Source organism: Macrosteles quadrilineatus, unplaced genomic scaffold, assembly GCF_028750875.1.
Source record: "Macrosteles quadrilineatus isolate MER2022 unplaced genomic scaffold, UCM_ALF_1.0 Scaffold_9__3_contigs__length_116548681, whole genome shotgun sequence".
In the NCBI taxonomy this organism is placed as follows: Eukaryota; Metazoa; Arthropoda; class Insecta; order Hemiptera; family Cicadellidae; genus Macrosteles; species Macrosteles quadrilineatus.
Genome location: NW_026542602.1, coordinates 37,183,774 through 37,441,538, shown reverse-complemented (window position 1 = coordinate 37,441,538; position 257,765 = coordinate 37,183,774). Strand labels below are relative to the sequence as shown.

Here is a 257,765-nt window from a genome sequence, read left to right as displayed (position 1 = left end):
ATTGTTTTATGATAGGCAACCACGTAACATGGTAATAGAAAGCTAAAAATTACTCTAAAGTCAATTATATGGAAGGAAAGTATTGACACAAATTCCGAAAACAATTTCTCGCAGTTCGTTATAAAACTGAGTAAACAATTATAGCGATTGTTTACTCGCAGGGTGTTTGCATTAATCAACTGCATCATGTTGGCTGCACTGCCACTGCAGGGCTGATGCTGATATTCATGTGATGTAAAGACCGTTGACCCAGCGAAGGTTGATGACTGAAAGTCTACTTTGTTGACTTTGAAACTTCGGCTTTGCAACTATTGATTTCCCTTATTCAAAAAAGTGGTCAATAAGTTGTGTTGGTTAATCAAACGAGCTATTTATTTGAAGAATTTCACCAACCTTATACTGTGCATTATGATGTAAATGCGTTATAGGCTATGTATTAAAAGTTTTAACAAGGCAGAATAAAGCAACAAATGAGTTTTGCATTGTACTGTGTCACAAATTGGACATAAAGTACTTTGCTCTTAACAGTAACAATAATAAACAATGTTTTGCGTGTTTATGTTTTTGTTGTGATTTAAAACAAACAAAGTCGCCCGTTGTATTTTGTGAAATAATATAGCCCGGTTAATTGTTTTCCTTTAAAACAGACAAGCCAACTCGTATATCAAATCCAATTCACCATTTACTAGTGGAACCCCGTCGAAATCGACGGTTAATCTTGCGGTTTTATGTAAATTCAGCTAACTGCGATAGATAGAGTGAAGTCATTAAAATCTTAGTTAAATAAAGGGAGGATAAGCATAATAATAAGTATGACGATTGTGTTCCCTAAAATACGTGATTGTTGAATTCGTTTAACACAATATTTCCTACCTTTTTATCGGATTTAGGTTGCCCAAAAGGTTTTTTAGGAGTCTTTATAATTGTTTGTTCATGAGTTTGTTTCATGTCAAAGCCACTTTCACTATATGGGAGAATGAGCTCATATAATTAGTCTACCATGTTACGGAAAGAGTCAATATTTATTACTAACAACTAATTCCATCTGCTTTAGAAAAATCATTCAGATTGAATCCAGATTTATAAGTAAATCTTCATCTTTGGTCATAAAAATACAGAATTTTTTCAGCATTTAAATAAGTTTTTTTTTTGTATTTGATAAAGATATCTGATTCTCCAGATAGCAGTAACATTCTTACTTCGATCTAAGCAATTTTAATTCCTTCTCTTGCCACATCGACCCATGTATTTAATCATCCTGTTCTTACTTGATACTGTAATTCATTAACTTGTGGGGTAGTTTTGCCTGGCCATATCGACCACATAAAGCTGTGCATGTTTTTCGAGGATGGAATGAACCATAATTGTAGGAAATTTGATCACAAATCTTGAACATTTGCGGAACCAAATCCATAACCTAGTCCAGCCTTGGTAACAAATTATGCAAATGCGATGAGATGTGATGACACTGTTGTGTTTCCGAATGTTTTGTATGTAGTGAGGTTTAGATGCGTTGTTCGACCTAGCTACATGTGTACATCAAAGTAAAAACCCTGTAGGCCTACACATTTTTTTTAAATACCTGAATTGACATTAGTTCACCTACTTCACCAAAACCATAGATGAAACATACCCCGTAGTTAGTCTATTCCAAAACTTGAACACAACTCTCATCCTCAAGTTACTCATCTTTGACACAATTTTCAACCCGATTATCGAAAACTGTCATACCAATAAATGAATTTCTGGTGTTCTTTCTTGAATTAATTCAAAAATAAGTGGTGATTGAAAGTAGGAAAAAAGGCAAGTTCCAACCTTACAATATATATAAGCTAACCCGATAAGGAATAATTATATGTTCCTTTGAAAATGATATGTCACACTTATTTCATAATTTACAATTTTCTAAGAGCAATACAGCATAGATTTTTGAACAAAACATTTAAAACGTATCATAAAATCATCATTTTGTTGAAACTATAAAAAACTTGCCATGCAGTGGAGAATCAATTTAAAATCATAAATAATAATGTAAACATTTAATTTTGACAATTTCAGTAGACCTTTGAATACAATTTTAATATTAACAGCTGGTTCATTAAAAGTAGTGTAAAATTATCCATATGGTCATAATGTAAACAAAATTGCTGAGTGAACTTTAAAGGCCTCTGGGGCAGAGCCCCAAGAAAATTTACCTAGTTTCTCTTTTGAGGGCTCACCTACAGACCAATACCTTTCTTTAGACACCCCTACCAAGTTTCTACACCCAGCCGATCTCTCAAATTAGCTGCGACAAAAACCCCGTTTTCCTCCATAAGAATAACATGGGATGGGACTTTAAAGGCCACTGGGGCAGAGCCCCGAGGGAATTTACCACGTTTCTCTTTTGATGGCTCATCTACAGACCAAGACCTTTCTTTAGACACCCCTACCGAGTTTCTACGCCCAGCCGTTCTCTCAAAATAGCTATGACAAAGAAAAACAGTTTCAAATTAATAGACTAGTGTACCTGTTGCTCGAATTCGAGCAATTGCGAAGCATTACAGGCAACTCAAAGATTATGGAAATACTCACGATCTACACAACAGTTGGAAATAATCAAAATCTTTTGTAATCTTATCTTTTTTCAAAAAGATGATCTTGTTTTTTTAGTGTTTTCTACAAATTTCCCCCTCTCATAGCCGCATTAGGTTGTCTATGATAACGATTATAAATGAAAAAAAAATACCCCCGCCGCAGCAAACCTGCAGACTAAGCGAATTTCCATTTGCCTGATTGGATTTACACTAAAATGACTCCTTAAAAATATCACATTTATTCCCTATTTAAATAGAATGAGTTAAAACACATACTTAGGTTTGCTGCAACAGGGAGGGTAAAAGTGTTTTTTTATGTAAAATGTTAATAGTTAGTAAGAAATAAAAACATTTTCCAAATTTGGGCAAAATATGTTAATAAACAAGCAAACTACAACAGTTTACTTATTCTCCATAAGAATAACATAGGAATTTTAAATTTACAATTTTTTGGAATTTTCTCCGTAACCGATAGGCGCATTATAACGCTTCAATATACTAAATTATTTGTTTTTTTAAGCTCTACAAAATAGTTTAGAAAGAAATTGCAAAATTTTATGTTTTTTGGGTCAAAAATGGGAAAAACCTATTTTTACCCCATAAAAGCCCCCATAAACCCCCGTTCCCATGGTCCGATCATGCTGGTTCGCGAACTCGTTTGAATAAACGTAGGTTTACACGTTTGTACCAAATTTTATCAAAATCGGATCATTTTTGCTCGAGTTATCGCGCTAACGGACACATATATAAATATATATATATATATATATATATATATATGAATTTGAACGAATGGTGTTTTTGGCCTCTAGGGACCTCAAAACGAAAAAAAAAAATCGGTCCCGGGTCCAGGTCTTACCATGAGTACTACGGTAATAGCTTATTCCCTATATGGGAAATTCGCTAATAAAACATTATTTCTATTTCTTCTACTTGGTTGTGTTCTATGACTTTTTCTATGTTTCAGTTGTTTGCAAATCGGTTATTTCAATGATTGCTCAATAAATGTAGAACAGTGTTGATTCAGTTTTATTTTTAGCCCAAATCAAACTGTGCAGGATTTCTCGCTCTTTTCCATTGTAATGATTACACCAACCCAAGTTTCGTCTACAGATGCAATATGCCAACATCACCTACGTACAATCTCCAAGAAGTGGTAAAATAAACGGTATCAGCATTCTGACACATACTTTCTCCCATAAGTTTGTCAACTACCTTTATCATGTGTAAGCGGTGAGAGTAAATATACGGAAATGGAATTTGTACAATTTTGTTCAGAATTTAAAGGACTATAACATACTAAATTTTTATCAAACTCGTTTAAACTTTTAAATTTTTATCAAAATTGTTCGGGCCATTTTTGGAAAAATCAGATTTTTCCGTTATTGTATGGGGTTTTTATGGGAAAATAACATAATTTAAAATAACTTTTAAACCGTAATTTTTACAGAAATGGGGTTTGCACAATTTTTTCAGAATATAACGGACTATAACATACTAAATGTTTTATCAAAATCGTTCGGGCCGTTTTTGGGAAAATTCTATTTTTCCGTTATTTTATGGGAAAATCCCCATTAAAAATCCAAATTTCTAAAAAATTGAAAAAACTATCAAAATTGTAAGGACCATAACATACTATGTTGAATAAAAACAGGATTTTTTTTCTAAAATCCTATTTTTCGTTATTTTATGGGGTTTTTATGGGAAAATAACATAATTTACCATAACTTTTGAACCGTAATTTTTAGAGAAATGGGGTTTTCACCAGTTTGTTCAGAATTTAAAGGGCTACAACATACTAAATTTATATCAAAATCGTTCGGGCCATTTTTGAGAAAATTCGATTTTTCCGGTTTTTTATGGGTTTTTATGGGAAAATCCCCATTAAAAATCAAAATTTCAAAAAAATGAAAAAAACGCCTGGAGATACCATGGATTAGAACCTACATACCAAATTTCATCGAAATCGGACCACAGGTGTAGTCTCTAGGTCTGTACACATCCAGACACACAGACACACACGCACACACACACACACACACACACACACACACAGACATCACTTCGAAAACCACTTTTTTGGGTCCAGGGGGACCCAAAACGAATATATCCACTCAAAACTCAAACTCGAAAATTTTGACGAAAACAATACTTTCTCCATATACTATGGTATAGGGGGAGAAAGTAAAAGGCAGAAACCAACCCATACAATAGATATAAGTTAACTCCAAAATAAATAATTTTAAGAGTTACTGTGATATTTTCCACTGATTTGGTAATAGAACATTATATTGCAAAACATGACACGATGCAGAAGAAAATCCATTTTAAACCCCATTGCAAATACTGTACTTCATTTTGACAAATTAAATAAATCACAATTCAAATTAACAGCTGTTTCGTTAAAAAGTAGTGTAGAATTATGCATATGGTCGTAATGTAAACAAATCTGAAGAGGCAACTTTAAAGGCTTCTGGGGCAGAGCCCCAAGGAAATTTACTTCGTTCCTTTTTATGGCTCATCTACAGACCAAGAGCTTTCTTTAGAGACCCCTACCAAGTTTCTACGCCCAGCCGTTCTCTCAAATTAGCTGTGACAAAAACCCCGTTTTCCTCCATAAGAATAACATGGGATGGGAATTTAAGGGCCACTGGGGCAGAGCCCCAAGGGAATTCACCATGTTTCTCTTTTGATGGCTCATCTACAGACCAAGACCTTTCTTTAGACACCTCTACCGAGTTTCTACGCCCAGCCGTTCTCTGTCACAAAGAAAAACAGTTTCAAATTAATATATAGATTCGACGAGTTCGCAAACCAGCATGATCAAACTAAGTATGTTTTCTTTTATTTGAGGAGGGGGGGGGGGGTTTATGGGGTGAAAATTGAGCTTAATAATTTTTTGCCCTAAAAACATAAAACTATGAAATTTCTTTCCAAACTGTTTAGTTCAGATTAAAAACAAATAATTTATTACATTGAAGCGTTGTCTGCGCTTAATAGTTAAAGAGAAAATTCCAAAAATAGATACATTAAATTCTTATAGAGAATAAGTGAACTGTTGTAGTTTGCTTGTTTATGGATTTTTCACTACACTATACAGAATTGAGAATATAAATATATATATATAAATAAATATATATATATAAATATATATATATATATAAATATATATATATATTTGTTTATTGATTTATATTTATTTATTAATAAATTATTTTGCACACAAAAATCTCAAATGTGTTAGTTATAAACTAAAACTAGCTTTGGTATGTGCGGGTAAGGTTTTTGTTTTACCTAATTGTAGTTTGCAAACAATATTAATTTCCCACTGAATTGTGGATATTTATAGGCATGCACTGTGGATGCGATCCTCCCTGGTGAGGAATAACGTCAGCACTAGTACTACTATCCGCAGTCTTACTTAATTCCATTAACTCCCACTGGAGCATAAGGGCTTCAACTAGTATTCTCCACTGGTTCATGTCAGCAGCAACTCTCTTCAACTCTTCCCAACTTTTTCTCGCCTGTCTCGCCTCTCTTTCAACACTTCGCTTAAAAAATTTCTCTTGGCCTTCCTCTGATCTTTTTCTTTCACCTTTTGGGGTCAAATCAAGTGCTTCTTTTTCCAGGGCATAGTTTGGTTTTCTCAGTGTGTGACCAATCAATCTCATTTTCTTTATTTTCCCATTTATATGCAGTTTGTTTGTTCGCTCAAGCAATTCCTTGTTTGAAATCACCTCTGACCACCTAATGTTCAAAATCTGTTTGGCTCACTCATTTCACATCAATCACATCTACCCGGCATACCGTTAACGTTTAACCCGACTTCCAACCGGCACCGGCACGGGTGCACCTTTCACATAACGCCGACACCGGCACTCCGGCAGTTGTACTCCAACTTGTGAAACTTGTGTGTCGTAGGGATGGAAATGAAACGTAATAGAGCAATTGCAATGTTACTTTGAGATTAATTTTACTGAAACTTCATTTATATTGTATTACAGTAATTTTTATTTTACTCAATTTGAATTGAATAAAATTCAATAAGTAGTTATTGAATTAGGTTTTTGACATTAATTTTAAGTCCAGCTTTTCTTGCTACATATTCGGTTTAAAGCTGAGGTTTTCTCCTGCAAATCACTAAACATTTGTGACAATAGGCCGCTCAGTAGTAATTATAAAGCCCTAAAAAAATGTTTTTAGGGATAAAACACATTTTTTTTATACATTCCATGCGTATTGTACTTGAGGAGTATGTTTTATCTATGGTACAACTAAATACCCCCGCCGCAGCAAACCTGCCGACTAAGCGAATTTCCATTTGTCTGAATTGATTTTCAGTTAAATATATTTTAATAACATTAGGTTTAACGAGTACCTAGGTTTGCTGCTACAAGGAAACTAATAAAGTGTGTTTTTGAGTAAAATATTGATAGCTTAGTACAAAATAAATAAATTTGCCAAGTTTGATCAAAATATATCCATAAACAAGCAAACTACAACATTTGACAATATTCTCCATAAGAATAACATGGGAATTTTAAATTTACAATTTTTTTAATTTTCTCCGTTACTAACAATCGAACAAAAATACTTTTACATACTAAATTATTTGTTTTTTTAAGCTCTTTAAAAAGGTCTAAAGAGAAATCGGGAAATTTTGTGTTTTGAGGGTCAAAAGTGAGAAAAACCAATTTTTACCCCATAAAACCCCTTGTAAAGCCCCGTTCCCATGGTCCGATCGTGCTGGTTCGCGAACTCATTCAAGTTTATCCCGCTTTACACCTTTAAACTAAATTTCATCAAAATCGGACAAAAATTACTCAAGTTATCGCGTTCACGGACGTATATATATATATATATATATAAGTCTATATATATATATATATATATATACATATATAAAAATTTGAACGAATGGTGTTTTTGGCCTCTGGGGACATCAAAATGAAAAAGTAAATCGGTCCCGGGTCTAGGTCTTACCGTGCCACCTACGGTAATAGCTACTTCCCTATAGGGAAATTCGCTAAAATGTGCTGTTATTTTAGTAATCTAAGTATGTAATAAAAAAATTAAATGGCCACCATTTAAAAAATAATGAGTAACAATTGTTTTCTAACTATCTTTTCTCAGTTAGGTATTGCTCCCTTAAATCAAATATAATTTTTCATAAAGGGATTATTTATTTAGTTGTAAATAAATATAAAATACCCCCGCCGCAGCAAACCTGCAGACTAAGCGAATTTCCATTTGACTGATTGGATTTACACTGAAATGTCTACTTAAAAATATAACATTTATTCTTGATTTAAATAGAATTAGTTTAACAAGTACTTAGGTTTGCTGCATCAGGGAGGGTAAAACTGTTTTTTTTTGTTTGTAAAATGTGAATAGTTAGTAAGAAATAAAAACATTTTCCAAATTTGATCAAAATATGTTCACAAACAAGCAAACTACAATAGTTTTCTTATTCTCCATAAGAATAACATGGGAATTTTAAATTTACAATTTTTTGGAATTTTTTCCGTAACCATTAGGAGCATAATAACGCTTCAATATACTAAATTATTTGTTTTCTTAAGCTCTACAAAATGGTTTGGAAAGAAATTGCTAAATTTTATGTTTTTTTGGTCAAAAATGGGAAAACCTATTTTTACCCCATAAAAACCCCCGTAAACCCCTGTTCCCATGGTCCGATCATGCTGGATCGCGAACTCGTTCGAATAAACGTACGTTTACACGTTTGTGGTTTGTACGGAGCATTTTTGCTCGAGTTATCGTGCTGACGGGCACACACACACCGTGGGGTCCCAGTTTATCGACATCCCAAAAGATCGACACTGAAATAGTCCCATAATGTCGACAACTCAAAATGTCGACAGTGTCGGTAATATGGGATGTCTGTAAAGTGGGATGTCGGTTATGTGGGATGTCTGTTATGTGGGACGGTTGTGTAAATTTTCCCACTTTATCGACACGCAAAATGTCGACAAGCAAAACAGATCGACAAAGAGCGGGAGATTCAAATTGAAGGTGAACAGCTCTTGCTGAACAGATCGGTTGAGTATAATGAGAGTCGTTCTTTTTTTAACTCCGAACGACTTCTATTCACGGCGCTTGCAGTCTCCTTCAAATTTGTCAATGCTATTATCAACTATCTTGTGTATATAATATGTGTTCTGCCGTTTGAAGGCTTTACAATAATTTGACATTTTGTCACACTTGTATAATGATTCATTATACTGTTTTTTTTTCGTGTAAGAAGGTACCTAGTTAAAACTTGCTACCTAGGCCAAACTTAGCTTGAGGATGATTATGGTATCCATCCAAAGTGTTTTCAACCATAAATTTATTTGAAATATACAGGTGTTCATTTGAAAACTTTCCATATCTGTTGTGTGCAAAGGCAAGGCGTTTTACACTTGTTTGTTCTTATTTCCCCCTAATTTGGACATGCAAAATCCAATAAAATAATTTTTAATTTTGAAAAATGTCCCAAAAGGGCCCAATTTGGGGGGTAGGGGTGCTTTTTGAGAAATTTTCAAATTTAAACATGGGTTGTGTGATACATCAATTTAAAGGTCTAATCACCCCGATCATTTTTGTGCAAAACAATTTAATTATCTTTAACCGTATTTACAGGGTGGATCAAAACGTTTTACAAAAGGACTTTGAAGTTGACTACCGTAATACCCTAACTACTGAACGGAACAGCGCCAAATTTCTTTCCAAGCCTATTCATGAGCTACTCTTTAAGATAACTTGTAGTAAGGGCATTTTCCATGTTATTTTCTAATTATAAAAAAATCTCGAATTTGAAGAATAGAAGAAAGCTGAAAACTCAAAACTGTTAAATAGCAAGCTAGGCCTATAACAAATCTTCTATATATATAAAATCCAATGTATGTTTGTTTGTCCTTTATGGACTCCGAAACCGATCGACAGATTGTAATGAAACTTTCAGTTATTATTAAGCATTATTCAAGGATGGTTTGTGTGAAGTTTGGTGCAGATCCGTCAAAAGGGCTCCGCCCCAGTGGCTCTGGAGTTTCCCATGTTAACCTTATGAGTACTCATATTTAAATGGAATTAAAGATTCTTAACAGCTGGTTCAACTAAAGAATTTAATTCTATGATGTTCATTAGCATTAAGAAATTAATAGGTTTACCAACAGGGTGCAACACTATTATTTTTTTCAATTTATGACAACAGCTAATTTGCAACCAAAAGGTGAGTGAGCGTAGCGAACGAACTTCAACCAAGACGTGATTGAGCCATGCGAACATGCTCATCTTGAAAATGAACGAACATTTGACATAAAACCACATTAGGACAGGACGACGTCTGTCGGGCCAACTAGAAATATATAAAAGAAAGTTGTGTTAGTTACAGCGTTTATAACTAGAAAACTACTGAACCAATTGGCATGAAAATTTACAGGGATATTCCTTAGGTACTATAATAACATAATAGCCTGTTTCCGTTTCAAAAACCCTTAAGGGTAGCGTCCTAAGGCCCTTTGCAGTTTACATGTTAATCTTATGGAAGAATGTTTTATTTTGTTTACTATGCCATGTTTGTCATTTCTTGATTAAATTAAATTAAGGAAACAGCTGTTGTAATGATAACCTAATTTTTTAAAACAAATCTATGCATAAAAAAATGAGAGCTATCAAATAGGTTTCTATTCCATTTGTCTTTTACGAATATTTGTTGTCAAATGTAACATAAAATATTACATTATGTTGTTAAATATTACATGTTGTTCCTTGGAGGCAATTCTGGAAGCAACCACCCCCTTCATACATTGCAATGTAATTACTAACGTTGATTGTTATAACTCTTATAAGCCTTGACTGAGCTCCAATATTGGCTTAAAAAGTGGAGGATAAAAGTCAACGAAAACAAGTCCAAACATATTGTTTTTACTCTGAGAACAGAGTACAATCCTCCAGTAACCATTAATAATATGTAGCCTTAACGGAGGCAGACAGTGTAAAATATTTAGGTCTAACTCTTGACAAAAAATTAAATTGGAAATCTCATATCTGGTGCAAGAGACAGCAAATGGAATTAAACATTTGTAAACTCAATTGGCTACTAACTAGGTACGAATTCAAAATTATCATTGGCTAAGAAAATTGTACTGTATAAAATTATGATCAAACCAATTTGGACATAAGGAATTCAACTTTGGGGGACCTCGAGCAAATCCAACATCGAAATTCTTGAACGATTTCAGGCTAAGGCACTGAGAAGAATTGGCGCACCTTGGTTCGTATCCAACACTACAATTAGGAATGACTTCAAAATTAAATCAGTGAAAGAAGAAATTACAGACCTTAGCAAAAAGTATCAAGACAAATTAGAATATCATCCGAACAGTCTTGCTGCTAATCTGCTGGACAATAGTCAGTGCATTACCAGATTAAAAAGTGTTGTGCATGTGCTGGACCTAAGCTACAGATTTCTGTAAATATTTATGATTGATCCAATTTTTGGCAAGACTTGTTGATGAACAGGTGCTTGCTTCCTGACATTGTTTTGATAAATGTTTTACTTATTGTTCTCATATTTGTTTGACCAGATTGTAATAGTATATTTCATTACTAGGACCGAAAGTGGCATTTTCCGTCGCGCGCCCAAGTTTTTGTGTGAGGCGAAGCCGAACACAGGGAACCCCAATTACACGTACGAGGCGAAGCCGAGGACGGGAATAATGGAGCAAGTGCCGGATAATAACTTTCGGTACGAGTTATGAACGATACTTTTCATCACGACGCAAAAATACACAAACACAGAATAGCAGACCTCGGTATATTAAAACAATTTGATTTCTCAATTAATTTGATTGAACATCAAAATAAAATAAAATCTTCTAAAAAGAAATCTACGTATATTTCTCAATAAATTTTATTTAAACATCAAAATAAAAGAATAACACAACTTTTAAAAATACATACAGCTTATTAAAATCATTAAATTAAACCGTAACAAAACACTGGCGCGCGTAGTGAATAAATGGAGAACTAATTGAGAGCGAGGGAAAGTAAAATTAGAGCGAGGGGAAATCAGCTGATCGATTTTCCCTCGCCCTAAATTAGAGCTTGGGAAACGACTAATTTCATTGATATCAGCTGTTATCGAAAATAGTTACTTTCGTTAAGGAGTGATGAAAAATAAATTCAGAAAAAAAATGTAACTGAAGGCAAGTGAGCGCAGCGAACGAGCTCATATTGAAAATGAACGAGCATTTGACATAAAACCACATTAGGACAGGACGACGTCTGTCGGGCCAGGTAGTTAAATATAATGTGAAATGTCCTTTTTAAACAAACATTTTACGTATTTAAGTTTTCTTTCTATCTCTTACCGTTTCTATCTCTTACCGTAAAAATTGCAGTAGAAAAACATAATCTTCTATGGTAAAATTATAACTAGTTGTCTAATAAAACACATTGCATTTGCTCAACGATGTAGTAGGATTAATTACAAATTGATCAACTACTTTTAATTGTGTCAGTTCATCTTGGACCATTCATCCTGTCCCTTTGTCATTGGTAACTGAGAGTAACTGGAAAACTTCCTAATTTAATCATTTACAGCTATTATGACTTCAATAATCTCGTTTAAGTGACTAATTGAATGATATACGGTTTAACGAAAAATAAATAGTGTTTGTCAAATGACTTAGAATAGGCTATATGAGTTCCTGTTAGGAAATGTAAATTAATTAAAAGTGTTAATCTATTTCGATTATTTTATTTAAAAATCTAAAGATCAACTGTTGTATGAAACATTTGTAAATATTCATAAACAGGCTGTTATTGCCGTAATGTCTTATTTGAACCGTTTACCTATTAACTTGACCTATTGTTTTACACTTATTGTAATAATCATGTGATTGCGTTTACCAAAGTTTGTTTAGTGCCTAAGCTAAGTTAGACAATAAACAACAATGAATTTTTAAATTTTAGCTAATAATCTAGCTCATAGAATACTTTTTCGATTCTCATTTTTTACTATGTTTATAATTGATGATTATTGTCTCATGGCACACTCTCTTATATGTCGCTCTAAACACAGATTGTTTAAATTCCTCTTAACGCTGATGTTTTGACACTAAATACACAATTTAAGCTAGTCGGACGGCAATAACCCATTAAATTTAGTAAATAAATTAGCTTTGATGGACGAAGCAACCACCCCCTTCATACATTGCAATGTAGTTACTAACGTTGATTGTTTCAACTCTTATAATTTAAACCAAACAACTGTAATGCTATATATGATTTTAAAATATTACACCAAAACATAAGAAGTTATGGTAAAAACATTGACGAATTTCTAGTTTTATTACAAGGTATTAAATGTAGATTTAATTGTACTAGTGTACCTGTTGCTCGAATTCGAGCAATTTCGAAGCATTACAGGCGACTCAAAGATTATGGAAATACTCACGATCTACACAACAGTTAGATATAATCAAAATCCTTTGTAAATATCTTATCGTTTTTCAAAAAGCTCGTCTTGTTTTTTTTAGTGTTTTCTACAAATTTTCCCTCTCATAGCCGCATTAGGTTGTCTATGACAACGATTATAAATGGAAAAAAAATATATTTCTATTTCTTCTATTTGGTTGTGTTCTATGACTTTTTCTATTTTTTTTTTCTATGTTGGGTAAGAACAGTGCTGCTCTTTAATTAAAGTGCTTGTGCTGCAAATGCCAAAGATAACAGAAATTAGCATCTTTCCATTTTAAAAGGTAAGTTTGTTTCAGACGGGCAAATTTTTATCCTCGAAATCAAAATATGTCCCCACTCACTTGTTCCAGTTAGGACTTTTCATTCTATTAAGTTGTTGACCGTTCTGATCACATGAAGCCTTGTCCCATTAATGAGGCCCTTTTTGATGTATTAATATTCCTCATCAATAAAACCACTGCCCCCTTTTTATTACTTTCTCCCCCTATACCATAGTATATGGAGAAAGTATTGTTTTCGTCAAAATTTTCGAGTTTGAGTTTTGAGTGGATATATTCGTTTTGGGTCCCCCTGGACCCAAAAAAGTGGTTTTCGAAGTGATGTCTGTGTGTGTGTGTGTGTGTGTGTGTGTCTGTGTGTCTGGATGTGTACAGAGCTAGGGACTACACCTGTGGTCCGATTTTGATGAAATTTGGTATGTAGGTTCTAATCCATGGTATCTCCAGGCGTTTTTTTCATTTTTTTGAAATTTTGATTTTTAATGGGGATTTTCCCATAAAAACCCATAAAAAACCGGAAAAATCGGATTTTCTCAAAAATGGCCCGAACGATTTTGATAAAAATATAGTATGTTGTAGCCCTTTAAATTCTGAATAAAATGGTACAAATCCCATATCTGTAAAAATTACGGTTCAAAAGTTATGGTCAAATATGTTATTTTCCCATAAAAACCCCATAAAATAACGAAAAATAGGATTTTAGAAAAAAATCCGGTTTTGATTTAACATAGTATCTTGTAGTCCTTACAGTTTTGATAGTTTTTTTTTATTTTTTTAGAATTTTTTTTTAATGGGGATTTCCTATAAAACCGCATAAAATAACGGAAAAATAGGATTTTCCCAAAAATGGCCCGAACGATTTTGTTAAAAATTTAGTATGTTATAGTCCTTTATATTCTGAACAAAATGGTACAAATCCCATTTCTGTAAAAATTACGGTTCAAAAGTTATTATAAATTATGTCATTTTCCCATAAAACCTCCACAAAATAACAGAAAAATCGGATTTTCCCAAAAATGGCCCGAACGATTTTGTTATATTTTAGCATGTTATAGTCCTTTAAATTCTGAACAAAATTGTACAAATCCCATTTCCGTATATTTACTCTCACCGCTTACACATGATAAAGGTTGTTGACAAACTTATGGGAGAAAGTATGTGTCAGAATGCTGATACCGTTTATTAGTCTAATCTGTGTCTTGGCAATCCACTGACCTCTATTTTATATTTAAAAACTCAGTTGGATTATCTAGATGGGTGTCTCCGCCTTCGTCTGTTTTCGAGGACCCGCTCTTCTTTCCCTTGGTATACTGACAATAAATTGTCAAGTCCATGTAGTAATTCATTAATACTGTTAGTTTATAAAGAAAATTAGATAAAAGTTACTTGGCTTAGTGCTATCATAACTGCAAACTCAAAATACACCCACAAGTAAAAAAGAATCAAGTTATTGGTTAACAAAAATTATGTTTGTGTAACAATATCATTCACATGAAGTAGATGATTTGTTTGATTTGTTGATCAGCTGTTTAGTTTCAAATGAATTAATATTGTCAAAGATTTGTGATTTTAAGTACATAAATTATTATTTTAAAGTTTTCTAAATCATGAATGGTAACTTATTCTCGACTGAATTTTACCATTCCCAGCATTAAAATAAAGTAGTAAGATCCATTATGAGTAAACTTTAAGGTACACAATCCTTGATTGAAATGTAATATACATTAACAGTCATAATACTCAGCAATTATTATGTAGTAGACTTTGACTATTTTCAAGAAACAAACATATGTTTCTGTAAATAAAAATTATCTCCCATATTATCCTTATGGAGAAATACGAAACTTTAAAGAGCCCCAGGGCCTCACTCTCTAATTATTTCCCAAAAAAGAAAGTTTCCTGCACAACTTTATCTTTATAAACGGTATCAGCATTCTGACACATACTTTCTCCCATAAGTTTGTCAACAACCTTTATCATGTGTAAGCGGTGAGAGTAAATATACGGAAATGGGATTTGTACAATTTTGTTCAGAATTTAAAGGACTATAACATGCTAAAATATAACAAAATCGTTCGGGCCATTTTTGGGAAAATCCGATTTTTCTGTTATTTTGTGGAGGTTTTATGGGAAAATGACATAATTTATAATAACTTTTGAACCGTAATTTTTACAGAAATGGGATTTGTACCATTTTGTTCAGAATATAAAGGACTATAACATACTAAATTTTTAACAAAATCGTTCGGGCCATTTTTGGGAAAATCCTATTTTTCCGTTATTTTATGCGGTTTTATAGGAAATCCCCATTAAAAAAAAATTCTAAAAAAATAAAAAAAAACTATCAAAACTGTAAGGACTACAAGATACTATGTTAAATCAAAACCGGATTTTTTTCTAAAATCCTATTTTTCGTTATTTTATGGGGTTTTTATGGGAAAATAACATATTTGACCATAACTTTTGAACCGTAATTTTTACAGATATGGGATTTGTACCATTTTATTCAGAATTTAAAGGGCTACAACATACTATATTTTTATCAAAATCGTTCGGGCCATTTTTGAGAAAATCCGATTTTTCCGGTTTTTTATGGGTTTTTATGGGAAAATCCCCATTAAAAATCAAAATTTCAAAAAAATGAAAAAAACGCCTGGAGATACCATGGATTAGAACCTACATACCAAATTTCATCAAAATCGGACCACAGGTGTAGTCCCTAGCTCTGTACACATCCAGACACACAGACACACACACACACACACACACACACAGACATCACTTCGAAAACCACTTTTTTGGGTCCAGGGGGACCCAAAACGAATATATCCACTCAAAACTCAAACTCGAAAATTTTGACGAAAACAATACTTTCTCCATATACTATGGTATAGTCTAATCTGTGTCTTGGCAATCCACTGACCTCTATTTTATATTTAAAAACTCAGTTGGATTATCTAGATGGGTGTCTCCGCCTTCGTCTGTTTTCGAGGACCCGCTCTTCTTTCCCTTGGTATACTGACAATAAATTGTCAAGTCCATGTAGTAATTCATTAATACTGTTAGTTTATAAAGAAAATTAGATAAAAGTTACTTGGCTTAGTGCTATCATAACTGCAAACTCAAAATACACCCACAAGTAAAAAAGAATCAAGTTATTGGTTAACAAAAATTATGTTTGTGTAACAATATCATTCACATGAAGTAGATGATTTGTTTGATTTGTTGATCAGCTGTTTAGTTTCAAATGAATTAATATTGTCAAAGATTTGTGATTTTAAGTACATAAATTATTATTTTAAAGTTTTCTAAATCATGAATGGTAACTTATTCTCGACTGAATTTTACCATTCCCAGCATTAAAATAAAGTAGTAAGATCCATTATGAGTAAACTTTAAGGTACACAATCCTTGATTGAAATGTAATATACATTAACAGTCATAATACTCAGCAATTATTATGTAGTAGACTTTGACTATTTTCAAGAAACAAACATATGTTTCTGTAAATAAAAATTATCTCCCATATTATCCTTATGGAGAAATACGAAACTTTAAAGAGCCCCAGGGCCTCACTCTCTAATTATTTCCCAAAAAAGAAAGTTTCCTGCACAACTTCAAGTTACGCTCTTTCCAATGACACCAAAAACATGTCAATCGGTTCAGTAGTTTCGGAGGAGTAATTGTCACAAAAAACCTGCTTGCGTATTAAATAAGTATAGATTATTCTAACGGAAGCATGGTTGAATCATCAGGGTGATCTTATGCATGGTTATAATACTTTCAGAAGCTATAACAATCTGAATCAAAGTGACGGTATCGTTGTCTACATCGATGACTCGTTATCAGTGAGCTGCTAATCGGTGGCGTGGCTACGAGCTTGTCCTTGACCTTCGACTGGGCCGGAGCTACATGTAACCTGCTTTGTGTATACCGTAGTCCGAATACATATTTACAGATTTTTTAACGACAACTTGAAATCATTTTTAGAACTTAACACAATAATTGTTAGAACTTAACACAAGTTCTCAGATAAATGTCTACGCAGGGGATTTGAATTGCGATATTATTCAAACTAATTTTAACTCACAAGAAGAGCGGTACCTCGATATCCTGTCCGAGTCCGACTTAGGATTCATTGCTTGCATTGATAAAGTAACACGTCCTGCTAGTAAGACATGCATTGACCATTTTTTCATAACTTTGCCACCATCTTTCACAGCTTCCTCGGCTGTGTTGGAGACAGAAATAACAGATCATTTTACAACCTATCTGGAATTGCAAAGCACCAGGTCGAAAAATATAGAAATAAAAAATTTTACTTCAAAGACAATCAATTGGCAAAGCATTGGCGTGGAACTAAATTCATCCAATTGGAACAATGGGAATTAAATTCGGTAGACGTGGACGAAGTTTCAGAAATGTTTAATAAGATTATAGGGCAAATTTTAGATAAATATACTGAAAATAAATCAGCCAAAGCCTCTAAATTAAAACCATGGATAACTAAAAATGGGCTCCTAAAGTCAATACCGGTACGCTATCGAGATAAGTTAAGTAAGCAGCTCCGACATCATCCTTTCAACACGCATTGCGGACAAGGTTTACTAGATACCGGAACATATTAATATAATTGATAAAGAAAGCTAAATACAGGTTATATAACACTAAAATTGATTAAGCTAACGGTGACTCAAGAAAGTTCTGGAACATTGTGAATGAGGTCGCGGGCCGCCCAAGTAGAAAGGAAAATTTCCCAGTTGAGGGTTTCTGCGCGCACGGTGACTCAGCTACACCTGTTTTCTGTGACCTGACGTAATAAAAATTGTCAGCAATAATTTCAATAACTACTTTGCCTCAGTTGGCGCGCAACTTGCGAGTACAATTAAGACGGACGGGCCAGCCGAGGTCGATGACGCCATTTACGCCACAGATAAGGTTTTCTCCCTGAGACATGTCAGCGAGAACTCTGCGATGTTGTGAGAACTATAAAGCGGCAATTAAGCTGCCGGATGGGATGACATTCCATCGAAGCTTATTAAATATAATATTGAAACTTTGAATAAACCACTTTTACATATACTTTATACTTTTCTTTGAAATGGCGACCATACAACGAAGGTATTTTAAGCCAAGTATGAATGGAGATCGGAGATGAGTGTATGATGAATGGCGCGATCTTGTAGTCTTGTTAGTGACTAAGGTCGACATATTCCTTAGACACAGCTGTTAATTAATAGCCTAAACAGCTAATGGCGACTAAGGGACCTACAGATTTGTAGTGGAATCCGAACCACTTTTTTCCTTCGGTATATACGAATTGGTCTAATTATCAGGATAGTACTGCGGATAGTGCGTAGTCGCCACCCGTCCCAGTCTATAGGTATATAGTAATACAGTAATAGGTACACTATAATACAGTATAATAATGGTGTTTTTGGCCTCTGGGGTAATCAAAATGAAAAAGTAGATCGGTCCCGGGCCTAGGTCTTACCATGAGACCTAAGGTAATAGCTACTTCCCTATAGGGAAATTCGCTAATATATACAAAATTCCTTATCCTGCATGCCATAAGCTATTTACATTTGGTTAACATTTTACATTTTGTTTTGAAATTCACTCATTATGCTCATGTAAAAATCTTTACCTCTTATTCTTATTACAGTACCTCCATAAACTCCCGTTCACATTCACGTATTCCAAATGTGTTGGTTCGCGGACTCATTTGTTGTAGGTTTTCACGACACGTTTGTACAAATTTCATCAAGATCGGATTATTTTTGCCATGAGACCATGAGAGATTTTTTCGCATATGGTAATAGCGTATTACCTATATGGAACAGTCACCAAAATGTTTTTTACAATATCTTTTAAAGAAACCACATTGAGAACTCAGAGCAGCCATTTTTGGCAAAGGGTATGGTATGGTAAAATGGAAAACTCTATTAAATTCATTTACATAGCTAGCTAATGTGTTTATCAAAATATATCCATTGATATTTAGTGGTATTTCTCCTGGCTAAGTAGTTTATTTAATAATAATCAGTGAATCCGTTTGCTCAGAACAGTCTTCAATTTATCAACGCTTGCCTCCTTGTATTACAAATCAAAATAAAATCAAATCAAATATCATTTAATCCATGAAAATTAAATGGTTACAGAAATTACAATAATTCTTAAAAATAATGGAAGATCCCCACATAGGCAAAGCCTGTGCGTGAGGAACGAGTACATCAGTCCATCCATATTCTATAGTCGAAACATTGTTACATAGACAAGTTGCATTTACAAAAGGAGGAGAAAAATAATTTTACCAGGAAGCCACAGCGGATAACGTTAACACTATGAAAAATAACTAGCAAATTTAAATAAAAATTAAAATAAAATTGAAAAAGTGCAAGGAAGTATAGAGCTGGCAAAATCGGAAATAGGGAACATATGCTACAAGCTAAAATAGTACGATTTTATTAATGCTACAAGTTTCACAACTCCATTAACGCTCTATTATAAATACTCGAATAAATTATAGATTTGATTGGTTTAACCCATAATAAGCCTAACAAATATGCATGAAACATTTAGTTTCATTAAAAAATGTTTTAGAAATATAAGAGATTACGTTAGATTAGAACGTTAACCAGAAACGTTTACCAATTCTTGGACATGAAAGTACATACAGTAGTTGTACAAATCCATCCCTGATGTTAGGCCCCATTTGATATGGATCCATATATGTTCATTGCAGCAAGTGTTGCAAAAGTTGTAATACCGGTTAAGCGCATTTTGCTGCATAGTACAGTATTACATTTTGTGTAACAACAAATTTTTTTCTTTCTACCACCTAGACTACTGCATAGTTTTACCATGTTTGACAGAAAATTACCCGCCAGTCATTTATATACATGTCAACGATAAAATTATTTAAATTTATAAATACGTATGTTAAGCCTATATTGACTATAATATTGTGGTATAATTACCTTTTATATTGCCCAAATAAACAACAAAATAATAAAATACATGCATATTTTATTTCGTGCAACATGGGGTTACCACATTTGATATACAGTTGTTAAAACGACGGATAGTTACTGAAAAATGTGGATTCCACTATAAATGGTGGGTCCCATAGTTGCCATTGGCTGTATGGGCTATTAATCAACAGCTGTCTCTTTAGGAACTGTTGTGAGAACAGCTTATTCCATAACACCTGTTAAATTCTGTTAATTATAATCATATGTTTTTTCGTTATTCAATGTTTTGAAAAAAGGTAAATAAAGTGAGTTAGTTACATGATATGACTATTTATTTTTCCAAGATCTTTCACTGGGGAGATTCTTGGTCAAGTCATTTACTTATATTATGCTTTTTACTAATTGTTCACAGTTGTACTGAACAGATTGTAAAATAAAATAAAGTTAAAAAAAAGAGTTTAAGTTATGACATAAAACAGTGCATCCACTTAATTCTTAGTAAAATATGGAGGTACAGGAACAAGTCGGCATTTTAGTAATTGACAAGACTACGAGATCGCGCCACTTCCTACACTCATATTTGGGTTAAATTAAAATACGCACAGTGACTTCCTCGTCTTAAATAATTGATCATCGATAACTGATAATTAAAGTTAGAATGTGCTTCAGCTTCACTGACCACTAAATGTGTATAGTTTTTTTAAAAACTTCTATCTTTACAAGTATAGTTAGTTAATCTTCCCCATAATTTGAGCCGGACTTCCAATTATCATCAAAACAGTTAGCGTTTTGTCATCGCATTGGAAGCCGGGCTCGAACGGGAAATTTCGTTCCAACATACTGACTACATCACTGCATTTACCTAGCAGTGTAGCCATGCTGCGGGAGGAAAGTTGAAATCAGGGGCGTAGTCTCGCTGAATTGAATTTAAAATCATTATTTAGCCTTAGCCAATCCATTACCGTCATCGTCCTACCGTCATTATAATCATCGTACCAAAGCTTACAAAAAAGATTTCCACTCATTGACGGTGCTTCAAGGACAGTTGTGTAAAGTCAGATATTGTATTTGCGAAGGTTTAAAGGTATTCCTATACAGTAATAGTTTTGCCAGCATATCTGGAAAAATGAACACTAAATATGCAAACCAACTCCTGTTCTGAATATAAGGTTTCAAAGATTCCCGTACGTAGAACGGGCAAACAGCTAGTTTATAATATTTAGTAAGATTATTTATATCATTTGCTTATTGTTCAACTTGAACTGATTGTAAATTAAATAAAGTAAAAAACTGCATATGGGCCATAATATGGTTTGCCGTGCTGGTGACGAAATAACAACGAAATATAAACAGAAAATCAAAACAAATGGAAGAAATTCCAATCGCATGTTTTATTTACAGTGCGGATGGAAATATAGAACTCTGTACCTTATAGATTATTTTGGTCGAGTTTTTGGCCACTGAACGACCTCTCTCGTATATGGTATACATTATATGGTAGGATAGTTGTAAAGTTGAATTAACGTAACACCATCGACTATTTAACACTTAAGTTTTACTCAAATTATATTCATATATTACGCGTTTTTCACAAAGGCCATTCAACTTATAGTTCTTGGACCAGAAGAAAAATTAGAAAGAAGCTCTCTGTTTACGTACGCCTGTATGTGGATTCTGTGATTTACCCAAAATTCCCTGATGAAGGCCTTATTCAACCAAAAGGCCTTCAATTTTAATAAGGATAGGTACTAATTTTAATATTAGTTCATCTATGGCTATAGTTCGCTGACGCAGAATTTCCAGACATGTGTATAAGCTTGGTGTGTATTTGGCGAGAAGCAATTTAGGTTCTATGTATTTTTCATGCAATGTATAATCAACCTTGACAATGTTTGTTATTTAACAAATAAACAAAGTTTTACCGCGTTAGATAATTTAAATACCGTACTTAAAGATTAAAAGTATACAAACATTAGTATTAACGGGTACCCCAAAAAAGGCCTGTCGGTGCAATCGTAGGTACTAATCCCTGACCATAGGTGCAATCGGGCAACTACAGGAGGAATAGTACACTTACTATATATTGTTAAATGAAAGCAATACAGATTACGTTAACTGCGTGTTTTATTGATTTGGCGAATAAACCCATCCTGACCTTTTTACTGACACAATTCTTTATATGGAGCTTTAATTATATGTTGTAATTGATAATTGATAATAATAATTGTATTGCTGAATTTTAAATGTACAATTATTAAGGGGTTTCGAAATTATATCACTCTTCTTTTCAGTTGGACAAAATATTTCATATTGTAGGGTGTAATATTAAATTTGTTCTTTACTGAAGTAGAGTTATTATTTCGACGCCACCATATGTGAGTATTTTAAGGAAAAGATGAGGGAACAAATATATACAATACAATTGACTAGTCAATGACAATACATGCTCATATCCTGCGTACAGTCGGGAAACGGTCCTTACTAGACCTAGACAATTTGAATAGTACAGTACTGAATATACATAATATACTGAATAGTACAGAAAAGTACAGTACGCCGTTGGGAGGCTCACGCTCACATCGTTGGGTGAGCTTTTATGATATCAATGGTATTTCCGCTCGGGCATTGTATAGTGCTGGAGAGATAGACAGCAATTGAGATAAGGCTTGTTTGAGTTGTTTCGGCTTCTCTAATGTATAAAATGTACAAATAATCAAAAATATATAATTCTGAGCAATGTACAGACTAAACTCTAATTTTATTTATGAAGATTTATTGTTTGTTTAGGCCTACTCTATTACCTTTGACTCACGATATTTAATAGTGCTTTGAAATAATAAGCGCTTCTTGTAAAAATATTTTAGCATTTTTTGGACCCGGCCTTATTTTTTTGTGTTTTCCACTAATGTTTCCCGAATTAAAGCTGTTACCAGCAGTAAACATTTCTTGCGCGTATTTATTTGATCTGACTTTAGGTAGGTTTACTAAAGATTACCTTGGTGACAGATTGTTACCACTGTGACAACATGATGTGTATATTAATCTTCATGGTTTTTTTAAGTTGCTTAATATATCTGGCAAAAATTATTCATCTCCCGAAGTATGATTGTGTACCTGGATTTACTGTGAGACCAGGCATCTCCTCTACTCATCTAATACGTATAATATTTCCTATTAATTGTCTCCTCCTCCTGTTTTCAATATTTCTCCTTTAAACCCCAGAAATTTTCTGTTCTTCCAGCAAAACTGATTGACTGTTTAGATTCGTCTATAACCGCAATCAAGAATCAAGAACTTTTATTTCCACAAAATGGCATTTTGAAAATGCAGTTATATTACTGGAAAACGTCAGTACAACTACAGCTAAAATAAAAACTAAAATAAGATAATGGTACAAGGTTTCTTACCAATATCCTATCCTATACATACTCTAATATGAACAATGTTTGCTTGTATGTATGTATACATGTATGCTTGCACCAAGATCTCAAAAACGGCTCCGACGATTTTCTTCAAATGTTGTAAATAGTTTATTACTGGCCTAAAAACGAGTTTACTGCAGTTAGAACTGCCAACAAAAATCTAACTACGTAGAAAAATGAAACTGAAAAATCACATTTTTTTAACATTAGTCTTATGGGTTGCTTAGTAACCATCTTGGCTGAATTAAATAACAAGGAAAAAGTAAACAAAAGACTTGTAAGTAGTCTATCCACAGTACTAGCAATTACAAAATACAATAAAAAAGGAAAAACATCAGTTGTTACTATTAAGCAAAGATTATACTGAAGATTACTCGATACATTGTAGTCAAGGGTAGCAGTGTGGAGTGTGAGATCTGTTTATGACGATTAGATTGTGGTATCTGCAATCATTAAATGCTATGGAAAGGGAGGGAAACAGGTCAGCGACTAGGAAGTGGTGAAGGAAATAGTAAAGGCGAGCAGTCCGGAGTGTGGGAACTGTTTATGACGATTAGATTAAGGTATCTTCAATCCTCAAATGCTATGGTAAGGGAGGGAAACAGGTCCGCGACGTAGGAAGTGGTGAAGGAAGTAGTCTAGGTGAGCAGTCCGGAGTGTGGGAACCGTTTATGACGATTATATTAAGGTATCTGCAATCCTAAAATGCTATGTAGAAAAGGTGAGCAGTGTGGAGTGTGGGAACTGGAAACAGTTTGTAGCAGTTAGAATAATGTATTTGCAATACTGAAATGCTATGAGAAGGGATGGAAACATGTCCACGACACAGGAAATTGTGAAAGAATTAGTAAAGGCTAGCAGTGCAGAGTGTCTGGGAATGGATTCATATCTGCAATACTAAGACTGCTTTTATAGTAAACTAATGATTTTCCCCGAACGGTCTCCAACAAATATTCTTCACATTTAAAGTAATTCAATCAGCTGATTTATTTATAAGGATTCTTCTAAACAAACTGGAAGTGTGGAGAATCTTCTTTTGTAAAGTAGCTCAAGAGTAATATTTATAAAATTTATTTATTACTATTCCATATTATTCTATAGACTACTAGCTGTTGTACCCGTGCTTTGCAACGGGAAGAGGATACAGAACAGAAACATTTTAATCTTTACATCTGTTGCATATAATAGTTACACATCCCCCAACGCTTTTAGAAACAAAATTCAACGTTTAGAAACATTTAAGTTATGACTTTTAAATCTGGTAAGTAGTGGATACCACCATTTTGGTTTTGATTAATTTTAAATCTTGTGTTGGCTGATATGCGGAAAACTGACCAAATCCTCGAATAAAACTTTGACATACATTATTTACCTTCATCTCCTTTAGTTACATATATCTTTTAATTTATTATTGACATTTTCAACAAAAAAACTAATTATTGGATTTAAATGACAATTTTTTAAAATTTAACTCTTCTTTATATTAGTCTATATTAAGTTGGTATCAATATCGTTGCTTGAAATCGAGCAATTGCTAAGTATTACAGGCGTTATTTTAAAACGAATAACAGTCATATTTTTTTATGACTATAAAAGATTCGACTCAAAGATTATGGAATACTCAAGATGTACATAACAGATCGATATAATCAACATTTCTTGGAAATATCTTATCATTTGTCAAAAGCTGATTTTGTTTTTTAGTGTTTATAACACACATTATTTCTATTACTTCCCCTTGGTGGTGTTCTATGATTTTCCTATGTTTCCATAGTTTGCAAATCGTCTCTTTTAATGATTACTAAGAAATGCAGCACAGTGTTAATTCAGTTTTCTTTTTAGTATATCAATTTAATCAGACTCTCTCGTTTTTTCCCATTGTAATAATTACGCCAACCCAAATAGTAACTATTTCATTTCAACCGAGTAAGTAAATGTTTGTGGCAAACTAACTGTTAAATTAGCAAACTTATTGCCTGTTTACAATTAACATATGTTCTTCTTCTCACTTTTAATTTCTGGTTGTTTACATTTAAATGTCAAAGCAAATGTAAACATTGTGAATTTTCTCATGCTATTTCTACAACAGCTGGAGTTTCAAAACAATGTTTGTTTCCCATGTTAATCTTATGGAGAAATACAAAACTTTAAAGGGCCCCAGGGCCTCACTCTCTAATTATTTCCCTAAAAAGAAAGTTTCCTGCACAACTTCACGTTACGCTCTTTCCAATGACACCAAGAACATGTAAATCGGTTCAGTAGTTTCGGAGGAGTAATTGTCACAAAAAACCTGCTTGCGTATTAAATAAGTACTAGTGTCCCTGTTGCTCGAATTCGAGCAATTGCCAAGAATTACAGGCATTATTGTAAAACGAATAATAGTCATAATTTCTGATGACTTTAAAAAATTCGACTCAAAGATTATGGAAATACTCAAATGTTCATAACAGATGGATATAATCAAAATTTCTTGTAAATATCTTATCATTTTTCAAAAGCTGATCTTGTTTTTTAGTGTTTTCTACAATTAGGAAATTAAAAAATCAAAAAACATTATTTCTAATTCTTCTCCTTAGTGGTGTTTTATGACTTTCCTATGTTTCCATGATTTGCAAATTGGCTCTTTCAACGATTACTAAAAAATGCAGCACAGTGTTAATGCAGTTTTTTTTTTAATATCAATTTATCCAGGCTCTCTCACTTTTTTCCACTGTAATATTTACGCTAACCCAAACTCAAATAGTAAATATTTCATTTCAACGAAGTCAGTAAATATTTGTAGCAAACTGTTAAATTAGCAAAATTATCGACTTTTTACAATTAAAATATATGTTCTTCTTCTCACTTTTAATTTCGTACAACAGCTGGAGTTTCATAACAATTTTTGTTTCCCATGTTAATCTTATGGAGAAATATGAAACTTAAAAGGGCCCCAGTGCCTCACTCTCTAATTATTTCCCTAAAAAGAAAGTTTCCTGCACAACTTCACGTTACGCTCTTTCCAATGACACCAAAAACATGTCAATCGGTTCAGTAGTTTCGGAGGAGTAATTGTCACAAAAAACCTGCTTGCGTATTAAATAAGTATAGATAGATATAGATATAGATAGATAGATATAGATAGACTTTAAAAAATTAGGAACATCAATCTCCTTAAAACCAAATCACCACAAATCCTTCAACCACTCAAAAGTCACAATACAATAAATCATTAATAAAAACACAAACATCAGCTGTTATAAACTTTAGAATATTGTTATGCCTTATCAATAGTGTTTCATCAGAATATATAAAAAAAACAACATTTAATTTCATATAATTTTATTCATTTCAGTACATCAATACAGAAATAGCGATCTATACTATATAAAGTTGGAAATGATTAATTTACCAAATATCGAAATATAAGAAGGTTTCAATTCAACTGACTTATACGATCCCCGCCCATAGATAGAACAGGCACCCTGCTAGTTAAATATCAAGATATCTCTTTTCACCCAAGACAAGGTCCATTAGTGGAAGTAGGCTAATCATTTTAACAAACATAATAAACAGTTTTGTTTTTTACCAGGCAGAAGTACAAACAAATATTAAAAATTTAAGAAAACATCTTTATAAAAATAATAAAATTTTCTTAATTAAATAATCTAAATGAGAAAAAATTTAAATAAAAGTATACTGGTATTCAAAATAAATATTAAACTAATCATTATAATGAATCTAAACTGATTTGTCTTCACTTCTTCAGCCTTCTCTCCCCCAACCTCCATGCCTCCATTGCCATCCACCCTGTCATCAGGCCTGGAATATAACAGAACAAAAATTAATACAGTCTAACCTTGATATAACGAACCTCAATATAACGAATTCCTTAATAAAACAAATTTTTTTTAATCCCCTAGAACTCTCCATTAGACACAATGTATATTTTACCTCTACATAACGAACAAACCATAACAACAACGATTTTGATGAAATTTGGCACAAACGTGTAAACCTACGATTATTTGAACGAGTTCGCGATCCAGCATGATCGGACCATGGGAACGGGGGTTTACGGGGGGTTTTATGGGGTAAAAATAGGTTTTTCCCATTTTTGACCCAAAAAACATAAAAATTAGCAATTTCTTTCCAAACCATTTTGTAGAGCTTAAAAAAACAAATAACTTAGTATATTGAAGCGTTATTATGCGCCTTATGGTTACGGAGGAAATTCCAAAAAATTGTAAATTTAAAATTCCCATGTTATTCTTATGGAGAATAAGTAAACTGTTGTAGTTTGCTTGTTTATGAACATATTTTTATCAAATTTGGAAAATGTTTTTATTTTTTACTAACTATTAACGTTTTACAAAAAAACAGTTTTACCCTCCCTGATGCAGCAAACCTAAGTACTTGTTAAACTAATTCTATTTAAATCGGGAATAAATGTTATATTTGTAAGTAGACATTTCAGTGTAAATCAAATCAGTCAAATGGAAATTCGCTTAGTCTGCAGGTTTGCTGCAGTGGGGGTATTTTATTGTTGTTTTTAAATTGAAATATTTGTATATCAGCTTAGAATTAGGAAATTTAACGTCATCAAACAATGTTTATGTCGAGGGTAGGTTAAGTTAAGAGGAACTTGGTTGAAAATATACATATCATGACCATGAAACGCTCATAAAAAGTAATTCATTGAATAGAATGTGAAATTTACAGAAAGTGTCAAAAGTTATAATATAGATAGGTAGTAGCTACCTCTGGATTAGAAAACATCATAACTAATCTATGGGTAGTAATATGAAATTAGGATTTAAAAATTTGTGAAAAGGCAAATGGTGTAAACAATATTTCTCTCAAAATGGCAAAAATATACATGTTTGTCAATTATCTCCTTGAGAAAAAGTTTCAATTTTTAAGGTGTGTACCCTACTCTTAACACATGTTAATTGTTCAAAAATTTTAAAATGATTCAAGTAAATGTGAACTTTATAATTTCACTATTTTTTACACCAAAATCTTTCAATACAATTATTCACATTAGCGAAATTTTTAATAATTAATTAGGGTTAGATACAACAACAGATATACAATCTCACTTATTTCATAAAATCAATAATCAATGAACCATCAAATATAAGAATAAATAAACATGTCACATTTTATTTATATTCGTTACAGACAGTTAATGAATCTAATCAAAAGAATAGTCCCTGCTCGTATTGATTCATTGTACTTGTTTACTGCCGATGAAATAACCAATATTTATACAATCAATATTCAAAAGTAGGCCTAAAAAGCAGATATTCTGATAATGTCTTTGAATATTAGCTTTGTATTCTACAAGCAGAAAGACAACAATTAACGTGCGGGAGACTACCTGACTGAGGGTAGAACGAAACTTGTTCGCAAACGGGACTCCTTCCCAGGTACCTCACCCCACAGCCAAAAATTTGTTTGCAAACGGGACTGTTCGCAAACGGGACGACACCATTCCCACCACCCTCCAACACTCACTCACTTGACAGGGTGGCAAAGAAAACCGTCGAATAATTTTGTTTGTCAAACGCCCTGAATGACCTTTTTTATTTCTTAAGATAACAAATTGACCTGGTGGGCAACGTTTTATGTCAAATGATGAGGTCATCACTGAAAAAGAAGAGTATTTTGAAGGCTTTTCATGTTTGTAGGGTGCTATTTATTTGGACAGCATTTGAAGGAGGTTTTGCGGAACTTTAAGATAAGTGTATAGAGCTAAATAAAAGGAGATTATAACAAAATAAATCAAATTTATCACAAAAAATTGTGTTATTATATATTTTTCTAAGGTCTTATTGAACCACGCTCGTACTAAATACCTTATTGATGTATGAGAATTTTTCTACTTGTTTCAACTGCTTCTGTTGACAGGGCTTTTCCATTTGTCTTAAAATTATTGCTGTTTCAGTACTAACCAAATGTAAACACAATGACATATTCAAAATAATTATAATTACTGTATGGTGTAAAAAATATAGCCTACATTTCCTAAAAAACAAAAGCAAATTTTTGGGCACCTCTCCAGTTAAAATGCTGGTTAACACATTCGCTGCGGCACGTCAAAGGGCGGGCGTAACCCAGTGCGGCGCAGCCCTCAGCGTCGAACAAACCCGATTGCCGCGAGTGATTGGCTTTCCAATTTCGGTCTGAAGAATAGCAAAGAACGTGCGGCGATGTCCTGCTTTACAAGAGTCGACGTAGTTCGTTAAACACCCACAGATAGCAGCACTGCTTGGAACGTAATACATAAAAAAGTCCAAACACGACTAAACACAAGCGCAAACTTACATAAAAACAAACGCGAACTTAAAAATCCGCAAAAAATCGCAGCACGCCCGAACTAAGGAGTGGCGGCAAAAACAGATTTCTATTGTGTTTACAGACCACGCTCAGCAAGTAGTAACGTTCACCGTCAAACACTAGACTCATACTGGCTGCTTTTGTTCGGCCAATTAATTCAAAAATTCCGCCGCGAGTGCCACCAACCGGAGCGGCGGATCTGCAAGCGGCGGTAATGACGTAATACTCAATATGTCCCCCAAGGGCTGACAGAGTTTCAATTCCCTAGTTTGAAAACGGGGACAACTGTAACACCATTTGCTTAACCTTACACAAGGACGTCTTAGGACGTCCTCCGCTATTTCTTAATAGGGCTGAGGACGTCTTAAGACGTCTTAAGCGGGCAATGTGTTAAATACTAGTAATTCAGGAGGGTTATGCGACATAGGCTTCGGGGCAATGGACACGGCCCTGGATTTATAAGTATTAAATTTAAGTAAATGGCAAAACTTACCATAAGTTAGTTTTCTTCAATCTTAGTCTTACTGGCCCCATCCTCCATCTCCTCTTCCTCTGACACCTCTCCCCTGTATCCTCCAGTGTCGGAGGATATTAATTACAACACCCCCATTTTACTGGTAGGCTTCAGCTCTGTACAGAAATATTGCAAAAAAATAGTGTTATACAAATAATTTTAGTCTAACAAATAATACAAGTGTGTACACTCCTTTCTATATTTGCGATATTCAAATAGGTACACAGCTAATAGGAAAATGTTTGAGCAAATCTGGGTCAAGTTAGTACAAAATATTAGAATTTGTAACAATAATTTGGTTTAGACAAAATAAATTGCTTCAAATATTAATTCATTGTTATTTCCCAATTTGCAAAAATGCAAGCTATAGCCTAATTATAAGTCATTTCCAAACAACATGTTTCGAGATGTAATCCAAATAAATTTTAAGTAGGGGCCTGGATTTAAATTGTTATAAAAAACTATAAATTTGCATACAGATTATATATTATCCTCATGTTCCACCAAAAACTATAGTAACTAGTGGGCGAAGTGGCACTTTGCTACACATGAGAGAAATGTTTAAACGCACGAGCCGTAGGCGAGTGTGGAAAGTATCTCGAGTGCAGCAAAGGCAGTTTGCACTTGTGTTAGAAATTATATTTTTCTTACAGTTATTATAAAACATATAAATAATTAGTCTTTCAAACTCTGTTCAACACGTTTATAGGTTAGGTTAAATCCAAACATTGGTGAAATGGTAAGCTGTACCAGTTGATCGTAGTCGTAATATCTTGAATGGGTAGCCAACTTATTTTCAAGTGTACGTATGTATTATACGTGTCTAATAAAACCACGCTGTTTTGTGTCGTTTGGTTGGAATACAGGAGTGCGGCAAAAAAAGAACGCGGTAAAAGTAAGTAAATGCAGCAATTAGCAACTTTCTGTGCTATAATAAGTGCAAGGAAGGCCACTTTGTCAGGTGACAGTTGAAAAAATTATTCACATGCGCTTCATTTTGAAAACTTTGAATGACTGACTTAAACAACCTTTTTATTATTACTGTTATCATGTTAAAATGTGTAATTTTGCACACAGGCCGCCTAGTTATTAGTTTATAACGAATGTGATAACTGTATACACACATTTTTTGTCCTAGGACGCTACAGGCACTAGTCCGGAATTTTAATTCACATTTCACACTTCAGCCTAGGTCTAGGGCTGTGGTGTTCACAAAAAAATAATAATAAAAATAATAAATAAAATCCATTGGTCATCTGGCAGGATTTGAGCCCGGTACTGAAGTTCTGCTCGCTCCCCTAGGGTAAAGAATTTAGTCAATTGTAGGCATTAGGCAGGCCTATAAAATACGTAGAGGAGGCTATGACTTAGAGCATTGGAACGCCGATAAATATGATCAGCCATTAATATTAATCGGGGCCAATTGATGTGACGTCAATAGGCCTATGAGCAAAGACAGAATCATATTTATTAAATAAAGTTGTCACTTCCAATTGCTTGGTGTTGAAAACAATCAGCTGTAGGCTTAAATTACTTCACCCACAGTTCATTCCACTTGTTAATGTAATCCACTCTACCTTGACTATTCAAACATTTTGAGCGGTGATTTATTCCGTTTCAGTAGGCTAATATTCATCTGCAGTGAAAAATAGTGGTCTTTGGATTCAGTACGTAAAAATCTACGCAGAGGATACGGGTCCGGCAACCGGACTTTAACTGTCATAACCTAACCTAACCAACCAAACTTGCTGATAATGAAAAAAATCGAATGAAGGTTAAATTCTGTCCATAAAATAAATTTATAAACGCAAAAAATTCAAACAAAAGATATTGTACAGTTAAGAATAAACCCACCCAAATATGGACAGTAGGCCTAGGACATAAAAATGTTCTTTCCATGATAGATAACCCAACCTAACATAACTTAACCGCCGCAAAGCGCTGTACATCTGTACAGCGCTCCTCCAATAATACTCCTCCAAACACAAGCCTACACAACAAACACAAGTCCTTTGGTGAGCCTCCGGATAATACTTACCAAAATACCGATTTGGACTTTGAATTACTTAGTTAACAAACAGCCTAGAATCTATCCCAAAGGGGAAAGAATATTGACTCACCTCACTTAAGTTATGGTTAGACCAAGGAACATTATCACAGCAGTATGGTAATTGCCTCCAGGGTACACAACTCTGGTCTCTCTTTCTCTCTCATCTGCAGTGATATCGATGGCAATGTCGTCCAGAACAGTTAGTCCTCTTAACTTATTGGTTCAAGACAATATTTAAAACAGAGACCAATTTGGGTTCAGGTTAAATTACAGCCTTTGCTCCAGGATCATCTATAAAACTAACAATGAAGTCATCAGCAATGAATGAATATAATCCAAGTCTAGTCTTACACCAAATACAAACAGCTCTAGAATATTTGACAGCACTTAAGTTTACGTCCTACACTCATTCCAATGAATGTATTTCTTTAATAGGCCTACTTTCTTTCTTATTACTTGGCGACCATACAAAGTAGGTATTTTAAGCCAAGTATGAATGGAGATGAGTGTAGGATGAGTGGAGCGATCTTGTAGTCTTGTTAGTGACTAAGACTGACATTCCTTAGACACAGCTGTTAATTAATAGCCCAAACAGCTAATGGCAACTAAGGGACATACAGTTTATAGTGGAATCCGAACCACATTAAGTTATTGCCTTGGTATAGGCCTATAAGTACGAATTGGTCTAATTATCAGGATAGTACTGGGGAGAGTCGTAGTAAGTACTCACTCGTGCGGACGTTAATCCACACCAGGGAGTGTCGAATCCACAGTGCATGCCTATAAATATCCACAATTCGTGACCTCCTAGTAGCTGGATTACAGGACGACGCCACCCGTCCCAGTCATGTTGATTATTTCATTTGATAAACTTAGGCCTAGGCCTATATCAAGTTTGGTTAGTTAGGGTAAAACCTAACCTAACTAAAGGAATGAAATATTCAAAATACGGGTAGAGTTTGTTAGCTGGGCTATGCTAATAAGTAGGCCTATAGATTGAAACTATCGATTCGATTAGTAAACCTTCATGCGATATAAGTGCAGCCAAATATTTTTACATAACTTAAACAAATTCTTAAAGTTGACACTGGGTCAGTGGGAAAGAGACGGGTACAGTTTCTTAACTGGGCTATGCTAATATCGATTGAAACTATCGAATTGAAAATAGAGATTGATTAATAATCGATATTTGTTAATATATTTATTATCAAATTAAACTATCTTAACCTAACCAACCAAACTTGCTGATGGTGAAAAAATCGCATGAAGGTTTTACCCCTAGGGGGTACAGTTTCTTAACTGGGCTACGCTAATATTGATTGAAACTATCGATTCGATTAGTAAACCTTCATGCGATTTTTTCACCATCAGCAAGTTTGGTTGGTTAGGTTAAGATAGTTTAATTTGATAATAAATATATTAACAAATATCGATTATTAATCAATCTCTATTTTCAATTCGATAGTTTCAATCGATATTAGCATAGCCCAGTTAAGAAACTGTACCCAAAGAGGCTATCCTATAGCCTAGGGAGAGTACAGTTTCTTAACTGGGCTACGCTAATATTGATTGAAACTATCGAATTGAAAATATTGATTAATAATCGACATTTAAAAATATATCTATTATAAAATTAATCTATCATAACCTAACCTAACCAACCAAACTTGCTGATGGTGAAAAAATCGCATGAAGGTTTACTAATCGAATCGATAGTTTCAATCAATATTAGCGTAGCCCAGTTAAGAAACTGTACCCCCTAGGGGTAAATGCCTATTCAAACATTTGCTACAATATTGCTTGATGATCCAGAATTAGCCTACGAAAAAGCTGTATCTTAGGTTCTTGTTGGTGACTTACCTAAGTTAGTGTCTGGTAGGACTAATGTTATTAAGTTATCATGTTGATTAAGTTTTTTATCCTATAAAAATTAACTTATTTCACATTATTCCTTAAAAACTATAGTTTGTAACACTCGAGTCATCTATTTTCTTGTAAACAAGGAAAGAAATAAACAAGATAAATATTTACAACATAAAAGTTCTTAGTCAATAAAATGTAGAAATGTCCGTCGGAAATCGGAATTCGGAATCAAATATTGCGACTCGTGAGTTGAGGAACTGAACGATGAATTAGAACAACTCCTTACTCCTTTTCAAGAGTAGCTCCGAAGAACGGGTGCTTGTCGATATACTGGGACTATTTCAGTGTCGACAAAATGAAACTATTTCATTGTCGACAATATGGGATGTCGACAATTTGTGGTGTCGATCATTTGCGACGTCGGTTATTTGGGATGTCGGTTAAGTGGGAATATTCCAGTGTCGACAAACTGGGAATAATTCAGTTTCGATCAATTTCTACGGTTGTCGATATTATGGAACCCACCCACACACACACACACACACATGAATTTGAACGGATGGTGGTTTTGGCCTCTAGGGACCTCAAAACGAAAAAAAATCGGTCCCGCGTCCAGGTCTTACCATGAGTACTACGGTAATAGCTTATTCCCTATATGGGAAATTCACTAAAAGGTGAATATCTTGGTAGGTAATGCGTTTGTTTTGGGAAACGTGTTATTCTAGGTTATCTCTTTATCCATGCCTATCCCTACAGGTTGTTGTTGGCCTACTTGCCCTAACTCTGTGTAGAGAAGTAAAAACTAAAAACTGACAAATTAATGAGAAGAGCTTTAAAATAAGAAGCTAAAGATTCTTGCGCATACCATTTTTATGGTTAAAACGTGCCGATTGTAGTTTTGTTTACACTACTTTCATTGCTGTACACATGTTAAGTTACATTATGTTTACTTGACGAATGTGTTCAGTTGGTCACAGTGGTGAAGATTGTTTACTTTTTGACACGCTTCACGTCTGCTATGTTTTGGATCTGCCATCTGTATTCTGTCTGGTCTGTCTGTGTGGCTTTCACGATAATTTTGAGGTTATGCTTTTTAAACAAGTATTAATTGTTTTAAAATAATAATGGAAACATAATCTCCGAAGATTTTTTTAAAATTTTTTGATTATATCTAACGTAAAGAGTTATGATGATTGTATAAATAAACTTTGCTCATAGGCCTACGTTGTTGCTTTTTCAATGGATATTAGAATCGGAATTGATAATGACTCTAAACCAAATAAAAATACTCTCCGAAAGGATAATAACCAGGCAATACGTGTCCTGTACTACGATATTAGCAAATATAGTAATACAAATCAGTTTTTTATCTGCTGTGCTGGTGTGTTCGCATTTTACCTGATCTATGGTTACTTGCAGGTAAGTGAATAATCTTGCAGTTGGGTATTTTTAGGGTTTTAAGGTTGCTTCTCTTTGGTTAAGTTTATAACCTGACCTTGTTACCATGGTTGTAGTCTAGCCTTGGTAACAAATACCATAAAACTCTAAGCTAAGCTAAAACTGGAAATGTTGACAGTGGGCAAAGGAGAGGAAATAGTTTCGTGATGAGGTAAAGGGCTCGCTCACAATAGAAACGAGGGTTAGTAAAGCCACGTTTACACCAAAGTCTTCCACTTAGTTTTCCACTAGTTGCGGCAATTAGTTGCATTTTCTACAAAATACAGCCACTTTTTCTGTTGTCCACTAGTTGGGACAAGTTTTAAGACAAGTTTTCCACTAAATTTTGGTTTCTCGCGTAATGTCGGTAAAGATCAAAGAAAGTTGACAACAAAAAGTGGAAGACTAGTTGCTTACACTTATTGCGCAAACAACTGATTGGGTAGGGCCTATCTACTTATTTTACAAAGACGTCTATTTGTATTCGTATCCTCTTTTTTCATGAGTTTCATTAACAAAACTGCTCGAGCTAAACCAACGTAGATCATAGTGCTATGTGGGGCGGTAGGTCCTAACTTACTCTACTTGAAAAGCCCCATAGTTTGAAATTAATTTTGAAATTCATATCAATCGAAATATTTTAATTTGTATTAAGCCGCGTTTACACCAAAGTTGACAACCAGGTTTTCGACTAGTTTCGGAAACTTGTTGCTTTTTCTATAAAATGCAGCGACTTTTTCTGTCGTCAACTAGTGGAGCAACAAGTTTACCACTAAATTTTGGTTTCCCGTGGAGAGTCGGTAAAGATCAAAGAAAGTTGGCAACAAAAAGTTGAAGACTAGTTGCCACGCTACGCGCTTTGCGCAAGCAACTTGTTGAAAACTAGTGGAGAACTATTCCCCCTTCCATATTGTACACATATTGAAATGTGTATTATTGAATTATTTTAATTATTATAATAGGGTAAATTACAGCACTCAAGTCTGTTATAAATAAACATTTAAAAATAAACGTGAATGTTGAGTGTAAGTTGGCTAGGCTATCTTTCTATTTAAATATCTTAATTAGGCCTAATAACTCTGGATGTGTTCAAAGCTACAGACCACACCTGTGGTCCGATTTTCATTAAATTTTGTATGTAGGTAGGGTACTAATCCATAATATCTCCAGGTATTTTAGATTTTTTTTGAAATGTAGATTTTTAATGATGGGTTTCTCATAAAAAGCGGAAAATTTGATTTTTTCGGAAATGGCCGAAACGACTTTAATAAAGATTTATTATGTTGTAGCCACCCTTTAAATTCTCAACAAAATAGTATAAAATAGTAACTCCCATTCCTGTAAAATTACGGTTCAAAAGTGATTGTAGGCTAACTTATGTCATTTTCCCATAAGACCCCATAAAAAACCAAAAATGTACTATAGTTCGGCCGCTTAGAAAGCGACCTCCTCCAACATTGGTTTAGCATTAGCGCGCAGGTCGTTTTCTAAGCGGCCGAACTATAATAAAAAACAGTTTTTGATTGAATTACTACCTTTGAGGTCCTTATAGTTCTAAACAATATAGTGCAGCCCCTCCCCCCCCCCCCCCACTATTGCTGCAGCCTGAATGCTGTAAAAGTTACAATTCCAAAGTTAATGCGACTTTTGTATTTTTAATAAATATCATAGTTACATAGTTACTAAATAGGCTACCTATTAAATATCATTATTACTCTAATCACTTATCCATGATAATGGTTGTTGACAAGCTAATGGGAAATAGTACTGTAACTTATGTGTCAGATTGCTGATTCAATAATGTAACTAAAGTAAACATTATTTTCTGTTTAGGAATGATTGCGTCTTCTTCGTCCGACGACATCCTTGACAATAATGTGTAACTGTACTGATCATTTTGCGCCTATTCTTTGGCAACAAGTTTTCCACTAGTTGCTCTAAATTAGTGAGGAGCAACATTTAGTTGTAAACTTTTAGTTGTCAACTTTTGGTTGTCAACTTTGGTGTAAACGCAGCTTTACAGTAGGTACTGCAGCATCGAATTAATATTTCATCATAGGTTCTCTGAGGATCTGTCCCAAGTCCACTAGGCCTACCTCATTTTTGTATCCGAACATGAAGAAGCTATTTTCTTATAAATGTTTGTAGTTTTCAAGAAATAGTGTTAAAACTGTGGGGACATTGAAGGTAAGGTTAGTCTTATATTAACTTATCACAACAGTTCAGAAGGCAATCATAATAAAAAATACCCCCGCCGCAGCAAACCTGCCGACTAAGCGAATTTCCATTTGTCTGAATTGATTTTCAGTTAAATAAATTTTAATAACATTAGGTTTAACGAGTACCTAGGTTTGCTGCTACAAGGAAACTAATAAAGTGTGTTTTTGAGTAAAATATTGATAGCTTAGTACAAAATAAATAAATTTGCCAAGTTTGATCAAAATATATCCATAAACAAGCAAACTACAACATTTGACAATATTCTCCATAAGAATAACATGGGAATTTTAAATTTACAATTTTTTTAACTTTCTCCGTTACTAATAATTGAACAAAAATACTTTTACATACTAAATTATTTGTTTTTTTAAGCTCTTTAAAAAGGTCTAAAGAGAAATCGGGAAATTTTGTGTTTTGAGGGTCAAAAGTGAGAAAAACCAATTTTTACCCCATAAAACCCCCCGTAAAGCCCTGTTCCCATGGTCCGATCGTGCTGGTTCGCGAACTCATTCAAGTTTATCCCGCTTTACACCTTTAAACCAAATTTCATCAAAATCGGACAAAAATTACTCAAGTTATCGCGTTCACGGACGTATATATATATATATATATATATATATATATATGTCTATATATATATATATACATATATAAAAATTTGAACGAATGGTGTTTTTGGCCTCTGGGGACATCAAAATGAAAAAGTAAATCGGTCCCGGGTCTAGGTCTTACCGTGCCACCTACGGTAATAGCTACTTCCCTATAGGGAAATTCGCTAAAAACCAAATAACTTAGGTCTATAATTTTAATCGACATTTAAAATACTCGTTTTCTTGTCTACTAATAATAGTTTGAACTTTTTGTTTTACAGGAGCTCATTTTTACTCTAGAAGGCTTCAAACCATATGGGTGGTACCTAACCTTAGTCCAGTTTGCATTTTATACGATATTTGGATTCGCTGAGAGTAATCTCAATGGTGACACAACAAGGCAGTAAGTATAGAATATTTTTTCATAATTTAAAGAGTTATTAATTTGTCAATGTAATAGGCTTATCATAATTATTTTGAATTTAAAGCTATGCTAACTAGCTAAGTTTATCTTTAACTTAAACCTGTTATACAGTGTGGCGCAGATGGATCGGGTGGTTTTAAAATACTTGTCATACTTTCAATTTAAAAGGTATTGGATTGAAATAAAGTGTAAAATGTGTAGTTACAATGGAATTTTATCAACAAAAAATTAGTAAAGTTAGTTTTTAAAAATTACATCCATCAAATGCCCTCCTTCTCCAGAGACGCATTCTTGGAGTCGGTACTTAACGTTCCGCATTGCCCGCTCAAGCACATCACCAGGAATTGATGTGGTTTCGTTGTGAATTGATGCCTTCAACTCCTAAATGGTCCGGGGTTTGTTTATGTAGACCCTTGTTTTTAAATTTTAATAGCCCCATAAGAAAAAGTCACATACCGTGAGGTCCGGTGAGCAAGGGGGAAAATGGAAATCTCCATTACGGGAAATCAAACGGCCAGGGAACAGAGCGTGTATAGCTTGCATTGATATTCTAGCGGTATGTGTAGTTGCTCCGTCTTGTTGGAACCACATATTGTCCATGTCGTAATTGTTCTCTTCAAGCTGTGGAAGAAGAAATTCTTTTATAATGTTCACATAACACTGCAAATTAACAGTAACCGCCTGCTTCTTTTCATTTTCAAAAAAGTGAGGCCCAATTAGGCCCTATCCCTAATTTAGAAACCCCACAGTAAAAACCGTCACTTTGTCACTATGGAGAGACCGTTGGTGTAGTTCTCTTGGGTTAGTGTCGCCCAGCAACGTCAATTTTGCTTGTTGAAGTAGTTGTTAATGTGAAAGTGAGCCTCATAAGACATCATGATAATAAGGTTTTATCCAACATCCATTGGCTATACTGAAGCCTTAGAAGATGGTCTGTTGGGAGAATCTGCTGCACCACCATGAGTTTATAGGGGTGCAATTTCAGTTCTTTGTTAAGAATCCTTCCCAAGAGCTTGAGCACGATGTCTCGTTGATATCGACAGGGGGCTCGTAATGACATCGCGTCTCACACGCTCCACGTTCTCAGGCGTTCTTATTGTTCGAGGTGTAGGCGTCCATTTTGCAGCACTTATGAACTATTAGTGCGTAAATTATGCACCCAGCTCAATATCTTATCTCGCTTAGGAACACTACCCCGAGGTGGGATGTTGAAAGGCACGCGTCACAGCAACAATTGACTCGTTATAAACTCTTCCACTGCGAAAACACGATGCTCAACGGACCACGTAGCCATTGAGACTGAATGCCCACAACTGAAACTTCCCTTTATGGTATTTTAATTTATAACACATTTTTCACTTTTCCTCTAACAGTTACGATCCACTTTAGCCATTTTTTTAGCTATTGTTATATAAAAGCAACATAAGGTATGTTCTGTAATCTAAACTAGCCTATTCAATCGTTCGAACTACTCTTGATCTGAATTAGTTCGGATTAGAGCTAGTTTTTTTGGTAATGCAATTTTACAGCTTTAAAAAATAAACGTAAACCCATGAACAAACATTATTTACTCGAAGTAAAATAGTTAGGCCTACAGTAATATTTTCAATTTTAAAATAATTAGTTAACTTTATTTTACAGTAAGCCTAATTCAAAATAGTATGCCTATTACCTAATAAACTTTATTTTTGCACAATGTTTATGTTTACTAAATTTTGTAGAATCAGGCTACATTCCCCCGTTTTGGAGCATGATAATTCATATGATATTACAAACTTACAAGGTATATTCGTATGTTTCAGCATTCCAATGAAGAACTACATGCTGTTGGCGTTACTTACTTTGGGTACAATGGGATTTTCAAATTCATCCTTGGGTTATTTGAACTACCCTACTCAGGTAATTTGGATTTCTTAGTTTTCTTCCTGATTTTCAATTTCATTGTTAGTCATTAACAGTACGATACTTTTACCAAATATTAAGGGGTTTCTACCTAGCAGCCTGAATTTCAATTCAAGATGGCTGATTATATGGATTGAAATATAATTCGGGATTGAACATGCCTCTATTGTAAAAGCTCTCAACATTCTAAAAGTAATTTGTTTCCAATGATTGTGTGCTCTTAACATATCAGAGCTTGCATTGGATGGAGAAGAATTAATTTTTAATTATTGTTTAGAAAGAAGTTAAAATCACATGTGAAAAAGACTAATTTACAGATTATAAAATCACCCCAATGAAACAATTAATTATGAAGTTTCAGTCCATCCTGTGCATAGTTTATGTTTGTGAATATTTTACAGTTTATTTCAACTCGATCACTTTAATAATGGCACAAGGTTCTTTTTTGTGGCCGTGTTTACGCAGTTACCAGACGGCGAGTGGTTCCCTATTAACTCCTAAAATGTGTTCAGTCTTAAATCCATTGTAACAACAAGTGTTCCTGTTTTTCACCCACCTCGGAAAACATTCATATCAGAAAATTTTCAGTATTATGTAAAAACAGTACATTGAATAGTCCTACTAATGAATTATTCTTGTACGGGGTGGCCGATAAGTCCCTTTTTACACAATATTGCAGTACGTAGCACACTGTTGTTATGAAAACGACAGATCAGCAAATATTTGTACGAATCATACGTGAGAAGTAAGGAAACAGTGGGGGAAGAATGTGAAGAATTCTCCCTTTCCCTAACACACTAGAACATTTATTAAATTTATCTTTAGTGTAAAGGGACTTTTCGCCACCCTGTAGTTTATACAAATCTTATAAAAATGATTTAGGCCTAGTACAAACCATAATTTGTTCAGTCTTACAAAGTAATAATATTTCATTTCAATTTAAAATCAAATCTGTTTTAAACTGAGAATTTGTGACATGATACTGTTCAGTTTTTTTGTACACTTAGCTTGTATAGCAATGGTTGACCATTTCAGAATGATTTCACGATATTTAAGAGACCGCACCAATGCTTTGGATTGCTTCAACGGATATGAAATATCAGCCAATGCTTTATTTCCAAAAGATCGAGTCTATTTCGAGGGTTAAAGCCTACATTTTAGTTGAATACCTCATACCTTATATAATTGAAGTTCAGTATTTGCTATTTTGTATTTGTTGATATATTACTACTGGAAAATAGCTCAAGTTGATTATTGTTAATGGAAACTCAATCGCGGGTGACTGACATCCATCCGAGACCATTCAAACCATCTGGCGTCTAAACAAATGTAGGCCGAAGTAGAGCGAATCTGTTGTATGGAAAATACCTGATATTTGCTTTACAACTATTTTACTAATTTCCAGGTAATCTTCAAATGCTGCAAGTTGATCCCGTGTCTGATCGGGTCCATTATCATCCAGCAGAAGAAATATGGCATGCTGGACTATCTCGCTGCCGCCTCCCTCAGTTTTGGCCTTACGCTCTTCACTCTAGCTGACAGCAAGCTCTCGCCCAACTTTAATATCATTGGTTTGTTCCAAGTTCGTACATAGCTTCTTCATGTTTTTCTGCTTACTGCTTTTGAATCTAGACTAGTCCAGTATTTTGTCACAGAAAATGTGTGTTTTTTTTAGCTTAGTTCAAAATCTAGGTCTTGTTCTTAATATCAACCTATCATTGAAAAACAATACTAACTGATATGCCAGTTTTGAATTAATTCATAAATTTGGTAAATAATCATGCTTTTGTAAAAATATTCTTATTGTTTCATGGCGTTGGCTCTGTTGCTTGCATTGGTGCTTTTTAAAATTTAACTCTAACTTTGACAATTTGTTCTGGAACAGACGCCTGGTGTATTGATGTGTAACCAAAGAGTGAAATATGCTTTCTTTAAGTTTTGTCAATGGTGAACATCTTAAGTAGTCACAGCAAAGAGAGTTTGAAGTTTTATAATGATAGAACTTCTTCTGCGATCCCCACCAAATAATTAACATCGTCCACCTTTGCAGGATCATCATCCCCATCTTCTGTACCCGTGGTAAAATTCTAAACACCTCCTGCGGTCATTCAGTCTTCGCAGGTTCTTTCTGCGATTGTGATAACATTGGGAATTAAATTTATAGCCACATTGGGAAAAAACAGCCCTAGTGTTAACTTCCTCTTGCTTAGTATTCAATTGTAAACCGATTTCGATTAAATGAACCGAATTTGATGAATGAGTAGGCCTAAATATGTATGTAAATATTTATGTTACAGTAGAACCCCATTTAACCATAAAGGGGGGAGAGCCGTTTTGGATAACCAATATTTCGGTTAAGCCGTCATATGCAAAAAAATAGTCTAATTGAATTAATTTATATGTGTAACCACGGTGTGTAAGAATAATGAATTGCGTTTTATTTCAGTTCAAGTTACAATGGTTGAGAAAATAACTAGGCCTAAAACTAAACAACTGAAAATATAGCCTATTTCATCCCTGTATTATTTTACTAAACTTTTGGTTAACCTGAATTCAGTTAACCGGGTTTCTACTGTACCTACTTACAAAAAACACTATTCTCCTTCCATGTAGCAGTAAACCTAGGTAGGTACTTTTCAAACCTAAAGTTTTTTTTAAATATGGAATAAACTGACATGTTTGTTTAAATAAGAAAAAGTTTAGTCCAAATCCAATCAGACCAATTGAAATTCTCTTAGCTTGCTGGTTTGCTGCGGTGGGGGTATTTTATTCATGTTCTTGCCACAAGATAAATAATCATCCCTAATTTTGCTTGAATTATAAACTTTTTGTCGCTTACTAGCTAAAATACCACATTATTAAATTTCTTATCTAGAAATTACTGCCATCCCCATCAACAACTTCTGATCTAACCTCAAGACCTGTTGCAGGTGTGGGGATGATCTCCTGTGCCTTGGTGTGTGATGCAGTCATTGGGAACGTCCAGGAGAAGTCTATGAAGACCCACGGAGCTTCCAACACTGAGGTTGTTCTCTACTCGTACGCCATTGGCTTTGTCTACCTCCTGGCAGCCATGTTGGTATCTGGCACTCTCTGGGCTGGCTTCGCCTTCTGTGCCAGGGTAAAATAGATTTTACTTTATAGATTTACTTTATACAATTCATAATTGTTATATACTGGTTTAATGGTAATGATTGGATTTTTAGAAGGTCTTGACTTAGGGCTTTATGAGGGCATTAAAAAACTTAACTGAGAATATTTGTGACCTTTGCTTGAAAAAAATTGTTTTTAGACTAATTTAGTTTGATGGTTTATCAAACATCTGGCTCACTATTTACTGTAGATACACTACCGTTTAGATTGTCTTTATCTGGCAGACCCTTGAAGGTTTGGTGAACTTAAGATGGTCCAGTGGACTTTGAAATGTGCTATGGACTTTGGATTGTCCAGTAGACTGCTGAAAATCTGTAGAATACTAGTTGATTTCTACATATGATCGAGTAGACATCCGTCAGCCCAATGAACTTCCAATGGCCCAGGTTAGCCTTCAGATGATCCAGTAGACTTCAGTCAGTCCAGTGAACTTCCAATGGTCCAATAAACTTCAAATGATCTCATAGACTTCAGTCAGTCCAATGAACTTCCAATGGTCCAGTATAGCCTTCAAATGACCCCGTGGACTTAAGTCAGTCCAGTGAACTTATAATGGCCCACTGTAGCCCTCAGATGATCCCGTAGACTTCAGTCAGTCCGGTGAACTTCCAATGGTCCATTAAACTTCAAATGATCCCGTAGACTTAAGTCAGTCCAGTGAACTTATAATGGTCCAGTATAACCTTCAGATGATCCCGTGGACTTTAGTCAGTCCAGTGAACTTATAATGGTCCAGTACAACCTTCAGATGATCCCATAGACTATAGTCAGTCCAGTGAACTTCCAATGGTCCAGTGTAGCCTTCAGTCCAGTGGGCTCTGGAATGATCAATGTACTGTAAATGTTCCGACATACTTCAGATAGCCAGAGTGATTACCTACACATGTCTCACGCAACATGGTTTCATTTGTTACTCTTTTTGAAAAAAACTAGTTATGACCTATTTATTCCAATGAATTATTAAATTTTTGCAATGTTCCTTTACTGATCAGTGATTTAGTTAACTAATTTTGCACATCTGTTGACAGCACCCAGTGGTCTACCTCTATGCTATGCTGTTCTCAGTGACAGGATACCTAGGTATACAGATAGTGCTGACTCTCGTACAGACGTGTGGTGCTTTAGTAGCAGTCACTGTGACCACATGTCGCAAAGCTGTCACTATCATTCTATCATTCCTGTTCTTCGCCAAACCATTTACATTCCAGTAAGTAGATAATACATTCCTTTTTATGAATATTTTGAGTGTTTATTGTTGCAGAAAGGTGCTTCAGGTTAGTTTACCATTTGCAGTGATAAAAATGTGATTTTGATCAAATCTGCTTTTCCGGATTTCAATGATTCCGGACTCATTTCATTATCGTTAGAAAGTACTATGGAAAAGTAATCACAGAACTAGATTCATGCTTCATCATTTGACCTTTCTCCCGACCTGGATGAAGGGGGCTTTACCATGTGTCCTCTAAAAGAACACACTAGATTTTTCATAGTCAACAGGGACTTTTTAAAGAAAGTGTTTATATTGACAACCCTACTGGGTAAAAGTATTTAAACACCTTTGTTGTAAAATATCTTTCATTGCTGTCTGAATTTCTACAAAGATTTACGTTTCAGAATTATCTAATAATAACTGGATGTTTTCTAGGTATGTCTGGTCGGGCTTACTTATTCTACTTGGCATTTACCTCAATGTCCTCAGTAAAAACAAAAGTTTGACGCACAACCTGTCTAGAGAACTCTGGCGTTTAATTGGACGCTTCCGCCGAGACAGAAGAACATTACTTACATCCTCTGTCTAAGACTTCTGTGATAGACTGTTATTTAATTATAGATTTATTCCTATTAAGTTTAAGTCTTGAATAGAAAGTTTGAATTTACAGTTTTCAATCTATGACTAAAGAAATTTAGAAGCTGTAAATAACAAGAACAATTATTTTATCTACTTCTTTTATCTATTTGTTGTAAAATAATTTGTTTGCTATGAATTATTTTAGTTTCAATGGTGTAAATGCAGACCGAGAACATTACAAAACTTCTAAAGAATAACAAGATCAATTATGTTACCAACTGTACTTATTTGATTTGTTTTTGATTTTGACAATGAATGTTGGTTTTACTAGTTTCATACTAAATACCGGTGCTTTACAAACTGCTATAAGTAGTAGGATCAATTATTCCCTACTTAGTTTGTCTATTATTAAATGTTTGCAATAAATCTAGTTAGGCACTAGTTTACCCACACTAAATACTCTATAAGAATTCTGTAAATAGCCAGATCAATTCTTTATGTTATCTAGATTTATTTCCCGCATCAAATTTTACTTTTACTAGATTATACACAAAGTTGCCTTTTGCTATTTTATTGGTACACACTTTATAGTTTTCAACTACTCCATATAACTGTTTATGGGTATTAAGCTATAAAAAATAAGGCTAAAGTAGTCTAATCTTTGTATATAGTGAAACACTGTAGTTAGAAACCTGTACATACAGGTATAGTTACCTTCTAGAAAGTGTGTGTATTTAATATTGATAAGATTCTGAGTGAATTATTTCTGAATTATAATGGTGATTGTGGGGGAAAATGTATGGTAAAACCAATACTCTTTGAATTCTTGAAAGCGCGACTGATCAACAAGTTTTTTGTCATGTTACATGTAAATTATTATTAGTTCATAGTGACCAGCAAACAATTATGTATCTAATGGTCATGAGCAGGGCCGAACTTACCTAGGGGCGGACGGGGCGAGCGCCCGGGGCCCCCGGGCCTAGGGGGGCCCCGGAAGGGGCCCCTTGCACAGTAGTTGTTATTAATATCTTCGAAAATTAATCAGACACTTATCGAATGGCCTTCTTTTTTAACAGGTTTATTGTCATTATCCTATATTTAAGGTTACTGTTCCAAAATTCTTGACTCTAAGGGACTTTTCCTCAGGGTTGCACTGGGCCCCACGCTTTTAGACCAGGTCCGTGAAGTTGGCGTACCCATATTAGCGTATCCACTTTTGATCATACCAATCGTTAGTTCATCGTTAGTTCTCGATAGTTCCCAAATTTTTTCGTTAGTTCTCAAGAAATAAAAAAGTTATAGCCGATTACAAGTGGGTACGCTAACTTCACACTTCCGGGTTCTAGCACGCGCCGTTTTCTGATGAGAAATGTTTACATCTATATACCAATCGTTAGTTCTTCGTTAGTCCTCGATAGTTCCCAAATTTTTTCGTTAGTTCTCAAAAAATAAAAAAGTTATGAGGCATACAAAGTGGGTACGCTAACTTCACAATTGTACAATTTCCAGCGGGAACAGTTTTTTTTACTATAAATGCCTATATCTATATACCAATCGTTAGTTCTTCGTTAGTTCTCGATAGTTCTCCAAAATTAACGTTAGTTCTCAAAAAATGAAAAAGTTACGAAGCATAAAAAGTGGGTACGCCAACTTCACAGTTATAGAATTTCCAGCGGGCACAGTTTTTTGTTACTATAAATGACTATATCTATATACCAATCGTTAGTTCTTCGTTAGTTCTCGATAGTTCTCAACTATTAACGTTAGTTCTCAAAAAATAAAAAAGTTAAGAGGCATACAAAAGTGGGTACGCTAACTTCACAATTGTACAATTTCCAGCGGGAACAGTTTTTTTACTATAAATGCCTATATCTATATACCAATCGTTAGTTCTCGATAGTTCTCCAAAATTAACGTTAGTTCTCAAAAAATAAAAAAAGTTACGAAGCATAAAAAGTGGGTACGCCAACTTCACAGTTATTGAATTTCCAGCGGGCACAGTTTTTTTACTATAAATGACTATATCTATATACCAATCGTTAGTTCTGCGTTAGTTCTCGATAGTTCTCCAATATTAACGTTAGTTCTCAAAAAATAAAAAAGTTAAGAGGCATACAAAGTGGGTACGCTAACTTCACAATTGTACAATTTCCAGCGGGAACAGTTTTTTTACTATAAATGCCTATATCTATATACCAATCGTTAGTTCTTCGTTAGTTCTCGATAGTTCTCCAAAATTAACGTTAGTTCTCAAAAAATAAAAAAGTTACGAAGCATAAAAATTGGGTGATGGTGAGAACTAACGTAAATATTGGAGAACTATCGAGAACTAACGAAGAACTAACGATTGGTATATAGATATAGGCATTTATAGTAAAAAAACTGTGCCCGCTGGAAATTCTATAACTGTGAAGTTGGCGTACCCACTTTTTATGCTTCGTAACTTTTTTATTTTTTGAGAACTAACGTTAATTTTGGAGAACTATCGAGAACTAACGAAGAACTAACGATTGGTATATAGATATAGGCATTTATAGTAAAAAAACTGTTCCCGCTGGAAATTGTACAATTGTGAAGTTAGCGTACCCACTTTGTATGCCTCATAACTTTTTTATTTTTTGAGAACTAACGAAAAAATTTGGGAACTATCGAGGACTAACGAAGAACTAACGATTGGTATATAGATGTAAACATTTCTCCTCAGAAAACGGCGCGTGCTAGAACCCGGAAGTGTGAAGTTAGCGTACCCACTTATAATCGGCTATAACTTTTATATTTTTTGAGAACTAACGAAAAAATTTGGGAACTATCGAGAACTAACGATGAACTAACGATTGGTATGATCAAAAGTGGATACGCTAATATGGGTACGCCAACTTCACGGACCTTTTTAGACCTAGTTAACACGAGCATAGCTGCTAGGCTGTGACGGACCAGTTTGAGTTTCAATGAAGCCGTCCACACAAACGTACGGCCGCGGCGATCGAGTTGAAGGGGGCCCCTTCGCTTGGGGCAAAAAATACAATAAATAATATGAAGACTCTTGTCCTAACGTAGAATGTAACTTGTACAATTGTGTTGGGTTAAATGGAGATTCAATGGAGTTCTAATACTTTTGAAAAATAAAAACATTGCTCTGTTTATGTTTTATTAGATGTTATTCTTTTACCTCTAAGTATATGTCTATCACGATTTTAAGGGGCAGAAGTATTATATTAACCATTCAATTAAAAGGTTTAGTAAAATAGTAATTAAGTTATACGTCGAAATTTGGATCTTCAATTTAGTCTTTTGAGTCAAAATCATACAGCGCCAGTAGGATAAAAAAATCTATATAGACATTTTATGACAGCTAGGTTCGTCTGATGTTAACAAAAATTACATTATTTGGGAGCGGGCGAGCGTTGTCGACTGAAATCGTAAAAAAACAACAAGCAGCTGCAACAATAAATGATAATGAGCTGATAAGGGATCCTGTTTAGTCCTGTCTGTCTCACGCACGCACATACACATACATATACAATGCCTTATCGCCTATCCAAAACAATTTAAATCACTTTACTCCCAGTGTGTTTTTGGTTGACATTGTCATACTTTTGTGTTGTATTTTATTAATAATTCTGCAAACACTACAAAGAACAAATTAATGTTGTATTGAATGTTATGTTTGTGTTGTATTAATCTAAAATATTGAATACATTTAAACATCTTTCAGGTACAGTACTCATATAAAATGGTTAGCTTGTGATTGGTTATTAGACTTGTATTGCAACATTTTACTCGTCAAGAAAAAACTCAAACTCGTTAAAGTTCTTAATGGTACTTTTCATGCTAGGACTTTAACATGTTATACAAACGAGAATTCCATGCCAAAACCACTATGAAAATAAACATAAGTCATAGTTTATGGTTTTAGTGCAGTCAGGAAATGTAGGAAAAGGGGGTTTTAATTGCCATGCCAACGTGACCAACGTATCAGAGTGGGAAGTGACATTTATTTATAGGGAAAATAACTATGTTCTAAACCTTATAATGATTAATCTATAAAAAGTAAACTTTAAAATTGTTTTGACTTGTATCTTATAAACTTAGTAAAAGGTTTATAAGTAAAATTGTAGTAAATTCTAGCTGTTGTATCCGTGCTTTGCAACGGGAAGAGAACACGAAATAGAAACATTTTGATCTTACATCTGTTGATAAAATAGTTACAAATAAGCCTTTTAAAAACAAAATTTTACCTTTATGGCCTTAATAGGATAGCTGTTGTCATAAATGTAAAAAAATAATAGTACTGCACCCTGTTGGTAAACATTGTAGCTTTTTAATGCTATTCAATATCATATAACCAACTTGTGTAGTTGAAACAGCTGACAAAATTCTTTTATTCCTTTTAAATACGATTACTCATAAGGTTCACATGGGAAACTCCAGAGCCACTGGGGCGGATCCCGAAAGGACTTATAAGATAAGAATGCGTCTATATGTTAATCGGGAATGTGAGCTATCATCATACCAAATTTCAGCCCAATCCGACCAGTATTTTTCGCGTTTACTGGTCACAAACATACATCCATCCATCCATACATCCAAACTTTCTCATTTATAATATTAGTAGGATATTAAAGCTTTAAAAGTTTATGCATTATCTCTGACTTACATCACGTGTTTAAATATAACTTATTTCATTAATTAATGTTAGTTATTTTTTATTTGTGTTTTCATTCAAGCACCAATAGAATGTGTAGGCCTATTACAGTAAAAAAATTAAATTAAACCTTTTACAAGTACGTGTTATTTTATTTTTATTTTATCTATAGTTTTCATTATTTGTTGCAAAGTATATTAACATTTTAATGTATTGCAAAAAAATGTGTAAGGTACCTGCTAGGTATATTAAAATTTTATAAATACAATTACAACAAGAGCAAATCATAACATAACACCGTACATTGTAACTATTTTCAGACCTACAATATTACATAAAATTAGTTTATGCAAAATACAGCATACTATTCTAACAGGTTTACATATTAATTCACCTTGAAATTTCCTATTTAAAATTAGTGTGCATGTAATATGCGTTACATTGTGTACTGTATTTGTTCGTCTCGTATAATCATACTGGGGGCCCCATCGGCAAATTCGCCCGGGGCCTCTGAAGTCCTAAGTCCGGCCCTGGTCATGAGGTTAACTTGATATTAGTTTAAATTGATGACACAGAATGAGTTCTCTATTTTCAGTGAATTTCCGTAGGGAAGAAGTCATAAGTGGCATGTTTAGACCTAGGCTCTGTACCGATTTACTTTTTCATTTTTATGTCACTATTCGTACTATCCACTAATCAGCTGATTTTCACTATTCGCTCAAATCATAAATAAAGTTTTTTTTTACCGAATTTATATAAAGGTCCGCGATTTGCTTGTGTCACGCTATGGGCTTGAGAGATAATTGCGCCCTTCTTCCTTTTGGGGTATTTTTATTTTCCTTGCGCCCCTGTTGGTATTCCTTCATAGATTATTTCCTCGTCCAAATGAAGTTAAAAACACAAACAACATAGTGTGATAGATTGTCATCCCAATGTATAAATTATTTCTAACATACATGGTCCACTGTGTTAAATTAGTAACAGTAAAACAAAATTATTTACTACAGTAGATTAAATGGATGTCTATTTGTAAATGATCCAGCTGACCTTTATCATTAAGCTTTTACTAAATGGTCCTGGCTTAAAAACAGCTGTCTTAGTCCAAAAATATTAAAAAATACAAAAGGCATCTCACACTAATCTACAATCTTTCTTCAATTATGATATTTGGGTCAAAATATGCACAGTTCCATACCCATCTAAATTGGTAATATTAAAATTTTGATCATTTTGTTGTATATCGCAGGTAATTTAGCTAATCTGGTTTGTGTTTATTGTAGCAGCAAACCTTAATACTCATCGAACCAATGTCATTTATAATGGGCATGGAACCTGCAGTAAAGTTAATTTTTCTCTTTTGAATAAACTAAATAAGTCACTATAAATTCCCTTAGGCAGCAGGTTTTCTGCATCAAGGGTATTTATATATTATTATATAATCATATATTTTACACCATACTACACAGAAATAGGTACTTTTCCATCCGTATTGATAGGCTGGAAAGTTGCCCTTTGCTGTGCCTACACACGGAAAAGTAACGTAATGTACTATTACGCTACACTACACTGTTTTGACAAACTTCCCAGTTCCCACGCAAGGATTCAGTCCAGAAAACAGCTGTTTGTCGCAAGCTTAATCAAATGGGGTTTCATTACGTACTAATGGTACTACTGTACTGTAATGAGTTTTTACTGTACACCAACCAGCTGATTATATTTTGCAATTAGTGGTTATAAACAAAAACATAACTGTTGAGGTTATGAGCAGTGAGAGCAGTGATTGTTGGCCTTTTAGTCGGTGGGATAAGGATATGTACAGATTTTTATTGTTAAGTTAGAGTAGTATGACGTAAAATATGGTACGTCACTCATCCAAAATGTGTTTAACGGACTTGTATGGTAATCCCGCTTTCGACTTCGTCTTGCACGGGAACGACCACACTTGTCCGGTAAACACCTATTATCAGGACTAGTAATGTAATATAGGCTACTGTTACCGTGCACTTAGTCAGCTGATGCAATAAACAGCTAATTGCAACAGCCTATTTTATTTTCCGAAACATAAAAAAATACATATTATAATTTTTGTTATGTCCTAGAAATAAATTGTATTATGAGTTTAAAATTTATATGTACTAATCTTTCGGTGTAGTTTGATGTAAAGTATCATACGTTACTCGCCAAGGAAGCTTTACCATACTCGCACAAAAATCTGTCAAAAATATCACTTACCGGGCTAGTAACGTTATATACTATTACAGCAATTTATTGTGTATATTGTCAATGAGACTATTTGTGACAGTCATAAGTATTGAAACTTCTTCTTTGTTATGAAAATATAAATCATACAAAATGTTATATATTTCACAAGTAGTGTTTTACTCTATCCTGTCATTACATGTCCCTAACTACATCTAGCCAACCAAAAATAATGAACGAATGAACTTCTTACCCATTTGACTTCGCTACAAAAGGGAGTAGCCTAAATTACTGTAAGTTCAACAGTATGATTTTTTGTGCTTTTTCACAGTGACAATTTTTACCTCTTTACCTGAGTTATGAGCAGGATGATTTTTATAAAATGTAAAATGAGTTTTGTTGCAAAGCTGAATGTGTAATTATTATTTATTTTAATAAATATTTAAATAACCACATTATTCTTTTCTGCGTCCTCTACCTATTGCAAAGCACATGTAAAACAACTAGTCAATTATATAAAGATTACAAAGGATAGCTCGGTCCAGTTTAGAACAATGCATTGATTTTTCAGGGCAAAGGTGAATGTGTGCATTGTGAATGTATTTGGAGACGAGCTATTCCTGAAGAAGGGACCAAAATAGAATGCTGAATGTTCAACGATTACCCTCAACTTTGTCTAAATATATTAATAGTTAGGTTTCAATTAATTTAACAACAAATCTTCAAATAAAATTGCTATAGAGGAAAGTATACTACACTGTTAACATACTATCTCATAGTCTTTTCTAATTTAAATTCTTTCCCTTAATATATTTTGCTGTCTTCCTTAATTTCCTAAATTCAGCCCCACAAAGTTGGGAACTTAAATGTTGTTATGTTTTCCACTCGCTCTTGAACTCTTTTAGGTAAAACTCAAATAAATTTACCATTTGTAATGTTACTATAAATAAACGGTATCAGCAATATTACACATACTTTCTCCCATTAGCTTGTCAACAACCTTAATCATGGGGAAGCGGTGAGAGTAGTTGTGAGGTTTTAGACCATAACATTCTAAATTTTGATTAAAATCGTTCGGGCTGTTTTTGTAAAAAGATTTTCCGTTATTTAATGGGAAAATCAGGATTAAAAATCAAAATGTCAAAAAAATCCAGAAGAAACCTGGAGATATCACGGATTACTAAATCTAAATAACTACTAAAACAAAATTTCAACATTTTGTAATTAATATAGTTATTTTAAATGCTAACAGCATAACATTACTAACATTGTTTACATTGACCATCTATGGACCCATTCCTATATTTAACAAACTCCATACTGTATGTGAAAGGTGTGTAAAAAATACTTGCAAAAAGTTTGATATCGATATATCGGATGTTGGGTCTACTGACGCAAACCCCCCTAAATACCTCTTTTTGGGAGGGGCGAAAATTTAAATCTCGCCCCGGGCGTCATTACCCTCGGGGCGGCCCTGTGGATTAGTAGGCCTACCTTCTTACCGCAATGGATGTATTTAAAAACGGTTGTTTTTGCAGATGACAAAAATTATAATATTTTTACTCGTATGATGTTTGAATAGTAAGTTAAATTATTTAGTTGACATAAATTTGTGTTTTTTTACTAATCTCTATTCTCTTATAATGTCAATAATTTAGTAGACTAATTAATTAATTGTGTAGTAAAAGGAAGTAAAAATAACAACAATGTACAGTACTGACTTAAAAACTATCTCTACACATCATCAATGAGTCAGAAACTATCGTAATGTAAACAAACGCGATAGTGAGTATCACGTGGTCGCAACAATGGGCTGATTATGGACAGTAAACAGATGTTTGATTGTTATGTGATCAGCTGTTTGAGAGCTGGTTGGCGCGCAGCCGGCTCGCGCATGCGCCCTGTCGTCTGCTTGACGTCCTTGCTTTAACCTTGTGCTCTAGTACTAGTAGTGTTCGTAGTCTGTGTGTTGTGACTGTGCGCTTCTCTACGTTTCAGGTTTGTACAATTACTGACACGTTGTTTGAAAATTATCAATGAAAACCTTTGATAAATATTTTGTTATGCTGGATGGAGAAAAGTTATAGGGTATAAATTGGAAACTTTGAAAGGAATAGTTGTTTGTGACAATTTGTTTTAAATTTGAAAAGTAATAGTTAATTAATATATTATTCATCTATGGTTTTACTGCAACTGATTTTTTTTTTTGTAATTGGTAATATTATATAGTTCTTAAGTGGAAGTTTTGATCCAAAATGTGATGTTTTTATTGGTATTATGCACCAGATGGCTTTTGTCAACGGTCATAAATAAACTGTATTAGCATCAACTTTAGTTAGATAGTAAAGTAGACATCTCATATTTGATATAGCCAACTAGCTGTAGCCATTTTTTGTAGGTAATTCAAATAAAAGGTATGTAAATGAACCTATTAGGCCTACAAAGTAGACCTATGCTACTGTCAAAATTGTATTTTCTCCCTTGACTTTTGATAAGGTAAGTTACTATGATAACTTATATGACTCATTCGTTGCTATAATAATATTATTAAAATAAGTTTTCTTTTCGTTTTAGCTTGACTAAAAAGTTTGCGAAATTATAAACTCTTCGGTGCCTGAATCTGAATTCAACATAAATGTTTAATCAAAACGTGCTACAGCATTTTCATCATGGGAATAGAATGTCAGTTGTCTACCCTACCGATATCCTATCTATAGTCGAAAATGTAGTGCAGAGCATCAGCGAAATCTGTTCGGTAAAATAATTGTTTTTTACCACGTCGAAAAGTATATTATTGGTGTTTTTCAGACCTTAGACAATTAGAGATTTCAAGCAAAACACGGGATACACGTGACAAAAAGCTGCGTCGTTGACAATGGACACGAAAATATATAAATTGGCAGTCTGTCATCGGAGTAATTATTGAACCTCAAGTCCATATTGCTCCCAACTCCTAATGTTAAGTCCGGGTTTAAAATAACCTTCAATATTGCAGGAATATTCACCAAAAACATGAAATCATGCAAAAGAGAAGTGACCAGACTGAAGTCAAAGTTCAAAGAGTCTTGCCCTCAAGAGACAAGGAAGATGTCAAGGTACAAAACTGTCTGGCACTTAGTAGTCAAATGGCGTACAAAAGGATGATTAGGCTAATCAAAATGGGAGTATGTTTAATGACAGCAATTTATGTATCCTATTGTACAGATGTTTCCAATTGTCAGTGACATTTTCATTTCGTTGTTATATCACCATTTCCACCCCATTTATCAACTTCATATATCACCTATAGTATGTATGTTTTTGACTTTTGTATTTGTGTCAGTTGGTTTAAATGTATTTTTGTAAATTGAAATTCTGACGCCATCAATCCCTTTTGGGTAAAATATGAAGACACTCTAATAAGGCTGCACTTTGAATTAGTTCTATAAATAGACGAGTTCAATTTGTTTACTAGAGAGTTTGCAATTTATTTCTGGAGGGAAAAACGGAAGTGCGGCCAAACAGCAATGAAAGCAGGAATGCTTTGAATCTGGAGCCAAATCCGCGACTTGTTATATATAGCCAAGGAAGTAGGAGTTGTTGATATGTACCAAATATTTAACTGATAATTAATTAATCGTGGTACTAATACTAAACAGTTTTTCACAATTACTAACCAGCTGCTAATACTACTAAACATTTGTTTATAAACAATAAAGAGCTATACTCTACACTAAAACAAACAGTTCTCTTTTACTACCAAAGAGTTGCTAGTAACGCTAAGAGTTGCTAAAATACCTAACAGTTTTCCACTTAATTATTAACTACTTAATTATAAACTACTTAATATTAGAACAAATTATCATTGCTGAAAATTAACTTTCAATTTCTTGTAGACAAATCTTTATTTCTAAAAAGCTTATTCTTAAACTATTTTCACGTTTCAATCTTGTTTGAATCGGTCGTCAATCCTAAATACACATTTCTTCGCTGTAGCAGACTATTTTAGCAATGACACTACAAAACTCATTATTTATTAATTTAACTGTACAAATTCTCGTTTTCATTTTTTTCAGTTCCTAGTTACGGTCTTAGTGGAAAATAGTTTGAGTAAGTAGCAATGAATGGGTCGAGTATGTTGTGATAAAAATAGTACCCTAAGTAGGCGTTTAACCTTGCCTTGCTAATTATTTTGCGCTACCTTGAAGATATGTACTGCTCGAAGAGTGCTGTTTAAACAGTTTCCTCTCTTATGCGCTATTTTTTTAATCTATGCTATAACTTAATGGGTAACGGATTGTAGGACTGTATTTCCCCACCAACAAAACTCTGGTACAAACTTATGACAACGTCTTTCACAAGAAACATTTTAGTAAAAAAAAATTGTCTGTGAAAAAACGTATCTTTATGGAGTTTGAGGAGGATTGCCAATAAACCGTTTCAAATTTAAGGAAACCCAAAAAAGACCCATCAAAAATATTTATCGTTCAGTTGAAAACTACACTTTTTTATATAAAATAATTAATATTAGAGACAAAATAGTACACTAGTTGAAAATACAAAAATGCACCAATTGAATTAAGAAATAAATTAATTTTGCCAAGGGATAGGCCCTATATTATGTAGCCTATCACTTATATTTTTATCTGATACTCGTCAAGTACTGTAATACTTTTTGAACTGAATTTTGTTTTATTTGAGATCAGCCTTCATAACATTATTGTATTGGTAGTTCTCGTTTCAGTTATTAACCCGAGTGTTTATTGACAAAAAATAGACTCATCTGTTAACCTTTCACTACTTTCGAGTCTTTAAGGAAGGCGTAAACTGTCTTCAACCAACGGGCCAAAATTGGTTGGAAAGCTATACAAGGCATGACATAGCCATATATTAAACAGACTCCCTAGTAGATTTGTCATCCTTATGGATCAGCCAAAGACAATGTTATTGTTAGTTCCATCCGATGCATCTTAGGATCGTGTTTTTGTTTACAATTTTGTTGTTATTTCAGTTACATAAAACCTCGTTTAACCAAATAAAACGATGTTATGATTGACAATAACTCGTCCCCTGGTTATATAACCAAGCATTAAAGCAAAAATCATAAAATTAGCCCTAAAATAATGAAATTAACATTTCATCGATACTAGCACCCAGTGTCACTAACATGAACTAGACATTAAAAAAACAATCTTCAAATTTTACATCGGGATGAGAAGTCTTCTTGTGTTGGTTAGTCTATGACGCAATATTATTCACATACTCATTGGTCATCCATATCCATTTTAAAATATAACTTATATCATTTGACTTTAACTTGTACGAGATGGGGACACAATTAAAGAGTATTTTAACCCGAATATAAATGGCAGAAGAACGTTGGACAGTTAGATACCTTATTTCAGCCCGGATAATGTGTTTTTAGTCCACTAGAGTCAAGGTCATCTAGGTCAGACCTCGAACCAAAAAAAATTCTTTTCTCAGGATCGAACCAGAGGCATCCGGTAAGAAAGGCGAACACAGTAACCACTCAATGTATTATAACCCGCATCAAAAAGTGAAAACTCAAAGACAGTTGCTTAACATCCATGATTGTTAAAAGTCCATTCTTATCAGAAAAAGGAAAACTTATTGCAATTCGTTGGTTTATCTTCGCTCAAAAAACAGTTTATTGGGTACAAACTATTTGACTTTCGAATAGGTCAAATCATATTTTTGTCGATTATTTGAGTTTTTATTTGTATCAGGGTATATCAGACCTAAACACCAACACCACACGGGCGGGTTTTCAGTGATCTTCGCCTTTGCATCCAGGTAATAAAGTATTTCTTCATTATAATACACTTTTGTACTCACACTGTTTTAATTATTGACGAGCTAGTGTACCCGTGTTTAGGTCTTGAAATAGTTACACACGACATGTATTATTTACTTAAAAAAAGATTTATTTTATCACGCCATGTGGTATAATTATTTTCTTTAAATTCAAATACGGGGTTTAAATTCTCTGGGCAACCAAGCACAAAACACAATGCATTATTATTCATCTATTCCAACTATTCAACTGAACAGCTGTTTAGCCTAATTAAGCAATCAGAAAACTCACATCTTTGTTAGTATTGTATCATTTTTTATACCCTGTATTTTTACTTCTCTGCAACTGTAACTCTTCAAAGTTTACATTTGCTTTTCACATGCTATCTTAGACTATTGATAGAAAAAACTCTTTTAAGCTGTTCATAAACAAAATACAGCTGATTTGAAACAGTAAACCAGGGAGTTTAGTAAAACCATTGATTATCAATATTAAATTGTAAAACTAAAACATATTTACATTCTGGTTATACCACTGTTTAAAAACGACGTAACATTTTTTCTACATTAGTTTCAAAGGAATAATACTGAATAGTAAAGAAGAAAAAAACTTGATTTACAAGCTTAGGTAGATGTACGCAACTTTATGTCGCAACTGCGAAGAACTTGTATAGGTTATGTTTGTACTTGAAAACTCCTTTACGACTGCAATAAGCTTACCTAGAGATAACACCAGTAAATGCCTGATTATATAATTGTTTTGAGTCGGATTAAACGGCATTCCAATTCCAATTTCATTCCATCTTTTATTGCGACATATTGAGTAAAAGAGAATACATACGCAGTAGCATAGATTTAAGAATGGACCTACTGTTTGTTATCATCATATGTTACCATTGTTATTGTTTTCATAGGTTTATATTTAAGTTTTCTGATAACATGCATGCTGTTACCACATGGTCATTATGTATCCCCATTGTAAATTGGTGTTCTTGCCGTTGGGGTTGGAATAAATGATTAAAATAAAATACTGAGTGTCTACTCTTTAATATAATATGACAGCTGTTTGCACAACATATAATTATGGTTTATTTATTAATTGAGAGTATTAAAAAAAAAAAACAAGGAAATAATAAAAGGCATTAAAATCCTCACTAGACCTTAATATTTGCTAACGTGTGAATATTCAATATTAGAAATACAAATCGGTGATGGGAGTCAAAAGTGATTAGACCATTCTCCATGTTCTACTGTGATATTTTTTTTCCTTCGTGACGAAATACTTCCCGAGAACTGCCAAACGCGACCGAACTCCCCTGAAGACACCGAATGCGTACTTATGTGAGCTTATTCAGTGTAACCCCTTTTTAATGCCACATTATTGAATATACCGTGGTTTTTAAAGTCCTTCCTTTGTAAACATATTGTTAGTTTGTTGATGGACGTGATGTCACGAAGCCTTTCAATCGATCAAGAATGTTTGGGCCAGGAGGTGTTGCAAACATGACAGATCTGGCCTGAGTCCAGCGGACAGCAGACGGACAGACAAACATCACCACACCACCCACACACAAATACCCCTGTGTCTCTAACGTAAAATCCCACACCACTTTTTGCAGGACAAAATCCCTTTTCCACGAGTTTTTAATAGTGTCCCTTTTACCCGACACTTTTCTGAAAAGTGTCTCCCTCACACATTCTGGGAAACGTACCTTTCCCCTAACACTCCAGTGTTCTGTTTTACCCTCATCTTTATAAATTAACTTTCCCACTTCCCCTCTCATTTTTCTGGAAAATTTACCCTCCTCCTTACTATTCTAGAAACTACGAGTATATGCCTATCTCTTACCTCTTTGAATTCTGAAATAAAGTGATCCTTGTTCTCTACCATTTTGAACACCGACTCTTGATTCCCACAACTCTTTATAACAGGTATCCCTTTCTCCTCTCTATTCTGAAAAGTGCACATTTTGTACTCTACATTCTGGAAAGTTATTCCTGTTTTCCCCACAATATTCTGACAAATTATTACATTTTCTCTCACTATTCTAAAAAAAGTATTCCTTTCTCGCTTTTTTCCAAACTGTCGATAGACGGCATTTATTTTTTTCCATCAGCTAGACATGGATCTATTTTCATTCCACCACACAAAAAAATAAGGGGAGAGCATATTAAATGTGGAATAACTCTAAAACTCATGAATATAAAATCAAATTGAGACAGAAAGGGAAACAGTTTTTAATTGAATCAAAGAAAACACAAAGGCATTAATCAATATAGAAACATGAAAATATGACTTAGACAAAAATAATAGTCTCATGCTTGCTTATATCCAGATCACGATTGAAAATCCAAAAAAAAATATCCCGCAACCGGGATAAATACTCACACAATTGCCGCATCACCAATGTGCACGTAAGTCCCGAGCCTTTTACCGATTCCAACAATTCTGTCAACACTTGTGAAACATAAATTCATATTGGTCATATTGCTGTCCACCGGTTAACATTTTTTTTTTATTAATTGCCTAAACCCCGGAGCCCTCTAGGTAACCTGACACCAATGAATGACTTACATAAATAGTTTTAGGGAAAACAAGGTGGCAATGTACGCAAACCAGGCTGCCAAGTCCTCACCAGCGCACATAATTCTCTGTAGCTCAGCGAGTAAATTGTATAAATAGACTCCCAGCTGACTTGGAAACTTAGTTCCAGTGATGCCAACTGAGAAAATACTTTCATTTTTTTACAGTTTCACGTGATCGTTTCAAATATTGAAGTCATTTTCCCTAACATAACTACGGTACTTATGATTTTGTGATTGGGGGGTTGGAGGTATTGCAGGTAAATAAAAAAAACCTATTAATTGCACTGTTGAGCCGCTGGAACTAAAATTGCGAATCAAAATATAGGTTATTTAAAGTCATTCACATAATCATTTTATCTACTGACAGTCAGTATTTGTGTATCTTAAGCAATATTTTTTCACCCGTTCCACACAGTTCGCATTTTGTTTCTAGATTGGGCGATAGCTAATGATAGCCGTAAGAAAGCAAAACATCACAAAACATTTAAGTTGCATTTCCTGGAAATATTTGTTCCCAATATAGCCTGGGAATGTTCAGATACGTTTATCATAGCAAGACAAATACTGTTGTTTGCCCTTGTTATCTTTCAAAGAGCTCCAGTCTAATTGTGTTTATGAATCACTTACTTATGTATGTTGGAGTTAATTGTTATTCGACAATCTAGACAAACAATACACATGTATTCGTAATACGATTATCATCTTTAGTATGCAATTCAAATGGCATACTATTTTAAACGTTAATCTAATGAAGATTCGAAAATCGTTTATAGTAGATTGCGTCCTTCGTACATAAAAGTACTTATTGTGTCTTTCCGTTATAGCACTTCTTTTTCCTATGGTTATAGAGCCAACCTTCTTGAACTTTTGACAGAAGCAATGAATCAGCTGTAGACAATTTTTATTTCCGCTCACGCTTGAGAGAGGTGGCACATCCTCTGTATTTATATTGATTTTATAATTACTCCAAGTATGCGTCCCACCTTATGGTAAAATCTTTTATTGATATGCGCTTCAGAGCTTTGATGTTGATTAAATTTTTATCGGGTTCTAAAGGGTAAATGTTACGATGTATGACCTTCCATGCTCTTCAATTAATGAGGAGAAACAACATTTTATAGTTTATTTTATTTTATTGATGTATTATTTATTATTTTACTAAACTATATTTATTTTGTCAAATAAAACTTATATAGAGTCAATAATTGACATAATAACGTTCTACTCATATACCAGTAAAAACTTACATTTTATTGTCCTTTGCAAATCCGCAACAATCGCAAATTCTGGAAAGAAGTAAGTTTTCTATGATTATTGATTATTTAAATAGCTTTAAATTATTGAAATTAGTAATCATTGCACCAAAGGACACAAAATAGTTTTTTTTATAAATTGATTAGCATAAAATCATGTGGTAGAATACAAAAACGCAAGTCAACGTCAAAACTATCTGAACGCCTGCATTAATCCAGGACAGAAAATACATTAAAATAAAGTAATAATTGTCCTTAACTGATTAATACGGATGACAAGTCTAAAAGCCCTTAGTTATTTGGATAAAAATACGCCATAATGTTTTACTAGTGCAACTTTCAACGCGCCACAACACAACAATACAAATGCAATGACTTCAGGCAAGTTTGCAGTGTGGCGCCAGTTTGCCGGGTTGGAGCGTTGTCGCTCACAGCTGTTCGATTGTTGCAAGCCGAAGGTTGCCGAAGTCACCCGAACACGAGGACCCGCCGTGTTCCCTGTGTGCATATTGCGATATGGCTACTATTTATAAACCAGTGTCAAGCTATTTCTACGCCGCATCCAGTGAACTGTCCCGCACTTTGAGAATTTAGTTTTTATACTTAATTTGTATCACCAAAGAGAATTCGCTTTTAACTTTTAGAAGCATGTTTGCCAAAAGAATGATTATAGAAGTTTTATTTGATCAGGACGAATTGTTTATCATGTTGTAGGATGATATTAAAGTGTGGCGGAAAGTAGGACTTAAACTTATATATTCAATGATTTTTAGTCAGTCAGTAGAGTTGTGTTAAAACAAAAACCGATTCTGAGGGTGTTTTACCTTAATATAATTTTGAATTTGAATCTGGATGTACAAGTCGGGGGAGTTTCATAATATCAAAGTGTCATTATGTCTAAACCCATAAATTAGTTCCACAATATCTACAAAGCAATACTTTCCACACTACTAAGGAGTGTCATAATACCAGTTTTATTATGCTGAGTGGAAAAAGTCTCATAACCGGTAACCGTTCAATACTCAACTAGATACAACTGTGACAATTTATTGTTACGCTCATAACTCAAGAAAGAGCAATGTTTTAAGGTCATATTGGCTTAATTTAATATACCATTTCTTGGTATCCAACCTCGAAATATGCTTACATTAAAGTATTTGGTCCACTCCTGCATAGGACATTACGTAAGTGTTAAAATACATGAAAGCTTAATGATATCAGGCAAAACACTTACAAGAAAACTTACCTACTTGGTGTGATGTATTCTTGTCCAAAATTTAATAGTTTAGGGGTTGCGCAGGGGAAAGCCGACACTGTACATTCTATAAGAAAATAAAAGTAGGGTTTTATACAAACATACAACATGGATCTATGTAAATATATATATTTATATATATAACTGTATATATAATATATTTTTCCTAGGGTTTTTTTTATCATAAAATAGTCCAAATGGCATTAGTACTAAGTTAACATATTTTTTATTTATGGTAAATCGTAAATAAGTCAATTTAAAAACGAAAAATTACAAGAGAACAATATATAGATTAATTAAAGACGAATTTGAACATTTTATGGGTCTGCCTGTATACCTAATATTGGCGAGAGTAAAGTTCATTTGACAGAGTGGTACAAAGGTCAAGTGTACGATAACATTGTAATGAGTAATCATTTAGTACGTTAACACATTTAAATCCCATAATTTCTCGTTTAAAAGACAACTAAACCCAAGGTTATGTTTAGGATCGTGTGCGTGTGTGGGGTCGATGGCAGGTCAACGCCCAATACAGAGGACCCATGTTGTAATATATTTAGGATGGGGAGACGAAAATTTCTAGACGTGGACAGATGTTCTGTTACATATCATAGATGCCACAGTCAAACAAACTTGGAGTTGGACTCTTAAATGATTGTTGGTCTGAGCGTGAAAATATCAAAGTGAGGGGTAAGCCGGTATAATTAAAGGGTGTAAGTACTTATTCCCTCAATTGTCTATGGTACAATACAAGATTGAACCTGAATCTACTGATAACATTTTTACTAGTAGCACCAGGACGCAAAGCCTCAACATCGCTGCCTCCCCGCAGTGCTACCCACTCAGCCAGCGACTCAAAATTACTGTACTTTATTCACCTTTTTTTCGATCTTTTTCGGAATCCGCGTACATAAAATTTGATACGCAATATTTCATTATAATATTTAGCAACATTTATTATTGCTCATGTGCACCTTACATCTATTGCCTGGCCAGATTTTTCCTCGCTGGTCGCGGATCGTCGTCGTCCAAAACATGATATTGATTACTGATTAGAAGCTGTGGCATTCTTCCGTCTTCAGGAAGCCTAAACCGGTTGTTGATGCTATTTATAGCCTCTGTTAGTTAACCAGTTGAGCTTGACTTGAATTACACCTGTATACTGTTTAACTTAACCTTAAATCGAGGGTAAAGTCAGTTGACCTAGATTGGCAATTTTCTGAGGAAACTTATAGGCCTTTGTATGTGTATACATTTTAATCACGTTTAGCCGAAAATATTATCATAATAACACGATAGTGAATATTTTTGTTTTAAGAAGTACAAGTATGTCACATGTTTAAAATTATTAGGAGATTATCATTTCATATTTTTCACCACACTATGATTTTTTTAGCGGTTTTACATACGTTAATAGGTGGCTGAAAGTTACGTTTTGCTGGCCATGCCAGCTGTCATCGTTATTTGGGGACCGAGCAGGTTTTTACATCCCTAGGGCTGCAAAATCAGCTGCCCGCTTACTTACCTAAAACATGAATGCATATTAATCAGTATCCATAGCATTGCAATAGAATTATTTTAGTGTCACCGTTGCCTAGCAACTATTTATTTTTATTTTGCTGATTTATGCCCATAACCTTAAAGTTGTGTTGACTATCAGTGTGCATTATAGAGGCGAATAGTGGTAATAGGGTATAGTGTGGTAAACAGCGTTCGTACCACGGACCGAAATGGTTTTGCAGGTCTCGACTTCGTCTCGAACTTAAAAACGATCTCGAGCCGGCAAAACCTCATTTTCGGCCCTAGGTACGAAATATACTATTACACCGTAATTAAATAGTGAACCTATTTTGCACCCAGGGCCGAAATTGCGGTTTTGCTGGTTTAAGATTGTGTGAGATTACAAAACGTGTTTCTGACGAACGAGCGCTATTTTAAATCTGAAATATTTAAGCATTTTATCACATCTTAGAACAAAAGTGGTTTCACCTCATAAACGCAGAGTTAATCAATAAACAATCACGGTGGGTATCTAAATGAAAAATGATCGTTACGGAAGCATTGAAAATGAATCTAATCCAATATTTTAACAACCTCGAATCAAACCTTTCTATCGATATACAGAAATCCTGCTTAGACAAGTTCATAATGCCATTGGACTTGAATCAAATGGTTGATCTATTAAAATACTGCATTATCTAATATCGCACCGGTAGCCATTGGTTTGATCATATTGAATTGAACATAACTCATGGACAGCATCAACCGCGTCAGATTCAATTGACATCCCAGACTTGCTATGTGATGTGGCGTCCTGATTTCCAAGTTATTGACTAAGCTGAGTCATGCATGATGGGTTTGACAACTATAGATTCTGACACCAACAACAACAACAAAAAATCAATATCAAAATTAAAACTGACTATTATGTTATGTTATTAAAATCCAATACGAGAACTATAATATCAGTGCAATAATCCAAAACATGGTCAATATTGCCTTTACAAAAATATTAGTAAATTTCTTTTAATTGTGTCGTACCTAACTCATAAGACATAGTTAATATAAGAATATTTTGTAATTTAAATATAATTTCTGCCGCAGGTTGTTGGAGCGAGGAGATGACCTCTGAGCGAGGCGGGCTGCTCAAGAGCCGCGCTGAAGACTTTGCACGTCACCTGACGAGGCGTCTGCGCTCCCTAGGCGGGGCTGGAGATGGTGGCGGGGGCAGCTGGGTAGAGTCAAGCACTGAGGTCTACTACGACATTGACTCATCTCTGGCGAGTCCCCAAGAAGAACTTGCAGAGCCAATCTTCATCGCATCCCAAAACAAAGATGGTCTTCCTCTCCAGCGAAGTGAATCGTCAGGATCCGAGTACTTTGACACCTTCGAGGAGCTTCCTCAGCCATCTTCATCGGCACTCCTGAAGAAAATCCCTATCCTCCACCTTAAGACTGAAAAACCAGTTCCTCTCACAAACGGACACACAAATGTCATAGATGCAGACCTAGGATGCACCAGAGTCCATGTCATATCTTGCGAAGAAATTCAACCAAGTGAAACAATCGCCGAGAAAGAAACCTGTGATATTGTCGAGAACAACAACACCTGGATTGATGTGGAAGATGTGGACAAAATCGATAAAAAAGAAGCTGAACCGGTCTTAGAACTTTGTAATGGTGCTGTAAGCTTAGAAACGCATTTAGTTTGTGCTGGGAACACATCAGATAAAACAGATTCAGAAACATTAGGAAACTGTGTGTTTTGTGATATAGAACAGGCTAAGTCTACTTTTACCAGTAATACAGAGTCAATAGTTCCCCAGATAGAAGACCAAAGAATTAGCAGTAGTATAAACCATAGTGCAGATAAGGAACCCGATAAACACAAAGATTCACACATTGAATTTTCCCATCAGAAGCCTAACGGATATTTACCTGAGACAGAAGATAGTGTTTCTCTTTCTGATCTCCTTCAAGTTTTAAAAAGGGAGATTTCAAAAGATTCTGAATGTACTGAAGAAGCAAAGAATTTGGTAGCAGATTCAAAAACTAGCGATGACCCACAGACTACTTGTCCTAGTATCGAAGTAAGAGAATCAACGCCTACACAATCCCAAGAGGTTGCAGAAAAAGATGAAGAATTTGACATTGAAACAAAAAGGAAAAACTTCCGAAGATGTTCGAGTTTGAAAAGTGGAAAAACGCCACCTGGAACTCCAGGGAGGAAGAAGATTGTCAGGTTCGTGACAGTGTTTAGTTTTGTTCCCTCAAATCAGTTTAAGAAGAGGCAAATTTCATTACAATGGAGTTAGTAGACTTTGAGGGGTTTGAAGGCTTTGCTAGGACTTTCTTTTATACTTAGTCGGTTGTCAAACTATCCTCTCAATATCCGTAACAACAACATATTATTAACGATAGGTGTAGGAATAGTTGTAATATCCTTTAACTGGTCTAGACTAAGCCTGCAACTTTCAAAGTAGACAAAATTTTTTAAATCCAGTTGACTAAAAAATATTTTGCAGCATGCGTTTTGCAACTGACAATGATTGCTACTAAATTTGGTTTTCTTTCTTGCATTTCTTCCTTCCTATAGTATTTTTATATGTTGTCCATATGCCCACTTTTCTCTCAGAGAGTGTCATGAAATTTTGATAATTGTTTGAAAAATGAATTAGCTTAATGGCTAATATAGAGATAAGAAAATAGTTTTTAATTTAGGTATTTTGTATTGGTGAATTTTGAATACATAAAAGGAATCACTTACTGATCTTGTTTAAATCTTCTTGAAGTTGAATACAAATTTCATAACTTAATTATTTTCTTGGCTTGAATTACACTTTTACTTCATGTTTTGGCTTCTTTTCAATCATCACAGTCACATGTCTCAGATGTGGTTTTCAAATAAATTAATTGTCAAACTCTTATTTTTGAGCTAGTTAAACTGTTTGCATTAACAGTGTTGCCAATCTTTATAATGAAATATTCTTTGATATACAATGTGATATAATAGAATTTGATAATTTTTAATATATTGAATTTAATTCTAATTTAAACCTTAATAATAATAAACTGTAAACATAAACATTGGTTAATGAATTTTTATTGACTTGTTTGGAATAATTTAAGTATGATTGAAATAAAGAAAACTAATAAATACATAACAGAGAGTAAAGTGATTCAAAGCACTTAAGAGTGATAAAGAGTTTCAAAGAATTTATCTCTTGTTATGTGTAGTTTTTCATTGATTTTGACCAATTGGTCAGTAAAGTGTTGCATATCTGTCTTTAATGTAAAGCTTTGAAGATATACATCAGGGAGCAAGATTTTTGGGTGAAGAAACTTGTGGGTGAAGTGAGGAGTGCACTTTGCTGCACACGACGCAAAGAAATGAATTACGCTCGAGCCGTAGGCGACTGTGGAAAGTTTCTCGAGTGCAGCAAAGGCATTTTGCACTCGTGTTACACATTATATTTTTCCTACAGTTACTATAAATCATATAAATAATTTGTCTTTCAAACACCGTACAACACGTTTTTAGGCTAGGTTAAATCCAAACATTGAAGAAATGGGGAAACACTGGACCAGCTGATCGTAGTTGTAGTATCTTTAAGTGTTGCCTACCTATTTCTTAGCGTACACGGATTACGTGCATAATTAAAGCACGCTGTTTTGTGTTGTTTGGTTGGAATACTGGTGTGTGGTTACAAAAAAAAAAAAAAAATTTGCGGCAAAGTAAAAAGTGTGCGGCAAAAACAAAGTAAATGCAGCAGTTAGCAGCTTTCTGTACTATAATCAGTGCAAGAAAGCCCACTTTGTCGGGTAACTGTAGGAAAAATCATTTGTTTATTTCCAAAAAGTAACAATATGAATCCATTCAAGGTTCGCAGACGTGCTGGGATTGGACTTGACGGATACCAAAACCTTCCAAGACGAGGTACCTACGGTGCCCAGTTCAGCCTATTCAGACTTGCACCTACCTGACGATGTTCCATCTTCACAAGCCACTTCCAGTGTGATGACTCCTCAGACCCAGAAGGTTCTGGTGCCATTGTTCCCTCAACCGTTTCTCTCTCCCAATTTCATGGACCGAGTGATGGCCAATAACGTTTGCCTAGAGAGTGCAGCAGTAAGTGACATGAACCTGTTCGCCATCACAGGAGTTGTCAGGGTGCGGAACATCGATTTCCACAAGAGTGTTTACATCCGCTATTCCATCAACAGCTGGAAGAACTATGCTGACCTGCAGGCCAGGTGAGTGAATGAAAGAGAATATGATGATGTGTCGATGTGTGGATTTAGAGAAAGGAATTTGCTAGAATTATTGTTCGGTTGGGAAATACCTGAGGACCATTTGTAATAGTTTGTGTTGATAAATTTATCAGAAACTGTTTTACTTTAAACATTCAGATAAATCATAATGACATGTTTTTTGCTTAAAGGAGCTTGCTGCTTTATTCCCCTGGTAAAAAACGGTTTAGCAAAAAGAAGAGTGCACAAGATATACCTTTTCCGTTTTTTGAAATTATAAACTTTGTTATACAGGGTGACCATTAAGTCTTAGGACGACTTTATAACTTTTAAACGACAAACGATATCACAACCACATTTGGTATACCGTTACTGGAAATTGTAAGCTACTTTTCTGTGTACATGCTGGTCGGATATCACCTTTGGGGGACGGCCCGTCGGGGGTCAGAAGAAAATCTTTAATTATCAATTATCATTTATCAATCATTAAGATGGGGACGCCACTTAGGTGCGTAATGACAGCCTATGTTGAGTTGTACATCATTTTAAAGGTCTACTTCAACTGAAAACAATGCCGCAAACCGCACTTCAAAAGGTTGATCCTGCGCAAAATGGCAGATGTTCAAAGATTTTCAAAATTAGCCAATTTCTTTAAATTAAAACACTTTTTTAAATCTTTAAACAACTGTCATTTTTTAACGGATGGTCCTTTTGAAGTACGGTTTGCGGCATTGTATTCTAATAATAAATACTTTTAATTTGATGTGCATATTGACCTATGCTTCCATTCAAGATTTACTTCCGACTCCTTGTGGGCCGTCGCCCTGAAGAGTTATTTGGATCACTGAATGTGAAGTTATGGGGATCATTTTAAAGGGAATTTTAAGCAAAGAAGAATGCCGCAAACCGTACTTCAAAAGGACCATCCGTTAAAAAATGACAGTTGTTTAAAGATTTAAAAAAGTGTTTTAATTTAAAGAAATTGGCTAATTTTGAAAATCTTTGAACATCTGCCATTTTGCGCAGGATCAACCTTTTGAAGTGCGGTTTGCGGCATTGTTTTCAGTTGAAGTAGACCTTTAAAATGATGTACAACTCAACATAGGCTGTCATTTAAGATTTTCTTATGACCCCCGACGGGCCGTCCCCCAAAGGTGATATCCGACCACCATGTACACAGAAAAGTAGCTTACAATTTCCAGTAACGGTATACCAAATGTGATTGTGATATCGTTTGTCGTTTAAAAGTTATAAAGTCGTCCTAAGACTTAACGGTCACCCTGTATATTTTTGTTGTTGTTTCAACCACAAGATTTTTTATATCTTTTTTATCGTATGGTTAATTATACCATGAATAATTTTTGTTACCTACTGTTGTGAACTAAAACACCTCTTTGGTATTAATGTTTAGATCTCTGTATATTTTCTCAGGTACATTCCCAAATCCTGTGATGGTTTCTCCGACAAGTTTAGTTTTGTTCTTTACGCACACACGCTGAGTGTTGGACAGAAGATGGAGTTTGCTGTCCGCTACCACACAGCCGGCACTCAGTTTTGGGACAGCAACGGTGGACTCAACTACGTTTTTGAATGCTTACAGCAGCCTGTTCCCATCGCCCATCCAGAGATACCCCCAAGTCCTGTCGAAACTTGGGCCTCCTTCCTCTAAATTTGAAAATTTAAATACACAGAAAGGCTGGTGAGGTTTTCCTTAAAGTTACACAAAATAACAGTTATACACATGTTTTCTCAATAGTTAAATTATGTATGCATTCTTTAGAGAGAAGACTTCTTTATACAGTTCTCAATTCCACTTACACTATGCAGTACATGGCTAATAAGAGACAGTCATGCAATTAAAACTATTGGTATCGTTCTGTGGGCTGTGTCAAGTATCCCCCTAACCCTCAGAAAATGTCAGAGTGATGATAGGGTGTACAACTTTCTGTAAAACTTACTCTATCCCTTTATGTGATCTCACTCATTACAGCAAGGAGGAAAACCTCACTCATCTAAATTTCCATTTCATTAAAATTCTATAAACTCACTTTCACTCATAGATCACTCTAGGGTATCAGAAGTAGACATAACAATGTAAATGAACAAGTTCCATTGATGGGATCCTGCCTTTAAGACTAAGAGTAGAAACTAAGTCATAGCATGTAAGGCCTTCAAGATTTTTTAACAATATTGGTTTTATTTTTGAAATTGTTTCCATACAAATTTGGATCTTTTGTTTTCCCATACCATTACACAACAAATAACTAGCTATTAGAAAGAAGAACATGAGCTCAGTAGCTTTATGAAAGTCTCTACTATTTATAGCAATTTAATAATCAATGTACATTTTTTTTGTTGAATAACTTTGCATTATTTATTTACATGATTTATATCATTAGTTTTTTTTTAACAGATATCCTTCCATTTAGGTATAAAATACCATGGTGGAAGGAAAAACATAGGTGTGCTATTCCCACAAATTCTGACGTCACTCGGATTGCAAACAAAATATCACCTGATTGTAACTGTCAAATTAGTATGTATTTGTTTTTATTTGATTGTTATTGTTTTTATAATAATAAAAACAATAACAATCAAATCAAAACAAAAACATATACTAATTTGACAGTTACAATCAGGTGATATTTTGTTTGCAATCCGAGTGACGTCAGAATTTGTGGGAATAGCACACCTATGTTTTTCCTTCCACCATGGTATTTTATACCTAAATGGAAGGATATCTGTTAAAAAAAAAACTAATGATATAAATCATGATGATCTTCATCATGATGATCAGATGATCTTTTGTTTGCAATCCGAGTGACGTCAGAATTTGTGGGAATAGCACACCTATGTTTTTTCCTTCCACCATGATAAAATACATACATACACTTGCGATTCCATGTTTTTGTATGCTCCTTAGTAACAGTAAAATTTACCTTAATAGACTATTGTCTTGGTGAACATAAAGAAAGAGCAATGTTTTTTTACCCTAAATGGTTACAAAAAATATTTAGCTTAGAATTTCAACTTTCCCTTTTGACAATTCACTTGCAAAACATATACAGTTTTTTATACATTACAATGGGTCAAACCCGAGGAACAAGTCATTTTTCGCTTGACAACTAAAAATAACATGTTTATGAGTGCAAATCCTGTTGCAAAATATTTTGCGGGTTTGTAGGTCAGATGGTGGTTAATCCAGTTGAAACTGTCCTTAGATAAGTGGTAATTGAGAGTAACTATCTCTAGTCATTGAGTTTATCAGGGTCGCCAACCTTTGCCACTGTTTGTATTTAACTTTAAACCGATTATCATCCATGCCATTGCAAGACCGTGTCTGAATATTGAACATAAGAAGATACAGTAATTTAAATACAATATAGCAGACATTGACTTGATAGGACATAGTATTCTATTTCCTCAGTTGGGTTGATGAACAGTTATTGATATCGTAAAAATCGGTCAAGAGAGACAAAAATTAAATCGTTGGTAAATACAACAAAATCCATAATGCAAAAAATAAAGTTGTATTTTACAACTAATAACACTTCCAGATAACTCATTATTTTCATAAAAACTTCTAGTGAAATTTTGATTGCAAGTTACAGAAGATTAGGTGAAAATGGTCCAATGAGAATTTTTACTGTACAATGTTGCCAAATGTATTTAGATCTTTATTTGACTACTGATAGAATGTACTTCAGTTTCCAAAAGTCAATATTAGAACCAAAGTTTAAAGCGGATTTTACTATTTATCTTGAATCATTTTAATTTTATCTTCTTTATAATTCTTTGTGTTCAAATAACAATAGCGGGTGGCTGGTCATCAAATTTACAAACTTTTTTGTGTAAGTACAAAGTAAATGAAGTGTGATAAGAGGTTCCAAGTCTAAAAATTAGCTTCCCAATGAATTATTTTACTTTTTACTAAAAGAAACCATGATTTTCAACACAATACAGCATTTCTCAATAACCACCAAACGGATTTGAGTACATGATGTCATTTTCGTTTTCTACATTACATTTTGAATAAGAATGATTGAAAATGATGGAGGCTATTAGTAAAACCCCATTGTACTATGATAAAGGTTTAAAAAAACCATTTGTCTATTGCATTTCTCTACACTCTGTATCAAAATATATTCAAACTGCGCCATTTTATAAGCTTTCCAACCACATGCTACTCTATTTAGGTTTATATCCTGCTTTTGTTTGTTTCAGTGCTTTGAATACTAGAAAACACAGGGAAATTTTTTACTGTTTTTACGGTTTTTGCTGACTACATGCCTACTATTGTGTGTTTAAAATGTTAAAAACACCGTGATTTAGAGTCTTCAGGCCACTAAAGCGAACATAAGCAGACCTCAGCCTAGTTGGAAAGCTAATTAAATGGCACTGTTTTTAACATATTTTGCTACCTTCTTGTATACAGAGTGTTGAAAAATGCAATAGACAAATATTATTTTATATTTTTATAATATACCTTAATTTTAATCTTTGGAAATATTTACAATGGGGTTTTTATTATTGATCCTCCAACATTTCCAATTATTCTAATTCAAAATTTAATTTAGAACACGAAAATGACATCTACTCAAATCCGTTAGCAGGTATTTAAGAAATTGCTGTATTGTGTTGAAAAACATGGTTATTTTAGAAAAAAAGTTAAATAATTCATTGGGAGGCTAATTTTTAGACTTTGAACATCTTACTGTTCAAAGTAAATGAAGTGTGGTGATGCATGCTTTGTACTTACACCAAAAATATTTTTGTAACACTGATCACCAGCCACCCTGTATATCTTTATCAATGTTAGTAAGTTAAGTATTAGTAAGAATCACATATTTTATATACTATTTTTGTTGTGTTTATAATTTTATTCTTTTTAGATTAGTGTAAATTTTATGTATAATAATAGACTTTAATATTTGGTGCTTTATGTACAAATTTTACACAGGCATTGTAATTGTATATTTTACTGGTATATGTGATGTTTCTATGGTGCCATATGTAGCCTTAAATGCTGCATGTTTTTCTCTACCAGAAAAATGTCTGTAATAATAAATGTTAAACAAAACTTTAAATACGAGTGTATATAACTATATGTATATTTTTATAGACGAATAATACTACTTGATTTCATTTTAAGTTTTTATTTAGAGTTAAGTTAGAGAAAGCCAATTTGAGAGCCTTCAATAAACTTGAATAAATATATTTCAAAATAGTACATTATGGACTATACATGTAAATTTGTTGTAGTACTATAATAAATGTATTTGTTGTAGTTTTTTGCCATCACAATTATTTACAATTTACTCTCTTTGTTGCTAGATATTATTGCAAAACCAATTCACCTCAACCACTACAGTACTTAATCTAGATTATATTATGCAAATGTAAATCTTTGTTCCAAATTTTAGCAATCACATTTTATAACCATTTAGCCTTTCTCTTGAACCATAGATTAAACATATTGTGACACGACTATATTTAATATATCAAAATAAACTTGCAGTAGCAAATGTTTTAGAACTTATAGAGTACTTACATAATAATTATAGTTACATCATACTGAACTCTACAACTGGACACTGGCAGCTTTCATGATTTTAGGATATGTTTCATATTTACTGTAATCTTTTTATGTATTTAATTTGTTATGACGATTTTTCAAATCATGTTTAATTAGTTTACATTTCTTATTTGATTTGATTATAACGTTAGGTTTTAGGCTACATTAGAATCTCTTTCTTCTCTTAACATTGATGTTCAAAAGAATCATTGTATAAATCTGTTAAACTATATGTTTGTAGCATCTAGAGAGACTGTTTGATAAGGTGTAAGTAAATTAAACCATATATGATGTAAATTATAAAACTGAATATTTTGTTATCGAATACTATATTGATAGATTTCCTAAATGTACCTGATTATTAAGAACTGAAATGTTTTCAATAAAGGAATCTGCCTAATTAAAAGTTTTTCATATTTCTCACTTCCTTCCTTTTCAGAGAATATTGTTACAAATAGAAATATTTTTAACTTTAAATACTGTTCAATGTTAAGGAGTTTGTTGGACTTTGCTATTTTGCAACTTTTGATAACTTGTTAAAACCTTTAAATTATTTTTGAAATCTGCAAGGCTATAAATTGGTCTAGCAGGAAACAAACTCTTATTTTGTTTTAGTTATTTTTCTATTCAGAGTAAAAAAAACTGTATCAGCAATCTGACATATACTTTTTCCTAATTAGCTTGCCAACAACCCTTATCATGGGTAAGCTGTAGGGGTGTCAGTAACTATGCTATTTTATGGGGAAAAACTCAAAAGTTGCAAATTACTTTTGGACCATAATTTTTAGCAGCTGTTGCCTCTGGCGCTAGGGGAAACGATAAAAAACACAAGTTATTTTAAACAAAGTTAAATCAATCTATTGGGGGGACAAGATTAAAAAATAAAAATAAATTGTGTACAAAAAATATTTATTATATATTTACAAGGAATTCTACAAGTATTGTAGACAATTTATGACTTAAGATTATATTTTACAAGATAACTTATCAAAACCTTCAATTGTGTATGGGGTTGGAACAAATAAAAAAAGATGTCTTGATAAATAATAAATATCCATAAAATGTAAAGAGTGTTGTTCAACGGAGAATTGATCATTAATGACTTTAATATACAGAAGTTTATGTATTTTTTAAGGGCTTAAAATGAGATCATATATCCAGAAATATATTTTGTGATCATTACCAAACAGTTACATTATTCCAAATAAATTTAAACACATACTATGTAACCAGTTAAAAGGAATTGCTGTATTTGGTATTATATACCTTGAATATTCTTTGGTTCTCAAAGTTAAATAACATTTTTCACTAAATGGTAGGAATATTTTTTCATCCTTGATGTTTATGTCCTTTTCAGTTATCAAAAGAAAACACATCATTCGTAGGGTTGAAACAGTCTTGTTCACTTGATGTTTTTATTACCATTACCACAGAAATATTAGAAAAATGTGATGTATAGTTTATGTTCAGGTGATGACAGGAATAAACCATAGGGGGAATATGTACCCCTGTCACAGCAATCCTGGAGACTGAGCAAATTTGCCATTGGGTTATTGAGTTTTGTTATTCAAGAATACAATAGAAGCTAATAGTCTTTCCCAATTACAAAACCTAAATAACTTTAGTTATGCATCAAACTGTAGAAAATACAACTTTTTAGCAAAGAATAAAAAGTTCTATGTTGCCAAAGAAAACACACTTGTGACAGATAAGCTCACCATCCTTAAGCTGGAAAGGAAAGTATTCTTGATACTGTAACAGCAATGTGTTTCATTGAACCATACAAACTAGAAGAATGTACACAATCAGCATTTTTTAGTTATATAAACAATTTTAGTACAATTTGCATCATGGATGTCTCTTGGACCTAAAGAAATTGATTTCTCTGATTGTTTGACAATCTTAATATTTCCCCGTCTAATTTTGAAGACATCGGAATACCCAAAAAGGTCTCAAATTCCAACTTTTCAAAATTCTCTACCACATATCACAGAATTGCCTGGTGAGACAAATATACAAGCGTAGGCTGGTACGCATTGAGTTTGCAGGTGAGGCAGGCGCAGGTCGCCTCATGTTCCTGTGTTAGGTAGGCGCAAGGCCAAAAGTTGTCTGTGTAGACGTTGACGGCAAAACAGATAAAAATCTATCTCTCGTGTAAAGTTCCTTCTGACCATGTCCTTTACTTCTTCACTCACCGGAGGTTTGAAGGTGTTTCTGTTGATCTTCCTAAAGCTGTCGAGCTCTTCTGAAAATAAGGTTCAGAATTAATAAGGCACAAGAACTGGAAATGGAATATGATAGAAAAATCACGACACTGAACAATCATATACACATCTGTTAAGCTGGCAGTATTCTATACTTACTTAACACCATATGTTATTCCTTAAGAGATTAGTTTTATCATAGACATATAGAATGAATATAAAACTGTCAAAGGAAGGCCCCGCTATATGCCGCTAGAGCGTACTTTGGTGTTTAATTCGCTGCTGTCTTCGGCTCCTCAACATCTGCAACCAGCAGACAATGCAGTGGTGTGTGCCCTAACTACACGGCACTCCTAGCGGTGGACGCCAGAACATTGCTAACTGCATTGCTGGTCTATATTTAATTCTTTTTGTCTATGGTTTTATCGTTTGGCACAATAGAAGTTTTTTGTCCTGAGACATTTTTCATTTTTCCTGAGACAAACTTCATAATTATTTAGTACCTCAGTCCTGTAGGTGACAATGGGCTATTATTGATGTTGCATGATGACTGAATTCTCCATAAGTTTGAAACTTAGAATTCTTTTGCTTTATGTGTAAACTAAAGTTTGCACATCACAGTTGGTAAACTATTTCAAGCCATACATAGTTTTTCTAGCTACTTGAGCATAGCAGCCTTCAGATTCACTGCAGATTTCTGGAGAGGAAAAAATTAGTCTGTGTCTGAGGCTTAATCACTTGTTAATCGTACAGTTTGGGGATAACTCCCACTGAACATTGAGTGAAGAAAAGAACTTTTTGGTTACGATTCTCTAAACACTCCTTCTTTACATGTCATTTTACAAGGGATTTAAACTGCATTGGAATAATACAGCTCCAACACACCATCAGGTTGTCTATTTTAAGGGGAAAACGATAGTGAAGGAGGTCGCAATAAAAAAGGAGCCGCCATGATGGCAATTAAGGGACGATGCCCAGTGATGTAATAGAGAAAAAAATGTGCTTGTTTTTTTTTCAATGTACCTATACATATATACATATATGTATATTGGTAACCAACCCTTATTTTTCTGCGACGGATGGTAAGCGTTCCTGCACTGCACCAATTCAAATTTACGACTACACAACTGACAATGACGACGTCCCTGTGATCACAGGAAATTTTCACAATTTTGCCAAGATCCGGGGATAAGTCCCCCCTTCGGGGCTGCTCAGGTTAACTAGGCCTAGAGCCACAACCCAAGTACCTTAATCCAACACTGAGGGTGAGTGATGAGTGAATGAGATACTAGAGCAGTTTGTTACTGACTAAGATCAGCTGTTTTTTAGCCATGACGATTTATTAAAAGCCATGATCAAAGACACGGGTCTACGTTTCGACCTATCAAAAAGCTACTGAAATCTCTCAAGATCGTACCGGCAACTTACTGATAAGTATGTATAAACACTATAACCAACTACTAGGCTAAGGTATGTAAATGTTTTAGTAATGTTTACATTACCTGTATAGACTTGTTTAGCGCCTGCAAAAAACCTCGGAATGTAGTGTTCCAGGACAGTGAATGTTGAGTTGAGGTCTTCAAGCACTCCGACCACAGCGTAATGTCTCTCCACGGCTCGCTTGGCTCTCTGCAGGGCTCCGTCAGTGTTGAAGGGCCTGGAAAAATGGCAGGTATTAAATGAAGGCTAAAATCAATCAATTAAATCTATAAAGCAGTGACGGACACTTGGGTGCATATTTAAGGCTGAATATATGCAGAGAAAAATGTGAGAAGACCCGTTCAGCTTTACTGACTAAAATCAGCTGTTTCAATTATTCATTAATGGCCCAATAACCAAGAAAAATTGGTTCAGTTAAAAACAGAATCAAAAATCTTCAGACTTTTCTTAAGATCAAACTAGCAAGCTTTCTGACTACTAGGTTGGTTTTGAGGCATAAGAACGGGGGTTTTAGGACCTTTTTCTGGGAGAATTACTTTTTGTAGGTATTTAAAACTAGGTATTTAGTTCCCATAACTCAAGTGCTGGTTATACTCAACATTGAATGTTCATCCTACATGATAACACTGATGTATCCCTGACCACAGCAGACACACAATAATATTTCTACATACAGCCACAAGGGATGATCAGAATATTGCCACGATCACAAAAGATGATGATTATGTCCACACAACCATGGGAAACAGTCAGAATTTTGCCGCGATCGCAGAGGACGATGAGGATTTCCATACGACCGACGGACCGAGGGATATGATTACCATTTTGGCGTAATCATGGGAGACGACGAGTTGATTACAATGTCTTCACGACTGTGGGAGGCGATTACGAAGTTTTCACGACCGCAGGAGACAATTACAATATCCAAATTGCTGCGATGGATGATCAGAATCATTCCGCGATCGCGCAAGACGATTATGATGTCTTCACATCCGCGGGAGACAATTACGATGTCTACACAACCGCAGAAGATGATAACAATGTCTTTACTACCCCAGGAGATAATTACAATGTCTTCACGACCGCGGGATATGATAACAATGTCTTTACGACTCCAGGAGGCAAATCAGAATTTTTACCGTGACTTTCGTGTAAAACGAAGCTGGTCTCCACACGACTGTGGGAGATGATTACCATTTTGGCGTAATCATGGGAGACGACGAGTTGATTACAATGTCTTCACCACTGTGGGAGGCGATTACGAAGTTTGCACGACCGCAGGAGACAATTACAATATCTAAATTGCTGCGATGGATGATCAGAATCATTCCGCGATCGCGCAAGACGATTACGATGTCTTCACATCCGCGGGAGACAATTACGATGTCTACACGACCGCAGAAGATGATAACAATGTCTTTACTACCCCGGGAGATAATTACAATGTCTTCACGACCGCGGGATATGATAACAATGTCTTTACGACTCCAGGAGGCAAATCAGAATTTTTACCGTAACTTTCGTCTAAAACGAAGCTGGTCTCCACACGACTGTGGGAGATGATTACCATTTTGCCGCAATGTCGGGTGACGATTACAATGTCCACATGGCCAGGGGAGACAATATAATCATATAATGATGATGTGTTCACGGCCCCGAGGGATAGTCAGAATTTTACCCTAATCGCGCAAGACGATGATTATGTCCACACAGCCGCGGGACAAGATCAGAATTTAGCCTCATTGCGATAGACGATGATAATCTCCTCACGACCGCGGTATATGTTCATACTAGCTGTACCCGCGGGCTTCGCCCCGTTTAGCTTCATAAGTATTTGCATGGCTCATTCACGTCCTGGTTGAAGTTCGTTCGCTACGCTCACTCACCTTTAGGTTGGAGCTCGTTCGCTGCGCTCACATGCCTTCAGGTTAGCTCGTTCGCTACGCTAACTCGCCTCAAGGTTGAAGTTCGTTCGCTACGCTCACTCACCTTTTAGTTGGAAATAAGCTGTTGTCATAAATAAAAAAAAAAATTAATAGTGCTGCACCCTGTTGGTAATCCTTGTAACTTTTATGCTGTTGAACATCATAGAACAGAACCAACTTGTTTAATTGAGACAGCTGTTAAGATTCATTAATTCCTTTTAAATATGAAAAATCATAAGATTAACATGGGAAACTACAGAGCCACTGGGGCGGAGCCCGAAAGGGTCTTTGAGATAAGAATATGCTTTAATGTTAATCGGGAATGTGAGCTATCATCATGCCAAATTTCAGCCCAATCCGTCCAGTAGTTTATGCGTGATTGAGCAACAAACACACACACAAACACACACACAAACATACACACAAACATACACACAAACTCACAAACTTTCAGATTTATAATATTAGTAAGATATATTGCTGTGATCATGGCAGTCGATAATTATGTCTACACAACCGCAGGAAATAGTCAGAATTTTCCGCAATTGCGACAAAATTCTGCAAAATTCATGACAAAAACATCCACGCGAAATAATTAACATTTTGCCGCAATCGTGGGTCTGATCATGATGTCTACATGAGGGATTATCAGAAGTTTACAGCGATTGCAAGCAAATACCACCTCCAATTTTTTTATTATCAAAGCTTTTGGTGCCCCCCAAAAAAGCCATTTGTCTTACACCCTAGGCATGTGCCTATTTGGTGAATCGGCCCTGAGTCTACTGTGCATGTCACATGCAATATGAGAATCAGTTTACTCACGTGCAGGCCTCACTGTGACCACAGAAGAACATACTCTGTCTACGATGGTCACCGATGCCTTCCCTAGTCTCTCCCTCCAGGTACTGACATTCTCTGTCTCCTCTCAAAACACACGTCTCAAAGTCCTGTAGCAAAAAAACATTAAAGGTATTGGTCGACAGGTAAATCTAACCAATGTGGTAAATCTAATCTAACCGTGTCTTTAACTTTTTGAGTCCCAATGATTTTTTTTGCTTGTTTTTACCACATGTTTCTCTTATCTTATGACACAAAACCCATGGTGGACACACATACAGAGACAATTATTCAAAGTTCAAATCCTTGATTTGTCTAAAGCAACAAACAAATAATCCATCCATTCCATCGATCCCCACCCTAGGGAAAATTTTTTAGAATGAACGTCATTGGTCTGACCTGACTTTACGAAAATGACACTGACACTGGTCAACAAAAGTCTCCTAAATAGTAGCTATAACTTGTTTACCACCAGTTCACAGCAATATCAGGTATGTTCAGCCGTTTCTGCTATGTTGTATACTTGACTAAATAAATAGTTATTTTGTCACACTACTGCAAACATTTCCATTTTAAGAAATACATGCGATGTGGGTCTAAAGTCGTTCTTTTAGTTCCTACATTTTTAGTCCCCAGGGAGTAAAAGTCAGCTGTTGTAAACTCAGTTGTTAACTTTGATTGTAAGCAATCACATGTATCAAAATGATGTATTCATTGATTTGGTTGTAGCTTATTGTTATGTAACAATGAGCTACCGAACTATTGATAAGAATGTTCTTATCAATAGTTCGGTAGCACACGGCTCCTGTGCTCCTCGCCTGCAGCGGTGTGCGCCGTAACTACACGGCACTCCTAGCGGCACATCGCAGAACCTTCCTTTGACTTTCTTTTATTCTATTTGTCTATGATATTACTCTACTAAACCACTGCTTGTTTGCATTAGCAAAATTGTAAACAAGCTGGAAGTCGTTTGGTTATTTTTCCATAAAAACTACTTTTTGTTTCATACCTTAGCTTAAATAATAATTTATTATGACGTAAAATATAGTTCATCACACGGGCAAAAAGTGTCTTTTCAACCCTCGCTCATTTTCCTGCCTAGTCGTAAACTTTTGCTCGGGTTAAAAAGAGTCCCTACACGCCCTAGTGATGAAATTTATTATAATAAAAGTATTTGAAACTACTTGATGACTGAAGTTTATATCTGGGGCTAGAGGAATTATAGGTTAGATTATGCAGTAAAAGAGCCATGAGTTACCTTCTTCAGCCACTCCGGGTCAGGCAGAGGAATGTCTGGGAAGGCTTGTTTACGCTCCACGTAGTACCAGGGAGCTCTCACATAGTAGTACCAGGATATCACCCTCTCTACAGGATCTCTTACCAGGTTCACATAGATGGGCTGGGGCAGTCCAAAACTGTACACAACAATCACTGTTTAGCATGGTGCTTCAATAGAATTCAATTGCTAAGTACACAATAGTTTTTGATCTGAAGCAGTGGCAAATTTTACATCCCTGCAGACCATTCGTTGTGGGGCCCCAGGCATAAAGAGCTGTTAGGCATAGAGGGGCCTCAGGTAGGCGGGCCCGAGAAACAATGGTTTTAAGAATCAAGGAAGCCAGGAATCATCAAAGTCAATGCATCTATTGGTCCCCATGAAACTAAGCTCTTTAATTTGAACACATATTGTAAGGTATCTTATCTTTATTCATTTTTAGTATGTGAAGTGTTCCATATCCACCATCTTCAATATTTACTATACTCCGTTCATAAAATTTAGGCGGTTTTTTAGGGGAAGAAATCTATCCCCTCACTTGATACTAACTTTAAAATAATAGCTGAACAGCTGAGGTTTGCCAAAACGTCAATCAGCTGCAACATATACATTACGCTTCCGATTAAATTTTGTAAACCGACTATAACATAAGTGGCCCAGTTAGTAATTTATCTATATAATTAGGCATTTTCTCTTTGGCAAATGTGGAAGAAGGACTTGGAATCTACTTTTGATCCAATCAACATTCGTTACCAAAACACACGTTATAGCAAAACATTCGTCATAGCATTTGTGCAATTGGGAGGCAGGACTTATGAGGTTAGTTGAGTGTATCAATCAAAAAGATGGATTTTAATGTACAAAAAAAGTAGTCTACAAAATTTAGCTTTACTAGGTCATCATCACATTGGAGCTATTCTGTCAAACAAGCAGGTACAAAAATTACTCATGTAAGACTTTTACTATAACTCTAACACTTAATACAGTAATTTGTTTTGCTCCAAACTGATGAGACAAACTCATGTACCAAAGAGCACAACAAGTAAAGCCTTTCACCTTGGAGCTTCTTTGAAGGGATATAACGATTACACTAGGAATAAAGGCACAAATAAGGCACGTTTCAAGCCAAATACAGTTTATAAATAAGTGTACGATTAGTGAAATGCCGACTACATATCCTTGATACTGACTATGATCCGGTTGTAATATGGTTCGAGATACACTTCACTCAATTGATGTAAACCTTTTCAAAACTTACTGAGTAAAGTTCAGGAAGCAGATGTGTTTGACATAGACTGATGGAGTGGAATACTGGTCAATCATAGTTGCCAACCCCAACTGAAACAAAAATGTAATATTATTAGTACAGTATCATGTAATAAGGGAATATTTGTTACAGGGCTTTCGTTTTTGATATTAGTGTTCAAATTCCACCATTACCAAGGATTCTTGTGTTCTTATCCATGTGAATTTGCCATATGTCAACTCAGTTTAGATTCCACTAAAAGAAAGTATAGTGCGTATGTCTGTATAGGTACCAGGCACGGCTGGTCTAGGGGAAGAATCTTAGGACTTTTGCTATGAGGGTTTAGATTCAGATCCTGCCTTTTACTGATGGCTTGAAGCTATGAAATGATGCTGTAACTCTGTTGTTCAAATGACACCTCTTAAGTTTTGTATCTACTTATCTAGAAGAGTAAAAAAGGACAGATATCTGGATCTCTCAAAAAAGGAGGACTTTATTTCATTGGATTTCCTTCCACAGTAAGCTACACAATTGTTGAATTCTTTTTTGTCTTCAATACCAATGATCACCTTTAATTTCTTCCCTGCTACTCTTAAATTGAGAAAATAATACAACACGTGTCCGAGACCACCTGGCTGGCTTCTATAGCATCAATATGAAAACAATACACCAAAATAGCCACCTAATTGCAACTGGAATTTTGACTCCAAGGAATTCAGCAAAATTATTTTTACACCCAAAAACCCACCCCCACCCATCAAAATCTGACCTTTGGGGTGCTTTTTTGTGTTTAAAAATAATTTTGCTGAATTCCTTGGGGTCAAAATAGGGGGTTCCAGTTGCAGTTATTTGCTTTCATATTGGTGCTATAGAAGCCGGCCGGGTGGTCTTGGACACCCTGTATAGTAGCTGTAGCTGCAGTGGTGTATTAGTGAATTTTTTTGTAGGGTAACGCTCACCATCGTCTCGGGGAATAACACAGGTCACCTTATTAAAACATAGGATTTTGTAAAGAGTTCAGGGCCGCCTTAAGGGTCAGTGGAGCCTTTAACGTGAGAGTTTGATCTTGTCATATAATGTCAAACCATTAACTATGTTATCACTTCTTTATCACTTTCTAGTATATCAATTTATCAATTATCAATCATTAAGATGGGGATGCCACTTAGGTGCGTATTTTAACCCAAATATGAGTGAAGGATGAGTGTAGAATGGTGTGAGATGATCTGTGTAGCTTTGTTACTGACTATAAGATCAGCTGTTTCATTAGCAAGGATCATTTATTTAAAGCCCAATTATCAGGAACAGCTGGGTCCAGTTTCGAACCATTAAAAAGCTACAGACTTTTCTCAGGATCGAACTGGCGACCTTTTGATTAGTAGGCGAGCACTATAACCACTCAGCTACCCAGCCAGTTTATAATACATACATGAATACAATATAGGTACCCTACTAACTAGTATAGTTAGTAGGAGTATTAGAGCAAGTCAATAAGAATAGTGTCATAAAGTGTCACGACGCAACTCATTAAACCACTACTGTTAGACAATCTGGTCTATTTCTGAAGATGTTACTAGGTTTATTGCACAAAATAGCCCTGTTAAATGGAGAATGGTGATAAGTATGATAGTACAAAACACAATTGAAGAGATATTTTACAACTCTACTCAGCTGTAAATCATACTTTATGAACTATAAGCGCTAGCCTCTGGCAGCAATAAAAGGTTTTGCTAGCTTTTACTGCTCACTTTCCCATTACTGCTTAGCTCAAATGATCATTACAGTTCAGTGCTCAATTTGTAAAAAATGAGGTGGCGGAATTAACTGTAACCTAGAGTGAATTATGACCCCCCGCCCTTCTATGATCCTATCCTAATGCCAGCGTTTTTATCCTTCTGAAAGAGAGAGGTAACCAGAACGCTATTCCCTTTCCGCAACAAATCAAGCACTGGTAATGGTTGATTAATGCTGCTAGCCTTCAAAATAAACTCTTCAAATGAGCTCTTGGAAATTTGTATTGGTATTTGATAATTCATTGGTATTTGATAAAAAGACAACCCCCACTCCATGTCTGTAAAAATCACGCCAATTGCATCCATATTTATTAAGCTTTACAAATTTACATGAAGAAACCACCAATGTACAGCTGTACAAAATTTTATATCCAGGAGATATGCCCCTGAACAGGTGTCCACCAGAGTCCATAAACAATAATCGGTGAGTTTTCAACATCAACATTTTGCCGTAATTATCTGTTGTCGAGAAAGATTATTCCTTGAATTTCAGAAACCATGAGTTGATCATTAGCATCAACCTATACTTCCAGTAAATCAAAAGAGTAAGTGCACAGTACAATATGTATGGTAGCAATTCTGTTCCTCTAAGTAAAACCAAAGACTTTTCTTTGGCTTCTGTGACTACAGTGGCTGACAGTGATAAAAACCAATACAGAGTTTCTTAAAAACCATCTTATCTGAATTTAGGGCTTGAAAGGCAAAAGTATATAAACCATATCACTTTCACTACTACCTAGCCTACCATTTTCATCTAAACTTACCTGTTCAGTAGGTGCCAGTCTGATGGTCTCCACCCTCTGAATATGATCGCGATGGAAAGCAAAGTTATTCCTGATGGCAAGGTGGCGTAGCAGCTCCATGAACGTTTGGGAGCCGACCTTCGGCACTCGGTTGAAGAACACCAGCTGTTTACGAGCCTTTGCAGTGTTATTTAGTTCTGACACATCTAGACTGTCCATCTATAAAACAGAAAGTATAATTTTGTAGAATAAGTTTGGGAAAAGAAAAGTATCAGTGTTTAACAATCATCAACCTTAGTTATCTTAGTTACCTCATGAGTGGCAAGTCTCATAGCTTCAGAGCCCCAAATCCCAAGTTCTAATCCCACCAATCACCAATGGAGCCTGAAGAAAATTTGTAAAACTGTTCCGGGCCAGAGCCTTAGCATCCTAGGATGTGCAGGTACTAGACAATGTTCAACCCCTTTTGGGCTGAGGTGGGTAGATGCTATTGGAGGTTTAAGATTTGGAACAAAATATTGCAAATACAACTGCATTTAACTGAAGACTTTTCTATAATTTATATTAACTCTGAGCGCTTGCTGAACAAGTCAAACGAAACATATGTAGGTCTAGACATAGAGGGGTTCGACTTTAGCATGTACTAAGATGTTTATGGTCTTGGTCGTGGTAACAACGAGGCTGCTAGAATTTGTTTTGGAAATAGAACAGACAAAATTATAAAATTATTACTGATGAAAAACTTTCATACGATAACAAAAAATCTAATTCGAAAAGCATTGACAACCATTCTAGTGATGGTTTTTCTTTCAATTGCAAACTTTTCAATGGATCACATTCATTTGCATACCACCTGAGAGCGACCAGCCGTCTGGCAATCCACGACCTCTTTCCCACACATCCGGTATCTGCGGGCTGTTATCCACTTACGGGAAGTATAACCTGATCTACCATCATCTGGTACCATTACCATCAAAGTAAGGCAAGATGAAAGTGATGAAGATGAGCTACTTGCTGCGTGTTCACACTCCCTAACCAAACTAGTTCTGATGCAAATAAAATGCAATCTACTTTCATTTGTGGTTTGTGGTTTCGATCTTTTGCCATTTGATATTTTACTTTATTTCAGTATTTTCTTGTTTGTATCCTTGTGTATTAATTAGTAGATGTATGAAATATGTTTAGATTTACAATATAAACAATTCCTGTTATTAACCAATGGTAAATGCAGGGAAGAAGTGTGATGGGGATGGGTTATGCACCTTGTACCTTGGTTACTACAAGCACCAGCTTTTTCTGTTTAAAAACTTTCAAAATTAAATCTGAAAACTGCCTAAAAACAGAGAATCAGTGATGGTACATTTACCCATCCTACATTTGTAGTTTGGTCAGTTTATGTTATAGTTGAAAACCATTAGAAAGTAAGGAGTAATTCCTTACGTTGAATCCTGTCCCAACGAATAAATAAATTATTATCTATATTAACTTACCCTTGAGTATTTTTTTTTTTTTTGTAAAAAAATGTAAATAAAGGTTTTGTAAATATTTCTTTTTATTTAACTCATTTGTGGTTGCCATTATGGCTCAACCACAAAGTCAAATATGGACAATATTTTAACCTCAAAAATGGGCTATTAGGATAATGTAATTTGGATAGCCTTTACAATGATGATTGGTGTGAATAAAAATAATTAGACATTTTAACAGTAGGTGTTTTATTTTATTAGGTATTTTAATTAGGTAGTTTATGGCTGGTAAATCTTAGACACGGCTATTATCACAAAACATTATTTAGAAAACTCTAACTTTAAAAGCCACTTAAACAATACCAGGAAGGCATAAAAGATCATCATTCCAATGCAAAATAAAATATCTTATGTGGGACTGAAAATTTAAAGCATTTACCAGATTACATTAACAATAAAAAAATATTACTTGATTTTAAAATAAATTAACAAATTATCTGGTAGAAAAATACAACCTACAACTATAACCTTAACAAAATCTTTTCCAACCCCACCCTACATAGACTTAAACAATTTATTTTGTATTTGTATTTATATTATGAAAACAAGTTTGTTTTTGCCTAATCTAAATGAAGAATTTGTTGGATTTTGTGTGCAGCAAATTGACCCCTAAATATTTATTTTTGTAGGTATATTTATTGGGTATCAATTTAAAGCTCTTTTCCTCTAGTTGTGCCTTTTGCGGGTTTGTATGATATTCAGTGAAAGCCCTTCATCGTAATAGGCTTTTAAAATTTCATAGTTTGTTCTGAATTCTGTTGTCAATGGTCAATCATGTGAACTTTTTCAAGTTTACTATTGTTTTTATCAAAACAGATGGCCATTATACAATTTTGTTTACATCCATACGAAAATGGGGTTATCTGTAGTTGGTGATGTTTCAGTGAATTCAAGTAAAATGTTGTAATGTCATTTGTATAAGAAGAAAACTACTTGCGTTAGACTTTGTGTTTTCATAGTATCTTTCATTGGTATTTGATATTTCTCTAAGATACCTAGAAGAGATAGCAGACGCAATGAAAATAATAGGGCTCGCAATGCAAATAGGGATGTGATGAGAAAAAATTGTTTTCACGCTTATCAACTATATCACGGATTTGAAGTCAGAAGTGACGCAGGTTGCTAGTCTTCTTAAAAAGCAAGTTTGTCCCATTTAGGCACTAGTTTAGTTTGTAGTTGACAACAAGAGTATACGTGCCTTATGAATAAAAACTTGACTTTGATATTATTTTCCAACTAAAGTAGAATAATTTAAAGACATTTTGTATGGATGTAGAGGCAACATGCTTTCGATTTAGTGTAAATGTAATAATAGATTATCCTACTTTTATTCAGTAAATAGTTTAGTACAAGTACCATATTGCAATTGAAAAATACATAATTTAAATTGTAAGCTACATCAATGGCCGATCTGTAAATTGTTTGTGTATACATTTATATGTAACATAAATAAAGAATCTTGTATGCTACATGACATTCAAGCAGCAATAGCAAACTACGAAACTTCTATCATAAATCATAGAAAGCTACTTTCATAAGTTCTTTGCTTTCTTGGTTGACCACACCAAGTAATAAAACACCCAATTAGAAATCCTATTAAAAATGTAAAGTAAATACATTTAGGGTACTACACTTTACAGTTATGTTTAGAGAGTATAACCTCTGTATGAAAAATATTGAAGATTTTTAAAACATTAAAATATATTTGGTATCATTGAAATCTGTACTGAACTTTTGAAGTATCATTCCTGGACCAAAGACAATCTAAAATATTTTGTTAAAAAACTATCAAAACTCAATTGTTGGGTGTACCAACATATCATTATTCAAAACACATCTTCGCCTTAAAATCCACTCCAATCTAATCCAATCCAAAACAATCTAATCTAAATCTATTTCATTTTTTAAAACTACTTTTGTAAAAGCTTACCTCGCCACTGTCCTGAAGCTGCCTCATCATGGCGCTGACTGCGGACATCCCGCTTCCTCCTACAACAAAACATTCAATATTGTCATACAATTAGCATATAATCAACACATACAACTTAGTTCATTGGTCCTTTAACCTCACTCGTATTTTCAATTATTTATCTATAATCAAACCAGCTAGTAAATTTTATTTTGATTTAATTTATTCTTTACTTTTAGGCTCGGTCCTTCGTGAGCGACAGGAGCAAAACAGCAAAGCGAAAGTGCGCATTTGAAGGAGGATTTGAATGCAAGAAGAGTGTAGAATGAAGTTCTTAACGTCGTGCATCTTTGTCTCTGACGAAGATCAGCTGTTTCTATGACCAGGACCAACGATCAAGATCAACGAACCACCAAAACGCTAAAAACTTCACTCAGGATGGATCCGGCGATATTTAGATACTCAGGTAAACGCTAAGCTTCATTTTTGTTCCATTATCTGTGTCATAGTGTAAAATAAAAAGCATTTGAAATGTTTAACAAATAAAAATACAAGTGGTACTATATTTATGCAATGGGACACAGTGAATATTAATTTTAAACGCGCCACTTCAGAACTTCGAAAGCCGAGAGGAGGAGCCTAAAGGGATTTTAAAGTCGGAAAAATTAAAGAAACATTCCCAGGCATAAATAGATCATTTTCTCCTAAGTGCCATAGCAATCGGATGTACATCCGATAAGCCGATCATCGTGTCGGGTAATGCACGTAAAACAGAGAGGCAAACTTTTTATATACATCGCATAGCATCTAATCAACATAGCATATCATAACAAGGTATTTCAAGTATATACATAATCTTAAATCAAAGAATACTTAGCCTAGGTTTCCCAGTTCCCACAGTGTTTCAATACGTAACCAAGACAGAATAAACAAGTTAAGGCTTGTTCCGCATTTAGATGCAGATCTGGCAGACAAGATATACCCGTGTTATTAACGTCTTTAACTCTAAATTCAGACAAATCCCTCTTCAAGTTCGTGTAAAGAGGATGTCATGGGTCATAGCTTGGGGCAATTCAAGCAAATACATGATCGGAATGATAAGGAAAATACGAGGTTAACTCAGAGTATTATGCTGTACTGGTTTATTCTGGGTACTACGACAGTTTCACAAGATCGATTGAAATCTAATTTAAGAATGCTACTTTGAAGAAGTCATTTACGCACCATCTTTACACCCAACTATAAACTAGTGTACTTCAAAATGTTTTATGGATTAAACACGTTTAGGCAGTAATGTGTTAGATTTGTGACCAGATAGAACTTTCCAAACCCATCAGGAAGAATATAAACTGAGTACGATAGACCACCCTGAAACGATGCCGAATCGTAAAATCCAGCGACAATTGTAACAGTTTCTGACCCTAATGTGACATTCATGTGGCATTACACACAACACTACACGGCACATAACTGTGATTTGGACACAATGTCACACATAACTGTCGCTAAGACTGTCAAATTATGTTTAGATGTCTCAAGATTTAGGTTATCGTAGGTCATTTTTGTCTATGGTCATGTAGAGGAATCTTACCCATTTAACAATGCTGTTTTAATTTGCACTTGGCTCAAATCTGTGGAGCCATAGATTAAATTCTAGGATAAAGATTTATACTGGCTTATAGCATAGATAAAACACACTGTCTATGTTTGTAGGTTACTGGCCATCAAAATACATCAGACGAAGACCTCACATTGCAGAGGTGAGTTTTCTCTAAATTTCATAAAAATGTTATGATAAGAATAATTTCCTTGTAGCTCGTTCGTATTTTGTTTTATGCTACCCTGTATGTAGTTTTTTTAAGAAAACATATTTAACTCCACTTTTTGGGACCCTAATCTTGTGATAACCGTCAATATAAGGGTTTGTAGGCTATGTACATTTTATGTTTACATTATAAAACTCACTTAAATAAAGAAATTAGAAAGACACTGTAGGATCTAAGTGGTGAAATCTTGACGAAACAAACTTTTTAAACTAAATCCTGAACAAACCCGTTATATTCTATTATGATGGCGCCTGCTTGTATGTACATCAAGCATTATCTTAGGTTTTCGTTTTCTACCCGCACACCTGTCAAATAATATTTTGTAATCATAATCCTTACTTTGTATTTTCAATTATTCAAGCCAAGTTTGTAGAAAAGCTATCTTATTCGTTATTGATCTTTCATAATTGTTGTTCGTTTAATACATTTGTATTTTGAAAAGTAAAATCCCTTTGCGGTTTAACCGCGAGAAATAAATTTATAAGAAAATAGTGAGCTCGAGTAGTACTGGGCACTGTTTACCATTGACCATTGACGCGGATAAGGAGACAGAAGGAACTAGAGAATCAATAATCAACACGTTTTACTGTTTGAATATTTTGTCTCCATACAAAATTTGTGACGGTTTAGAATGGTTTTGGAAGAGGAAGTACTCCAATACAGGTCAATTAGTTATTATCTTAGTGACTTCCATTTTTTATTTTCTAAATGGTGGGTTCCGAACCACGAAGTCACATCAGTAGCACTTCACTAAAAGAAATTGGCCATTTGTAGGATTTGAACCCGCGACTATAGGGCAGAACTACCGCACTCTATCACGGGACTTCTCTAAACTAACTGTGACTCTTTTTGTAAACATAATTTATGTATACACTTTCCCTACAAAATTAACGATAACGCCATAAAATTACATCCACGAAACTGCATCCACAGAGATATTATGTGCTCATAAGTAACTCAAAAAGAAAAGCAAACCCAACCATCCGCCACACGCGTTCACGATATTAAGATATTATCTTTTATGATCAAAGACAAAACACTCTTAGCACAAAGTGTTCTCCGGTAATAGCGCAGCCCATTAAAGCTCTTTTTGCCCGGGGAAAACCGGACACTAACCATCCATATCCGTAATTATCTTCGATTTACGTTTAGTTTATTTGTATTAGGGAAGGGCTTCACCTTAAAACCTCTGATGTGCCGACAGATCTTATAGATATCGAAAATAATTACGTTTCACTTATCTTTTTGGCGAATCTTTTATAATAGAGTAGCATTTACATTTCAATGCAAATACGTGAGTGCCAAGCTATTACTAGTGATTACAGATATTAAGGTTAGTGTATCACATTACGTTAAATGCACACTTGGTTAGAACACAAGAAATTGTCTTGGAGACCTGAAATATCACTCAATGACTGTACTCTGTATAATTCACCGATTGTTAAAACTTTCTTAATATAAAAAACCTTTTAAATATTCAACAGATTTTATTACGGTAACTACAACGTCAAGCCAAAGCCAATACATAGTAACATTTCAGTGCGCAAACCCAACCATCTAATTTAACAATTTATTAAGGTATGAGAACATTGCACTACTTTAACAAGAAGTAGTAAATTATAAACTAACATGATATTCAAAATGCAGTTTTAAAAGTTCACAGAGTTTGTGTAGAGAGTCAATGTGGAGTCCGTTAAAATATTTTGTAAATATTTATATTCGTATACAAACATTATTAAAGGACTAAAGTTCTTATTTTGTATGCACATCATAGTATCCTTATCCTGGAAAGGTTGTAGCCATGAATGGGATGGTATCTGACGAAGAAAACCCCGTATATTAGTTTGAAAACCTCTGACCACATGATGACCCCTGATTGTCTAGATGAAGTTATCTTCTGGTTACTGGAGAGGCAAACCAAGGACTATATAGACATTGACTACCGAGGTTGACTCAAAAGTATCCATTTCGTTAAAATTTCTTCTTGACTGTTTTACATTATTTTCTATGTGATAATAATTTTCAAAAGTCTTGCTTGAAGATTTAATCCCGAATATCTAGAACAGAAGTCACGATCATCCCTAGCTGAATAGCACCTTAGTCAATAACAAATAATCACATATGATAATCTAACAGTGGAATGATAATTACCAAATAACTTCCCGAACTGAATTATCACCTAGCTAAATAACATTGTTTTGATGTCACTTTGCCCACACACCCGGATTCAAACGGAATTCCCCGATTCATCAAATAACACATTTATTACATGGATAGTTTTGACACGGTGGACAAATTATCCTTCAAAATAACAGTTTTTAAATGCTTCAGCATTTAAATGACATGATGATTTAAAACCCATCTACTCAATTCGAGATACAGTTCCCCAACATTATTTTCTTTACTGCTAACATACAGATTATATAATCTGCAATGATTTTCAATTACGTAACCCAACGTAATGTAATTTGGATTCGCACCACCTGTTGTGTACTATTCTTCCAATTATCCTGTGGCTGTTCATGAAAATTACTGAACCAGTGATAGCCAACTATAAAGAATCACTGGCTGTTAATTAGGAAATATTTCCTAAGCAAATTGAGTTATGAAGAATCGAAGTAACTTCCAATGAATCTTTACGCATAATTAATTTCATCTCATAACCACTTGTTTGCAATCACAATTGCAAATTTAGTTCACTGTTTTTCGAGTGCATATTTCATGATCTCACAGAACAAAAGTCTATCTTTTTGGATTGATTTAGTCCAAACACTACAATTTTTTCCTGAAAATGTCCCTTAAACTTATAGGTCGATCGTTGAACAAGTGTTACACAATGTTATTACGATTCGGCCAACGGAAACCCTTAAATATTGTAGTATATCGAAAATTATTACGCACCCTCGGATTCAGTTTTTATCCCACGTACTCCTAACTTATCCCAGATTTGGGATGAAATCCCCCAAAGAGAACACGTTGGCCGCGGAAGATTCTGCGACAGTTGGTAGTTCTAAGTGGGTCGCAGAATGTAAAGATCCGTGAACCGGTTGTCCAAAGGTCTCCAGGTTCCGTTTGTCGCTCGTTTATACAATGTCATGTTCTTAAAGTAGATTAAATTGAACATTCGTATGGAAGCAATAATGATATAAAATTCTAAGTGCATTCTCCTTGGGTTCAGCATGTTTGTAAAGAGGTCATTCCAATACAGATTGAAGTGTTTACTAATATAATATAAATACCTCGTCACAGCTCTGTAGTTACTGTAGATTACAGCTGTTTCGGCATTAAAATGCCATCATCAGATACACATACATCCACCTGAATTGGCGTCGTTAAACTGTACATATACACGAACACGATAAAAACACAAAAACACGTAAAACAAGAGACTGTGAGTCAGCTTCCGTACTCGTAGCAATCATGTACGCGACAGGCCTGTCTCTTGTTTTACGTGTTTTTGTGTTTTTATCGTGTTCGTGTATATGTACAGTTTAACGACGCCAATTCAGGTGGATGTATGTGTATCTGATGATGGCATTTTAATGCCGAAACAGCTGTAATCTACAGTAACTACAGAGCTGTGACGAGGTATTTATATTATATTAGTCATCAATCCAGCTCAGGGGCTAAACCATGTCTATTGATGAAGTGTTTAGCTATCAGGGACATCAATTTATGTGAAGGAATTACAAATAGAAAGTGCAATAATAATTTGAAACAGCCTAAAATTCGAATAAAGTAACAATTTTGTAGATACCCTTTGCTGTGAATTTCTTATAGTACTTACTATCTTACTGTAACAGTGTGCATTACAGGTCCTATTTCGCGACAGACACGAAACTGATTCCAAAGGAGCCAAATTATAGTCATTATTATGACCTCTCATGCTACGGTCTGTTAATAGGTTAGAAGATTTGGGATTGAGGAAAATTATTGAACCTGAATTGTTGAAATAGAAGAAGTTAATTATCACTTGTCTGAAATATGGTAAAGATTTATGTGAACGAATGTCAATGCAAATGTACTACACTGACCGAGTTTTACAACTAATAACTTTATTTGCATGAAACAGTTGTAAAACATTTACTTTTATGATCAGTTGCATCCATCATTGCCGTGTTTGACGTTTATATTTTGTTTACAAAATAAAATATAATGTTGTCGTCGATACTAATATTGCTTCCTGGTAAAAAGTGTTCCAATAGTTTCACTTCCGATCTAACTTGACAGGACCACTGATTATTTTGGCAATTCGATACGTAATGGTTAATTTAGTTTCCAAAATCGAAGGCGAGGGTGACTCGGAGACACGGGTTGCGCTCGGGCGGTCACGGCCCGACCACGGCCCTGATGGCGCTACTTTTAAACACTTTCAGACGCACACAGATTTATACCTAGTTGCCGTAATTGTGGGAATGTTTTTGGAGAAGGCCTATTCGGACGCAGCGACCTGTGACGAGCTTAAGGTGACAACACGAAAACTTTTTCAGGGAAGTGGAAATGAGACGAAGGAACTGCCTACTCTAATATGATGGGTAAAATATATAATTTTCGAAGATGGGACACATCTAGGTTTTCCTGAATTTGAATTTGGAATGGATAAGATGACTAAGGCCAGTTGTTTATCAGGAGTGTTTACCAATCGTGGAGGAAAAGGGTTCAATTTTGAACCGTCCAAAAGATGCTGGAGTACCTTTACGAGCTCATGATGACTATGAAATCATTGCAAAGACTAATATACCTAGCCATCCGGTTGACTTAAGCTACTATACAAGTGTAGTAAGAATTTTAATCATACAACGTTGACAATATCTAGATACGGAATGTAAATTTAATAACACGTACACCCAATGCTGATCAAGAAATTATTTAATATCTAGATGTTTCAATGTAACCTCCTCATACAGAACTACTGCTGTAAAATATATACTGTATAGTATCATAAACTAAACATACTACTAATGACTGAACAGATTAACAGTTATATATCCTATTAAAAATAAAAACCTTTTAGAAACTCCAATAACACAAAAAGACAGTAAGGCATATTAAATTACAATGGATTCAAAACGGCTAACTAATAAGGCTAACAAAGGAATTTAAATGGCTTTATTCAATAACGCATCCATTATGTGTTAATCAGCAATATAATATGTTAAATACAGCCAGCTGTTGCCGGATGTAGCTAGGGGTCAAAGGGCAAACTATTCTCTCAAAACTTTCGCGGACGATCCACATTTCTCGGCCGAGAGACTCGTGTGGTGGGTTGGACCGATGGCGCGATACCGTGCAATGTGGGTGTTATCTCTAGACTTGGACTTAGCATTGGAAATATAAAGATTGGTATTGAGGACTTAGGCTAAGACCTTCTCTACTGCCCCACTATCTTGTTTATGGACCACATGCGGCAATTTTCAACTACACCAAGATTTAAAAGGGGATTTACTCAAAACTTGAAGGTAGGCTTCCATATGGACAAAGTCAACTGACAAATATTTTGGAAATGACCGGGTCGATGATCTCACAAAACATTAGCCAACGTTCTAGATGCGATGCAGCAAATTATCTTAGGGCAAATAATTCAACTTCAGTTGAAGATATACCTTCTGTGACTTATTCGAGAAGTCGACCAGTAGGCCTATTGTCGTCAGTTCAGCGATGCAATCATCTTCTAAATACCCAGATCCGACACAGGACTTACGAAAGAAATTGCTGGGCACGAACTGGATAAAGATTCTGATTTTAAGGAACGCCAGAAAAGAGTAACAATTCCAGATCACCTCCTGAACTTTTTCCGTCATGTCGAGAGCTCGTCCTGCACTTCAACACTGCGACCATCATTGGCTTACCCTTGTGGGTAATTTCATTCTTCACTGCCACTGAATCACGCCCCTCACTGATCAGTAGTAGGCCTACACGTAGACGTAAAGTCGAGGTCTTTAAACAAAAATACATATTAATTCAGAAATGTTTGCAGAAGTGTTACGTAGATACTTCAGACACGAACACTAACACCCAGCCTGTGTAACATGTATACGTATACGTAATATTCACGACTCGGTGATTGTAGTGATAGAGCGGGAGGTATGTAGAAACCCTTGGTGGTATGGTTATACAATCCTCCTAGGGTTATACCCCCATAAACTTTTCGACATGGCATGTCGTGGTCTAAGACATAAGAGGTGTCAGGGTGTCATTAAAAATACACATGCAGCATAGAACCATAGAAAATATTTTCTTAACACATCACAGACTTCGTAAAAAAGAGTAAAAAAGAGAGATAATCGCAAGAAACTCTAGCTATGTGCATTGATTCAATAATGCCAATATTTCACAGAATTGAAAATAATAGAAAATTTTGATGATACCTCTGTTACAACTTTTATCAGAGAATATTCATGCGTACTATCCTACTTAATTTACTGACGGGAAAACAGATTACATAGATCTTCTTGCAAGGCATTAAAGCTGTACAAATACCACAACAGTCACTTAACACATATGTAAAGAATCGTAAAATAAACTGTAATAACAAGTAAGTCATATAATCCAATTTGATATGATGAATAAATAATAATGTGATAAATTCTATAGAGTTCAATAGGACACGAAAGAAGTTATACAGATTCTGTCTCATGAATAAAAATGTCTTGGGCAGTTAAACATGATAGTTACATTTCGTAAAGGGGTTTATGATGCACAGAGAAGCTACAAAACCCTGGGGTCCTCAGTATTTGGATCCTAATTGGTGAAAGCGCCCCTGAAATGATGCTGTGCGATGGTAATTATAGCTTTAAAGATCGCTGTCGCGTCGACCACACCTATACTCTGCTCCTCTTCATCTTCCAGTACTGAAACCTTGGTAATTGACTTTTCAGATTTGACTAGATTTTGGAAATAATTACAACAAAATAAACAGTGAATCGAGTGCTAAACAGATGATCCATTAACTAGTGACAAAAATTGTGATACCGTATACATAATGTTAAAAAATAACGTAATAAAAGGACAGTAATAATACTATGTCTATGTAATTCTACTAATATACTATCACAACGCATACAACCGAATTTCAAACGCCCTTTTTCAGGGTGATTTTTAATACATGATCCTACAGTTATAAATTTTGCAAATAAAGTACATACAGTAATCATGTTGTTCCACTAAAAAGACGAACGAAATAGCAATAATATTGAAAGTGAAACCTACCATATACATACTAAACTACACCTATTAAAACTATATGTGCCTAGCCTCTCCTTGAAGGCTGGACTAGCGTGTTTTTTTCTTTTTAAATTCTGAATAGTTATTTGTGAGCAGCTCAACATGCTAGAATAACCAGTTTCCCTTACATCAGCAGTAATTGGAAGTAGCGTTTACCTTGGAACTATTTTCTCAAACTGCGAGTCTTCAACGCAACAAGACCAAAGAGTAAAACAATAATTGGCAATTCTAATCTTTACAAAACCTATACTTCTATTAACTCTACTCTAATTTAGTAACAACATACATTTTACTTCATTCACACAACATAAACTTCTTTTAATTTTCACAGTGTGTTAACCCTGCTCTATTGATTAGAAAATATTAATCAAATGTCTGCAATAATAACTTATTACTCACGAGATACTTCATTAGGAACTGTAACAAGATTAATCGTTTTCGCATTTCGCTTTCTCTACACCGGACAATGTATGGACATCATTGCAGGTTCACATTCTTTTGCGGAATGTACACAGGAAACAGTATTGAGGAAGTAGAGACTGGATTGGAAATGTATCTGGAATTCACCTATCCAGCTCAAAATTATTCTAGGCCACTTTCAAAGTTTTTATAAACGAGGAAACACTTTCATCCGAGAAAGTTTCGACCAGTCTCGGTTTCAGATTTTCCTTATTCTTTACTAAGATTTTTAAGTAATTATCATTAAGTACTTTCCTGTATTCCTCATTCCTAGTTAAGACGTATACTATGAAGGAAATCGTAGTTTTATTAGCACACTAGAGGCTCACTAATCCGAATCCCGATAATCCGAACGTAGGCTAATCCTGATCAAAGAGTCATTGGTAGAGTAATAGATTAGTCATTATGCCTTGAATAGTTGTTTTTACCATCATGCAAGCATGATTCATCCTTGTATGAAATTATATTATTGCAATTTAATGTCATTTTTATAAAACAGATAGTGTCTATTTCTCTTTGGCGTATTATTTTATGACCTCTTACTTACAGCCTACAAATCCTATTGCGTGGCTACAAACTTAAAAAATCGCTAGTTATTTTTTGATTGAGCGATTGAATTGTTTATATTCTGCGACGCTGATACATCAAAATGTGTAAAGACTCAAAAATGGCAGGTGAAATGAGTGTTGCGAAATATTAACGAAAGTATAGCTTTTGGTTTGGGTTATATGCAGGTTTTCGTAATGATAGATTTGTTTAAGAAATTATACCTCTACTGACTAATACCAGCTGTTGCTTGGCCGTTCATTAAAATCTCCAGTTTTGAACCATCAAATATTCAGTAGCTTTACTCAGGATCAATCCGGCAACCTTCTAAAAAAAACAAGGTGAGCACTATAACTAATCAGCAACTTATATGACTGACTATATTGGGATACAAATGAATATTTTTGATGTGCAAAGCCTCGGAGAAGTAAGTGTTGCTTTCGCCATATTTCACTCTATTAGTCGTACTTTAGTTAAATAAATATTACCAAATGTTAGGCAATGTTTACGAAGATCTGCAAACTACTAATCCACTGTTTTTAAGTAAAAATGATGTACAAGCGGTACAAGCTTAAGCCACCTTTTGCTCTTTGCCCATAAAACTAACTACAGAGTGTTCAGCTGTAATGCCAACCTGAAAGTGTGATATAAATATAAGTATTTTCTCCATAAATGTCTTCACCTGCTCCATATACGAGTGATTCAGTGGCCACAGTCAATTTTTCAAACCAATCTAAAAACCTAACCCCATGACCACTAGGAGTTGGAGGTGTACCAACCCCAAAAACATCACTCTACGCAGTATACTCCCCACTTGCTGTCGCCAGCATTCTCAAGTGAACGAGAAAATGTCACCGATCTCCCCAAGTAATGGTAGCCGGTTTTGGTCTGCCATGTCGAATTTCACATACTTTCACTGCCGAAACTGATCCATCGTGTGGCAAGATGCTTCTCTTGGCGACCGGTCAGCAGTCAAGGTCAAAGGTCGTCACATCCGTGGTGGCATCTGCCATCCGGCGAGAGCTTTCCATCTGCGACTGCCGTAGGAGAAATGGAACAGAGTTGACTGAGTAAGCCATTCACGATTGTATTCTTGATTTATATCCAAGATTTTATCGCCAACTTTTGCTTCTGTTAGCTGTTACTGTCAATTTTAGCTAAGGATTGTTTTCCTGTACGCTTCAACATCAATGATCATGGATCAAACATCATAACTGAGTTTAATTCAATATTCACCAGATTGTTTGGTATGCATCAAATACATCATATAATCCTGGATAGCCAGTAGTTTTTCATGGTTTGAAACGGGACCCAACTCTTTCAAATAATTTGACTTTTTACGAACCGTTCAAGCTCTAAAACCAGGCGTACTTAGCCAAATTCTTTCACCACTCATCGTCCAAAACATTATCTCCAAAAGCGCATCCAGCTCTGTCGACATCATAGTTTATACTGTATTCTTACATATTACATTATCGCAGTCTGCAGTCTTCTCTAGGATAGGAGTGTTGTATGAGACAAGTGAACGCTTCGTGAAAAAAGTGCGTGAATGCGGGATTAGCAGTTCGTGAAGTAAGAGGCAAGATCGAGTGAGGCAAGAATGTGGACCAGTAGGTTAAGATGCGGGTGTGGGGTGGAGCCCTCGTGCGGTGAGGCTCAGAAGTAATGAAGCGAGGAACAGACAGGAGGCAGCGATTACTGGGATTAGGTCCGTACCTACGAATTTGGAGGCACCTGAAGTAGGAAGAATGGCTGGGACTAGATTCCTACTCTGTAGAGATCGTGGACTATGGAAAGCTTAAGGTCAAAATACCTACAAAGAAACAATCGTGTAGAGTGGAGGTATAATTTTAATATTCAAATTCTTGACGATCAATGTCCAATGGTAAGGAGAACATGGATAATTAATTGGTTTTATTACCTGTCACTGATTGGAATAGAAATATCTGGTCTAAAGTACAAAAATAAGTTTATGCCAGGAAGAATGAATATAATATTTGAATATTTAACAAATATCATGACATTTATAGCAGATAATCTTTTTGCAGAGTACAATGATGATCTGTAAAAAGCCAAAAGTAATGGTATAACACTTTTGAATAACCCATTTGATTCGAACTTTCTCAAATCAGGTAATTATATGATTAATTTTTGAAAGCAACATATAAAACAAAGTCTATCAAGTGGAACTCTCTGTTGAAAAGAAACTTGAAGAGATTATGATGGTAATGGTATAGGCAACCACGAGTTCTTTAACTCATTCAATCCGAAATTTTTAAAATCAGTCAACTAACATGTAAGATTGATTAATGAAACCTTAAGTAAGACGATAACTTTCAAGTCTGAAAGTTGTAAAGGTATTTTTTAGAAGACCAATCTTCAAAGATAGTTTCAAGATGACAAACATCTTCGAAGTAAAAAAATTGATTGCGAAGAGAAAGCACAAAATGTCTCTGTCAGAGGATTTATGTCCAAAGAGGACTCCAAAATCACGATGAGAATTGTATTATCATAATTGGGACTATCGCTAGGTGATCAAATTGATTTGAAATCATAAGCATGATGTTGATATGGTGATTTGCAGAGAAATTTTGGTCGTCGGAAATCAGTACTTAACAACAAGATGCGGTGGAAACGATGGGTGGAAACAGCTCATAATGAATGTCAGGAGGAATCTGTCTTCTCCAAAAGCATTTGCAAGTCGGTTGATTTGACTTTGTTTCGTGAGTCATTTTCAAATGGCATCTGAAGAGTTTCAAAATTGTTTGACAACAGAACCAGAAGTATTTCAAAGCTTATTGTTCATATTTTACTTTCTATTATCTCTTATGCACAATATTCAGAGAGCACAGAATAGATTCCTGCTATCCGCCCAAGTCATAACTTTGCCCATATCTGGAACTTCGCAAATATGAAACCACACATCAGGCTTGCCCTTAAGTATAAATTGTTGTTGGAGAAATATGGGTCTAAGCTCAGTATAGAACAACCTCTCTTATCTAAATAGTAATTTCAACGTTAAATTGCACCAACACAATGCTCAAATGTAGTCATTGGCATTGTTCACATAGAAATCGCTTGGGTCGTGCACGAAGCGAATAAGAGCGTTTTATGTTTGTGTTCGCGAGATCAAGACGTTGTGATATTTTATCCATATACTTTCTACCAAACTACTAGTTGCAAACGCTATAATTTTTCTAACAACAAAAGCTAAAAAATACAAATGCAGAAAGAGTTTTAAGACTTCTATCTAATATCCTTTCAAATAGGAACATCATCACCCGATCATCAGTAAATCAACACTAATAGATCGTAAATTTGATAAGAGATTTTAGTTTAAAACACTGCATTGCGTAAAAAAAACTCCAATTTTAAATTATACTGCATACCATAGATAAAACATACTCCTTGTGTTGGTTAGTCTATGTACATACGTAACAGTCTGAGGTATGGGGGTTCATAGAAACATAATCGAACCTTTCCTATTTAATCCAAATATAACAAAGATCATTTAATAAATTGATTTCATTTCCTAAAATGTGATTCAATTACTTCAGTGTGTTAATTATCACCAGATTACCGTAGATAAATTCAGCGTACCTTCTTCATTTTGGGATCACATTGGATAAACCTTTTGACAGTCTTTCTAAGGATATTCGATAAAGGCAGTGTAAAAGTTAAAATGACAATGTATACCATGGAATTTTTTTTGTTTTTTTTTAGCTTTATGATATAGGAATATTTCAGGTATAGTACGAGGGCGTGGGTTCTATCATAGATTGCTCCTCAAGTCTTGGGAGAGTATGTTTTATCTATGGTTCTATCGATGACTTTCAATACAAGTTTGCGACGAAATACTCTTTCAGTTTCCAATGATTAAAAAGCTTGCGTGCAAGAGAGGAAACTACATTGAAATCAGCTAATTTCTTCGGTGGCTCATTTCATGTAATTTTTCTTTCATACAATGCCCACATCTTTAACATTGGAATGGAATGTATTCTTCTCAGAATATGGAGATATAGCTATCGGATCTATCTACATACAGTACCTGTAGGGATGTTTGTTTCTCTTGTATGTTCGGTTCGCTGGCCGCCCGGACAAAGACCTTGAGGATGTGAGAAGCCAAACCATTGTTCGCTCAGGGTCACGGAAAGTCATGTGTGAGTTTAGCTGCTTGTTAAATAGACGTGTGAAATCATACAACAGGACTATGACACATGTTTTTCCATCTATTAATGGACTGTGAAAGATGTTATTCTATCACGGAACAATCTATATAGGTTGGTCACATTCACAAAATGCAAAGACCATTTTGCTCTCATGAATCTCCACTTGCTAATTTCGTCTAGCCCTTGTTTTGTTCTATGAAGAATATTACTAAAAAAAATTCGAAAATAATCATAACACGTTTTACAGTGGTCGTTGAGTCTTCAAGAAGGGTTTCCACATTTCAGAAAGCTAGCAATAGACCTACGAATTGGCAATAATTTATCAATTATCCGTGTCCCATCCATCTCAGCTTTCCAATATCTTCTTGTTTGTCTACCAGGTGAGTTTCACCAGTCCATGTTTCTTCCAGCAATGTTGTACAAAAACATAGAGAGCCGAAGACAGAGTAAATGGCCGATTAAGTTTAAAATAGAAAGACTGTCGAATGAACGAATCGTGTACATTGTAACAGTTAGCCTTGTGGTACGTCGATCACAGAGGTGTCTGCAATCACCTTGCGCACGTATACCCAATCGATTAACTAAGGGCAGAGGCCCTTATCCTTTAACTCCAAGTAGACATCAGTAATCACGACCATTACGACAATCTTTAACCTTGAAGGCACAAAGGGAGCAAGGGCGGACAAACTCCAACGAACTGTCGACCGATAACTCTTCTCCAACGTTTTCGCAAGGCTGACAAAACACTTCACCCCGTCACTGAACTAATTACCATGTTAATACGGGCTACGAAACGGTAACGAACTGCGCCAATTTGTGCAACGGTTTGCGCAATTCCTCGCACGCACAACCCACTAGAAAGGTGTGAAGTCATCCTTGTGATGTAAGGATCGTGAAGGATGTGTTACAGGACGATCCTTTGGAAAGGATGACAGTTAATTATGAGCGGATTCGGGTCCAAGGATGCGCACTATTTAAAACACCTTTCCAAAATACCTTTGTGAAGCTGTAGGTTTAAAGAGACCGAGGATACCTAAACTGCAATTAAGTGGTTGAAGAACCCTCTTGAACGATCGACAATTTGTTTCAAGGTCCGTTCCCTTTGACCATTCGTCATCAAAGAAAATTATATGGCATTCCTGCACATGCGGTAATGTGGAACATGTGGAGATGCGGTTTGACACTACAGACTTCTTTGGTTTACCACTAATTTAGGGATTTATAGCCGCGTTCTCTAGAAAAAATTTTGAAGACATTTCACCGAAACTAAATTATAGTACGTGCTGGTAAATCTGCAGTGTTGTTACGTGAATGATCTTGAAATAATTTCAACTAGAGGTCGTCCAGTGGTCGAAACTCGACCAAAAATATTTAATGTACAGACTTCTTTATTTTCATTCCACACTTTGAATAGAACATGTGATTGGAGTTTCTTCCATTTGTTTTGATTTTCTGTTTATATTTCGTTGTTATTTCGTCACCAGCATGGCAACTCATAATATCCATGTTAAATTTTTCAAAATTTTAAATTAATTTTTTGTGCTTATTTTTGAGCTTATTTTAATTTATAAAGGGATTCTGCACACCTACAGGAAAATAGCTTTCTAACAGTATGCGTAGATTTTCCCTACGATGCACACGAGCTGAGAAAAAAGGTTTTAAAGAAACATGCTTGCCTATTAATATATAGATAGATAATGGTAATGCGAGCTCTTCTAAAAATGTTATCTAATACTTCAGTTCAGTGATTAAAATCAAATGTGGCTAAGCAACGAATCAATATATTTTGAAATCCTTGTATTTTTTGTCGGATACAACCATTCAGCTCATCTCTACATTCGTGGTAAATCGATCTGTATTATTGAGCTCGGTATTTGTGAAGAACATCTTGTGTAGAGCACATGTATCCGATGGAATTAACCAAACACACATCACAGTTCTGTAGTTTGAGTTTAACTTTACTCCACATTTTTAAATATTACAAAACATATACTTATGTTTTTATTTTTTTATTTTGCATATTATTATATAGAAGAAGAAGAAGAAGAAGAAGAAGAAGAAGAAAAGTTTATTGGAATAAAATTGTATTCCATATTATTATATAATAAGATATCAAAGATGTCAAAGATATTACATAAATTTATTAATTTTCAAAAGCCTTTGAGATTTTTAAAAATAATAATATCCCAATAAGATATCTAACACCTCAATTGAAGGGCTCTCTTTTTCGGGAATGCGCAAAGGGAATGGATTGAAAGTGAAATAATGAGCAATTAATGGAAAGTAGTAATTCTTGAACAATCACTGCTATGAGCGATTCGCTACACCTCTACAAGAAGGAAAGGATAGAAATGACGGAAGTAAAAGTCAACTGTCACCCAAGCTGTATACTATATTTACATGCCAAATAATTAATAGCCTCCCCTTTGGTTATGAATTTTAATTACTACCACAGAATTACGAGACAGGCATCTCTAAGAGATATTTTCGGAGTACAGAGACAGATTACTTTCCTTATTCTAAGTGACTACATCCGTGCTTTTAAATTTGAACATTTTCCATTTTTGGACTTATCTATGATAAGTTTTTTTAATATGAGTACAATAACCAATATTTAAATTTAAAATGTCTATGTTGCAAGTAAAATATAATTTTGAAAGCTAGACGGTAGGGCATAAAAAAGGTTTTCATAAACAACATGTGATAAGGATGAAAATTATCCCTTCTAATACTGCTCAGCCTATTTACACTAATAGTTTTATTTAATTACAAGGTGAAAGATATTAACAAAAATATGTATCATGGACTTTTGGTCAGGTCCATCTTAAGACTTAGAACACTAAAATTGCGTTTATCCTTGGATAATTAGTAATAGTATTGAGCTAGGACATCATTCCGATCATCTAAATCTCTTATTGGTCTGATTATATCCGTCGTAAATGATCGAAATCGATACAATTGCAACATATTTTACATAATTAACCATCCTGTAAATAATTCAAGTATAAGTATACACATTGAATGATGTTGGAGACATTAATATCACCCGCGTAAAAGCACCGACGCGCGTAACGCTTATGAAGAAGGTACGAGGTAATGTAGTAATGTATAAGAAGCTAATGTAGTTGGCACTCATTAGCTAAGTACTGTCATTCCGTTAAGTACTTTCGACTAGCTGTAGTAGCTATTACGAACCGTAGTTAGTACTGAGCTGCAAATACTGTAATAGTTATATAATGATAAGGACGACGTTATTTAATCCTTGAGAGGTATGTAGTGTTCAAATTAATGTTGATCGCATTACGAGTGAGTTAATCAAATGTAAAACAGTTTTCCCTTATTGCTGGTTCTTGAAGAATCTTCCTTCACAAAGAATGTCTATATGTAAATGTTATATAATTGCCACATTTGTTGGATTTGTTATGTTCCCAAATCAAGTCAGAGTGTACTACCAAATGTTTCACTGTTGAATCAGGAATCTTTAACCTGATGGTAATACTCTTCGGAGGTTATCTGAAATCAGTAGATATTTCCTTAAAACTTAAAAGAAACTCGAGTATAGTACCTAAAGTCACTTAGTCCGCTTGTCCTAACATTTGTTCTTAACATTTTATCCACTAATCTCAATCACTATAACTTGACGGGTACACCACCGTCAATTTGTATCCTTTCTTGCTAACGTCCAACGTAAAGTTGTCTCGCGGTCCAAGAAAGTGGAATCGACGGAGACAACTACTTGACGTAGAGACAACGTCAAGACAACAAACGCGGTCCTCTTTGGATTTTTTTTTACTTTTCCTTCCTTAATTCCATCCACTTCGCACTGGTGTACGAGTTTCCAAAAATTGCAATTATTTTCAAAGTTTATAATGAAAAATCTAGACATGATATTATAAAAGATCTCTTTGTCGACGAACCTGAGACTTGGTTGGCAGTGAGGTCGTCAGTCTGCACCCTTGTCTCCATCTGCCGCAGTTTAGTGTGTAGTTCCCGCGTGTGCAGGAACAGGAACAGGGTGCTGGAGATGGCCATCAGGGCTACCAACTCACTGGTCCTGCAAACAAAAAACTCTGTGAAAACTCACTACATATGTAAAAGTGATAAATTATCGAAATGGAGTTAAGAAGGCAGGACGGAATATAACAAATGCGCAAAGTAAAGTTTACGATGTTTACTACAGGGTGTGGGGGAAATGGTATGGTAACAAATGCAGAATAAAAATATCAAAATAAGAGTATTTTAGAAGCATCTCAATCCAATTATATTAGCAACCACTACTGTATTCAATGAACTGAGTCACTGATCGACGAGTGCGATGCACGTGGAAGAGAATGGAGAATCAAGGATTTAGTCAATGGTAAAGGCAAAGGATGGCAAAGAGTTTGGTAAAAACTCTAAATAAAAAAAGTCTTAAAAATACGTCTTTTTATAAAGACCTTAGTGCCAAGAGGCCATTGGTAAAAATTCTAAATAAGAAAGTCTTAAAAATATATCTTTTTATAAAGACCTCAGTGCCAAGAGGCCATTCTTTAACAGCAACTATTCGAAGCCACACAGTATAAAATGACCACTTAAAATCATCTTATCACATTCAATATTCACTTAGCATTAAAACCGTTATTTTTTATAAAATATACAGCTTTAATGGTTTAAATTGCCTTTATATTACCTTGGTAGAATTAGGTTAACGTATTAAATCCCTGTTACATCATCAATCACACGCAATAAAATAGGTGTTGTAAATTTACATGTGAACAATGTATATTGCGAACAGTATGATATCATGCGTTTTGACCTTATCCTTGGAATATTTATATCATTTTGTAACGTGATGTAAAGTCTTGGACGATTGTGTCATTGAATTGGCCCACAATAGGATGAGATAAACTTTAATTTTACGGATTCAAATTATGCGCCAACTGACGTGTAAAATTAGAGGCGAGTACTTGACAAATATATGACGTGAGTAGTATTTTCAAAGTCTGACCTTTAGTTTGGCCTAGTTCTACTAACAATAATAGGTCGTATATTTGTAAATTCATAAACTGAATGGATAACGATGTTCTAGAAATCATTGGAAGATGTTACTAACTTACAATATTTGTCATTTAGCTTATCAATATGTAGACAAATTTGGAAACTTTGAAACTCTGAAACTCCGTGGGAACTCCGTTCTTCGAGTATTCTACCGGCGAGGAGTGGAATAGTTGTGTTAACTAAACAAATTGTGATATATTATAACACGAATTCAAATTTTCCAACGCAAATGACAAAGTATGTATTAAAGCAAGATCATTATTACCCTCTAAAAGCTCTTCTATAAATATTTTAAAATAAAATTTAAAATAAGCTTATTGGCATATTATGTTGATGATTACAGAAGTAGGCTATACATTGATTGTTTCCTAGGGCAACAAACTCACCGAGTTCACATTTGGCTTTATTTACTAATGACTTGTTTCTATTTTCATATAGGTTATGATTAAACCCTGCAGATAGATAATGCAAACCAGATAGAAAGATTATTTTTTCATCAAATTGTAAAATAAGTTAGTGTATTCAAACGTATAGTAGAACAGATAACTGTATGGATCATAAACAAAAACAAACGACGTCACTGGCTCGAATATAAACAGTGGTTTGTATTTATATACAAATGGATATACTGTTATAATTATTAGCTTACATTCGAATCAGTGACGTAATTTCCTCAAGCTTATGATACATACAGTTATTTTCTCCGTTAGGTTGAGGGTACTGTTTTTTACTTCTTCAGTTTCTGACCCAGTTACAAAGAGAGTTAAAACCTACAAAAAAGAACATTAAGCTTAAGAACCCCACGAAACTAAAACCGAAACCATACCACATGGTCCAACAAATTATCTTTGAATCCAGCCACGCCATGAGTGTGCAGCCACCGGATAAATTGTTTAGATTAATTGCCGCACTTAAAAGCTACCAATTACCGCAATGTCATTAGCTCAAATTATACCCAATTAGGAAGAGATGAGCATCCTACAGGGCGAAGGATACGTCGTGAGAATAACTGCTTCCTACCACTAGAAATGTCCTTTACTAAAGTTATTTTCTTTTGCGCGTTTGCATTTTTGTAAAGCTGGTTCCGTGAGTGGTTTTTTGACAGCAGAATAGAAGGAAATCAAGATTTAACGTCACCGGAGAGCAAAGTGAAGCGGTTTTTTTTACATAATATGTGTTACTGATATAATTTACGTAACAGTCTACTTAATATGACATATATGTCCATAAACGCATTATTGTTATTATATCCAGCAGTCTATTATGACTGGGGTGACGTCCTGTAATCCAGCTACAAGGAGGTCACGAATTGTGGATATTTACAGGCATGCACTGTGGATGCGATACTCCCTGGTGTGGATTAACGTCCGCACGGGTGAGTACCACTACTATCCGCAGTAATATCCTGATAATTAGACCAATTCGTATATACCAAGGAAAAAACATGGTTCGGATTCCACTATAAACTGTAGGTCCCTCAGTCGCAATTAGCTGTATGGGCTATTAATTAACAGCTGTGTCTAAGGAATATGTCGGCCTTAGTCACTAACAAGACTACAAGATCGCGCCACTCATCATACACTCATCTCCATTCATACTTGGCTTAAAATACCTACGTTGTATGGTCGCCATTTCAAAAGACAAGTATTAAAAAGTCTTCGATCACGAAGCTGGATGGGCGGGAAAGAATATCTCCCCATTCCATCATAAACATAGAAACATAGCAACTTAATTTGGATATTGCTAGAAGGCTTCCCATTTTATTATGAAAAACTGCAGTCAATTCTGATGTGTGTAATGTGTGTTAAGTGTGAGTTTTATAGGTTGTACTAATCAGTAGTTAAGCTAAATTTCAAAAATAAATCTTTCTATTTGGCCCTAATAGGTTTTGTAGTTGATGAAATAGTTGGAAAAACAGTAAACCTCAAAAGGTTCTAAATGTATACGATACAGAAACATCTACTGATCCATAATGGTGAATCTGTAATGGAGTACGGTATGTTAAATCTATGATAGATGTTTGACATCGTCGAACACAGGAGCCCATTTTGGAAGTCTCTTGAGCGCTGATAAGCCATACATTGCAGTTTACGACAAGTAGTCTCGTTTCCAAAAACGTAAATGTGGCAGAGAAAGTGAATTTATACTTTAGAATAAACAGATCCAGCGGGTCAAAGATCAGAGTGCCTAACAACCGTGAAGCATTAGACTAACAATGGCTGCGATTTCCATTGTTTCAGACAACTTTTAGACTATGAATGGAACCTGAAAAGAGCTTGATGCATGAAAACAAAGACTGTGAAATTGAAATCAACCATCTGAAAGAATGTGACAAAATTAAGTTGTTTGGAATAACGTGTAATTTAGTCGACCTTTTCAGACTCTATTGTGTTTCTAAATAGTAAAACAAACAAGTGAAATTCGTAGTATACAAACTACTATTGAAAGTTATGTATTTAATCAAAACAAGAGGAAATTGATCAGTGCATTATTCTCGCTTTCAATTTGTATAACAAAGTACTCATGGTTTTCCAGATTCAAGAAATCATCCCTATAACTATCCTCAAATCCTCCAAAACAACAGAAAAAACAATTTTTTTCAAATATCGGCCAGGGCGATTTTGATTAAAATTTAGAATGTTATATACACACCATCTCAAGGTTTTTTGTCAAATTTTTGTATTTTTAATTTTTTATAGTGATTTCCCATAAAACCTCACAAACAACAGAAAAAACAATTTTTTTCAAATATCGGCCAGGGCGATTTTGATTAAAATTTAGAATGTTATAGCCATTTTAACCCCTACACAAAACTGTACAACCCCCATTATTGTGAATAATTACTGTTTAAAAGTTATTGTAACTTATGTTATTCTCCTATAACAACCCACAAAGTAACAAAAAGTTAGGAAAAACCGGTTATGATTAAAATTAATGTGTTATGGTCCTTATAATTAAAAAAAATTGCAACCACCCCTTGCTGTAACAAATACAGTTTAAAAGTTATTGCCACTTATGTGATTTTACTTATAAAACATCATAGTACTCCCGCCACTTACCCATGAGGTCGTTGACAAGCTTATGGGAGGAAGTATGTGTCAGATTGCTGATACCGTTTATTAAGCTGAATTTGAATATATTGTGTACCTTTTTCACTGACTTCTATCAGCTCTTACTTCAATCATAATTATTCATCACAAAGCTACTGATCAAAAAATCTGGGCTAAGTTTCAAACCAAAAAAAATCAACTGACCTTTCGTAAAAACTGCAAAATCCCACACACTCTCACAAGAACAAGAGACAGCAAATCTTCATCTCCGGGCAGTTATTAGACGTTTTCGCCGCGGTATGTCGGTTTCGCGCCCGTCCCTCATGTCAACTTGACCCTCACGTCCGAGTTTCTCGGGTCAGAGCGGATAGTAATTCCCTGCCACAATCTGGACGTGAACAAATACGTCGGGAAAGTAGCGAACTGGACCTGGAGACTGGAGAAACTGTGTGGACAGTTATGGTCATTGCGGGACGTGGCCGGAGCTGGAAACGGACCGTAGCATTGTTGTGGGATTGGGATACAGGGAAGTCGTGGTTTTCGGTTATTTATGTACGGTTTATCTATACCAAGTTAGGTAATTGCGTATTCAAATATACTTATATTTCTAAGGAATATGTGCGGCCTTAGTCACTAACAAGACTACAAAGATAGCGCCACTCATCCTTCATTCATCTCCATTCATACTTGGCTTAAAATACCTACTTTGCATGGTCACCGTTTCATAAGAAAGTATTAAAGTATTATACATTTATAACCTACATAGCAAGCGATTTGTATTATATTTGCGCCAAAACTTTACATTGCCATTCCTATTGTAAATATCCAAGGTTTTCTACTGTCACGTATTAAAGTTTTCCAGGTCGTTTTGACTTAATATGCTTTAATTAACATATTTCAACGTTTATACTCATTTAGTAAACAGATTGCCTTCGTTTGAAACCAAAAAAAAAACTGCATAGTAAAAATTGGTGATTCTGCTCAGTAGAACTTTGACATTGAAAAGTTGAGTGGATAAACATTTATATCATGATGTTTTCGACCAGTATCACCAGCATCAATACATATCCACTACACGTCACTAAGTATCAATTCTTAAGTTGGTTTTGATTTCAAAAAAATTACATTTTTATTGTTTTTAGTGAAAGGAGGTCTTCAATTCCCAGAATGCCCTTTTTGTCTGAGAGAACTTTAACTTTTTTTATCTTTACAATGTTAGTTGACCTACAGTTTGAAGTGAATTCCAAACCCAGCTAGGGTCACTGCAGTATTATCAGATAGTAAAAAGCCATTGCCGATTGGCGGGATTTGAACTCGGAGAAGCCTCGCGCTACATCCAATAGGCCGATCACACCCCTATTAATGTGTATATTGATTGTTTTACTTCCCGTATTCTGCAATAATCCTTTTTGATTCGTGCCGATGAATATTATTACGACGTGATAACAGTAAACTTTTTATTGCGCTCTATTAATAGTTTTCTGTGGGGCCTAATTTTGTTCTATCCATAAATCCTCAAAAGTGTCTAAGAAAATATGTAAAGGCAGTAAATTATCTTTCTAACGTCTTCACGTTATCTATTCATTATTGTTTTTATATATTGTGCTATAATTTTTTAGTCAAGTAAAATTAGTTGTACTAAGTTATCATACCGTGCATAGGATTCAATGTGTTAAAAAGATACTGAAATAAAAACCCCCAACTCTTTGTGTGGTATTCAGGTCTCTTCAGCCATTCTATAAATTAGCTTCTCTAAACACCGCGTCACGAGCCAACGTTTGGTACCACAAGAATACAAATTCCAGACCTCGTAGCCTCAAACATTCAATTCATGCAACTTTGTTGTATAAACAAACAAAACTATTCAATGTTTGCATTTTTCATTAAAAATAACATAAAAGGTTTGTTGTTATTGTTTTTGGGTGTTTTATTATATTCGGATTCAGGGAGAAGAGTCGATTTCGTAAAGTCTGAAGCCCGGTTTGGCATTTGTCCACTGTCCGGCAACGCTTAAGATCGTTGTTGTCAATTATATTAAATTATCCTAGTTTTATATGCTAAATTTTACATTGCATTATTTATATTTTGGTAACTAAACTAGAGGACAATCTGTTGTTTACGAATAGTTTATAAATAGAAATAGATTGTTTTATTCAGTTCTAAACAGGTTAATAACCAGAAATAAGTACACACAATTTTCAACGTTTTAATACTTCACTTATAACTTATCGCCTCGTGACTCATATGTTCTGCACTGTATATTATGATAATGTTTCCTGGCGATGTTCGCCATTTCCCTCACATCTGCGTGTAGGAAGACATTCACATCTAGGAAGAATATCACGTCCTTATAGGTTTAGGAAGGATGTCCATATAAGTATGGTGATAAGGCGAACACCCATATATGTTTTCATTAATCCGTCAACCAGGGCAACCAAAGACCAAAGTAATTACTTTAGTTTTTAATGTTTCCTCATACGACGTCTTAAATGGAGAAACGTAGTTACGTATTTTATTCGGAGAGCCAATGTTTCCCAATGTTTAGGGTAATTGAGGTTGTATAATATCACTAGACTTTTTTTTTTTTTTTTTTTTGTAAAATCTGGTGCCTTTGTTGAAGAAGATTCTTTGCTGGATAACCCAAGAGTACCATGAATGACAGTGCGGGTTTTTATCGTTTAACCTTAATCTTAAACCTTTTGGGTAACGTTCCAGACTCCAGACAACAAAACCAGTTTACAGATAGATTAGGTTGTATTTGTTTGGAATATATAAGAAAATTAAGAAATAAAATGTAATCAATTTATACAACGGTCAGCAAATTGACCTTAAAGTTTTCTTTACCTGATTTGTATATCCCCATAAATTAGCATAGTATGGAAAACTAATAGAGAAAAAAATAAACACAACATTGTATTAGGTGCTCTTTAAACTGTGCCATCTTTGAATAATATGGCGAAAGCTGTCCCATTAAGATGAGAATTATGCTTCAGGAATTACTTAAGTCAATGATCTCGGTCTATTATAATCGATAAAACAGATACATGCTTGAAATGCATTCGATATTCCACTTTTTCACAACATTCCCAAATCCATAAATAATTTACTCCAATTGAATAACGAAACACCGAATTCCTAATGCGAAACTTCCCCAATTATTGTCAGTACGTCCAGCAATGTGCACGTCATCATTCGACCGCACGCATCACTTACAGTTATATCAGATGGCGATGACAGACTGCACGTGGGCGGGAGAACGCGGGGAAATGAAAGGCTGATGTAGTGGCAGCAATGTCGTGAGTGGCGTGCTGAAGCCGTTGCTATCAGCAATACAGCATCTCAGCTGACCATGACTGTCACTCTGCTGACATTGACCGATCTGATCTTGAGTGTCTCCGCGCTGACAGCTGATCTCAGGCTGAGCACTCGGGAGGTAACGATGGGTGGTACCTGGTGCTTTGAGTTTAGAGTATTGAAAAGCCGGAGTTTTATTAATTTTATAGAAAAACAATGGTGATAAGGCGATGGGGATGAAGAGGTGATATGCTTGCGAGGGTAACGGAAAGTGCCAGATTTTGAGTAAAGGAATCTTGAAAAGCTTACAGTGCCGTAAAAACCTGCAAAAAGTGCCATATTTTGACAGATTATTTAAAAGCTAACAGAATTATCCAATTATCTATTATCAAAGTATAGAAACACTGAGAAGATAAAGTAATAGAACTGTTGAGAGTTACAGTGTGTTCTCAATCCCAAACAATAAAGGATTGAGGTGAGATGATTGCGAAAGGAGGGAACCATGAAGATCCATACATTAAATAACCAAATCCTGAAAATTTTGTTGGTGGTTGGTGAATTTGAGGAAATACTGCAGCTGAAATAATGTGACTACGAAGGTAACTATGAGGTCCCATCCTTCCTCCGGGGTGTCTCTAGTCATAAACCAAACTATACGTCAGTAGATTAATCTTATTTAACAAAATATATAAACGTACAGTTTTAAATAGTCTCCAAACAACCCTAATACATCACAATCCATCTAGAAAAAAAAGACCGAAAGCCTCCAACTATTGACAGAGTTTTGACCTAGTTCTTCAGGACAGAAGTTTGAAAGATCACCCCCTAAACGGTGCGCTATCAAATGTCCTTTAATGGAAGTGTTACGAAAGTACACATCCAAGGTTTGTCCACATAAGTCCACATAAGGCCACATAAATTTAACATATTTTTCTATAACCACAGTTATGTATCATATGCTTCAAAGAAGATAATTCAAACTGGTATATTTCAACCTGTTACAGTTTCAAACTTCCGCACTCCAGTTTCTTCACCCCCGCAACTAAACTTTTTACCTTTAGCCGGAGATGATGGTTAGTTCGTGAAAGCACGGGAGGCAACGACCATCACGGATAGGCCAATTAGGGATGGACCGCTAGTCTACCCTGGAGCAAGGAACTCATAAAACAAAGCCTGCGATCTTCAGCGATGCTTGACATAGGCCATAGTAAGCTATGGTCAGTGGTTACCGTAGAGCAAACATCGTATATCACAAGCTATGTTAGAAGCAGAAGTGAATGCCTCTCAAAGACGCTTATAGATAGCTGAGTACCCTTCAAATTGTTCGTTTTGTCAAGTGGTCTCCAACACTTGACATAGAGTAAGATATGGTCAGTGGTTTCCACAGAGTAAACAACCTAGATCTAAAAGGAGCTAGATCTTGCAACAATCTCAACATGTCAACTTTATAGGCTATTCTACATTAGATCAAACAATAGTAAAAATTTCTTCAAGATAAGTGTACCCTTAAAATTGCTCTATCTGTAAAGTTATCCCCAACTCCTTCCATCTGCCATAGAGTAAATTATAGTCAGTGGTTATCCATAGAGATTTCAAACCATTCCGATTAAGCCTATTATAGTAGACTGTCCACGACGCGTCTAAATAACTCTATACCTCCAAATTGCTCGCTCTGTCAAGTGATCAACACTCGCCATAGAGTAAGCGATGCCTGCGCATCACATAGAGCACACAATGAATTCCTCTTGGGTGGTCAAGTACCTAGATGTTCCGCACGCGCTACTTCTCACCCTCGACAAGCCTGACCGACTATCTCGCTGGATCTTGCTGCTTTCATCCTCTTTTGGATGTCCCACTTTCTTTTCTTAATTTTGGTGTGATGAAAATTGCCCGGGCCAAAGAATCCTTCTGAGAGTGTAAACGGCCAATTGAAATTTCCTAAAATGTTAATCATGTATTTTCCTACATTTTCACGATGCTGATAAACATTATTTAAAAAACCCCATTGGAAAACATATCTCAATTAAATTATCTTTGTTTTGATCCATGAGGTGTGTAGTAGAATATAATACAACCATGACTAATTTTATTGTAAATTGTCTTGTCGACGTTGGATAGTAAAGTAACAAGACCAACAATCAATAGTGTACGAAAACACACACGCACGCACAAACATATATTATATTTGTTTACTTGCAAGTCCACGGGGCTTAGCCTAAGAGAACTTTAAGGACATAAACAGGAGTTTTGTTGGCCAGTTTCTGAATCTACATTTCGTTCACCTGGAGAAAATATAAACACGGAAGCACCACTTGTTCTACATAATTTACTAGGGAGATAGACATCTGCAGTGATTCAGAAAAACAACTTCATCATGAAATGGGCCTGAAGTTGCATTCATTAGAAGGAAAGAAACTGGTCTTGTTTCACAAACTTTGCGCAATCCACAAACTTGCTCATTCATCCGCGTGTTCCGAGTCTAACAGCCTATTATTTCTGTTGGCCCAACCCTGGTCTTCCAGACTGTAAACAAACAACGCTAAAAAGAAAGTTGTTCCTGCATAACAAGAGGACATTCGTAACTGGAATAAGAGCAAGTCCTTGACGTCGGGCGCATTCACAATGGACCCGCTAAACACACTTTTACTTTCACGAGTTCAAATTTCAATTTGCCACCGTAGGGGTTCCTCGTCAGGGAAAGCAGGCGATTTGCAGAATTGTCCGTTCTGGACCGTTTCCACCAACAGTTGTTGTTTTGCTGTTAGATTATTTCACTTTCGCATCTTGTGCGGAAAGTGTTTCTAATGGGAAAATGGGTTGATCGTGGTTTTGTCGGTGACCAAGGCTGGCTTCAGCTTGGGGTTCTGTCAGTGGACACGGACGTTTTAATAACACAATACGTTTAAAGAGACCAATTTCAAATATGTCTCCATAATCATTGATATTCTAAATTAAGGGTAGTTTATGAAACTGTCTAGAGTAAACGAAAAAAATACTGAACTCAATCATGAAAAAAGTTAGTAGTTATTTATGGTTCAAAACTAGACTCAGCTTTTTTTTATTATTGGACTTCAGTAACACAGCTACACAATTCATCTTACTCTTTACTACACTACCATGCATTGATACAATGATACTTGGCAAAATACGTTAAAAAGTACGTTGCTCTTACACAGAGCTCGTAAAGCCCAGTGTACTCGCCAAACTCGCTTCATTGCTGATATTTAAAAAGCTCTTAAAGACTTACAGAATAAGCTTTGTATAATCTGCTGGAACCTGGATTTTTAGTGAATTAGTGAGCTAAAACTAACCAAGTTTAGGCACAAGTGTGAACAAGCAACATTTAATAGCGGATGTTGTATGCCGTACTCGCCGACAAGATTTATCGTATTGTAAACTCGCTCGTGGAATTCAATTATTATCAATTATCAATTATCAATTATTTAAGATGGGGACGCCACTATGTGCGTATTTTAACCCAAATATGAGTGAAGGATGAGTGTAGGATGAGTGGCGCGATCTTGTAGTCTTGTTAGTGACTAAGGCCGACATGTTCCTAAGACACAGCTGTTAATTAATAGCCCAACAGCTAATGGCAACTAAGGGACCTACAGTTTATAGTGGAATCCGAACCACATTCTTTCCTTGTAATTTACGAATTGGTCTAATTATCAGGATAGTACTGCGGATAGTCGTAGTACCCACTAGTGCGGACGTTAATCCACACCAGGGAGCATCGCGTCCACAGTGCATCCCTATAAATATCCACAATTCGTGACCTCCTAGTAGCTGGATTACAGGACGACGCCACCCGTCCCAGTCGAGCCTTGGTAAAAATTATTAATTTAAATGTTGTTACCAGACATGTGATAGTTCGAAACTGTATTACGCTGGTTATAGGAAATGTCCTCCTTAATCCCTCCGCGAGTTACATCGAGTAAATCTAGTGAGTCTGATCTAATTCTAATCCCTTGAAACATTCTAAGACTTGGCGAGTCCACGGACCTTGCCTAGTCAGTGTCGACTGGTCTGATGTCTGAGGTCTGGCCAGTGATCATGACCAAGACACTCGTATCACCAGGAAGTCACGATGTATCGAGTGTCTGTAGACCGGTCCAGGACCTTGACACACAAATAGGTCTACACACTGGGTCAGGCGGACAACCAGCTGCAGGCAGGAGTACGCCATCAGCAACCTGCCGAAACGTCTATTGCACTTTCACCCACTATGTCCTCAGTAAATATGGTGGTATAATTGACCACAGTAATGGGAAGTCGATTATTGATTGGATATTGGTTGGTGAAAAGGTAATGACAGAGCTTTATACAATCACATGGTATAAGACATCCCTAATGTACAAACTCCATTATAACTACATTACGTAGACTTTAAAATAAATAATTTGGACCTTTTCCGTTAATTCACTACCACTAGTGGAATGTGGTTAGGTAGGGTTAGGTTAGCCTTTGCTAACTCTATACTAAACTCTACACTAACATAACCTAGCTTCATCGATCTCTATTACTACAGTACAACAGAGATCGATGCCTAGCTTAACCTAACCAAAGTTGAATTCACTACCACTTCTATTGCTAATAATCTAATGCTCTAAAAACTAGTGGTAGTGAATTAACGAAAATGTCCAATAATTTAATTTAAAATAGTACATAAACCGTCCATTTTGTGTTCTATTAATGTAGAACTCAATTTGATACAAATTCACTATGATTTGATTAAATCGATAATAGTTTCTGGTATACATTCGTTTACTTCAGTTAAGCTAATTCCTGGCCATAGCAAAGTTACATTAAGTATCCTTGCTCCATTCTACACTCTACTGTATTCATATTTAGCGACTGTCGCAATAAAGTAATTAGTAATTAAAGCTACTAAAGCTAAAGCGATCAATTAATTACAACTATGTTTTTTTTCAATAAATGGCGTCTTAATACTTAATTACGTTAGAAAATCGGTCTTTCACTTAGCAAAGCAGATTTCATCACTAAGATTCAGTAATATGACAAAATAAGGATTAGCTACTATATATTATGTGATTACGTATCTCACAATCTTTAATGGCAGTTACAAACTCAAATAAAAAATTACTTTGCATCGGGTATAAAATGTAATAATTTATTAAAATCAATGTGATCAAAACCATACTCGATACAGCAAACAAAATCGAAAACATGCCAACATTAATGTTCAGTCTTTATTTATTTATAATTTGAAAATGATAAAAATTGTGAATTCCAACCACAATAAAAAATACCATAAACCTCTGAATGCTCGTCAACATCGCCTCTCTCAGGTTACATATAATCAGCAAAATACCTTGGTGTTACCTAGCACGAGGAAATGAAATTGTACACCGAAAAAAATACTAAATACAGGTAATATTGAAGGTAAGTCCAAGTTCATTGTACCAACTAACACATCTGAGCGAAGGACGAAATACGACACTCATATCAGCTGTGCTGGCGTACGTCAAAATCAGCTGTTTACAACAATGTGATTGTTGACATACACCTCCAGTGTTGCCAATATCACATTACACTTCCGCAAAATATTTCGCGAAACGGTCAAAATCTGTGGGGCTCTTCATTAAGTAGATTTTGAGAGGTTAGCTTACGATAATTACCAAAGGGGTTGGACCTACTGAAATAATAAAAATCAGTTAACGCATAGTGACTTTTTACACACACTACAATCTTAATAGACTTTAACGACATCAGAAATTTACCACAAGCTTCACCTTACGAAATTCATTGCTAGACTTCAATTCAATCGTGACTTTTAATTGCTTTCTGTTATCTCAGGTAAAAAAATAACATTACGTTTTAACGTCAAAAAGGGTTTTGGCACATCGTGTAAAATATTAATAAGTCAAGCGCATAGAACGTTTCAGTACATTATGGCTGAAACTGTATTTTTTAATTAATTTTAGAAGTATCTTTGCCAGACGTATAAAATTTATCTCCAACAAAATATGGGGTATTTCAGAATTGATCGATCACATATTTTTATAGTCTAATATGTAAGCATGGGTTTTCGCAAGATATTTTTATTATATAACAATTTTAACATGTTGAATCATGATTGAAATACTTTATGTATTCAACCAAAAGTAAATATTACCAGGATAATAAATAAATAATTTAAAAAAATTAATCATGAATGTCTATAGCTTTCGTTTAAAGACAGCGTATACAAATATATTTCACAATAAAATTTTCTTAAATTGTTTCAAAAAAGTAAAAAAATATTATAGACAAGTTTTAACAAAACTGTTATGAGTTAAACTATGTGTTCAGCTGACTATGAGAATAGCTCAATTAGGCTTCCGAAACAGTAACAAAGATGCGGAATATTTTGAAGAGAAAACAGTGTAAGGTACCGTTATCCAGATAATTACTCTAAACTTGACTAGACTTTAAAAGGGGACCCAATAAAGTATAGAAGTTTTAAAAGGCTTGTAAATTTTACGTTAACATAACTATATATGATTCTTGTGCAATCATTGCAATATTTCCTTAATGTCATTATGGGCGTGATGTGTTTTGAATCAGCCGTAAGAATACCTTCTTAATATTTACAACGATAAGTTTGTAGTAACCAGAACTTATTGTTTGTACAGTAGTTATTTTATTAGGTCGATTGTAATCAGTAAGAAATATTTTTATGCACAAATATCTATCATGCTTATTAAAATCTTTTTTCGATAGAAAATATTTTCTCGTAAACCATTGTGATGAATAGTCCTTGAAAAAATATCTTGTGATACATTTTCAATTCTTATTTAACCCACAAAATGATGGATAAAATCATCTCGATATATTAACAATTAATTATTTGGTAACTCCCCGATGTTTTTTTGGTTGCCGTGTAGTTGCTTAGAAATAACGAGTTGTCTGTTACTACTTTAATAAAGAAATATTAGTTTGAATAGTTAGGAGTGTAGTCAGAGCATTTACAGAGAGCGAAAATATTAACGATCTGAAAATTTCACAGATCATAATTGTTACTTTCCCCATTAAGCTGAACAATAACTGAATTAAACGTCGAACTTTCTTCACTAAATGACCTGGATGTTTTCATTCTTTAGTGTAGTCAATTGATTGATGGGACACAGAACGAAGTGGAGTTGAACTAGTTCAAATACAACAGGGTTTTATGCATGCGTTACAAAGAAATGTCTTCGCCAAGTTTCCTACTTATCAGTATCTAAATATATAAAAGGCAAAGCCCTCACTGACTCACTCGCTCACTCATTCACTCATCACTAATTCTCCCACTTCCCATTTACCTAGGAAGCTGAAATTCGGTACACCGATCATTTGGGCATTAAATAGGAAAACTAAGTAGTTTTTATTCTGTTCGGGCTTTCGGGCTCCGCCCCAGTGGCTCTCTAGAGTTTCCCATGTTAACCTTATGATTTTTCATACAGTATTTAAAAGGAATTAATGAATCTTAACAGCTGTTTCAATTAAACAAGTTGGTTCTGATCTATGATGTTCAATAGTATAGCATTAAAGTTACAAGGATTACCTAAGCAAGATTATTTAAGCAATGTGTCCAGTGTCCGTCAAGTCTGTCTAGCAAAAATATTATGACGAGTTTTCTCTCTCTTGGAGTCATTTTAACACATGATTTCCTTTTCAAAGTCAACCTAACGGTTCCAAGCATGGTAAACAGTTACAAGGCTTGATATGTTGTATCCTAACACAATTTTTCTATGTATACAGTATACCCACAGGCCTCTGCATGATTAGACTTTTCCTTGAGTTTTCACTTTTGTATTTTTGTATTACAACGATGTTATTTCCCTTTTTTTAATACGATACAGTTTTTTTTATATACAGGGCAGTACCGAGCTGATTGAAAAAAACATGAAGAGTCGTTTGAACATAACCTCTCACTCACTGTGAAACGCCCATTTCTCACAAAGCAGAGAAAAATAAAAATAATAATAATGCGTCAAAAACTTGTTTTTCTTCCCTAGACAATATTTTATTGTGTTGTATCCTTGACATTGTTGTTGAACCCTATATGCTTTTAATTTAAGTTCATATTTTGTGTGAGAATTGTCTAACGCTAACATTTAACATTATATATTAACAAAACCAATGTTTTCCCTCTACCATGACCGATACAATTGCCCCATCACAAAAATCCACCCAAACGACCAATAATTCAACAAACCGCTGACCTACCTATACTACACGTGAAATCACATGACGAATCTGGCAAATTGTTATTTTCCAATTCTACTATTTGGGAAACAAAAACGTAACGGTACCGGAGCCCATATTTAACCTCTGGCATTTTTGACTCCGATGATTCCCCATGTTCCTAGTTATCCCAAGTAGGCCGTTGCCCAATTCCCATGGTGGGACTGGCCATTGTGGTCTGAGAAGTTCCCAAGTCCGTGTCCTCTATAGGTCTGCGTCTGCGTACATACAGACGTCTGGGTGTAATTGTTGGTTGAGAAACTGAGGTTGATGAAACGTTGAATCGTTAGAGAATGGTAACAAGTTTGGAATAAATTGCATGGCTTTTAGCAGTGGAAGTTCTTTAATAGAGAAAAGTTCAAGTAAATGAACCTCGAAAGTAATATGTGTGCAAATGGCCATCAGATTCCACATGTTAACCCGAGTCTTATGCGTATAACAAGGACTTTTCACTACGCACAAAATTTTGATCAATGACCTCCATTGCGATTGCATGAGTAAAATCGACTGTGCGAAATATTTTACATATTGGGTTTGTTTGTTGAGGTTTTTGCCAATGTAGCCACTATATGATACATTTGGAACGAGAAACAAATTCTCAAATTTCTACCAGTACAATGTTCTTGAAGAGAGAACAATCATCCCTACCTCCTGCGACTGCGCGTGCGATCTTCGACCTTATCACTTTGTCATTACGGTCTACAATCGTCTACAATCCCTTCCGCTAATCTCTCACGTCACGAAAGAGAGCGCTGTGTTTTGTGTTCGATAAAGTTCAATTATTTGCTTTCTTTACTTCTGCCATCTCCATCATCATTATGTCCAAACTGCAGGTGGTTTGGCGAGCGTTCTATTCCTATACTTCACATTCCTTTAACGAACTATTTGTTATAGGGAATTACAATTTATCATCGACCTGTAGTCGTATGTATAGTGTTTCTCTTAAGCCTATAATGGTTATAACATTTTATTTAGTCTTTCGCTAGTGAAAACGAATTACATAATTCTCTAGGGAGTGTGAGTTAAATCGTATTTTAAAATCCAGCATGTTTAGCAACATTTTAATTTTATAGAAGAGCTAGATACCTTCATTTTTGATGGTGATTAAAAAAATAATAGAGTAATATTTAACATTGTGTGTGTTGTTAGTGTATAGGCTCCAGAGTGACAGGTTTTACGGTACACTCACAAGAGTTTACAGGGTTTAGACCACTTTCTGTTAAAAGCATTTGTAAATCTTAGATGTAAAATTACACTAGCGTAAACACTAACAAAGGTAGGTAGGTAACACTAACAAACTGACACCAAAAATTACAGTTATTTTTTTTCTAAATCAACAATAACTAGGCCTACCTGTAATTTTTAAGTCACATGATTTGGTGATTGAAACTTTTTACAACAATGTATAAATCTATTATGAGTGGAATGGATTTAAGTTTGTCTCACATTTTTGTCATTTCCATATGTTTACAGAATTGTCACGTTTTCCTTTTAATCTAATTGCATATAACAGAGTCTACAAGATCCGCAATATTTGAAAACCATTTTACAGACGTACAGTAACAGGCATGCGCCAACATCAAGATATCAGTTTTTCTAAGTGCTTTTCAACGCTAGAGTCATTTTACAGGTATTTATAGCTGTTCCTTATTTTGTTCCAATACATCATTGACCTATTGAAGGCATAACTTATTATTAGTCTAATCATCAATGGGTACAAAATAGCCCAAACTCATTCCTGACAAGGAACTAGTAATATTCGAATTTGAAAGCAAAACTGCACTTTTCCATCCATTAATCAAAATTGCACTTAATCCTTTTGTGAAAGGCTTTGGCTCTCGATATCGTCACTTTGTCACCAACACCATTACACCATTACACCCCCGCAGAACGAAAGGCATGTCTCTCACTAGGAAGTGAATGTAGTGATTGCAGTGATCGCTCGGATGATGATGAGTCTATTAGCCAACATGACTCGTGAGCTTGCAGATCTTTCTCTATATCACTATATCAGTCACCCACATTCACCGATATTTTGTAATGAATCTCGTGATTAGCGGTGATTGGATGTTAATCAACATTTAATTGCTGTCTTTTGATTATTTCAACTATCTAATGGTGAAAGAATCAGCTGTTTTTCGGAATCTCTGAGTCAATGCTAATAACAATGATTGTTGGTGATTGCTGCAAACTTTCTAAATTATTTGGAATACTGATTTGGGGTTGGTTACGAATATTTTTTTTTTAGAAGAAGAGATTCAGAATGGACCAACTCATACGGTGGATGTTGTATTATCATCATTGGACTATAAAATACAACGAATTCTTGCATAGCATCATTGACTATTGAGTCAAAGATAGCATGCTGTAAAAGCGTGGAAATGTAGGATCTTTTTAAGATTATTAAGAAGTTTGTGGTTAGCTTACCAAATTCCTAAGGTAAAGCCAGAAAGAATTTAGCTCTATAATAAATTGGAATAAAACTCAATTGTTTGCCGATACACATAAACAAATCATTTCCCAATGTTTATTTTTAGAAAGATGTACTATCATCAGGTTGTGTATCCGTCAGCTATGTCCAATACAAATTTTTTTTAAACTATAGAAGAATGTATGAACCAACACTTCAAATGCCTTCGTTTTAAAATCTTCGACGTGGACTCTACTCATTGATAGATTAATCTTTCTATTTCAACTCGACAATGAACCTAAGAAACTACTACATTATATAAAATGCAATTACATTTCAAGAGTAGCCATCATCATTTCAAGGTTCAGAGTTCTTTTCGCCCAAAACCGTTATTAAATCAACTCCTTCGGCAAGAAGAGTGGTTACGAGTCATCTGTATTAACAGCCTACGCGAACTCTGCCCTCGGAAACACCTGGAAAGAAAGTCAACGATTCGGTTTCAGCAAGATCCAAGCGATAACCGATAATGTCGGAAACAACTAGAGAAATCCTGAAGAGGAACCGGAAGTATTTAATCGAGAAAGTGTGAGATGGTTGGATGAGATTGATCAGACCATCAGCTGGTGGACCGCCACGGCTGACTGGACATTTACCAGAGCGTTCTAGAAGGCAGTGTCAACAATGAAACAGGTGTTGACGTATCTAAAACCTTAACAGCTGTTGATTACGATGAAGTGTAAACCTTTTGTTCTATTTGATGTTTATGAATTAGTATTGACCATACCAGAGTAGATACTCCATTTATATGGACAAGCAGCTATTTTTTTGTTCTTAAATAAGCGAGATGAATGAGAAAATCACAAAGTGAGCTACTGGTACAATTTTATTTGATCTCTTAGTTTTCTATATGACCTTTTGAATAAAACCCAAGCAATAGTTTAAAATGTAATAACCATTTAGTTTGGCTTAGTTAAAAACTTGGTGTATACAAGAGAATTAAATAAATACAATGGCAAAAATAATATATTCTGTTTAACTTTCTGTAAAGTTAAATTAAAAATTGAATGCATTGTTTTATACACGGATTGTTGCATTAGTAGTAATCTGTCAATTCATTTGCCTTGAAACTTTCAACATATTCCTGAGGATGTGTTATTTTTTATTCCCAATATTCAGATTTTTTAGAGCTCTGCCCTGTATTATCACGTTTGTAGCTACTTAAAATGGCTTATTTAAAAAAATTGTCGCATACTCCGTTATTAAGAGTTACATAACTGCATGAATTTAGTTCAAAATAAATATCCTTGCAAAAAACTTCGTTACGCACTTGTTTACCCACCAAAACATTGATCTCTATATTAAATCGTATTTCTAAATATCGACTACAAAATATTAAGTGACATTATTCTGAAGCAAAATTAATTTTATTTTTAGGTTTTTTATATAGTTATAACAAAGTGGCCTTGGAATTTGTGACGAAATGTTTTTTGAAAACTTAGTAGAATGTCCAAGTATAGATTTGCATTGATGTAGTAATATTGTTTACATATGAAATCGATGTGTATTGCTTCAAGATTGGCCAATAGCATCCTTGATTGAAAGTGATAACGATTTTCTTAAAAATACACTAGCTACGTAGTATTGTTTACCTATTCATGATGGACGTCAAAAGTTATTATTCAATATTTCAACAGCATTATATTTAACTTTCCACAATTATTGTAGACTTCAAATATATGTTTAACAGTTTTAAATGCTTAAAATTTAAATGTAGACATTTCTAAAATACCTTAACTCAGTAAGATATTGTTGTTTATTTAAATGTATATTTTTAGTTGATATTGTTGTAAAACACACATTTTTGATAATATGTATACTATATAGAGCGGAATATTAACCGTATACAAATTTACAATGTATGCCCATACTAAATTTCTCATCAAACCCGATCTAAATATTTGCTAGACAATAAAGGAACTTTCTCTAAGAAGGCCTCAACTGAACATTTGGTTTTAGCCTAATATATATGCCAATAAGAGGGGAGCTAAATTGTTAGTTGATAATTTATCTTTCACAACTAACTTAAACCTACCCAAACAAACTGAGAAGAGAAATTCGAGGATAATCCATACAAATCCGTAAATAAGTTTACTCTGTTATATTAACCACAGCGTTATGTCCTTATGTATTTATCACGTATTTGTTTTTATCCATTTTCAAAGTGGCCTTCCAGTACAAATATCTCAAAAAGTTAATTTAGTCAAAAGGTTAACCGTAAAAAAAAACTCATGTAATAATTGCCTGACACGGAAATATATAAAAAATCTTAAATTTGAAAAGCCATGAAAGTTAATTATTTAACCATTACAAGTAATTTCTTTCTCAATGCAGTTAATTAATTGTTGACGTGGAGAAACGGTCCCAACTCAAGCACGTGTCACGTGACCAATCCCTTCACTCGTAGGAAAAGCCTGAAGCCACGTCCGAGACATTGGAACGTCAACGACAGATAGGAACGCCGGACTCTGGTACATGGACGTTGGAACGATGGGAAAGGGACATCGCAACTATTACTGGGAACAACGTGAAAGCATTACAAGACCGCTATGTCATTATAAATCAATCGTTGATGCGTTAGATGCTAACTACCACTTTAGGCCGCAATTATATTAGTGCATAATAGTGTATCCTTAGTCAACGATTTGTAGCACTTTTGACATAAAGCACCTGTTTGGCGATGTCTTTTATTGGAATGTATAGTTGGTTTAATGACTACAGCAGTTGAGCCGAAACTCGAGGTATATAAAAGTAAAAACAAAAAGCAACGCACAAATAAGGACCGAAACATATCTTTAAACTTTCTTCAGCCAAACCATAAGGAAGGCGAATCGATAATGGATTATTATTAAACTATGACTATCATTATCAAAATCTTTGCACCGACTAAATGTTCTTAGCAATTACTTATATGAATAATAATACCCGAAAATAAAAATGAAGAAGATTTAAATATTTTATATTAAAAAGTAGTGTACAGTAGGCCTGCTGCAACCAAACTATACACACAGCGTTCACGATCCGGCACGGTAAGGACAAAATTTCCTCTTATATTCCATGGTGTGTGCCAAGATGTGTGCTTCTTACTCTTTGTTTAACTGGCCGCGGCATTACTCTATGTACATCAGATTACCGCCGACGCAGCTGTGGTGATTGTATCATACAGGCAGCGCTCCGTGATGTGAAGTCGACGACCGGTTACTGTATCAAGATTTTGATCCATATGAATTCTGTATGAGAAACATCATGTTCACACGTGCATAAATATTTAAACATGATGCAATTCTAGTTTTACGTTTTATCATGGCCACTGTAAGGTAATACCATTGACTATAAACCATAATGGTTGATGCTTTGTATACGTCAAATTTGGAAAAATATTGTAACTATGGATTCAAAATCAGTCAACAAGTTTGATATCGTGTCAAAGGGTAGACTATATAGACACTCTCTGCCAAAGAAAGATCTCAACCATAAACCTATATTGGGTGACCATTTAAGGTTTCATAAAAGGGAGCAAACAGCAAAAACTGTATACATGTGTCTTGATCTAGTAATGAATCACAATTGAATTGGTTTTATATTTTAAATATATTTAATCACCCCAAATAAGAAAATTTTGGAGCAATTAACAAAATTAGTAATTATCTAATTAGGTTCACTTTCATCACTCAAAAATGTGTTTAATTTGCCTGATATTGTCCTATTAACAGTTAAAATATTCTGTATCTTAGGCTAACAGAGGTACCAGATGCTTACTGGTTTAAGACTTAAAACCATCATTCTACTGCAGTCTTTCACGCCACTTAGAATTTTCGCACAAATCATTCCCTTCAAAACAATCCAAATAACATGAATGCCAAAACCATTTCCCTTTTACCGTGTTTTCTTAACCACATCGCTGATTTGGCGCTACCACCGAAGGCTAGTTGAAGGGGACACCGACCACAAATTTGGGTAACCTCTCAGAAATAACCAGGAAAGAAATCTCAAAAAGAAGCGCTCTACGGACAAGGTTATGTTTTTTTTTATTTCCAGGATCGTTTTGTAATTGTATATTACGAGAAATGAATTTTCAACATTGTCAGCATCGTGTTAATTTGTCAAACCTCAAGATTTTAATTTCTCTTTTCAATTATGTAAAGTGAGATGGTGGATGACTTAGGAAGTGTTTTTGTCAGCTTCAATTATTGACAACTTAGAGATGTAATTCTTCAAACATGTTACATAGATGTTATAGATGAACATAACGGAAATAAATATTGGATGAATGTATGCTTCCAATGCTAAAGCATTGATTTTGGATAGCGAGGAAGACATGTAACATAAAGCTTTTGTTTCGCAATCAGCTGTTCTTTCATTGTTGAAAGTTTCAATAAAAGGCTGGCGTATTCGAAAGAAATCAGTATTTGATAACTGCAAATTTGGCAACATTGCTAAAATCACATCGGACCATCAGTCCAAACAATTTTTAAAACATGATATTCCAAAAGTTAACCAAACAACGCAGGATACAATGATTGTACGGGTAATACAATAAACAGTTGGAACAAATAGATGGTGGGTGAATTGCTCCATATGTTTAAACAACCTTGGCATTACCTGGGACTGGCCGGCCTCCGATGGTGCCCTTATCAGTCAACCCCAAGGCCACAACCCTTATCAATCACCTCAAGGTCATCGTAGCAGTGACTGGACTGTATCGCCCACTGTTGTTATCACATTAGATGTAATTACTAGTGAAATAAATTTTGGAGTTATCCTAGTTTCGAATTCACAATTAATTGTTCGTCCCATTCAACTTCTGAGATCCACCTACATGTAAATTAAAAAAAATTTTTGTTTGAGCCAAGCTATTTCAAAGTTATACATTTTTCGAAGAAAGAGTTCTGCAGTTGAGCCATGCTAGTTTAGATTTGTATATATCTAAGCAATGTTATTTAAAAACTAAACTTTTTAGCCATATCAGACATATATTGAGTTCAGCCATTCTTACGGCTACATATTTGCACCTACACTATTTTAGAACTAAGGTTTTCACAGCTGTAAAATCTTGGGTTCCTCAAACATTTACGGCGATCGAAGTAAACTTGTCCATGGTAATAGAGTATTCTATTCCATACATATTGTCATTAAAATAAAGTAACTTTGAAATTCTTAACAAATGTGTTTTAAAAACTAAGTAAAAGGTCCACGTATAAATTCCTATTGATGTAGTAAAATTATTTACATAGGAAATCAATGTGTAGTGCTTCAAGATTAATCAATAGCATTCTTGATTGAATCCCTGATAATTAAAACCCCCGTGAATTGAACTAATCCTATTTGAATTTCTTAAAGCAATATCATTTTGTCGTTTCTAATTAAATTTTCGTTCAAAGCTATTACTGTTGAAATTATATACTTTCTGGAGCTATGCTACATTAATTTGGAACTCAACTTTTTAGAGCCTTGTCGAACCCATAAGCTAAAATTCCTCGCTTATTGGGTGCAGGTGTAACAACTGTGTCTTGAACTTCGATTCGAGAGGTAAGGGTTCGATTCCCGGCTTATCCAGAAAAATGTACGGAAGTTCCTTAAGAGTTCGAAATTTTTTATACAATGCCACTGGTGAAGGCACAAAAAAATCAATTTCTAAGTACAAATCTCAATTTCCTGCTTTCTCAGAGTACATTGCACTAGATCTAGATCTGCCATGCAAGTCTACAGCCGATACTCGTGGTACTGGAGGAGATACAACACTGTGACCGTGGCAACGGATACGACCATTTCTCAGATTGGCCATGGTCGATATTCCAGAGCAAACCAGCAAATCCTACCGTTACATAACGGCAACTGTACTCCCCCGCCGCCGAGGCGACTATGGGATACATGTTGGTACCACTATCACATGTGGAGAGTGGCAGAAGGAAAGGTTTTCTTACTTTGGGGTTTCACGTAGAGAAATCTGAATAACGTGTGAATAAATGAAGGAGTTGTAAAATATATTGCACTGATTTCAAAATTGGTTCTCAAACATCAAAGTGTCTGTGTTGTGTTACAGGGTCAAAAGTGAAAGAAAATATAAATGGTTTTAAAAATATAGCCCAATGTAACTGCCATTCGTTATTCCACTCAATAAAGCACAGAAAATAGTAGTTGTGAGTATTTTTTATTTTGCACTTCTACCACACTTGGGTCCAATATCCAAAGATCGTTAGGTGTACAGGTTAAACCTTTTTTTACCGTAATTCAATATACAAAATAATAACGAAAGGTGGTCAAAAGCTATGAGAAATATAATTAGGATCAAAAGAGTTGCTGTAATGCTCAGTACAAACACAGTATAAACAAATCAAACTTCATGGTCAAGGCGCTGCGGTCGGTGTTCTATAATGGGGTGTAATGGAGGTACTAAGATAAAATCTAATCATGATAATGACCGGTTTCCTTACAACCACTCTCTCGGTGCTGTACAGTGTATAGTGTATAGCGTCATCGTGAATCGTCTGCACAAAACAGCTGACTGCAATAAACCTCGGATCAGCTGACAATAAACAGCTGTTGACTCTCGCTTTGGACCACTGAAATGACACTCCCATTGTTGTCTGTAAATGTTTGAATCTTCTACGGAATCTTGCAAAAAGAAGTTGAGAGAAGGATTTAGATTTAAAAAAAAAATACTGTTTATGTTATCCTTTACTAGAGAGCCTAGTGCATAGATATTGGGAAAAAATATGTTATATACATTATAGATATCAATTAGTGTACAATATTTCGAGTAGTTAATAGTATAATATTCTAAATTGGTAATGTATGAATAAAATTATACAAAAATATATTTTCGAGGAAAAAAGGTCCTTTAAAAAATATTTTAGAGGCCTAAATTGAGTTAAGAAAGCAAATTACAAGAAAGTGAACCGAATTTTTTTGTTATTTTATAAGGTTAAAATATTTTACCAACCTATTTTTAGCTATCGAACGTAACAACTTTAGCCGATAACATAAAGAGCTAACCAACAATATAATTTTGCTGTTTCAGAAACATTACTACAGTACAAATAATTAGGTAGGTACCTCTATGCTACCTATTGTGTACAAAAAAATAAAATAAAAATTACCGTACTTAAAACACAACATTTCAAACTACTAATCAGATGAACAGTTTAGCTATTCTACAATCCATCAAGGATTTTTTAAAGTTTTTTTTCTGTAGTGAAAGCAAATAAGCCGACATTCTCCGAGCACAGTAATAAACTGGTAATAAACCATCGTTTCTTGAGAAAAACCCCTCAGAGCCACTTAAACCTGAAATTTATCGACTTCGAAGATCGTTAAAACCATCTTGCTCACTCTTTGCACCGCTTCCTTGAGACGGTAAAATTACAGCCTGCGATCGGATCGTTAGGTACCTCAAATTCCAAAAGGTTAGTATTTTTTTTAATTGCACACTTTATGGCATTTCTTGTTACTGGGAAACAAGTTATTTTATACGTTCAATGAACTCAATCCAGAAAATACTACGTTTAAAAAGGTTTGGGGTAATTTTTTTAAATTGGCCTGACTAAAATACATAAAATATTTATATACAAAACTCAATTTATTAACATTACTTCATATAATCTCAAATATTTTGAAACAATATTACAAATAATCTACGAATGTCAGTGTAATGAATGCACTACTTACATTTCGAGCGACTGTAATACAGTAGTAAGTTTAAACAATAATTATTCGTCATTACATGTTCGTAAAACGACTAAATTTTTTAAAACCAATGGGCATAGTGCACTTATTAAGTGCGGCAATATATCGTAACCATGTGTTTGGTTTTGAGTTTAAATACCATTGATGCAGTGTGGTTTTTTTATTTGTATGTTTCGGCTCTGAACAAGGCTCATAATCAGGACATAATGGCATAAATAAATATATTGTTAACAGTGCACAGCGCAATGGTTCTGTTTAATATATTTACCTTATAAGTTGTCTTTTACATTATACATAATTAAACGGGTTCAATTCTTGGCATATCCTCAAAGGTTTTATGAGTTTTGGCACTAAAATCTTTTGGGTAGCTGAGTGGTTATAGTGCTTGCCTTAATCTAAAGGTTGACCAGTTCGACTCCAAGCGAGGTCAATTATAGAACACAGCTTTCGTTATCCACAGAACTATCAATTAATTCGAGACGCTTGGAAATAAAGGCATTTTTATTTATTTATTTAGGTGATTATTGGTGTTATCTAACAAAAAGTCGTCGTTAGGTAGTAACAAGACAAGGGTTTAAGCAGTTTCCTTCCTTACTATTTTTTTATAACGCCAAAGGCGTAGATGCATACAAAAAGTGTATTCACCAACGTGACCCTACAGTTATCCCCGAGGATTTTTCCACCAAGATTCGTGGACCTTGAACTTGTCCCGCTGTTATAATTGGCGGGAGGTGTGTGCTAGTTGGCGCGAAAGTCTCGGTTCGTTGCACGTTCTGCTGCGTGATACTCGACTCCTTCTGCATCTTCGTGTTTTTATTTAGCCCCTGGTAGGCCAAGTTTTGCTGGGAGATAAATGTATTTTAATTTTATTGTTTGTACAACATAATAATCTTCGTATCCGCAAGCAAACAAGCCTTCGAATACAAAGTCTTTATAGCATGCACTTACTCTTACTCTGTGATTTAAATGCCTGCGACCAGTGAATAACCATGGTTAAAATAGTTTTAAAGGTATTAAATTAAGAAAAGCATAGTAAGAATCACAATCAATTGCACATAACCAGATGAAAATTAAATTAACCTTAACAGTCATTGACACATTTCTTTCAGATAATTCACAATCTACGATAGAGTATGTTTATTGACGCCTAAAAATACCATATTCGATGTGAAAATTAAATATATGTAACTCCACAACACAAAGTTAATAGGCCCTACTTATAGCTAGAATTATAAAATTATAATTTATTCATCGCGGATTATAAGGATTACGAATCTATGACATATTATACAATTTATACTTCATATTTTTGTAGTTTTATTCATACTCTTACCAGTAAATAAAATACAACGTATCGGTATTTTAAAACTATTGCCAGTCATTAACAGCGTCCATGATTTTTTTTTCGAGATGAAATCGTTTAAAAACTTTGTAACGCATTCTTAACCGTTGCAAAATACTTCAATTAATTTATCTGAATTTGTTATTAATAAATAACAGTTAACGCACAGTAACAGTTTGCTGAAGCCACCGAGACGTTTCTATCAACATTTCCAAACAATTTAAAGTCATCTATATGGGTTTGTCAATAAAAAATAACAGTTTACGCACAGTAACAGTTTGTTCAAGGCACTGTGACGTTTCCGTCACCGTTGCAAACGATCGTCAAGTCATTATCCGGGTTTGTCGCCAACAAGTAGCCGTAAAGTAGAGCAAGTATTAACATAAATGTTTCTGTGAATAGGTGAGGTAACTGGTCATTTGCTAGGAGTGGTTATCATGCTTAACACATTTTACAAATTAAAATAATTGTTTAATTGATAATAATAATAATGAGCCTAATGACTAATGAGACTATTGAGCTTAAATTTGATGTTTTGTGTCATGTTTATAGGCTCTACTTACTTGATCATGTTGTTATACTGTAGGTGTACTTTATGGCATCTTAGACTTCGGCTCGGGAGTAGCAATTTTAATCTTCGACGTGTCCACAGAACTTTGCGGGAATCTTATAGCGTTGTCCCCTTCCATTAAAAGCATTAAATTCAATTCAATTGTCGATTAAGACAAACATAGTAATTTTAGCAATAACGAACGTTCCCATATTAAAATTGGTTCTACAAATGTCAAACTGAATCAACCTATTTTCCAGTTATCCTCTCCATAATATTGACAGCTAATGCGTTATGCCACTATAATAAGGTGATGGTCAACAACAATGACTCTAGCTCAACAATGAATCATGAAAGCAATCGACTTTTTGTGGTTTGCACTTTCATTGACCACTTTCCCTGGTTATGGCCGTTGCTGGTCATTGTTTATTTTGACGCTTCATTCATTATCTTTTCTACCTCCTTGCATATTGATCGCTCTTACACCTTTCTTCAGATTACTTTCGTTCACAAACACTAAAAATAAAGAAAGAACTATATTGTTCTTGTTGTACAGGTTTAATTTGGTTGGTTATCGTAAATTTTATTCTTGTTTACATAGTATTGAGGTTTGGTCGTTCACGTAAAATTTTCAATGTGGATTTAGCTCTGTTACTTTACTATAAACTTTAGCGAATTTCCCATATAGGAAATAAGCTATTACCGTAGGTCTCATGTTTATTAATATTTGATTTTACTCGGTATTCGTAATGCTGTTTTACACTAAAGGCGATTTACGTGAGAAAGATAGTGAGCCAATTAATTTATATATTTTTACAATAATGTTTTGCAGAAAAACTTTACTTTTTATGATTTATTATAGTAATTTTAAATACATGTGCAATATATCAGTAGGCTACCTAAATTTGTAATACCCAGCTGGTGAGTTTTAACATTGACTGTGAAGCATTTACTTTCTGTATTCCAGATTTTGATAATCTACATTCCCTTTAAAAACACACTAAACTTTGTTTTTCACTGCTTCAATAATTGCGGATTTCTCGTTAAATATACATTCAATGGAAAATTAAGTACATTAAGCTATATTTACTCTGGGTGCAAATAACATATCAACTATAATTTGATACAGTCAAAAGAAAAGAAAATCATTCAACAGCCTTGCTCAAAACCTTGAGGTTTGACCTTGGAAATACTCTGCAATCCGGAATCCTTTTCCTTATAACTTCGATCCAACAACTTAGATTTTTATACATTACATTACATTATGCAATGTTTTTTGCAATGCATTTTAATCCAGTAGTAAATGTGAATATAATTTATCATTAAATTTTGCGATGTATTAAATTTGTTAATAAGATTGCTAGATATTTTTATTTCTAGATTAATTTGAGCAACGAAAGTTTTAAGTGGTTTTATAATTTGTATAATGATAAATTAAATTTGAATCCAAGCATGTATACTATATGTTACGTATATAATTTTTGTAAATTTTGGTAAATAATTCGTACAGTAAGCTAAAATGTCTCGAGAGAGTTTTAATTTTTACTTTTGATAAATCAAATATCAATTATTGAGATTGATTAATCGAATTAGAGAATCATTGATACGTCAATTTTGTTATTAGCTTGTTATAATAATAAATACTCTAAAACAAATAGATGTAAAGATTTTTTAAAATATTTTGTTAATAACAATAAATATTACAGAGCCTAATCAATACTTTGCAGTTATGTTTAAATTCCTACGTCTTTCAATCCTCCATTATATTAGTATTAAAATTGCATACCGTAATTTGAAACATTTTACATTTGAACATATTATTAGATTAAGCAATAATTTAGGCCTATTCAAGACTTAAAAACCTATGATGCATAGTTAACCTAATATTTAAAATATTATTGGTGATATATCGTTTTAGCAAGTAAAATTATTTTATTGTAACTGGTAGAGTAGTTATTTATCCAAGGTTTTAAAGCATTATATTGTAAGAGAATAATAATAAAAAAGTATCTAGTGTATAATAGGGTTTTTATATAAATATATAATTCACCGTACCTTTTTGGGACCAGCATTCTTCTTTGGCGGAAGATGTTATCCATTTGCGGATGTCCTTTTAGTTTCTCAGAGAACACTTTTTCGAAAATCCACCTCATCTGTCACACGTTGGGTGGTTTGAACATGTGATCGAAAGTTCGAAATCACGAGATTTCACAGAGCAAAATTCACACCACTCAACTACTTCACCTGTTGCCGAAGCAACAATGGGTTTGAGGTTAGAGAGAGGTGATATAAACAGCTGATCCCCCCTCCACTTCACCGGTGTCTAGAGCGTCTGTGCACAACTTGATCGTACTGCCTCGTCGGAAGAGAATGTAACAACACTTAAATACTTTAATCTGAAATGCCATACAAATGTAGGCATTTTAAACCAAGTATGAATGAAGATGAGTGTAGGATGAGTGGCGCGATCTTGTAGTCTTGTTAGTGACTAGCAATGTAGTTCGCTTCAGATGTAAATTAAATTAGTGTAACCCTAGAGTTTTTCTTAATTTTGTAGAAGTTACTTAAGTAATTGGCAAGTCGGCAAGTGTTTTGCTTAGCTACTGTATGTTTTTTGTGTTAAGTTATACCAAGAAAAACGGCTGATACGGATGGAATATGAAATAAACGTAGTACAATATTTAACAATGGGATTTGAAAACTTTAAGATAAACTTTACATTAAAACTCCACAATTTTGGATATAATCAACTTTTTGAGCTCCGGTTTGCGGCTTTGTTTTTTTTTTTACTAACTAAGAGCTATATAATTTGATGTCCATATCAACCAATGCTTACATTTAACATTACCCACTTACTCCTCGGTGGTTGTCCCCTTTATGAGATAAAAGAACGACAATTCCTTAAAAAAAGATTTTATGAGTTTCATAAGTATACCAATTTAAGCTGTTATAAATATAATAAATATTTTCCAACCGTTCCGGGACTATTGCGACAATTATAATTTATAGTAAATGCCCAAGTTGAACCATTGACTTTGGGTACTTCAAGTAAACTTCTTGTCTTAGGCCTATTGTATAATCTGAACTGAAGCATGTGACCGGTAAATTGTAATAGTGTTCGCATTCCTCTTTGGTCGCATAACTAGATATGTGGACAGGCAACAATTTACAAATTTTATCGTAATAGTTATGAAGTTCATAAAAAACAAAATATTTAAACAGAACAGAAAAATACCCTTATGCTACAACATGTTAACTTGTCATTTAAAAACGGGTCGTACCATCACTTTGTGACTGGAGGCGTTAACCACCGATGGTTTAATTGTTGCACCGAGTTGCATTCAATGGGAGTAGCCTCTTCATTGATTATAATTGTTTTCACTGATTAATGAATGATACAGCTTTGTGCCATTGTTCGAATGATGAAAGAGTTACACTTTCAAAATCTTTCTACGATCACGAAGTTGGTACACGATTTGTGAACGTTCGCTTTGTATTTATGAAAGTCGGAGCGTGAAGTCAAGTTATTGTCGATTTGTGTTCTTGGTTCTTGAATACAATCATAGATTAAACTGGTGAGTTTGAATAGTGAAAATAGTCTCCTCGTCCTATTGCAACCATATTGTAACATCTGAATCCTGTTTTCAAAGCCGTATGAATCGGCCGATGACAAGTTTTAGGTATATAAAACATATTTCAGTTGATTAACTAAATTGACTGCTTTTACTTTTAATTCATAGGCAATTTTACAACTACATATTTGTAAACGAATTGCGTTCTAATATCGCAACCAAAGTGTAAAACACACGTTGAAAAACTACCTTACGAAATTACGATACAATAAACGACGCACAATAGATGAAAAAAAAACACAACATTTATTTCAACGCAATACATCACAAAATGTTGCTATCATACAATTTTATATACTTTTAATTTAAGGCTACTTCGTATCTAAGTTCAATGATAGTAGAATTCAAAGTAGTTCAATGATAAAACTGAACTATTTTTGGAAACAGAATTATTACTTTCAAAGAAAATATGGTGATGGATTTAATTTTGCGATAAATACAGCAATCTACCAGTAATTCAGTGTAACACATATACAGGAAGAAGTGGATACCCAACCTAACGAAACATATAGGTCTATTGTTTTTTTTCTAAGAACTCTAATTTAGTTTAGACCCAGTACGACAAATAAAACGAGAAAAAACTTCAGCCTCTAGCGCAACCGAAAATGAACATACCAAGACTTCAGATTTTACAACAGGATGGTATACCTCAACGTCTAAAGTACTTGGAAATCTAAGTTTCTACTTTTAAAGATGGTTTCCATCGGATTTGAAGGGAGTTTAGAGGTACAATAGCCTAGAGTGTCACCGCAGTAAAAAATCTAAATACGAATATCTGCAAAATAAATATAGGCTTCCAATTCCACTGTACAACAGAATCCCTCCTGCTGTACCGGCAACATACTCCGTACTGCACCACAGTGCAAGAACCTGCCTTGACCGTGACACCTTCATGGCGACCGTGACAGTCAATCTCGCGCCAATATCGCCTTGTTTCCCGCCATAATGTCCCCCGTCTGCACGCTTTCACCCTTCACCATCCTCCGCCTCTGCAATCTAGTTTACTCTACGGGTTATCTTAAACATACCGCAATGTCCTACTTAAGTACTGCGATCTACGATTTTCTGCCTGTTTACTTGTCAGGGAAAATCGCAATTTTGCACGTATACTTTCTTCACAAAACATAACGAAATTGCATACTGTTTATGTTATTATACTTAAAACTACTTTATACTGTAGTCAGTAGTCTTATACTTTATATGATTGTATTACATTTTACTTAAAATTACACACCAACTCACACGAATGAGTTATCGAATTATGTTATCGAATGAAGCTTAGGATAGAATGGTAAATTGTTTACGACCACCACTGTATATAATTTGATAGTAACATTCATTAAAGCCTATAGGAACAAATAACAACGGTACCAGTTTCAATTTGGATATATTATTTTTAATATTGGATCTAGGATCTTGATCTTGCTTCTTGAGTTTTTAGTCTTGAGTACATCGGTATATCGGTACATCCTATAACTCTCAATGTTGAATCTTAGATTTTAGATCTCGGGTCTTGCATTGTACGCATTGCATCTTGTTTCTTCAATCTTGAGTCTTAAATTTTATAATGTAACCCTCAAAATTTAATTTTGTGTGGTAAATCTTCAAAGTTGCGTTTTAGATCTTGGGTCTTGCAGATTAAATCCTGAACACAACGCCAGGTGACAGTATCAGGAAAGTGCTACACGAAGTCATACATCTCCACACTACTAATTAACTAGATGACCACCTATAGTCTAGCTCACCAGCCCACTCGCAGAAATCCCTCATTTCACCGAGTCTGGCCGCCTTTCCCCACAAGACTGATGAGGCAGGAAGCGGTGCTGATAGGACTGGAACTGACCGGAAGTACAACAATGGCAATCATCTGATTGTGAGGGGTCAGCTGATAATTAGTCCATCGGTTCGCCCAGACCACTCTCACATATTTAATTAACCTTGCAATCGAAGTGCTTTCTTTCCTGGGGTCCATTTAACAAGGTCAATGAAGTCTCATGTACCTAGTAATTACGATATTTTAATACATTGTTGTGCATTTATTTGGGATATTGTGGGAGAGGTTTGTTCAACACAATTTTAATTTGCTGGCTTTTTTAATTGGTTATACTTTGTACCATACTTATTGTTTATTCTGAAGTGTACGTTTGTTTGATGTTGAATGAATTTGGCACTGTGTAATACCACAAACAATATAATACTGACGTTTTGGCAATCATACCACACAATCGTTGATTAAACGTTCTACTTCAAATAATTTGTCATCCTAAACGGATCAGCTGAAGGAGATTTGTTTATTTCCTACCGTTAATCGTATGTGGGTTGATGTGTTCTATCTAACCTCCTCAGAGATGGCTACGATTCTATATTTATATGTTGTTATTTTAGAAACTTTTAAATCGTTATGATCCATTTGAAAGATATATTTGTAAACTATTTGTCATCTAGTATGATAAGCAAAGATCAACCACTCTTTTAGTGTAAAATGTACACTAAAAGAGAAAAAAGTTTCTTCGACAGCAACGCGCTCAACCATTACTGCACTGTAATAAAACGCCAAAATAAGCTTCGAATACACTAGGATGGAAGCTGTGTTTGCAATATCCAACATCAGTGGTTTAATATAAAAATGCTTATTTCGCCCTTTTAATCAATTTCATATACCGCAAAATAATTGCAGCAATTTTTTAGATAAACATGGGGTTTATACGTTGGTTTCGTTTCACCGAGTATAGTCAATAGTTTCGCTTTTGATTTTTGAATTGAATTGAGATTTTCGCCAGTGAATAGGCCTAGGTAACGTTATTCTACAGAACACGTCCAACGAAAGATTTACTGTAGCTGGGCTTAGCCAGGTCATGAACTCTTGCGGTAACATATCGTTTGTCAGAAGACCAGATCCAGTTTCGCGACGATAAGAAGGCCCGGTTCACACGAGCAACTTATCTAGCTGCCTACTTGACTAGGTAAGCCCGACTGGGTGAGTTGTTAATATCGTTGGTAGCGGACCAAATTCCAAATTTTGCATTTTCCAAATTGGTAGCATTTTGATCCAAATTGGTTGGATCAAATGGAGCCGTTCGGCGTTCACACGAGCGTAGGGCGACGACTCGCGAGCCGCGTTCGGAGCTTTGTGTCCCGAACCTATAGGACTGGGTATTATAGTCGGGCCCCGCTTCCTAGTCACTCATGGCAGCTACCCAGTCACCCGCTCTAGCGGCGTAGCAGCTGCAGTACACGACGTAGCCTGGCCTATGGGAGCGTTCACACGAGCGATCGGGTAGTCGCGCTGCAGCTCGCATTCTTCCCTTTGTCCTCATTGTGCGCCAGTCCCAGTGATGGATCCGAGTGACATTGATGTCGATATTTTTATCGAATCAGTGAAGCAACGACCGTGTCTTTGGAACACTTCTCTTTCGGAATATCACGATAAAGTTAAGAAGACAAATGCGTGGGAGGAAGTTTGTTGTGTTTTTTACTCAGACTTCAAAGAAAAATCTGAGAAAGAGCAACGTGCTTTAGGTAAGTGGTAAACCACATTTAATTATGAATAATTGAACAATAATTATTGATAATGATTAATCGTAGATTAATTAGTCATAAATAATTAAAATGTGTTGTGCCTACGTAGTTATATGATAAATGCACTGCAGGCTTAAAAAGTGGAGCTGAGCAGGTCGCATACTCACTCGAGAGGGGGGGGGGAGAGAGATGTTTGTGACTATTTGCTCTACGACTTCATGAAGTGTCGACCCCTCCTGGGGTCATGACTTCAGGGCTGCTGGGGGCCTTTAGCCCTGACAACTGGTTAGTTGCCTGTCAATGGTGTTTTTGATGAGTTAAGTCTGCGATTCTGCGTCGCAGTTGTGGGACTTGTTGCTGGAGGAGGTCTCTATCGTGTTCCCACTGCGTCTTCTCTGATGTCAGTTCAATGGTGTCCGTCAGCCCGTCTACGTACTCCCTGATGGTGGGGATCTTAGCAGTGGCCCTGATGACGGTATTCCTCACGTATCACGGGGACTTGGTGGCAGTTCGGAGACATCTGCTTTGGACCGCTAGCAACTTCTTGTGGCTCGTTCTGCATACAAGGTGGTACCAGGCTGGTGCAGCGTAGGACAACACAGGTCACAGGGCTGCAGTGAAGAGTCGAAGTTTCAACGAGACGGGTAGAGGCTTCGAGTTGAAGAAAGGACGCAGGCTCGCCATTCCAACAGAAGTCTTGGTGCAGACTCTGACTACTTGTGGTGTCATGGTGAGTCCACTATCTAGTAGCACCCCCAGGTAGTTGACGGTCTTCTTCCAGGGAACTGGCTGGTCATCGATTGTGAGTGAGTGTCCGTCTGCTTGTCTTCTGGAGCGTGCGAAGCAGATGGTGTCACATTTGTCCGCATTGACTTTTAATCTCCACTTCGTCAGCCAAGGTTGTAATATGTCCAGCTGCCGTTGGACGTAGACTCTCGACATCCTGAGGTTAGCAGAGGTCACTGTGAACAGTGGGACGTCAGCATAGAGGGATAGCTGAACTCTTGGGGCTACCCGCATGTCGTTCGTGTACCACAAGTACAGGATCGGGGCCAGCACCGAACCCTCAGAACCCTGTGGTACACCAGACGAGATGGGACGACTAGTGGAGATCTTCTGCTCAACGCGGACACTGAAGCTGCGATGATGAAGGTAGCTTGGCATCAGCTTCCACAGGCTACCAGGGAGAGGAGACGAGGCTAGCTTGTAGAGCAGTCCTTCATGCACACCCTGTCAAACGCTTTGCTGACATCAATCAGGATGGAGGTAGCGTGAAACTTCTTCTCAAGGGCTCCAGAGATCATGTAGTTTTCTCCAAACAGAATCGGTAACTCTTCTTACGATGTGCGTCACTGTAGAATGTCCAATTCTGTAGTGGTAATGCAACTCTTTCATGCTACAGCCACTTCCAAGATACCTAAAATAAAAAATAATATTATAGTATTTATTTGTAACGCTTATAGGAGGTAATTATCTGTTTCAGGATCAAAGTTAATAAAGAAATGGAAAAATTTACGAGATGCCTATTCCAGGCATGTAAAGAAAAAGGCAGTCTCTGGTCAAGCAGCTCTAGGCCGGAGATATATGTACGCAAGACAGTTAGAATTTCTATCTGATCCCGGAACCTCTTCTCCAACCGTAACCAGTGTTGATGATGAGTCAGAATCAGCAGTGTTAGAAGAGGATCTTGATGATGATGTCGATATTGATGATCCCGACCGTCCATCTTTAATGTCGTCTCCCGTTAATGCCGCCGTCACCGAGCCCTCAACACATCCTGATGAACTTCGACCACCTAAACCCCCCTCTACAGGAGCAACAGCAAAAAGAACAGCGAGCAGCTTCAGCAAACTACCTCCTAGTAAAAGGAAACTAACCATCGAAGAAAATTTACTAAATTTTATGAGATACCCAGAAGTCACCATTCCAGCCATCCAGCCAACACCTCAAGATCCAGATGATGACAAAAGTTTTTTTGATTCACTGTTACCACTAGTTAAAACATTGCCACTCGATGCGAAGCTCGATTTCCGAATGAGGGTACTGGGATTGCTACAAGAGAAGAGGGCTGCGTTCTGCCCCTGCAGGCTTTCAAGGCCACCAACAACAGATGTCCCACCAGCCTTTTGGCAGCAACCAATTCAATCCACAACAACACTTCCAACAGTCAGTCTACCGATACAGTGCATCTTCGCCACGTCTGTAGCTACCGCAAACAACACCAACGCCACCCAGTAACCTGCCATATCAGTGGGATCACTCTGGGTCTGGCTCAACTATTTCATCGCTCACGCACGTCACTTGACGGTAACGTGAAGTGAAGTGGCTAAGAGTGAAAAAGTTTTACTTAAAAGTGTACTTAGTTTAAACGTTTATACGTAATAGTTTATACGTAATAGTTTAAACGTTTCTTCTGTAGCTTCACTCCTACTTATGGCTACTAATAATTTTCCATTCATATGAATTCGTATGTAGAACATATTATTTGTTATTCTTTTAATATTGACAATTAGGTGTAAAATTAGTTTTCGTCTACTATTTCATTTTTTATATTTTTTGCATTTACATTTAATAGTAGTATTTATTAATAAGTTTCTACGAACCTTTCTGTTACTTTTATTACTTTTTCTGTTACTTTTCTGTTACAGTGTGTATATTTAATCATTTATCATTTTAATTATTGAATTTCATTAATTTTACTTGTATACTAAATTTTGCTTCTTATTATTTTGTATTCAATATTTTTCATTCATATTTTAATTAGCATTTTATAGTTCAAACGTTCTTTCTAGAGCTTCACTCTTACTCTGTGGCTAATAATAATTTTCAATTCACATGAAATCGTATGTAAAACATGATATTTGATATTCTTTAATTATTGAAAGTTAGGTGTATAATTATTGCCTTATTTACCGCAGTGTGTGTATTTAATCATTTAGGAGTAGGATTAATTGTATTTTATTATTTTTAGTTTTATACCTACTTCTTTTAGCTAATGTATTGTATTATACTTTTTACATTCATATTTTAAATTGCACATACAAGGTATAAGGTTGTTTTAGTACTTGACAAAAATACACGTTTTGTACAAAAATACAGGGTTGTTTTTATTTTATACTAATAATTTTATATTTACATTCAAATGATGTAAAATGTATAATTTAATACAGTTTAATTAATGACAGGGTGTCTATTTTTCGTCTACTCTTTTGTATTTGATACACTAGCTGGAACCCGCGGGCTTTGCCCCGTTTAACTTCTTGATTTTCAAGATTATCTCGTTCGCATGGCTCAATCACGTCCTGGTTGAAGTTTGTTCGCTACGTTTACTCACCTTTAGGTTGGAGCTCGTTCGCTACGCTCACTCACCTTTAGGTTGGAGCTCGTTCGCTGCGCTCACTTGCCTTCGGGTTAGCTCGTTCGCTACGCTAACTCGCCTCCAGGTTGAAGTTAGTTCGCTACGCTCACTCACCTTTTGGTTGACATTAGCTGTTGTCATATGTAAAAGAAATAATAGTGCTGCACCCTGTTGGTAATCCTTGTAACTTTAATGCTATTGAACATCATAGAACAGAACCAACTTGTTTAATTGAAACAGCTGTTAAGATTCAATAATTCTATTTCTCATAAGGTTAACATGGGAAACTCCAGAGCCACCGGGGCGGAGCCCGAAAGGATTTTAGAGATAAGAATATACCTATATGTTAATCGGGAATGTGAGCTATCATCATGCCAAATTTCAGCCCAATCCGACCAGTATTTTTTGCGTTCACTTGTCACAAACATACATCCATACATCCATACATCCAAACTTTCTCATTTATAATATTAGTAGGATTTTGCAGTAACATTTTATAGTATTAGTTCTTATGTTAAAACTGCGTATGAACCCTTTTGGGACTTATGTTATTAACGGGTGTACATAAAATTTCATTAATTTTATTTATTCTTCTTTTTCCGACGCTTCGTAAATAATAAATAATATTCATCACTGAAAAAGCCATAATATATGTTTTCAGCGATTGGTATCGCCGTTGATTTTTTAACTGAATCGGGATTTTCGCCGTTGAATAGGGTGGACATTCGAATTACAGTATGTAAAAAGGTTGGAGCCGATTTCTCTTTAAATGATCAATGTTGAATAAACATTTTGTCAAAAAGTTTAAAATTTGAATGAGATGATGGCCTTATTTAAAAAATCATCCCCTCTTAGCTTTTGCTGCCAAAAGATGCTATAGCATATAGCAAGTTGTCCTATCTGTTTGGAGTTTTTTAAAGTTATGTGTTTGTGACAAAACTAGTCATTTAGCAGCGAAGACTGTAGGTGGCTAAATTCAACGATTTGCATTTTCACTCCAAAACTGGTTTTAACATTAACATTGGATTAGTATGTCTGCTACACTCCATTGTCAATGGTTTCACACAACCACTTCACTAAGACAGCTCGGTAGATTAAGATTCGTGTGGTTCAATCATTCACCATCTGAGAGTATGTTTAACGTTATTCTACAGAACACGTCCAACGAAAGATTTACTGTTGCTGGGCTTAGCTAGGTAATGAGCCGTGGTAACATATCGTCTGTCTGAAGACCAGATCCAGTTTCGCGACGATGAGAAGGTTAAGGTGGAAAGTTGCGATGGTCCAGAGAGAGTGGAGGATGGACCGGTTCATGTCCGGCGGTCCTCGGTCCAGTGGAGACGGCGGAATGGCGGACTGGACTATGCAGCAACGGGGGACGGGGAAACTGGATTTGTGGTAGTTTGGGACTTTAATTATCCAGCTTCCCCCAGTCGATCAGTCGATGTCATTTACCATAGAGACACTGCGGTTAAATAATATAGGAAAAAATATATATATTTTTAATGCTACGATAAAAATATGAAAGAGTATTTTGGGTGGTGTAGTAGCAAAAACCTTAAATCATTAAATCATCTGATGATATGAGTTTATTACCCACCAAGTATAAAGAACTTTTCTGGGGATAAAACGATTCTCTCTATTTCAGGATCGATTTATAACGTGTGCTACATTGCTGTACATTATCAGAACGGACGTTAAGTTTTAAGATCATATAGATCTCGAAACTGTTTTATGAAACAGCGTGATGGAATCGTAAACACTACGCTTTCATATGGGACTTGTTTTTAGCTCTTTAGCTGATCCATAGCAATAACAAATTTTAAGATTTGGGGTTTGACTTTGGGTGTTTAATTTAAAGGTGTTTTAGTAAACGTTATTGCGCTGTTCAAACCCTCCTGATGGGTTTCAACTGTGTCGGAAACCGCGATGTAGAAGATACACCGTTTCTAACCACTACAATGCGATGAATCTCTGATTCACCGGAACTACATCGAGGAAGTGGTCAGGTCACTTAGCTTAACAGTCCGTTTGAACATTTGGTGAAATCGGTAATGAGCTAAACTACTCACTTGGTACTGCAATTCACACAATTTCTAGTTCCTGAAAGTACTGCTAATTTTTAACGAAACATGGGTAAAGGCAAGAAACCAGCCATTTAACATCCAGAATGTACAGCATTTCTTCCTTATGGTCATTATAAACCTCAGATGCCAATGACAATTAACTGTGTATGGTTTTTAATGTGGTGATGCAATACTTTTCGAAAAGAGATTTTTTTATGTTGACTGGAATGGATTTATTAAAGAATTCTGAATAATTCAGTTATTGGCCTCGAACCTAGTACTCAGTTAAACTCAACAAACTTATGGAAAAGTCTTTACTTATTGCAATATCAAGACTCCAAACACAACCACAACCTCTTCATCTCTTAAACTGCCTCCTAGCCTATATCTGACAGATGTAGTAGCCTACCTTACCGCAAATACCAACTCAGACAATATCACACGTTCGTTTCAGACATTGAAGTTCTTTTTATAAAGTGTCCACAAAAATGTTTGATTTAAATTATTTTTGCGAGGTATTTTTTCTTTGCGAATTCGATTATTGCCCACGATCATCAAAGATTGACTGACGATCGTAATGAGCCAATTTTAGCACATCTTGGAAGAAAGAAAAATACTGAATACGACTTGCATACAGAGTTGCATACACAACTACAAATCTGTGCAACTGCCTATATCCGACAGTAGTCCTATATACCGTCCTGTCCTACGTCTGGCAGTGATGTCGCGTGCTCGTTCTCAATGTTCGTGCGAGCATCTTCCGTCCGCCGGAAACAGTCATCTCAACTGTCACGACTTCCGGCAAAGTGGACTGGACAAGTCTAGTGGCACTTGATTGTACATTATGTATACGACAGTGATGTATGAAATTGTACTTGAACCGACAGCGAAAATGACATGATTGCGTCACTTTTCCAAAGTACTCAAGGACCAGCATTTCATAAGTGAGCAGCAAACGATGCGGTTTGTTGATTTCTTATTTAAAAATCATTAACAATTGGCCAATGTTAAGTCGATATTAAAAATGTTAACAAAATATTTAGGTAAAACAGTAGTTTTTTCGATACAAACAATTTAATATCAGGAGGTCCCTCGTGTGTTGTGTTTATACTGCGCTCTCTGGTTGTTTGATTAGCTGGTCCGTTCTGCGCTCGGGAAGTTTGAAGACGAAAACATGATCAAACTCATTTGCAAAATTTAATATTTTTAAACAGTTTAATCACAAAATGTTTGTATTGGGTATTTGGCTAAATAACCCACTACGGTATATGGTTTCCTAGTCTTCACTGAATTATTGAGCATTATAATATAACTGGTCAGTTACCTCTAAAACTGATGTCTTAGAGCCTATGAAGTAAGGTACTTCTCTGTGGAGCCTAGATTCTTTTGTAATGTAAAAGTCAGAGTTCATTATTTAATTTAGAGGTTTAAGATTCATTTATAGCGGTGACTTGATGAAGTTGACATGGTCTGAGGGCTATTTATGAAATTTTGCATTCGCAACTTACACAATTTGGTTATCTCACTGTCCTGTCTAGTAGTTAGAGGTATTATGTCCTCAAGGTTCTAATCCCAACAATCACCAAAGATTTTTAGCTCATGAATATGAGCCAGTGCGATGCGTAGATAAAACCTTAAACCTTACACGTCCACCTATTAATTATAGTCCTTTTAAGGCTGGCAAACTTACCCATCTTTAGAGAACCTCCAACCAAAATCCATACAATACAATACCATTGTTCAATAAACCCATAGAAAGTTCCGTAGGCAGTGACCCAGATGGTGTTTGGTTTGTAGAGGAAGATCTAACCATTACCTTCCTGACAGACCGACGGAGGGCGCTGAACCTTCCAGCTCCATCTACAGCTCCAGCGATAGTTAGGACAACAACTGGAGCGCGTTCTCCAGCGATGTAGGCTGGAGTGCTACTTCCCCAGTAGAACCAATCCCCAGCTGGACCAGGACAATGGGGTTGAATTGAAATCGGTGTTTGTTTAGTTGTTCAGTGAGTTGATTGAGGTAGAACCATTCATTGTTCGAGCGATGTTCTTTATTGTGATCAATGTTCTAGTTTCTTCCTTTCAATTAATCGATATTGAATACAAATATTGAAGATTGATTGATTGATTGATTAACTACGATACCAATACAACAGGGTAAGCACGGTATGGATCATAAACATAAACACATGACGTCATTGGCCCGAATGCCTAGACTATAGCTGTAACAGCTGGTTTGACAGTTCCATCTTCTTCTTCTATCTATATAAATAAAATTAGAGTTTTGTCTGTACATTGCTCAGAATCATACATTTTTAGGTTATTTTTACGTTTTATACATTAAAGAAGCCGAAACAAGTCTCATCTAAATTTCTGTCTGTCTGTCTGTCTGTCTGACACACTCAAGATGGTATTTTACGCAATCTTATCCAGGAAAACGAGAGTACCTATCAAGACCCAAGTCATTTTAATGTATTCACTGGATTGGCGAGAGTGTCTTTAGCCATTAAAATATGGTCTCACTACTTTGTAATTAAAATTACGGCCGTTCAAAAATGTAGTTTTGTGCGATTTTTGTCAAGTTTTCTTCCAATTTGTATCACATAATCATCTATGAAACAACGAACAGCTGTTCGGATCAAGATTATTTTTTCTAGCTGTCACTGAAATGTTTACAAATGTTGTTTACAAACACCACAACCATTTCCGATCACGTTTTGAAGGAAAATCCCATCCAAGTGAGATTAAAAACGTTTTTATTACATAAAGGATTTAATTAATCGCAAGTGGAATAATATAGTGTAACCGTAAATTAAATAACTAGGCATCATCCAGGTCAGGAACCAGAAATATGTGTATAAAATTGTTTTGGAGTTTTGATAACCAGAATAAAGACATTGAATCAAGATTGAATCAGTGTTGTATACGGCTGGGAAACTTAAATTTACTAACGACCGTCGCCAATAGCTTAGAAACAATGTTCCACTCATTGACGGCTCTTCAATGGCGGTTGTGTAAAGTGTAAAGCAAAAAATCACAACTGCAGTGGGTGATTGTAACAGAGGTTTACGGATGATGCTGAACTCGATTTTCCAATGTGTCACTTTCTGTTCCTACCATTGACTATATAAAGTCAATAGTTCCTACTCACCGTGTGATGCAATCGCTGGACCATACAGCCAATAGGCCCATAGCCCTTCTCTTGGGTACGTGTGGTACGTATGCTTACCCAATTATTTATAACAACCCTTTCGACAACGATCCTTGATACCGGTACTTTTCCATAGAATACACGGCCTACCTAGGTACTTAAGAAATAAAATTATAAACGTCCAAAAACCCAACGTTGTGTGATTTTTGTCACATTTCCTTATAATGTTAATATATATACCAGCAACCATTGTTTAGAGAATACGTAATCTATTAAATAACAGAAAGTTATGTTGTATAAGGTTTTTTTTTCAAACTGACACCGATAAGTTTACATTAAGAGTTGTGTACAAATAAAGCAATTAATGGGAAATAACTTTGATTGCCGATAACTTTAATTACGAGAAAATCCAAAACCAAGAGATCAATAACCTTGATTAACGCATATAATTGGTCGGCTGTACTACAGTTCTTAACTGTAAACGTTGGTTTTTGGTACGGTACTGGTTCTTTTCCTTTTAACCTTTAGTAGCAGCAAGAATCATTTTTACGTACCAACACATCACATTAATTTACAAATTAGTTATCGTTGGCGTTGCGCCTTATTTATTACAGGCGTAGGCCTATTCAATTTAATTGATGTCTTAACTGTATAATTTTTGCTTTTTCTGTCTGGATTCCAAAATGTTATGCTAAGAAAACTATAACGCATTTTAGTAAAACATTTATTCAGCAAACCATCATGAATTGTTCAAACACTTTGAACGTTGTTTATGTATCAATAGTTCGTGGCCTATTTTGGTAATTTTTATTACAAATTACCAATCTAAATCGTCTACAGTAGGCCTACTGTACTTCATTTCATATAGCAAACCGATTCAGATAGCATTTCGACAGAATTTCGAGTCATCTCCGGTCCAAGCAAATATAAATTGTTATGATCAAATGTTATGGCATTAACAAAGATTTCAAGTACTAATTTTATATGTACCTTTTTATGCTTAAAGCGTAGCAGATTCCCTAATTAAGTTCGGTATTTTTGTGTGTATGTATGATGGTAACGCATTAATGTCCTTGTTTCTCAATGTTTCACGGAAAGGACAAGAGCGCCTTGATAATGAAAATGTCAACCCGAATAAAGTGCTAAATTAAGAGGTTGAGGTAGTACCTTAAATACTTTTAACCATTATGTTATAGTCCTTTAAATTCTGAACAAAATTGTACAAATCCCATTTCCGTATATTTACTCTCACCGCTTACACATGATAAAGGTTGTTGACAAACTTATGGGAGAAAGTATGTGTCAGAATGCTGATACCGTTTATTTAGTTTAATCATTGGATATAACATATGGACCAACAAGATCCGGGTGACATTTAATTGCGAAGCATTAGTTTTGGCTTGAAACTGTCAGATACTGTATTTGCGAAGGAATAGTTTTGTCAGCATATCTGAAAGTATGCAAACCAACTGCTGTGCTTTATATAAGAAGGGTTTAACTGACTATGATAAGATCCCCGTGCGTAGAACGGGCACACAGCTAGTTTAAATAATAAAATATTTTTTTCACCACACTAATGATGTTTTTAGCTGTTTTACATACGTTAATTGGTGGCTGAAAGTTACGTTTTGCTGGCCATGCCAGCTGTCATCTTGGAGACCGAGCGGGTTTTTACATCACTAGGGCCGCAAAATCAGCTGTTCGCGTACTTACCTAAAACATGAATGCATAAATACACAATCAGTATCCACAGCTTTGCAGTAGACTTGTTATATTGTCACCGCTGCATAGCAACTATTTATTATTATTTTTGCTGATTCCTCAAGTTATTTCTTCACATAACCATCAAAGTGTTGACTGTTAGTGTGCATTATTATTGTGGTGAAAAGTGGTAATAGGGTATAATGTACCACGGACCAAAATGGCTTTGCAGCTCTCAATCGTTTTAAACCTCATTTTTGGCCCTAGGTACAAAATATACTATTACTTTCGGACCAGTGACATTATTTGTTTATTTGTATGATCCATACCGTTTCTGTCTAATATTTGTGAGTGAGGGTATTTAGTTTAAGGGATGAAAAATGAGATTATCGCTTTGTTACTAACTAAGATCAACTGGTTACTTACAGTTTAAAATAAATAAATACTTCGCAAACATTTTTTTTTTATATTTGCCAGTCCACATGCATTTAAAAGACCTGTGCATACAACGTATCAAGGAAAGCAAGAGGTGAACCAATATAGTACTGTACAATAATAAAACTGTACCTACTAATAACCACACACGACATCGCTTTCTTGGGTTTGCAGTGTCACGTTAACTGCCCTCATAAAGACCATGTTATATATTTTATTCATGTTGAAGCCTTCCGGAATTGGCAATCAATTATAGGTACCTTAACGTCCGCAATTCCTTTGTCTGGACGTCAAGGTACGTAACAGTTTTTGTATATAGTTTAGCAGCAAACAAAAATATTATTCATTGGGCTTAAACGAGATTATAATCGTGTTCGTTTTTTGCACAGATTGAAAAATTTGCGAGGCTCTACTTTAAATTTGATGTGGTATATTTTTGTATCCATAGAAAGTGCTTCGCTATTAACTTATTTAGCGATACTACAAAACGGCAGATTTATAAGGTATTATGGAGTAATGAATTAAATTTATGGTAAAGTCAAACTATAAAGTCCGTAACAACGTATTGTACACTAATGATGTAACTAGAATGGGATAAGTTATTCGCAGGACAACTTTCACTAGATTTTGTAAAATTGTTTACGCTTCGTACATAATCGGTGACTTGAGTAGAACTTACTTACTTTCCACTACTTTCATGACTCTAGCCTACTAAATCCTCAAGTACCACCATAAATATCAAATTATAAATCTGACACAGTATAAAACATAAAATACTTTATATCACATGTCAGGCTTTGTTACTCTCCTTTACTATGAAAAATTGAAAAGTAATAGTCAATTTAACTTATTACTGTCGGTTCTCTCATAAAGTGTTATATATACAATGTATTCTATACTCAGCCTAACCTAACCTATGTCCAGTATATACAGTACGGTAGGCTAAGTTTATTGGTTGGTGTCAGGTGTATGCGACTCTTTTTCTCGATATGTGTTCGTGGAGGACAGATGGATATCTTGCTAGCTATATCCCTTTATTGTTAGAAGTATCCAAAATGGTGTTCAGCACAAAATAATAAACAAGCAAAAATAGCAGCTCAATGTTAAGCTTTTTTAATGGCAACTAAGGTGGAATTTGTGCGGGAATCAAATCGCGTTTGAGACGAATGAGTTCAAAACCCTCAGATGTTTCTGATAGTCATTCCCATTTACTGGCAATAATTCTCACCGGTTGCGAAAATACATAGTTTATTCGTGATCAATACATCTCGTAAATCAAAAGTTCAATTCCGAATCGGATTACTATGTAACGGATAGCACATACAATATCCATTGTCTGGGCCGATAGCCTATTGGACTGAACTAACTGAAACTGATGGAATTGTGAACCCAATAGAATAGACTAATGGGTGGATGGTGGATTACATGGAATGATGAACAGTTAAATGCGTGCATTAGTTTGTTGATTGTTCTATTTAATTGCATACTAAACCTATAAAATTATCTATGACCAAACGTCTTCTAATGGATTAGTTGTTTATAGATTGATGATTGAGATGGATTAGATAAAATATAACTCGGGACGAGGACCAAAGTATTTGTGCACTAATGAATGGATAAACTGAGTGACTGATGGATTTATGGATCCATGGACCACCAGACTGATGGATTGGACTATTAACTAACGGACAGATGACTTACTTTCCAGTCCATTGCAGTACATAACAGCTTTCAAACTGCTTCGGTCGATTCGGCTAGGAAGAGTTACAATTGAGCTGAAACGCCTACTGTTGAGAAAATGGCATCAAATAACCGGAAAAGTGTTGGAAATATCGACCGATTATCCCACGTTTTAGGATGAAACATCCAAATTGTATCCACCTTTATATTTACAAAGGTCCTTTATACTTACATAGGTAGTTACATATAACTATTTGAATTGGACATAGCCTACTTTATGCAAGGGGATTTCTATATAATCATAACCCTTTTGGCTGAATACGTATGTGTGGTTGTTCTTGAGCGCACTGGTGTCTACTTAATGTTTTACCTTATTTAACGTTAATTTTAGTTTGTTCTTCAATCTTTTGTTACAATAACCGTGGTCAAACAGTTTACAAACGTACTGTTGTGTAATAGAAATTTTTAGTCTTAACAGGAAGCACATAATAAAAACAATACTCCCTTCATATGAAAGAGATAGAGCTATAATATTTCTGTCTACATAGCTAATCGATTTGGATAATCTATTTGCTTTATACAATACAGATTGAATGTTGGGTTTCTCTGCAACATATATTTTTCGCCCATCCCAATAAATCAAATTTTATTTTCTCCTCCTATACATAGTACCCCCCCCCTTGTAGAAAATCGGGGTAAAATTGGAAAACCGGGAGTTTCCCGTAAACAACAAAACTTTGCTTTTAAAATGCTTACGATTCGTATTAAGAACTTAAAGTGAAAAATGCCCAAACAAAAGTGAAAATTATGACTGAAGAGATACTTACTTATAAAAATAAAATACTTTTGAGAATTGTTTTACATAACTTGTTTGATTTTTACTTTCAAATCAGAATAAAGTTAATATAAATGCATTACTTTAAAGTTCCTCATTTTCCAAATGTAGGGAATAAGTAGGAAGGAAAACTATCTATTACAAATTTTTAACATGACAGTTAGTATATACTTGAAAACATTTATTTTAGAAGTATTAAGAAGCATTGCAATTAATATTTCAATACGAAATATTACGTAAGTATCCTGGTTATATTGCAGAAATACATAAAAAAACGGGTTTAGTAACTATGGTTAAACCTTGATAGCACTTGTAATATTTTTGCACTCCTTCATTTTAAGAAATGTGACTACCATACATAGACGTTGCAGTGATGGTGTCTTTTAACTGCAGGCGTTTTCTTGGGGAATCTCAAATGTCAACACTTTTTTCATCAAGAAACTAAATTTTTAACCACAATTTTGCAGAAATCTTTGATTTTTGTTAGACCTAGACAATTCATTCCCATGTTTGTTTATTTATTTGTATTATACTTTGTTTAAACAAATATGATCTTTTATATGTAAATAATGATGTTATTTGTGTAGCGTACATCTTTCTGAAACAGTGTTTTTATTTTTTTTATATCCGCAACATAATATATTATCTGTGCCTATTTACCATCACAGACTATAGAACCAATTAATGGTCTATAGTCCGTGATACCATTTAAAACTACATCACATCTCTTCTTTTTTAATAAAATTATCACCCACCTATGTTTAATGATTTTATTGATCATGTTATATCATGTCATATACATGTATGTAGGTTTATTGATTATAAATTGATACCGGTAATTACTTTCATTAAAAAAATAAGTGATCAAATTTCTCTTTTGGTGAATTAACGTTATTAGAAGGCCTTTATGCCTTTTACGATGTAGTCATATTGAAGTATTAACTCAACGTACAAAAAAAAAAAAACAAATCATTACATCATCACCCAAGAGGGTGTTGAGCCCGGTGCAGTTGGTAGGCATGGCGCATGCTGTGCCCCAGTATCCGTTTTGGACTCCTGGGAGCTGGGACGATATGGATATGAATATGACAAGAGGGAGATGTAGAACTCCACAACTATATATAAGACATTGATATCGAGAGCTAGTCTTCGTCTGGGAGCATCAAGGAAAGAAGACGTGTACGGACACAGTGATTGAGCCGCCCAGAGCTCCAAAGACAGAAGTAGTAGAGGACTGAGAGACCGAGTGGATAGGAAGAATCCAGCGTGGAGAACCTGAACCTACATTGAAAAACGATACAGGAAAAAAGGATCTGGAGACAAGCCTCTGCAGTCGAAAGACGAAGGACCACCTAACAAATCTTTTGCTAGTCGTATTTAGAATTGAAAATAACAGTGTATGTTGTGTAGATCTGAGATCAAAAACATGTGTGTCAGCCAATGAGAGAGTCCTGAAAACCTTGATAAGATTGTGCTATGGCTATGGTCAGTCTAGAATCAGGACCACCTTATCAGCTTTAAAACATCCCATCCCAATTTCGAAGTGTTACCAAAAAATTAAATAGAGTTGAATTTGAGCTACAGACAGAATGTGCTGATATCAAAATTAGTGATTTCAGTGTACTCATTGTAAACCATTGTAAACCAACTCATTGTAAACCATCACAGTAAGGAAAACATAATTTTGACATTAGATTACTATTTTAAGAGGCTCATTCAACTACAGTATTATAATAGATTTGAATAACAAATTTGCTACAATTAGTCCATATAAATGGGATTTCTATTATCTACTATCTATGGGATTCTATGTATCTAAAAGCCAATGGCTCATGCACATCATATTCTTGATATCAATCCGGAATTATTAAACAATCAGCAAAAGCCTATGGTGTAAAAATAAATACAATTTACAATAATACACAAACAATCGATTTAATCATTTAGCCACAAGTTCTTCAGGTACTACTTCGTCTGCTGGAGTCGAGGAGTCCTCCTCTACAGGTAGAACTGTTGTGAGATCTGATAAATCGTCTAGCTCAGAAACTCCTTCACTGCCACTCTCCACCTCCACCGCGGGTACAACCTCGTCCTGAGGGGCCGCTAGTGTCTCGATGACCAATAGCGCAACTAGAGACAGGATCACCTGGAACATACAATTCTCATTAGTTTTGCTAAACTACTTCTTTACCAACATCGTACCTGTTATTAAATTACCTGAAAGCACAAAAAATATCTAAAATGACACTTGTAATAATATATTTACACTTATACTGTTTAGCCTACTCACAAGACGGTAAATACATATAAAAGATAGTAATCGATTTTGATTGGACCCTAATCATCATCAGACCCAATAGGTGAATAACTGTCTTGAGAGTAAACAGTATAAAGTGTAAATATATTATTAGAAGTGTTATTCGACGCATTTTTTGTGCTTTCAAGATTAGTTTTGCTTAAGAGATTAACGTGTTGCGGCATGTTGTAGGAAGGATAAGAGAGGTGGAAATAAAATCTAAGATATATTTAAACTGAAATTGGAGAAATTATTATTGCCAATCAATTAAATTAGAACTGGATTTAACTGACATTTTTTACATTTTTTCAAAATGAAGGATGTTTGTAAATAAAATAGAGTCAGATGCCCTGTGTAGCTTTGTTGCTTTAATACTGTGCATGATAAGCTGTTCCTTAAAATGGGACAATAGGACCATTTATTTGAACACGGGATAAAACATTATAAATTACAGAATACAGATAGGCAGAAGGTCTCAGCCTAATGATCGCAAAGGTCCAGTTCAATTCAATTCTTTGACATCACACACACATTAATTGGTGTAGTTTTTTACCTGTATGGAATGAGGGGTGAATAGTGTGAGTTGATGATCTATGTAAATTTTTACCTACTACTTCAGACTGTGTATTTAGCCAGTACCATTTATTAAACAGCCATTAGGAATGGGTCCAGTTTCTGACCTTGGAAAATAAATTTAAACATACATTTTGTCTTAAAAAACATTACGGTGATTTTTGGACACAGTTATAGTATACCAATTAGTATAAATTACCGTTCAAAAGTAATTGTAACTTATGTGATTTTCCTTTAGCCATAAAATTTAAAAAATTGGATTATAGAAAGTTTCACCAATTTTTGTTGAAGTTTAAATTTTTGGTTTTTATAATTCCAAACAGAATACAACCCAAATTGCTGTAAAAAATACGGTTCTAGAGTTATCAAAATTTTTTTTGAGAAAAACAAATTTTTACCCCATAAACCCCCCATCAACCCAACCCGTTCACATGGTTCAATCATGCTGGTTCAGGAACTCATTCTGTTTATCCAGTCTTCAAGCCAAGTTTCACCAAAATCGGACCAAAATTACCTGAGTTACCACTTCCTCAGACGTATATAATATATGCACACACACAGTAGCCTATACATATACAGGGTGCTCAAAAAAGGTGGGGACATAATTTACTTAATGATTCCTTGGGTCAAAATAAAGAGAAAATCCAGAATACATTTTTTTCCAAAATCACTTCGTTAACCAGATATCTGCCATTTTGTATTTTTTACATAATCATTTTTATCTTTGAATTTTTTCAACCGATCTTTATGAAACTTCTTGGTATGTATAATAAGGTTGAAGGTTAAAGTATAATAAAGTTAAGGTAGAAGAGGCCCATGTTAGAAAAAAATCATCTTGATTCAACGTAAAATTTCAAAATTGCGGCCATTTAATTTTTTTAAACTTAAATTACACAAAAAAAGCTGATTTTATGGAAAAATGTCATGTACGCGACTTTTATTAGTCATTTTTTTATTCCCTATCAAACGGTACCAAGTTCAAAAAGATCGAATAAGAAATAGCTGAAAGATTACGATTTTTATTTGTAAAATTGGGTATAGAATAAGGCTAAGATAGTCTGGTTTGCCCCACTTAGTACCGTTTGATAGGGAATTAAAAATGCTAAATAAAAGTGTAAAATGACATTTTTTCATACAATCAGTCGTTTTTGAGCCATTTTAGTTTAAAAAATTAAAAGGGCCGCCATTTTGAAATTTTAAGTTAAATCAAGATGGGTTGAATTTTTGTCTAACATGGGTGGCCTCTACATACAAAGTTTCATAAAGATTGGTTGAAAAATTTAAAGATAAAAATGTTTATGTAAAAAAGGCAGATATCTGGTTAACAAAGCAAATTTTGGAAAAAAATGTTATTCTTGATTTTCTCTTTATTTTGATCCAAGGAATCACTACATAAATTGTTTCCCCACCTTTTTGAGCGCCCTGTATAAAGATTTGAACGAATGATGATTTGAAACGAAGTGTAAAAAGATTTGACTGAAAACACTAAAAACTATCAAAAATATTTTTATCACAAAACTATAAAGTTTTTTAGATTGTTTAAAACTTTTGATTACTAAAAATTTTGTATACCCTATTTTGGTGTAGAATCGGATTTAGTAGTCTTGATTCAGACTTTAATAATTGATGAAACTACTGTTGAATAAAATACAAACTTAAAAAGTCAATTTTTTTAAAATAAAAAATAGTTTCTGTACCTGTAAATGATTATTTATATTTTCATAAATTTTAACATATAGAAAACTTAGTAAAAAAATAAAAAAAGAATATACACTTATAGTCATTACACGTATTTCTTATTACAAGATAAGGAAATGAAATAATCTTAGCACTATAAATCTTGTGTACTCACCAGCTTCATGGTTCGCAGGGTTGTGTCGGACTGTGAATGAAGGAAAACAGAAGAACTGCCTCTATAATCATCCAAGACCTGTTTGGTTTTATTTATACAAACAAATTACACTTATATAAGCCTGCATGAAGTATGATTATGAAAAACACCTCAGTCCAATTACAGCTAGGAAATAATGGCAGGATGAGGTCTGTTGGTGTGGGAATACCACGAACCATTAATTTCATTACAATCATGTCCAAGCTCATGTACGCACTTGCTACTCCTTGGAATATGAGCTCATATACAGGTACACAATTATGTACTACTTTTGATGCAAGGACAATTTTTTTTTAAGAATACAAATTGTTTAATTGAATGATTAAATTATATTTTATTTTGCCGAATTAAAAATATATATTATTAACATGGAATTTATGAAGAGACACACAACACCTAAACAACTAAAGTGCTAGAAGCAAAGTAACTGACAAATAACATGCTCAGACAATGGGTTTATTTTGAAGGGAACACAAAATGTTGTCCTTATTGATCATTTGTTTTATCACTACTACCTGGTATTACTTATTATCTGTAGTGATGTATCTGTATGTATGTGTATCTGTACTGTGTCATGGTGGAAGGAAAATACATAGGTGTACTATTCCCGTCATATTCTGACGTCACTTGGATTGCAAACAAAAGATCATCTGATTGTAACTGTCAAATTAGTATGTATTTGTTTTGATTTAATTGTCATTGTTTTTTTTATAAACACACATTATACAAACAATTACAGCCAAATCAAAACAAATACATATACTGATTTGACAGTTTCAATCAGGTGATCTTTTGTTTGCAATCCGAGTGAAACATGATGGGAATAGCACACCTATGTATTTTCCTTCCACCATGGTACTGTTGTATTGTGAGACCATATTTTCTTTCAAAATTTGTATTTGAATGTCAATATTTTTTCGCTGTTGCTATAATAAATCATATGATATGATAATCATGTTAGTAATTTTTTATAAACACAAGAAAATATACTTCTAGAGGAAGAACTTCAGACGTTAAAATGTGGATTTGAAGTGCATTATCTGATCCCAGGTACTAAAACACATATTATGGCAGAGCAATGACACAAACAGATTAAATTTTTAAGGATTGAGATATTCACAAATTAAATTTGATAGTTATTGGTTTGCATAGCAAAATTAAGGTTGAAAAAAACGGGAGACAACAATCTGTAATACTACTAATTGGATGGTTTGTTGAGTAAATGAGGCATATCAGGCAAGTAATGAGTACCGGTACAACAGAACTGAAGGTTTCTGCAACCTTGCTTCAAGGCATGCATCAGAGGTAGAATAATCCAAGTCCAATCAACACCAAATGACATGATCTGACAATTCAATCCTTAAAATTACACAGACCATCTTGTGGAATTGTAACTTCATGTTCTTATGCAACACAAAATTGGTTAACTTAACAACCATAGCACTAATTTTGTGTTTTTTTTTTTCAGCACATCTATATCAAAAGGTTGGTTGCAAATACTGTATACAGTATTAAGTTTTTTGTCCCTGAACTGGGCCCAAAAAATCAGTTTTTTTAAAGTGATGTATGGATGTGAACAGAGCTTGATATGTGGGTAGTGGGTCGATAGAATATTTTTTTGTTTTGTTTGGAAATTTTGATTTGTAATGGTGATTTTCCCATAAAATAACAAAAAAAGGATTTTGATTGAAATGTTATGGTCATTAACTGTAGACAATATAATGGTAAATCCCTAATGCTGTACAAATTGTGACTTTTGTGATTTTCCCCATAAATTTCAAAGTCACTCCCACCTCTAACCAATATTAAGGGTTATTGAGCGGAGCGAGCGAAGCTCTTATACTACACTCCTGCTTTTTATACTGTATACTATAATCTGAAATGACGACCAGACAAGCTAATGGGAGAGAGTATGTGTCAAATTACTGAGATTGTTTATTATACAGTGGCGGTTGCTTGTCAGGGGTTGTCCCACACCGGAAGGGGGGTTTGGGGATCCTCCCCCAGAAATTTTGCTATTATAAAGTTGTTTGGTTACTCTTTAAAGCCATTTTCAAAATACTGTATTCTATATAACTGTGTCTAAAAACTACTCTTTACGACTCATTTTGTTTTGCAAGTTATTATTTTTTTACAGACTATACCACTAACTATACTTGGTGTTTAAGCCTAATAAAGTGGTATCAGATAAAAGTCTCAGAGAGGAAAAGAGAAAAATAATTCCCTTCTTAGCAGTCCCATGGGTTACCTGGTCTGGTTTGTGTGGCTATTACATCATTTCTAAATATCACCTAATTCTTTCCGGACCCTATACAATCCATAGTGCCCCTAAAGACGAGTGTAACGATTATATAATTGCATATATTACGACAATTACGAAATAAGAGTTTTTTTGGTGGACCTTGATCACCCAAAAACCAATTTTCGACTATCGCCAAATTCTTTCCGGAACCTATATAAACGATAGTGCTTGTCAAGACGAGTGTAAGGAGTATATAATTGAATATGTTAAAGAAATTACGAAATAGAGTTTTTTCGGTTGACCTTGATCTTCCAAAAACCAATTTTCGACTATCACCAATTCTGATACCAGTATAGGATAGTAGACCCTTGTATAAGCCCTCTTTAATGAGTGAGGACATTCCATTATTTATAAGGCGGAAACTTACAGAGCAAACACCAGTGGTGTAGTAGCACTAGTTGGTGGTGTCTCACTGACAAAATGAAGGTCCAGCGCTTCTCCAAACCCCACTCGCCATCACATACTACAACGCACCCTAGAGGCATTCCTCTGTGCAATAGGAGCAAGGTTGTGTATTAATATATTTTAAAAGCAAATTTTTCATATAGGGAATAACTAGTTATTTTTACCATAGGTCTCATGGTAAGACTTAGACCAAGCCCCGCTTAGCTGGCTAATTTTAATGTCCCAATTAAGAGACAAAAAAACACCATCCAATCAGATTCATTTTATGTATATGTGTCCGCTAGCACAACTCAAGCAAACAAGCAGATTTAGATGACATTTTGTACTTTATAGTTATCTAAACAAGTTTGCTAACCTGCATGATCAGGCCGCAGGGCAGGGGCAAAATTAAGATAAACCACTTTCACACCATGTAACACTACCCGCGCACTAGCACAGCACAGCACAGACGGACGGGATGAGACAACCCCACATCGGCAATTTAGGGGGACTTTGTGATCTTTAGCAACTTACTGTTATGTCCCAACAACAAAAAAAGGTAGAAAAAAAATTTTATAGTCACTAGTACGTTCTGCGACTGGCTCACAAAACTATGTTCTTTTTTTAAGAAATAAAATTGGCTACAGCTGGTCCATATAGATGGGACATCTACTTCAGTATTCAATAGTCAATGGTAATAATAGTTTGACTTAAATTTTGCCATTAATACAGCACAAGTTAGTTCATAATTTTCAGCTACATGAGGAACCAACATCAGTAAACATAGAGCTTAAGATTCAGGATGGTATTTGACCGTTCTCTTGTGACTAGTAGCTATTGTTCCCGTTTGGGTAGAGGAGGCATGCATGATATACCTGGCGGGGCAGGCAGACTGTCAACCCTAATTAGTACCGCTAATTGATTTTTGTAGATGTGACGAACTCAGTGTTTTTCTGAAACCCTTTATACCAATGAAAAAAAAAAAATTAATAAAGCTTTTTACAAGATTTGTTATTTTCAGTAGCAACTTCTCTCAAGCGTGCAATGTATATTAATATGCAATTACAAGTGCTTAAATCGCATTCTTTAAGTTGAAATAGCCATAGACTTCTATGTCATGGTGGAAGGAAAACATAGGTGTGCTATTACCGTCATAAGCTGACGTCACCCAGATTGCAAACTCCATTTCACCATTTTAAAAAATTTATGAAAACAATAACAATCAAATGAAATATTCTTTATATGGCAATACAATCAGGTGGTTTTTTGTTTGTAATCTGAGTAACGTCAGCTTTTGACGGGAATAGCACACCTGTTTTTCATCCCACCATGCTTCTATGTACTGTAAATATTGCAGACAACCTAGTGCAATCCGATCAGATGGTCTGATTTATCATCCTTATGGAACAGCTGAAGCCAATTTTGTTGGTTCTAAATGGTTCTATTCTATGTTTTCAATAATTTAAAACTTCCTTTAACACGTTCGCGGCGGCACGTCAAATGGCGGGCGTATCCCAGGTGCGGCGCAGCCCTCAGCATCGAACAAACCCGATTGCCGCGTGTGATTGGCTTTCCAATTTCGGTCTGACAAATAGCAAATAACGTGCGAGGATGTCCTGCTTTACAACGAGAGTCCACGTAGTTCGCTTAAGGGTCCGGTCTACCTGAGCAGCAAAATCGCATTACAGTTCGACCGACTGCCGCTTGGCGCGCTCCTCGGCCAGGCGCGTGAGGGGAAGGGACACCGCCTCCATGGAGGGGATTAGTTAGTGTCTGGGTTGGACTGGTACTGGTTCGAGTCGAGCCAGCCACGGTACACAACAACAAATGCTCGCTTATCGCTGCGCTCAACTCTGCCACTGCAACCGCTGGCTACTCACACTGACCACTGACAATTAATTGTGCTTACAGCACCTATGAAAACTCAAATATTATAGCTTAATATCTTCCATTTAAGTTTTAAGCTTGCTGATTTTACCACAAATTTTATTTACCCTCCCTTGAAAGTTAATGGATAAATAAATATCTATGTACAAGTAAGATTTAATGTACAGGGTTAGTAAAAAGTGTGGAGACCCCCTGTTATTTGTTTAACGGCCCATACTAGAAAAACTAAACTCGGCACACCTTTATGGCATGTTATGAAGTACTTTTTGGGCATAACCGCCACTTGGTGTACATCCCCAAAATGGGGGATTTTGTAGAAGCTCAAAAATTTAAAATGGAAAGACCCATCGAGTGACCCCTCATTTTGAAGTTCCTGGTAAAAGAAAATCAACAATGCAAACTAGAGGTCTCTATCTCAATCCAGTAAAAAATGGTAGCCAATTGAAATTCTCAGTAGTTAAATTTAACTTACAGCTTTCCAAGTCTGGAGACCCCCTGTAAATTTTGTAACGGCTCACACTTGGAAAACTAAACTCTACACACCTTTTAGCATGTCATGAAGTACTTTTTAAGCCTAATAGCTACTTGGTTCCCTAACCCAAAATGGAGGATTTTGGGGGAAACTCAAACATTTTAAAGATAAGCCCCCGTCAAGTGACCCCTCATTTTGAAGGTCATAATAAAAGAAAACTAACAACGCAAACTAGAGGTCTCTATCTTAACACGGTAAAATATGGCAGCCAATTTAATATAAAATTGCAAGTTATTTCTGATTTCTAAAGATTTCAATCAGCTTCCATTTTTTACTGGATTGAGATGGAAACCTCTAGGTTGCGTTGTTAGTTTTCTTTTACCAGGACCTTCAAAATAAGGGGTCACTCGATGGTGCTTATCATTTAAAATGTTTGAGTTTCCCTCAAAATCCCCCATTTTGGGGATGTACACTATGTGGCGGTTATGCCCAAAAAATTCTTCATATCATGCCATAAAGGTGTGCCGAGTTTCGTTTTTCTAGTATGGCCCGTAAAAAAAATAACAGGGGGTCTCCACACTTTTTACTAACCCTGTATATGTATAACTACGGTATCGATTTATTATACAGTGTGTAAATTAAGTATTGAAACAAATCTGTATTTTTAAAACAGAAATAGATAGACATATTTTGTTTGTGGTAATAATTGTTAACAAAGGTTTCGCAATTTTTTACATCAAAAATATTTTGTAACCCCTCTAACAGGGTAGGGGGTGACTCATTTTTCTCAAATAGCAAACCCTAGACGCAGTCATAGATCTCCATATACTGTAATATATATTATAGAACATACATCTCCCAACACGGTATTGGGAACCAAGTGCCCTGCCGGTATATATCTGTACGGCAGTGAGGTGCAAGGTCTGGACCAACCTAAGGCGGCTTAGTGCTGTCTAGTTTCTATTTTTTATCAACTAATTATGTCCTTAAAACATGCCACGTGTCAGTGTGTTCTGCATTTAATTTGTACGAAAAGACGATGCAATTTATTCAGGCTACGAAGATCAAGTGTGTGGGCAATAACGTGCCGAGCCGAGCACGGCGTGCCAAAAAAAAAAAATCGCACGGCGTGCAACGCACATGTAGTGTGTAGGCCGCTTTATGTGAGGCACACAATTTTTAGTCCCACTTGGTTTTGGATTTTCTTACAAAACCGCGTTCGAAAATGGTTGCAGTTTTTGTAAACAACATTTAATGTAAACTTATCCGGTGACAGCTAGAAAAAATCACACATTACATTACCTTCACTAGTGGCTTGTAGGGTCAATAGCCCCTATATGTACCCTATATGTACAATAACCCCTAAATGCACGTGTATTTTCTAGATAATAGAACCTACAATACAAACGAGTGAAACATCAATCTAGGATATTATAACAGAATGAGACTGAGACTGAGTACGACAGCACGTGTGCCGGTGATGGATGTTATATGTTATATGTTATGGATGTTATCGGCACTCGCGTTTTGCTACAGTACCACTATAGTACAGCAGAAAGCTCTGCTATCGTGCGGCCTTCGCGGGCGCGTCCAATGGTGCGAGGGGTGTTTCACCCCAGTCTCGCAACAGCTGATCATTCAGCTCCACCGCTCCATAGTGGACTACCGTCGCTGTCGCTAGCCATCGTCCTGGAGCTGATGGTGGTGTGCATAGGTAGCAAACCCTCGGCCTAGTTAGTCATACTTTGAAGACTAGTCAGTCATCAAAGAAATTTTGATTTGATTTGAATTTGGTTTCAGTTTTGAGCGAATCGTTACCGAATTAGAACCATTATACGTGTAGTGGTACGCTCATAGTTGATCTTTTTCTACTTTCTTAACTCGATTATTATCTTACAAATATTATAAATGTGAAAGTTTGTGTGTTTATTGTTCGTTTCCGTCATTCTTCTTCCGTTTTGAAGAGAGGTAGAGTCCTTTATTTTTGCATGTTGGTGGAATCGTAACAACTTACAAAATAAAATCTATTCTTTAAATAATTCAGTTTTAAAAATCTTTGTACAACTAAATTTCCAGAGTTCTGCTGGACCGATTTTATTAATTAATGGGTCGTTGGAAAGCTTAATGCGTGTAGATTTGCAAATAATTATGAAAGTTTGTTTTTGTTATGATTTATGGTGAAAAATTTTAAAAAAAACTTGTTTTACATAAGAAATACATTGAAAACGGCGTTTTTCACACTTTTTATTTGAGTGAGACTTTTGTCTGCCTTTCTTGAGTGTTTCCAAGAAGTATATAGTATCAATTTGAAGGAAATTTTATTCTCTTTCAGAATATTACCTTCCACTTTAGTCGATTTCCTCACCATTTCAAAGTTATTTGAAAAAATGTTAAGCAACCTCCAAATTTATAATGGTGAGAAAATACTGAACTAAAGATTTTGTTGTTCAACTTTGTACAATTAAATATACAGTTCTACTAAACCGATTTTATTAATTAATAGGTCATTGGAAAGCCTAATTCGTGTAGATTTGCAAATAATTATGAAAGTTAGATTTTATAAAGATTTAGGGTACTAGGTAAAACCCGTCTAATGACAGTTACTGTTGAGGTTGCAAGCAAGACCGTTTGACTATAAATCGATGATAAATAATTCCATTTTTAAAACAATTTGGGTTGTTCGTGATTTAGCAGTGTGCTTTAGGTACATCCGATCTTAATAATCGATAATGCAAATGGAAGCTGGTATTTCACTGAAGGTTCTTAGGTCAAAACAAATAGAATAACGTAATTAGAATTGAGTAAATATATCTAAAACTAAATTCCATATCCAAGATATAATTCAATTTATGTTTTCTGATTGAGCGATACAGTATATCTTTAACTTAACTGATTAAAACTATTAATATCTCAAGTGAAAGCCTTTAAAGTATTTTATGTCCAAGACACATAAAATAACTTAAATAACATTTGAGTTAAGTATCATTGATTGCAGATAAGTACTAAAACGATTATAAATATTGTTGATTCATGATTCAGCAGTTTGCTTTAGGTAGGACTAAATCTGTGGTGCGTCCATAACTTTAGTTTAAAGCCAAAATCATGAAAATCGGTCGGGTATAAGACCTTTAACCCGACTCGGAAAAAAACATGTGTTAATAATTTAACAGCTTATTGTTATATTATTATTCAATTGATTTTTCTTTGATTAAATGGTGTTAACAATTTGCATTTGTGTTTAAAGTGAGTTCCTTTTGTTAAGTATGCGATTCTAATGTTATGTGCTTAATCTGTACCATTAATATTAGTGAGTAAAGTGGTGTATGGATTTCACAACCATTATTTTACTAGAGACCGTTGTAACCACAACGGGCTCTGTTGCTAGTTATAACATAAACATGATTTCCAACAATTCGCAAACACAGCTGTATCGAAATGTCAAAGCTTAAAATTCAACCACGTGTGTCCTCACCAGTGGAGGGGAAACGGAAAGGCAGGGGTGGGGCGCGCCGCAAGAGTTACGCTGTCTGGCCGCTACGAGCACCACCAAACGGCAGCAAAATTTTGGGTTGCAGACGGTTGGTTTTACACTCGTAATGCTTTTTTTTATTGGGTTATTAAAATTAACTAAACTTATTATTGCAGGGCACACTTGAATCTACCTTTCTCTAGTTTTAAAAATTAAACAAAAATTTTTTTTGCACCTCTAATTCTACTTTGAAAAGTACCAATTTCCATGCAATTTGATACGTCTTTTATACTTCCCTTAGTAATTTTAAGAAATTCTAAAAACAAGGAAAGGTAGATAAACTGTTAAGCTTTCAAACGAGACCTTAAGTTTGTTCTTAACTTATATACAGCGTATGCAATCAGTGTAAAACGAAAGCTCTGCATTTCCACGGAGTGGCAGGGGTGTACCACAGCCTTAACACCAACAGATAGCAGCACTGCTTGTAATGTAGCCGGTCCCATTGGAATTGTATTGCCAAATGGAGGGAAAAAGACGGGACAATAGTAGAATTTTGAGATTGCCAGACGGGGATTTTACGGGGAAATTTACTACCAACCTACACAACAAAATACAGTATACTATTGAGCAGTGCTGTGCGAGATTTCAAGTTTCTAGCTCTAATCCTGGCTTAAATAAATAATATTTAACTCAATACACTAGTACCCTCTGGTGAGGTTTTACTGCAATTAAATCTTTTTTCTCAGCTTCAAATGTTTGCATTACATTGGAAGTATATTCTGTGTCAAGTCAATGATATTAGGCTATATAATACTGCCACTCATATTTTCAGAATAATTGATCCTCCTAAAGGATCAAGGGAATAGTACTCCCTACTTAGATACCTTTGGACAGGAGGGAGCATTTCATCAGCTACTACTTCATAAATCCGACTATTTCCATCCAAACAATACCAAATATATCAGTCATAAAAATTTTGTTTAAATAATCTTACTCATTAATTAAAATTGTGCTAAAAGTCAGCCATCACTGTATATTAATAAGAAAGGGTATCCTAACAACTCTAAGAACAACAAAGATTCATGACAGTTTTTTTATTATTTTTAAGCATGTATATAACAATGATGGTTAACACTTGGAAAGTATCTAGATCCCAACAGATCTCTTGTGACTTCTTAGCTCTTGCCTGAAACAGAAAAAACCAAATTAAGTATCATTATACTAAGTTTTGGAAAGCCATTAACATTTAAAGTGACTTGTTTCTTAGCTCAGTGTAGGTAAGGATTGAAATCATTGCCAATCATAGCGTATATTAATTGCATCATCGCTAAGAAACAATCACTAAAAAACCCGTCAAAACAGAGAAAGAAGATTAGAGTATCCCCTGTCAAAAGCAAAATATTCGAAATATTGGATTGATGAACCCAAGTTTCCAGCTCAGCTGTTTCTGTCATCAAAATACATCAGGGATAGAATAATGTAAGGTATATACATCATCGCTGAGAAACTGGCATAGAGGCGACACAAGTTTTAGTACAAGAGAACGGGCCAAGATATTACCAAGATATAAGTTACATTTAAAATGTGTCCGATATAAACTAGGGCTGTACAACACATTTTTCCAAGGCAGAAGCCCATCTTTCAAACTATCCATCACAAATTCTCAATTTGCTCTGGTAAATCATAATACTCAGTTCTACTGATTTTAAATTACAAATTAATATAAATTTATAGGGAAGGTAAATTCAAGTGTCATCAGAATAATGGGTAGTGGTGTGCAATAGTCCACATTGTGGCATCAGAAAATCTGGTTAACATCATATGACACTTTCAGTAGACAGTCAAACCAAAGTCAATTTAAATTCTTAAAGGATACTATTATATATTTATTTACATAAGGGTGGATACTAAACAAAAACCCCCAATAAATTTAAATAAAATACTGAATGCATGGCCACCTTTTTTAAATTACTTAGTTTTGGAAGTGTCGTCAGAATAATGGGTAGTGGTGTGCAATAGTCCACATTGTGGCATCGGAAATCTCATTAACATCATTCAACACTTACAGTTTAAAACTCGACATTTAAAATCCTTGGGAAACTAGTTTTTTTTTGCTATTTCTTGTGGCCGGAAGCAAGATAAAAATGAAGGTGTACATTCATTCAATGATCCCTAGTCGATGGATAATGACAGAAAGAAATGTGTGTGAGGTGAAATAGGAATACAGAAACATCTGAAACCTTTGGATTTCACACAATTATATTGCGTAAAACTTTGACACAAAGACCAAAAACGATCTTTATGTGGTTTAGAATACGCTTTCATTGGAACAACCAATAGAGGTTTAAATTTTAAGCTCACCAAAACATGAAAGTAAATTTCCAACAAATTTCCAACTAACACTGTTTAGAAATAACTGATTAGGTATATATAAATAGTTATCTTATTAAATGTACTTCTTTACAGAATGGAGGTAACAGGGTAAAAAACACAATTGATTTAAATTTCTCGAGTTACATAATGTTTCTCAATACCACATCAGGAGTTACAGATATCAACAACTGGATTCTGACAGGGATAACTTTCATCATCATTTGTGGTTTAACCTTGAGTTTCGGGCTCAGCTCTAACTAAACACAAAGTTAAAATTCAGCTTTTATGGAGGAATACGGATTTTCAAAAAGACGTAATATATGTCTTTACCCAAATACTGTTAGGAGTTGTTTGATCAATGAACAGGAACAACCAAGTAATTTATGTAGACGTACTGCAGTTATGGATCTATGGACTAATGTTATAAAGTGATTTGTAAATTTTAAGTTTCAGATAATTTTCAAGTTTGTTCAGAGAGGGCAAGCTATCACCAGTTAAGTCTGCATAGCGTATATATTAAATCATCACCACAAACTTGAGATTTGGAGTTTTAATAAGCCATTAGTTTAAATTTTCAATCTAAAACCAAAAGACCAATATTGATACATACCTCTATTTGTTTCCGGTTCGAACTGGTCACTGGTTTGTTCTGCAACACAGATATTTATTGTCATCATATTGTTTAGACCTAGTACTATACCAAAATTTAATGTGGAGGTTCATCAGTTACAAGTTATAATCACAATGATCAGAGATCTTGGTAGTATGTAGCAAACATCATCTTAAATGTAAATAAGCACTCAAAAGAGTCAACTATCGGTGTATGACAACCTTATGACTAGGTAATAAAAAGAATAGTTCATAAAACTCAAATCAGTTTTAAATATAAATAGCCTATGCTAGCATTTCAAAATGTGCTATCAGTTGGAGAAGGGTTATAATTTTTTTAATCATCATGGTTTTTCTGAATAAAAAATCATCATATAGCACATTTAGACAAATATCTTGGCTTGTTTTTTACCTTAATGTATTACATTCTATGGAAATAGTTAAGCAATTTCTTGAATCTTCTTTTTACTTCTTAAATGTTTGTTTTGTAACAATAACACACCCTTTTGACTTGTGAATTTAAAAAAAGACACAATTTCTTAACATGAGATTGTTTAACAAATGGAAAACAATGCCCCACACCTAAGGGTTTTAATGTTATTTTATTTAGCTCTACAGATTTAGAAGCAACAAGTTTATGAATCAGCTGGTTGATAATAGTTATCGTATGTAGCACTGAAGGGAGGCCACGAGGTTAGATCACGACACATGGTACTATGAAACAGTGCTGCAATGTTGGCCAAACTTGTATACCAGTGAGATGACTCCCTGGCTAGCTACAACTGTCCACCATTGGATAAAACATCCTCCAATGGACATGATTCAGCCTACACCCTAAACCTGCCTCCCGCACGACTGGCAGACACTGAGATTACAAGAGAGAATTCAGCCATTGGGGTTTGAAAACCAAGTGGAATGGTCCAGCATTTTAACATTGGTTCTACATCCATCTTAATATCAGCCTCTAAATTTCGGCGCTCTCAGGAATGGGCCCACGCCTATCACCCGACACACTACAAGCCCAATAACCTTCTGCGATAACAATTTATTGTCTTATTCCCGATCTAGCTAGGCTGAAAGTAAGCATCTATTATTTAATAAAATCACAAAATGTAAATTCAATTACCAACCTTACGAAAGCATAGGCCTTGACACACTGGTCCCCCATGATGATCATGTAGCCATTTCCTTCCAGCTTCTGGACTGATGTGCATTACATCTTGAATCTCGATTAGTAGCTAAAGGAACAAAATAAATGATCTTAATAAACAAAAAATTTAGAAAGTTTGAAAAATTCAAGAATTAGGCCTACTAGGAATGATTACCCTACACAGGGGGGAAAATTAAAAAATTCACAAAGTTACTATAGGATCTTCCACCAGTTCAGACAACCGGGTAGGCAAGTTTCAGCACACAAATCCTGCCCATTTCGGTGGGTTCCACCATTTCTGGCTCCAAAATGTTAGTGGCAGTCTTTGCTTTGACACACCCTTCAATTCATCATGACTGGGCAATTGATAAAGATCAAATTTAATCTCTGTATGAATCGCTAGCAAATCAGCCTATCTCCAAAATCAAAGATAAATCAACTGACTGAAAATATATATATATATATAAACCACTTACTTTTGATTTTGAGAATCCATTCTTAGTCTGAACATCTTCATACCTGCAAGAAAACCCCCTTTAAAGCACAATTCTCAGATAGGTATAGGCTATAATATTAATCTGTCTAGCAAATCTAATGTTTCATGTAAGATATTACTTTTTAGGCCAATACCACACACAGTCTTAAAGATCACACAAAGAATAGGTTATCTGGCATTAATGATTTAGAAGTTATAGTTAATAACACAAGTTCCATCAGATAGGGGCGAAAGATAGATTATAATCATGTATTGAATATCATTTGAACTATGTTATCATCACATGGAACCAGATATAACTGGTTAAGCTTCACCACTTATAGTATAGTTATCTTAATCAAATAAGTTATTATCAGCCCAACCAAATGATTAGGAAATAACTATGTCTTCAATACATAATTAAGTTATTGCTAAAATCTGAAAAGGCTGTAGACGAACAAAGATATATTTAATTTGGTTAAGCTATTTATAGGTTGCAGCTAGTATTATTAAAATAGTTGTTTGAGAAAATTAAGTTCCATCAGATAGGGGCGAAAGATAAATCTTAATCACTAGTTTCATTTGAACTATGTTATCTTCATTTGGAACAAATATTCATCAATAAATGTGGTAAAACAGGAGCATTCCTCTTTAACTCAACATCGCTAGTAAAGCAAAATTAGATAAGTTAACAATCTGCTTAATATCAACACCATTTTCAATAAAAAATGAAAAACAACAAAATAATCCATCAGACAAATTCAACATCACAGCCACAATGACTATCACTAGACATTGCAGTTTGATTCAGACATATGCTTGTCAATTTAAAATCATCATTGGATTTATTTATTAGTTATTTGAAAGATGGGCTGCTATATCAGTAATACCAGATCCTAAAAAAATTCAATGAGATCAAATGTAACAAACTAAAAATGTATGTACGCAATCTTGGTGAAAACTATGTGTACTAATTGAACATTTTAGTTGTAAACTAATTGAATAGTTTTCATATTAGAATATGAAAGAAGAGAAAACAGTAGGACTTAAAACAATAAATCTACTTTTAAACAGTGATATTTTTCAGATATAAGCAGCCATAGGATTTTTTCATTTGGATCAAACGGTAATTCCAAAGTTATCATCACTAAATATCATCAAATAGGATATGTCAGAAGTACGACCTCCACATTTTGATTCAAAGAGGAAATTTAGTCATTTCACCAATTATAAATACAGCCAACCAATTGATGATCTTTGTCAGATTAAAAGCAGCCATAGGATATTTTTCACTTGGATCAAACGGTAATTCCAAAGTTATCATCATACAAAATCATCAAATAGGTTACCTGTTACATAATGGTTTGTATAGCCAAAAAGCTTAAAAAAGAACAAGGTGATTGATTTGTATGGAACTGGATTACAAGTCTCAGTAATTTAAGTCATAATCATGAAATCTCATCCCCGAAAGATGGTTAAAAAATGACTCATCATCGACTCCATGTGCAATCAGAAATACAATTTTAGAGAATATAAATATTGACTAACAAGTGAAAAATTAGGATAAAACCTACCCAAAAAGGTTGGAGCATGATATTCTTTATCATGATGTAGCTCCACCACTTCGGCCTGAAAAATTAATTTAAACTAAAATTCTGACATGATATTAACTAGCACCAAAGAACAAAAATCAAAGTAGGCCACAATTAGTAACCCAAAAACTTTTTGGGAGAAAAGGTTTATCAAATCTAGACACAATCAGAATATACCTTCATCAAGATTCAGTCTGGGGCGGTATATATTCATCATATTATTGTTCATACTTGAATGTTAGCTTATTAAATAATCTTACATGGAATAAATATAATAAGCGACAGAAAGTTCTGAAATGTTGTTTAACTAGCACCACAAATAAAAAATAGGCTGCAATTAGTAACCCAAAAACCTTTTGGGAGAAAAAGTTTATCAAATCTAGACACAATCAGAATATACCTCATCAAGATTCAGTCTGGGGCGGTATAAAATCATCATATCGTCGATATTTAAATTAAAGTTTTCACGAGGTTCATGTACAGTGCAGCCGGTACCCAAGTTAAGTTTTTTAACTGGCACAATAAAACTATAAAAGGCTACAATTTGTTTTTAAGAGAAAAGGTTTTTAAATATAGACCACAATCAGAACATACCTCATCAAGATTCAGTCTGGGGCGGTGTATAGTCATCATATTATTGGTCATATTTGAATGTTTGCTTTTAAATAATTAAACATGGAATAAATATAATAAGTGACAGAAATCTGAAATAATAGAAACCCTACCCATAAGAAACAAATATTTAGAAAGACAATTATTTTTGCAGCTAATCAAACTATTAATACAACATTTTTACCCCTTTTCTCACTCACAGCTAATTAACAATACCCCCGCCGCAGCAAACCTGCAGACTAAGCGAATTTCCATTTGCCTGATTGGATTTACACTAAAATGTCTCCTTAAAAATATCACATTTATTCCCTATTTAAATAGAATCAGTTTAACACATACTTAGGTTTGCTGCAACAGGGAGGGTAAGTGTTTTTTTATGTAAAATGGTAATAGTTAGTAAGAAATCAAAACATTTTCCAAATTTGGGCAAAATATGTTAATAAACAAGCAAACTACAACAGTTTACTTATTCTCCATAAGAATAACATGGGAATTTTAAATTAACAATTTTTTGGAATTTTCTCCGTAACCATTAGGCGCATTATAACGCTTCAATATACAAAATTTTTTTTTTCTTTAAGCTCTACAAAATAGTTTGGAAAGAAATTGCAAAATTTTATGTTTTTCGGGTCAAAAATTGGAAAAACCCATTTTTACCCCATAAACCCCCGTTCCCATGGTCCGATCATGCTGGTTCGCGAACTCGTTCGAATAAACGTAGGTTTACACGTTTGTACCAAATTTCATCAAAATCGGATCATTTTTGCTCGAGTTATCGCGCTAACGGACACATATATATATGAATTTGAACGGATGGTGTTTTTGGCCTCTAGGGACCTCAAAACGAAAAAAAAAAAAAAATCGGTCCTGGGTCCAGGTCTTACCATGAGTACTACGGTAATAGCTTATTCCCTATATGGGAAATTCGCTAAAACACAATAACAGAATAAAACTTACCATAATTGATACCACGTCCAGTCAGGCAGCTTCAAAATTATGTACGAAACCTCAAAACTGAAAAAAAAACAACAAATTTTTGACACAACTTAAAGCAATTTACATTAATTTACTGTATGAATACATTATTGTCAATGTTGCACTCTTTCCTTAGGTTATAGGAACATTCCATGTATCCTTACACAAGAGTGCAATCATGTACCCAAACTCTGCACACTGCAAGAGCCGATGACTCCAGTGGGGACAATGGTTTGGGATTTAACACGTTCGCTACTGCAATAGTACGAAATTTTCCATTCACATGGACTAGCGACGCACATATGCGACGGCCGGTTTCCACCCATAGACTGCTGTCGCATATATGCGACGGCTAGTCACATTAAAATAGACTGCCGACGCATATTTGCGTCGGGGTTCTAATGTTATTAAAATGCTTATATCTTTGTAGTGGTCTATTTGAAGGCACTGAATTCCCTGCAGTGGTCTATAGAGATGTCTGACGCACAACTCCGTCGCTTGGTCTGTGGATATGATGATTGGTGACGTCATATAATAGTTGGAAAAACTGGTCTTTACTTTTCTGCATCACTGTATGTATGTATGCAGTATGTATGCTCCATTATCCTATGTAGTTTTTATATTTGTTCAGTTATAAACTGTTCTTGAATAATCTGTTTATTTTTTACTTACTTTTACCTTAAAACACAAAAAATGAACTGTCGCATATATGCGACGTTTAGTCTATTTTAAGAAAACTGTGATAATTTTCACTATTGTCTTCGCTGTAGACCGGGCGTCGCAAATATGCGACATTACAAAAGGTTATAAAAAATACAAAGAAACAAGAATAATTTATTTACAAACACGATTGTAGCGTATTACAATGTAAATGATCACTGTTTTACAGGTTTTCGCCCGTGGTTTGTGTGTACTATTATCCAAGTGACAGCCGGTCTATGTGTAAGATTCAAATGTATACCTCGGTCTGTGGCAATGACCACGGCGTCGCATATATGCGACGCTCAGTAGCGAACGTGTTAAGCTACTAACTCTCAAGGTAATGAAGAATTCCTACTGTTAGTAGTTTATTATTATTTAATGGTGGATCAGAAAGTTGCATTCTTAAAAAACCTATAAATCTGTGGTTTTGGTGCTGAACATATTAAGTATAGGCTTCCATTAATAACCCAAACTATACCACCTTCTACAAATACACTACTCTTGAGTTATGCAAACTTCAGATAGTTGAAATAATCACTAGGATCAGAAACTCCAGTCTGGCATGACTTAGTAGTATCATCACGTGTTTGCCCGTTGTACCAAAAAGGCAAGTAGGCCTATGTCAACTACTAACTAAGATTAAACCTTATGACAAAGACTCTAGACACTGATGCTTTATCGCATTAGGGTTGAAAACACACAATTTTAGTAGGGGAAGTGAAATTGGTTAAAATGTTTAGATTACCGTACTGAACTAATTATGAAAAATAAATCAACCCAAAAGATGGTGTACCAGTACTTTGAATGTTCATGAACTCCTAAACTTTTGACACAGTATGGCAAACTTCAGATAGTTTAAATAATCACTAGAATCAGAAACTCCAGTCTGGCATGACTTATATATTATCATCATGTGTTTGCCTTACAATTTTACCAACAAAAGACAAGTTACGCTGACCATTTTGGTTTATTGGTAACAATTAAATAAATTAAAACAGAAGGACTAAACAAGTAACACTGCACTGTTTTGAACCAAATGTAGCTCTCTTCCCTTAAGTTACCAAGATACCTCGGCCACTTTACACTTTGAGAGCGTTACTGTTCCCAGTCTTAACCACTGACAAAGGTACCATCCTTCACAGCCGGCTTAATAGAGTGGGGTGTAGTGAGACTTAATTAAACATGAACTTTGATCCTTCTAATTCACTGTAGCCTAACAATTATTTCAGTGTTCCAAGTTACACAGAGACAAATTAAGAAAGTAAAAATTCTTTAACATATTTTACTAAGCTATTAGTCAAAGACAGGGTCTATATTTGTAGAACTATGGTCTTAAATTAGTTGTCTAGAAAATACTATTTTAATAAAAGAATTATCATTCAGAGATCAGAATCCTTTTGGCTTATATATGATTGCTTAATCATTGAATTTTCATAATAAATAGTATCATCATATCTCTGAACTAATTTATGAGACTGTAGAAGTATAAGACTGAAAGAATATTCTTGGTTAAAATGAATTTAGCCTTAAAGGTTTTAATTAAATGAAAGCTTAAGTTAGTGTTTGGATAAGACAACTAAATCAAGATCTTATTGCATAGTATTTAAAAATTGTTCTGATGCAGTCTATTGCTGTTACTTGTTTGGCTAAATTTGACTAAGCCTATTATAAGCCTACATTCTTGCTCATAACCATTTAAAGCAGTTTTTTTAACGTACAATAGGTAACTTACATCATCTCATATGTCACTGTTTTGTACAGGATTTGAACACAATAATTTCAAGCAGATCCTCCATGATCTTGCTTTATTGTTTTCGGATCTCAATTGACTTCTTCTATGTCCTAAAACAAAATATTTGACATTAAATACTTGCTTGTAATAAGGTCTCGCCAAGGCTGTGCAACAGGAATTTTTAAAGAAGGGCTTTTAGTTAGATAGAATTATTTTATAGCTAATATTGATACAAATACAGTAGACCCCAACCTACCTTGCACTAACCGATAATCGGATTATCTACAAAATATTACTGTTTGAATTAACCGACCATGCGTTGAGAGCAGTTCGGATTAACCACCACTTTCTAGGAATCCCAGCATTTCCACCTCCAGGCTCGGCGATGCTTATCTCCACAGGATGTGACTAAGAATAAGTTAGTTTGTATGCCTTCCTAAAATATCGCAGGTTGCCAGTTTCATTGTTCGCAGCACATGCACATCTCCGAATTTGCTGTAAGTTAGCGCAACACATGCTAAGAAGAGCGCAATTATTTGTTTTCTGTGTGGCTAATTTATAAAATTGTTAAGTGGGTTGAAGAATCTAAAGTTAACTAACAACGCACTTGTAGGGATGGCAGGGGAGGAGGGTTAACGAGTCCAAGGGCTTTACCCCCTGACCAGATACCTATAGAAATAAGTAGGAATAATTTATTTTCTTAAAAACAAATATTTTTCCACAGTTGAAAATGTTCGTTTAAGAAATGTTCACCAATTATCATTCAAATAATGGGCTACTCAGTTAGTTTACTTAGGTAGGCCTACATGACTATCAATTGGCCCCAACAGTCAAATCACAGAACTATAATAAAAAAATTAAACAGCGAAACATGTTTACTTAGTTGAGATTACAAATGATAGGCTACTAAAAAAAGGATATTATAATGTTTTTACTATTCAATCAAAAACTGAAATCAGAAAATCAATTATCACACTAATTTCTTAATCTGTACAGGGGGTAAAAATCCGGGCCGTACATCCACAGTTAACCAATTGCTAGTTAAGTGGATATAGAGGGTAAAATTCCAGGTTTTATTGCTAATCTAATAGATCACGCTAGCTGTCTATGACATCAATTTTGCCCAGGGGATAAAACTCCGGTGACCCATTCTGTAGGGTAAGCTACACTTAAGGGGAGTCGCTACTGAAAAACTACCAATTTTGTAAAAAACTTGATTTTTTTTTATTATTTTTTTATCTTGTTCTATGGATTGTAAGGTTTCAGAAAAACATAACATTTGGTATAATATATATTTTTTTCACTGTGAAAAAAATATTTGAAATGAAGCGCGCACACCTCTTTTAGGGCATCAACTAGGCCTAGTATAAACCAACGTATAAACTTCAACCGCTGTTTTCCGCGACTTTAAAATTTTGTTTTTTTTTATATATAAGTTCTTATAACTTTTTAACTATTGCAGCTATATGAATGAAATTTTTACCACACATTGTTTATACTATAAATCAACTTTCTGTGCATGGATATTGTAATTGGGTAAATAAAAGTACATGAAAAAAAATTTATAAAAATTTATAACCTATAAATTTTTCAAAAACTTATTTTTGAAGCCATAACTTATAAACTAATTGAGAAAATAACATGAGTATGCACAGAAAGTATGTGCTTTCCTTGCTCTTTAAAATAAGATATCGAACAATAAAATTGGTTCAGTAGTTAAATAGTTATAAGAGATTTAAAAAACCCCATTTTTTCCCGCCAAAAAACTTAAAAAACTCCAAAATATGTAAAAAAATTTTTTTTTTACTTTAACGGCAGTAAATCTTTTTCTAAGACTAAATGAACTTAAAAAAGTATATATGATAATTTTTAAAAGGATTTTATTAAAAATCACTAGTTTCAGTAGCGACTCCCCTTAAGGACGCAACTTACACAAACTATGCACTAAAGATTTTGTCTTAATCATGGAAGAACCTTCAGACCTGTTGAGCTTGATTTCCCCTCATAGGTTTTCAGGAAAATAGGTTTTGTCATCATATGGTTCATTCCTTTGTCATTTAAGAGCAAAGACTAAGATACAAAATCAAGTTTATGCTCAGTTAGTTTGAAAATGATTAAAGTCTGAAAAATGTAAACTCAAGTAAAAAAAACAAAAAACTTATTTTACCAATTAAGAGAATTTAGTCTAAGTTTTGAAACTCAAAACTGATCCCACACCATCCTTTTATTGCAATGTGCCACGCAAAAAATGTCCATCCGTCAAATTGGTCCTAAACCAATGGTTGAACTTGTCTGGCGACTCAACGAGCATCTTATTTTAGGCCTACCTCCCTACATCACAAAATTACTAACACACATGTCTCCGAATTGGCTGTAAGTCAGCGCAACACATGCGAAGAAGAACGTAATGTCAATAATGTGTGTTCAAACCATCAAAACGCTTACAGTACTAACCTACGCTCACGATCAAACTGCACACACACTGTCCAATCTTAGAAAAAACAATAATCAGATATCAATCAATGCTTATTGTCCATATTTTTGAAAAATCATATTAGGCCTTACACTCAAGAAGGTTTTAAAGTTTTATAAACATATCCAAGCAAAGTCGCATCTCCTCAGGTTGTCAAAGGTAATCACAGAGGAATCATCGTCCAGTGCTCTGAAAGTTTTTTCATCATTGGAGATATGGACTAGGGCTAGCTCTAAAATATTTAGGCCTACCCAAGTTAATTCAGAAGGATTAATCTATAATAAAAAGATCAACTGGCAGAACATCTTAAATCGTTAAGTTGAGTCTGGGACTTTGCTGCTAGTCTTGGTTTAACATCAAAAGGGGTCGTGTCACAACTAAGTTAGGCTACAATGAAGATGGCAATAAAAAGGTAAAAAATTCAAAAGTTCTTCTGAAGTTTTTGTAGGTTTGTAAAAAAAAGGAAGTTTTCAGAATAGCTACAAAATCATTTGTTTCATACGAACGAGACTAGAGCAATCATCATAAACTTCCCATATCAAGTTATCTAACATAACTTTATCTTGTTTAAGTTAGACTAGTTAATTTCTTGAATTTAAAATTTTCAGGATAATTTTGAGAACTGGCATTTGGTACATTTTTAAGACTACATGGAAACATAGTACATTTTTCAATTAATTTCAACACGAATAAGTTAACTTTATATGGTAGGCCTACTAAAAAAAACATCTACAAAATGAATAATTTTAGCTTCTAGAGCAACTACAATAAATTAGGAGAAATTATATTTTATCCTATCGAGTTACAGTAAAACCTCACTAAGTAACTCAACACTTGGTGGACCCAGAGGTTGAGTCACAACATTGAAATTTTAATGGGCTAAAAATTAAAAACACAACAAATACATTTAACTGTAAGTTACGATTTACAAACACATTTATTAACTTACTAGGCTACATGAGTATTTATAAACAACAATAAAAACATAATTTTCTGAAAAAAGCTTGAAGAGTCACAACAACTCATTATCTTAAGTTAGCAAGCCAAAGCCACCTAGATGTGCCCCCTATTTGAGTTACACAGACTTCCAGTAGCCGGTGTTGAGTTACTTAACTTAGTGCCTACCTCACGTTCTAGGCATTTTCTCTTTGGCATAGGCTCACCTACAAAATCGGCACAAATCTGATTGATCCTAACCAAACTGATAAGAGCAAAATCCTTTGTGTCAGGAAAGGCATGAATGGTAAATTAGTTTGTTCCTAATAGAAATTCAGGATCCATCACAAGCATGTGCAGGTCGGTTTGATTTGGTAGGGTAAAGTTTTTTGTTTAGGCTTAGTTGGTGAATAGCCGACTTATGATCAAACTTAATACCAAACAGTAGGCTAAGTTAGAGTTTAAAAAGTTAACCTGCGCCAAGGAAAGATGTAGTAAGCCATGAGTTAAGTTTATCCGGACTCCTCAGGACCGAGGCCAGTCCGGATAATGGGTTTTTCCGGTCAAACCGACGTCTCCAAAAACTCGTTAAAACAGACCCTTTAAATGCATACTGTATACAGTAAACCAAATACTTGACTTAAATTTAGGAGTGCATATTATGTTAATATGGTTAACTTATGTGCTGATAAAAAATTGTCCGGTTAAAGAGATGCCATTTCCGCCGAGTGCAAGTTAGTCCAGTTAAAGATATCCGGATAAGAGAGTCTACTGTGTAATTAATGACTCCGAACGCTGAAAATTAACCTAATAGAAATGTGTAGGTTTAGATAAAATCCATCTCAAGCTGATAAGTGATTGCCTTCTTCCTTTAACAAGTGTGGTTGCGTGATGATAAGCTGGTGGCTAATGGCGCTGCGTGGTTGAATGTGCAAAAACTTTAAAATTAGCCTAACTTAACGTAGTACAGGGTGTATACTATTTTATTAAAGTGAAATTCCAGGTTTTTTCCTGGTGGTTTTTCAAGTTTTTCCAGGTTCCCGCGTATTTGTTTGGTTCCACTTAAACTATAATCAATTTAAGACTTGCAGCTTAAGTATACAATATTAAAACTTACATCAAATTTGTTTCAAAGTCCAGTGAGCTAGTGTTGAAAAGTAATAATCCTTATTATATTAATAATTTTCATTATCATCATTACTTAAGGCCACGGAAACATTGTCTCTCTCGATAGCAGAAAAATCATAAATATTATCTTCATTATTTATGAACACATTAAATATTATCAACGGCGGCAAAATCCTGAAAATTTCCTGCGGTCTTGTGGTCGCTTCCGACAGTGACGTAAACGTCATCACAGTCTTACGTTATTATAGAAAAGTCCTGGACATCTCCCGCGGTGTGTATACATTATCGCCGTCTCCCGCGATCACAGAAACGTAATCATCGTCATCCACGATCGCGGCAAAATCATGAAAATCCTCCGCGGACGTGTGGACATCATCATTGACTCCCACGGTCTCGGGAACGTCATCTTTGTAGTGCGCGATCTCGGCAAAATCATGAATATTTCCCTCGGCAGTGTATACATTATCGTTGATCCCGCGGTTACGTAAACGTCATCGTCGTCTCCTGCGGTCACAGAAACGTCGTCGTAGGTCGCAATCGCGGCAAAATCATGAGCATTTCACGACTACAATCTTCTACCGGGGCTAAAATAAAAATCATGGAATCGGTCCAAAAATCCCGGCTTTTTCCAGGTCTCTTCAGATTCAAGGTTATTTCCTGGTTCTCCCGGTTGGTATACACCGTGTAGTAAGGTATGGGTTCTAAATAAGTAACTTACCCAAAAAAAGCTTAAGTTAAGTTAGTGTTAAGTTGTGCTGGGCTTTAACCCTCCAAGTGTCCATGGTTTTGGTCTTAATGTTCGCCCATTTATTGCGCAATCGCAGGGTTTTATTAAAATGTATCTTAGAAACTTACTGGTTAATATATCATTTTGTTTGGAAAATTATGGGCTTTAACCCTCCCAGTGTTACTTGACGAAAATTCGACAAGCAGCACACTTTGTGTAGTGTTACTTGTCGATTTTTCGACACGCAGACATCGTTTACGGCGAAGGCTCTATGACTGACTGAATCGGATTGAACTGGATCGAGTTAGGTATCGTTCTTTCTGTAATATTCTAAGCTTTCTCCAGAGGTCTGTCTCAGCGCTGTACGTTCTCTGAGGCGATCGTAATTGTAGCAGACAGCTGACGTGCGTGTATTTGTAAACAGCTAGGTTACTCGGACCGATGACTGATGTGTTTTATTACGTTTATCATTGTTTTAGGTTAAAAATCAAAAGTAGTGATATACGTGTTGCATTATAAGAAGATTTAAGTGGTTTTGAAGTGCTGGTTGATGATCCTGAAGAAGTAGGTAGTGATATTGATGTAAATTATCAGCCAGATTCATAGCTATGGTTAGGCTGTGCATTCTTAGCTAAACGCTATGTACCGAAATCTGTTTTTTGCCCATAACTTATTTATTTGCAAATCTACTTCCTTATATTATTATATATTTGTAATCCTCATAAAATTTAGAACAAAGTGGCTATTTTCAAATATTTATAGGCCTATAATTTATACAATTTCATTGAGCGCGAACTTATTTTTTTTTTGAAAATTTTCAAAATTATATTTTTTTTTACCTAAAAAATTTTTTTTTGAAAAAATGTTCCTTATGTTTTATATATAATAAGGTAAACATACCAAATACCGAACACCTGCCAAATACCGAACGCGCTGGGTTTTGTCTCAAATAATAAGCATATGCTTCATCTGATCAACACCTACTTAAGATTAAAGCATTCGTTGGCTTTTAATCTGTCTGCAGACAAATGGGTTTGTAGATCGTCATTGGCCACTAGATCCAGTAAGCCGTGATTGGTAATGCTGTACACAGTTTTTGCAAATTTCTAAAATCTCTTGTCTGTTTCCTTAGGAAAGTGGTTGAGATTCTTAGGCTTTAAATAGCTATACCGGCCAATTTGTAATAAAGTACAGTTGTTAATATGCAAATTTAAATATTTTTCTGTCATTTTAAGCCATAATAAAGACCCAGAAACTATTTTAAAATTAATTTTCTAGCCGTTCGGAATTAGGATGGCGAAATGTACACTAAGCCTAAGTTCCGAACGCATGTTCGGAATTAGGCAGCGGTACTTCCTAATTTCGGATCGTTACGTTTTTCATGATATATTTACTGATTTTGAATTATTATTAATTGCAAATACCTATATAAACCATATTAGTTATAAATAAAATCATATATTTGCCAAATTTTATAAAAGTAGAGTACTTTAAAAGAATATTTTTAGCAGAAAATGGTCTTTTTAGGCCCACTGAAGTAGGCTAGTTTTAAACTACCGAGCGTTGTTACATTTTTTGTAGGATAATTTTAGTTATAAATTAATTGTAAGTTAAATGGCTATAAAATTTATAACAAGTTAAAATTATAAATTTTCCAAAAATTACAAAAATGTATACTTTGAAACAATTTTATTAGGAGATAAATGGTTTTCATAGGCCTACTGAAGCAGTTCCGAACCGCCGAACCTTACGTTTTTAGTGTTATATATACACATTATGAACTGTAAACAGCTAACAATCGGTAATTATTACCCTTTATAATTATATCTATTTTCAAAATTCGCAAATATTTAATACTTTGGAATGTTATTCTTATCAGAAAGTAGTGTATTAGGCCTACTGAAGCAGTTCCAAACTTCCGAGAATGTTACGTTTTTTTCTGTTATATTTACAAATTATTAACTTAGGGTAACTGTAAACAGCTAAGTAAAATCGGAAATTATTACAATCATAATAGTTAGCCTATATATTTTCAAAATTCACAAAAACGTAGTAGCTTTCTTACTTATTAAATGTTATTTAGCAAAATAACAAACCAGAGCCAACACACCCTCATCACCCCTTATGACTCAGATTCTTGGGAATGCCAATCCCAAAATACCATCTGAACTGCCATATGATTAGCCCCTCTACATTCCTACATTATATAACCATGACATCATTCTGTCCTTGTTTATATTGAAATATGCAAAAAACATACCAGAGGTCAACTCACCCCATCTCCACTTACATGACTCACATTCCAGAGAATGTCTAACCAATACCAGCTGACGTAATGAGATCATCCCCTTCACAACCATGTTTTAACTCAACTCTTGTTATTTATATTTGTTAAATCTTGTATGAGATATAATTTAAGAATTAAATGAGAATAAAAATTGCTTTCAATACAATTTTGGGCTTCCTGGGCGCCGGCGGAATTGCCGTTCGGTATTAGGCGGCACAAATTCGGTATTAGGAAATTCGAATTCGGTATTAGGCAGTTTCAAAATTTTTGGTATTGGTTGAAAAAAACACAATTTCTGGTAATGAATATTATTATTATTGACTTCAAACGCTGAAAATTAAATCTGGAAATATAAGCAATCATTTTAATAGCAACAAATAAAGCTTACTTTATACCTATAAATATATTTTACAGATTAATTCATAACCTAACCTTAACCGTTCGGTATTTGGTATGTTTACCTTATTGAAGCCCATGATTTTCCAAACAAAATGGTATTTAGAACATTAGAATTAACATTGTTTTAAGCTTCTCGGATCCGTTTTAATAAAACCTTGCAAATGCGCCAAAAATAGGTGGACATTAAGGCCTAAACTATGGACACTTGGAGGGTTAATGTAACATAAAAAACATAAAAAAAAAATGTTCAAAAATTTTTTTGTGGTTAACATTTCTCAAAAATTATAAAATAGGCTAAGTTTAAATGAAAAAAAATTTAAGTTAGCGCTTAACACGTTGTTATAATTTATAGGCAAGTTATACAAATATTTTAAGTTAAAATAAGTTAGCCACTTTGTTAAGAATTTTATGAGGATTCCAAAAATATAACCCTTTGAGTGCCAACGTCCGGGGAACCGGACGTTTTTAAAACGAGCTAAAAGTGCCGACGTCCGGCCGACCGGACTTTTTAGAACGAGCCAAAAGTGCCAACGTCTGGCTGACCGGACGTTTCGTAATGATCGAACAGTTGTCATAACAACCTAATGGATACTCGGATTCTTTTTACCCATATATTAACATTGAGTCGAAAGTTACTAGATGCGATACATCGATTTTTGTCGGTCGAAATATCGAAAATTCGATTTTTACAAAATTTTAACCTAAGAATCGCCAGATCGCGCTCGGCATTTTTAGCGCGACCTTCGGGAAAAATCATCGGCATTTTATGAGTGTTACTTTGATTTCTCGCCTGGCACTCTAAGGGATAATAATACAGGCTAAAGAAGTAGGTTTGCAAATACACAAGTTATGGGCAAAAACCGATTTCGGTACATAACGTTTAGATAAGAATGCATAGCCTAACCATAGCTAGGAATCTGGCTGATAATTTACATCAATATCACTACCTACTTCTTCAGGATCATCAACCAGCCCTTCAAAATCACTTATGTTTAGAAATAGGCGCGTCAGCTGTCTGCTACAATATTTTCGGAACTGAAATGAATAGCGTCTAGAAACAGACATCAGGAGAAAGCTCAGAATATGCCGAAAACAACAATTAGTACCAATCTCGATCCAGTCAGTCCCAGAGCCTTCGCCGTAATCGATGTTTGTGGGTCGCAAAAGCGACGCATAACACCACAGTGGGTGTGTTGTGCGTCAATTACGAGACGATTAACACTCGGAGGGTTAACATTGTCCAATGCGCGCGCCAGATCCACACTTCATTTCAAATAAGTTACAGCAGGCCGCACTCAAATGTTTTAAAAAATTTATTGAAGAGTTTACCTTAACCTGCTGGCATTTAGGCCTAGGCGGTAACTTATAGGCCTAACTTATTTTAAACCTCCTTTGCATAAGTTCAATTCCAACTAAGAGCCTAACTATATTATAAATATGTTGAAATCAAGGCACAGTGAGCAAGTAGGCTAAGGCTAGGTTAGGCCTGTTAAGTATGATTAGTTAAAAAGCACATGGTCATCTGGAAAAGGCTGAGACCTTCAGAGTTAACTTAGCTAGACAAGTGTGCTTCAAAACATAAATCACAAAAGCTCAGATTTGTACAAGAAATGAAAAATTATTATTTAAAAACTAGAACTTGGTCCGTTGTATTAATTCAACTTGATCAAAAGTAAGATGAGGTTGTTCGCATTAGTAATGAAGACAAACTTTAGCCTAAGCGGCGTCGCAAGCACAAAATGCGATCAAAAATGTGGTGCGATAGAGCTCAAAGTGTTCATTTAAATAGCAGAAAACAATAGTAGTTAACGTAGAAACTTTAGTAATAATAAAGCTGGAATAGATTAAAAGATGCAAGCGGATAAAAATAGATAAAGCAAACAGTAAAAGCGTGCTTACCACCATTCCTGATGATGAACGTGAGGTGGAAGATGTTGCTCTGCTGACGCCGGATGAAGAAATGGGCAGAGAGAAATGTGAACAGAACTGACCTGGACTCAAGACCGGAAACAGGGTGGGTTTCTCCTCAATATGAATGGGACCTGGGATAGTAACCTATCACGGTACTATATAAGCAACATAAAATATATTCAGTATCTATTTCTTACACAATATTATCTATTTCAACACTCGATATGAACAAATTACTTCTTGAAATACTTCTAATTTTAAGTTGTAACAACATAAAATAATTATTAATTAATATACCCCCGCCACAGCAAACCTACTGCCTAAGAGAATTTCCATTTGTCTGAATTGATTTTCATTTGAAGTATGTTTTATCTATGGTATAAGTCTATTTAAATAACATTAACTTTAACGAGTACCTAGGTTTGCTGCTACAAGGAGACAATTGAAGTGTGTTTTATTTGTAAAATATTAATAATAGCTAGTATAAAATAAATAAATTTGCAAAGTTTGATCAAAATATATCCATAAACAAGCTGAAATAGTATATTACGTTACTAGTCCTGAAAATAAGTGTTTTCCGGACGAGTGTGGTCCTTCCCGTGCGAGACGAAGTCGAGTACGGGATTACCATACGAGTGTATCTTTACGCAACACTACACTATTTTGACGAACTTCCCACGTAAGGATTTAGTCCAGAAAACAGCCGTTTGCCACCAGCTTAATCAATTGGGGTTTCATTGCAAACTACTGTAACTGTACTGTAATGAGTTTTACCGGACACCAATCAGCTGATTATACTGTATTTGGGTTGCAATGACTAGTTATAAACAAAAACATAACCTCTAAGAGAGGTTATGACTAGTGATTTTTAGTCCTTTAGTTGGTGGTAATGTATAAGGATTTGTACAGATTTAGTAGTATGGCGTAAACTATCGTACGTCACACGTCCAAAATGTGTTTACCGGACTCGTATGGTAATCCCGTACTCGACTTCGTCTCTCACGGGAACAACCACACTCGTCCGGCAAACACTTATTTTCAGGACTAGTAACGTAATTTACTATTTCCTGTAGATGTGCAGAATGCCTTTATAAATTCAATATGCTAAAAAATAAGTACAGTAAATGAATTTAAAATTTTGAAAAAATTAACATGGATCTTATGGGTTTCCATGCTGGTGACGAAATAACAACGAAATATGAACATAAAATAAAAACAAATGGAAGAAACTCCAATCAGATGTTTATTTACAGTGTGGTGTGAAAATGAAGAAGCAAGTCTACATTGCATATTTTTGGTCGAGTTTCGACCATTGGACGACCTCTAGTTTGAATTAAGCAGCAACAAAAAACTGTGATACGCAATGAGAACTAACTGTCAAAGTAGGATTGTTTACAGTTATGTTTATGTTTTTAATTTCATGAATAATTCGTGATTTTTTCCGAATTTATGATAATTTATAGAATACTGTAAATTTAAAGAAACAGATTTAATCAAAACTGTGTCCTCCCTCATTGCAAACGCAAACATTGAGTATAACTGCAATAAGCATTTGATACTTATATGCCAACCCCGTACGAAGCGAAGGACTGGTACTCTGCTAGTATATATATATAATACAAAATAAACCATATAGTACCAAGTGCCCTTATTTAAATATCTTTGATGACTAATGCATTTCGACTCTTAGGTCATGGTCACAGTCACAATATTAGTTATATATATATGTCCACGAGTAACTTGAGTATTTTTTCCGATTTTGATGAAATTTTGTTCAAAGGTGTTATGTAAACTTGAATGAGTTAACGAACTAGCATGATCGGACCATGGGAAAGAGGTTTTACGCGGGGTCTTATAGGGGAAATAGTTATTTGTGTAACTATTGCTCTCGTGTGCAGCAAAGGCCTTTTACACTCGTGTTACACATTATATTTTTCCTACATTCACTATAAAGCATATAAATAATTAGTCTTTCAAACACTATACAACAAGTTTTTAGATTCAGCTGGCAACACAAATAGGTGCCCTAGAGAAAGTAGTACCCGGTCTGTATCACTCCGCTATTTTTCCTCGGCAAGAAATGTGCCGCGTTTAAAAAATATACCTAGTTCCGTATGTTTTTGTAATTTGAAGTGGTTTCCGCACCTAAAAAAAATGCTTTAACGGTATTTTCATGTTTATTAAGATCGTAGGAATGTTTTAAAAACGTTTAAAAGAAAAGTCCAGAAAGTTCAGAAATACCGAAACGATAAACACGAAATGACAGGTTAAATCGTAGTTATAATAGTCAATCAGCTGCTCATAGTATTTTATCATCTTTAAGTGTTGCCAACCTATTTCCAAGCGTACACGGATTACGTGCATAATAGAACCGAGCTGTTTTGTGTTGTTTCGTTGGAATCCTGATGTGCGCCAAAGTAAACCGTACGACAAAGTATAAATATGCAGGAATTATTAGCTTTCTGTACTATAAACAGTACAACGAAGCCAACTTTGTCGGGTGACTGTAGGAAATAGTATATTACGTTACTAGTCCTGATGAAGTGTTTACCGGACGAGTGTGGTCGTCCCCGTGCGAGACGACGAGTAGGTACGGGATTATGGGGATGCGGAATACTATCCCCCGGAAAACTACCCCCCCAGGTGAAACGTGACGTCACAAAATCTGCTAACTAACCAATATGGAAACCGTGTTCGCGACTGGAATACTACCCCCCCTAGACAAATCATGCTATGTAATTTTAATTTTAATTCGAGTAATTCCGTTGGATAATAGAAAAGGCATGTGGTGAATATAAAACAGATTTTCGAAATGTAACAGCAAGTTTGGTTGGTTAGGTTAGGTTAGATTAGAACTGTTTGACAACTAAATTTGAGTGTCCGTGACTGGAAAACTGCCCCCCCGGTCCCTGACGTCAATATGACGTAGGAACCTGCTTGGGGGGGTAGTTTTCCGGGGGGCAGTCATCCGGCGACCCGGGATTACCATACGAGTCCGGTACACACATTTTGGACGAGTTACGTACGATAGTTTACGCCATACTACTAATAAGTCTGTACCAATCCATATATATTTTCACCAACTAAAGGTCTAAAAATCATTAGTCATAACCTCTCTTAGAGGTTATGTTTTTGTTTATAACCATTCATTGCCATCTAAATACAGTATAATCAGCTGATTGGTGTCCGGTAAAACTCATTGCAGTACAGTAGTACGCAATGAAACCCCATTTGAATAAGCTGGTGGCAAACAGATGTTTTCTGGACTAAATCCTTGCGTGGGAATTTCGTCAAAATCATGTAGTGGCGTAAAATATATTTTCTCATTTTTGACCCTCCAAACATAAAATTTTCCAATATCTCTGTAGACCCTCTTAGAGAGCTTAAAAAAAGTATATCAAAGTGTTTTGGTGCAATCATTCGTAATAGAGAAATTAAAAAATATGTAATTTAAAAATTCCAATGCTATTCTTACGGAGAATATTGTAATGACAAATGACAAATGACAAATGACAAATGACAAACTTACTTATCCTTAACTTGAATAGGATAAATAAAATGTTGTAGTTTGCTTGTTTATGGATATATTTTGAGCAAACTTGGCAAATTTATTTATTTTTAAAACTAAGCCATTAATAATATTTTACCAAAAACACACACTTCAATAGTTTCCTTGTAGCAGCAAACCTAGGTACTCGTTAAAGCTAATGTTATTCAAATAGACTTAAATGAAAATCAATTCAGACAAATGGAAATTCCCTTAGTCGGCAGGTTTGCTGCGGCGGGGATAGTGGGATATCCAAAGGTTTTGTTGTTAGTTTCAAATCTTCACTGTCTCTACTCTACTCTCTTTGATGTATTTTTTTACCTTTCTTCCTCTTCTCTTCACCACCACCACCTCTCTTCTCTTACATTTCTTTCTGCTATTTGCATCTTTAGGGTAATTTCAGAGGTCAAGTTTTAATATCTTGGAAATGGCATCAAACGTTACGAAAACCCCAATTTTGCGAGCGATATCGGTAAGTTAATCTAATTATATACCAGTATATTAAAAGCGTTTGTTACAAATGTAAAATTTAATTAATACAATTTACATTATAGTGTCGTCTGCTTTGAATGTCATTCGTCTTGGTCTGCATTTTTCCATAAAGACGTAAGTTTTCCAACTAATAAAACAATTTTATGTTGTTTTTTACATAATCTATTCTTATGCATTTTACAGTTATATGCAATTCATGGATTAGAACCAGTTAACTTAAACGATTTTTGACTATCAGCACTTAGGCTATAGGCCTACTAACTTAACTGTTCTTAAATTAATAAGCCAAGGGTTGTTAATGATCTTAGGACTACCATTGGCTGGTCCACAATTAACCTTACAGTTCCAAAACACACACATTTACCGGTAACTTATCTTAACTAAGTTATCTTATTGTTGATCAAATAGGCCTTGGCCAATTCCCCAACCAACGATAGGCTAATTCACATCCAACAGCAATTCAAAGAAAGTTTTGTAGAACTTAAGACATAGGCCTACAATTCCACTGGTTGCAAACGATTGTTCTACCTATTGATTGTTATGCCTATATATTAACCCTCTAGGGTGCGTGTGCTTGAGGAGCTAAGCTCCGCACATTAAAATCTTGTCCAAAACAAAACTAAGTTATGCTATGTAAATTTGTTTCCCCAGTTGTGTCTGGCTCCCTAAATTACATGTGATTGAATACGGATCAGATAGAAAATTAAAAACAGACCAGAAGATCAATTAAAATTTAGCTGAGTTGAATCACTTTAACTTTTAACTTATATGAAGCGCTCTTGGATGAATTTATTATGTGATTGGGCTCTAATAGGACTTCAACCTATTGACAGATACAAACAGCTGTCCCTGCTTTTGGAAGACAAAAATGTGATTGGGACAAATCAAATAAATAGTTCACAACTAACTTGAATAGCTTTAATTGGCTCTGCTGTTGGAAAGCACTGAGCCTACAGTATTTTTTATTATTTATTTTGCTTCCAACGGTCCAAACAAACAAATTTACATTTATTTTTAATATAATGCTTACTCAATGTTCCTATAACTAAGGGTCAAGCCAAACATGACAAGGGGCTTAAGAATCTACTTAATGAGAGAACTTGACAAGACAACAAGAACAAGAACTAAAATCTGAGCAATGTTGACTAACAATGATAAATCTTTGATATAATTAACATTGAATAAAAATGTGTAGCCAACAAAGATAACAAAAATAATAACAACAACAAACAACAACAGCATCAAATACAATAGCAACAATAATAAATAACAACAGGAACGAATAATGACAATAGCATATAACAATAATAATACTACAATAGAAAATATAACAATAGTAATAAATAAATAAACTGATATTTTACTTAAACAACAAATCAAGGCAGCGCCTCACAGATCAACAAGTAACATCCTTCTTTTCAACGACTCGCCACTGGTGGAGAAGAGGTCGATATCTTCCGGTAAGCTGTTGGCCAAGAGTTGGATGCGGGGAAATGTACTGTGGAACATGTACTGGGTTGAGTACTGACGTCTAGCGAACGGATGAGTTTGGCGCAGGTGACGGGATGTGCGGAAGTTCAACTTATATAGTAGATCAGGTGCATCAATGTCTGAGTTAATTAGCTTCCTCAGGAACAGAAGGTCATTGATTTCACGTCGTGCAAGTAGTGGCCTCAAGTTTAACTGAAGTTGTAAATTCTGGATAGGAACGGTGCGGTAGTCATAACCCATCAGCACACCAACCAGACGAATGAAATGACTCTGCACGTTCTCAAGACTCTCAATCTGCCCAATTAGGTAAGGGCTCCAAACTGGTGATGAAAACTCAAGTAAAGGCCTGACTAGATGTATGTAGAGGATTCTCAATGCATTTTTAGAGAACATGTTGCGACTGTTCCTTATAATGAAATATAAGGCAGAATTTGCTCTCTTGCAGATAAAATTTATATGGTCTTGAGGGTTTAAATTTGGTGAAAGTATGACGCCAAGGTCCTTGATCCTGAAAGAACGTGGGAGAGTAAGTAGGGGAAGATAATGGGTGTGCTAGATCTGGAAAAGGATATCACAGAGCATTTTGAAATATTCAGAGTCATTTCTAATGTATACATATCGAATGGCTATATTTTTCAGAAACGGAACTATGCATCAGCTGCAACACTGGCCCAGGCTTGTGCTGATGTGCACGTCAAGGTTCTACCCAACAAAATTGTCATTGCCTCTGCAGACAGTGCAATCCCAATTAGCCGAGTCTCTGTTCTTTTTAAGTAAGTCCATTACTAACACAGCCATACAATAGGGTAGTTTTATCCATAAATATTTGTCTACAGATTGGTTTGCCCTTCTGTTCTAAGGTCCTCCAGCTGTACAAAAACAAAAAGTAGACCTAAGGCATAGCCTACATCTAAGATATTAGGCCTACTTATTTCCCCAAATCCATTTGTGTGTGTGTGTGTGTGTGTGTGTGTGTGTGTGTTGGCTAACTGGAGACCCAATTTACAATTTATTCAATAAGCCTACAAGTTTAATTCACATTAGATAGACAACATTTCAGATAGCTCTTTGCTCTGGCTACCGTATTCTTAGGGTTAATTCCGGTATGATGGTGACATTTAAACAGTTCCTTTATTAACACTTAATAAAGTAACTTTACATGTTATTTTTTATGGAGTCTGGCATTTTAAGTGAAAGAGACGCTGGAAGTTTTTAGGAGTATGCTAGGAATTCGTTCGTTCATTAATGATCTTATAAGATATATCGATTCTAAAGCTCTAAAGAGAAACATGTTTTGCAGGGCAGGCTCCCGGTACGAGTCTGCAGACCATCTTGGTGTGAGCAACGTGCTAAGGTCCTCTGCAGGGCTGTCCACCTCAGGCGCCTCCGCCTTCGGTATTGTCCGCAACCTGCAGCAGATCGGAGCTAGCCTCAGTGTTACGTCTGATCGAGAAGGCATTGCTTACACATTGGAAGCTACTCCTGATAAGATGTGAGTTATAGTTTCCAGAAAACAGATGATGGTGTTTTTTTTTTGCTTAGGTGCTGGGTCAATGATGGTTAATTTTTATACATTGCATGTAGGTTGTATCTTTGACTATTTATAATCAGTTTGTTCAATTGTTTCTAATCCTAAATGATTGTTTAAAATAAAGATATACAATTTTAATCCAGCATTCAAAACTAAGCATAGGGGGAGGGGCTTTGTAGGCTTTATGATAAAAAGGATAGCCTATATGATAATATTTTGATAAAAAGTGTAAGTTATGTTAGGCCTAATACAATTATGAGTCAAACATGTGACAGAGAATGACCGCATTGTGTTGGGGTACCACACAAGAACCCAAAGTACCACTTGGGGTACTAGTGGCCAAAGCAATAAGTTTAAAATAAAAAAAAGGTGCAACAAATTATGAATTTACAAATCAAATTTAGGTAAACAATAATATCCCCTATAAAAAAGTTTAATGGACGCCCATGTCAGACACTACAAATTTGAGCTTTGAAAAAATGTGAGAAAGGCTTTTGAACTACGTTAGTGGTTAAGCTTTTTGTATCTAACTCTTTATTTACTTTTTAAAGACAGTAACAAATTTGATTTCTCATTAGAAACAAATTTATAGTATTAACAGTCCGGATTTTTGACGTTCTACTGTATTTGGTTGGTAAAGAGATATTTTATGTATCGTCACAAATTTTCAAACTTCTTGCACTTGTGATTTGCAGCGAGGAAGGGCTACAGTACCTGGTGGACATTGCCTCCAAGCAGGTGTTCAAGCCTTGGGAACTCAGTGATCAGATTCCCCGCATCAAGTACGAACTGGCAACTACCCCTCCTCAGGTAACATATTAATCCCTTTGAATGTTATTATATGGATATTCCTTCCTGGTCAAAACCTATTAGCCTACATAGGATAAGTTTGGAGATCTTGCAGACTATGGGATATCATAGTTGTTCCATTAAAACTACTGGAAACATGATGTTTATTGTCATTGAGTTTGTTTAAACTGTCCTCGCACCCTCCTGAAGGTGCTGTAAATTTCCTTATTTCTGTAACTTTAAGCTTCTTTTAGATTGTTTGACTTAATGGTCAAGGACACGGGATAGGCTTACCTAGTTAGTGGCAAGTGGAGCATGTTCAATAAGCTTCGGGACCTCAAATCCGACCCTCATGCAATACAACTATTGCCTGATAAACTAATAAAATATTGTTCTTTATGTTTTAGGCTAGAATTTTAGATCTAGTGAACAAAGCGGCTTACAGAACTGGTCTTGGGAACTCCATCTTTGTGAAGGAACACGCCATTGGAAAAATAAACTCTGAAACTGTAAGTTTCAAATGTACATAGCCTACTGTACTTCATTCTACAATAGATTGTAAATACCAGTTTGATAAAGTGTATATGTATATTACCCTATTGGGTTATTAGAAGTAAAGGTGTGCGAGACTGAGATCTTTGCTCGAATCAAGCTTTTGGAAGAAAGCTTGGCTCCTTTTATTGAGTCGAGTTGTTTCATTTGATTAATTTGATGTAATTCCATATGATGAATTTAATTTGTCACAAATATTCTTAACGAAATGTATTTTAATTTTATAATGTATCCAGACCAGCTGTATTATAATTAGTAATCATAAATTTGGTATAGTGTGTATTTATCACAATTTTACTGCGGTAATATCATGATCATTTCCCGTGGTATTGTGGACTTTATCACCCTCTCCTGCAATCAATAAAAATCCTGCCCCCTGCGGTCTAGGAAACATCATCATAGTTTTCTGCACTTGCTGCAAAATCGCAAAACTCTGAAACTGTAAGATTCAAATATGTATAATTTGAAAATTTCAAATATATAGGCTACTTCACTCCATGATAGTCTGTAACTTATTAAAGGTAAGTTTGTTCAGAAGAACTAACTTTGTAACCGTGGTCATTACAGACATATTTACTGTCTTCCGCAACAGCAACAAAATGAACATCTTCTGTAGTCGCGGGGACGTCATCTTTGTCCTCCGCAACTACGGCAAAAGGTGAATTTTTTGATTGCCCAATGTTTTCAACAGGTTTTGCTACACGACAATATTGTGATATTAAAAACTCAACTCAATCTCGATTTTCTAATTTCTAATCACTCAACTGAAGCTTTTAGGCTAGGCTGGCTCACCATATTTTGGCTTCATTGATATATTTTGTTAAAAAAACGAATCTTTAAGAAATTGTCGTGATACCCAACTATGACTTGTTAGGTTTGTAGGGGCACCGAAATTTGAGAAGATGTTACATAATTGTAGTAACTGAATGTTGTGTGTACAGCTGCAGTACTTTGTACGCCAGACGTTCACTGCCCCTCGCGCCGCTGTGGTGGGTGTGGGTGTCTCATCAGACCACCTAGCGCAGCTGGCTTCATCGCTGGAACTGTCTAGTGGCGCCGGCCCCGAAGCCCCTGCTAAGTACTACGGAGGCGAGGAGAGGCTTGAGGTGCCGTCTCCTCACGTGCACATCGCCCTGGCTGCCGAATCTGCTGGGTAAGTGGGGCTTAACCGGAAAAACTTAAAAAATTAGGTGTAAAGTATGTGTTGCTCATTATCTCTCTAACACACTTCAGTTGCTGCAAAGAGATTGTAAAAATCTGACTTACAAGACCTTATTACTAACACAATTTCCGTCAGACAGCTCAAAAAGAAAAGAATTGTATATGACATGTTTCGCTTTTAGAACACTATAGTCACTATAGTCAGCTTCAGGTACTTGTGAGGATGCTCTGTTGGAAACCTCCTCATGTAGGATAAGCACAAACACAATACAAACACACAGTATCAACAATGATTAAGATGAACGATAGACGTATTGAAACAATTAACATTTAATGATTTAATTTAAAAACCTGTTTTGAAAAATAAATCTGACCACACTGATACCATGGGACAGATTGAAAATTGGTCTATTGCTTATCAAAATTTATTGTCATTCATATTAGTGTGCATTGTGTTTATCATTTTTGCGACCTGACAAATTTTGCAGCTGAGCAACTCCGCAAGTACCTGAAGCTGATAATGGTGTCTCAACACCGAAACATTTCCTGAAAAACTTGTTTTTGAGATTTCACACATAAATTGTTTTACATTATGACCAACTGTAACTCAAAGGTGTAGCCTTAGAATATAGATTTTAAATGTTTACTTCATCCTCAATTTTGTACATATACATTTCTGCAATGACATCTGTGTTTTGGTGATGGATTTTACTAGGGCGTAACCCCCTTCCCACAGAGATCTTATCACAGATCTCAATTAATACTTGGCGAGAGTGTCATTTTCTCATACATCACTATCAACCACTTTGAGGAGAGTAATCGTCACATAAATGTGAAAACCGCAAAAACAGTTAGATCATGAGGTAAAGAACATGACCCTGGATTCAGATTATAACTAGTCCACTTTAACGCAATGCTTGCATCAACATGTCTGTAGGTTGCAGTCCAAGGAAGCTCTGGCTTTCGCAGTGTTGCGCCATGCTCTGGGGGCCGGTTCAGCTATCAAGTACGGCATCGGCGCTGGACCCCTGGGCAAGGTGACGGCTGACTCCAAGGAGCTGCTGGGCGCCTCCGCTTTCAGCTCAGCCTACTCCGATTCCGGACTGTTTGGAGTTGTCCTCACCACCACTCCCAGCAACGCCAAGGCAGTAAGTTGATCATAGTGTTCAGGGGCCCTATTTTTGAAATGGTTGACTGTTGAGTCTCTCACATTCCAATCGTTTCGTATTTTTCAAACGATTGACAGTTGGAGTTGACTTGTCCAACCAAAACTACTCACCACCTATTGAGCTGTTGAGTGGACGGTTGACTGCACTTTCTTCTTCCTCTCTCAGAAAAAAATTGCTCTATTTGAGTCGCCATATTGTTATTGCTTTGTTTACTAACTGAGATTAGAGGTTAGGTATTTGTTGTCATAGCGCCATAGAAATTACTTTATTAGTTTATTCTATTGTTTATTTCTGTTGAATAAATTGCAAAATGATGTCATCTGTATTTCGTGTGGTGTTGCCGCTTTCATTTCCAAACAAACGAGTCACTCAGACTCAACTAGTGACTACCAACTCACTTCTCAACTGTTGGATTTCAAAAATACCAAATCTTGTTGTTGGTTGAGTTGAGTGTTGACAATTGACTCAACACAAGTGCAGTTGATTATGAGTACGGTATGCAATATTTCAAATTATTATTTGTCTCATCATGTGGATTGTACCACAAATCTAAGCACTGCTGGAAACTCTGGAGAAGTAAACATTCTGTTCCCATGTAGAAGTTGCAGCCACTTTTAGAGTAAAGATTTACTTTCATTGACTAAGTGGGCTGATAACGGATTTCTGTCAAACACGCCAACTTTTTAACCAAGCCAACCCAAAAGGACAAATCGTTAACTAAGGGAGAAAACGAGGATTTCGGTGTGTAGAACATGTGTTTGTTACAGGCTGCTGAGAAAGTAGCCAAGGTGCTGCATGGACCAGTGAGTGATGCTGATGTGGCCCGAGGCAAGGCTGTAGTCAAGGGACTGCTACTGCAGGGTTATGAGAATGGAGAGGCTGTAGTACAGGACATTGGCAGCCAGGCTCTACTGCTGGGCAGCGTACTGGCCGCACCACAGATAGCAGCTGCTGTAGACGCCCTCTCCACAGCTGACGTTCAGAATGTAAGTACTGCCAAATATATAAAGGGTTAACATATTACCTTGTCTGTTGTGATGTGGGCCGGGTGAATACCTGAATAAAATGTATAAATAATAACACTGTTTTCATACTTCATTGGATTTGTCATCTCAAAATAAGTAAAAAATAAAAATCAGATGTTTGTTAGAGGGTATAGTTTGTGATATAGGGTGAACTACAAACTCAAGAAACTCGCCAAAAACACCCACACACTGAAAAGGATGGTTATTTATAAAAAAAATAATTAAAAAATTGTAAATATTATAAAATAAAGAAATTATAAAATTATAAATAAATAAATAAATTTATAAAATATTATAAATGGCCATTTATGATTTCTAATATTAACCGCCAATTTATACAAATCTTTAAAAGGATCAATAATTATTAAAAAATATGATATCTAGGCCTATTTGTTCTATACTCTCCCAAATACAAAATGCAAACTTTTTTGTATAAAATGAATTTACTTGAATTGTATAATAAAGGTGTATAATAAAAAAGCCATACAAGCAAAAAATCTTGGCAACACTTAGTAAGCCTGGTTCAGAAATATTGTCTTTAATGCCGTAGATTAAATATCAGTATCTGGATAATATAACTGACTCAAATTTATACATGGACCGTGGCATTTAGTTTAAATTGAAATGTGGATATACCAATACCAATAGACCTATATGTTTTGTTAAAAATGAATGTAAATGTAAGCCTTAATAACCAAAACTTATAAATATTAATAGTTGCACATATAATTTGCATTGTAAGTTCTAATTAACTAATAATTTAATAAACTAAAATCAAATATATATGATACACCCCTTTCCAATTTTATTCATAGAGGGAAAATACAAAATTAAAACTCAATTTTATAAATAAATGGGTACAAATTAAAAATGGGTATATTTACCCACAGTGATAAATAAATAAAATACCCGGGTATTTTCATCCCTTCTGCGTTTGAAGTTCTGCAACTTGTCTGGGCAAACGCATTTCGACCTTTCGGATAAACAACGTTCTTCTGCATGTTTTACAGGCAGTCTGACAACGGAAATAGCCAAATTGGTAGTGTGTTGTTTGAAAGACTCAAGTGTTGTTTTGTATATTACGTTCATTGGTTTCATTGTCAGATGTAAACAGTTTGGAGGGCCAGTGCTGTTGGCCTTACAAATGTTCCAATTGTTTTTACGTTTGACAGTACCACATGCCATCTGAGCCCCTGTGCTATCTATGGGCTCCCAAATTATTAAATAAGTTGTTTCCCTTGTCAAGTAAAAACGTATAGGGTCTAGAATGGTGAGGATAGCACTATTTATTAGTAATAAAAAAAATTAAATAAAAGTATTTACCTAACCCGCCATGTTAAACTTCCCTATCCCAAGCGTGATGTATACAAATTCTTTACTTCTCGAGTGATGTAAAGTTGAGAAAAACTCACTCGGTGAGGTAATGAAACCCATTTAAATAACATGAGTGCTTAACTTAAAAAATATACCTCTATGGAGCCAACGACGTTCAACGCTAGAAATCAGCTGTGCGCTTGAATTTTATTGTTATGTTTTGAAGAATTTTCCTAACCTAGCTTTTGTTTGTAAATGAACGTTACTGTTAGAAGATGAGTGAAATGGATAATGAAAAATATTGTTCGTAACCTCCTGTATATTGTCGGGTCAGGTAAAATCATGTACGTTACACGTTACGCAAGAGCGTGTTTACATCACTTAGGTAAATTATGCAACTCGCTTCCGCTTGTTGCACAACATTCACCTGCATGATGTAAAAACACTCTTCCTACACTTGTAAGGTAAATAGCTATTACAAGTTATCAATTCAGTAAGACCAAAATATATTTTTACAGTTTACTTTTTGTTAAGATAATGTTCATGATTGTTTTAATTTAATTATTAATATTTATTTCACACAGGCTGCTAAGAAGATCGCATCAGGAAAGAAGTCGCTAGCAGTTTATGGAAACATTTCCTCAGCTCCTTACTTCGATGAAATCGCCAAGTAAAAATTTACTTAATGGTCAGAATTGTAGTAGAGTACTCCAACCCAACTTTACCAAATCAACCATCTTTGTTTTAAGGCTTATTTCCACCATTCATAAAATCTGCATTATTTTATGTGCATTATTTGATGTAACTGTTTCATTTATTGTATTTGTATAAAAATATGTGCTGTATAGAATATATAACAATAAGGGTTTTAAAAATCTGTTAAAATAAATTATTAAAACTTGACCTTTATATTTATCACCCTTCCTGACTATAGCTTAAATTAGATCACATAGGACTTAAGTACCCCCGCTGCAGTAAACCTGCTGACTAAGCGGATTTCCATTTGCCTGATTTGATTTATAGTTAAATCTATTTAAATAACATTATGTTAGGTTTCATGAGTACCTAGGTTTGCTGCTACGGGAGAGTAATGAAGTGTGGTTTTAGCAAAGTTTAATAGCTTAGTATAAATAAATAAATTTGCTAACAAAAACAATCTAGTGTAAAGCTGGGGTCTGGTTAAGGGTTTTGCCAAACCCCTAGGAAGTTAAATACAAGTAGAACTTAATTTATTGTGTGTTATATTATTTATCAAATATAATTTTTAGTGTAAAATATTTTTTCTTTTAGTTTTATTTTTTACTATAAGACTGGTAATATTAATGTTACTAATTTAAATAAATCCGTTGTGTTTCACATCATTTTGATAAAATAACACATAGAATTAAAATCTTTAAGAAAAAATTACAAACTACGATCACTTTGATGAGTTAGAGTGTAGTTCAATTTACGCTTAATTAGCGCGGGTGGTCGGCCGGTCCCTAGCTATTGTTGGGAGACCATAGTCTGGACGAACCATAGGTCTTTACCTTGAAATAATATACCTAAATGGAATTTCAGGAAAAAGCATTTAGCTTGGATTAAATAAATATATAGGATGGAGAGGGCACAGCTAACTCACCTGGTGAAAGGTTGCAGACGAGTCATAGAACACATAATTATCACAGAAATATCAAGTATTATTATTATGTGTGTGTTTTATGTGTTCCTTGACTCGTCTGCAACCTTTCACCAGGTGAGTTAGCTGTGTCCTCTCCATCCTATATATTTATTTAATCTAAATTGAATATCATAATATTCAGTTCCAATTTTCAAAATTCAAAAACATTGGTTGAAGTATGTTAGAAGGAGGATAACATAGCTTTTGGATCTTTAAGGATTTAAAATAAGAACCAATTTTAAAGTACATTACTTTATGGGGTAGCAATCAATAAACAATAATGGGACGACACATTAGGGGACATTTCATGACCGAGGAGCGAGACTGCTGTTGCCCGGGGCGACGGACATCTCACCTCCTTGACTGTTTTCTCTCAGTGGGCTCTGTGAACAAGGATTATTTTAATGCAACTAACTTTATTTAGGATGGCATTGTTATCAAGTGTGCACAGCTTAGGTATCACATATCCTTTTGATGGTTCAGTTATGTAATTACATATTTGGTAAGTAATTAAGATTCTTCTGAAGAGTGTTATCTGAATGACCTAACATGGAGCAAAAGCCTTTAGTTTAAAGGTTATTTTTATAGGCTAATCTAAATGGGAAATAGCACAAGTAGCACAAATTTTACACTATACACAAAACTTGTAATATTTCACCAAACAATGAAAGAAAACGCACAAAAACAGTTTGAACATCAAGTTCACAAAATACACTCAAACATACCGAACTAGATTTATTGGGACTATTGGCTCCTCCCTGTTGTCTCGTACTACATATTCTATTATATTTATTTTCCATGTGTTTAATATGTTCTTTCTTTTTAATCAGTAAGGTGAGCCTACACATCCTGAAGGTTCATCCTATCTACCACAAAATACGTAAACCTGCCCAAAATATATTTTTTATAAAATAATGTAACATAAAAAAATTTTATAACTAGTTTTTATACTAGTTAACTGAGAAGCCAATTGCATAAAATGTTGAGGGTCCAGGGGGAAGATTTATAGCATTAAAAAGAATTGTAGGAAGGTAGGCCTAGTTGATGATACCAAATAGGCTTGTGAGTACAAAAGATAAAGACCATGGGAGTGAGTAAGCAAGATTGTGATTTCAATTATTTCAATGATTTCAAGAGAAGTAACGTGTATAAGTGTTACCTTAACATGGATCTGATGCCTAAGCATTGCCGCTCGCAGGATTAGCATCCTCGTTTGTCTCTGATATTCCCGGCCGACTGCCAGTGACTTTTCAAAGGTTGTGCTGCGCTGGTCCATGTCTTTGGCATAAAGAATCTGTGCAAACAGTGTGTAATTACTATTAGGGCAAAAATTACTTTAATTACAGTTAGCCTACTGATAAAAATAATGTTTTTTTTACCAACATGATCTGGTGATGAAGGTTTGAATCCTGGGTTGAGAGATTCCAGTTGTTTTTGGGTACCTGAAAACTGCATCAAAACAGGTGTGTGTAGGGTATCCAATTTAACAGGAATTAGGTCATTTTTAGGATCTAATGAATGAAGTTAAACATTTAGCGACATGAGATATCTCTAAATTCCCGAGTTCATAGTACTTTTGATGTTTTCCAAATAAAGAACCATCAAATCTTGATACAGTAAAACCTCACTAACTCAACACCAGGCAACTCGTCAGTCCTTGTAACTCGACAGTCAACAGCTGACGGCGCACATCTAGCTGGCTTTGTCTTAGACTATTGTCTCAGACTTTTCAACTTTTAATTATTGAACATTTGACAATTCTTTGAAGATACTCATGCGAGAAATAAATTTACATGTACAAAATTAGTCTGTAATTTTATTAATTTATTAAAATGCATTACAAATTTCAATGTTCTTGATAACTTGACAACCCCCAAACTCGACAACATCTCGGTTCAAAAATTATCAAATTAATGAGGTTTTACTGTACTTAAACATATGTAGCCAGAAGTTTCTTGGGAAAACCTCTATTTCAACATCATCTTTGAAAGGAAAATGCACACAGCATCATAAGAGTAATTGTGTTCAAAATTAAATCTTAATACTTAAGGTTAAGGTATAAGCAGGAAAACATGGATTGCAAATACTTCTAAGAAACAACAGTCCAAACTTCTCTAATTTTTAGGGTTATGTCGGGGATAAAATATGACGCTCTCGGACAGAAACTCGAGGTTCTAGCCACTATACAACACACTTACATATTACTAAAAGTTATTATCTAATTTAAAGTACGCTCATGTACAGTACAGTTTACTAAACATCGAACAGTATTGGTACCTTGTTGTGTGAGTCTATCCGAGCCTGGATTTGCCCGTCCAATATCAGCTGCATTAGTTCATCCTCTAGAGCTCCCACAGAGGTGTTCAAAGCTTCAGCCATTTTCCTCATGTCCGCAGACAAGTACGGGCTGCAACACACCATCAGTGAACACCTCTTTGTGCAAAGCTGAATTGTGAAATTAATAATACTTCTCGGCTATACTACCAATTGAACAATGAGGTTTGAAAGAGTAAAAAGTTACATAGAGTTTGCACCCACTTCCATTAAAATGTATGACTTTTAAGTGACCCTTTGCTTTAGTCACAATAAAGTATATTCTATAACAGTGTACAAATGATCAAGGACTTACCTAAAGTATTGTATGAGAGCTCTGTTGCGTATCTGAGTATATAAAGTGTTAACGTGTGGCGCTAGGTACATATCTAGATACAGGTTGTCCTGAAAACAGAACAAATTTAAGTCGTAGAGTATTGTGAGGGTAAAATCCTAACATTTTAAATCAAAAACAAATCCTAAAATGCAGTCTTAAATCTAGAACAAAAAGGGTTTAATTTTACAATATAGAATTAAGTAAGGAAAGAAATTCTTAAAATTACTTTGTCTTGTACATGGATTTAAAAACTACCTTTTCACTCTAGGAGTACAATGTTATTATAATCTCCAAAGAATAATCTGTTTTTAAAGAAACAAAACTATTACTACCTTCTAGGCAGTGAAAAGTTACTTAAACCACATTAGTTTATGTATTGATTGAAGGGTATTTTTCCTCATTAAGTAGACACATTTTATGGTAAAAACTTAATAAGTTCTCAACTTACCTTGATTTCATCTAGAAGCTTTAAACAGGATGCATATTTGGACTCGTAAAACTTGAAAATAATATCACGAAGTTGAGGCTCTAATTCTAAAAATAACTTAAACGAGCTGAAACAAAAATAAAACACAATTTAATTAGTAAACCATGTACATCAAACCAAATCAAATAATTGTTTTTCAAATGGAGCGCCAATTTCAACATTATTTAGTCCATAGTCCATGAGCTGTTGAAAATGAGCAAATATTTTCAACTGAAGATGTTTTAAAATAGGATTTTAATATATAAGATTAAAAAACAATGCTTATCATTTTTTAGTTTCACTTGTGCAGAATAACATTTAAAATAGAAACTGCTCCAATATTTTATAACATTTTATTTTTATGAGGCCTTTAATGATGGGTTTAATGATGCCAGCAAAGCTGGCAAAAGGCCTCATAAATATAAAAAAATGTATAAAATATTGGTGCAGTTTCTATTTTAAATTTTACATTTTAGTGGTACTATACGACAAGCCCAACACATTAACAAGAAGTGTAATGACTCATGAGCAGACTGACTTGAATGAACCTACTTCTAGGGCTTTACTGAAAGATTTTTTAGTGGAAATGAAATCCACTCGACACATCAAAAGGCTTTGTTTGATCACATCATGTCCAAGATTCATCGGACAATTAATTTTTTCTCCTTTTTTTCAGCGAATTTCTCTATGGGGTAAAAATTGGTTTTTCTCATTTTTGACCTTCAAAACTAAATTTCCCAATTTCTCTTTAGACCTTTTTAAAGAGCTTAAAAAAAACCAATAATGTATTGAAGTGTTTTTGTACGGTGTTTTGTTACGAAGAAAATTCAATAACTTGTGAATTTAAAATTCCCATGTTATGGAGAATTAGTTAAGTGTCATAGCTTGCTTGTTAATGGATATATGATCAGGGCCGGAACAAGGGGGGGGCAGAGGGGGCGGTTGCCCCGGGCGGCAGGGTTGAGGGGCGGCAAATTTCTGGTTGCAGAAAATTTGTTTAATACAGTTTGTAAAAGTTTTTAATGAGCCAAACGTCATAAGGAACGTCAATTAAGTAATTTCAAAACTGCATAACGTAATAAACAAACAATAATTTTACAATAGAAATCAATATAGCCTAAATTGCAACGGAGTAGAAAACACTGAGAGCCCTAATAGCATAGTTAGCAGCACAGCAAAGTTTGTTTACAATTTCAGCTGATCGCCATCCCTGTCAAGGCGCCATGCCGCCCTGCCTCACTGCCGTGGTTCGTTATATAGAAGTTAGGTTTGCAGGAATTTCGCTAAGTCGTGGTTCAGAACCAGCGTCGATCAATATAGGTCGGGACTTGACCTCATTAAAATACAGTACAATTAAAGTAGCATGGGCTACAATACTTTACAGTACCACAGTGTTTACATTGTACAGTAGAACCTAAATTATCCGGCATAATAAATTGGAGGGTACTTGAATATTGCGCAATCATGACAATAACATTGACCTTGGTACAGGTTAAAAACTATAAGTTTAAAATCACAGCTTGTTCTAACCCTCCTAAAACCTAGCCAAACACTGTATTGCATAGTCATAAATTATGTAAAGAACAAAACAAAACAGTAGAAAGTTTTGTAAGCTACTGCTCGCGATAGGCCAGTAGGCTACTTACAGTACAGTACTGATTTATCACAACAGAGGAATGTCAATAATAATCATTAACTACAGCATTAGTGTTGCTAATGCTAGTTGAAACAAATCGTATTGAAAACAATAAATTATTAGATAAGTCATTATAAAAGTGTATAATCATAGCCAACTTAAGGATAGTAAAAATACTCGTAAAAGGAATGTTAAAATAGCGATGTTGTTATTTTTTATCTTTGGTTTTGTTTTTATATTCTTTCTTAGGTTTTTCTTTATCAAAAAAATTGTACAATTCACCATAGTTATCCCATATCGCCCAATCACAGCTTACTAAACATTACGTCGTCATCAGTCCTCAGTGAATGAAATCAGTTCTCAGTTGCAACATGGCGCGCGCAGAGACAGCAGACTAGCAGACAAAGATGTAAAACGGAGCAGACAAATGTTAGCGCAAGCTATGACGTGACCTTTCCATTTCATTTGATAAAGAAACAGATTTTCCCAAAACAATAATTGGGTGGGGGATTTGTTATATCGAGGGAAAGACGTAGACAATTCGTTATGCAGAGGTTAAATTCGCAATGTAGAGGTTCTGACAATGATAAATTTGTTATATTGAGGTGTCTTATTTTAGCCGAAATCACGAAAAATTCGTTAAATCAAGGTTGTTGTTATAGTTTGTTCGTTATGTAGAGGTAAAATATACACTGTGTCTTGTGGAGAGTTCTAGGGGATTAAAAAAAATTCGTTATATCAAGGAATTCGTTATATCTACCTATTCCACTTTACCTATTCCATTTTTGTTTAATTTGTGAGGGATTTTTTGTTGTGGGTAAAGGGGGGGGGAGGGGCGGCAAAATTTAGTTTGCCCCCACTCAAAAATTGTCTAGATCCGGCCCTGTATATGATCAAACTTGGCAAATTTATTTATTTTAGACTTAGCTATTCATATTTTACTAAAAAACACTTATTACCCTCCCTGTAGTAGCAAACCTAGGTAGGTACTGGTTTACCAATGTTATTAAAATAAATTTAATCAAAAATCCAATCGGGTAAATGGAAATTTGCTTAGTCTGCAGGTATGCTGCAGAGAGGGGTATTTTTTTCTTAAGACATTAGGCAAGAGCCTGGGATTGTTTTTCACATTACTTCAGGCTACCTAAGGGTTGGGGCAATATCACTTAGATAAAATCCATTTGGTGATTTGGCGGAATTTGAACCCAGGACCTTAGGGACTGAAGTCTCAAGCTCTAACCACTAGACCAGCTCGCTCCCCCGAACAATTAACCTTGCCAACACACAAAATGAAACAGTGGTGTAGCCTACTCTGGTACAACAACGGTAACCTAATAGGCCTACCAGTGACCGTTGGATACTGAAGTAGACATCCCATCATATTGATCAGCTGTCAAATTTAACACAGTAGAATGAATGAACAGTTCACAGAATCCGCTACAGTCAATATAATATTTTCTCTTTTAGTTTTTGATACTGTGTTAGCAAATGTTAGCTACTTAATAAAATGATATGGTTTACAATAAATTTTTCTATCATTCTTTGGCTTGGTTTAAAAGTTGGTCTGCTCAACAGAAATCAGTTATTAACGCCAGTACATTTGTCAGGGTTCAATTAAGACCAAACTCTATTCAGATACCGGTACAGCAATAACAAATTTGGTTAGTTGGATTTTTACCGACATTTGGGTTATTTTAGTGTTAATAGACAGAATCATGCCTAGCTTTTACTATTGCAATCGCAGGACATGTCTGCAAATATTTTGCAATTGAAAAATTTACGATTTTTCTGCAATTGCGGAGGACAATTAAGATTTCTTGTGACTGTGGGAGACGTAAATTATGTCTATAAAACTGAGGAAGATTTTCAATATTTTGCCAGTATCGGGGAAAAAATGACGTTTACGAGAGGGTGATGAAGACCGTGGGATATATTTAACATTTTGACACAATCATAGAAGATGATGATAATTGATAATGTTTCCGAGACTGCTGGAGTTGGGTATTCATGTCTACACGGCGGCGGAAGATTTGCAAGATTTTACCACTATCGCAAAAAACGATGGAGATGTTTATGTGACCACAAGAGAAGATGATGATGTACTTGACCGGGAGAGAGATTCAAGATTTGGTCACGGAAAATGTTGACAATATTTCAGTGACCACGAAAAAACAATGATGACTTCTACAAGACCGAGAAAGATGTGCAAGATTTTGCCGCGAAGACAGTGTTTCCGTGACAGCGGGAGTTGATGATGTCTACACAACTGCGAGTGAGATAGTGGATTTTGCTGTGATCACGGCTTCTGCTTTCTTTAATAAACATTTTTAACACTAAGGTTAAAAGATTTTTTAAATTATTTCTGTAAGTGATTCGGATAGTTGGAGTGCAGTTAATTGTAGTTCTATTGTATGTCTATTTTTATTCAAAAGCTGGTGACAACGTTAACATAGGGTCTGGTTCTACAATAACCTAATAGGCCTACATTACAATAACCTACCTGCTAAAGATGACATTCTTCTGCAGTTCTTGTCGGTCGAAGGTGGCGAGTGCACAGAGGCCCCCGTAAACAGCCACATTGCTAGGACTGAGCAACTCAGGGAAGTCACAATGGTCCAGACTGGCTTGTAGGAAGTGTTTGGCTGCTGTCTTGTACTTGCTGGTGGCTAGCTCAGCCAGCCCAGCCGCACACTTTAGCCTTGTAAGGATAGCCTGGTTACTCTCCTTGGCCTGGAAAATAATCACAGTCATTTTTTCAGAACATGAGAACCTTAATTTTAAAATCTCAGAAGATGATTCAAGTGTCAAAAACACACATCTTCATCAGATACAGCAGACCTCCTACCATTCAAATCAATTGGGACCCGACCCATCTGCCTAATTTGATTTTTTAAGAATAAAGGAAATTTAAATGACAGTAGACAGTGGCACTAGACAGATGACTGTTAAAGACTCGATGTTTTTACACAATAGACTCACCACATGACAGAAACAATATTGGCACTCATACAAAATTTTAATGCATTACCACATATAATGAAAAATTAAAAATTGCAACAAAAAAAAATTGCTCAAGATGATCTGGGTGATTAGAGTTTGGATATTTGGGAGTTTTATGGTAAATAAAAAAAAAATGGTACCGTAACATAATCAGGTTCAGAGGCATTACTTACATGACTAAAATGATAAAAATCAGAAGTCAATTTCTCTACGTCATCTGATACAAACTTAATTCTAAGTGCATTGAGCCCATTTGATCATCACCTAATATTTTCTTAAACCATCACTTCTAAAAAAATACAAGAACTACTCCATGAATCCTTGTAGGCCCTAGTAAATATCTAGTGATTTACATGATTGAAAAAGAATATGCTCTCTGAGCACTACTATCGAGTATTATAGTTAAAAAACTTAAATTGTCAACTTTTACTTTGATAAAAAGAAACTTAGACTTTTGGTAAAAACTTACCCCACCCTCAATGAAATCTGGTGTGGATTCGGCTTTGTTGACGTAGCTCAGGACGTGAGACCAGTTTTGAAGGTAAACACTAACCTAGAACATAGTAAGCTTACATGGTTTGTTTGAAGAAGCATTGTTGACCAAAACAAAACGTTGAGCTTAATCGAAAAAGATATGCATGATATTTTTAGTCATATTCTTTGTGACTTTGACGAAGGTAAAGGATCTTAGGCCAGGTACCAGCAGAATCAAGCAGCAGCTCTCTTCACAAAATAGAGCTATGTAGGGACACCACATCCATGCTGTGTGTAGTCTACACCTGCCATCATGATAGGATGTGATTCAGAATCCTGACCAAATAAATACACCATTAATCAACAGTATAAAAGTAACTAGAATGCAAGAGATTCTAGAACTGAACTAGTATTGATTTCATATTAATGAAATATGGATAAAATGCTGATTTTCTATTTCTCAAAACTGTTGAAACTGATGATATTGATGAATTGTTTATTTCCGGTATCACCAGGTTCAAAAGTTTTTAGGAATAGAGAATCTGAGTTTGCTCAATCCAATTTTTAAGACTAATTAGAAAATATCCGGATCAATCAGTGTTTTTCACAATTAACAAAATTCATTGCTTAATACTATTGCTAAAATTTAATTTCTTTATAAATTCTATATTCAATCAGTCTCATGTCAGCGGCTCACCTTTATCACGTTGAGACACATGTTCACCACATGTCTGCCGCTCGTACAGTAGTCTCTTGCGCGAGAGTAGCACTTGAGGGCGTTACTGAGGTCTCCACAGTCGAGGTGGTGATCTCCCAAATCGTCATTTCCTCTCCGGATGCTCTCCTTGATAGAGTTGCTTCTGTAGTTTTTCAAATCTGTGTCTAATTTCTCCAGTTTCATCGCGCCTTTCTTGTTTTTCGACTCAATCCACCCCAGATCTGGGGTTGGGATGTCTTGGAGCCCTCCTCCGGCTACGTCAGGCAAAGACATCCCCCTGAATAAAGAAAAGGTTTTAAAGTGACTAAAAATGTATGACTAAAATGTACAAATCAACAGTGAGTAGTACTATTTTATATTAGTATACCGTAGTTTTATTTTAGAAATTTACCAACTTTTAACTAACCTTAATATATTGTAAATATGCCTATTGGTTGGCGGAACATGACTCATTAGAGGCCAACCGATATTTTATTTGAGGTCTTGTTGATAACAACATTTAAAATACAACAAACGAACAAACCCAAAAGTTTTGTGTGTTTAATATTAAAATCTAACATCTAGGCCCTACTGGGCTGCATAAGTAGAGATTTTTGTCAGTAATAATTGTTTAGTAAGGAGCCAATAATTACCAAATCCAAACTACGCAAAGGGCCTATTCGTTATGTTTTCAAAGTTTTAACAGGATAACCTTCAAGTCCCAAAGGTCTACAGTCAGTGGTCAGTGAGGCTTTTTCTTCTCTATCTTAGATAAATAGCCGTGAAACGCTAAATCTAATAATTACCTATGTTAGTAAAAAATACTTTTTTACTAGGTATTGTACATAACCAATTTAGAAATGTTAATTTGAGGTAGGCCCTACCGGTAAGTCTCTTTTTTAACAGGGACAATGTGGTCTATTAAGTCTACTAAACACAGACAAAACCATCTTTAGAGCAGTTTATTAGCTCATCAATAGTGGTTTACTCCAAAATTTAGGTATGCAGCCGACATTTAATCATACCTCAGCTATTGACCTGTTGTTTTAAAGGCGAGGTTTCAAAAGGAGGGGGATGACTTCAGCAGTTAAAACTACCTTAATTTTGTGAACAGAATACATACAAGACTTAAAATGCAACATAGACTTACTAAAATTTTAAAATATATAGACAAATATTTCAATTTAAAAACTCGTGAGGGAAGTTGTGCTGAAATAACCAAGCTTGATATTCTAATCAGGGATTTTTTAAATAATAAAAATATGCCTATGTAAGTTATAAAGCAATATAAATTTTGTTACTGTATAGCTTCCTGCAGTTTCTTGTGCAGTTGTTGGTAAAGGTTTACGTTGTACGTCTGCATTACGTAGTTGATGGCCATTTTCAGAGCTTCTACCCTCAATGGTGGACAATGATCAGCAATGTACATCAGACGGTACAATCTTGCCAACCCTGTATAGCTGTTAGTGTACGCCTCCAGATCCTGCAAGTTCAGACAATAATTAACTTAAACAGTGGATTTGTTACGGTTAGGCCTGGGAAAAAATAAAAAAAATAACTATTTAAAGTTAAAAGTATGAAATGATATGTCACGGTTTTATATTTGCTTGGTTTAGACTGATACAAGCCATTCTTAAACTACCGGTACTTTTAATGCTAAACCAAAATGGATTTTTCTAAGCTTATATTTATAGCCTATAGATTAACGTCCCTATACATAGTTGGTCGCCTAATATGATTTGAGATTCAGCCTGGGTAGAACATAGTTATTACAATAGACCTCAGCATAGAAAAACGTTTTTGGTTATTCTTTTTTAGTCATTTAGGCCTAATTATGGTGGTTGGGGTGGAAGTTAACAAGATTAGCCAACACTTCTGACCAGACATTTTGCGCTTTCTATTCTATAGGCCCTAGGCCCTACTAACTGCATGTGTGTCCACCAAAAACTTATTATAGGCTATAGTATACTTGAAATTGGTGCTCACAAGTTGGAGAAAAAAAAAAAAAAATTGCTAGGGTACCGGTAGTTCAATTAACGTAAATTCCATGGGGTTCAGAGAGTTAAGTATTATTCAAATTTCTCTTGATTCAAAATTATCAGCAAATAAGTTACCTAGACTAAGTTAAATAGTTAAATGCTTGTGTTTAAAAATATTAAAAACAGAAAACAACAATCATAAATAATATATTTATTTGAAAATAGATTAGAGCCTAATATGGTGGGTGGGGAATGGGGACTTGAGAAAAATTCAGGATTTAAAGGCCAAGTGAGCAAATAAAGGTTGGGAATCTTGCTTTGACTAGACTATATTTACCTAACACTAGATGCCTCTCCAAGCGAAGAGTTAATTTTGACACCTTTCTACCCAGTATTTTTGTTAATCTACAAAACTTTTAGGCAGGACTTTATCTAGGGCTACCAATGTGAAAATTATCTGTTAAAATACTTTTAAACCTTTGTTGTGATGTAACAGAACACTGAAAATAAGTCAGTTAGATTCAGATTAGGCGTAATGTTTAGGCTGATAACTTATTTCATTTTTTCATTAGCTTACCAAAGTTGGGTTTTCCACCAAGTATGGGTCCTCCTCTGTATTGTCATTATCTTCCATAGGAGCATCAACTTGCATCGGTTCAACAGCATTTCCCTGAATCAATAAGACATTTGAAACCGTTGAGCCAATATAAATCTGGGAGATCAGAAATCAAAGACGCTACAGTATGTTACAACACCAGTAGGTCTAGGCCCTACTGTTTAAGAAGAATAAAGGAAGAAAAAGGTTGTAAGCTTATAGAACAGTTCAAGAAAAACCCAAGAATAATTGGCCAACCACACAACCTTATAAGTTGTTACATCTCTAGGTTCATTTTAACCTGCAAGTTATTAAAATAAATATTGATTTCAGCACAAAACCAAGATTGTTACTAGGTTGATTCACTCAGTTGCATCATTGCACCGCTACTTACGACTAGATATTTAAGTTCTAGGTAAGTTATGGGGTTAATTTTTGTAACTGTTAAATGAAATTACTTTCCCACTAATGTACATGACTTGAGATTGCAATGCATACAATGGATACAATACAGTACACTATAAGATGTACGTAATCGCAATAAGTTACTTGAATTTAAGATTTTTTGGATCAGGTGCGCTTGTGGGATCGACTGCAAGTGGTAGGTACTCTACCGTACTTGTTTTGTGATTAATGTTTCTAAATGGTGGTCTTTGTTGAAACTGGTTGGTTTTTGCCTGTATGTGTCTTTTATTGAGTAGGCCTACCGTAGCCTAATTTAAGTTTTGCCTAGTCGTAACTTATTTGAACTTTATGTTGTTTTTATTCCAAAGGGTACAGTTTCTTAGCTGGGATACGCTAGGCCTAATATTGATTGAAACAATCAATTTGATCAGTAAACATTCATTCTATTTTTCATTATCAGCAAGTTTGGCTAGTTAGGTTAGGTTATGACAGTTTCATTTTATAATTGATAGCCTATAGTTAATTTTAAACATATCGATTATTAATCGATATTAGCGTAGCCCGGTTAAGAAACTGTACCCATTTCAAATTTAGGCCTAGGTCTAAGCACGAATACTTAAAACAGACATGGTTCTAGGATAATATTCGTGGGTCTTAAAGTAAGTTATTATGCCTTAGCAGTTGTTTTGATAAATTATGGGCAATTATGAAACATTTTGGGACATAAAACAACTGCAAATACATGCAAAGGTACAATTCAACCCAGCTTATGAGCGATTTCTTTAAATATTGAGCTAGGTTTTCTTACTTGGTACATCCTTAGTGGTAGCTGCAGTGGAGGCAATGGCATGCCTTTTTCAATGGAAACTTAGATAATTTGACGCACAGCTTGCAAGTTAAATACCGGGAGGTTTTAAAGGGTACAACTTAACGTTAGCAAACTATTAAGCACTTATTTCAATCTTTCGGGTTAACTTCTAAATAAAATCGGTTGTTCGGTTCGGCACTGACATTGAGTTTCACAATTCACACTGACAACTGACAACAAAGAAAACAACACTGACACTGACACTGGAAGTTGAAGTTGGACTTCTTCTTCTTATTCAGCAGATGGCTTGCACCGTGCAGGGCTGCAGGCAGACGATAGACAGCCTGTCAGCACTAGTCTATTGGTTAGCCACCGCAACCATAGAATAATGTTAAAGTATATAAAAACAATTTAAGTAAAATCATAGATAAAACATACTCTCTTAGTAGATTTCTCATCCTAATGCAACAGCTGAAGACAATTTTATTGTTAGTTCTGTACGGTTTATGTTAGAGGTCGTGTTTTGTTTACAATTTGTTTCCCGTTAATACAGTCATTTAAAACCTCGTTTAACCAAATAATACGATCCAATCATAAACAATAAATTGTCCCCTAGTTATTTAACCAAACAGTAAAGCACAAATCTAGAAATTAACCCTAAAATAATAGAAACAAAATTTCGTCGACACTAGCGCCCAGTGTGGCATACATGAACTAGACATGAAAAACGAGCTTCAAAATTTACAATGGGATGAGAAGTCTACTTGTGTTGGTTAGTCTATGGTAAAATATAAACTATAAATAACAATATAGTAAAACACTAATCCTACTAATATTATAAATGAGAAAGTTTGGATGTATGGATGTATGGATGTATGGATGTATGTTTGTGACAAGTGAACGCGAAAAATACTGGTCGGATTGGGCTGAAATTTGGCATGATGATAGCTCACATTCCCGATTAACATATAGGCATATTCTTATTTCAAAAATCCTTTCGGGCTCCGCCCCAGTGGCTCTGGAGTTTCCCATGTTAACCTTATGAGAAATGGAATTATTGAATCTTAACAGCTGTTTCAATTAAACAAGTTGGTTCTGTTCTATGATGTTCAATAGCATTAAAGTTACAAGGATTACCAACAGGGTGCAGCACTATTATTTCTTTTACATTTATGACAACAGCTAATTTTCAACCAAAAGGTGAGTGAGCGTAGCGAACGAACTTCAACCTGGAGGCGAGTTAGCGTAGCGAACGAGCTAACCTGAAGGCAAGTGAGCGCAGCGAACGAGCTCCAACCGAAAGGTGAGTGAGCGTAGCGAACGAGCTCCAACCTAAAGGTGAGTGAGCGTAGCGAACAAACTTCAACCAGGACGTGATTGAGCCATGCGAACGAGATAATCTTGAAAATTAAGAAGTTAAACGGGGCAAAGCCCGCGGGTTACAGCTAGTTAGTAATAAGTGGTGACTATCAGTAGTTAAGCAAGCAGTCCTTACTTACAAACAAAATGTAGGAAGTTAGTAAGTTTTCTCATTTTTTACCCTCAAAACACAAAATTTCCCAATTTATCTAGACCTTTTTAAACAGCTTAAAAACCAAATAATTTAGTACATCAAAGAGTTTTTGTACGATTGGTAAACGCAGAAAGTTAAAAAAAAATTTAAATTAAAAATTCCCATGTTATTCTTATAGAGAATCTTGTAAAATGTTGTAGTTTGCTTGTTTATACATACATTTTCATTAAACGTGGAAAATTTATTTATTTTATACTAAGCTATTAATATTTGAGTAAAAAATACACTTTATTAGTGTCTTTGTAGCAGCAAACCTAAATACTCATTAAACCTAATGTTTTTTTTTTTAAATAGATTTAATTAAAAATCAATTCAGACAAATGTAAATTCGCTTAGTCGGCAGGTTTGCTGCGGAGGGGGTATAATGCTTAAAAATACCGAGAAAGAAAATTGACGCTCCCGTCAAGCTCGGGATCTGTGATAAGGTTTCTTTCTGTGGTCTCATAGACTCAGTCACAGATAAAAAATATTTTATCTATGTCTCAGTCGTCAACTGGTAGTTCATCACCAGTAGAAAGACGTGAATGGTGTTAATTGGAATAGGAATAGGAATCAGCAAGAACAGTCGATACCGTACGTAGCTATAATTGTGTATTTTGAGTGCGGCCATACATAAACATTTCGATAGCGGCAATGACGGTTTGTACTCGTTAAACTCAAGATTTCCCCTACCACTATAATTAACTTGTCAAAACACAGATTAACCTTTTAACTGTATTTAAAATGTCATCTCGGTTATGTTTGGCATTTTTAAGGCGTTATGTCATTTGCTTACATGTTAGGTTGTATTTGAGTAGGTACCTGATCCACGGCTGTAGTTGGTGTAAAAATAACAACAGTGAAATCAGCTGAGCGTAAATGAGCTATTTTGCGTACTGTCTACAGGTGTGGCAATGTGATCATGAAGTGGTAGTCTCAGATTAGAACTATAGCTTGCTTGGTTTGACGTGAGCTCGACGAAGACTTTAAACTACGGACACCCTCGACGAAGATTATACAATTATGTTGGCACTACTTTTTGTTTCGTACCATACTTGGTTATAGTTTTGATTTTTAATTGTTGTTGGGTGTGGGAAAAGCTGAAATGTATAAAAATGTGTTATGGTATTACGCGTAATATGCGGATACAAAATTATTTTACAAAATAATTATGTCATATTTCAGTTTATGTTTCATTGAACCAACTCATTAGGCTTGATTAATCAAGATCATCAACATACCACGCTGTATTACCTTGATAATTACTGGCCATTGATTGCAGATTGATTGGAACGGTTGATTCACGCTGTGATATACGACCTGAACTTGCGATCATACCTGACTTATGTGTTCGATCTGATTGAAATATCGTGACATATTAAACATCACTTGGCGTATTAGTATTAAATGTTTATTACAGTCATACTCTTGCTTCGCGATTGCAATGGGAGAGGAGACGTACGTTATAAGAAAATTTGGTTTACTATAATATATTGTATACTATAGTGTAGCACATCTACCATAGCCATAATGTTCTACCACTGCACCTAAACAATAGAAAAAAGTAAAGTGTTTTTGCTTGGTTTAAATTAGCTGTTGTCATAAATGCTAAGAGACTTGGCTTAAAATACCTACTTTGTAGGCTATGGTTGCCATTTCATTGAAAAGTATTAAAGTAAAGTATTAATTAATAGTGCTGCACCCTGTTGGTAGGCTACACCTTATAACTTTTTAATGCAATTGAATTCATAGAACCAACTTCTTTAATTCTTTAAATGAAAAAAAAATTCTTTAATATGAATACTCATAAGGTTAACATAGGAAATTCTAGAGCCACTAGGGCAGAGCCCGAAAGGATTTTTGAGATAAGAATATATCTATATATGTTATTTGGGAATGCGAGCTATCATAATACCAAATTTTAACCCAATCCGACCAGTAGTTAATGTGTGATTGAACTTCAAACAAACAAACAAACAAACTAACACACACACTTTTACATTTATAATATTAGTATGATTACCTGGAGGTTAGGTTTTTCTAGGCTGGGGAAATAAAACGTCAAAAGTCCTAAAATATGCACGTTTTTGAAAATATTTAATTTATTACTTCGACATTTTTATTGGTAATTGATATATAGTATATACGTTAAGCAGCCCTTTTAGTGATCATGAGTGTAAAATAGTTAACTGAATGTAACTAAGGGAGTATGATTAATCTATGTTAGAACTATGTATAGAAATCAAAATTGGGACTTTTGGAAGGTTAGTAGTGGTTCACTAAAATACACATTATATACATGTATATATATGTGAATATGATGAATTTGAACGTATGGTGTTTTTGGCCTCTAGGGACCTCAAAACGAAAAGTAAATCGGTTCTGGGTCCAGGTCATACTATGCGTACTACGGTAATAGCTTATTCCCTAATTCGCTAAAAAGGAATAAATAGAGATTTTTAAGGAGATATTTTAGTGTGAATCCAATCAAGCAAATGGAAATTCGCGTAGTCTGCAGGTTAGCTGCGGCGAGGGTATTTTTTTAATTTTTTATCTCTTTTAAGTCACGAGAGAGCCGAGAATTGTGTTTGGGACGTATGGAACCTGTGTGTCTAGAATGGTGTGTATTTTACTGTTAAATACTTCCAATGTTTAAGTCACCACATTGAAACATTTCAGACCATTCGCAGTGAATTCTTAAAATTACTTTTTTATTTACACCTTAAGTTTCACATCACACAATGTAAAGTATATTTTTAGTCTACCATTTATTTATGGTAAAGTTTATTATAGGCTATAAAAGATAAAAGAGTACAGCATAAACGATAATAAATAATAAGTATAAATAATTTTACCGTTCATTTTTATAAAATGACAAATGAAGTTGAAAAGTAACGAAAGAAAAGACAAGGATTTAAGTGAAGTTTAGTGAAAATCAAGATTGTTTGCAAAGAAGATTTTAAAGAAACTTATAACTAAAGGCGTAATTTAATCTAATTATAAAACCCCCATTTATTTTAAGTGATTTATAATTTATTGAATTTGTTTAAAGATTTGATAGGCATTTTTTACTTCTCTTAAAAAATAGCTTTTACCATAGTTACAGTTAGTTGGTGAATGGTCAAACGTTGACCAACCCATTAGTATAATGAATTAATAACGGAACTACTAGTAATTACTAGTTTGATTAAAAAATGGTAAGTATGTTGGATAATAATTAATTGATGTATTGAACTGAGTGAACACGACGTGGCTTATTTGAACTTATGCCGAAGCTCAAAGTTTTTTAGATTGACTAAATTGACACAGACAAAACAAACATACAGTAACTTCAAATAGATATTTCGAGGGGGTAGGACTTATACTTATTTTTTACTAGCTGTTTGCCCGTTCTACGTACGGGAATCTTGTAGTAAGTTAAAACCTTTTTTGTTCAGAACAGGAGTTGGTTTGCATATTTAGTGTGCATTTTTCCAGATATGATGGCAAAACTATAACTGTTTAGGAATACATATAAACCTTCTCAAATACAATATCTGACAGTCTCAAAGCCAAAACGAATGCTTCGCAATTAAATGTCACCCGATCGTGTTAGTCCATATTTTATATCTAGCGATGAAAGGAATTGCTTTACACAGTATAGATCTATGAGGCATAGCCCTAAGGTAGGCCTGTAATTGAAAGTTACTTTTCACACTGGTTAAAAGTAGTTAAAACACTACCTCAACCTCACTACTGCACACTTTATTCGGGTTGAAATTTTTATTAACAATGGTGCTCTTGTCTTTTCCACGAAAAATAAGGACATTAATGCATTACCAATAGACATACACACACAAATACAGAATTGAGTCCACACAACATTTTTGAGTCCAGACAGAAAACGCTAAAAATTATACAGTAAGACATCAATTAAATTTAATAAGCAGTAAGGTGCAGTGTTTATAAATAAATAGTGAAAATAGTGATGTGTTTGTATGTACAAATTATGCTTACTGCTACCACCGGTTCTAAGGAAAAGTAGCAGTACCGGTACCAAAAACCAACGTTTACATTTGAGAAAAGAACTGTAGTATACTTACGACTAATTCAAACTGCCCTTCTAATCAAACTGTATTATAGGTGTTAATCAGTTGGCAATTATATAAATAAATAAATACACACAGGCCACAAAACATGTAATATGTAACGTAAACAACGTAAAGCTTTGAAAACTCACTATGGTTTGCTAAAAAAAAAAACTTTCACTTGATGTGGTGCAGTACCAGTACCAAAGTTATTAATCTCCTTTGGTTTTAATTTTTTTTTGTTTTCGAAAATCAAAGTTATTTCCTATTAATAGCATTATTTGTAAGCAGCTTTTAATGTTAACATATTAATGACAGTTTGAAGAAACTACCTTTATCCAAACAAAGGTTTCTTAAGATTACGTAATCTCTAAACGATAATCGGTACATATATCTAGCAAACATTCGGAGGAAATGTGACAAAAAACGCACAAATCTGGGGTTTTGTACGTTTGTAGTTTTATTTCCTAAGTAGGAAAAATACCGATATCGTTGTCGAAATGTAAGTAAGTAGAAACCAAAAGTGACACATTGGAAAAGCGAGTTTAACTACATCTGTTAAGTTAAACCTCTGTTACTGTACGAGAAATCAGAAAGATCTTCCAAGATCGCAGCAACATCCACGATCACCCACTGTAGTCGTGATTTTTTAATTTGCACTTTACACAACTGTCCTTGAAGCGCCGTCAATGTTTGTAAGCTACGGTATTGGTGACGATGATTAAAAAAATGTAAGTTTCCTTGCACGAATACAACACTGATTCATGGTATTTTCCCCGGTTATCAAAACTCAAGAACAATCGTTGCACTTGCGATTAATTAAACCGGTTAAGTAAGGCACAACGTTTTTAATCTCACTTGGTTTGGATGTGCTGACAAAACTTGATCGGAAATGATTGCGGTATTGGTAAACAGCTTTTAATGTAAACATATCGGTGACAGCTAGAAGTGAGAACTAATCCAAACAGCTGATCGTTATTTCATAAAATGTAATGTAATGTAAACATTGGGAGAAAATTTGACAAAAATCGAACAAAATTGGGTTTTTGGTGGTTCGTTATATTGTTTTCAAAGATGCGAGGCCATGTTTTTACAGCCAAAGACACTCTCACCAATCCAGTAAATACAGAAAAATGATTAAAACCTTGATCGGTACTCTAGTTTTCTAGGAGTAGGCCGCGTAAAATGACATTTTGGCGTTCCAGACGGAGTCACAGAATGGACAGACAAACAGACATACAGACAGAAATTGAGATACTACTCGTTTCGGCTTTTTTAGGCTATGAAACGTAAAAATAACCAAAAACCGCGTGATTCTAAGCAATGTACAGACAAAACTGTAATTTTATTTATATAGATAGAGTTCTAGGAAAAATACCTAGAGCTCTAGTCAATGGCTCCACTTTGTTGTTTGTCTTTGTTTCTATGCACGCCAAGTTTGACCCCTTTCGTAAAGGTTTATGTCCAACTACTTAAAATAGTTCCTTAATAGTCATTTTAACTCCTTTATTCTCTAGCCTATTGTTTAAATATGACGTTATCCATATATAAATCTCAAAGTACCCATGAACTTTTGAGAAATCTACAAATCACACGCCCATAAACCATATACTTAAAATGTTCGCCATGACGAGAAACCTTGCGCAAAGCTCTGCATTATTTCATAAATTGCCCTTTAAGGTCGTAATTCCTTTCTAAAGGGAACTTTCCATATACCTAATGTAAAAATATCACATCTGTACTTATTTGTTTGTTATGATTTAAATTTGTACCTTATTAAAACTAGCTGTTACCCACGGGCTTCACCCCGTTTGATTTCAAAAGTATTAATAAAACTCAAGGCCACACTAAAAAACTAGTTTTTTTAGTGTGGCCTTGATTAAACTATTGATTGGTTAAGTCTAAGGGAGTATGTTTTATCGATGGTTAAGTTAAGCTGAAATAAACAACACAGAATGCATTAATACAAACATTTAATCACACCTGATCTTAATAAGGTAATAAATTTAAAGAATAACAAACAAATAAGTACTAACAGCTGAGGTATTTTTAACATTAGTTACATGGAAAGTTCCCTTTAGAAAAGAACCTTAAAGGGCAATTTATGAAATAATGGATAGTTTTGCGCAAGGTTTTTTCAAAAGATCATAGGTACTAAATTTATATTTGTAAAAAGAAAAAGAAAACAAAATGTAAATTTTGTTTGTTACATTTTTGTGAATCAATTGGACCTCGCCGACAAGTTTTGCAAACTTGGCGAGGCCAGATTTTGTATTATCACAAATAAATAAATTTGAATTTGAATTTGAATTTGAAAATATTATGATAGTTTTCGACATCAAGAAGAGCTTTCTTTCTCATTGAATGTATAATACATCTAAGAACAATATTCGTAATCAATTTATGTTCGTAAACAAAATGCAAATACTTGCACAGAAATACTTTGACTTGAATTTTAATATATCTGTTTTGATAAATTCTCTTTAGATTAAATACGTGACCCACTCAAGGTAAGGTAGATGAGAAATGAATGAAAATTAATCAAACTAAAACATTGTTTTGATTTCCTTTGTGACTTTACGTCTTAATGTCTCCATTGATTTGCAAAAATTATTAATATGTCAATTTGATTCATTTAAATTAACTTGTGAAAGTAGTAAGATATTTTATAAAAACCAATATGTTGAATGGTGTTTTGACACGCAAAACATTACCTACCAGCACGGAAAAGGGACGCTTATGAGACAACCGTGTGCTTTCAGCTATACCAATGAATACATTACGGTATGTATTCATTGGCTATACATATGTAGTGCTGGAAATATATTTGTCACGAGCAAAGGGAAGAGCCCAAGCTGAGAAAACTGTGCGGGAATTCCTATTTATTTCATACGAAAACACCATTATAACAATAATATACATTAGCAGATTGTACTGTTTTGCATAAAAATATAATAACAATAATGAAATGATTGGAAAAAATAGCACTATACAATAATAACAAGAATCAACAAGAACAATGAGGTGGAAGTTTAACCAGGTACTTATGCAAATACAAGAATTGATTTGGAAACAGAATAATTTAGCAAGGTAATATGTAACAACAATAGATGGAATATCAAATATAAATAACAGCATATAAATAAAATAACAACAAGGAAGCTATACAAAGACACATAACAATTATAAATAGGAACATAAAACATGCAAAGACATGATGGTGAAATTTGAAAGAACAGCTACGATCACTGATAGAGATTTAGGTATAATTGCCCTTACGAAGGATAAACTGCGTATTGCACTCAAGAAACACTTTGTGTGGCCCTTTAAAGGCACCACCTAACTCTCCACTGACACTACACCAGTTAGACGCCTTTTAAATGAAGATGGGGAGCCGTGGAAGAAGTCGACCCTGGAAGCCACCTCGCTGCTACTCCTGAGAAGCCTGGAAATACCACTGTTGAGGGCATAGCTTGTAGGTCTATAGCATCTTTGGAAGATTGAACATGAGCGTGTCCCACAGGGTATAGTGATGTCTATATCCGCAAGTATATAGCAGTCAATATAACCATTTACAAGCTTGAAGAGAAATTGGAGGTCATTGACCTTCCTCCTCCAAAGTAGTGGTTGAAGTCCAAATGCTTTTTCCACCTCAGATGTCGGCGTTTTAAGGTAAGGGTAGTTCAGTCTTACTCGAAGCATCCTCACAAAGCGCAATTGAATTCTTTCAAGCCGTTGAATGTCTCCAACTTGGCACGGTGCCCAGATTACAGTGCCATACTCGACGACTGGTCGTACAAGTGACTTGTAGAGTGTGACAAGAGTTAGTGGTGACTTAAGCTCTTTGGCTGTTCTAAATACAACAGCCAATACACAATACCTGTAGCACATGCATGAGCACACGTCACCAGGGTCTTCCTCCACAGTGACCGATGTAGTACATCATTGCGAGGGGGCGGTGTTGCACTTTGCCCTAGACATTAGCAACTATGCTAGACACCATTTAAGTGTACTACCAGTTATGTCTAATTATTATTTTTACTTAAAGGTCAGCAATAATCCTACTTTTTGAAAAATGGTTAAAATTTGATTTGTTTGCTGAACAAGGTTGAACTGACCATATAAATAACAAGTATATTTTGGTTGTTTACAGTAGTGGCTCACATTACAACGGGCTGCGAAAAACAGAATTTTTAATTTTTTTTATGAAACAGGCCAAACCCTGACCTTGTAACGGTCTAAAATCAACCTTTCGTTAGATAGCATCTCTTGATATACAAATGTAGATGACTTCTTGGTCTAAAATTTTTCTCACAGTATGGAATTGAACCAGGAACCTTCAGATTTAAAGGCGAGCATTATAATAATTGTGTTAATCACACAAATTAGCTGAAGGGATAAGTTTGGTCTAATAGGAAGGAATGCTTCGCTGACTCTGAATAGGTGCAAAACTACAACTATCATTTATCTTAACTATGGGGAGTGTTTGATAATACAACACTGTCAGAGTTTCATGATTAATTAGATTATTTTCACATACTGTCAACATTTTCAACACAATAATTTGAATTCAAGGTAGATTTTTGTGCCTACTTTTATTTATCAAATGTATATAGTACACTTATCAAATTTAAAATATCATTAACCAACGGGCCATTAAAAAAATGTATTTGAAAGAAATATCACGATTTACAGAATTCGCTTTGTTAAACAACCAAAGCTGAGTTTGACATCCGAGTTAACCCTTCATCAGTTTGTGTGAGGAATCGAACCTCTGTTAGTAGCAAGGTCTTTATATCAGAACATTTTATTTGGGCAACTCAATTTTCAAACTGTATAGATCCACAAGCCACAAAAGCTTTTGTAACGTGATTCATTAAGTGAATCTCCAAAAGCTCCAACAATATGATTAAATAAGTTCAGATCAGGTGAATATTCTATTGAGATAGATAATAATATAACGAAACTATTGTATCCCCTAAAAAGCCCTGAAATTAAAAATCATTTATTTATACAGGCAAAGTTATATAAGTTGTGAATTTTAATAACTTACAGATTAGTTATCTTTAGATTGAATCATTTTGGAGAACATTGCTTGGTAATCAGTGGAAGCCAAATCAATAAATATCAAGTGAAGAATATTCGAGGTAAGATAATAGTTTAAGAATAACAATTAATCGAGGATTTAATACGGAATCAAGGATAAGTTATATTTATGAACTTCAAACAAAGTACAAACACCGTAATTTTACTCATCTCAATATTGATTAAGATCCTTGCTCAAGAGTTTTACCGATTATTATTTAATTGCGTAGTTTTTAACGAATAAATTGACTCTATAGTTGTAAATATCAATATTGACAGAAACCCTGTTACGAAACGTCTACCAATCAAAGTTTATCGTAAACACTAAAAGAATTGTTAAAATTTTAATAAGGGTTGATCTTTTTTCTTAGAATAGCTTTTTAATTATATAGGCTTACTATGTTAAACATATACGGCTTAATACATCGGCAACTACAAAAGCAATTTACCTATAGGTACTGGTCAACGGCACCAAAGCCTTTTTTGAATTTGATAAAAAATAAAGTGGGAGTCCAATTTCAAATAAATCCTACGAAGTTCAGTCGCCGTTATGAAAATGAATTTGATTCTATAATCCGAGATATAACCGTTTTATCTGGATTGAAGATAAGCTTACTCCCACTGATTTATTTTCATTTATTTATTCATTCCGACGGCAATCGCCATTTTACAAAATAATACATTGGACAAGATTTACATACAACAAGATAATACAATAGAAAACATCAATAAATGAGTAAGAAGTTTGGTGGTGGTGGTGGACAGTTTGAGTGAATTGCAACAGTTACAACATTGTGAAAAAAGTAACAATAACAAGAAACCGTGTAAATAATTAACATCAATAACAATAACAAGAAAAATTGTGAATAATAAACATCAATAACAATAACAAGAAACAGTGTAAATAATTAACTACAATAACAATAAGTGTGAATATTTAACATCAATAACAATCAGTAACCATCAAAATGACAACATTGTGGATAATTAACATTAATAAATTTACTATACATAACAATAATAGACTATGGCAATGATAACAAGACTGGCATTGTGGATAATTAACATTAATAAATTTACTATACATAACAATAATAGACTATGGCAATGATAACAATATAATAAACTGTGAAAGAGCTTTATAAAAACAAAACTATATAACAAAAGGATGGATCTGGAGGGAGAAAAACTTGTTGATAGAATGCTGACAAGACATTTCATCATGATGATTTTAAAGAAAGTATATAACTTTGAGTTTCAGCATAAAGTCCAATGAAAACATTGCGTGTTCATTATGTATAGATGCATTCACAAAGTTATTAGAACCGAAACAGTATGGATCTTAAACATAAACAAACCATGTCACAGGTCCGAAAGTAACAATGTCCAGTTAATATTTAAATGGAACTGTCAACAAATTCTAATCACCTGTTACGGCTATTATGTAGGCCTACACTATGGCCAGTTACGTTAGAAGTTTGTGTTTATGATTTATACTGTTTCTGGTCTAGTATCTGTGGATGCGTTTTTAGGCGTTGACACGAATACTAGAACAGACACTGTATGAATCATAATTCACCCAAAAGTAAACATTATTTTCGCTACTATACTGTGAAATTACCTGTTTTCGTTGCATGTTTATCACCTGCGAAAATCCATCATTACATATTGTTTACTACGGCAAAAGAATGTTTACTATGCGAACGTAATGTTTACTATCTTTTTTGGGATTTTGCTGACGTAAGCAAACACATATTTGTTATTTGTTTTATAAACTGTTTCAATTTTCAACAACAAAAGTAAATATTTAATTTAAACTAGATTACCGGTGTGTAACTCAGACCATGTTTATCTTCGTTATTGATAAACCTAAAGCATTCCGGCCGGTTTATTTCTCCTTCTCAAAATGACTCGCTGTACAGGCAACACAAGTCATTGATAGAGGGCCAATTGAGAACGAAAAGTCGTTTTGTTATCGGTTGTTGTCGGTAGTGTTAGGGGGCATGTGAAACCTAACATTTGAGATTGTCCAGGGTCAGGTGCTGACTGTGATGAGTTAAGCCTATTACGCGCCACTCTTCTGTAGCTGCGGTCGTTATCACGATTACACCTCCTGTCTAAATGTGTCGTTGTCGTCGCGTCGGAGACATTTAAAAGAATAAAACAACAAATACACAAATTATAGCTACACGAAAAAACGATAAATGCACAGATTTAAGTTGCAATCATGCTAACACGATTTGTCATAGCGACACAAAACAACGATAAATACACAGATTTAAGATACAACCATACTAAAACGACCCGTCTTGGGGGTTATGTTTACACAAACTCAAATAGTAAATAATGTGTTTCATTATTGAAAAATAAATAACAGCAATTAAACTATACACCTGATCAAAATGTAAAAAATTATGTTCTTCATAAGGATAACATGGGAACTTTCAAAGCCACTGGGGGCAGAGCCCAAGGGACTTTTTCAAAAATGTAAGGCCAGTTTGCAAATCTACGCGACACGCTCTTTCCAATGAGACGTCAATAGATAAAATCGGTTAAGAAATGGAGGAGGAGTTCAACCGACAAAGTTTCATGTAGCGTATTAATTATATAGATTGAAGTCTTAACCTAAAAAACCATGAGTTTTGTAAATAATAAAATAATTATTCTTTGTAGTGTAGTGAAAAGTAACGTTCAAAGCACGATTGAAAGTGGGTCTATACAAATTCTCGACCATTGAAAGTTTTCAAACATGGTCTCGAATATGAAATGACTCACTTTCTACTCTTGTTATGAAATATACTATTAAAAACAGTTATGGTTGATTAAAATTGAAACAGTTGACAAAACAATAACAAATCTTTGTTTGTTTACGTTGGCAAAATCAAAAAAGACATTAATTGTGCGTGGTTAACATTCTTTGGCGTGGTTCCGTAGTAAACAATGTAATGATGAATTTTCACAGGTGATAAACATGTAGCGATAACAGGTATTTCACAGTGTAGCGTAGTGAAATAGTTAATTAATCGGCCCAGTTACGCCATTACCGCTTGGTGTACAAAAATATCACGTTCGTTGATGTTAAAAAGATTACATCAGTTGTTTTACTGAGCTAGCATAACTTTTTCGATAAAAGTTTCTTACACACTCCATAAAATAAATAGTGAGTTTCATACAAAGTAGCATACATAATTAATTCACTTTAGAACTCAAGGCAAATTCACGCACGTGTGATTAGAAATGGCGCAAATGTTTGAAGCATTTCTGTTTCAATAACACAAAGTTTCAAAGTAAAAATTTAAATTGTTTAATCTCGTGCTAACGTTTAGTTGAACTGTTCTGCCTGGACGGGTTAAAACCACTAATGTACAACTTTGGGTGGAATACACGGAAATCGTATTCAGTAAAGTTCCAGGAAGGAGTAAAACAAATAGTTCATAATTGCATCACAGTTTTAAATCAAGTGAATAAAAAATTGGTGACTTTTAAATACCAAGTGTACCCTTTTGGGGCTGTTTTCCAAAGTAAGTTATATTTCCCAAAAACATACACAATTTCGTAAACTGTAATTTGTGGCATAAAGAATTTATTCTTACTTTAAAAAGGACCCAGTAAGCTATAACATCTTACTAATATTATAAATCTGAAAGTTTGTGTGTATGTTTGTGTGTTGCTCAATCACGCATAAACTACTGGACGGATTGGGCTGAAATTTGGCATGATGATAGCTCACATTCCCTAATTTAGGCATATTCTTATCTCAAAAATCGTTTCGGGCTCCGCCCCAGTGGGTCTGTAGTTCCCCATGTTAACCTTATGAGAATTCACAAGGGAATTAAAGAGTTTAGTCAGCTGTTTCAACTTTACAAGTTGGTTCTATAATATGCAATAGCATTAAAAAGTTATAAGGTTTCCCAACAGGGTGCAGCACTAATATTATTTTGTTTGTGCATATATGAAAACAGCTAATTTGAACTAAGCAGCAACAAAAAACTGTGATACACAATGAGAACTGTCAAAGTAGGATTGTTTACAGTTAGGTTTGAGTTTTTAATTTAATGAATAATTTGTGATATTGTGCTAATGTTTGATAATTTATTTTTTTCTATTGTTTAGGTGCAATGGTAGAACATTATGGCAATGGTAGATGTGTTATACTATATCATACCGTAAATTTATGAACCAAATTTTATCAAACTGTGTCCTCCCTTATTGCAAACGCATAGCTTTAGTATAACTGCAATCAGCATTTTTTACTTATATGCCAGCCCCATACGAAGGACGGGTGCTCTGCTTGTACGTACGATGTCGATAAGCGATTGTATGCTTGAATATTTTACTAATGTAATGGCAGAACATAATTGCTTATAGAATACTTGAGTAACTTTTTAAAGATAGTTTTTCATTAGAATGAAAATCATAGCGAAATGAAACAGCCGTTCAACAGAATAATTTCCGCAGTTCAAGCTTTCTTCAGTCGCAATTAGAATGTTTCATTTGAATTGAAACATCTTACATTCCAAATGCTACCAACGAGTATCTTTTCTCATATTTTACATTATAACAAAAGTAAAACAATGAATTACAAAACACTATAAAAATTAATATTTTTATATGTTTAGCATTATGTTTGGTTCCTTAGGCACTTTCTACATTACATAATTTTTATAACATTGTCAAATAAATAAACAAAATAGAATGATAGCACTTTAAAAGTTAAACAATCTAAAACCACCATACTTTTGATAGTGAACTGCGATTTTAATTGTTTCCAATTCACTACCCAATGGTTCCGTCATAAGAACTATTTTAGGAAATAATAAAGCATTTTGTGCTAGGCTAGAAGTACCATCCAGCAACCCCAAACGCATTAAATTTATCCTGAAGTCCTAGGTTCAAATCCCGCAAATCACCCTCACTTTTGGCAATTTTATAATATCATGACTCAGACCAGGTCTAGAATGTGGATAACCTATTCTCATTGGTAAATACTCCTCTAAAAGTCCTACGATAATCCATAAAACCTGAGTGACTAAGTTACATGTACTACTCACTCAATTCTTAACTCCTAAAACTTTCACGCAGAATGGCGGCTTTTTCAATTATTGTATCAAATTATAAAATCTAATCAGAAATGCTTAAGTATATTGAAAAACAAACCAAGACACCGAAGGTTAGTCTTATCATATCATTAACGATATTCTATTTCAATATCAATAATGGTGGAAGATTTATGAAAATATGTACGAGTATTTTGAGACATGAAACAGAATAACTTACCACAAACTCTACCTTTATTTCATTATTCCCAATTGTAATAATATTGAATGTTTTCTCAGCCCACTATAATTTGAGCAATATGATTCTAAGAATTTTTCGCCGAAGTTCTTTCGATACAAAGTGAGTATGATATTTCTGTCTTTCAACTGATGTTAACTCTTTAAATAAAACATGTTGCCTAACCCCATCAAGTATTATTTTTTACTGGCTGTATAGTTTGTTACTATAGTACTCATAGTTACAATTATACAATTAGATGACCGTGCAATAACTAGTAAATTGAGTAAATGGTAAGTCATACTATTTTTTTTTCATAATATGTAAGATGCAAATAAATAATTCACTAGACTACTCTAAAATGAGCTATAAAACGTGCTTTAAAAGCTCTTGTGGACATACATTTCCAGTAGAGATATATCAATTTGGTTGAGACATGAAGATTGAGTTTTAAAATTTAATAAATCATCGTCATATTCTAACGCAAAGGACTACGATAATGGTTGTGCATTAATTGCGCCAAAGAGTATCTTAATTGAACCCTCAAAGGGTCCCAAAAAATGTTTCTTAGTTGAGCCAAGTCCAAAGGTAGGGGTGATTTTCCGGCAGAAGGAATGTCCTTGTTTACTTGTCATCCTAACCTAACCTAATTTAACCTAACCTACTCAATTATACAGCGAAAGAGGGCCATCACTTGGCGCAGTTAAGGAACAATCGGGTGGCTCCCTGGAATAGTTGGCGCAATTCAGGAATACCCGACTACCTGACTCGGTCAGTTTGCACGATTAATCCCCACCCACGAGAATGTATCGATAATTAATAACCAGCTTTAACTAGACAAATTGAATGCTATCCGAATTCAGCTTTTATTAATATCGATTACTCCATTATTAATTCCACTTTTATAAACACATTGTGGCGACAGTATCGAATAGCTGAGATAGCGAAACGAATCCTATTGAATTCCTCAGACATATTTTGGAACTGCAGCATTGCTTAGTGGTCTTCCTCCTAACAGTATTTGGGGTTTAGTCATTCTTGATAGCGAAATATTGGACTGTATATTTGATTTTTCAAATTCCAATAGATTAATTGAATTGTTTTGTACTAACTATTTTTACTGGTTGCACAATCGAGCATTGTTTAGTTTAATTATCAAACTTTTATCAATAATATGCGAAACAAAATTCCTTGATAAAATAACCATATTCTGTAATTATATTATTGTAAAAAATACATTGTGTTCGAAACGACAATGCACGCAATGCTCGTAGTGAAAAATCATATTATTAGTACATATTTTATTTTGTTGAAATATTAATACAATTCTAATTTAGTCAATTCTCCTCTGATAAAAAATGAAGCTGACTCTAGTTTTACTAAAACATTTACGTTTGAAAGCGATTTAATTTAGGTTGAATACATTATTTGTTTTCTTCGCCACGAGTTAAAACGATCACATATATAATAGCAAATAGTTTGACAACCAGGTTATACACACTCATATATATTTACGTTACAGCTTATTGACACATTTGCATTTAATATACACGGCATTTTTTACTTTTTATACAACTAGACATTACATAACATAGGTTTTTAATCAAAATCATCGTAGTGAATGTGAACTACTGACAGATTGTGCTGGTCTCGTAAACTACCAATTTCTGTCGAATACACACACTTTTTTACCAAGTCAAACTAATATTATCTTATTGTGAGCTATAACAACTTTTGTTACCAATCAAATTATCAAAAGTAAGGTAGAAAATAGTATTTTAGACACTAGTGAATTCTACGACTAGCTCACACTTTTTAAATAAAAAATGGCGACAGCTGATTTATATAGATAGGATGTCCCATCAGTAATAGTGAATGACACAATTAATAGAGAGTAACTTACTTCAATATGAGACCTACAGTATTTTCCTATTCAGTTAGACACTTATGGTGTTATGAAATTAAGTGATAAGTAAAATGTTGATTATAACGATTTAACATTTAATTTACCTTTTAATCTCTCAAAAACATACAATGACGTTGGCTCCTAAATATTATGTGTAAAAAATACATGAACACACCCTAACGTTGGGTTACTATTTCAAATAGCGAACTGAAAATTTATATGATTTCCAATCACCTTTGGTTATGATTGTGAGATATAGCAAGACAAATATTTTGTTTGGAAACGTATTGTCTAAAAGTCTGTTTATAACCTCAAGGGAAACGGTAGACTGAAAAAGACCGATAAATGGAAGATCAAACAAGAAACTCTATCAACTTAATTGTACTCCTTTGTTCAAGGTGTTAACACTTACCCAACGTTCTAAGATTACCTAACCCAATGCAATTAAAGATTTATTGATTTATCAATCTGCAATACTCGAACACTGATTATTCCCTTCTTTTTTAGTAGATTCACTTTTGTTTATTGTAAATTATCACAGTATTTCCAATATTTGGCTGTAAGCAAAATACATAATTTATGTTGTTGTATTACATACTTTTCTAACAAAACGTGGACTGTTTTTTTGTAATGGTTAAAATATTAAATAATTTGTCTCACTATAGCAAAAATAGCTTTTTAAATACAATGCATGTATTTTGTTGTATTATTTTGTTTGTTATATTATTTTGTTAATGTTTATCATTATTGTTAGGTTTTTAGAGGTTAACTGTAAGAAAGGACCGTGAGGTCCTAAGTTCGCCTTAATAAAGAAGGATTTTCATTTTATTTAATTTCATTTCAATGTATTACGGGTCTAAAGTAGTTCTTTACCAGTCCAGGATGTAAAAATATATTACTAAGTGACTGCTTGTTCACAAACACAAAATTGAAATCAAGATGGAAGTCAATTTGTAAGCTTATTTTTACATAAAAGTATTTCAATATTGTAACTTAGTGATAACTAAGTCACTAAGTTATCTGATAGCAGATAGCTTAGTACAAAATGATGCAGTATGGAGAAAAATATATCTCATCATATGGGCAAAAGTGTATTTTAACCCTCACTTATCCTCCAAGCTCATTTCGTGTCAAAAAGATATACTCTAAGCTGAAGTGAAGATTCGCACTATATTACGTCTATAAAGCATGTGAATTTTCAAACTGCCTCACACAGGAATGGCAAGCACAGAAAAATGGCACGTTCGGTGCTTTTACTACAATATACTATTCCCAGGTTTTAGTTAAGAGAAAGGGCGAATGGTCGGCTGATTTCTCTTGCTCATCATTTACTTTACATTGCTCTTTGTTTGCACTATTAGTTAGTTTTCCATTTGTCTGATTCCGTTCGTTTGATCGCACTTTCAAAATTTAAATAACAATTTAAATTAAAAATTTAAAATGTAAAACAGATATAGATATTAATTATTTTTTTTACAAATTGACGAACATCTATCGTTCATAATCTGAACCAAAAGGGCTTTCCTGGAATATGCTCAGTTTTCCCAGCAAAATAAACCGGGATTTCTCGGTTTCGTATCACGCTTAACACTGCGTTACTGTGTTCGGCATGTCCCTATACATCATTATTGACAGCTGTTTGGATTTCACGCACGATTCTACTTCATCACAGATTTAATGTGACTAGGGGAAACCCGTCGAAATCGACGGTTACTTTCAAGGCTTACGTTAATTCATCTAACTGCGATAAATTGGGTGAAATATACATATTTTGAGCATTTAGCATTGTTTAAAGGGTAGTAAGTGTGAAAACAATAATGATTTTAATTGCGTTAGTTGCCAAATTTGGTTGATCATTCAATGATTAAAATATTTCCCATACCGTACGTCATACCGTTTGACTCATCGGAGTTATTATTAGTATGTTATATGATATCTCTTCCTTTGGAAGAACCTTTAAATAGTATTAAAATCGTATTGGTGGGTCTTTTGTAGTTAAACACTTCTATGATTTCATCAGTGTAATATGATTTTATTTGAAAAGAAAATATTTTTTGGGAAGAAATGTTCTAACTTCAAAGGGAGGTATGTCCGTTACAGTGTAAGTTTGATTTTTCCTTCGTCACGTCGCGTCAGTTCATATCGTACTTCTGTGCCAATGAATGAACCCTCTAGCATAGTTATGAGAAATTTATTGTGGGGTTACTGTTAAAGCTGGAATTCCTTGACATGGGGGATGTCAGTTAGTTGTCTCAGCCTTATCAATAACATAAAGTTGTCAATATAATCTCTCTACGGAATGATAGGTGTAGTGGAATACTTGAAGTGAAGTTGGCTTTTATTCTTAAACTGTTAGGGACCTCCTAGTTTATATGACCTTGCGGCTTCATTGGCAACAAATAATGCAAATGACATAGCAATGGGACATTTCCAAAAAGAAAAAAATACTGTAAATTGGCTGTTGCGTATATATTGACGTTTACATATTGTAAATCAACGTATCTTATAAAGGATTATGAGGTCTAGTTTAAAAGGAATATGACCTTTCTGTCATGACAGTAGCTGCTAAAATAGTATTTTCTCTTTGTACCATATTTTACAGCCAAAATGTCATGTGATTTTCAATAATGTTACCAACCCAGTGCGCCAAAGTCCGTAATATAGGCAGGTGCAAATAATTTGTTAAGATGGGTACCATTTTAGGCAATGTTTCTATGTTTGGATTTTATTAGACACGATAAGAGCAGATATTTCTACATGAATATTTGATATATGTAGAATAATATGATAAAATTTAGGCAAAAGTGGTGAAAAAGGCAGACACCAACCCGTACAATAGATATAAGATAGTTCAATAAGAAATAATTTAAGAATTTCTGTGATCAAAGGATTTTCCACTGATTTCGTAATAGAACGTTATATTGCAAAACATGACATGATAAAGAGGAAAATTAATTTTAAAATCAGAAAATAACATTGCAAATACTTATTTGGTACAATTCAGTAACCCAATAAATATGTGTGGTTTGAAATACAATTTAAAAATGAACAGCTGTTTTATTAAAAAGTATTATTCACATGGCCAAAATGTAAACAGCTCTGTGGAGGGGTCTTTAAAGGCTTCTGGGGCAGAGCCCTAAGGGATTTTGCTTAGTTTTTCTTTTGATATCTCATCTACAGACCAAGACCTTTCTTTGGACACCTCTACCAAGTTTCTACGCCCAGCCGTTCTCTCAAATTAGTGGGGACAAAGTTTCCAATTAAATATTTAAATTCCCCCATGTTAATCTTATGGGAGAAAATCCAACTTTGATGGCCTGTGGGGCAAAGCCCGAGGATTTTTATTACATGAATTGGTGAAAGGGGGCGTCTACACAAAAAATACTTTATTTTGACCCGTCGTTTGTAAAAATCCGTCCATTATTAACGGAGGAGTAGTGTTTTCAAGAAATCGCCTTCACGTATTATATATAAGGATTGTTCAGGCACTTTCTCAAGTTTCACAATTAATCTACGACCACAATAAGAACTTTGAGTACACGTTGTTAACTTACATATAACACGTTTGTTAATAAGTTACGTGGATAAAAACACATAATGGCATTATGATGGACATAAAATGAAAATTATATAAATGAAAACCACTTTATTTCTCAAGCAAATCTGTTTTGTACACTCCTTATCTAAATTACAAAAATACACTGTAAAGAAATAGAAAAATTAGTGCTCATCGTGGGGAACCGGTAAACTAGGCTTTTTGTGGACGAGGTAAATTAAGTTCAGAGTAAGGGAAAAAGAGAAAGTTGTTTCTTTGATCTCAAAAAAAGAACTTGGAGATATTTTTTGTTGACATCGCTGTAATCAGAAAACATTACTTTGTACACAGGGCTATAAAAACCAATATTACACATATGTTTGTGTTATGTTTGGCTGATTTATATTCAAATGAACTATCGTGTGGCATAGGAGGAAGTTATTCATAACAGAAAAAGTTCTCCTTCACTGAAAGACCTATAATTTCCAAACGGATTACATATCCTTTGAGCCTTTGGTGATCGGCGGTATTTGAACCTGTGACATAAGGCAGTACGCTCCGTGCACTAACTGCTAAACTAGCCACCCCTACAGTTTGAAAATTCACATCCAACAACGTACTTTGGCATCCGTAGTAGACGTCGGGTATTATACTTCATACTATAGTAATAATCTATGCAAGGCAGATTTGTCTATCAAATTGGTTTCAAACTAAGTGTCAAAGCATGAAATGCAATTATTCAACGTATATCGATGGAAGGTGGTTTTATTGGGTTTACTTTGACGTATAAGGCGGATAATTATACGCTGTATCGCATATTTGGTTTATCAAAACATTACACTCTTCTACTTGCGGGTATAACAACGCAAGGTCACGATAATATATTGCATACTTAGCATAAACTTTAGCAGTTATAAGTTTTTACAGATTTTGTGGCCCCTAAACAATGTGAGAATATTTGAAGCCATTCTTCAACCATGGATTCGGCAGTTGATGGATAATACATTTTAGAGTTTCATGCTGAAAATTTACAGTTATTATCTTTAGAATAACTAACTGTAAAGATTATTACAGTTATATTGTATATATATAATAGCATTCTCCCATGAAATATTTTAACTTGATTACTATAGGGATATTATATTCTGACAAATAAGTTAGATAATATATTTCTGAGTTTGTTTGAATATCAAAATAATTTGTTTTATACTATCGAGCTTTTTAGGGACTTATGTCCCAACAAGCCACTAGTATAATAGTATTCTCCCATGAAATATCTTAACTTGATTGTTACTTCATATGACTTAAAATATAATAAACACAGTTGATTGAGGTGTAAACAATTATGAAGAAAAAATACCTTGTTTAGCTATTTTGAAAGAGATTTAAAATTGCTTAACAAGATATTTTCTCTTCATAACTGATTACCCCTCAATCAACTGTGTTAATTATATTTTAAGTCATATATAAAATAACAACCAAGTTAAAATATATCATTAGAAAATTATTTTTGTTGATTTAGCAAAGGTATTCAAATCATTTAGCAGATGCTAAGGCAATAACTGTGATTGGTTGCAAGTGGGACTTGCTTACAAGATAAATATAAAGACATATAATACCTATATCAATAGTTATCCAAAGCTTTAGACTGCAAAAACAAACCTCACTTACATTACGGATTAAATTACATCCAATATGTGATGTATTTGAGTAAAAATATGAGTATTCTGTTATAATATTTTCGTCATACTGCAGTGGTGACGGATATTTAAATAGTGTACGATAATTGTGGTTAATAAGCCACGGAAGTATTTCAATACAAAGCTAAGGTGCACAAAAAGGCAAGACTAGGTGCACTCCGTCAGGAAAAACATAATTGGCTGGAGTCGAGGACATAAGCTGTTCTTTTAACATAATATAAACTGATGTTGAAAAAGAAAACTCTTTCGATGAAAAATTCATAAAAGAATTATAATTAATTTGTTCTTGATGCAATACAATACAGTACTTCCTTTTTTCGATAGACACTTCAAACAGAAAAATATTTCAGTAATTTAAGTTTTAGTTTATTATTTTAACCGAGTTGGAATACAAAATGCTGCTAAATAACATCAAGAACCACCTGTATTTAATGGAAAACCTGGATAGAAACCTATTTAGGAGGTATTTTATTAGGATAAACGATGCTAAGTATTTTTCTCTTTGTAAGTTAACGAATCGTGTTACGGAACATAAGATCAATAATTGGGCTGGAATATCTGTTCAACCCTAGAAAGATTTTTACATAAGAAAATACTTTTTACGAAACTTAAAGGTACTTTATGCCATAACGAGTAAATAATATTGTTTGATAACGTAATATTTTACACCTAATATATAACATAAATGTCTGAAAATTAATTTTTCTGATACTTTTACTTCAAACCAATTTTAACTGATTTTTTATAAAATTGGTTGAGATTTTATGTAAGTCGCTCAAAAGGAGTATTAAATCTACATTAGTAACTCTTCTAAAAACTTCTGAAGTGAACCGAACTCTTCTGAAGCGTTTAAATATTCATGAACCAGAAAGCCAGGTTATTATCAAACACTGCTCACACGTTAACATTATTTTATTGTTCACTATCGTCAAAACTTTATCCATGCGTTTCAGAACATTTAATATTTTAATTGTCAATTCCATGAAACTAACTTTTGTTTCCATAATTAGCAACAGCATGTTATTAGACTAATCTATATAAATAAAATTAGAGTTTTGTCTGTACATTGCTTAGAATAATGAACTTTTTGGTTATTTTTACATTTCATAGGTCAGAGAAACCGAATCAAACCTTATCTCAATTTCTGTCTGTCTGTCTGTCTGTCTGTCTATCTGTCATTCTCTTGGTAACGCTAAAATACGCACTTTATTACAACTACTCCTCAATAACTATAGCACTGTCCCGCCTGAAACTTATTTTCCAAATACTATACATATATGAGATGGTTTTAGACGTATTTCATCGAATATGAGACAGTTAGATATTTAACAGTAAACCCTTGAAAATCAAGTTTTTGTCGATTTTTGACGTGGAATTTCTGGAAGCCCATGTTAACCTTATGAGAAATGAAATTATTGAATCTTAACAGCTGTTTCAATTAAACAAGTTGGTTCTGTTCTGTGATGTTCAATAGCATTAAAGTTACAAGGATTACCAACAGGGTGCAGCACTAGCACTATTATTTCTTTTACATTTATGACAACAGCTAATTTGCAACCTGGAGGCGAGTGAGCGTAGCGAACGAGCTAACCTGAAGGCAAGTGAGCGTAGCGAACGAGCTAACCTGAAGGAAAGTGAGCGCAGCGAACGAGCTCCAACATACAGGTGAGTGAGCGTAGCGAACGAACTTCAACCAGGACGTGATTGAGCCATGCAAACGAGATCAGATAGTAAAAATAAAAGTAAGCCTACCGTTATAGGATCGACCGGCAGACACAGAGGTAATTTAACCTTTTATTGATTGTCATATCGATCCGGAACAACAAAAAACAACATAAAATGAAGCTATGTATAATAGTTTGGCCAGCATATCTTAAAATATGCAAACCAACTGCTGTTCTTTATATAAGAAGGTTTCAACTGAATATTATAAGATCCCCGTGCGTAGAACGGGTACACAGCTAGTCATCTATAAATATTTAAAATAACAGGATGTGTTTTTTTGTTGATGGAATCAAATTAATAGGGATGCAAAAAACACAACTATTGTGCGTTGTATAACTTCTGTACATAAAATAATATGTACAATTGTCAAAAAGGAAAAATCAAAGTCGCCTCGACATACAGCTTTGGGCAAGTACTTGTTGGTTTGATTGATAAAAATAAACATCGTCTAGTATTTGGCTACTATACTCAAATCCAATTCAAACAAATCCTCATGGATTACCCTCATTCTAGTTTGTGTCAAAGTTAGTTGGGATCTTGTAGCTTTAGTTGAGCAATCCAAAACACGTTTTGTTTGAAATGTCAAACATTGATTGCTGTTGACACCCATTCAAAACCTCTTAAATTCCAAGAATTGTTGCAGCAATTCCAATTTGAAAACATCATGTTGTTGGACATTTCCTATTGGAAACACCATGCTTTCAATTAATTATATCATATTGTGACGGTGCAATTTCGTCCTGGGACAAAATTGTACTGTCGGTTTCGAATAGCTAATCTAATTGAGTAAGTCCGGGGTTAGTAGTAATAATAATAGTATTTAGTTTAAATATTTGGGCTCGGATGTGGTCGTTATAGCATCAGCTTTCATTAATGACACATTCATCATCGTCCGATTTAAACTTTAATTTAAACAAATTAGTAAATTTAGAATAATTGGAGTTAACTCTTTTAGTGAAACACTGATCGTTATGTTGTTGTCAATTAATATGAAAAGGGTGGATCAAATTTAGTTATCTGCAAGCAGCTAATTGATGTAGTAAAGAGCTCCTTTGTAAGAAGATGTTTCCCGTAGTCCTAACCTCTTAATTATAAAAAAATGAACATTTGTCCTTAATTAGAACTAATTATGTGTGTAAGTGAAGGATAGTTTCAAGAAATATTAAATTTTTAGTGCTATTACTCTATTAGTCTTGACATTGTTTACCATTATACCATTGACTTTCACAAATAAATCAATGCTTGCACATACTTCTTTGGTTGTTACGGAGACAATCAAAAGGTACAATGTTAATGAAAATAATGAAATAAAATTTTACTTCCCATTTAAAACTGAGTTCATAACATGGTACTTAGTAATTTTACATAATATTCCAAATACTTGACATTTATACATAATTAAAGTAAAATTATATGACTCAAAGCAATAAAAAATACCTTATAGAATTATAAGGAAAGGTCTACATAGGCAGGGTCTTTGTTTAGACACGAGTTGCAGGTATATTTTACAAAAAAATATATTATGAAAAAAGAATTCTGATACACAGATATCTAAACAACAATACACAGACACACAAATATATATACACTTTTGTTTGATAGGTTATTGATTATGATGTATTCAGTGGCATGGTACTTCTAAAAATCAAAGCTCATTCAATAAAACCTTATGCGATGGAATCGTTACCTGAATTTAAAACTACTGTTATTTAATCTGCAGCAGAACGTCAACAGCATACTGTGATTTGATTGTCCGATTAGTTCTTGTGTCATGACCAGAAATGCCCTTTGTGGTTTTACCAAATATCGCACATGGGCTGTTACCGACACAAAACTCTAAAGGTCGAATTGAAAATAGCTGAAATAACACGATTTTATGTAACAAAATGAAGTAGAACAAGGGAAAGCTAGTCAGGTTGCCCCAAATTTTGCAATTTTTTACAACTTACAATAGTGGTATATCAGTTATTCCTTATTCGATATTATTGAACTTAGTGTCGTTTTATGAGAAACTTCAAATTAAAAAAAATTTCTCAACGCCTTTTTTCTCAAAATCTGCCATTTTCTAGTAATATAAATAAAAAAAATAAAAAAAAACAACGGCCGCCTTTTCTGAAGTTTTAAATTGGATCAAGATGTATATATGTTTTTACATGATCTATTTTACCTTGGTATACAAAATACCAAGTTTCATAAAGATCAAGTCGACGAATAAAAAGATAACAATTTTTATGTAACAAATAAATGTAATTGGTAGATATCACGTTAATGAAGCGATTTTGGAAAAAGTTTTATTCTTTATTTTCTCCTTATTTTGACCCCAGGAATCACTTAGTACATAATTTACCTAGTAAGTGTCCTGACCTTTTTTATATGTTTACTGTATTTATAAAAAAAAAATAGTAAAGGTTACATAACAGTTTAGATATTTGACTTATTTGTTAATTTTTTATGTAACGATTGTATAAACTTTTTCTGTAACATGGAAACCTTACAAAGCTGAATGCACGCTGATGCTTAAGCAATGAGTCGGCATTCATGAATAAATCAACCAGTAAGCCATACATGAGGATACGAGGCTAATGATAATTTGGAAACTTAAAAAAAGAAGAAAAGCAACATTATGAAGTACAGTGAAAAACATCAGTGCTTCAGCCTTGTTATCTTTCTCGAATAATGCCTTAAGGATTTCAAAACCATCCTGTATTGGGTTATGCATATTGGTAAATTCCTTACGGGGTAATGTATTATTGAACTCTGCGTTATGCCCGATGCAACACATTTCAGCCACCTTTAAGGCTAGCCACACCAAACAAATACAGTAGGCCATCATTGTATTAATGCGTAGTTTAATGAGTCTAATAATAACTCCCTCTACAAATCAGTTTGTACATTTTCGCTTGATCAACTACAGTTGTGTATCAAAACATACAAAGTCAATATTTGCCAGCACGAAACTGACTAAACAATACAAACAATCGGAATGCAACATGTGGGTTATACTGTTTGTTTATAATGATGTGTTTACATTCTACAAACTTTAACACCTACATGCTTTCGCTTTGAATAAGGATAGAAACAACCGTATCATTCCTGTTTCAAAGTTGTTGCGAGTTTTATAATGAAATTGAACGTAGTTGAGTTAAGCAATTAGTCTGGACCATATAATGTGCTTGATAAATCTCGCATTAACGTAGGGTCTCAGATATGTAATGACTGGCTCTTGCTATGAAACATACTATAATTTTCGTCAACAGTTATTTCATGATTTTAATATAAAAAAATCTTAATAATTATAATATGATTTTGACACAAATTCAATTTTATTTGTATAATATATTATTATTGTCTTGATTTAGATCTATGGATTATTATCTTTATTATCTTTAAGTGTCTTGTAACTAAGAGAATAATAAGAGAATATATCATTCTATTGAATTAAATAAATTTGAATACTATTTTATATACATGCACAATATCAAGGTACAAATAGTATAACTAGAAATTTGTTATTATAGTAAACATATGGTTCTTATCCAAGTTAAATCCATTCATAGCAATACAAATTCGTATAAGAAATCAGCGTTCATACATGTAACTTTCGCTGAAATGAAAAGTCTTTGTTTAAGAAACACCTACTTATTTTGTTTATTTGATTAATAAAGCTAGGAATAAAATTTTCAATCCAAACTTCTATCTTCAATTGATATTTTTTAGTAAAATATCTTAAATATAAAAAGGCAGTGTGAAATAGTGTTGTAGACTTTGGCAAGACACAAGCTTAAGTGCTCATTTGAAACGTTGTGCGACAACTTTTCACTAAAAGCTAGACAGACTGAAAGATGCTCAAAGTGGTTTGTTCCCGAGTATTTGCTCACATGAAACACAATAATGTAGAAGTTAAACAATTCAATCTCCATTGAGAGACGACTTTACGGAGTAAATCATATTCATTATTTTGATTAGAAATAGATTAGAAAACGAGTTGCCAGTTTCATTTTAACGAATTCCAATCCATTGGTAAATATTAATAATTAAAGATTAGTTCTAAAATAAAGTTTTAAAGGGCTAGTAGGTCAAATAAACAATGAAAAAATCATATCAGAGAGTGTTAACGAGGATGAACCAAAATTCTATTAGAATATTTGTGCATTTATTGAGATATCATTATCATTATCGTTATGGTATTATATATTTTTATACACGCCATTAAGTATATTGATACGAACAAATAAGTGGAAATTACATTAACATCCCAAGCTGTTATAGGATATTTATAGAAGAGAAATCTACAGCAGTTGCATAATCTCCATAGAGAATAAAGAAGAGAAATGAAATGCTTTTAATACCTCGGTATCCAATATTATTTGTGTAACTAGTGGGCGAAGTAGCACTTTACTGCACGAGATAAATGTTTACGCATGAGCCGTAGGCGAGTGTGCACTCACGTTACACATTATATTTTTCCTAAAGTTACTCATAAAGCATGTATAAGTCTCTAAATTGGTCTCTAAAACACTGTACAACACGTCTTTAGGTTAGGTTAAATCCAAACATTGAACGAAATGGGAAACACTGCACCAGCTGATCGTAGTCTTAATATCTTTAAGTGTTGCCAACTTATTTTCAAGCGTACACGTATTACATGCCTAATAAAAGCACGCTGTTTTGTATCGTTTGGTCGGAATACGGGCGGCAAAAGTAAAAAAGTGCGCGGAAAAAGTAAGTAGATGCAGCAATTAGCAACTTTCTGAACTATAATCAGTGCAAGGAAGGTCACTTTGTTTGATGACTGTAGGAAAAATAATATGTATCTCATTAAATTTATAGTTGGTAATAAGCTTTTTAAATAATGAATCACATTTTTAATATAGCCTATAAACCAGTTTAAGAAGTGCAAATTATATTTTACGATATAACTACGAGAAATAGCTTAGTAGGCTATGTAATCTTAAAACCCCATTGATAAGACCAGGACAGACATGAAAGTTTACATATTTTGAAACCATTAGAACAGAAAAGCTTTTAAAAGTAATGAGCCATTACATTCGTGTTTCCAGAACACACCTGGAAACGGCAATAATTTCACGTTTTACATTTCATTCCGAGATTTATTACGTCATTTAGGCCTAATTGACTACACGTTTCAATATCATATCTGCATTTTACAAATATTATACGTAATAAGTTGCTCATAGCAAGTAATACAGATTCCATTGCATTGACCACTCAGCTTTTATTCATCTTGACCATTAAGTACTCGCCATGTGGGTTACGTATAGAATTATAATACTGCGTTGAGAAAATTGTATACATTTTACTAAGTATTTTTAGGAAGTGAAATGTTTTCTAAATATCGTGGTTCGAATAAATGAGTTTTTTCGTCAAACTCCAGCAAAAAAGGCATTTTTAATAGGCCTACATTAAAAGGTGCGTTATGGCCTTGACGCAATTCCTTTTCTCCCTAGGGTGCAAAAGCAAGCCAGCTGCTGTTAACTTAGTTGTAAATATCGATTGCAAGTAGTCGCATGTTTCGTAATTATGTATAGAGTGTTTTGATTTAATTGGTTGTAACTTATTGTTTTCTCCTTGTCAATATTTTGTCATATTAATAACATAAATGTACACTAAAACAATTAATTGTAATAGACAAAATAATTGAATTACTTTATAAACACTACTTGTTTGAATTAGAAAAATTGAAACCCGTTGGAAGTCGTTTTATGAGGTTATCTTTTCATGGAATTTATTTTCTTGTTGTATCTTTGTTTGCTTAAATAATGGTGAAATTAGTTAAAAAAAATATTCATATAAAAATAAATCATACGCAAACGTGTCTTTTCAACCCTCGCTCATTTTCCAAATCCTTCCCTTACATTATTGACGTAAAACAAAAGCAACGTTTTAAAAAGAAAACCCAATTTAAATTTATTTAAATTTTACTCCATTCAGAACGGGACATGATGTGATTGTCATGCAAAAGAGAAAAAATATTAACTTTTTCTACTCACACGTGTTTTCTTGTCTAGACTGATTACTGTTTACTTAATAACAACACACGTACCAATATTTTATTACTGTTATATTGTTATGCTGCTATATTTATAAGTTATATATTTACGTTATATTTATAATGTTTTATTATTGTTATAAAAGCAACTTGATTTAAAAGTAAATATTTTTTATTTTCGCTTGAATTTGAGAAAATAATACGATAAAAAAATAATACTATATGATGAAAAAATAATACTATATTTAATAAAAAAAAAATCAATTAAATACTAAACATCGCTGAGCGATACCATATTATGCGATCCACATAAAGAAAATTAACAACACCAATAATGAATCATGTGTTGAAACTAGCTATGTCTTGACATAAAATTGTCATAATTTATCTTTATGTTTTCAAATATTATTTGTGAAAATATAATCCTACACCATCATTTTAGAACATTTTCATATTTTTAAGTCATTGTCCTTTTGAATGACTTCGGTACAAGGTGAAACACTCATGTAATTAAGTCTGTTTCCAGTTCAATGACGATCTAATATTCAGAATAACTTTACTAACAACTTATGTCAAAGGAACGATGCATATTAAATGAATGCACTTTTATAAAATCTGAATACATTATTAATACATAAAGTGCAATGACCTATGTGAGATAGAATCATATTTATTTTTCAATTTGCAATTCAAAGTTTCTTCGATCGAAGCCTGCAGATATGTCCGAGTTTATCTGCATGAGAAGAGCTTTGTGATTTTGCTGTGGCCATAGCTTTAAAATAACAACAGAATGTTGTTATGTATATTATATATGTGCATGTGACCCAGTACTTTCGTGCTAATATGACCTGAAAATTTACACATGGAATAAAACGGTTAGTAATATCTTCTCTATTAGAAATTTCGCCTCTTGAAAATCCTGTTGGCAAGTGGGAAGTTTAAATTATTCGAATTATAAAATGCCAATGCTACAAAAATTATTACTTTTGTGTATAATATGTCACAGTTTACCTTATCCACCCCAGTAGGTAACATTGTGGCTTTCATTTTCGTGGAAATGAATGCTACATGAATGACGTAGGCTAGTTCAAATCTAGCCTACGTCACTCATGTAGCCTATATTTCCAGGAAAATGAAAGCTCGGGGTTTCTTAGTGTTCATCACGCATGTTCTCCTCAATTTCAATAGAGAATAGGTAGGATTCAGGTTTTATTATATTATACAAATAGTAATCCCGTACCGGTACTGAATAAGTTGTCCAAATATATTTTTAAAGTGTTTTATATGAGTGCAGAAAGTTCAATAACAAGGAGTATATGAGTGATGAAAATGACGTAAAATAGTTCAAAGATAAATTTATTAAGATTTAAACCTAAACCGTCAAAAGTTTTATTTATGTTTTACTACATAAAGGTGTCATTTTGTAAACGGAACTAGTAATAATCTGGGTGATTGGTTGAAATCGGTCGTCATCTTATTATTACCATCTTAATATTATTATTATTATCATACATTGTCACCAATAATGTTAACATTATACGTGTAGAAATATCGATAGCGTGTTAAAAATCAATTTAATTACATCTGTTGTTTTGCTAAGTCAACGTTACAGATTAAGAAACACTATTACATATACACTATCCTAGTAGGTTGTAGGTATAAGGTTGGAAAAACTACCATTAGAGATGACTCATTTACATGCATATGTTTAAAATAGTTTTAGTAAAAGCAGCAGACATGTTACACAAGTCAATTTATAATTGAGTTATCTAAACTATTTATCTGTAAACATTTGTGATGACAATATTAAAAAGTAATTGCAGCTGAAGGTAATCCTAAGAAAGGATGCGATGTTACGATTTGCACTGTAAACATTTAACTTGTTATGACAAAGAGTGTCTCAACTTTTCTAATAAATTCGTCTAAGCCGATATAAGGGCAACTCAATATCTTCAACAAATTAAATATCTTTCCTTCGGGTTTGTTCAATACGATTGTCTGTTCTTATGTTACTTTATAACAAATATAAAGTGCGTAAGCTAAGATTACTCTAGGTTCAGTATTGGAACGCAATGACGACTAAAATATAGTATATTTATATTATTTTTAAATTTAATTTTTGAATTCAGTAATCAAATACACGTATAAAGGTAAAGAAACTAATAATGTTATACAAAAGTTAAGAATTTTTTAGTTAAATAATGATGTTTAAATGTTGTTTTATGTTATTGAGACAGTTTGCAGATTTTTCAACAGAGAAATATGGACCTCAGCAATACAAAATACCCCCGCCACAGCAAATCTGCAGACTTAAGTGAATTTCCATTACTTGGCTTGATTTCCACTAAATTATTCCCTTAAAATTGTCAGATTTTTTTCCTATCTAAACAACATTATTTTTAATGAGTAGTTAGGTTTGCTGCTTCAGGGAAGTTATTGAGGTGTGTTCTTTTTATTCAAATTTTGATAGCTTAGTATAAAATAAACAAAATTGCCAAATTTGATTAAAATAGAAGCAAACTACAACAGTTTATTTATTCTCTGCAAGAATAACATGGGAATTATAAATTTTAAACTTTTTTCAATTATCACCATAACTGTTAGGCATACAAAAACGCTCCAATATACAAAATTATTTCTCTTTTTATCTCTACAAAATGGTTTGGAAATAAATTGTAAAATCTTATGTTTTTTGAATCAAAAATTGAAAAAACCATTTTTTACTCCATAAATCCCCCCATAATAACCCCGTTTCCATAATTCGATTTCATAATGTTTCTAGACTATATTGGTAGATAGAAAAGATTGGATATAATTAATTTATGTAGTGACTTCTTCGGTTAAATAGAGAGAAAATCTAGAGCATCACTTTTTCCAAAATTGCTTCTTAAACCAGATATCCACCATTTTAAAGAATTATTTACATAAATATTTGTATTTTTAAATTGTTTCAACTGATCTTTATGAAACTTATGTATATTATGGTAGACGAGACCTATGACCTATGTTATGAAAAAAGTATCTTGGTGATCTTATGAAAGAATGCCAATTACACTTTTATTTGGCATTTGAAATATAAAATCGACAACAAGTAAAAAATAATAAAATTAAGACATTACATGAAGCATGACGTGAAATGACGCAAATGTATGTGGAATAAAGCACGAGGATTGATAAAGATCCGAGAGGTGTTCATCGTTGCCACTATTTCACAAAAGACTGGACATTTTCGAAGGGTGTTCATTTTATTAACGCCACTCTGATACAATAGCGAAAAAAGTGAACAAAATGACAGGAGCGGGAACTTTTTCGGAAATGGAGATTTAATCTTTAAACAGCCCAGATTCATTTCACCTCTTGCTGATATGTTCTCTACATTTACTTGCCCTTTGTGTGAAAAAATCTAAAACTTTGGCAAAATTAAATTATTTATTTTAGTTACTATTCTCTCCTATTGTATATCAGGAGATATATAATTTGGTTTTTTGTTTTGCATGCATTTCTTTACTAGTTGTTATCTTTTTATTTGTGCAAATTAGGGTTCTTTTATGACCCCGAAAGGTTTTGGGGTTCTAAATGCTATTTTTGATAGAAGCTGTTACATCTCAAAGCTTCATTTGAGTATTTATTTCAAAGGGAGTTCACTATCCAGTATGGTGAATCCATAGAGTTTCTTAAAACTGGTGAAACAAAGAGATAAAAATAATGTTCTTCTATATTTATGCTACCAATATAATCATTCTCGTACTCTTCCCAACGATGAATGTTCTTGAGTTATCACACTTAGTTATCACTGTATTGTTTTATTAACAAATTTATATTAGATGAAACTTTAATGTGCAAAGTTTCTAGAAATGCATATAAACATGTAACACAATAAAAATCAAACGAATAAAAACAAATTGTTATGTAAAATATAAAAGTGAGTAGTTGATATGATTTTAGTCTTAAGAGAAAAATAGTTTTAATGAAAACTTTTCAATGGCAAATAACGTATCGACTTTCAATCTCTAACCACTTCTGTTTATGACATCTCTCATTGGATGCATCATAGATCCATTACTTTGACTGATTCAACATTTAGACAGATGCTGCTGACGGTTTTGAATGCTAACAGTACCGTGATTTTAACAAACAGTTATCAAATCGAAGTAATTGCCCCTACGTTCAAATGGACCATGAAAGTTCTTAGAATGGATCTAACATGTTGGTTTTCACCGGAAGAGCTTAAGTGAAGCTGTGGTTTCACTGGGATCAATATCTGGAACAGAGAGATAAGCATGAAGAGTTAAGGATCCCTTGGTGGAAAGCCTATTTACTAAGCTTAAGAACATTCTTGTTTTTAGATTAAAATTTAATATATTGAAAATACAAGAAATATTTTACTCTGAGTCATATCTAGACATAATTATTAATAAATAACTGAATTCGTTGCTGTAAAGAACCCTCTATGTTTAGTTTTTAAGCTCTAAAACCTCTCTTAAAATACTGTCTTACGTGACGAATATAAATTAAACAAGTATAAATGCATACAAATTGTATTCTTATGGATAACATTGGAAACAGAACACTACGTTTAGCGCATTGAATATATTAGTTACTATTGTGTGTAGAATAATAATGCAATACACTAAATTGTTGGTATTTTAAAGTTGAATTGGATGGGTTTAAAATTTGTTCAAATGCCATATATTTTAAATGAAAACCCATAACGTCTTGTAAAGTATCTTTGCTTCGGTTTGCGACCTCAGAACAGAAATCTGTGCCTATCTGTTGTGCCATGAAGATAAATAAAGAATCCCTACGAGAGTCATAGACTAAAACTTTAGTTTTTGAGACCATTATCTTATCATGAACTCTACTGCAATGGCTAATTTTCTATGATAGAAAATAACTGATATTCAGCTATGGGAAGGGAAAGATTTCTGAATAATACAATAAAAAAAGCATCAGTATGTGATGAAAATACTTGGAAAATCTGTAGACACTGCTCTTTATTAAACTAAGATACTGGATTATAAAAAAATACATTTTATTTATTCAAAAGAACAGTTCTGAGAAAAATTAGATGTACAATTGAACATGCTTTGATATTGTTTGTAAATAAAATGGCACCAATTTAATATTTTACACAAAACGCTCTAGATAAAAAAACGGATAAGATGAATAATAGTTTAAGAAAGCATAGTTTAATGACGTTAAATAATTCGCTTTCTACTATTTTTTTTAACCTTTTACAGAAAAATAACATGGAAATAAACTAGCTGATTAGATGGATCAAGTCTTAAAAGACCTCGCAAACATGGCAAACATTTTGTTTACATTTAGCGTTTGAGTAACAAGTTAAGCACGAACAAAACTTCTAATAAGAGAACCCCGGTTAAGCTAAATTTAGCCAAAGAAAACACTTTAAAATTCACGACGGTATGACAGTGTCAAAAAACCATCCACAGAGATCAAAGCCGTGTGATAAGGTTATGCTTTTAACATTGCTTTTATATATATCCACCCACGTGTCACGCTTCTATTTTCACCTTCACGAGATTAGTTAGTCTAGTGGGAATTCTCAGTTTATTAGTGCAATTAGGAACAAGACAATGCTACCAGTAATTAATTAATCTTATCATCACAATTAATTCAATACGGTAAATCATTTGTCCTTGCTTAATTTTTTAGCTATTATTCGTTTTTTAGAACTACTCCTTCTCACTCATTGATATGGCAATTTTAAGGTTGCCTTCGAATAGTAGTTAACATCTCATACTATTTTAACATCTGAAACTTGTTTTATATATCAAAGTTTCGTAACGTGTACGCTGTTGTCAACTAATATTTGTCTTTTTAGAGTAGTTTATAGAATTTGCGCTTTTGTGTGTGTAGGAAATTGGCCATACCACCATAATAAAGCTATTTTTGTACCGTACCTAAATCGTGTTATTTGGTTAAAATATTTTTAAAGTGATTTAAATACCTTTACATAAATCGAGCAAAATCGATCCTTAAATTATTTCGAGTTGTTCTAAAATGATGATTAATTGATAAGGGAGACGGTTAACAAATCATACAGTTATTTTTCAATTCCTCTCCTCTTCTTAAAGCATTACACGTTGTAAATCTTTTGCTAAAATAAAAGTATTATAGCAAAAAGATATTGATTGGCTGTATGTTTAAAGCGCTTGTGGGAGTAAATACAGCAATGTCTTGTAAATGAACTGGTTTGTCATTCATAAACAGTTGTATAACTAAACCTAAATATAACAACTAAGACAGAGAAGTAACAATGTTTACTTCAGGTGAAACAAACGCTCTGTTGGTTTAGGCTATTACTCCCGGCCAGTTGCAAGTACAATGGTGGAGAGAATGTTTCTAAGAAGGCTTTACCATATTAATGTTTGAAATGTATACGTTGTATTAAGGTACGGTAAATAGATTATGACTTAAAAATTTGTGAGATTTCAACAAAATTACAGATGAAGCTGGTCATTGCCAGTGTTTACTTTGTATAACACAATATTGATCTTATCTATCACCATTGAACATTTTACACCATCACTGATTTAATGTAAAATCTTTGCTAATAAGCAATATATATTACATTAGTATGATATTAGTTGTCGGTTTTACCCTTTAACATCCTTGATGTTTCTGCATACGATTGTTATGAAAATATCATCATCGTACTGTGTATTCGTCCATGTAAGCTAGTTGGAGTAACTAGCTACAAGTTGCATAACAAGGCCACTTCGTAGGAGTTGAAGTAGGTGGCATCTGTCTTCATATAACTAAGAGATAAAGTTCTCTCTAGAGTATAAACTCTACAATATGGATCATTTAAATCAGGCACACCAAATAATTCAAGGTAGGAAGAGTAAACACCACTTATAATAATTACCAGGTTTGTACTGAAGTTTTATTTACAAATGTGAACTGATGAGTTGCTTAAAAATGCCTACACAACAAAACCCTCAGCAAACCTGCAGAATATGCAAATTTTTACTTACCTGATTGGATTTTCATTAAATTATCTCCTTAAAATATATTTATTTTATATTAATGTAAAATTAGTCTGACATTTGGTTAGGATCTGATCAATGGAATTATAGGTATGTCTATGTGAGGGGATCTAATTAATCAATCGATTTACTAATGTGCAGCAGCTTAATTAGCTAAGGTGTTATCTCTAGTTTAGCATTTCAAACACCAATGTTCAATTCACTCTAGCATTTGCACAGCCCGCAGTCAGTGTCCTAAGTACACCAAACTGGACTCCTTAAGTACACGATGTTCCAGCTCTATGATCCATTTGAATAGTACTCCTGGGATTATTCATGTTAGCACATATAAAGCAGTTTAATTACATGTAAAACGTGTTTATGTAGTTTAGTGAATTTTATTTACGTATCAGTTACTTTATTTTTGACAGCCTTTTTTGAAAATGGAAATTATAAACAAAATGGATGTGAAGTCTGAGTCGTGTAAAATAAAAGTTGGAGAAATGTTCATTACAAAATGTTAATGTACTTACAGCATCGAATTAAAATGCAACAAATGTTATATTTCAGTGTTCAATAATCTACGAAATCTCTGAAGTTGAATTGTAATAATACAATACTAACGTTTGCATATAGACAGGTTGAATACATTTTATATGTGCATTGGCAATACATCTAGGATAATGTTAAAGGATATACTTTATACGAATTATAGAGTATTCAAAGATACAGAACCTGCAAAATGTAAACATTATTTTGAATACTTACTTGTTAACAAATAAGGTAGCGAGAGTATAATTAATATTTACTGAGGTCAAGGTACACAACAGGTCTTATGATTAAATTTGTTAGACTGTAAAACAATGCAAGCTCATTTTACAGCTTTGTTGGGGCTAAGAAGTTAAGTTGATATTCAATCAAGCTGCTATTTGTATTCATCATGATAGTAAGACACAAAACCCATACCTGTGGTTTTTAAATTGATAGTATTTAACTTTATTGATTCATACCGTATAATAGGAATTAAGATATTGCAGTTCATAATATAATGTACTAAACAATGTTCATGAATAATGTATGAACTAAAAAACTAGATTGCAGTATTATTTAATGTAATATAATGTTTGACCTAGGTGGCTTAAACATTTTTTTAAATACCAAGGTTTTTTGAGTAATCATGATCAAGGTTTTTGATTACGTGCCGAATATTTATAGTACGTTACTAACCATAGACAACTGTTACATGTCATGCAATTATCATTGTGAGGTTTTTCCATTTCACAAAAACATTTTTAAGCCACCTAGATCAAAAATTATATTACATTATTGATTGATTACATTATACTACAATATACAATTTTGTCATTGAAGTATTTAATAATAATATTCATCTGTGATATCACAGCTCACGCATTTTGACGACAGCAAAGCAGCAATAGCCGATGGGTTGGAGGCTCGCCTTCAAATCTGAAGGTCACTGGTTCGATTCCAATCTGGGTCAAATTAAGCAGGTGCAATTCTTCATTGGGCTGTCAAATTATTGCGCTACGTAACAAAATATTGTGAGTATGAAAAATAAATAAACCAGGGTAAATGGTTGAATTTTTTTTGTGATTTTAGCGAATATCCCATGCCAGAGAACAGGCTATTACTGTTATAGACCCAAACATATGTTTATTAATGTTCACGAATCAGCACAATCGGAATATTGAAACGAGGTTTTTAGGGGATCTTGGTGGTGTAAGTTGGTTTTACCTATTTTCGAAGCTCAAAACAGAAGAGCTTGAAAAAAGTAATAATTTAGCACATTGGAGGTCTTTGTTCGCGTAATAGTCAGATTTACAATTGACACGTTATTAGTGAATAACGTGATATTCACTAATATTCACCTAATAAGTTAAATGTTGTAGTTTCCATGTTTATGGATGGATATGGACCAGTTTAAGTTATCATACTAAGCTGATATTTTACCCTCCCTGTACCTAAGTAAAAACATAATAAAATATTTTTTTGGCAATCCATTTAGGCAAATGACAACTTTGGCCTAGTCTGCAGGTTCCCTTTGGCTTGGGTATGTTTTGACCTTACTTGAATATAAATAGAAATGGGTTCATATTATAAACAAATATTTTGGTAGGAATAAATTTGTAATTTTGGAAAATAATAAAAGCAATGCAATTTCATATGGTACGTTAAAAATCCAAGGATATATTGACATATCCAGCGAGAGAACGAAAACTATTAGATAAAGATAGTGTAACAACAATATTTTCATTGATACAAAAACAAACTTATTGTACGTTTATTTACTTCGCATTCGTTTATACTCATTCGTTTTACTAAAATAACAGTATTTAAAAATAATATTTTGTTTGATATAGTTATGTGTTTTCTTTAAATACAACACTCACTATTTCAAGGTGATGTTTTTTTACTCATCAGTTATTTACATAATCAAATTGGATTTTGATGATATGGTTCCGTTTGATGGTCTGTTAGTAGTAAATAAATAAAGATATCATTTTATGTAATAAGTATGTTTATAAATAATACATGAAATTATACACATATTTGTATATTTTGAAAGTAAAATTAAGTGTTCGTCATTGGGAAAGGGTTAAACACAGAAAAGGTAGTTCCGAAGTCTGATTTGAGCTATATCCGATTTAGCATGTAAACACCTAAAACAAAACTACTTGAAATAAGAAGGTTTTATTTAAACAATTTACTCTTTTGAATAAATGCCCAGAAGTAACTCATGAATAACGTCACACTTTACGTGTTATAAAAAAACTAAAAATACTTTCCACAACGGAACCATGCGGTGTATTCTCTAGGGGTAATATGAAAAAAGCTCCTTCACTAGCCAACAATATTGGAAGAGACGTATACGTGAAAAAAGGAAGGGTAT

General features: G+C 34.4%; 6 protein-coding genes, 2 long non-coding RNA genes and 4 other non-coding genes across 13 annotated transcripts; 3 read left to right on the top strand and 9 right to left on the bottom strand.

Moving 5' to 3' along the window:
* Positions 1-27,039: 27,039 nt before the first annotated feature.
* On the bottom strand, positions 27,040-34,698 carry LOC129004455 (uncharacterized). The gene is made up of 4 exons (XR_008491713.1): positions 34,481-34,698; positions 32,691-32,919; positions 30,550-30,686; positions 27,040-27,536 (listed from the first exon to the last, which is right to left on the bottom strand). It is a non-coding gene; the product is annotated as an uncharacterized LOC129004455 (long non-coding RNA).
* Positions 34,699-35,633: 935 nt separating this feature from the next.
* LOC129002714 (adenosine 3'-phospho 5'-phosphosulfate transporter 2-like) lies at positions 35,634-47,247 on the top strand. Its single transcript, XM_054430723.1, has 7 exons — positions 35,634-35,902; positions 39,012-39,133; positions 40,957-41,053; positions 42,462-42,627; positions 43,987-44,177; positions 45,238-45,416; positions 45,855-47,247. The coding sequence occupies exons 1-7, from the start codon at positions 35,723-35,725 to the stop codon at positions 46,006-46,008; spliced, it is 1,089 nt and encodes a 362-aa protein (XP_054286698.1). The 5' UTR covers positions 35,634-35,722; the 3' UTR covers positions 46,009-47,247.
* Positions 47,248-54,795: 7,548 nt separating this feature from the next.
* Positions 54,796-71,920, top strand: LOC129002713 (glycogen-binding subunit 76A-like). The gene is made up of 4 exons (XM_054430722.1): positions 54,796-54,840; positions 66,334-67,471; positions 69,112-69,483; positions 70,912-71,920. The coding sequence occupies exons 2-4, from the start codon at positions 66,351-66,353 to the stop codon at positions 71,147-71,149; spliced, it is 1,731 nt and encodes a 576-aa protein (XP_054286697.1). The 5' UTR covers positions 54,796-54,840; positions 66,334-66,350; the 3' UTR covers positions 71,150-71,920.
* Positions 71,921-75,975: 4,055 nt separating this feature from the next.
* Positions 75,976-138,081, bottom strand: LOC129002526 (heparan sulfate 2-O-sulfotransferase pipe-like). Of its 2 annotated transcripts, none has more exons than XM_054430395.1 (9): positions 137,892-138,081; positions 108,096-108,232; positions 89,976-90,034; positions 86,541-86,738; positions 83,996-84,075; positions 82,720-82,876; positions 81,447-81,571; positions 78,762-78,916; positions 75,976-77,300 (listed from the first exon to the last, which is right to left on the bottom strand). In XM_054430395.1, exons 1-9 carry the CDS (start codon positions 137,987-137,989, stop codon positions 77,125-77,127), a joined length of 1,185 nt encoding a protein of 394 aa, XP_054286370.1. In that variant the 5' UTR covers positions 137,990-138,081; the 3' UTR covers positions 75,976-77,124. The 2 variants fall into 2 exon arrangements, with proteins under 2 accessions (XP_054286370.1, XP_054286371.1); XM_054430396.1 differs by having other exon boundaries at positions 75,977-77,297.
* Positions 138,082-158,121: 20,040 nt separating this feature from the next.
* LOC129004426 (uncharacterized) lies at positions 158,122-161,087 on the bottom strand. The gene is made up of 2 exons (XR_008491707.1): positions 160,934-161,087; positions 158,122-158,358 (listed from the first exon to the last, which is right to left on the bottom strand). It is a non-coding gene; the product is annotated as an uncharacterized LOC129004426 (long non-coding RNA).
* A 9,462-nt stretch (positions 161,088-170,549) lies between these two features.
* LOC129003331 (uncharacterized) lies at positions 170,550-189,611 on the bottom strand. Its single transcript, XM_054431624.1, has 7 exons — positions 189,556-189,611; positions 179,707-179,816; positions 177,255-177,311; positions 174,095-174,137; positions 173,599-173,706; positions 172,470-172,508; positions 170,550-170,672 (listed from the first exon to the last, which is right to left on the bottom strand). The coding sequence occupies exons 2-7, from the start codon at positions 179,709-179,711 to the stop codon at positions 170,550-170,552; spliced, it is 375 nt and encodes a 124-aa protein (XP_054287599.1). The 5' UTR covers positions 179,712-179,816; positions 189,556-189,611.
* LOC129004537 (small nucleolar RNA R38) lies at positions 172,018-172,088 on the bottom strand. Its single transcript, XR_008491739.1, has one exon. It is a non-coding gene; the product is annotated as a small nucleolar RNA R38 (small nucleolar RNA).
* Positions 174,324-174,406, bottom strand: LOC129004538 (small nucleolar RNA snR60/Z15/Z230/Z193/J17). Its single transcript, XR_008491740.1, has one exon. It is a non-coding gene; the product is annotated as a small nucleolar RNA snR60/Z15/Z230/Z193/J17 (small nucleolar RNA).
* On the bottom strand, positions 174,627-174,704 carry LOC129004539 (small nucleolar RNA snR60/Z15/Z230/Z193/J17). The gene has a single exon (XR_008491741.1). It is a non-coding gene; the product is annotated as a small nucleolar RNA snR60/Z15/Z230/Z193/J17 (small nucleolar RNA).
* On the bottom strand, positions 175,847-175,908 carry LOC129004535 (small nucleolar RNA SNORD31). The gene has a single exon (XR_008491737.1). It is a non-coding gene; the product is annotated as a small nucleolar RNA SNORD31 (small nucleolar RNA).
* A 3,850-nt stretch (positions 189,612-193,461) lies between the features above and the next one.
* On the top strand, positions 193,462-203,541 carry LOC129004338 (cytochrome b-c1 complex subunit 2, mitochondrial-like). The gene is made up of 9 exons (XM_054432896.1): positions 193,462-193,586; positions 195,737-195,870; positions 196,398-196,589; positions 197,324-197,438; positions 197,825-197,926; positions 198,911-199,122; positions 200,068-200,278; positions 201,067-201,285; positions 203,223-203,541. Exons 1-9 carry the CDS (start codon positions 193,542-193,544, stop codon positions 203,310-203,312), a joined length of 1,320 nt encoding a protein of 439 aa, XP_054288871.1. The 5' UTR covers positions 193,462-193,541; the 3' UTR covers positions 203,313-203,541.
* Positions 203,542-204,534: 993 nt separating this feature from the next.
* On the bottom strand, positions 204,535-217,246 carry LOC129002793 (COP9 signalosome complex subunit 1-like). The gene is made up of 11 exons (XM_054430850.1): positions 217,009-217,246; positions 215,778-215,870; positions 214,523-214,704; positions 213,222-213,519; positions 212,520-212,603; positions 211,551-211,780; positions 207,397-207,502; positions 206,928-207,016; positions 206,576-206,705; positions 205,458-205,592; positions 204,535-204,681 (listed from the first exon to the last, which is right to left on the bottom strand). The coding sequence occupies exons 1-11, from the start codon at positions 217,048-217,050 to the stop codon at positions 204,604-204,606; spliced, it is 1,467 nt and encodes a 488-aa protein (XP_054286825.1). The 5' UTR covers positions 217,051-217,246; the 3' UTR covers positions 204,535-204,603.
* Between the last annotated feature and the right edge of the window lie 40,519 nt (positions 217,247-257,765).

Bases quoted from the DNA above. Each gene is read 5' to 3' on its own strand.
- LOC129002714 (XM_054430723.1), top strand. From the start codon at position 35,723: ATGGATATTAGAATCGGAATTGATAATGACTCTAAACCAAATAAAAAT. The intron at 44,178-45,237 runs GTAAAATAGATT...ATCTGTTGACAG, and splicing joins GCTTCGCCTTCTGTGCCAGG to CACCCAGTGGTCTACCTCTA. The intron at 45,417-45,854 runs GTAAGTAGATAA...GATGTTTTCTAG, and splicing joins GCCAAACCATTTACATTCCA to GTATGTCTGGTCGGGCTTAC.
- LOC129002713 (XM_054430722.1), top strand. From the start codon at position 66,351: ATGACCTCTGAGCGAGGCGGGCTGCTCAAGAGCCGCGCTGAAGACTTT. The intron at 67,472-69,111 runs GTTCGTGACAGT...AATCCATTCAAG, and splicing joins GGGAGGAAGAAGATTGTCAG to GTTCGCAGACGTGCTGGGAT. The intron at 69,484-70,911 runs GTGAGTGAATGA...ATATTTTCTCAG, and splicing joins TATGCTGACCTGCAGGCCAG to GTACATTCCCAAATCCTGTG.
- LOC129002526 (XM_054430395.1), bottom strand. From the start codon at position 137,989: ATGAGGTGGATTTTCGAAAAAGTGTTCTCTGAGAAACTAAAAGGACAT. The intron at 108,233-137,891 runs GTACGGTGAATT...TTTTGTTTGCAG, and splicing joins AGAATGCTGGTCCCAAAAAG to GACCAGTGAGTTGGTAGCCC. The intron at 84,076-86,540 runs GTAAGTTTAGAT...TTTTTGTTTCAG, and splicing joins GACTGGCACCTACTGAACAG to TTGGGGTTGGCAACTATGAT.
- LOC129003331 (XM_054431624.1), bottom strand. The intron at 174,138-177,254 runs GTAAGTTTTATT...GTTTTCTTGCAG, and splicing joins TGGACGTGGTATCAATTATG to GTATGAAGATGTTCAGACTA. The intron at 172,509-173,598 runs GTTGGTAATTGA...TCTGTGTTGCAG, and splicing joins AAGGCCTATGCTTTCGTAAG to AACAAACCAGTGACCAGTTC.
- LOC129004338 (XM_054432896.1), top strand. From the start codon at position 193,542: ATGGCATCAAACGTTACGAAAACCCCAATTTTGCGAGCGATATCG. The intron at 197,439-197,824 runs GTAACATATTAA...TTTATGTTTTAG, and splicing joins TGGCAACTACCCCTCCTCAG to GCTAGAATTTTAGATCTAGT. The intron at 201,286-203,222 runs GTAAGTACTGCC...TATTTCACACAG, and splicing joins CCACAGCTGACGTTCAGAAT to GCTGCTAAGAAGATCGCATC.
- LOC129002793 (XM_054430850.1), bottom strand. From the start codon at position 217,050: ATGCCATTGCCTCCACTGCAGCTACCACTAAGGATGTACCAA. The intron at 207,503-211,550 runs GTAGGTTATTGT...TTTTTGTTTCAG, and splicing joins AAGAATGTCATCTTTAGCAG to CTCGTTTAAGTTATTTTTAG. The intron at 205,593-206,575 runs GTACCAATACTG...CTGTTTGCACAG, and splicing joins GGATAGACTCACACAACAAG to ATTCTTTATGCCAAAGACAT.